This window comes from Passer montanus, unplaced genomic scaffold, assembly GCF_014805655.1.
Source record: "Passer montanus isolate IOZ18808 unplaced genomic scaffold, ASM1480565v1 scaffold6, whole genome shotgun sequence".
In the NCBI taxonomy this organism is placed as follows: Eukaryota; Metazoa; Chordata; class Aves; order Passeriformes; family Passeridae; genus Passer; species Passer montanus.
In genome coordinates, this window is record NW_024371037.1 from 12787083 (window position 1) to 12993544 (window position 206462).

The following is a 206462-nucleotide window of genomic DNA, read 5'->3' on the forward strand; positions in this document are numbered from 1 at the left end:
AAAATTTTAACAAGCAATAAAAGAATAAGTGATTGCACCACTCAGGAAAATGGAAACAAGCTTTCTTTGGGAGTTTTTAATAAAAAATATATATTTATGGTAGGTAGACTATGAAAGAAAACTAAAAGCATTTCTTAAATAACTAGTCCTAAAAATAAGTAAGCATAGAATGTTAACCATCTGTGCAGATCTTGTTTTTCCTGTAGCAGGAAATTCCTTAATATTTTGTAAACCATTTTGATCTTCCAGAAATCCCCATCCACATAAAGTCCTCATTTTCTTCATTTGTGGCTTATCCTCTTCTATCCATCCTCCACTTTCCTCCTAGTGCATGTGTAACATACAGGATAAATTCTCTTCAAAAAGCTTTCATTTACAGAATCAAAAAGTTGTTACATCCCAAAACTCATTCTCCAACTGGAAAACATTTCAAAATTTGTGCCTTTTTTTTTCCCCATCATGTGAGTTATTTTTGAGAATTACAATGTAAACAAAGCATGAGAAATTAATTTCTTAGTAGTGAGAGATCTAAAATAGAATGGAGGAACCAGTTGCAATTAAAAATGCTATATTGGAAAAGATATCTTCCAGCATATCAGTTGTGGAAAGCGGTCCCAGTGTGAATAATATTTCATAACACACTGAAGAATTCCACTTAGTTTTTTGGGAAAAAAAACATGTTTCACATGTTTCACAGTCCAATATTTGCTGGAACACAGGACATTTATAATGTTCTTTTCTAATGCTGTTTTTGGCTTTCAGCCTTCTAATTGGTCCAGTATAGCCAGACTCCATAAGCCATCCAGTCAGACCAGGCCAAGGCTTATGGGAGGCACGGAAGTTCACCAGGTATGGTTCAGCCAGTTGTGAGGCACAACTCAGCATTGACACAAGTTTGATAGGGGTGTAAACTGAGATAAGCTGGTCTTTTGGTAGTCTTTAAAGTCATATTATAACTTCCTTTAAAGATCTTTTGTTTTATATAATCTTTGATTTTGAATCTTAGCCTTGATATATAAATATACATCTAATGTATGTATGCTCCTGAAAGGAAAAAAGCAAACAATATATAATTCTTGATTTTGCACATTATCTTTGGTTCATATGAACATATGCTCCCTGCTTTTAAGGTACCATGTTGGGGAGGGCAAGGTTCAAAGCACCATGTTTGAGAGAGCAAGAGTTTCCTAAGCAGTGCACATCTGTTCTTGAAGTACTTTTGTAACATGCAGCCATGAATGACCTTCTCTAAGTCTGTATTTTAAAGGGAAACCTAGGACAATGTGGACACAATTAGGATTGTACATTTATTACAGGGTGTTGTATCCAGTTTGATCAGTGGAAATTTTAACAGTGATTTCAGTCACAGCAGAATTTGGCTATTATTTTTTGAAGTCTTATCAAAGCCCAGATGGAAGAAATTATTTATTTATTGGCAAAGGCTTTCTAGAAATAACTAGAAAATTAAGAGAGAACCTTGTAATATAAACATAGCATCACATAATGAAATCAACATTTATTTTTCCTAATTCTTACTCTTTATGAGATATAAGCACTAGAAGACTTTTTGAGATAGAATATCTGTAGAAAAGGCTGGAATAGAAGCAAAGGATTTAGTTTTCTCTTTGTCAAGAAGAATCAGTAAGATCTAGAGAGGTAGGTGGGGATGGTACAATGAAAGGAATTGCCTTAATGGTCTGCTGCAGAAGAGGAGATGCATTTACTCTGTCTGATGTTCTCCTAAGGTGGAGGTGAAGGATAGTCTGGGAGAGCTCCTTTCTTGGCAGATGCTGCAGGAGCCATTCTGTCCATGGTGATAGTGAGTAGCATCACTCTAAGGATGGGCCAGAACAGCAAATGTGTCCTCTATGAAATGGGGGCCACAGTCCACTGTTGACTTTTCTGTTTACTCTCCTTTCTTCTGACATAAAAGTAAGGGTTTTTTGGGATGTGTGTCCTTTTTTATCAGAAATTAATACTCAGTAGTGATTTATTGCTTGTTCATTGTATTTGTTAATTCCCTTATCCTTACTAAGAGAAGAAGAGATGGAAAGCAAAGCAAAGGTAAATATTATTTTCTTAACCTGGTAAAGATCAGGGACTGTGAGCAAAGTAAAGGTTGTCAATGGCTGTCAACAAAACAGAGGAGACAGAGGACAAAACCAGACTGGTAATTAATTGTGGTTAATTGGTATAATTCATTAGCTTGTTTCTGAAAGCAGTCACAGAATATGTCCCTTGTGAGGGATGAGGGCAAACTACAAGCTAAATAGTCTTTCATTGAAATTATTTGTAAGAATTTTCTTAATGTTTTAAATACATCGACTAGAAAATATCCACTTACTATCAGAATAGTAGACATTTTATGTGTACACACATAAAAAAGTTACTGCACTACTCTGTCTTCATTTCTTCCCACGTGTCATTTGCCTGGCTTGGTTTCCTCTGACTATGAAATCTCAGGGGACTGAACACTGCACATTGAAATGGCTCAGGCTCTGCTGGATCCAAGTTTCATGACTCACTGGCAACTGCAGCAATGGAGTTTTAGCAGTCCATGAGTGGATAGGAGGAAATATCTCACCTCCTGTCATGTACTGGCAGAGCACACAGCAGCCACACAGTGTGGCCCCATTTGCAGGCCCAGGAGAAGCATGACTGTTGGAGCTGTGTTTACTCTTCAAACAGCTGATCTGCATTTTCTGGATCATAGAAAAAACCCACAGGCTAGGTGGAAGCATCCCAGAGGCTGAGCTGTGTTGTGCAGTGGGATATGATACAGATAACAGCCCCAGAGTCTCTGGACTCTGTGATCTGACATAATATACATCATGTTAGTCAGAAAAGCTCTCCTAGTACTTTCCTAACAGTTCTAATCTTATTTTTTGCTTTGTGGGCCCATTTATATCCCTAACATCCTACCTTAGTTTTCTTCCCTGTCAGTGATGTCATCCAAAATCCTAAAATTCAGTGCATTATTTATCTTTGCCAATGGAGAAATCTGTTTTCTAGGAATTGTAGAAGTGGAAAACAGATGCAGAACTTCAGTAGTTACTCTCCCACGTTAACTGTCCTGTATTTAAGGTAATAGTTCTTACATTGTTATCCTTCTCACTCTCTTCCAGTTTGGGGAAATTGTAAGTGTGGCCATAAGCTCTGCACAAAAAAGATAATGGGTGTTCCATCCACTTTTCCTTTCCACCTACCCTCACTCAAAAATTGTCTTCCTGTGAGGTAGTCGGGTGTAAAAGTGTATAGTTAGTTCTGTTTAGTTTGTATTGGGGCAAAGTCTCTTTAGCAGATACTTATGCAAGATCTTACATTTTTATTATGAAGCTAATTGTAAGTCCAAATCTATATACCATTACAGTAACGTACATGCTTGGATGTATTTATGGTATTGGTTCAGAAGGGAGATGACTCCCTGGTAGTGTAATACATTCTCTAATGGGTTCAAGAAGTCCTGTGAGGCTCTGATCTGGCTGCGTGCCTAATAGATAGGTTTGTAACTTTCAGCTTTTAAGCCCAGCAGGCTGGCTTAATAGAAAAATTAGTAGATGGACTTTTAGGCATGATGTGGTAAACAGCATGAGCATTTTCTGCATCTAGAATGCCAGTTCTGCCAAACCATGAAATTATACATATTGATTTTACAGAGGAGACTTTAGTAACTGGGCACCATGATAAAGTCATTAAAACATTCAACACGAAATATGAGCTGGCATTTCAGAAAATGGGCAGTAAGGAAAGAAAATATATATTTACTACTGATGACAATTTTAGACTTAAAGGAAATATTTTTTTTTTGTTTTATGTTTGTTTTTAACATCAAAAAATGCCTCTATGGAAAGCTGGTTTGATCAAGGAGCACATGATAGAAGCGAAATTATTTAAATTTTAATTCAGATTTAATCCAATCCAAGTGATCAGTATCTCACTAAAAGGAATATCTGACATTTAGAGATGGTAGTTCATGTGACAGGAATTGATGATATAGTTCATTTTTCAATGACATAATTTTACATAATTTTGTAATTTTACATAAAGTAATACTTTCATTAATTGACTAATTTCAGAGAAGTTATAAACAGGAGAAAATTTTTTGCTTGTTAGCCCAAGAGAAGCTGATTTTCCCTGGCTTATATAAAAAAACGTGAGGTTTACATCAGTGGAATGGCAGAAAAGCCCATGACATGCTAAGGGTTTAATCAGTATTTAGTTTTCCAGAGAAACATTTAATGAAAAACAAGGGCCTGCATATTGTTTAGCCTATTTTTAAGGAAATGAGACATAGATGACTGTACCGTGCACTCACTGGTGTTTCTCTGGTAACTTTTGTACCTGTTGTGTGATTTCTAATTCAAGCTTGAGAACAAAATAAGTGCAACCGACCCCGGGAAGGAGGAGTGTTACCTCACAGTTTCTGGCTGTGCTGGAAGCACACACACCTGCAGAACTGGCTGCACCTTGCCGAGTTCTTAAGCGAGATATATGGCATGTTGTGGGGGCACCTGGAGGGCGATTTACAGAGTGTGGACGTCACTCATAGGTGCCATGGGATAGTGGATCATTCTGAAGGGCAAGGGAAGGACCTGGAATTCCTACTGAGGCAAGGCAGACAGGGGAAGCTGCAGGATTCGTGTATCTAAGGCTTCTTCAGTTGTCTGCTCATGCAGCAACTTATATTGCTCTATTTAAATACATGCAAAGAAAATTTGCTAAGTATTTTCTGGTTTAGCATAGGGGAATTGTTAAGCAAGATGGAAGCACAAGCCGGATACAAAAGAGGATTTTGCTTGCTGGTACAGCTAGAAGTATATATTCTTGTGTCTTGTAGACAGATACCTTTTCTTAATGAAAATGTCTTAACAGTATTTCACAAATAAAAATGTAGTTTTTTTAATGTATCATGCTTGTAGCAGCTCTGTTCAGTGCCATGCACAAAAACCAAAAAACCTAATACCCAAATACTTAATTTCCTTATTTTAGGTTGTTTTATTACATACCATTTAAGCACTAGTATGTTTATTCCTGAGGCTTGATACTTGTGGTAGTAGTATTTTGAATATCACATCTGATTTTCTCAGAGAAATATATTAGTACCTTAAGGACTGTGGAATTATTAGTGCTTTTGTTTTCTAATTTGAGTTCTTAGGCTAAGTTATTTAGTATCCTGCTACCTGACAGAAATTTTAAGGCAATTCTTCTCCAAATCCTACTAAAATTTTTTGGTTGTTCCCAAGGAGCTGATACAATGTCCTTTCTCTTTTCATAAGTAGACCTAAATCCAGATCTCTTTTAGTTCTTGGGCATGTATTCACCAGCTGAAAAGCCTGTAATGAAGAATTGGATCATTTATTTAATGGGTGTTCTGCATGACAGAAACAAGGGCAGATGCAGCTCCTTGCTCTTTCCAGTAAATCCAGGTCTGTGGAACATACTTTGAAGTGGTGACGGTTTTATGTTCTTTGGAGTAGAAATTAATTACTCTTTTTAAACCGGAGGAATTAGGGTTTAGAAGTTAATGCAGGCTACTTCTGAAGCCCAGAAGTCAGGAATCAGAAAACTTAAATGATGTAGAACGTGTAATTTTCTGCAATATTTCATTCTATTGATTCCAGTGGTAATTAAATATGAACCTTTTGGCAGTTCCTGGAACATTTTAATCAAATTTTACAGTGATGGACTGAAGGTCTCAATGTCCAGAGGTGAACAGGGTTGTTAGCATAACTCAGCCCGAGCTGGTTGAATGAACTTTGCTAACATTATTCTTGAGGGTAAAAGATGATTTTCCTTTTGTGTACTAGGAGAAATACATTAAAGGTCTTTGACAACCCTAAATTTGGAGGCTGTTGATAAATTGTTTGAGCTTGGTTCACTCTGACAAACCTTTTTAATTTTATGGTTTTGGTTTCAGCAAATGCTTCTATTGCAGCTATTTTTTTCAAACGGTCTCATTATCTTTCAGAGCAAATACAGTAGTGATACAATACATGAAAATCAGGGAGTCAGTAAACATGTGATTTTTTTCCACTTCCCAATACATTTTGTGTGAAATAGGAAAGCACTTTTCAAATCTAGCCTTAACTGGGCTGGTAGTTGTTCTGGTCAATGGTGAAGAACATCCTTGGTATTAAATACTGGATATACCACCCTAAGCTGGGAATACTTACTGAAATACTTAATTCTTTATAGATGTACACTTATAATGACCTAGTGCACAGAGTGATCTCACTTGTGTGGCCACTACTGCTTCTATGTGAATGAAACTTGTTCACAGGAGGGATTTGGAGTAATTTGTGCTTGTGACCAATTACAGGTAAGAACTATATTGTGGTTTAACCCCTGCAGGCCACTAAGCACCAGCAGCCTGGTAGGGTGGAGGTTAGAATCAGAAGAGGAAAAGTGAGAAAACTAGTGGGCTGAGATCAAAGCAGTTAATAGGCAAAGCAGAAACTGTGCATGAAAGCAAAGCAACACAAGGGATTAATTCACCACTTCCCAGGGTGTTCTGCCATCCTCAGGAAAGCAGAGCTCCATCACAGGTAATGGTGATTGGAGCAGACAAACACCATCCCTCCAAACATTCTCCTTCTCCTTCCCCCAGCTCTGTGTGCTGAACACAACACACATGGTCTGGGATATCCCTGGGGTCAGCGGTCCTGGCTGTGTCCCCTCCATGTGCACCCCCAGCTCCTCACTGGTGGGCTGGGGTGAGAGGTGGAAAAGGCCTTGACTCTGGTAAACTCTGCTCAGCAATAGCTGAAATATCCCTGTGTTATCAGCACTGTTTTTGTCACAAATCCAAAACACATCTCCATACTCGCTACTGTGAAGAAAATTAACTATCCCAGCCATAATCAGCACATGCTGGAAACAGGGACACCTCACAAAATCTTATGCATCTAATGCTCAAAGTATAATGTATAAGCAAAATCTATGGCTGTCCAAACATGCTCATTGGATCACTGAAATCCAATAACTAATAATCTAGTTTTGTCTTTCAATGAACCGGCAATCTAAAGGTACATGAATGTCACCAAAGTCAGAGCTTGAAAATACCACTTAACAATAAACAGCACAAAGTGAATTTCTTTATGCTGAGGATAGAATAATATTTACTAAGTCCTGCAACATATTGATTACTGTTTAAATGTTCCCATATTTTTAGAAAAACTTATTTAATTGCCCAACTGTTAATAAATGGTGGTGGTAGCTATGATATAGAGGATTTTCTTGGTTTTCTGGTGTTTCTTCAGCATTAAAATAGTATAGAAATGAGGGGGCTTGCAGTTTAGAGTGATTCTAACTTGTTCCCAGCTAAGACATCTGGAATACTACATCTCACACACAGAGGATGTTACAAAGAAACTTTTAATGTTTTCTACTGCTTTACTATGTGGTAGAATGGTAACTTACATAAATAACTAAAGTTTACGTTATCACATGATTTCTGGAACAATACTAACAAAACAAGCTTGAAGATTCTCTAGAACAAAGGGTAGTTAATGAAAAGGAAGAAACTTTGTGTTGTTGTCAAAAAGCAAGTATCATTGGTTTTGGGGTTTTTTTTGTTTGTTTTGGTTTTTTTAAACCTCATTTTGTATTTATAGGAACATAAATTCATACACTTAGTTTGCCACAGGCAGATCTTTATTGCTTTGCTAGAAGCCATTTCTGTCTTGCATAAAGAATGGCTTATGAAGGAAGTTTTGAACAGAATTTCATATATTCTCCAATGGGTAACATCATTGCCTTAAAGTGATTAGTTAGAGATTTCTTAATACATGGAGGGAATCTCCTGCTGTATTGTTTGGGATAGACAATATACTCTTCAAATGCAAATAGTTCTATTATTTCAATAATACTTTAATATGTTGGAAATCCTCTTAGCAACACTACAGCTAAATTACTGGTAGAATGATAATATAAAATGAATGATTTGCTATTGAAAGTGGAGGCAGCATCCATGTGCTATTTGTATAAGCTCAGTTTCTTAAGAAAGATTAAATAAGGTCCTGGTCCTGCATGATTACTTACGTGAATCAAGTTCCTGATATGTAAATTTTTTTCAGGATAAGAGCCTTTGTAATTTCTCAGGCAGAAGCCGCATCTGTTTCTTTACTCTGTGATACGCTTCCAGTATGAATGAACTTACAATACTCAATTTTAATTCCTTGTGAAAGCAGTGACTTAAGCTTCAGCCCTAAGTTAAAATCAGAATAAACAGGGAGCAAGCATTGCAGAGGCTCTTAGCACACTGACAGTTGTTCTGTTTTGCACTGTCAAGTTGACTTGTTTATAGCCTGGTTTGCAATGAGCTCATCTGTAGAAGGGTGAGACCTTGGATCTCCACTGCTCACAGACCTAGTTGCCCCTGTTTGCAGACCTAAATAGCTAATGGAACAGGCTGCAGCCAGTAGAAGATGATGAGATGTTGCCGTGATTAACCATAGCAATTAAAAAAATTGCTTAATCTCATTGTAACTTGATGGTGGCAGCTGGAAGCGTGTTTTTTGATGCCTTTGGCAGCAGCTCTGCTGAAGGCAGGCAGGGCTCTGGTGCTCAGCCTGGGACTGCAAGGGACTGTGCCTCTGTTACAGGGACAGAGGAGTGCTGAGTGATGTGAGGAGCTACGGTTTATCTTTAGCTATAGACTTAACTTTCTAATCAAAATACAGCTGTTATTTCAGTCCAGCTCCTTACAGTTATTGATGCAGTTAACATACAGATTTTTAGTATGTGTTCTATTATCTGGTGTGCACTCACCCTTTCAGTATCCTTTTAGCCTGCAGCCTGATGGTGTCAATACTTCTCAAGGACAACTGGAGGGGCAGATGAGTGAGGTTATGGTGGATTACCCTGGTGCAAGGACAAGTGGCATGCTAATGGTGGGTGTCCCTTACTGCCTTCTCATAAATCCACTGAGAGACATTTTCACACATTTTTTAGCACAGTTGCCTTACTTGCACTTTGTAGGCACACAGTTTGTGGTAATTGGGAGTGGGGCTGTGGCCGAGCCTCATCCCCAATGGGCTACAGGTGAAAAGCAGGTGAACAGCATTGAAGGTAATGAGACATGGAGTGCTGACCAATCAGGACCTGACCAATCAGGACCTGACCAATCAGGAACTGACCAATCAGGAACTGACCAATCAGGGCCTGACCAATCAGGACCTGACCCATCAGGACCTGACCCATCAGGACCTGACCAATCAGGACCTGACCAATCAGGACCTGACCAATCAGGAACTGACCAATCAGGAACTGACCAATCAGGGCCTGACCAATCAGGACCTGACCCATCAGGACCTGACCCATCAGGACCTGACCAATCAGGACCTGACCAATCAGGACCTGACCAATCAGAACCTGACCAATCAGGAACTGACCAATCAGGATGGGTGCAGAGGGCACACAGGTGCAATGCATTAGCCATCAGGGGTATAAAAGGTTGGGCTGAAGAACAGGAAGGGTGATGCTTGTAGCCTTGTGGTGTGAGGTGATGTTCCTGTGTCTGGGCAGACGCCTGAAGCCTTCTGATGAGGTATGGTGTAATTCTGTAGGGGAATGCTTAAAGCCTTCTGAGATTGTGTGGTGATTCTCTGTGTTGTGGTTATCTCAGCTGCAGCATGTGGGGTGACATATGCTGCAATAGCACTTTCTTAATTGATTCCCAGTTCCACATCATAACGTTTCTTCTCTTTATTGCTGTTAAAACTGATTTTACCTAACTCATTCCTATATGCTGTGATTTATATTTTCTGGCTCATACCTTTTGTGTTTTCCCATGTCAGTGCTGCACTACACTTTGGGGGTTTTTCTAAGGTTGTAGGTAATTCTGTGGTGTTTTTCCATGACACTACAGTTAATAGTTTATGAAGAACCTCTCTGAATATTGGGCTTCTGATAATTGGAGTGGTTTTTTATACCAGTATGTACCTTCCTGTGAACGTGCCTGTTTTTCAGCTGACTCTAAGCCTGGCCTTCAGAATGTGAGATGGGTTAAGTCAATGTCTGAGCTTAAGGAAGACTGGTATGACTTCTACACAATAGTTCCAGAAAGAACTAAGCTATGTAATCTTTTTTAAAGTTTTCAAGGTTTTTTTGGTGAAGGTTTTTTTTCGGTTTGTTTTTGGTTTTTTTTGTTTGCTTTTTTTATGAAGGATCTGTAGGAAAGGCCAGATGTGTGGGATGGAGAGAAAAGATACTTAAAGTGATTAGGTGGAAATGCAGAGGAGGGCTTTATGGAAGGGTGGGAAACTATTGTTTGCAGCTTGACTAAAGCTGCTAGAGAAGTGTCTGAAGTTCTTACTGTTTTGAGTCAGAACTGAAATTTTTATGCCGTTTATACCTTTAGAAATGCTTTGTCCAATGGCTTGTGCCAAGATTTTTTTTTTAGCATAACAAACTAGCATATTGATTCTTTTTCAGTTGAACCTTAATATCCCTAGGAAGGCAGCAACTTCGTGTATCTTTGAAACTTGGAATATCTAAGCTCCTGTCATGTACAAAAAAAATGCATGTTTTTTCTTCATGCAGGATCTGTATACTGTATTCCCAGCCAGAAGCCATTCCTAAGTAGGTCATGTAGATACAAGTATTTTCCTCATGTAGACCAAGTAATTGTCTTTGAGCTCGGTAAAGTTGTTACTTTCCCTGTGTTTGTTGCCCATGGGTGATCTTTTACATGACATAATCCTCCTATAGTGTCATCCACAATGTATTCATATATGTGACAAGTACTACAAAAGGGCTTTTCTCTGAGTGGAGGTTAATTTATAATGGCCTTTTTTTATCATTGCTGTGCACAGCCAGTGCCTGGTGCTGAACTGATGGGTTCTTCTGATTAGCAAAGTATGCAAGTGGTGTTTTCAAGGTCTCTTTATGATTGCTTTGGTATTTACGGAGTTCAGCAGTAATCTTTATCCATCGCTGGTATCTTGCTTAACAGTGTGATTAAGGCTGAAAAAGTAAAGATGTTCCAAAATTCTGTGTGTATTTCTATAAATTTTCATGGACAGAGATTCATGCAAATCACTTCATTATATTTTACAGCCCACTGTGAATGGAAAAAGTGGGGTAAAACTGAAAAAAAAGTATTCTGCCTTTCTCTTCATTGTTGTGAGCTAAAATTATCGAATCCTATTTTCATGATACCTGATGCAATATTGTGAATCCCTGTGAAATGAATATGATTGCTTTCCCAGCAAATTCAGTGGCTTGATTCAGGTACCAGTAGATAGAAATACTTTGACTACAGTGCTGTTCCTCAAATATGAGAGAGGAATATGGTTTGATGGCTTCCAGAATTGTCTGTGATGCTTATTTAGTCACCAGGAGTGAATTTTGCTGGAGCATCTCCTTTTCTTGCTGTGCCTTGATATGTGGGCAGAGGAGCTGCTGAGCTGTGAGAACTAAATTTGCTGATTTCTTTAACCATTTTTTTTCTTCTTACATTACACAGCAGTCATAAGCTTTAGTCAAAATGTACATCTTTTAACCACAAGTGTCAAGTTTGGTGTACAGTAAAGAAAATTATAGAAAGACTATTGTTTAGTAGTGTTAAGGAGTTTCACTGAGTATGGTAGTAAATATTTCTCATGCCCTTGCTTTAGAAAAATGTGATTAGCCTAGAGAACTCTCATAAGAAATTGGAATTCTTAAGATGCTTGCCATTTCAGAAAACCATTTAGAACCTTGTTTCTAGATTTTTTGTTTTAATTTATTTTCAAACCCAGCTAATCAATTTTGAAGCAAGCATGTAAACCTTTCCATTTATAGCTGGAAGAATGACAAAATATATTCTGATCATTTACTCAAGAACTTGTTACTCCAAGAACTTCATACTCAAGATGTCTTTCTTGAAAACCACTTTTCAGAATTCAAAGACTTCTGACCATGCAAACATGTACTCATCAAGGAAGTGAATGGAGAATAAAACTTAGGCATGGCAAAGTGAGACTTTTTGTCTGTGGCTCCATAAGCATAGTTAAAATTACTAAAGTTAGTTTTATCCACATATTTTCAGTAGTAGTTTATAAGGAGGTAGAAATAATAAACATTTTCTAGATGGGAAATACCATGATATTCTGTCCATGTCAGCAGCAGGTTTATGCTGGGGTGTCTCAACATATACACTTACTGACCTATAAAAAGGGAGAAGGGATGAGCCTGAAAGTACAGTCATCATCTTCTCTCAGCACAGTGAAAAGTAGTACAGTAAGTCAGAGTACAAGAGAAACAGAGTACTAAGCATACCTTGACCAAGTTACCTACGGAGTAATACAGCTTTGGAGCCCGAGTGCTTGGATTCTTACGGCACTCATAGAAGTAGCAATTGGACTTTATATAGGTAAAATAATTCCATATATTACATACTTAAATCATTGAGCTTTTGGCTATGAACACAAATTAAAAATCCTATTTATATAATATGAATGAACTACAGTTACAAAAGGAAATATAGAGATAGGAGTGAGCTGAAAATCTTTTCCTTTTATGTAGCAAACTTCTGAAGTGACTTCTCTGTGTTGTGCAATGGTTGGGATTGCAGTAGATCTTGGAAGCATTTGAAAGTTGCAAGTAGTACCACTGTAATGTAGATCCTACCTTGATCCACTGATCAAGATGTATATTGGATGTTACTCCCAAACTCCTCAGGGAGGCAACTGAGATTGGGAGGTAGCTTGACAGCATCTACAGCTGTGATTCAGAAAAGAGTTGGGACAAAGAAGTCATACCCAAAGTTGTCTACCTTTTTTTTTTCTGGAAGGGCATGCCAAAATTTGATGGATGGAGACAAATATAAGGAGGTTCAGAAGAGATACCACAGAGGGAAGAATTGTGTTAGAGAAAGGAGTTTTGTGTTAATATGTGTCTGAGCAGGTATCTCAGTGTAATATACTTGAGGAGAGAGCTCTAGGATCAAGTGTTTCTGATCAGGAGTTAATAACTTGAAAAAGTAGCTTGGGTGAAAAATCTTCACCCAAGCCAGTTTGTAAAGGAAGTCTGTAATAGCTTGTTGTGAAGTAATCAGGAAAGATAAAACCACACAGGTTTACTGTGTTTCTAATTTTAGTAGAATGTTATGGGTATGTCCTATTTTTATATAAAAAAGTGACTAACTGGAAACCCACGTATTTATAAATGCTGGAAATATTTGAGAGAAGCTGATGGTATGACAATGTCATGAAAATATGCATAATAAATTCTGACAACTGGTAACTGGAAAACTGAGGATTGAGCAAACAAGTGAACCTTGTTTTTATTCCTTTCTAGATACTGGCTCTGGATCTGCAGTGAAAGTCTACCTTATTAGAGGTTGGTGACTTTTATTTTTTTCAGGTCTTGCATCCCATTTTAAAGTAATCTGAGAGGCTGAACCTTGGTACCTTTGACTGATCTATTGACAAGCTCTTTTGTTGAACGCTTTTGTAAGACTGGACACAAGGGGTCTGTGTAATATAAGCAAATGACAGTAATTCTTCAAATTGATTGTGGTTTGGGGTATTTATGTGACATTCCTCCTTGCATTTGTTTCATATACTGCTTCAGTTAAGTGTAACTTGCCAAACAAATGGTGTAGATCAGACTTAAGTTTTTAGTCAGCCTTAACTAACTTGTCTGACAAACAGCCCAAAAATCTTATTTTACTGTTTAATTCATTCTTATAGAGTCAAATATTTCTCTGGATCATTTGTCTATTTCCAAAGTACTAAGACATGACTTCTTGTATATATGACAGTGTGTGGAGTGTATGCTGGTTCATTAATATGTGTTGTATAGTATGACATGACTGTTCAATGCTAATGAAATGGTATACATTTTAGCAATTATTTCAGTTTTTGGACCTTGATTTATGATATACTTTCTGGAGAGAGCTAACTCATCTGTTAAGCTGTTTTTATTTATGTTTTATAAAACTGGTTTCTTCACTAACAAATATGTAAGTGCAGCTTATTAATAGTTATTTGTGATTCCAGTTGTCCGATCGGAATTCTGGAAGCTTGGCTATGCTTTTCTATTTGGATTATGAGTATGATATCATGCCTCACTGTATTAGTTCCCATCCTTACACAGCTGTGATTAGGCCTTTAGTACTATTCACATAAAAATGAAACTTCTTATCAGCCAGATCTGTTGGAGCCATTAGCGTTTCTCAAACTTGCAGCACATGCACACTACTGCAAGTAGATGTTACAGGGCTTCTGCCCTCTGTGCTTACAAGGACATCATTTTTTCTGTGGGACAGGTATTTGTGAGACAGGTCTTTCATTCCTGAAACCTGCTCCCTGTTTCAGATGAGATCCATGAAATTGTTCACACACTCCTTTTGTGTTTGAGAGTTTATTGCTCTTGTTGCATTGTTTCTCACACTCAATTTTCCAAGTATTTGTTATACTTTTCTTACCAATGAGCCCATAACTGCCATGGCACATGCTGTTGCTCTCTTATTCAAGAACTGTTTCTTTTTTTCCTGTATAAATGAGCTCATGATCCCAGGAGCAGCTGGATATACCTGATGCTTTTTGTCTTCATTCAAAATGGCCACAATCTCCTGCTGTTTCTAATTTATGTCATCAGTAAAGATGAATATTTTTTTTATTCTTTCCCTGAGAAAATGAAGAACAAAGATCCTTACAGAGGTGTGGAAGGTATAAGTGCAGGAGTGTGCACTTCCCTGCAGTGGGAGAGAGCATTGCTTAATCTCTGCTTGGAGAGGGCACCTGTCTGCAAGCTCATCAGGTAGTGCTGTGGATCTGTGCAGCTGTACTGAGATGCAGGTCAGGTGTAATGTAATTCAGTGCTTTTCCCCAGGGAAGGAAGCAGCTGGGAGTGAGCCACTGGTGTCCTGCACAGCTCTCTCCTGAGCTCCTGGAATGCAGAGAGGGAGCAGGTCATGTGCTAAGCTCTGATCACCATCTTCAGACAGTGCCTGTCATGTAAAATGACAGAGGCTGGGGGTAGGGCAGTGCAGCTGAAATGGAACACTGCGGCCTACCTATTGCTCTCTGACCTTATGGGATTAGCCAGTGTTTGTAGGATCTGCCAGTCATTCATGTTTTGTTCAGGTCTGGGAGGGATGTTGAGCTGCCACACAGGAGCACTCTCTGGCAGAACTCAGTACTGAGGCCAAGGCTGCAGGAAGGTGGCACGAAGTGCCTGTTGTGTCCCTCTCTTGGTGTCTGACTCAGAGATGTGGTTCTATGATAAGACTAAGCACGATGGCTCTCGTGTATTTGAAGAGAAGGTTGAGAGGCCAGTATATAATTCTTCAGGTATTCAACAGAAGTAATGCTGGTTTGTTAATTATTGCATAAGCTGTAGCATCTCATCTAGAAATCTCTTTGAGGTATGCTATGAGCTAATTAAATATCCAGGCATTCAACACTTTGATGCAGTGGAGTCTTTTCCTCATTACAATGCCTCTCAGCATGAAAGATTTGTCTAGTTATAACTGTTACTTCAGACTAAATACTTGTCAACAGTCTTGCTGAATTCCTTGTGGATATTTTTAATGACCAGAAACAGGTCCAATAAGGCTTTCCCTGAATATGCCTTCAAAGGCTAGATTCTGCTTATTATACATTAATTTCTAGAACCATGAATCTGCCTTTTATATTGGAGGCATTATTTTCAAATTATTGAAGTGTTATAAGATGCTCTTGGTAAAGGCCTAAGCGAAGTATAAAGGCCAATCTGTTTTCTACATAGTAGATTGTTGTTCAAGAGCTTGTGCCAGCCAGTACAGAGTGCAATCATTACTTTCAAGAGAGACTAATTACTCAACTGCCTTGGCTTCTGCTGCTCCACATTCTTATCCTTGTACTGAGTGGCCTGCTCCTCTTGTGGAGCAGACTGGCAGAAATGTAAATGTCTAGCTGTGTCTTCTTGATAAAAGATCTTCACCTGTGTGCCGTTTTGGATATGCACCAGTTTTCCCAACAATGCAGTTAATTGTGCTTTTGAGATTTGTGTTTAAAAGAAAACCAACAGATTGTTTTTTTTCAGTAGCAGTGTGCACAGCAGTATCTTACAAAAACTCCTGCAGATTTGCGGAAATTGAGTTATTGATTGATACACTGATACATTGCAACAAGCCAGGTAATTTATTGTACCATTTTTCTGTTGAGAAAACTTTGTTTAGGATTATAATTTACTCAGGTATTTGACACACTAGCGACTGTAAAAATATGAAGTATGTCCAGCTAAGATTGCCTGAATCAACTGTATTTGTTGAAATTTGTGTCTTTGACTATTTTTCTTGTGAACTAGGCAGGACTGTGTGCCTTCAACATTTAATTTTTTAAAAGTTTGTATTTACTACATGCATACTTAAATGTAGTTTCTGCAGTTTCTTAACATGCCTATTTTTCCACCCTGCTTGGGTTTAAAATGTGACTGGTATGTTACTGAAAGGCACCTCCTGAGTGCTACTGCCACTGGTAGCAAAATCCTTTGACTTTGGCAGTACAGTACGGAAGCACACATCTAGCTCTTGCAAAGCAGCGAGTACAATCATTATCAGACCAACAGCAAATGCTGAGTGTCAGGCATGAATACTTATACCTGGGGGTGTCCAGACAAGTCTTTGCTAGAGTGGATCACAAAATCCCATAGCCTTGGAGGAAACACAGTAACTTATGTAACAGAGATAGTATACAAGTTCCCAAAATAACCCACAAGCCCTTCATTTGCAGAAGAAAATAGTTTGCTCAGAAGAAGCTCTGTTTCTATAAATAACATAATTTGTTGTAGATTAGGAGCAGAATACTTGCAGATGCTCAAAACATCTCCTTTGTTCATATGTCAACACTGCTCTCCCTAGGCTGAGCTGGTGGGAGGAAGATTATCCAGATACTTGTCTAACCAACCTCTGGAATTTATGCTGGGGTCAAACACCACCTTCTATCCTTGAGGAAGGAAGCACCACCTCCTGTCCTTGAGGAAGGAAGCATCTGTGTCAGGCACTTCTTAGATTACGGGTATGGTGAAATCTATTTGAATCAAGGCGAAACATTAATGCCCTTTTATGTGCTGCCAGTTTTCACAAGTAAATAAAAAGTGATTCATATGGATGAAAATAGTGTGCCAAATGGCCTTGCAGGATTCTGACATATTTGATATGTGACTTTTCACTTTGTATCAAGAACAGTGTGTGTTTTTCATTGTTAAGAGACAAAGACTGCAAAATAGTGCTTACTGGACCGTCCAATAATTATGCAAAGCAGTTCTTACTTGTAGATTTTAAGACCCAAGAGCAATAGATAATTGCGGACTACAGAAACTTTCCTCGATACAGATATTAATTTGAAATGCATGTGGTTCCTTTTTAAAGATGTCTCTGTAAGATATTCCATTTGTTGATAGTTGCATTATTAAAAATGCTTAGTCACTAAAGCAAATGGAGAGATCACGGATTAATGTTAACATAACAGACTTTTAAACAATAGGCTGCCAAAACCACTGCAGATAGTATGAAATCTGTTCTTGTCTGCTGGTATTTGTGGAATATACAATTTCATCTTAGCTTTCTTTTGAATAACCCAATAGGTTAAAGTTCTTTAGGTCCTGCCTGATGCAAGTTTGACAACTGAGACTAAATAGAAACTTTTCACTTGGCCTTAAATGTTCTTTTAACGTGTTGATTCAAGGACTAAATGCAAAATACTAGTAATGACTTCACTAATATCATGTACTGTCCTAATTATACCAAATACAAAAGCAGAAATTGCTTATCCATTCTAAGAATGTTTACGTATTATATATTTTCTCCTGTTTATCACTTCAAGGATGATTTAAAGTGTACCTTCAGCTGGTTTCCAGGTCCTGGCTGTGTTTACTTGAGAGCCTTTTGAGATATAGCTCTCCATTTTAAAGATAAGATTTCATGCTTATTCTTCAAAATAATACCATTCTAAAATTGAAAGAAAATCGCAGAAGCATAGTCCTTTGTAACTGAGAGCTGGACAACAATCTGATTCTTACATGATTTATAAATGACTGAGTAGTGCATACCTGATTTTGCAGATGAGGTATAACAAATTGCTGACATCTGACCTGCTAATTCTGCATCATGGTAACTTAAACAGCAGTGCTCCTAATAGTTCCTTATCTCTTTTTAATGTCATCTGCATACACCTACGTGTCCATACACACAAACTAGAGAGGTTGAAATGGGATTGTTCTTTCCTAGATGATACCTGTTTTAGTCACTCCTATGGATACATTAGGATGGGATATTTGATTGCTGCCACAGAATAAGCTTCAGAGAATCTCAATCTTCTTTGAAATATTTGATTAATACAGAGTGTATCCTGGCTATTGTTTTAACCTTTGAAAGTTTCTCCAAAACTCATCAGCATCTCCCTTGAAATGCAGAGCATTGAAAATGCCAAAACAACATAAAGATTTAAGCAATTTCTTCTGCAAATTAGATTATTACTCACTGTGGTACTGCTGAAGTAACACAGAAAATATAGTAGTTGAAATAATGGTGTGAAGAGTTCAGCTTTTGGGTGTGCATCAGATGTGGAGAGGAGAGAGACCATCTGCTGTCTACTCTGTGCTGTTCTGGTGAGAAGAGCTGCGTGGGGAGCTGATGGGAAAGCAGTGAGTCTGTTTTGGCAGCAGCCAGGTGGGCTCTTCTCCCAGGAGATGAGCTATAGGGTAGAGTAGATAATGGATCAGAAAAGTGGCTTCCACAGCTGGAGGTGATACTGGTGTTGGGTGGATTGTCTGATGTTCTTGATAGACTTGAGTCTGCCATCACAGAGTCTGCATCACTGCAGAGTGCTTCTGGAGAGACAGTCGCATTTTTCATCTGAGTAGTGGCAAAGGAAATCTGCTTTGCCAAAAAAATACTGATAGAGGTGATCTGTGCAGAAACAAGAGGGGTGGTGGTCTGCAGGGACTTGTTCTTACAAGGGATAACTTTATTTTGAAAGTTGAGTTTGTTTCTAGAGCTCTGTCAAAAATAGGTATTCAAAGTATGAAATCGTGCAAGGTGATATATGTATGCTGCTGAGGTGTACAAACTTACCTAGATGGCCCAAGTGCTTCCTATCTTTATTTTTCTGGTGAGAATTTTTGTTTCCTTCTCTTCGTTTCCATTTTACCCCATTTTTCTTAGCTCAGTTTTCTATTTCTGTTACTGTGTCAATTCTTCTGGAATAATTGCTTCCAGTGAAATCCAGTCCTCAACTATCTGACATTAGAAAAGAGTTTTAGGCCACTAAACTCCCACCAGCTATTATTCTCTTCACTTTGTCTTGCCTAAAGAAGGCAAAGAAGACTGAAAGTAATGGTGTCTTTAACCCCATCTATCCCTCACAGATTCCTATTAGCCTGTTCATAACCATAGCAAAAAACTACCTAATGCAATAATCTGTGAGTAATTTTCTTCCATAAAAAATTACAGGTGTGGAGCACTGAAGGTGACAAATTCATCAGTTACCATCTCTCTACCAGGTCTGCCCAGGGATAAGCAAAAATGGCCCACACATTGCTTTATGGCCACAGACTTGATTGCATCTTGAAGATATTCCTTCTTCTGTTGAACATGAAAATATTCTTCTAAACTAAAATGTTCTTTTATAGCCACAACATGCACTGGAGTTAATAAAGAATTTAAATTAAACAGTAATAGAAACCAAGAACAATGGTCTATGTTTCATTTCATGGTGCATAAGGAAAGTCAGCCTTATTTCTGTTTGATTGATATTTTGAAGTTCAAACTGAGGTGAAAGCTGTGGCTCATGATTGAAGTCTCCCCCTTGCTTAAGCTGTTGAGCCCTTCTCACTGGTTTGGCTGCATGCATATCTTAGGTATGTTCCAGTTTGGGCTGTGTGGGTGTGCATTTTTGTGCCTGCAACATGACTCTACAAAATGCCCATTATTGGCTTTTGCAGTGAAATTCAGTTGAGCAATACTGAGCCAACTGGTCACATTCTTGTGTGGAGTAGTCCTGGAAGAATGAAATTTATGATGTTGATATTTCAGGCCTATTGTTTAGGAAGCTCAAGTATTAAATTAGGTGCTTCAGTAGACCACATGTGAGTTATTAGAGTACATTCCTGAGCTACATTAACTTGCTGTCAGTTACTTGCCTCCTGATAACCAATTCTTAGAAATTGTCTTGAAGATCATATTTAAGGTGGGAGATGCAACCTGTGCATTTCTCATCTCTCTTCCCCTTGTTTTATAGAAAATGAAAAACAGTACTTTTCAAAGTGAGTGATGTTTGTGCAGGCTGGGAATATGTCTGTGTAAATTTGGTGTTGGTTCTGCGAGCAGCATCTTTATCACAATCTCTGTTTTGACAGGAGGCTTTCATTTAGCTTTTTATAGTCATTTCATAAGAGGCATTTGCATGTAATAGCCAAACTGCATCTGGGAAATCATGACAGGAGCAATCAGACTGTGGATGTTTTTACAGGTGAAACAATTAGCTGGTTGCCAGCAACACTGCCTGGCTTCACAGAGTAGGGATGGGAAGAGGAACCTGGAAATTCCTCATGAGAAGTGCAGAAACCAGGAGGTGTCAGAGGGTTTTTTCAGAGGCTTTCTCTGAATGGAAACCACCTGAAGCAAACAAGGAGTGTTATTTGTCCAAAGTGCTCAAACCGACCTGGATTAGTTGTTTCACAGGGGTGTAACTAAGAAGAGAATGAACAGTCATGTAGGTTGTAAGAAGGAAATACTGAAGCAGCTCTGGGTCTTAAGGAGCAGAATTTCAGAGACTTGAGATTCTGGTGGAAGCCAGTCCACACTTGGACAGGCATGGAAAAGACAGCAGTAGAGTGGGCAAGATATTAATCCTCTTTGACCTTTACTTTCAATACAGAGTAAAACTAAAGCTTCTTTATATTCATTATAAAAATTAAGCAAGAAGTAGAAGCTGTGAAGACTCATGAGTGAGTAGCTAACAGAACAGCTCTTGGAACTGGCGCGTGAATTGCCCCAGCTCCTTGCTCTGCCTGGTTTAGGCACAGCCCTGGGGCTGTGGTACCAACCACTGTCACTATGTATTCCAGCTGCTCAGCCTCCGAGGTGTGCAAGGATCAGAGTATCTCATCACCCAGTTAGATTGGTTTCTATTTTGATGGGAACCTACAGCTTAAAAAAATAGAATACAATTCAAATACTTCACTTACTTCACATAAGGACATATATATATGAATTATAGTGTATGTCCAGAGTACATATAAAATAATAAACATTTTAGGATATACTTTTAATGTATATTTAATGATATTATGACAGTTATGTTACATAACTGAAATTTAATAAGCTGATGAAATTTCATAGAGCTTGTGCTGCCAGCACTGCTAATGTAATGGAACTTTAATTTGGTATAACATTTTAGTATCTCCTAAGGAAATAAGGTTTGTGCAACCATTTTCTGCCTGTCAGTCCTCTACATCATGTTTTGACCTGCTATACCAGCTCCTGCTAATAGGAGGGACATTTTCTGCAAGCCTTGAAAAGAATTAAGTTCTTGCAAGTTTCATGGTGTCCATGGCTCAGTAAAGAGGAAAAAACCCAAATCGCTGCCCTTCTGAGTGGAAAGCTGTTACATATTTCTTTGGCAGCAATCAGCATGTACGTACTCTGGGCTAAGCATAGCAGGTGGTGTCTCCTGCACAGAGGAGATGTCAGGAAGTACATGTGCTGGGAAAGAAACTGAAATTATTTTATTTAAGAAGCATGAGAGAAGTAGGACTTCAGTTTGTAGGAAATCTTGTTTCATTACGTCTGTTGACCGCAGAACAAATGATTACTTTTTTTTTAATTTCACTGTTCATGTTTCAGTTTTCAAGTAAGTAATTAGCTGAATTCACCAACATGCACCATAAGATGCCTCAGAGATGAGAACAAGTGGAAAATTGAGTCTATGTACATTTATGCTTAATGCAGCTAAAGCTATTTTGCTTTATATTTTATCTTTATAATTATTAGCTGTGAACTTTTTTTGGTGTTGTTCTCTGGCAGTAGTCTGAGATACAGCTCAGCTGTCTGAAGTACTGCTTCAGAAATACTTTTGTCTGGTCTTTCAACAAATTAATATTAGTTCTTGTTAAATGTCTCTCCAGAAGACCATTAAAAAACATAGACTTCTGTATGGAGTTGCAATTAATTTAAATACTTTACCAATGGTGTTATTTTGAGAGCTAGTAATTATTTATGTTCTCATTTTTGCTAGTATCAATATATTTACTTTTACTGTACTGTGACAAAAGGATTTGAGTCTTATGAATAATTTTTAAAAACAAAGCACAACATTAGTTCAGAAGTTTTACTTTTATAAAAGCTAGAATGGCCTTTGGCATCAAGCCAGAAGGAAGAGAAGGAAATCAACTAATGCACCTTACCCAGGCTAAGTGAAGAAAAAACCTTTAAGTGCTGTAAAGTTTGTTAAATTTGACAGCTAACTGACAGTCAGATGTAGATTCCCAGAGTGGGGAGATGCGACTACCACTGACCTGCCCTTGTCTGCCTTGAGTCACTAGTGTGCCAGACAGCTCATCAGAGAGCTTGTGGTAAGACAAGGGACACAGAAAAACTAGTATTGCACCTAGAGGAGATCGGCCTTAATAAGAATAGGAATGCTTTGAATGATATGTGCAGAAATAGTGCAAAGAAGGGGACCCAGGATCAAAACCAAAGGTAAATGATCTGTCAGCACAAAAGGCTTAAAAGCATCTGGAAAAGGTTAGACAATACCTTCAAAAATATGAATAGGTAGAAATTTTACAGAAATGTTTTGATGCACAGGTGAACTATTTTGCAAAATAATTGCTTAGGACAGCTCATTTTGCAGATGAGAAACTTCCAGTGAAGGTGTGATTGGAGAACTATTAAATCAACAGAAGTTGACCATCTGCATATTAGATCAACAGAAGCTGACCATCTTTTTTATCTGTATATAAAGTTCCACCTATTTTTTCAAATAGTATTAATAAAGTGACATAGTAATCAAATTATTTCAAGAGTATTTAAAAACTAGTAAAAGGAAACCTGTTTTGCTAAATTATGTATTGATGTTATCAAGACAGTATATTATCTCTAAAGAGGTTAACAAAATTCCAAAGAACAGCCAAAGATTATTGATAGTTCTGATAGGTGCTAAGAGAAATACATTTCTTTGTGTTTAAGGGCATAAGCTTAGAAAAGGTTAAGGACAAAGGCGTTCATTGAGGAAATGCAAACACTTTTCTCTTTAGGCTCCTAGTTGCTGTTCTTAGGATGTTGGAGTAGATCAAGCTAAACTTTGGATACATGCAGCATTTATGCCATCTATGGTATCCTCTGAAATCCTGATCTTGGGACATATGCATACTTCAACAGTTCTCACCTGTCAGACCTTTAATATAGAGGATCTCCTTAAATACAGCCTGGCTTCTTTCCAGCCTTGGTATGTTAGGAAAGTGATGCACCTCGAGAGGAGGGGGAGGAGAAAAGGCACCAAAGTGGTGTTATCATCTCAAATTAGGACATAGCTGGAGCATGGCATATAATGTCAACACACTCATAAAATAGGGAATATAGTTTTTTTTTGTATGAGGCATCCTAAGTAATGCCATGGTACATTCAAATGTTTAATATATTTGTGCCATCAGTGCAGATGTGGGAAGAACTGTTAGGTAAACTCATAGGGCAACAACCACATCAGGTACTGGGCTCTGCCTGTCCTGGGAACAGGTCACCTGCTGCTGCTTGCAGATAGCTGAGTACATGGCATACACATAAACTTCATAGTCTAGGCTGTCAGCCTGTTTTTCTTTGTGAAGCATTTATGTCAAGTCTGGGAGCTGTACAGAAGTGCATATAATTAGTGAAATGTCCTTCACTGGTGGTGTGGGGTTTTTTTTGCTTTACTTCCATTTGGTTTCTGGAGCCTCTAGGATTAACCTTCAGCCTGAATGAGTCAGGCAATCCACTTATGTTCCACTAGCAGTGCACTGTATTTTCAGCAACTCAAATATAATTTGTTTTAGTACAGTTAATTATATATGTAATCACATTTTCTGGTACTGAGCTATATTTAATAGAGTTGAAACATTATGCAACATGTAGACCTTAAAATGGCCTTTACATCTTCTCCTAGTTTCCTACCTCCTTGATATGATATCCTTTTGTTCTGGTTGGTTTTTATGCTCTGGGTAGGACTGAGGGAGGTGGTATGATTTGAAATTAAAGGTTCTAAGTATGTAATGTTTGAAACCCATCGATGTTACTTTAGGAACATCAATAATCTAAGTGTAAAGGTAGGTGTGAGGGCTAATTGAAGATGCGTGTTATATAGTGGGAAGTGGATGGATGGGAGATGGGTGTCTCCAAATGCTGGACACTGGGGTAGAACCTACTGGTCACTAGCTACTCAGGGAGAAGAGAGGTATGAACCTGCACTTAAAATTTGGTAGGCTACATTATAAAATTGTCTGGAATGTGGACAGAGCATTTGAAATGTGATTTTATGTGGAACTTGTCATTGTGTTTCATTCCAAATTATGCTAAATCAATTTAGGAGAAATCTCTGTCTAGCATAGGGCAAGAGCCAAGAGGTGTAGGCAGGGGTTTTACTATCCGATATTGCTGATGAATTCACTGGACTCTATACATAAAATTAAAGTTTAAATATATAACCAGAGAATACAACTGGTCTGAAATAAGAGCAAAAGAAAAAAGTAAAAGGAGAGCACGATCAAATGTTGTAGAATTAAAAAGGCAGCAAGTTGTTTGTTATTCTCAAAAACTCCTGACAATTTATTCAGGTTCTTCAGAATTCATTCTGCTGCAGCTAAATGCAGATGAAATTTTATTATAGAAATTCAGAGATACTCTTCCTTGACCACTACTGTTTTCCTGGTTGGTGGAAAAAAAATAAAAGGTCTGTGCTTCTGAAAAGTCTTGTCTAAATTTAAGGCTGAACACTATGACTAGTGTTTTGTAAACATTTAGTGTACTGAAGATCTTTGGTCAAAAAAGTATGTATTTCCATAGGGGACTCTGAAGAGGTGCACCGCTTCTTTTAAGCAGATGCATAGGTAGCTTTGGACAGTCTTAACATGCTGTGACAAGCTCACAGCCTTAGAGGCAGGCATTCTGCATCAAGTAAGATAAAAGGGGTTGGATCCCATCATAGAATCACAAAATGGTTTGTGGGGGGACTTTAAAGATCATGCAGTTCCAACTCCTCTTCCTTCAGCAGGGGTACTTTCCACTAGAGCAAATTACTCAGAGCCTCGTATAATCTGACACTGAACACTTCCAGGGATGGGATGTGTTTTCTCTGTCCAATTTCTCTGGGCAACCTGTGTCAGTGTCTCACACCCTCACAGTAAATTATTTCTTCCTAGTCTCCACTCTAAACCTATCCTCCTTCAATTAAAGACCATTCTCCCTTCTTCTGTCACTACATGCCCTTGTGAAAAGTCCCCTTGCTTTCTGGTAAGTACCTTTAGATGCTGGAAGGCACTATAAGGTCTCCCCAGTCTTCTCTTTTCCAGGCTTAACAGCCCCAACTCTTGCAGCCTGTCTTTGTAGGAGAGGGGCTCCAGCCCTGTAATCAATTTCATGGCCCACCTTTGGACTCCTTCCAACAGGTCCATGTCCTTTTTGTGCTGGGGACCCCATAAGTGGACACAGTGCTCCAGATGGGGTCTTAAGAGAGCAGAGTAGAGGGGTGGAATCACCTCATGTGGCCTATCATGCCTGTTTCTGATGCAGCCCAGGATATGTTTAACTTTCTGAGCTGCAGGTATGCATTACTGGGTTATATTGAGCTTTTTGTCCAAAAACATTCCTAAGTCTTTCTCCCCAGGGCCAGTCTTGATCTATTCTCCAGAAAGCTTGCAGTGGCTTGGCAGTTTGTTCATAACTACTGTGATCAGCTCCTACCCAGTCCACATGTCAACAAGATGTTAAATAAAATCTGTTCCAGTATTTCTTTTTTTTCTTCCATAAATTGCAACTCAACACCAGTTACCTACCCCAAGTCTTTGTTTCTGAAGGAGCTTTTGCAACTGCTTATTGGAGAATGTGAGTAAAGAAAAAAACATTTCAAAATCAGATGTGGAAGATCTCGTTCAGAGTTTGGCTTCAGGTCAGACACTTAAATCTTAAGTACCAGATATGGATCTTGTGATCCTCTGGCTCTCTGCTGTATGTTTGTTTTAAAAGTCCTTGGCTCCATAATGGATCTTTTTCTTCTAAATTAGTTTCTATATAAGTTCTTCATTTTACTTGCTAGCCTCCTAGCAAAAAGCAGCTCCTTGGAGAATGTATAATAATGGTGTAATATTGAGGAAAATTCTGGCAGGATTTCATGGACTACTTTTATAATGTTTCTACTTGATTTTCCCATTATCGGCTTAACAAAGCCAAGATTATCTTAAGCATGTCAGTCCTGTTTAAATCCAGTTGGTTATTTTTATTATGAAAGTCAACATTTTAAAGTGCTTTGCTGGATTGGGGCCCAGATGATTGTTACATCTTCCAAATTAAAGCTTCCTTGATCATCATAATAAGGGAATTATAGCAATAATTATTAATGAATAGTATTACTGTGTAAATTCCCCTGTGACTCTAACTGCATATAGGAATTAGAGCATTGATTCCAATAGTTTATAAATGTACCTTAGCAATCTTACTGCAATTTATTTACTTTCTTGCTTACTGATAATTATTTCTATTTCTGGTCAAAATGAATTCTTTGTGACTTGGAGGTGGACTGTTTGGATCACATGGGAGTAGATAATAAGTCTCAAATTCTCCCTGTTAAGGAAAGCAAGAAAGTCTAAGCAGTCTGAGTTGACTTTTAAAAGGTAAAACTCTTTCTTTAAATCTAGGAAGAAAAGCAGCAGAGAAGTTAGGAACCTTCAAATGAATCTTGGTTCTAGGTCTTTGTGTCAGTGACAAGGAGAATTTGAAAATAAAAATGACTTTACATAGTAACAAAACCAAGGCTGGGTCATTTTGACAAGCTGCTCCTACTTTTCAGTGAGCATTTCTCTACAGCTCATTGAGGTGAACAGAGAAGTGGTAGCACTAACACACTAGATTTTTCTTGCTGGTTTATGCATCATTGGTTCTTGACTCTCCATTGTGATAAACATGCAGGGTGGAGTCTTCACTGCAAGTGTGCATTGCTGTCAGTAGCAGTTTTGAATGCTGAAGCAGTTCAGGGCAGGTTCTCATTTTGCTGGCATGGAACAGTATTTAAGAGTCTTCTTTAACTTTTATTTTAATAAGCCTAGAATAATTGCAAGGAAACTTCTGGATGTCAGCAGCCAGGAGAGCTCATATTTTCCTCATCCAGTTGGATGATGGGAAGCTGCTGCTCTTTCTCCTAGCAGTAGATTCTGATAAAGTCCAAGGCTTGGGTGCCAAAGTTATGATCACAAGTCCTACACCTTGGCTTTCCATGCCAGCAGTGCTCCCAGTCTGGGGATGTTTGATGTCCAAGAGAAGCTTAATACTGTGGTGAAAGGCAAGCTGGAAAGGGCATAGAGAATGTGACTGCCTGGAGTCACATGTTAAGTTAATGTCATCTGTTGTAGTACCACACAGAGACAGAAGTGGGCAAGAAATTGAGAACCAGAAAAGCTGGAGATGCAACTAGGTTTTAGTTGGGCTTTTGTTTGGTGTGTGGCATTTTGTTGTTCAGGGTTTTTTTTCCTTAAAAATGGTTGGAGTCTTAATCTTTAAAGGAAAACCTAGAAAAGTGAGCTGGTTTGGTAAGAAGGGCAAAGGCAGTCAGAGAGCAGTGTTACAACTACTTGTACTGCCCTATGTCTAGATGTGTTTTTGAGGAATTATTTTATGATGAGCACTCTAGGTACTTGCCAGACACATTGCAGAACTACAGAGAGACTTGTAGGAGACACGTTTTTCTCTAGTTTCTCTGATGGGTTTGTTGTCTGGTCTTAATGTCATGACAACTAAAGTCTTGTATGTTTCCTTTTAAAGCCACAGAGGTGTTCATTGATATCTCAGCTTGTTTTTATGGAGATAGCAGATAAACATAACTAACATTTTGTGAGAAATATAACTAACATTTTGTGAGAAACATAACTAACATAATGAAACAAACATTTCCCACACTACAACAACCCTGCAGTCCTGTTGAAGTTTATAGAAACTGCCAGTAGCTCTAAGGCAAAATTGGAGCCTGTAGGTTAGAAAAAAATTTTTCAAGCCCTGGCCAAAGTTTGAATGTATGGTATTTAAATGCCACTAATTTGTGCTCCATGTTTTGGGCAGCACAGCAGCAATTTTGTTTTATATTAGGAAATAAGAGGAAGATACTGGTAAGAGACATCTATCAAATTGAGTGCTCCTATTACAAAAGATTACTAGCTTTTTAAGATGTGATAACATATCAGTAGTATGGTAAGATCAAAACTGAATTCTTTAGAGGATTCCTGTCCTTCATTGTCAGGTTATCTTAGAATATTCCTCAATCTGATAGGAACAAAATCTTTTCTGTCAGAAAATGCACTGAAAACAAGGGGAAGAGGTGTAATATGGCCAATATCACTTTTAAGTTCAAGACTAACTTAATTTGCTCTTTAGAGGTCAGCGAATATATTTATATTTAATTCTCTAATGGATAAATTCTGTTATTTACTTTAAAAGTTGTATGCCTACAGTTGTTTTATTTTGGATCATACTCATGCTTGAAAGAAATGAATAATTTCTGTGAGAAATTGGGTGAAACTTCAGTATAATGAAACTTCTCAGAACAGGTGGGCTGTATCAGTGACATTTAACTAAATCTTAAGTGCCAGATGGTATATTTGCAATTTATTTCAGGATTTGGACATAGATTCATTGTTTGTCAGTACCCATATACTGCTGTTATAAATAAAAGCTTTATATACAGAATGGAGTCCACCACTTTCTGTAAATCCTAAAAATTACAGGTCCCAAGTACTCAAGCTAACACAAAAGGATAGTATCTTTTGATATTCTTCAGAAATTAGTTTTCATGTAGGGTAGCTAGAAGACAGGCATATTTGAACTTTTTATTTATGTTGCTACTTTCCTTCATGAACCATTATGGTGGGTTACATTACATGTCCATTAAGCTGTTCACTGCAGTTTCCTTTCCTTTGAAAAGTGCTTTGAAATGTGCATTTTTCTTCCAAAAATACAGTCTCTGTATGCCTGTTTATATGGTAAGTGAAAAATAACTAAAAAATTAACAGGCAACTTATGTCAACTCAGAGGCCCGAATAGTTACATTTCAATTATTCATCTCACTAGTCAGATGGGGAACTAAAAGATGGACAACTACAAAAAGGCAGTAATTTAACTGTTTTTGTTTGGTTTTTTGTTTTTTGTGGGGTTTTTTTGTTTTGTTTTTTTTGGTGTTTTTTTTTTGGGGGGGTGCAGGTGGGAGGTTGACTGCTTTTTAACTTCTGCATCTCATAAGGTATGGTTTTTAGTCTTATATGGTGATTCAACTCCTATGGAACATTTCCTGTATTTGTCAAGGAGCTGCTGTTAGTTTTTGCAGACCTCAGTAATTGAAAGAACATTTGGAAAATTTTCTTTAATTAATCTTCATAGGACCATCCACACTTCAATGCAGATGTGTGTCTCTGCAAACAACAGGAGAATGTTGCAGTTCTTCAGCCATCCCATCACTGGCCATATAAATAAAAATGTTTGGTCTTGGAACTATATCAGTAAAAAACACTGGCCAATGACTAGAAATACTTATTTTGCATTAAATTGCCTTTTTTTTTTAATCTCTGCAATATTTAGCTTATGTGTGGATTAAAAAAATTGGTGAACATTCAAATGTGCACATGGGAGACCTCCCTTGAGTGTTTCACTTCCTCACCCTGAGGTAAACAAGGGTGTTCTCCCAAGGCATCCCGGCCCTCTTTTCCTCATGGCTGTCTCCCACATGCGTACAAAAGATATCTTTCTGATACTGTCATGATTTCTCATTTTGATGTTTGCTGCTAAAATCAGGTAAACTGCAATGCTACAGTCATTAGTCTAAAAAGTGTATTTCTTTCAGAAATAGGCCACACCAATTCAAAACTATCCTGTATTTGTTTTTTTGCGTACTTACTGTTTACTCATTCAAAACCAATATTCCCACAGTATCCCATGGTAGCATTTCACTTTGGGACTAGAAATTGAGCTCATACTTCCTCAAAGAAGGAATTCCCAACTGGGCATTTGGTTTTAGTAGCATTGCTTTAGCTTCTTCTAAAACAAGCAAAAGAGCTTGCGTACCCTGTGTAGTGGTTGTGACCCCTTATGTTTTGTAGTTCATATCATATGTGCTTCTCACAAAGTGCTGTCTACTATTCTTTTGTTTGTTCAGACAAAGTTTTAGACATTAGTCGCTTCATTCAGATTTCAGCATCACCCTATGGAAATAGCCTATTCTGTATGTGCTGGTGAAATCAGCTTTATGTTGGGGAGAAAAAAAACCTCATGTAAGACCCCAAAAAGTTTATGCAGTATGGGGAAGAGGAAGTAACAAGTCATGTAAACTGGTTGCATTGATATAGGTTAGAAAATAAGGCTTAAAGGAAAGAAAGTTTCTCATTCCCATTTTTAAAATAGAATTTATAATCCTGATCTGGCTTAATTTTGTGTTTTCCCCCAAAGGTGAAAATTTACATATTTAATTGATTTTCCACTAAATTGTCACTGATAACAAAGTTTTCTGCCTCTATTAATTGCTAGGCTCTTCCTCCTGCAATCTGTGATGCATATTTAGAACTTCTCATTTCATATTGTCTCTTCATTTGCAGTTAGCAATTTCTCACAGTGTGTTTTTAAGGTGGAAGATTAAAAACACGATTGTTCCTGGATTTGGGAATGTATATTATTGCAGGGGAAGATCCTTCCTAGGAGAGCCAAAATGTCTGATTCAGTTTTTATTTGGAAAAGCACAGTTGTTCCCAAGCAGAAAATAACTTTTTTTCTCTATTTGTGTTTTTATGTTTATTTTCTCTCTGGTCAGACAGTGCTAATGCTGTGTGTTGTGTGATGGAACTGTTGATTCAGAGAACCATGAACAAATATAGATGAGAAAGTCAAAAGCCATGCTCTAGCAAAGAGGAGAAAGGTGGTGAATAGCAGAGGATGATTGTCACTGACAATACAGGCTGTTGGTAGCACAGAGGTGGGAGGCTTTCTGCTTATTTTGTGTCACTTTTTGCTTTTTTACTGGCAAGCTACTGATCTAGATTGACCTGCATTTGAAAACACTTAGTGGTACTGAGAAGTATGTTTGACATGAGGATAAAGATTAAGTACTGGCCTCCCACTTCAGTTTTCCTGTGATTTTTATGCACCCAAATGCTATCTCATGTTAGGAATTAGGAATCACAGTGACATTTTTTCATTCAAAAGTGTAGTATGATATTCAAAATTAGTAAAGACCAGAATAAAATGAAGCAAGCAAATAAACTATTTCTAGTTGCTTGTTGTAGGAAATGGCAGGCTTATTTCCTCCATCATTGCAATGGCAAGGACAGCAGTCCACTCTGAAAAGTAGCTATGTAACATGCTTTTTCTGAGTTTGCAGACTGAGTAGAAAACGGATAAAAATCCAAATGTGCGGATTACAAAGTGAGCAGGAGTAAATGCCTTCTGACTATTGTGTACTTTATCATGAGTATTCATTTGCAGAGAGAATATAAGTTGGTATTTTTGTGGTTTGGCATCTGAAACACTTTTTCAGGGCATCAGATTCCTGTGGCCACAAGGTCTCTGAATTGGGAGCGTGCTGTTCCCCAGACTTCTGGAGTTGGCAGAGTGTGTTAGCAGACAGAGGCGGAGTCATGATTTCAGTCTCGCCCTTCTGACACGAGCTGTGCTCTGGGGAGCACCTCAGGCCTGTCCTGTTGCAATGGTCTTCTCCAGTGATCCAGATCCACGGCTGCCCTGGCTGCCATCAGCCCAGCCCTAATCTGCTTGTTCAGGGGCCGTGGACTTGTGCCTTTGAGGCAAGGGTTGCCTGTGGCCCCTGGCTACCCATGCCCTGCCCTCATCCAGTAGCCCCCTCCCACCCAGCTCGAGCAAGATGTTTGGATACAGCAGTTTGTCTCTTGTTTGTATGGTAAAAGGCTTGTCATTAAAGCATTTCAGTCAGCTGGAAACATTCACTGGCTTGAGCTTCATGCTTAAAAAGAGCTGGCAGCCCTGAACTTGTTGCTATGCTCTGCACAGGCAGTGGCCCTGAATTTCTGCTCACAGTAATGGATACTTGGATTTTTCTGCTTTTCAGCAAAACACGTAATTCAGTTGATGCCTGTGGTGCACCCTGAATTTTTGTAGGTCTTTGGATGCGGATATGGGAAGGAGTCTGGCTTTAATGTCAGGCAGCGCAACACTGAATTGCTGCTGGGTCAATCATAGGCTTGCTTTGTCTATCCTGTGATGTAAGTTGTTACTGTGATGACCAGTAAAGCAAATGAAGGGAGTTCTTAACTAATGATGGATAGAACAATCAATCCAGAGGTCAGGAACATCATAGAGGAAGCATGCACAGTAGAGTGCAAAACCAGCAGTATCAAAGATACAGGAAAAAATATTATCAAACAGATTGTTTTCTAAGCTCAAAACATATGAAGAGGTTCAGTTGCTTTAAGGATTGGCCAGTTGGCCCAAGGACAAGGATGTGACCAAAAAAACATGTGAAGAGAAGATGTACAGAAGAGAATTTTCCCATCAGCATTACAGACAGTCTGTGGAAGCATATGCTGCGGCAAGTCATGCTGCACTTGATGCTAGCTTTGGATCAGCAGTGATTTGAAGTAAATCGCTCTGTAAACGTTCTAAACCTTTTGGAGGGAAGTTTTGTGTGTTATCTTGGATACAACCTTTGTTGCTGTTTGAGTGCAATGGCCTAGGAGAACATGAAAGTAGTACTTTCTACAGCTCTGTATCTGTAACTGGCTGTTGGAGCTCTTGGGACATTTGGAGTGGCATTTTTCTCAGTATATATGGAATCTTTTACACTTGAAATATGGCTGATACATATAATAGTCTGTTGTACCAATAACTATGGTTGCTATGCTTTATTTTATTCTGATTTTGTTTTATAATATAACTATAAATAAATAGTATGACTTTTTAAGCCTGTGCTATATTACGGAATACAGTATAGTATGTGTAGTAGGGATGATCATATTGGCATGCAATTTATGTAATTGTATTAAATGTCATAATTGTTTTTGAATGATGCTTAAAGAAAGCATTTTCATATAATTAGTGTCGTTGAAGTCTTGGAACACTGACTTAAACAGTAAAGCAGAACAAGGAGCGTTTGGTTGTGGTACATGTTTAGGTATTGGTGGCAATGCGGTCCACAGAAGATCAAAGTCACATTTTCAGCTTAAATGACTGAACTGGCTTGATTTTGTTCAGCCTCATATGACTTCTCTGTAGGAATTGGGGGCCAGCTCAAATTTTATGCCTGACTCCATAGGTTCTGAGATAGTTCTGCTTAAATTCCTATTGTTCTGTGACTTCTGGTACTTTCCATTATTGTAGTGCTGAAAAGTCAGAGTCATTAAACAGAGATCCTTTTGAACAAACACATCTGTCCCTCTCCCAGTAAGAATTACTCATAGTAGTTATGAGTGGAAGTATAACATAAAAGGCAAAGACAGATGGGGAATTGCAAAGAAACAGTGAAAGAAAATCATCCATTGAGGATAGTGGTCTCAGCTTTCCAGAGCAGCCTACATGCTGTCAATTTAATTTTCAATTACCATATCAAACAAGATTTACGAAAGGATTTGAAGGAGGGCAATCCAGTAACTTTGCAGGTGTTGCAGAGTTCTTCCAAAGTGTCAAGTGTAGTGGGGGAAAGCCAAGAATTCAACTGTGCTTCAAGAAGCACAAGTTCACTGAGAATTTAACAAGGACATAATGAAAAATAACTTGCAGACTAATTGTAAGTTGGCTGTTCAGTACCAAGTGAGAATAATAATGAGAGTAGTCCATGGAACCAATGTGAACTTGCTTTTATTTGACATACCAAAGAAAGAAGTGGAGGCAAGGAGAGAAATCGCATACTTGGAACAGGAGTGGTCTCATAAGGTGCTGTCATTATCCAGGCCAGAGGACAGTATTTTGGATTAATTTGTTTCTGAAATGATGAGAATCTGGACAAGGGTATTAATTAAGTCCATGTTAAAAGATTTTACATGAGCAATAATATGCAGAAAGATTTTGCAAGTCTGAATTTAATGATCTAAGGATGATTTGGGTTAGGGATAACATTCAGGCTGTACACAGTGATTCAGAAAGAATGTGGCAGAATAAGTTTGTGGGGGTGGGTAATAAAAACCCTATTTTGTCTGTGAGGAGCCTAAGCTGATGCCTGAATTTACAGTATCAGAAATACTGTCTGAGGTACCAATTTAAAAAGAATGAGGTAGTATTGAAGTAGAGGTACAGCATCTAAAGATGAGATAGACACAGTTTCAACTACTATCAGTGAGATTGTACTAAAGTTGTAGGAGGAAAAAAGAACAGAAAATTCTCCAGGAAGCACAGAAGAAACAATGAAGTTGTTCCTTTGAATGACATCCAGAGCAACAGAGACACCAGGATAAGCCTGTGCCAAGGTAGCCAAAACTTCAGAAGTAAAAACTCCTAAACATGAAAAACTATTGTCATGTTATGAAGAATGAAAATGAGCCCACTTCTTCAGGCCTGCTAACTGCAAATGATAGAAATTTAGAGTTTAATTTGCATATTTTTAGTGCAAAAGGTAAAAGCCATCAAGAAAGGAAAAACATCAGAACTTGGAAGTGCTAGGTTAATAGTTGGACTTGATTATCTCAAGGATCTTTTCAGCCTAAATGTGTGTATGATTTGATAAATCAAGGCTGAGGTTACACTATAGTAAGAGAATAGCAAATGAAAAATAGAGGTGCATAAAACAGCAAATTTCGAAAAAACTAATTATGGAAATGAAGAGTTGTAAGATGTTTATAAGAAATGGCAGCATTTAATGGTTTTGTGGTCTCTGAATATACTCTGCTAAAAATGGGATCCTGTGATTGAGAGTACCTGACAGTCTACTCCATAGTATGTCTTAAAACCTTACATGCCATGAGTACTTTCCCATTCCAGACTGAAGAGAAAGTTTCCAATTCTGGAGTTTCTACTTTGAAAGGGTAATTTTCCAGGAGGACTGTGTATTGTACCGGAACTGGTTTTCATGATGAAGGATAAATCTTTGTATTTTTTTTTTGTGGCTTTGTGACATCTATCTAGGCATAGTAAAAATGAGAATGTCTCATTTACATTAGAAGTGTGGAATAGGAAGAGTAAAGCAAGGAGAGCGGAGCATTTTCATTATCTCCTTTTCATCAGCAGCAAATCAAGGAATGCTAAAATTACAAGTAAATACACAGACAAGGCAATCAGCATCGATTGTCATATTGTCACAACTTTTGTCAGCATGGATTGTCAGGTATTTTTGGGATGCCTGTCTAACACAGTGAAATACCTAGTACTTCAGTGTAATGATATCTGTAACACTCCTATTTGTGTTTGCTGATGCCAGTAACTTCAAGAAAACACAAGTTTGTCCAGTTTCTAGCCATTACCCTTCTAAATTGTAAAACCCTTCTTATCTTTGTTATTTTCTAAAGAAAATGTACCAGTTTCTATTGTTTGTGCTTCTTATGAAATTCTTTGATAGATGTAAGACTTAGTTTATTCTCCAGAGCTTCTAAGTCTTCCTTTGTGGAACCTACCATATTACATACAAATTTTAAAATACCAGGCAAGTCTTGCTGACATTTTAACAACTTGTTTTCCACACAAAGAGTTATTTAACTGATGTACTACAATACCAATGACAATCACATGGAGACGTTTTCAAACTTCTGAATTCAATGAGTAATTTAACTTTATCTCATAATATAATGCAAAGAGTTGGTTTCTGAGTCAATGATCAAAATTCCTATCTTGACAGAACTGTCCAATATGGCACTTGTGTTGTGACATTTACATATGAAATCAGGTTTAAGCAATTGCTCATTTTCTTTATGGAATCCCAAACATAGCTTGAATAGGAGAGTGATCATGTTCCCAAAATTACCATGTCTCCTTCCCTATGTTCAGGAAATATTCTTCTTAAATCACATGAAGAGGAGATAAGAATGAAATGTGTAAACTGAGTGGTCTACATTTAAGTGCCTACATGTGATTGACATGCTCTCAGTCTGATCCTGTTGGGCAGAAATCGAATCAAGAGTCCACAAACATAAGAATGATTCAGCTCGCCCTTAAATAGACCACAAGAGCTGAACAGGTTCTGACAGATTTCTGACAAAGAATGGGCATCTTACTCTTGTGTAGGCATGTGCTGCTATCTGTCTGAATTTAGACATCTCTCTGGAGACTGCTCCCAACATAGCAAGAAGTGGAGATGTCCACTGTAATGGTAAATGCAGGATGAACTACTCTGCAGTGCCCACATGAGTATTCTTTTCCCAGTAAACTTCCCATTTAGAACACCTGAACTCATGGGGATTGCATGACCTGGGCCATGAATCTCATTTTTGTGATGTTCATTCCCATTCTAATCTGATTAATTAAGGAGTCAGGTTGCACAACGTCACATTTTCTGATAGGACTTGTAACTTCTAGCTTAATGCTTGTCAGAGATTACTGTGACCCAGCACTCAGTATTGTAATGGGTGAAGAATTTGACAAACTAAACTTCTGATTTTGATGTATCCCAAAGTAGTGATTAACTGCTGTTATATTACAGCTGTGGTAGCTGTTAAGAAAGGATGTACCAGATGGACATACTGGAATTTCTTAGAGATATGTTTGCCAGCCCATGGAAATGTATGGGCATGCCTTAGCATAAGGGAAAGCAGTAGCTGCTGGATGTACTGAAAGGTGATTGCTTTGGTGAGAGACAAACAAAGGAAAACTTCTTCCTGAATTTCTGCTGAAAAAGCCTCTATTCATTCAAGTTTCCAGACTGTATGCCAAATCCTGCTTGCTCCAGACAATTTTCCATTAACTTACTTGGGAGGACTCTGAATGTGCACAATTGCAGGAGAATTGATACTTTAGCCCAGATTCAGGTTTTCATCAATATGTGTCTCTGTTCCATCTGCAGTTCCATCAAGACTTTGTTTTGCCAGAAATAAATAATTATCTTATTAACCTCTTGAATATATTTTAACAAACCTCAGTAAGGGTTATTTATTTTAGTGATGTTGATGTATTTTAGTGATTAAGGAGCGAGCAGACCCAAACTGTCAAGGGTAAGGAATAATTCCATGGCTTTCAGGAAGCTACAGGTCTGTGTGATTCACACCACTGTTTAACACATTGTTGTTTGGCAACACCAGGCTAATCAAAGATCCTTGTTATTTTATTTTTAAACACCATTTTGGAATTTCACCTCAATCATGACTTTGTTTTTCTTTTGTCCATCTTTTTCTTATGAAACAGTGGCTGTTGTGATTTTTTTCATGTATAGGAGGAGAAGCACTTAGCAGTCAGAGAAGACAGGTTTGATATACTGTTGATGAAGCTTGTTTAAATGAGAGGGGTGCAGGAAAAAGGAGTATGCTGAAAAGGCTGGAAGATGGTCAGATCTGTGGGAAGAAGTAGAAACTCTGGAACATATTTTAATTGATCTGGCAGATACCAATTATGTGCTTTGTGCTAGACAAAAATGATGTATCTATGCAGGTCTATGCAGATAGAATATAATATATGCACTCTCAAAAAGATTCAAGTGAGAATGGACTTATTTAATGGTACAAACATGGTTCAGATGTGTATGGGGAAAATAACATGTCATAGGGTAGAAGGCTTTTACATCTGCCCTGTGCTTTCAGAGGTTCACTGTGCTTTGAACATGCGGTTAGGCAAACATACTTGCTAGTCATGCTGCACAGTCAAAGGAGTCTGCAGAGAATACAGACTTCAAATAAAAGGCTCAGATAACACAGCATTTTTTGGAGGTCAAAGAAATGCAGTGTCTAGATTAAACACTCTGCAGTATGTAAATGCCATGCCATGTATGTGGAGTTACGTTTGAGTGCTGCAGGGGGAAGCCTGTGTCTGCATCCTGTTTTGGATGGAATATTGTTTGTTGCAGCACAGCAATTGCCCAGCCCCAATTGTTTTAGCGATGAGCTGATCGATACCCCATTACTGGATGTAACAGTTGCTGCAGGAAGTGCACAGAAAATTTTAATGCATGAATTATGCATGCTGTCCTCATTCTTTAGTCTCAGAGCATAGTGACAGAGATTGTAAAGATGACTGGGGTAGTTTCTTGCATAAAGTGACTGCAGTGAAATGCTTCATATTTTCATGCACACAAGCAGCATTGAGTGGGACGGCCTATTTAAGAAGATATAAATCCCTGAGCTTACAGCATAGAATGCTTGATTTGAAAGCATTGCAGCCATGCACAGAGCCAGTTTTCGTGCTGTCTAAACCTGCTTCCTGCTGAAGGTTGGCTGAGGGATGGTAACGGCTGTGCTCTGCTCTGAGGTCACAGTTTGAAGTGGGTTTTTTTGTTTTTCTTTTTTTTTTTTTCCCCTGTAATTTGCTTTCTGCCGCAGGAGAGGATCTGTGGAGTTTATTGGTTTAACCATCCTTGTATTTTTTCCAAGATGCAAACTTGGAATAGTTACTGTGAACAAAAGAACAAGAAGGAATTCACCATCTAAGGTAAAAAGGGATATTTTTTATTTGTGGATTTGAGGGCAGTAGAGGGAATATGCTGAGGAAGGATTATGATGATGCAGTGTGGTTACATTGAGTCAGATACCTGGGCTGGAATGCAGAGTCAGGATTCTCAGGTGGATATAACTGCAGAGATCCTGCTAGTCTGAATATTTTTAAATGGTTGTTTAAATGTTGCTGAGACCAAATACTGTGCTTGAATCGTGCAGTTTGTTCAAGAGTGTACATTTCTCATCAATTTTTGTCTGCTATAGATGACTGCGTTGTGGGGAGTGGCAGGACAGTCACTGAGGTGATCAATATAATAACATGATTTATTTCATTAGAGATCCTAACTGAATAATGACAGTGAAATTTCATTGACTTTTTTTTCATCTTTCTGTGCATTTTCTGTAACATTTGCAAGGTATAGTAAAATGTGTGCCAGGAAAATGCATTCCAGAATCTATTGCTGGTCTGTCCTGTAAATAACGAAGATGGTAATACTGTTACATTTTGGATAAAAATTTGTGCTTTCATTCGGTGAATAGACAAGCTTGCCCTTACTGTCCTTCAGAAAACTATGTATTTTCAGAAATTTTACATATAAGTACAGTTATTTCTAATTATGGATCTTGCTGGAAATTTAAAAAGTAGTTTACCTTTCTTTAATTTGACAATTTTGGATATATTCAAGAAAATTGTCTAACTAATATAGATGTACAGTAAAGATAGCACCTTTTAAAAGATAAATTACATTTTTTAAAATTGAAATTATTTATCACAGTAAATGCTGAAAAATTCTAGATCATATTTTTTGCACTTGTAGATTTTCATATTTTGGAAAAAGGAGTACTAATGCTTTAGCTTTTGTGTTCAGTAACTTGAAGACATACCCATACTTTCAAAGAGAAATATTGTCAGAGAGTACTGAGAAACAGCTAGTTTAATAAACCCGAAAGCTGTTTCCTATGTGATCTCAAAAGACCGAGTTATTGCCAGTAAGCATTACAGGCATTCACAACAGGATGCTACCTTTCCTTGGGTAAATGCCTTTTTATTTTGAGTTTACATTGTAATTTTACATTTACATCTAATAACGCCTGATGGGCCAGTTTTGCATCCCTGAGTCCTTATGCCACGTTTCCACAGACACACATATGGAGCCCTGTCTCAGCGAACAGTGTGCGTTCGCTTGTTAATTACCAAACCATCAGCTGGAAGCACGCTGTCCCAGAGATCAGGCATTGTTAGTACCGCCCGACTGAACCCAAGCGATCACCGGGCTGAAGCGGCAGTTTTGAACCCTGGGAAGGCGTTCCTTGTGCGGGCTGCCCTTTCGCCACCCTCCGTGCGGTGCGGTGCCGGGGCCCAGCGGTGCGGCCCGGCCCGGCCTGCGGCTGCTGAGTCACAGCGCGGCTGGGAGGGGCCCGCCGGCCTCCGGAGCGGCCACCGCTGCCACAGCCAGCCTGGGGCAGGACAGCACACCCCGAGGGGAGAGAGAGGGGGTTAAAAATCCTGCCTGGCAAAGCCGGGATCTGGCGTGTGCTGCTTGCCAGCGTATTGCTAGGCGTGCGAGCAGGGCCGGAACGCGGCGGGGATGGCAGCGACAGCAGGGAGGAGCTCTCGTGGTACTAACGAGGAAGATGTGTATGATAGCTGGCTGCTCGCAAAGATGCTCGCCAGTCTTCATTTGCCATGGAGGATTTACTCTGTTTTCTCTGCTTCTGCCATGAAATATTACCTGAAATGCGTAATTTGAGCATTAAGCAGGCTTTCAACTGTGAAAACAGATGTAAAAATGAGAATAACAGCAGAAAAATACTTCCTCAATTCCTTTCATTCAGTTAATGAGGGAATACCCAGCTTCAGTTTTCATGGAAACTAAGTAAATTAATGGAAATGTATTTCTGTGAGAATTTCACGTGTGTGCATTTAAGGGCTGCATATTCAAATACTGAATTGAGAACATATGTGAATTACTGAATATGGCTCAGCTGTTGCGGTGCTTTGCCATTCTATTGAGATGTGTCATTGAATGAACATTGCTTCCATTCTTTAACTGTCATAAATAAAAAGCAGCACAGCCATAATCACAGTGACATGGATCTTATAACAACATTCTCTTTTTTTTTCACATTGAATGTGAGGTCCCTAAATTATCTGTTTAATGAGGAAACAGATATATTAATTGAAAGTAAAAAATTGGAAATGGGAGTATTCTCTAAAAAATAATGGCTGGGTTTCCAACGCACTTGAGAGAGGTATCCAGGGCCCATTGAAATTGCCTGGGGACCATGATTGTTAGTCGCTTTGGTTGAGATTTTCAGAGGAGCATGCATAAATATTTTAGTCACTACAAAGCAAACAGCCTGAATAAAAAGAGAGGAAAGCAAAGGCAGCCCAGCAACTGTTTGCTGTTAATATAGGTAATTTGAGGAAGAACAGATTGGTGGTGGTGGTGTTGTTCTTGTCTACAATCTCCTCAGATAATTGCCTAATTATATAACTTAAAGTAACAATAAGTCATCTGTGGTGCTATACAGAGAAAAGGGTCAAGAAGGGACAATCTTGCAAGCATCTTATTAGTAAGGGATACTGTTAGGGAAAAAAAAAATCAGCTTAATATGGATGGAAGTGTCCATTAATAATGTGTTGGAATATTGTCTTTCTTGCTCTCATTATAAAGCCAAAGATGTGTTTATAGTACTTGGTTTTCTCAAATTGCAACTTTGCAAATTTTAACCGACTTACACTTAATTCTGGAAAATTGTCTTTTGATAAATACATTTACAATCAGAGAATTGATGCATGCTACCAAATCTTATTGATTTTGTTCTTGCTCTGGGCTGTAGAGCAGACCTGTTCAGTTAGTAACTGAAGGGGTGACTAGTAGAAAAATCAGGAGCTTTAAGAGCTGATGCTTAAGCATCATGTGAACTGGAATGAACACAGTTTAGTTCTCACTCCCTGTTGCAGTAAAGTAGCATTGTCATACTTCTGAATTATGGCCTTGTGATACATAAAAGGAGAGTTTTTTTCTTCTGCTCAATATTGGTTTTCATTTGTTACTATAAAGAGAAAGCAGATGAGAAATTAATGCATATTAGTAAGAAGAATTAATAAGAGGAATTAATGCATATTAAGTTGTCGTGCAGTTGGTATTGTTCCAAAAGTAGCAAAATACTAAATTAGCTATAAAGAAATGTTTCAGCATGTATCTTTGAAAGCAGGAGCATGCTTCTAAATTATTCATAACACATTGAAAAATGAGTTTTTCCTGCAATTCACTGTATCATATACTGATATTAGTAATTTATTTATTTTTATATTTCATCCTGTGGTTGAGAAGTAATCACTGAGAATAGGAGATTGCTTTTGAATGATTAAATAGGTTTTCAGACACTTAACAATTAGCAATTGCATAAAATAATTTAAAGTGCTTAACATATGGATACTTTACAGGTGCTTATCGGCAGAACAATGGCTGTGTGTAATACCTGCTTGTTTGAGAAGTCTGTTCCCTAAGTACTAATTTTTCAGCAGTAACTGAGACTAGGCAAACTTTCCTTCTGTAAACATTTTCCCGTAGATAAAATTAAAGGGACGGCAGAGTTGAGTTAAACTTCACTCACTGGAAGCACCAAAAACTCATTTGACTTAGCTGAGCAGAAGGAACCGAAACTTCTATATCTCATTTGTTGAAGACATTGTTCAGAGTACAGTAATATTTGAGTATATTAGAAAATGAGGTCTCTAGTCTCTTAGGAGAAAGTGGTAAGAGAAACCTGTGCCATAGGATTTCTACTGGTAGCATTTTTACTAAAAAAAAAATGCTGGCACACTAAAGATTACACTAAAGATTATAAAAATAATTACTCAGCTGCCTTTTAGCTGGAGGCTATAAATTCATTGATTAATGTAGGTCAGTGAAATTACTTAGAATTTTTCAGCTGAGATTCTTGAGCTACATTGTATTTTTTATTTTAAAAATAGGTTTAGTATCTGAAATCTTGGTCTGATATGGGTACAGTAAAGCACAGAGGACTGGAGGAACAGTATAGCAGGAAATAAAATAGTTGTAGACAGCAAAATCTGTTCCTCAAGGTTTGATGTTGGAAGCTGGTATATTACATAACATAATAGCACCAAAATTTGCAGACCTTTCTGCATAGGGAGTTCAAATGCAGGCCGTTCTTCTGGGTGCTGGAATATGACTTAACCACAGTGTTTGTTCCTGTTCAGTCCAGTAACCAGTCTCCCATCCTGACCCCTTCGAAGGCATGGGAGCGATGATCTTATTCATTAGATGTGAGGCTGTTCCCACTGCACCCTGTTACAGGATGAAATAGATTACCCTTGGGCTGTTTGTTTGCTTCTGTCTGGAGAAACCTAGCAGACTGTAAAAGCGTTATTGCTGCTCTTGACATCAGATAAATGCCACCAGTTTTGACATTTTTGTGTCACAAGACTTCATACTTGTTGTTACTGACCAGAAAATAGCATTAGAAATTAAATACAAAATTTCATTGGATTAATTGATGGAAATTAAAAACTGTGTTATTAATTGTACCTATATAGTTCTGGTAATGATGTTCACTTTGATATCCCAGCAGATGCTTGAGGAGAGTTTAGGCCTATTTGCTCATAGGAAAACACTGACATGTGAAAAAACTTGTGTTTTTTTAACTCATTGGATAGGCAAAATAATGAGCTTATGTGCTAGACACCATCATCAGAAAGTGCTTAGATATTCCAGGACCTTGTACCCAGCCTGTGACAGATTCTAGTTTATGCTCTGCAGGGAAGGTGGAGCTGTTTTATGGACCAAAATACATAGCCAATTACGGTAGGGCTGGAACCAGACTCTTCTTAATTTAAGTTTCTAGGTCTGGAAGACTGGGCCCATTTGAAAATGCTGCTAGTGGTGGATGAGTGGGATTTCATAGCTGCAGGGAATGATTGCAGAGTGGTCACAAATTTGGCTAGTCTTTGTCTTCCTCCTGGGGCAGAGCATGCTGTTCCCTTGTGTTCTTTGATGAAAATATTTCAGGGACATCCTTAGGGAGAAATCTCAGCTGGGAAACAGCCAAGGGCTGTGAGCTGGGAACTGGCAGACAGCTTTCTCTTGCCAAATAGGACAGAAGTATCAGAAGGATTTTTTTTTTTTACTTTTTTTTTTTTAACTTCTTTTAGAAAACCTGTTTCTTAGAGTAACTTGAGTCCTTCCTGCTATATTCACGTGTAGTTTAATGGGTATTAAACCAGTAGAAGGTTCCATTGCTGCTGCTTCTGCAGTCTCAGTATGATACAGAAGGAGGAAGTTTTAAAATGGAAAAGGGGAGCCATGCAAGGAAAAGTAAGACCTCCAGATTCCCTCACATCTCATCAGGGTGGTCTGTTTGGAGTGATTGGAAGATTATTTAGGTTGACCTAGGGTTTGAATCTCTCATAATGAGCAGTTTTATACAGTGATGCCTGTTTAGTCACAGCTTTTCCAACTTCTCATAATGATTTAGGACAGGATGTTCTCCAACCTAAATGATTCTATGAATCGAATACCACAAATGAGGAGTACATTCATTACTGATAGCATTGATTGGTACCGATCAGGTATTTCGTTATGCAGAATTACATTTGTACAAATCTTGATTTGTCCAGACAACACAATCATCTCCTCTATGATTGTTACATCTTGTGTGAATCAAAAACTTTGATTTCAAAACAAAGCTCAGTATGAATGGAAGAAATAGCATAAAAATGTAAACTCCTCTGCTTCCCTGCACTGGGATTCATGGGGCTTAATATCAGCTGACAGTGGCAGCCCCAACACAGCACAGTGCTGGTTTCCTACCACAGCTAAGGTTTCAGACAACTGCATTGTCCATGGAGGCTGAAAGCCAAGCCTAGGAGCTGCACCTGAACTTTGTATGAATTACATGTAGCTCAGGATCCTCACACTGGCTACTGCTGCCAACACTGATCTTTTGATCAGTTGCTTCTGATCTCTTGCCTGCAGCAACATCATACTTTGGGAGTTATGCAGGATTTTGTTTTGCTTGGTTTTTTTTTTTGGTTTTTTTTGTTTTTGTTTTTTTTTTTTTTTGTGGAAAGGGAGACAATTTGGGATGTTAACCTGCACAAATAAGTGCTTTTTTATCTTAAGACATAAAGAAATCCCAAACTGGCTTTTTAAGGCATTACTACTTTGTGATTGTAATGTAGCATTGTATTGATCGTCACTGCATTTATAGAACTAATTCTGCACTTTGTTTCATTATTGGTTTTATACTCTACTTGAAACAATGGAAACTACTGGAAAATAGTTGAATAGTTCTACTACTATTCCAGGAAAAAATAACAGTTTTGCGGTTTGCTGGGTTCAAATGCTTTGTTTTTACCAGAATTGAACATTGCAGTGAAAATAGGAGTGTTCTGCTATTTATCTTTTGGAAATCCTGACCTGATTTTTCCCTCCTTTCCTTGATTTGAAGCATCCCAGGGTTTGAAATGTATATCTGGGGATGGAAAGGGAGCATTTGTGCTGCTGGAGTTAGAGAAATGCTTGTTAGTTGCTAGTCTCCTTAGACGCAAAAGAATAAGGTGCTATACAAGCCAAAGGTGTGCGAGTTCCAGTAGTAGCAGGTGGGTTTTTTTTCCCTTTTATACCACCTTAACTAAAGGAGCACTTGATGCTTCCCAGCACGCTGTGTGTGCATGGAGTCCCTTTAATCTGCTGAGCCAGCCTGCTGCAGGCATTGAAATGTGCTCAGCAGAGCCAAGGTGCCAGGAGAAAAAGCAGTACCTCAGTTCCTGCTGAGTTCTCTCCTCCTTTCTTCCTCCTCCTCTCTCAACTCCTCATCCTAGAGCTAACTTCTCTTTCTTCTCTGCCTCCTCTGCTCCCCTTTTCCAGGGGTCTGGAAGTGAGAACACCTCAGACCCCAAAGCACCCCAAGCAGCAGTGCTGGGGCCAGGGCACATCATTCTCCCTTTTGATCCTGAAGCATAAGCTCTTCATCCTCTTACTAGGCAGCTTCAACACACGGGGAAAGTATGTTACCCACTCCTCTCTTCCTGTCCTCCTAGCCTGCATAGCTGCTCTGAAATCTACGGGCAGCTTTCCCATCGGAAATTTACACTTTGCTAATTAATAATTTGACACCAGTGATGTATGATGCTCTCCTGTGTATTTGCTCTTCATGGTTTTAGTAGTAAGAAGCATGAAAAAATCCAGAAAGAGAAATTTATCATTTGGTCTATTTTTAGCATCCCAAGGGCTCCACATGTGCTGTATGAAATTGTAGTTTATTGATTAATTCACTAAATAGGCAAGAAGAGTTCTTATCCTGATGGCAGTGCACAAGCAGCTGCAAACCACAACACAGCTTCAGAATTGAGACAAGCTGCCATGTGTGGTGCTGGGGAGGTTCTGGGCAGTAGAGCTGTCCATATGCAGGTGATCACAGATTCTGGGATGCAGCCAAACTCCTCAGGACCTTCTGGGTTATGCCATGAGCCAAAACTACAGGTTAAAATCAGGAGGTTACTATTCCTGGTACTGGTGATAGTTTCTTCAGAGGATGTGTACCTTTTGTCACTTACTGATACATTTACAGAGCAGGGTTGTCTTTGTGATTTTGAGGTTAGCATTTTGGATTGTTTGTTTGTTTTTTAAAATGCCTTGTTACCTATTATCTTATGGAGTATGTAATGAAAAATCCTTCTGGACATTGTATGTTCTATAAAATAAAGGCATGTTCACACATGGAGTCAGATGAAGTAAACCAGTCGAAACTGAAATAGACAGAGACACATTGGGGTGTGAAAGTACTGCTTGCATATATATACTGTGGGAGCTATAGTGAAGCTATATCTAGGATGACATAGTAAGAAGACAAACACTTTTCTCCTTTTCCCCCCAGCATCTCCTTTGAATCTCCATTTGGGGGACATTTAAAAATGAAACAGGCTACATTAATTTTCACCTGGAATCTAGTCATTAATGAGGTAACACTTTAAAGAAGGAGATGCCAAACAGTTGAATACATGTGGCATCAAATATAGACCCTCTTACCTGTTCTGTTAGAAAGATCTGCCTGGCTACAGCAACCAGAAGTCCATTGGTAGCCTGGTAACAATCCAGACTATGAAGATGTTTTTTAAATGGGCTTTTGTTGAGAAAAAAGAGAACCATTATTTTCCAGAGTCTGGTAAAGACCTTTGCCAAGGACTTCATCCAAGTAAGCATTTAGTAGTATTCAGAAAACTGGTAGTGTTGGCTTTTTTGCTGCCATTGTTCCTACAGAGCATCTTTACCTGTCTGAGACACCCAGGACTAGTGCGTCACGCAGGATGTTTTGGGTGAAAGTGGATACAGTTCAGATTTTTTGGGGAACGTGATGCAAGACTGTGAGGAGGGCTGTACTGGAGCATCCTAGCATCCAAATCCAGCATCCTAGCTTGAGCAGTCACTAACAACAAATGCTTCCCTTGCTTTACCTTCCAGCTTCCAGCCTTCAGCTACTCTGAATCCCTGATCCAGAGCCAGCTGGTGGTTGTTCAGTAGTTTCTGATTAACCTGTCCACCAGGAATTTGTTTAATCTCTTTTCAAACTGGTTTTTCTCTTCAAATGCTTGGAAAGGCATTCTCATGACACTTCTTTCTGCATTTATAATATGTTCTTGTTTTCAATCCATTGGGAGTTTAGAAAATTCTGTCAAAACTACCTCAAACAGGCAAAGTATGAAGATAAAAGATTTTAAAACCAGAAGTGTGTGCTTTCTCAGAGAAACTTCATTCTCTTAAGTACTACAGTGTGTCTTGGATGCTATAATGTGCTTCCTCTTTGTTCCCCACAGTGGAGGTGAGTGCTGCGACTTAGTACTTTTCAAGGTGACTCTAGGAGTTTTTCTCTTTTACTGTGTCTCTGCTGTGCCTGCAGAAATTTCACAGGTGACTTTGTTTTCCTAGTTCTGGCATGCATCTTGTCATGAATTATAGAATTTCTTATACTGTCAGCTATTTTTAATGGAGACTGGTGGAAAAGAAAAAGAGAAGTGAATATGTGCTGCTCATTTCTATATTTTCCATGTTTGTTTTCTCTATTAGCCTGAAAGAAGTATGGATAACTGAGCCCTATATAAATATTATTTTGCACTAACAATTTGTTTATGAAATTCTGTTGAAAAATGAATGTTATGATGAGACTTAGGAAAAAATCTGAAATCTTTCTTCAGGGGTGAAAGGAAACAATGCTATAATTTCCATTTGTAGTGGCATTCTCTGCTTAGCTTAATTTTTGTGCACGTCCAAAATCTTTCACTTATATGAAATGAAATTTCAGCCACAACTTCTGATGAAAGAGGCACTTCAAATGATTCTCAGATCAAATGTGCAAATGGCAAAATGACACTGGTCACAAGAGGTTGCCAGTTGTGGAACATGACCCATTGCCTGCCCAGTGGTCTGATGCTGTGAACTGAGTCATTAGATGTAGGTACCTTGTAGCTGTGCTGGGCAATCCTTCCTCCTTCCTGAGGGAGGATTTGTCATGGGGAGTAAATACAAGGACTGGGCTCTGTTTTTGGTTGCAGTGACGGACAAATCAAAATGCTAAGTTCTTGTTTTACTTAAGTTGATCAAATTTAATGTGAGAACAGCAATGCTTCATTCTTTCCATGTTTATTAAACTTTATTTGGAATAAAATGCTTGGGAAACTATTATAGTTTTTATTGCAAGCAGAACAGTACCTTTTGGAGCCTTCATTGGGAGTCGTATGACTACTGTAGCACAGATGACAGTTGTGTCCTTGATTTTAATTACTTTGTCCAGCACTGGAAGATGTCAGAACTCTTTCTGTGAATATTCTATACATCTTTGCCAGTATTTCTGCATGGAGCTCAGCTGGCACTGGTTACATATAACCCACTCGCTGTACCTTTCTGCAGTAATGTCTATGCTGGAACATACCAGATGGAGTATATAAACCAAAGTCTTAGGTGTCTATGTTCATGGAAGCTAAAAGAACAATAAATAAATAAAATTTGCATTTATTCATAATAATTTGTAAATAATGACTAAGTAAAAAATAAAGGGAAGAAGTGATGTCTTTGGGGCAGCAGACTCAGGTGAGGGATTTCTAAGATGAATTGCAAGTTTGAAAGTGATGGTTAAATTTCAGGGTGTGGTCATTTCAGTGATTTGATTCAATTCCTGTCCTCTCATTAACAAATGCTGAGTGGTTAGATTAAAAAAACTTCTACTTAGTCACTTAATTTTTTTTTAGCCACTAGACAAATAGCCAGTTTTGCAGGTGGCAAAGTCTGTTAGATGTGCTGTGGGGCCACACCTCCCGGGTGCCTGCTGGTGAGCACCTGTGACCCATGGCGTGCTCTGTCACTGAAGCGAGTGACTCTGGGAATGCCATGAGGGTCTGGAATAGCCAGAGGACTGAATGATGATGAGGTAAATGCCTTCTTTATTATCAGACTATATGACATGCTTGTGTATGGCTTTTGAGTGAATAAAACCAAAATTCATCTTCAAGTTGATCTAACATCAAAAATGTAAATAGAAATTCTCAACAGCTGAGGTTGAGAGTGGTGTGGTGTAGAGTCACAGCCATTTTTAAAAGTGAATATCTTAAAAGCAAACTCTGTAAGAAAGTGCGAAGCAAATTGCTTCATCTAAAGCCTTACTTGTATTTCAGTAACTTTTTCTTACTGGTTCAAACGTATTATAAAAGGTAAAAGCAACCTAAAAATAGAAATGAATTAATGTTTTTCTTTGACAGTTCAGAAACAGCTCAAATTAGATAACAGTTGGTAATTTTACAATTATTCACATTTTGATAGCCTGGGATAAACATAAGAGTAGTTTTTCCTGTTAATTTCTGTAGATAAATATTCTTAATATATACAGCATTTGTGCAATGTAGATGAGTCTACTTAAAATGCACTCAGTTGATTTTTATAAGTTATTTATGATGAGGCTGAGAAGTTAATGCTGAACATTTTTAAAGCTTTATACCATGAGAATCACAATTTTTGCTCTTTTAATTTCTTTTAATGTACAGTTAATAGAACTTGGGCTGTCATGCTCAGCAAGCAATGCTCTTCTTTCTCTCCTTAGAAGGAGTGCAGGATGTGATTTATGCACTATGCTTAGGCATGGTCTTCTCCAACAATTCATTTTAAAGTGCTGTTTAGATTGTAAATTATCTGGATATAATTTTTAAAAAGTGAAGATGTTGAAATGAAAATTATGTATTTTGTCTAAGGGGACCAGCAGTAAAACCACTGAAAAACTTTTGTCTTGTCCAAGAACTGCAAATATTGGGGGGTTTTTAGCCCAAAATTTGCTACTAATGAAGAATAGCTGTAAATCAGTTAATTAACAATTCCTATTCATGAGCCATGACTTAACTCCTTTGCTGTGGCCTATTATATCATCTAGATAAATTTTCTAATGTTATGTTAGGTTGTCCTGCATGCTTGCTGTAATTAAGATAAATTGCTTCCTTAGATGTTTCACCAGATTGACTGTGTCCATACACTTACATTGCACAACTATATTGAGAAAGCAACTCAAAATATTCAGCTGAAAGTAAAGATGTTTATACCACTCTATTTTTTTAATCAACAGTTAATCTTAATTATTCTAAATTCTGTAGGAATTTGTTTCTGAGATATTATTTCTCTCTATCTGCTCCTTATTAACATATGCCAGAAGTGTGTCCTGTTGCTGCCTGTGGGCTGTGCAGCCAGGATGTAGAAGGAGAAAAGACTTAAAGCATAAGTCCATGTTGATCTGTAGCTTTGAAATGTAGGAGAACATTTCTACACTCATTTGGTTGCTTCCTGGACTCATTCCCCCACAGTTCTCTACAAAAGGATCCAGAGGTGAAGCTTGCAGGTTTGCCTGAGTCTTCTTGTGACCCATCTGCCAGTTTTACTGAAGGAAGGCACAGGGTTCTTATGGTAAATCTTTCATTGTGACTATTTGAAGGATGGTGGTATTACTTTTCACTATGACATGAATAATTTCCTTAGGCCTCTCAAACCATTGATGCATGGCAAGCTGATCTTCAAGTGAATACCTCCATGTACTCACTCAAATAGGAGGTGAGGGTGGAGCTTGACACAGTGATCTGGAAAACTGCAGGTGTCTACGAGCTTATGGTTATCAAAATTCAGAAATAAAATGCTACTGTACTCAAATTGTTCCTTGTTTACTTCAGAATTAATTTTTTGAACGTGGGGTTTTCTAGTGCTGAATTAATTTTATTTTAAAATGCAGGATTGTAGAATAAGGAAAGCATTCTGTTCTTTAATTTCTTTCAAAAAGATCTTGATTTTTAAGAACAGTTGTTGGCTCCTTCTTTGGGAGGTTGTTCCAGAATCCCCCTCCTTTGATGGGTATAGGTGTCATTCTATGGAAGGCCAATTATTTTTTCTAAAACTAATCCCATGATTAAATACTTTTCTGAGGAGTTATCTGTGAAGTCTGGTTTCTAGACACCATCCCTGTTCTCATGTGTTTGTGCACATTAAGTTGCCTTGTATCATATGCCCAGGAGTGGAAATCTTGCTGATTCTCTTCTGTTTTTTTACCAATGATATATATTAAATCAGACATAGAAAGAAAGCGTGCCTAGGCACCAAACCACTTGTTTCCTTCTGCCTTGTGTCTCACATGTAGCATCACTGCCCTCCGGCTTTGCTGTGCTGAGATGCAGTACCCACACGGTTCCAATGTGCTCCTACAGATGATTGAGTTTAGTGCAGCATGGCAAGTTTTGTGATTAAGACTTTTTTAAAAGTTCTCTTACTGTCCTTCTGTTCTGAATATTCTATAGAACTTATTGAGGACAGTGTGTGTTTAAAGATTTCAGTTAAGAGAAGTTGTAAGGAATCTTTTAGTCCTGCTTCGATTCCTGCAGACCAGAAGTAACTCTGCTGAAGTCCTTAACGTTATATCATTATGAAACTAGCATCTCTTCTTGCTCTTGCATTTCATTCTTACTGCTCTTGGGGCTTGTGGAGTCATTCATTCTAAAGTACAAGCAGTGGCAAGTCTGGCTTTTGTTCATTGCTCTTTTAGTACAAGGTTGATGGGAGAGCATCTGGTGTTAGGTGTTATCCATGGTAGTGAGAGATCAACAAAATGTCTTCAAGACAGTGGTGTCAACTGGAATATTTTTCAGGTTTAATCTGAGTAGAAATCATTAAGCCACCTCATGGGACACAGATTGTCCAGGTTTTTTGATCCAGGTTCACTGCTGACTTCAGGCATATACCAATGAAAAGCTTTGTGTGAAGCTACCTGATGTTATCAGGGCTCTGAAAACTCATCAAGCACATTTAGTGATGAGTAGGCAAAAATCCTTGCTGGTGGAGCCCACTCTGTGGTATTTTGCTTTGTCATAGTTCTGGAGTCCAGATCAGATGGCACCAGAAAGTGCCCTCTGACCTCTGAGCCAGAAAATAATTAAAACCCTATGGCCTAAAAATTCCTCTGGAGGCTGAACTCTAACACAGTCTTAAAGTAGCTCCTGTCCCAGTCATTCAGAGCTGAGCAAATCAGGCCATCTTGTTTGTACTGAAATACTTTGGAAGATTTCTTTCCAACATGAATACAATGTGTCCTTTCCTGGTGTCCAGCTTATTCAAACACTACTGTAATTCAGTCATTAAACTCAAGAAAGTAATCCTTTGATTGGACTGCTTGCTCAGTGAGGCTAACCAGTTTCTTATAAAAGTCCATATTTTGCTGCTCAGTCTTTTTCAGTATATAAATCAGTTCCAGATTTATATAGAGTGGAATCAGGTGTAGCTGGAGAGGCATAAAATGAGAGTGGGGCAGGAAACCAGACAACAGGAAACCTCTTGACTGTTTTTCTGTCAAGTTTCTGAATTTACTCTTCATCCAAGTCCCTTGGCACTGAGATGAGCAATCAAGAATATTTCTTAGGCTATCAGGACTGCTGGTGTTAGCCAAACACAACAGTAATACACTGTGCCATGGCTGCAGTGGAGAATATCATATTTGGTATGAGCCGATGAAGCCTTAGAAGGCTAACAAAAAATAAATTCAATTCCTTTTCAGCTTTGAGCTACTTGTTATTAACATTTGCTTAGAATAAAAAGTTAATGAGAAGGTGGTCCAACTTGATTTTTTTGAATCAGAGAAAGAAATAGCTGGACAAGAGGGACTTGAAAAAGTGTAACGGATAATAGGAACCAAGTCATAGTATACAGATGAATCTTAGTCTGGATTTCAGTTTAAAATAATACCTCAGGGAAAAAAAATGAATTTAATTTCAGTACTTCAGTGGCATGCAATTCTCTTTAAATAATTTCATTTTAATATTGGTTCTAGCAACTGTAAATTGCAGTGGTCAGAAGGGCTTTTTCATGGTAACTTTTATGCCTTATTAAACATTAATAGAAGTACTCATTTATGACATTGAATCAAAATAAGATACTTATTAGATTTAAATAATAAATGGGTGATGAATCAGATCAGGGAATAAGTGTCACTTTATTTTACACCATCTAGATCTGTTATAATTCAGTGTGTGTATATACACAAGTTCTGACATACATGTGTAACACATGCTTGAGTCTTTTAAAGACTTTACCTTCATTTTCTGTCTTAGTTTTAAATGAAATGTTTTCTGATTTTAATGAAATGTGCTTAAATTTATTAGACTTTTTTAAAAGGAGCTCCAAAAGTGACACAGTTCTCATAAGATTTAAGAACACAATTATTTGGGGTTGAATTGTTTTGTTACACAAACTGGAGCAGTTTGCAGAAGTGTTTTTAACATCAGTGACATTCAGAGGTCATATTAAAAAAAAACCTCTTTATTTTAAACCATCGTTAAAATTTTTTTAAAGACCTCTAAGAGGATTTCTGTAGCAAGCTGTAGTGTAGAACAAGGTAACAGATTAATCTAGCATTGAAAGTGCTGCTTAAAAAAATATCTCTGGACCTATAGGTAAATATTGTGATAAGCCAAGCCTAGGTTGCCCTCCCTACTCAAGCAGAGTCATAATTAAAAGAGACCCATTTGCAGAGAGGGTCACAAGCAGAGTATGAGAAAAGAAATGGGTAGGACGAGAGCAGAGAGAAGTTTAATTCAAAACAAATGAAAACATTAAGAGTACAGCTGCCAGCTACTTCATGCAGGAGAAGGATGAGAATAAAAAAGAGCTTCAGGCATTTGGAATCTCCTCCAACCATCTGTTTTCTATGAATATTAGTCAGTGCTCAGACATTAAGTATTTAGACCATTCCTACACCACACATCACAACCAGGCACAGCAGTATACCACAGGAAGCTGGTGGTGCATTGATGCCAGACCCTGGGTGTGTTCTGAGCACTTCAGGCTTTTGCAGGTCTGCCATACTTTAGACTACATCAGTTCCCTAGGCTGGAGTCCAGCTGGGGCTGCCTCTCCAGAATGCAGTCTTAAATGATTGTCTGCAAGTAGGTGTTTGGATGAGGGTGTTTTCCTCTCTGATCTCAAGTTATGTATCAGTGTATTTTTCCCAAAATTGCATCCTGGATGGGTTAGGAATTGCTGTAAGAGTTATCTATACAGATGTTTGATATTAAAACTTTGTAGAATTTTAAAAAATTACATTGTCCAATTGTCCCTCCACAGTTGATCAAGGGAACCCAGTTGATGTAATCCTTTTGGATTTCAGAAAAGCTTTTGATACTGTCTCTCATAGGATCCTTCTGGAGAAAATGTCCAGCACCCAGCTGGATAAACACATAATGTGGTAGGTGAGCAACTGGCTCATGGTTTGGATGCACAGGGTTACAGTGAATGGGGGGACATCAGGCTGGCAACTGTCATCAATGGCATTCCACAGGGCTCATTTTTAGGGCCAGTGCTCTTCAAAACCTTCATAAATAACTTGCGTGTGCAAAAGTATATTAAATAGGGTTGCTAATGACACTAAATTGTGAGTAGCTGTTGATTCCCTCAGAGGCAGAGAGGCCCTGCAGAGGGACCTTGATGAATCAGAGGGCTAGACATTCAGCAGTTGTATGAAGTTTAACAATGACAGGTGCCAGATTCTGCTCCTGGGATGAGGCAAGCCTGGATGCACAGCCTGGGGAAGGAGATGCTGAGGAGAAACGCCACAGAAAGGGACCTGGGGGACACGGTCAAGGGAAACTTGAATTTGAGTCAGCAGTGCCCTGGCATCCAGGAGGGCCAAACCTGTCCTGGGGCATCAGACACAGCATCACCAGCCAGGCAAGGGAGGGGATTGTCCTGCAATGCTCTGCGCTGGGGCAGCCTCACCTTGAATACTTTGTGTAGTTTTGGGAGCCACAATATAATAAAAATATTAAGCAATTAAAAAGCATCCAGGGGAGAGCTACAAAGATGTTGAAGGGCCTTGAGGGGAAGCCCTGTGAGGAGTGACTGTGTGGTCATTTGGTCTGTTCAGCCTGCAGAAGAGAAGACTGAGGGGAGAGCTCAAGTCTGCAACTTCCTCATGAGGGGAAGAGGAGGGGCAGACACTGATCTCTGCTCTGTGGTGATGAGTGACAGGACTTGAGGGAATAGTCTGAAGCTGTGTCAGGAGAGGTTTAGGTTAAATATTAGGAAAAGATTCTTTACCCAGAGGGTAGTTGAGCACTGGAATAGGCTCCCCAGGGAAGTGGTCCCAGCACCAATCCCTGACACAGTGCAAAAAGCGTTTGGACAGTGCTCTCAGGCACATATTGTGACTCTTAAGGATGGCCTGTGCTGGACCACAAGTTGGATTTTTAGGAGATCCTTTCAAATCAGATTATTATATTATTCTATTATTTTAAAATAATAAGTTAAAGATTAGTTTTTTGTTATTAAATATAATGATATTGCTAAAAGCACATAGTAAAGTATTAGATCAGTAAAATTAGAAAATGGATCTAATGGAAGTGCTAAATATCAAATGCAAGCCTTCCAATAATGGGTGTCTTGAAGATAAATGTCAGTGGACTTGCTTTGTCACCTTTGGACCTTTAGAGGTTAGAGAACTGCCCTGAGATGGTGTTTGTATCATTTGCAGCTTCAAGAAGCAAGAAGCTTTTCTGGGCCTTAAAAGTCAGCTTCTCAAATCCTTAAGTAAACATGATTAAGCTTTCAAAAGTGCTGACAAGCTAATTCCATTCAACTGCAAATGGATGTGTAGATTCATGAGATTAAAATGCAAGTAATTTTTTGTTTAAAATACCATATTTAATTTTGTAACCTACCTTTGAGAATCCAGCTTTACTAAAGCAAGAACTACAAGTTATACCTGACACTGGATCACACATGAGCTCTCCTGTTAGGGCAGTGCAGGCGCTCCCACTTTGCTAGTGCCCAATCACAGAATCAGGTAGGCTGAAAAAGAGCTGAGATCATCCAGTGTAACCTGTGACCAAACACCACCGTGCCAACTTGACCATGCCACTGAGTGCCACGTCCAGTCTTTCCTTAAGTAGTTAGAGAAATGGTGATTCCACCCTGTTCTTGCACAGTCCATTCCAATGTCAAATCACCCTTTCTGTGAGAGAACTTCTTCCTAATGTCCAACCTAAACCTGCCCTGGCACAGTTTAACACTAAGCCCTCTTCTACTGCTGGTTGGTTGGGAGAAGAGCCCAAACCCCACCTGTCTGCAGCCTCCTTTCAAGTAGTTGCAGAGAGCAATAAAGTCACCCCCAGCCTTCTGTTCTCCAGGCTAAACAACCCCAGCTCCCTCAGCTGCTCCTTGTAGGACACAAGCTTCAGACCCTTAACCACCTCCATTTCTCTTCTCTGGAAACACTTCACCCCCTCAATGCCTTTTCTGTAGTGAGGGGCCCAGAACTGGACACAGTGCTCAAGGTGTGTGCTCATCCATGTGGAGTACAGGGGACAGTCACTGCCCTGGTCCTGCTGGCCACGCTATTTCTGTTGCAAGCCAGGATGCCATTGGCCTTCTTGGTCACCTGAGCACACATTGGCTCATGTTTAGCTGCTGTCAACCAGGACCTCCAGGCCCTTTTTTCTCAGAAACTTTCCAGCCACTCTGCCCCCAGCCTGTAGCACTGCCTGAGGTTGTTGTGATCCAAGTGCAGGACCTGGAACTTGATCTTTTTCAACCTCATGCCACTGGTCTCGGTCCATCAATCCAGCCTGTCCAGGTCCCTTTGCAGGGCCTTCCTATCCTCCACCAAATCAACAATTTGACAATGGTGGATTCAGTCCCCTCACCCATATCATCAAAAAAGATTATCCATGTTTCCATGCACTAATTAACTAATTATCTTCTTAGACAATCCTTCTTGACACAAATATTTCTTGCCTCTGGACTTTTTTCAAAGTGCAAATAAATTTGTGATTATGTGATAATTAGTGGACTGAAAAGCTTTTTTTTTTTCCCCTTTTTTTTTACAAAAATCTGAGTGGTACAATGACTGACTTCAAGTGGAATGATAGCTGTTGGCTTCATGTGGGCTTTCAGCAGAATAAATTACTTTCAGTGTCCTGAAAATCCATTTGATTTAGTTACTGGCTTTGAAATGACCTGATTGAAGAGTGTTATTTTTCCCCCCTCCTCCCAAAACCAAAATAAGTCTTAGAAAATGGTTTTCCATAGACGGCTAATTTTTTTAGAAAAGAGTTTTTCATGGAGGCCTAATTTTTTTGTCAGTGTGTACCAAAGGTCTGTCCTTCATCTTTGTGTGGACTGTCGTACAAATCTCATGCATCCAAAGAGTTATTGCAGTTGCTTTACAGTACATGGCCCTATTTGAGACACCGTGTGCAACCATCCTTATTCTGTGGTAATGGCTGGAATTCTGTAGTGAAGCTGTGACCCTGTTGTTCCCAGCTTGATTCTCCCTTTACCAGGGAGGTTGTGTAATCACAGGATAGAGTTCTTGAGAGGGGACCACATAGCCAGCATTTGGTCACGATGCTAGAAGTTTAAGCATATACACACAGAAGTATGGATTGAGTTCAGTTTATTTTGTCGTCATAGTACAGAGTGAACAGGGAATACTACAAAAGTACTGTCTTGAAAGGAAATTCTGTGTTAGGTAGTCCTTTGAGTGTCACCATGATATTTTCTGAAAAATCCTTTGCCAGGATTTTCTGCTGAGAAGGCTCAGAAAAAAAAAGTAAATAACTATCTGATGGCTGTGGAATGTGGTCAGGAGGTTGTTTACCAACAGGTGCAAGTAAATAATAACTATCTGATGGCTGTGGAATGTGGTCAGGAGGTTGTTTACCAACAGGTGCATCTTTGATTGGTCTCATGTGGATTGTTTTTACTTAATGACCAATCCCAGTCCCACTGTGTTGACTCTGGAGAGTTTTTATTATCCATTCTATTCCTTTCCTTTCTAGCTTTCTAATGGATCCTTTTTCTCTATTTTCTTAATGTAGTTTTAGTATAGCATTTTAATATAATATCATGAGACTCTGGAGAGTCATGGGTTTTTATTATCCATTCTATTCCTTTCCTTTCTAGCTTTCTAATGGATCCTTTTTCTCTATTTTCTTAATGTAGTTTTAGTATAGCATTTTAATATAATATCATGATATAATAAATCAGCCTTTCTGACACATGGAGTCAAGATTCTCATCTCTTCCCTCGTCCTGGGGACCCTTGAACACAGCCACATTTGAGTTTGCAGGGAAGAGACGTTGTATTCCAGTGCAATTGTGACTAAACTAAGAGGCCTGGTTATCCTGGCTTTTCTTGACACTGACATGTGAGTGTTCTATAGTGTATAAAGAGGTTTTATAGCATATTTATATATATATAATAGCACCTAACTTCTATACAGTACTTGAGTGAAGTCATTCATCTGGCTTATGCAGCAGTTTGCCATGACCAGCAAAGTAAAGTTGAAAAAGACGTGTCTGAAAAAGCTCATATTTTGTAATAGAAAAATGAAAGGAAATAAAAAAACCTACTGCCTATTTCTTTTGGATGCAAAGGGACATGTATGTAAGATTTACTGGTTTGTATATAGAATACACACTATCAAAACTGTGTGGAAACAGGAATTATGTAAGATTCTAAAACAGTCTATCTATCCAGCCTAGTATTTTCTCTCTAAGACTTTGAAATAACATATAAAGAAGGAAAAGTATAAAATAAATGGAAAATTTTTCATAATGTACTGCTACAATATTCTGTGTATTCCCAAAAGTTTTTTACTTTGGAAATTCACAAATCACAGTTGCCATCTTTGGGCTTAATTTTGTTTTAGAGATTTCTGTATTGCTTGATTGTGTAATTGCTTTTGAATTAATTAAAAGAAACTTGACATCCTTACATAATCAGTAGTGAGATCCAGAGTACATATGCCTACTGTGGAGTGGGCTTTGATGGCAATCACCAGATTATCCTTTTTTCCTGTAAAGGCATGGGCAATACACAAACTGAGTTTCTTCTGAGGAAATTGATGTGAAACTTGTGCTTCACATGCATCTTTATTTTAAATGAATACTCTCTTTGGGATACATTGCATGAGCAATCTGTTCCTCAAGAGGCTCTGCAAGCAGGATATGTGCAGTTTGGGAATTCAAATTTATTGCTTAATGTATGCAATAGATAGAACTAAAAAGCTACCAAATACCACTCTCAAAAAGAAACTTCATGTTTCCTGATGTTCTGCAGTGGGCATCACCCATGTTGGGAAATAATAATTTATTATCTTCAGTGTTCTCGAGTTGCCATTTTCCAGGCCCTGTTTTTTATCCTTGGGGGTTTAAACCTTAAAAACCTAACAGTTCTAAACTGTTATGTTTTTCTTATGAACTGCTGTACTGCTGTACTTTACCTTCTCAACAATACCACTTCCTGTAGATTTCTTACCTCATTAGCTGTAGGTCACATAGTGTTTTACACTTTCCTGTCTTTCTTCATGAATAAAGTGCAGCAGTGGCTGCACAGCTGGGCTGTGCTGAGCTCAGTCTGGCACCACAGGCAGCTGAGGGTACATGGCCAGGGTTCAGTTGTGCCACCACACCAGAGTTGGGCAGAAGTGGAACACCTGAAGTGCAGGTGGTGTGAGGTCCCTGGTGGTGGATCCTCCTCACTGCTCCTGGTGTCAGTGCAGTCAGTACCCTTCCGCCTACAGTGCTCTGGAGTGGAGGAGAATGAAAATCCCAGAACTGTCTGAAGCACCTAAGCTGGCAATGTCAGCATCTATAGGATGGCATCATTACATTTTCTGGTGAGATTTCTGTTTCTTTCCTAGTGACACCTAACCAGCTTTGAGATTTTTTCACTGTTAACGAGCGACAAGCTTATTACCGTGTTGAGTCCCTCAAAGAAATTTAGCAGAAATGGGAGGGATGATTTTTAATCTTCCCTGGTATATCGCACTTAACAAATACTAGAATTTGTATGCAGTTTTGATTTTCCATTTCATTGAAGATTTAATTTTTGGAAGACTAATTTCTGCTTTCTCTCATACATAAATACCTTAATTTTTCTGCTATTTTTTCTCCACAAAGACCAATACCATTACATACTGTGTTCAATTCCTACTAATTAGCTTACTCTTACTAAACATGCAGCATTAATGATTGCAAAAGAATATAGCATATATAAGGAATATAAAAATGCTGTGGTTTTTTAGTCTGTGCACAAAGAATTATTACAGAGGAATACATTGTAGTAAGGAAATTTCAGTTGTGTCTTCGCTACTAAACATATATGTTGCAAAATAATATATTTTACTGCATTTTTATTAATTACAGTGGTGAATTTCTTAGACATAATACATATATATGAAATATGGTCTATCAAACCAATTAGGATGCTTAACCATGAGTCTCAACTTATTTATTCTGAGCCCACAAGCAATGCAGTAGGTTTTGAGAATCTTTTACAAACTGACAGTATTTTGTGGCCTAAGTTATGAAATACTGTTTAAAAAAAAAAGAAAATATGTTTTAAATTATTAATTGTAACATTTTGTAATTAAAAGCATAAAACTTAAGTGGAAAGCAATAAAAACTAATTATTATCATTTATTTTACTTCCCCTGCTTCCTTCTGGGGACATCAGAGCAGCTGTAATTACTGTATGCAAGCATTTATGCTTGCCAGGGAAGAGCTAAATACGTGTAATTGATAGCAACAGCTCAGTTTCTCAAGTGAGGAGAATGAGTGTTTGTGCTTACATCCAGTAATTGCAGCCAGTTTTCTTTTTGCAGTTTGCAGCAAGTGACCTTGCCATGGTTGCATTGGAAGATAGCTGTTCTCTTCATGAGCTGGTGGGGATGGAAAGCAGATAAATCCAAAAGAACATGAAGCCTATGGAAATTGAAGTGACCATTTTCTAAATGAGAATGCAGCAGCTAATGGCTCACTGCAGTCTGAATAATATCTATCTGTGCATGCTGAATTTCACTGAAATTGTAGCCTGTTGTCCATCAGAAAGATAGACACATAAAAGAATGTGAACTTAGATGTAGGCAGGGGATACCTGCATGTAATATACACGTTCTCTCCAGTTCCTCGGAATAGCAAGGCACTAATATGCATTCTCCTTGAAATTTTTTTTTTCCAGGTTGCAGATCAGCATGAATGCTCATACAGGTTTAGCTCTATTGATTTGAGAAAGAATATTGTTCTTGTCAAAATGATTGTTCAGCATTAGCCACATAGGCACCTGTGATAAGGAAGCTAATGCCTCACTGCAGTCTGAATAATATCTCTCTATCTGTGCATGCTGAATTTCACTGAAATTGTAGCCTGTTGTCCATCAGAAAGATAGACACATAAAAGAATGTGAACTTAGATGTAGGCAGGGGATACCTGCATGTAATATACACGTTCTCTCCAGTTCCTCGGAATAGCAAGGCACTAATATGCATTCTCCTTGAAATTTTTTTTTTCCAGGTTGCAGATCAGCATGAATGCTCATACAGGTTTAGCTCTATTGATTTGAGAAAGAATATTGTTCTTGTCAAAATGATTGTTCAGCATTAGCCACATAGGCACCTGTGATAAGGGCATTTGGTAGATTGTATCAAATGTTTGGGTGGCCGTGCAGACACGGGAGTTTGGGTGGTTATTGTCAGAGCAGCACTCTTTGCAGTTTGTGCACATAGTCACTAAATCTTTTGTTTGCTGCTCCAGCGTGAGTTTTTTCCAGTGGCAGCATATGTTTGTGTGAGGAGAGGCTGCTCCTATTCAGGAGCTTATCAAAGCTGAGGGGTTGCTTGAGTAGCAGAAGCTGAAGAAAAATACATGAGGTAGGATAATTTTTCCATGTGGATTACTATTCTTAAGTGATTATTCTGTGTGGCTTCTCCTGGAAGGCTGTATGTCGCATCTGTTTATGTGTGTACAGTGTCAGGCTTCTTTCTCCATCAAAGCAAGTTCACTCAGGGTGTTTGCAGAGCTCATTTAAAGCTGCCCATTAGAGTTAGCATACTTAACACCCCCTTTATGCTCAACGTGGGGTAACTGCATGACATAGTTAAGTTGAACTCAAAATTGTTCTCAGCTTGTAGTAAGCTTGGAAGGCTGCTGCTACTGCTAAGAGTCAGAAAATCTGAAGGCTTTTTAGTTTTTTCCACCCATATGAGATACCATTGGTTGTGAAACTACAGTCATCTGTATTTAGAACTCATCATAGCTACAACTGGACCAGTAGTGCTTCTGAGAACTGGATTAGTATTTTTGGAGACTTACTAAAACGTGGGGGAGGTTGAGTGGTAATGGCTGATTTAGACCCGTTTTTTTTTTTGTATGTGTTGTTACTTTTTCTAATGTCCATCACTTGCTAATATCAAAACTTAATTTCATCTGCTATTTTACCATTTTACCTTCAGTAATTTGGAATCATGACCTCCTGGAATTCTTCACAGATAGCTTAGATCTTACTGCCTTGAAGAGTGTTGTATCTTCAGCACTCTTTTTCGTCTCAGTGTTGTTCCCCCTTTTGTCACCCTTATGGATGTGCTGCACAGCAAATCTGGCACCCTTGTTCCATTGTTAAAACCACCCCATTATGTCTACACTTTTTTTTCCATCTTTTCCGCTTATTAATCTACAAAAAGGGATTCTTAAAGGAAATAGTATTTTCCAGGAAAGTACCTTGTTAGCTGTGGGTAGAGGCTGCATGTTGGTCTCCAGTGTCCTTTGCTTTGTGAACTTCTGGGTTTGCTTCCTTCATGGAGCCAGTCAGCAGAGGAGGATGCTTTAATACAGCACCTATATAATTAGGCTGTTTTTTTCCTTCTTTCCAGATTTGCCAGTGGACTACAGTAAATAATCAGAAGGGCAAAAATACCACTTTTTTATAGCTATATCATTTTAAGTGAAAGGAAGCTTATATCATGGCTGAATTCCAAAGATAGATAACAGTAGATTCATACAGTTTGGTGGTTCCCAGCTTTAGCTGTTGGGATCCCTCTATTGCAAAAATCTGCTGGTTTATGGTAGATTTATGGTAAGCATGTATCACGTTTTACCTGGCCAGTAAAATTAATGATGTGGTAGAACATGAAGATGCTAGCACACAATAAGAAAATTTTCAATTCTGTGTTGAGTAGACAGAAGATTAAGTACAATAGATTATATTCTAGAAGGCCTGCTATACCTACTTTAAAGGAAAACAAAACATGATGTTAGGGGTAAGATAATTGCAGCAGTATGGCTGCTAGCTATAAAATTATATATTCTTCCTTCACTTCTTCAGGTATTTTTGAGGTTTGCTGAGTAATTTCAGCTTCTGGAGTAAACTGGAGAAATTGTAAAAATGAAAAGGAACTGAGAGGAATGTGTTAACATGACAGTGTTTCAAAGTCCCAGTACTGCCACTTCCAAGCTGTGCAGCATGGATAAATGCATGTTCAGCGGCTTCTTGTGGAAGCACCAGTGACATCCGGTGGTAGCATCCAGTTAGACAGCTCCCAATCTGCTGACTTGTATGCAAAGTTACCCAAAGATCTTTAATACTCAGCCATTTGAAGGTGGCAGTGTGGGATTGCTTTACATCCTGACCCAATTCATCTTATCTTCATTTTATGCTCTTCATTTTGATAGAACAGGTTTTCTTTCACTGCTGCATTGGCAGTGAGATTCAATGACTGTCTCCAGCTGGTGTTGCTTTTTTTGTTGCTCTGCAAGATATCCTAATTGTCATGGAACTGTGGAATCTGCTTGAGATTATGAACTTTATATTTTAGCAAAAGAGTCTAGGATCATTAAGATTGCATAGCTGACTTCCTGCAGTGCCTCTTAGGGATAAATTCATATTTATTTGTAGTGTCGGCTATAGAAGCTGAAACCATATATCCTTTTACTTTATGTAGCAGAAATTGTAAATCTCAGCTGGCTAGAAACTGTTACTCCTATATTAAATTTCTCTTCAGGTTTTTAACAGGTTGTTCTCAATTTGGTCTCTTGATACTCAGCATTAGCATGAGACGAATGCAGTTAGGATGTTAATTGTCACACTTACTAGATGAAAATTTCACGGCAGTAACAACTGTCTGGCATTCACCTGCCCTCTAGATACATTATATCAATTAGAAGGAGTGACTGGTTTTTAAATGTATACATTCTCAAAAATAATTTCAGCAGTTCATGAGCTTGCTCTTTGCTGTTGGAGATGTAAATGACAGCAGTTAAAGGCTAGATTCTTTTCTCAGTAACGCTAGTGTTGTTGGTTCTTTGTGATATCAGCAGAACTGGGAATATTGGATTGTAGTAGGGCTTTTCATGTAAAAAAAAAACCTGAAAGCTTCTCCAACAGAAATTATGGTGCCTTATTTGTGTTTTCCCCTGAGACGCAATCTTCTGTGAAGAGGCCAGTTCTGCAAAGTGAGAAATCATGTATTTCTTTCCATTTTTCAGCTTCATTGTTTTGGGAATGTCATATTCTTTTCTGAGAGGGTCCATAACTGAGACTGTGTGGAGACAGACATGCTGTGTGTCAGAGAAGATAAAGTTGGAAACCAGACCCTGTCACTAAATCAGAAATGGTTTCAAAACCATGCTCTTTATAAGCACTTTGACTGACTCTTTGCATATTTGTTCCTAAAAGGAATAGAAGATACAGATCCTGTCATTTTTTAATATATCAGAATATTAGGAGCCAGGGACCAGGCTCTTCTCACCTAACTTTATCCATCCAAGTGGGTTCATGAGCTAGGTGTATAGTCTGCTGTGCCACTCTTAGGAGGGGTCAAATGAAAGAAGACAATCAAGCAAGCACCCACTAAGACACTTAGATCTTTGGTAGGCTGAGCTGTTTTTGCAGTCAAATCTCTATTCTCCAACTATAGACAGTATTTTAAATGACTCTGCTCTTAAGTTTGTAGTAGCAGGGCTTCAGGATGTGCTTCAGAGTGTTAGCCTTTGCTTCTAGATTATATAACTGTAAAAGATATGCATTTGAAAAATCACCCATTAAAATGTGATTTCCCAAGCATTAACTTGATTAGTTTGTTTTGATTTTTTTAAGAAGCATGTTTAAAATCATTAGCTGTTTTTAATTACATTTCCAAACCATGAATGCTTTTCTTGAATAGATATTTTAACATCATGCTGTTTTTCTTCACTGAGTCCATATGCCATGCAAATAGCTTCTGTAGAATATTACAGCTTCTGCAGCAAATCTTGGGGCATGTGCTGATTGTTTATAACACAATTATAGTGATAACCAGTGTCCTGTATATTTTCTAATGAAGCGAAAATAGACATTCCCTGTTTATTCCTGTTAATTCCCTGACTAAGAGGACTTCAGGTCTCAACTCCACAAATTATGACCCTGTAGCAATGTGAGTTAAGTTTTTAAATTATTTATCAAACTGTTAGTGTTACTATCTCTGTCAGTGCTGTTAGACTAAATCTTCTTAGCAGTAACAATTTATTGGAAAGATCGTTGACAAAAAGAATCAAAGCAAAATATAACTTAAATGTCATTACTGGTAAAAGTGTCACTTTATCAACACTCAAGTCACTCATATTCCCAATTCCAACATGGCAGAAAAGGATATTCCAGCACTAATCCTAGGGAAAAAGCATCAGGGAGCAAGTTTTTAAAACATGTTTGTCTTCAAATATACTAATTTACGTTTATTACCTAATTATATTAGATGTATGACTGCATTACCAACCAGAGAACCAAAACACCTTTGCTTTAATGTCATTTAGTTTATATTTCTATAAACTAAAAAAAAAAAAAAAAAAAAAAACAAAAAAACAAAAAAAAAACAAAAAACCAACATAGCAACTTTTTCTAATTTAGGAAGTCTTACCAAGTTTTCATCTACTTAAAATATTCCAGGTCTGAACAGGCTGGTGTATTGCAAGCATTAGTACTGTAATAGCTGAGAGAACAACTATTTTCCACACCAAGGACAAAAAATCTTCTATGTATTCAATGTAGAATTTCCTTGTCAGTCTTCCTTTTCAGTCTCACATTTTTCTGTTCATTTAACAATTTTTTTGAACTTTAGCACATATCCTGGAGGCAGCTTCTCTGCAGTGCAAAGTCAAGCTGGCTTGACTTTATTAGCAGTAAATGGGTTTTGTCTCACTGGTACCAGGATAATGCTGTTGTCTACAAACAGAAGAGTAGTAGAAGAAAGATGCTGGGTTTCAAGGCACATGATGGAGATTAAGTGTTTTTTCATTCTTTAGGAAAATGGGTAGATTTTTTTCCCTCAAAAAAGTGATATAATTTTTTTTAATTTGCATATAAATTTTAATTCTAAGGAAGAATTAAAACACAGACTTATCAGCAAAGATAACCTCTTTAAAGTTGTTTTAACCTTTAATGTCTTAGGTCAGTTGAATGTATTCCTTACAAGTATCATTTATTATAGAATTTACTATGTATTTTCATTAATTGATGAAAATCTCACATTATGGCCAGGTACATGTAAGAATTAAATCAATCAATTACTTTAGAGTGACAAAGGACTTAACTCTGATAGGTGCTGAACATCTGTAACTACTACTGAGACTCACTGGAATGAAATGTCAAGTTATGGCCGTGCCTGGAATTTGCCATTTGGTGAAAATAAGGAGTTTAGCTCCTCTCTGGTGGCTTAATCGGTATCAATAAAAATTGTATTTTACATTGCATTATAAAAAATCAGACTGCTTTCAGCAGTAGTGCAAATCCTACCAGAACTTTAGGAGAAGCCATGAGATCTGCACTTTGTCCCTTTACTTTTAAGCTTCTTCAGCAAGAACTAAAAGGGGTTTAATAGAGAGCCTATGCCACTTAAATAATGTTCTGTGCTCTGTGTTCTTATAGTGTATGTTGCTTTTCTTTCACACAGACCCTTAAGGAAATTTCTGGTTTATAATAGTTAATTATTGAAATACCTATTGCTAGTCTTCAATCCCATTTCTCTCAAATGTTTGCAAATGTCTCTCCATAAAAGAGGTATTTGCTCAGCAGTTACACTCTACTGAAATTATGGTTTGTACCAGAATTATTTACAGGAACACATAAAGGTACCATTGGGTACTGCCGAGAAATTACAGCAATACAGTTACTGAAAATCAAAGTAATGAAAGAAGTGGACTCCATGCTCCGCTTCTGGAATTGGTCATCCTCCAGCTTTAATGAACAAAGCTCTATGCAAATCAATTTTTAGTAATGACTCAGTCTCCAAATTCAGTATAAATGATTATGTGTAAGGATCGCTGTAAAGTGCCAATTTTGTATAGCTGTGCCAATGATAATAAAATGCAATAAGTGTCCAAATGGGAATAGCTGTAAGATAATAAAGATGAGACACTGAAGGATTGGAGGTACTTTCAGCTAGTTACATAGTGAAATTTGATACCATTTACAGTAAAACCTTAGTCTATACCATGTCAATGGGTAAGAGACCCATCCTAGGAAGCTCCATTGCAATTTTCTGATGTTGCTGACTACAGTAGGTGAGATGCTTTGCCAATTGTCTTCTCTTCTTCAGAAGACAATAGAAGGGGATTATGGTGGAATTACCATCAGTGTTTCATCTGTTTTTAACCTATTCAGGACTTCTGTTTCTGGTACTGTCTAGCATATTACATAATTTTTTCCTTCATGCTTGCAGCATATTTAAAAGCAAAATCTATTTGTGGAAAGCATTGCTAAGGTGGCCTGCAGGCCCACCAAATCACAGTAGATGGGCATGGGCAGACTTTTGCCATCACTGAACAACTCAGTGTTCTGGAAAGTGTCAACTTTGCTGGAAAGTTTGCCTTATTGTTGTAACCTTAAGATCCAGCAAAAACACTATCACCATCATGTCTGATGTACTTTGACAGCAAAGAAGTGAACTGCAGAGGCATTTGCAACTATTTCCACCATGTCAAGAAGCAGGTTATACCACAACAGATGTTGCAAGGCATTTTCTGTCCCCTCTTGGGGACAGAGATGCGCAGCCTCCTGGATTTTCTTCCTATAGAAAATGTCCTTTCATGATATGACTCTTCATTGGCTCTGAATTGCTGCAGTCAGTTCCTGGCAGAACAGAGAGAACTGTCTCCTGGAAGTTAAGTATTTGAGGAGGGCACAGACCAGTCAGGGCTTGGCAGCTGTGACAGGGTAAGTCTGGTTACTTCACCCTGAGCTTGTAGGCTATGAAATATTTCTTCTCTCTGACAGGGATCAGAACAAAATACATTTTAGGATCTAGCTTTCATCACTAGTTTCTCCTTATTTAGTTTGTGTTTGTTTTGGCATTCGTAATGCAGATGATCCTCCTGAACTGAATATTAACTTATTGCTGCAAAAACTATAGTTTAGTTTTGAGAAACAGTTTGTGGGTTTGTCTGAGTCTTTCCTTGCGCTGACAAAAGATACATTTATCCTAAGGCAATTTGTCTTTGGGGAGTGACGTGACTGTGTACACATCATTAAGTTGATAAGAGTCCAGATTTAATCCCGTGGTGGAATTTTATTTTAAATATTAGAGACAGACCTTTTTATTGTGTTTTTTTAAAATAAGCAGCTGCTTTTCTGTGACATTTGAAAAGGAAGCACGTGTGGAAAATCCTTCATTACATGCTCAAAGACAAGGGAAAGTTAGAGGCTCAGGAGGAAACTATAAGGCCATGTACCAGTTATCTATACAGAAATAGGTTTCTTTTTTTACTGCCTTACCACTAAATAAAAGTTCATGTTAATGTGGTTGCTTTCCTTGGAAAGCATGTCTTCAGGCCTGATTTGGTGTCAAGGGAGGAACATAATGGCAGTGGTGATACATAGGATGATAATACAAAGAGATACAGAACTGTGACTACTGAGTTTTTAGGTATTTTTGGAAATATAGGACCTGTATCAGGGTTTTTAAAGTGACATAACACTTGAAAGAAAAATACAGCATGTGTGAAGATTTTTGTTCAGTCTAAGCCATATAGAATACTTCACTTTGGAAACAAGAAGAAGGAGGACCAATGAATGAATCTGCACCTGAATGAATGTCTCTGTGGATACTTCTTTTTTTCTTGAACTAAGTACTACAGCTGTTTCTAAGCAGTTTAAAATTATTTCTTAGGTACAAGTATTATTCTAATTCCTCAGTGTCTGGAAACCATAAGATTAGTTGGTAGATCAGTGTGTGCAGAATAATGACAATCAAGCAGAACATCAGCTAAAAGAGGATAGACTTTTCTCAACACTATTGTTCTCCCTTACTTTTTTTTAAATGTGTAAAAAAAAAAAAGAATTCTGTGTGTTTCCATGAGTAAAGACAGAATGCTTTTAACAATGCTTTTATGGTCAAATACAATGATGGAATTTTTATAAGCAAGATTGGCATTAAACAAGCAAAACACAAATAATTTTGATTTATTATTTATTGTACATATGCATTTTCCTTTTTTATTTTATATGTACTTTTACAAGCAGTTCAACAGCAGGGAAGTCATCAAATGTCTTACCTACTAGCAGTAGACAACATAAGTTAATGGATATCTGCAAAATTAACTTTTGAATAAGTACCTTTGTGATAATTATCTTCACTTATTAAAGATTGTTAGTTCAAAACAGGCTGGTAAAGATGAAAGTGTTGCAGAAAACTAGAAAATAAAGTGTCCAAATTGGCTTTGTTTTGCTGTAACATTCTGAAACTGGGACAAACAAACTTGGCACTGGAGATTTGGAAGTAAGCAGTCTCCAGCTGCTTTCATGACATAGGAAACTTGCCACACAATTACAAAAGCATGCATAATGCTTCAGTGATCATCCTGGAGTTCTTCTCTGGCTCTACAAATGGAACTTGAATTTTGGCTGGTAATGAACATTAATAATCCTTTGGGTGCTTACAGAGAGCATGGGAAAGTTTTAAACTCTTAATTTAATTTTATTTCCTGCAGACACGCAGAGTATGCAAGTGTCTCATTGAGATGAAAGCTAGCCAGTTGTCTTCATCTTAACTTAAATTTAAGCTGTTTAAACTGTTGGATACAATAAATTCAAGATGCCTTTCTGTAACTTCATAATGTCTGATACAAATTGTTTCATTCTATAAAACTTACCTATGCTGTGTCTCTTTCCCATTGTGTACTTTGTGTGCTTTCAGGAGCAGATGATGCAATTCTCAGGGCCCGGAAGAGCAGGCTGCTCGGCAGGGGATGGCACTGCATGAGCCAAGGCAGGGCCGTGTCCTCAATGACACCAGCACCATTTGTGCTGGCCACACACATCACCTTGTTACAGTCCCCATTTACATACTCAGCCTGCTGCACCAGCGTTCCCCACTCACCTTTCATACACACAGACACATGAAAATTGCTGATCCTTCCATTTTTTATTACTAAAACCATGCTCAGAAACATGCACTTGTATGTAGACATACACCTTGCTATTTATAACTGAGTAAGAAGAGCAGAGGAGATCCAGTGATGGAAATCAGGAATCAGGCAAGAGTTTGGGTTGTCAATCTTAATTGTCAGTCTGGACTGAAGTCAACAAGGTCAGGTCTGGGCACAGGTGTCTGCAGCATTTCTCTGGCAAGAGCCCAAGTGCAGCAAAGCCCCCAGCCCAAGGGTCAGCCCATACATGAGTGGAGTCTTGGGGAGGCTTCTCACAGCCCGTTCTGGGTTAGGGACCTATGCAGTGTGTCAAATAGGTGTGCAAAATACAAAGATACAGTTCAAGAACAGCAGCAGTTACTTCTGTCAAGGGCATTCCCAGAATCTGTGGTAAGCAATTTTTTTAGCATGGCATGGAATCAGGTGAGCTCTGTCTGTTTGAGCAATTTGCCCTACTCTTCTTAATGGCAAATTTGGCACAGTGAGATATGTTGAGTCTTCAAGCCTCCGGTCAATGTTTTATAAACGTAAATATTATCAGGCAAATGAGATTTAAGAGAGTATGTAGTTATAGTTTATTTTATATTAATACAATCTTTTACATTTTGATACACACTGATAAAACAGAATCTTGTATCATATCTGAAAAATGTGAATTTGAACAACTTTCCAGTTTGTACCAAACACTATGTGTACATTCCAGATATAAAAACAATAGCTGTTTCTTTTTTCCATGTAACCTGCAGACATATGGTAAGAACATAATGCTTTTAAGACCATTTTCAGTTTGTTTATTTATTTTTATTTAGAAACTTTGTTACTGTTTAGTTTACTGCTTAGTATACTTGTTTACTACCTAGATACTTAGTACTGTTCCGTACCAGCTCTTCTTTTTCATTCTAATAATTTTCTGCACAGCTGTTCTAGAGGCAGACAGAAGCAAACCTTCAGACATTATTTCTCCCATTTTGTGACAAGCGTCAGCCCTGTGTTTCTGTGCTAGAGAATAAGAATTCTGATACAACCTTGTCTTTTTACCTGAAATTGTTTTAGGGGAAGCTTCTGAAAAATATTTTCAGATATGATAGTGGGCAGGTTTTTTTTTTTTTCTTTTTCTAATAAAATGTTTTGAAAAAGGATGGTAAGTTTCTTTGTGGTAGAAAGCAAGGTACCAGACATGCCAGGAGCTGCAAACATTTAAAGTTCCCTGAGAACCTGCTTCTGTGTAATCTTGGTAACAAAAGGCACTCCCTCCTGAATGAAGCTGTCTGTGTATGAATCCACAAATCTGCTGTTATTTACAGTTGGCTGCAAAGGCAGGAAGCTCAGTGGGATGCCAGGGGGTGAAGGCCAGGACACTGAGCAGGTGATGAGTATGTTGTCTGAGCTTCCTATCATCTGACCCTTGTGCAGACAGGCCACCAGTGGCACCACTCATTTCCCTTCCCAAAGGACTCATATTTTATGCCCATTCAAACATGAAGATAAGAGCTGGAACCAAATTGGTGATTATCAGTTATTCATTATTCATGTGATTATTCATTTTTTCATACAAATTAAATCAAATCAAACACTTTACACTGTGAATTACGAGACCAGCAATACCATGTGTACTGACATGCTTTCTGCAAACTCTGAAGGGAAGAAAAATGTAGGTGTTATGTTAGGAGTACCCGTCATTAAACAGTCTCTAAATTTGTTTGCTCTAAGCTTTTAGATGTGGTAAAATTGCATCTGTGAGCAAGATCTTTGTCATCTACCCTGGGTGTAATTGCTTACCCAGCTGAGGTACTGGAGGGCAATTCAGGAGTAAGCTTTAGAGTAGGAGGTGTCACATGCTGAGACTCACCATCAGGACCACGCAGCACCCAGCTTCATACTACAGTTGTATCCTTCTACTAAACCGTGTTTATGGGATAACAGGAAACAACTCTCTAGTTTGGCACAAGCAATGTAAAGCAAAGCTTGGGAAACCTTTGCAGGAAATGAACTGTATCTAATCCAGTTTGATGTAGTAGGCAGCATATTATTAAGCCAAATCACCATGTTTATTCCTTTTTTCTTTGCACCCTTGTCCCTGAGGCCAGTACCCTTCCCTCCTCTGGGCAAGCTGTGGAGTGTATTACAATTGGAGGGATGAGAAAGCCTTCCCTCTGTCTCCTCCCCTTCTCCCACCCATGCTGTCTCTCAAGTTTGTGCCAGTACTTACTGCTGAATAAGATGCAGCACTCTATTGAAGCCCAAAACACTGAAATAATGACCAATAAAAACTTGCCAGGGGCAAAGTGTGTTTTGTTAAGATACCAGAAAAGATCCACAGGGGCCTGATCATTGCATTTACTCCTGTTAAATGAAAAAGAAAGCAAGGAAAACAGCACAACTACTAGGAGGCTATCCTAGTTTTATTTTGAGACTGCTCATTTTTTCAGCATTGAATCCACTTTTCTTTTTCTCCCAGTTCTGTTGTTTTTTTCCTGTCATTTTTCTGTCATCTTCTGTCATGTTTCTTCTTCCTTGCTTTTCTTTTTGAGTGATTCTGGTCAGCTAAAATGGTAATTGGCTTCCTGACAGGCCAACTTAAGGATTTGCAATTTATTGTTGCCTGTCACCTGTTGAAAAAGGACAGGAGAGTCCTTCTCTGCCGAGAGAGGAGTCCATTAGTGACACAGAAGCAGCAGCTGTATCACGGCAGGGATGCACAATAGTTACATACATCACTTACTCTTTATCTGCTATGAGACGTTTGGACAGATTGTTGCCTGTAATTCTCTTCCTAGGAAAAAAAGAGCCCATACAGTGCTTAAAATCATCTGCCTTCCATTTTAACTCTTGAAATGACATCTCTTATCCCACAAAACTTGCCAGAAAAATTATTTAAATACAAGCAGAAAATTATACAGTTTAAACATACTTCTAGTACAGTGCTTCGCTGTTTCTATTTTTATGTTATATAACCTTATCCAGAAGGTGCACAGTGGTGAATCAGGTGGCTTCTCAGCACACTTTCAAAATCTGTGATTCACTTGGACTGACTTGTCTGAGAATTCAGATTATAGTCCAAAGCCATAAAGGTCTTATTCATGCAGATAAAGCAGCAGACAATGTATCCATAATTTCTTTCCTAATTCTCCACATGTTATATTGAAGCTAGAAACATTGCAAATATAAATGGTTGTGTTGTATTTCAGTTTTCATTAAAAGAAGGGAAAACTAATAAAAATGGTAAGATTCGTAAGTGGATTACAGCCAAGAAATCTGAAGAATGCTGTGGTCACTTTTTAAGCCTCCTTTGTTATGTTTTGTGCACCATCACACTGAGCTTTGGCAGGATGCTCCCTATGGAGACAGGTTTTATTCAATCTGCTAGCCTTCTTTAGTCATTGCCAAGGGCTGGTAGTGATGGGGTTTCAAACATCCTTTCCAGTGATGGAATTTTATACACCCTTTTTCTTTGCTTTTACTCCTTTCTGAAAAAATAACTTTCTGTCTGGGTAATGTGGTAACATTAGCAGTGCATGCGGTGCAGTGTGTTGAACTAATTGCCAATTAAATAATAGGGAAGGCCAAGATCTAACAGAGAATCATTGTGCACAGTTCATTAGCTGCATTTCACAGAACCAAAAGCATGCCACACAATTTTTAAAAACAGGTTTAAGGAATGAACAGTTTTTTCCTTAATACTGAATAGCTGCAGTGCAGAACAGAAAAGAAAGGCAAATAAGCAATTCCTGGCATTTTCAGTTCCTCCCCCTCCCTGAGGTAGATATCTCTGCAATTCAGACATTTCTGTGGATTAGTTTATCATCTCCATGAGGTGAATGGCTTTAAAAAAGACATTAGGCGTATTGGCGATAATCAGTTTCTGGGTGCTGTGTGTAAATATTCTTCTCTGATGTTCAATTACAGTACAAAAGGAAATACTCAGTAAGATTGAGGAAAGCACTGCAGATACCTTTCAGGCAGATTTTAAAATATCTGAGTGGCTTCATAGAAAAATTATGAGAATAATGGAGGTGTTTGAAAGCATAACTTATCATAAGGGTTGAATACCATAGAGAACTTACAAGGACTCAGCTAATACCTACCAAATAACTAATACCTACAAGCAATAGTAAAGTGCTATAGGAGGAAGCTTTTGGTTAGTAAATAAAGGTACAAAAAGACTGGTTCTTGATGCCATTGGTTCCTGGCACAAGACAGAGGCAGACAAGAAATGAATGGATGTGCATGTGTTTATCTGAATGTGTTTGAAATTAGGCAAAAATGGCCAAAACCAGTTTATATTGAGTGTCATCACACAGCACATACAGGACAGCCAGGGTATCAGACCCAGCCAGCATGGGTTTAGGAAGGGCAGGTCGTGTTTGACCAACCTGATCTCCTTTTATGACCAGGTGCCCCGCTTGATGTTTGTGGGAAAGGCTGTGGATGTTGTGTACCTGGACTTCAGCAAGGCCTTTGACACTGCCTCCCACAGCACACTCCTGGAAAAGCTGGCAGCCCACGGCTTGGACAGGAGCACTCTGCTGGGTTCAGAGCTGGCTGGATGGTCCGGCCCAGAGAGGGCTGGTGAGCAGTGCTGCACCAGCTGGGGCCAGTCACAGTGGTGTCCCTCAGGGGTCTGCTGGGGCCAGTTCTGTTCAACATCTTTATTGATGACATGGATGAGGCTGTTGAGTCTTTCATTGGTAAATTTTCAGACAACACTAAGCTGGGAGCATGTTTTGATCTGTTGGAAGGGAGAAGGGCTTTGCAGAGAGACCTGGAATGGTTGGATGGATGGATGGGCAGAGTCTAACAGGATGAAATAACCCAATATCATATCCACACCTTTTGTAATTGATGTAGCTATTATCAAGAAGTTCTTCTTTTACAATAATTCCTTTCTATGTTTTTGATCTCTTGATCACATCTTTGTTTGTAGCTTCCACAGCTGTTTGTAGTGTTCAGGAAAGAACTAGGTTGGAGTATTTTCAATTGTTAGGAGAAATAAAAGTTGCTGCTCACTAAAAAAATCTACTTTGAACTTCACTGGAGCATGGCACTTTATTTTCTGGAATCACAGTGTCCTTTGCAGAAAACACTAAAAGGAGGTGGTAAAAAATGGTGTTGGGAACAGGGAACAAGGCTTGTCAGTCTGAAAGGATCCTACTCTGGGGAAACACCATGCCAGAACATCATCATCTGCCTTCTGTCTGCAGCTGAAGGTCTTGAGAGCTTCAGTGAGAGCTCCGAGGCAGCTCAGCTGCCTCAGTGCTGGTACTTTCTGCCTTGCAAAAAAGTGTTCAGTAGTTACTTAAGACCTCATGAGCTGGGAATGTCACTGTATGCCTTGTTTAAATTTTACCATGCATCCCATCTAAATATTTCCAGAATCAAATTCCAGATTTTTGGTTTTGTTATGTCTTTCTCTAGAAGATAGCAGTACCCTTTTGTCTCCCATATTTTCAAGCCATACTTATGTCTGTAACCAGGATATTCCCCAGTCATCTCCTTGATATGCCAAACAGGCATAAGGCATTTTCTTCACTCCTTTTGTATATATGTGTATCTTTTACATCTCTCCATGTTCTTTTTAAAGTCTCTTTAGATAAATATCACTCAACATCACAATTATTGATAGTGTTCACATATGAGTCATGCTAGTTCCAAGAAAATTTACTTATTTCTAAAAAGCAAATTCACATGATAATTGTACTACTTAGTCATTTAATCCATAAGGGTCACACAGTTCTTTCAGACACAGCATTGTCTGGAAACCTCAGTAAAATTGCTTGTCCACTAAATCCCTTAGATGCTTTTCAGAATTGCTGTTGTCCAGAGAGCACCCATTCTGGTTTATGACCTACAAATTATTCCTTTTGCAGTGAATGCCTTGGTTTTCTAAGCATGGAAGAACACTGTGGCTGCTTTGTACTTACTGTTAATTGTGGTTTTATTAAAAAACAGACTTTTTTCATTTGCAGTTATACCAGAAGTGAATTTACATTTCATTCGAAATGACAAGTATTACCAAGCTGAACAGCTCAAAAACCTTCTCTTGTAATTTCTTTTTCCGTATCCTTTCTCTGGCACTATTACATGGGAAAGACCCAAGACTTCAGAGTTTTCTTGTATCTTGCAGTTATGTGCCTGCCTGGCAGCACGAACATCAGTACAGTTCTGAAAGGGAAGACATCAAAAAGGAAATTTCCTGTGTCAAAGTGACCGTGAAACATAGCCTCAAAGAGATACACTGTAAAGTCTCTTGAATTCAAGGAAACTTTTACAATGCCTGCTGTAAGAGCTGTTAACAAGGGCTGTCAGACTTCCACATTTTTCTCTTGGGAATTAGAAAGAGAAGTGGGTTATACACCACATAAGAAATGAAAAATTAAATGTGCAAAATCAGTAACACAAAAAAACTGTTTAGAACCATCTTCACGGTACATATTGATTACAAAATTATTGAAAACATCTTCAAAATAGTTACAGATTTTAGTCAAATTGATTAAATTGTTTCACAGCAGCAGATGATCACTTTCAGATAACCATCCTCAGAATTTATTTTAATTTATGATTATGTTTTATTTTAGCTGAATGGTTTCAGTAAAATTTATGAGACACTGGATGAGTCACTTTTGTTGGTTTTCCCAGCTTTTACAGAGACAGGGAACCGAGAGGCGTTTTAAAAGATTTTATTCCATTATCAGTCTTGATGAATGGTGAGACACAAGAGATGTAAAACAATGCCATTCCATCAGAAGGCAAGCTATTTCCTGGTTACAATACCTTATAAATGTTTTTCAGCCTATTAGCTTTTGCCACACAATGCTGCTATTACTTCTAACACCAATCACCTATATTTTTCCCCACGTGGTCCTGCTGCAAGGCATCATTCATAGTTCTAATTCTCTAAAATATCTAGTCTTTTTGTAAGGCAATATTATGAAACTTGTTGAAGCTTGTTTCTAGTTCAATCTCTCTCTCAACCATGTAATCTCTGTTCCATGGCCTTCCTAAGTCAGCACACCTTATCTCAGTGTTTGCATACAGATGTACAAGACTGAGTGATCTTTCTGTCAGGTTTTGAGAATTCTTTACAAATCTATTTCTCACATAATTGAATTTAAAACATAATGGAGTCCAAGAGCTCTTGATACTGGTCACTTAGGACTATCATCTGATCATTTCTCTCTGTATTTGATTCAGATGCATTTGGTGTTCATTGTAAGTTCACACTCTTTGCAAGATAAATCCAAATTGCCAATCACAAACACTTTTTAAAAAATATACTAATGATGTATTAAAATAAATAATCTTAGATATGCCACGAAGCATAAAATAGTAAAATTAACAGGAGCACTTAATGAAATAATCTTACACATTATATGTTATAGGCACAGCACTATAATATGTTGTGAATACTAAACTTGTCCACTAGTGACTGTTTTCTTCAAACTGTATGCTGGAAAGTAAACATTAAGACAGAGGAAAGTTGATGGTAAGCAAAGGAATTAAATTCTCCTTACTTTGTTTTTTCTCCTCAATCTAATTGCTTTTCTTCTGGTAAGACATGGAGACAAGTCTGAAGTCACATGATTTACTGAAGAATATAGCAAGGTGTCTTAAATAATCTCATTTGTAATCTTAGGTGTCAAATATGAGAGCAGAGATGAAGAGAATTTTTTTTCTGTCTGTATCAAAAAAAATCTGGTTTTGACCACATTATAGTTGTCATAGACAAAGAGGAGTTTGCCCATGTAAACCAGGAAAAATCTAGCTTTTATTCAATTCTCCTGTACAAGAAAGGGGTATATTATTTATATGTACATTATTTCTCAGTTCTTTGGTACATACTCTATTAGGGGATCTCTGCCTCCTGGAGTGAAGCTTGCTGCATGTCTTACAAAGCTCATCTTTTCACAATAACCTGATAACACATTATTCCCATAGAACCCTAACCTTGGTCCTGGTTATTTCCTTTGTTCTGCTGTGCTTCTACCTAAATCCTCAGTGCCAGTACGCCATACTGACAAAGGACTGTATGCTCCTGTCATTTTCACATTTCTGCTGAAGAGTCTAAAGAATGGCCTGCAAGAGTTTGAACTTGAAATCATGTGTTAGATCACAAATACTGAAATCTTAGCTCTTCAAAATTGCCTTTGCACTTCTGTGTTTGCTATCACAGGAAAAAACAGATTACAGCATTAAAATAAATTACCAAAGCAAATAGCAATGTAAGAAGGCATATTTAAGATAATAATGTCAAATTTCAATGTCTTATAAAAGGGTTTTTCTGTTATGCCATCAGCACAGAAGCTATCTGTGCTGCGACCTGGAGCTACTCTGTAGCTACTCTCTTATAAGAAGAAAAGTGATATATAAAACTGTGATGCAAAATGCCTGGTTAGTTTAATTGTGTATATTAAATATTTTATAGTAATTTTCTCCACTAGAATATTTTTTCATGTTGTTGGTACTGTAATGGAAATGGTAAATTACTTTTTTTACCAAAAGAAGACAAATACCCCCAAAGGATGTTACAGAGCAAACATTGTACATTGTACATTTAAAAGGTGATTTATTGGAATATTTTGAGAAATGGAAATACTAAATGGCTACATTTGTGTTATTATAATGATTCATTTGACAAATGCATTAGCAAACCACAGCATGTCGTATACTGCAGTTCTGGATCACTGCAAATAGCATCATCCTTCACATAGCCTTTTAAAATATTCTTACACATGCTAAACTATGTTCCCATATCTCCATCAGTATGAAAGCACAGAGATTCCAAAGAAGGTAATGATGCTATTTAATTTCTGGTATTGGTTACTGTGAGCAACACTTTGTCTGTTCTCTTGTCATTTCAGCTGTACATCTGGGGGTTATTTTATCAATTTATTTTTTTTTACAAATAAATTGAACGTGAAAAGTACCTTACATGCCTCTCCATTTAAATTAGATCAATTAAGGAAAGTTGAGCACTTTGGGGAAGAGGTCAAGGAAAGACAAAGGCAGGCATGATAGAAAGTATGTGTAAAAGTTAATGGATTAAAGCATAATTTGTAGATCCACTAGCATATCACCAGAGATATTAGGATATATGCTGATTACTTTGCTTTTACTGGGTAGAACAATGTCTGAAGGTGATTGTATGCTTTTCTTTTTCTTAATGGGTAATGGGTTTCTTGCCCTTCAATTGTGGTATCAGACAATGAAAAATCAGAACACTAATATTGTGTGAGTACTTAACAGTACAGTTTGAATGATCAACCATGCTCGTTGAACAGTTTTGATCATATAAAAATCCCAAATAAACCTAAAAAATTGGAAATTTTTTTTTAAAAAATCTATTCTTTTATAGAGGTTGGAAATCAAGAATTAGGAAGTATTGTTCTTTGGCCAAAGAAGAAAACTTTAGGTCATAATAGGGAAAATGAATAAAATTTCAGTGCATGTTCACTGTGTAAGTTTTGAGCAAAGCCATGGTATGTTTGAACTCTCTTCCATACTGAAAACAGTAGTAAGCACAGAACCGTAACACTACTGCATACTTTTGCACGCTTTCAAGTCAGAGCTATTGTTGAAAACTGGTATGATTCCTATTTTGAAAGGATTATCTTTTTCAGAAATAATTTACTTCAGTTTTCATTATACCTGTTTTGCGAGAAGCTCCTGAACAGGGAAAGCTCCTGTATGGAGGCCATGTCAGGGCCATGTCAGAAATGCAGTAAATACAGATGAGCTGTGCAGGACCTGTAAGCAGTTGTTCAACTGTGTCTGTGGGAACTCTGTTCCTTTGCATGGAAAAATATGGAGTTGCTGCGAGATGTGACAACCTGTCTTTGCAATCAGCACCTTTTGAGTCTTGGCTTATCACCATGCTGAATTTTGATGTCTTGGCTTATCACCATACTGAAATAGCATCTGAGAGAGAATGCATTCCTGTGCTGTGTTCAATAGAATAATTATCAACTAAACATTTTTAATATTTGACATTTGTTGATTGAAGTGGACTTCCTAGTGCATCTTTCATAACTAAAGAGAAATATCTGTTTTTGTGGCTGATGTGCCTAAACTGTATTTATTTACATACCAAAATATATCTTCTGACACCAAAACATGAAACTTGGGAGAAGATCCCTAAAATGAAGTTTTCTAGGCTTCATTCCTGCAAATTGGTGACTGCCTCTTATGATTTTGTTGTATGTTTTCATACTATATTTAAGTATTTGCAGACATGTAAATACTTAAATATTGCAAAAGATCAGGCTTTTGCTTTTCAGTTTTCATATATCTGTTTGGGTTTGGGGTTTTTGGTTTGGTTTTTGGTTGTTTTTTTTTTTCTTCTTAATATTCAAGTATAAAAAGCAAAGCAGAATGTTTTGCATGTATAAAATCAAACTATTCTCTTTTGGTTATATTTATAGACCTGTTATTGCTCAGAAGTGATCTTACAGAGTTCTCTGCATTCAGTCATTAAACTGATTAGTTATAATTTTTACAATATAATTATCATAGTTCATATACAGACATTGTTGCATTTCAGAGGTAAAACACTGGCATTTTCAAATTTGTTGCATTACAAAAATAAGCTTCATACTCTCATGAAGCTTATCTTTCACATCATTGTAGGAATTCAGCATCAGATGCATTTCAGTGAACTTTTTAGATATTTTTGAGGTGATTGCCAGATCTGGTTGCCTGGCCAAGATGAGCCTGCATCAGCTCCCTGTGCCTTGTGAGAACCTCCACTGATGCTCAGCAGCTCCCAGTGCTTGCACAACTCTGTGTGTGGCTGGCCACCTACAGCAGCACCCAACAGAAAGCAACAGAAGCACCCCAAGAAACTCAGGCTGTCTGGCTGATCAGGAAAGCACACAGGCATACACGCCTGGGCCCCTCCCTGCCGTAGCTGCCCTTAGGTACCCACCCTGCCCAGGACCTGGCCCTCAATGCCCAGCTGTCCCCAGCTGCTGGCAGCAGCACCAGTACCTGCTCCCAAGCAGCCTCTTGGGATAAAATAGCCAGCAGGTATAGCCTCTTGCTATACCTGCTGGCTATTTTATGGCTGCTGGCAATGCCACACCAACATATCTAATCAGCTTCCACAGCTGCTGGCACCCTGGATACATGGATCCCTGCAGCCTGTGGCCCCTTGTCCAGTTGCCACCACTCAAACCTCTGACACATTCTGTTGCCTCTGGCTGCTGCCAGCACAGGGACCTGGACTCCTGGTCCCATGCCAGTGGTGGGCACCTGTGCATCTGCCCACACATGCACACAGAATGGGGACCTGTCACCCAGAAGAGTCACAACCAGATCCTTTTGTCCCATTGCCTGTCCATTTTCCTGTCTGTTCTCTTCCTTGATCCACCTTGATTTAATCTAAGTGCAGTGATGAGATCAAGATTCTGAGTAGCTTTGGGAAAGTATGATTTCTTATGTCAGGTGTAGTGGTTTTGGCACAGGGATTTCCAAAGGCTGTTCTGATGGTGCATGTCCTCGTGTCCCTCCTTGCTGGCTGTTAGGAGAGATTTCTGTACATGCTGTGTGCCTCTGAGGCTCTACTGCCATTGATAGAGAACTCATGTATTAAAAGTATCAACTGACAATTAGGAGACAAGACACTAAGCTTCCAAAAGAATTAGTTTTCTTTTTTTTTCTCCCCAAAAATCTGAAGACTACAAAAATGAGGCTTTAGTTGTAGGTCATGAAACCAATAGAATGAAACCATTACTTGTCTGCTAAAATCTTCAGAGCACAGCTAAATCTACCTCATGATTATGTATCCTTGAAAAGTAGTCTTTAAAACACAGAGGATCTTTGAAATGGTGACCGCAGCTCAAACCTATAAAAAACGCCAGTGGATCTCACCAACATCTGTTCTGAAATGTGTAAGCTTAAAACCAAAAGGCACAAGTAATATATTGTTCCAAAATCCACCAGAAAGTTCTAGTAAACATTGAATTGATTTTCCTTTTTTCTCCTTTTTGCAGCTGCTAGTCTGATTCAAACTGTTTATTCATAGGATGAAAGAGATGTTTTTAAGCATTCTCAACAGTTCCAAGTGATTGATGTAAATTTTTAAAAATGCTACTCTGATTTCAAGAGAGTTGCTAGGAAACATGCATTTTGAAGAAGAAATCTCCCACTGAGCTTGTCCTTGGCTGTATAATAAGAAGTATGTTATAGGGTGTCCTGAGTTGCAGATTATATGGATAAACTGTTAAATTTTTATGTATATAAATACATCTGCTGTGAACTGGAATATACATGATTCATTCCATTATCTCCATTTACTGATGAATAACAAGGGATTACTAAGTTCAAGAAAATGTGAAAATCAAATGAAATTGCCAAGAGCATGATAAAGATTTTTATACAGTAGTTTCATTTTTCTGAAACATAAGATGATTTTTTTCTTAGAAATTATCTCTTTAAGATTTAATTTCAATATAATGTTCTGATTGGTATTTTTTCTTTTATAAACTTTAACAAAATCTAAAGCTCAAGAAAAGAACGTCAATTATGCACTTAATTTTTCTTAAGAAGTCAATGTGTTTTGTCCCTTAAAGGTTATTGGCCTAAGTAACCTAAAAATCTCTGTTATCATGAAGGATTACCAGTTTTAGTAATGGATAGTTATTTGTGTTAGCGGCTGATGTTTTTTCTTGCTGATTTTAGAGACTTGGGTATGTTTGGTTACCTTGGAGTCAAATTTAAACTGCTTGGTCTTTAAGACACAAAGTGGAAGCTACTTGTACATATGGGAACAGAGTAGTACACTGTTCTGCGGGATGCTCAGGACTTGGAAGGAGGTTTATTGATTTTTGTTGCTGAAATATTTTACCAGGCAGTCTTTAAGCAGCAAAGCCCTTACCGCAAGCTTTCAGAAAAGTGAGTAATGCCTGTGAGTTATGATAGTAGTAGGCGATCTTTTTCTTATTTATTACCTTAGAAGAAAGAGCAACCAGTTGCTTGTAGAGCAAATAGTGTGGATAGGGACTTTCTGTCTGACCCTATGTTGCTGATGCAAGAATTAAAGACAGTGTTTAAGTACCACTAAGGAAGACTTCATGATCTGAAAGTATTTCAAACTATGTTTTTTCACCTGCCTAAAGAAAAGTAACTAAACTGTATTAATGATTAATAGTAAAAATGAGTTGTTGAGCTTACCACAAATTAGAAGATGCTTAATGTTCCTGAAAATATGTTTGTAATAGTATTACCACATGACCCTTTCTTACAGAGGTGTAGGTTAGCTGGGCTGTGACCATTCTAAGGCCCTTGTAGGGAAGAAAATTAATGTTGATTCATAATGAATCAGTGGATGCAAATAAAAAAAATAAGACATATTATTAGTTGTGTAAACTATGAGGACAAAATAATGAAAAGACAAACAGAGAGAAACAATGAAAATGGGAAGGATGATGCAGCCTGTGTTGGTGCATTCTTCCTTGAGTGCAGGAACCTTCATTGAATTAATTGAATTTCAAACAATTCTTCTCTATCTCTCCAACCTGCTGAGGCCCTTCTGAAGGGCTCACAGCACTCTGAGGTATCAGCCCTTCTATCAGGTTTGTGTCCTCAGTGAACTTCCTGAGGATGTATCTTCATCCAAGTCACTGATGAATACATTAAACCATACTGGGAGCAGTGCTAGTGACAGGACTCCAGCTATATCCTTATTATGCCACTTATTATGATATTATGGGATCTGCTGTTCAGCCAGTTCTCAATCCACCTCACTGTCCACTGATCCAACTTGCACTTCTGGAAAGTGTAGGAAACCAACACTTCGAAAATCTTGCTAAAGCTGAGCTGTAAAATACCCACTGCTCTGTCCTCATTCATCCAGGTAGTTGTTTCATTGTAGAAGGCAATGAGGTTGGTCAAGTATGATTTTCCTTTAAGGAATCTTCCTTGCTTACTCCTGATTGCTTTTTTTCATCAGTGTGGATAGAGATGGGCTCCAGAAGGAGGCACTACATCAGCTTTCTGAGGATTGCATGAGGCTGACTTTTTTGAAGACTGGGGTGGCCTCTGCTTTCTTCCAGTCCTCAGGGACCTTTTCTGATCACCACAAGCTTTCAAAGATAATTACTAGCAGTCTTGTTAGGGTGTCCATCAGCTCTCTTTGAGCATCCTTGTGTAAACTTTCAAAGATAGCAGCCTTGTTAGGGTGTCTCACTAGCAGGTGTTAGGGTGTTTCACTAGCAGCCTTGTTAGGGTGTCCATCAGCTCTCTTTGAGCATCCTTGTGTAACCAGTGCTCCCACTCCATTTAGCAATGGACCCACATTATATCCTTTGTTTTCCTTTTGTTATTGGTGCAGTTGAAGAATCCCTTCTTGTCTTCCTCATCTTTGTCCAGATTTATTTCCAGATGGTATTAAGTTCCAGATGACCTCCAAGATACTGGTTCTTTGTATTTCCAAGTCAGTGTTTATTAAGCAAAACCACAGAGCTGGTTGAGTTATTCAGTAGTGATAGAATCACTTGCTAATTTAGCCTGTTAAAATATATTAATAAACTGATTCTGGGTTTGTTTGGTTTTGGGTGTTTTTTTTAACTATTGGTTATTTGGCACCTATAAGTAGTTAAAAAACATTGAGTTATTGGAGGGGAAGAATTAGACTGCGTGTTGCTCCAACATGGTGTTTTTCTGTTATGTCATTGCATATTGTCCTTGAAATTGTAAATTCTGTTCAAGAAGAGTATCTTACTCATGGGCTATTTAGCTGGATTTCATTCATGTGAAAGGGAGAGTGTAGCTATATTCTTTATACAGGATGAAGTAGAAAATATTAGAAGCACGACTGTTGGTGATGGACTGTTTGGGCCAGTGGGCAGTATTGTGAGCAGTAGATTTGAGATTCCATTTCACTTGAACAAATCTGTCAAAAAAACTAAGATTATAATTATAGAAACCATAAGGAAATGAAGTATGTTTACAAGCCTTTATGAAGGGAACTAAAGTCACTTTTGGACTCCTAAGTGAGAGCCAGCTAACACTTAAAATCTCTTGCACACGCAGTGCTGTAAGAGCAGGGTTGGTTTGGAACTTTGCTTGCAGCAATCCCAGACCACTGGAATGAGACAAATCTGTGCAGCGGCAAGGAACTTGACTGTCATCACTTTTCCAATAATAGAGAAAGCTATAAATGGTAGTGGCTAAAGTATTGGCTTCAGAAGTAAATTGGATTGTGTGTGGGTGATGGTTGAGAAGCCAGACTTGTGAGCAAGATTCAGTACCCTTTTTAATGGCATGTTTTTACCCAGATTGTCAGAACTTGTTCATTGATCACAAAATTAATTTGCCAAGGTCAAAATAAAAAAGGGACAAAAAGTTATACAATAAATAATATTCAATGTACATAAGTGGGGTTTTTTTTAATTAAAATGTTTTGTGGTATTTCTACATACTGAGCAACTAACAAGATTTGTGAGAAGTTACTTATCATAGAAGAAAATGTCAACTCTGTTAAGAAAATAAAGATGAGGAGCAATTACATGCTTACAAAAATCACTGAAAGAGTCTGAAGTAAAAACAAATACAAAACACTGATTAGGCTGAAGTATTGTGTGACTCCTAAAAGACTTTGATTATAACTTGCCACTGTGTTAATTTGCGAGTGAATGATTGCAATTATATATATTCATTTTTTGAAAAAGGGTAGAGAGCCACATATTTCTTCTAGATAGTTGTATCTATTTACAGTCTAATCTGGACAGAATCTCTACCAATTCTAAAACTTGAATGTCTGTAATTATCATAATATACCAGGAAATGAGGATCATAACAAGCATCTTGATTTACCTATTCTAGTTAAGTGTACCATGCCAGAGCTCCTAAACACTTTCTTCTACCCCCTTTCTTCCCCTTTAGCACTTGGGGCTCCTGACTGGAGCCTGGAGTGGATGTCAGGGGCTGATGCAGTAATCATGCTGCTCCCATGCTGAAAGCCTTGACAAGCGAGGTTCAGGAAGGCTCTTCCATGGTAAATGTTAAGATTTACTGACAGAGGCAACTGGTGATTCTCATACACCTTTATCTACCTGTTTGTCCTTCACTTTCCCTCTCTGTCTTCTTTTCTACCAGCCCTTTTGGGTTGGTTTATTGCTTCCATCTTCCCACAGATCCTACATGTCCCACATGGCATTCCTTCCCTCTGCAGTGTTGAGATCTTTTCTGTCTCCCCTTCAACATCCCCTGCTGTTGCTCTGCTGTCCCTTGTCTATCCCTATCCCTTCTTGATTTAAAATCTGGTAGATTATGTAGCTTGTTTCTGCTGCCTTTGATCTTGGAAATCTTTATTCAACTGACTTCAACTACCTTCTGTTTGTAATTTGGTTTTGTGTCTGCCCTATAAATGCTTTATGTCCTTGCAAAACAATGATGTCATTTGCATATTTGAATTTAGCAGGGAAGTGATGGAAAACACTGTCTGCTTCCATAGCTGTAAAAGAGGTGTCTTTTTTCTAAAATAAATGCCAAAGTGCACTGAAGATCTGAAGAAAGCTACACAGGATATGGCAGAAAATGTAGACATTTTCTTAAAGTGCATTTTGGGAGATAAAGAATCCTTACAATTGGATACTGTAGAGAGACAGGTTTATCCTTGTGTCCTGAGAGCACCTCTCATCCCAATGAAGCATCACGAGGCACTGCAAGCCTGCAGAAGCACTCTGGCAGGTCCCTGTGTTCAAAATTCAACGTGCTTCTCATTCAGCATCCAATGCCCCAGTTTTTTCCACCTCCTTTGGGGATTGCACTCCAGACAGCTCACAAGGACTTTTTTTTTTTGAATCTAGCAAAGGCACTGTAGTGGTGACTGGTTCTTTTGGGAAATGGTGCAGTTGAAAGGGACCTAAATGTGTTAATGAGCATTAGTTAGTAACTAAACATGGCATGGTTGCATTTAAATGCCTCCTCGTTTTAATATATATTTTTAAAGTGTCTTACTTGTTTTCTGAAATTTTGGTGGTTTGTTGGAAGAAGAAGGACAGTGTACTCTGCAGACTGAAGGACATATCTCTAGGCATGTAGTCACTCTGCTTTTTCAGAGGAGAAAAGTAACTCGGATGTTCATTGGTTCAGGAATGATTTTTAATTAGGCAGCAATATCCCTCTCACTCTGCAAAGAAAAAAGGTTGAGAGCTGTAGAGCAAAAGTAGATTGTGCTGCCTGAGCACTGCAGCCCCCAGTGCTGCCTCTGGCATCAGTGCTGCTACCTCAGATAGGCTGGGATGACTCCTTGGGCAGCTGGGGGTAACACAGCTCCACCACCTGACACACACAGCAATAACCTGTGTGCTGTCTCATCTCATAGCAGCCAGTTCTGCCAAAATTCAGCCGAGCGATGCGAAACAGCTTCTCACCCACAAGCTGAGATGAATCAGGAGGGACGGCTGTGCTGTATATATACAGAACCCACTCAGCCGAAAAAAGCGAGAGTAGGGGAAGGATTTAAATCCTGGCAGGGTGGATATTTTTGTCTCTGAATAAAATGAAGTATTTATAGCATTTACTGACACAATTCTTATTTACTGCAATTGGAGCCATTGTTCAAACTGTTTTGGTTTTTTTTCTGAGCCAGCAAAAAGGGATTTTTGGGGAACTAGAGGACATTGTATCTTTCCAAAATCTATACCTAAATTCTGCTGGAGAGAGGGAGGAGGGATCTTCCATCTCTGACTATAATGTCAGAGAACACAGTGCTCTTAACAGTCTCCTCTATCAATACACTTGAACACAGTTATTATCATCATGAGCTGCTGTGTAATTACCGTTGTTCCCTAAAGAGTTCCTGTTTCTTTGCTATTTGATTATGTGCATTATTTCAGCATAACTATGCAATTTATTCATGTCATGTGGAAACAAATGTTTCAGGCAAGGCTGTGTCATATCACAAGGATGTCATCGTCTGGGCATGGCTGCTGGAAGTGTATACAAAGTCATTTCTTGATCAGACCTACCACTGTCTTCTAGATGAATCATACAAACACAATAGTTCATACGTTGCTCAAGGTAGATGCCTGAAATAGTTGTGGATGTCCTTTGTGTGACAGAATCTGAAGAAACTTTAGTGCCAGCAGAAGTGGGAAGGTAAAAACATTTGGTAAATCTTTCTCCTTGGATCCAGCTACAGTAAGCATATGTGTTTGTTGCCAATCTATGAGCCTTTTTCTAGGGAATATTTCTAAATAAATCTCACTTCTGAGGAATCACTATTTAACTCTTGCCTGTCACTTGCTGAGCAGTTTTCATGTAACAACCATAATTGTAGGGTCATATATCTTTTAACTTCTTATTAAGGATTTATTTGCTTAAAAAAGGGGAAAAATGTGACATGCAACAGCTCCTGTAATTTCTGACCAGAAGATTTTCTTGTGATATTTCTTGTAATTTTCTGGCATGATGAGTTTATCAAAACACTCTTGAAACTCTGTTCTAAGGAAAGTTTACTATTTGAGGCATGTTCAAATGATCATCTTAGCATTATTCTGAGAAAGAGGGGACAAGTAAAAGACCCCAATGGCCAAGACACATTTCTAGCCACCTCTGGGGGAGACGGGAGACACATCCACTGCAGCAGGCACATCTGGCAGCAGCTCAGGTGAGAGGCTGTCTGTAATAAGGACAGGATTTATCCTGACCATACTCAGGGAGTCCAGTGTATTTGTACTTGTGCTTTGTAATTTAAAATTGCCTCTTTCTTGGTGTAGGAGGTGGAAAATAGCACAGTTTCAAAACAAGATTTAAAACTGGATTTTGGAAATGAATAATTTATTAAAAATTTTGATGTGGAAAGGGCAAGTATCATGGTAAATAGTGGGTGTCATTGTCAGAGTCATCAATTCCTGGAATGGGAGGCTGGAAAGCAGCATTGAGACTACACCTTGCTAAAAATGACAATGTAATATTAGAATCATAGAATCATTTACGTTGGAAAAGACCTCTTGAGATCATTGAGTCCAGCTGCTAACCCAGAGCTGCTCAAGTCTACCACTAAATAATGTCCCTCATCTACAAGTAGTCTTTTTTTAGCATGCACCATGTTGTGGTATGCATATTACTGAAGGGTGTTTAAGTATGCATAAGCATATTTTATAATGAAATAGTAACAAAAGGAATATACTGAGGGGACTGGATGATATCAGCATGTGCCTGAGATATAGTATTCTGTCAGTGATAAGCTGGAAGCCTTGCTTTGTGTGAAGTTCTTAATGAGTGCTAGAGCAAAACCAGTCAAGAAGCAAGAACAAGGTGTGATAGATATAAAGGATGTATTTATATATTCGTGACAAGAAATCCATCAAAAAAGCCTAGAGAATTGCACACTGCAAACATGATGACACATTTCTCTAAAGAAATAGATAATAGTCCCCAGCAAGAAAAAACTAGCAAAATATTCTGATTGGAAGTAGTAAAGAATGTCACAGAAGTGTCTGAAAAATAATTTATAAAATCTTAGAATATTCACAAGAAGCTGCATGCTGTTTTGGCTTGGTTTTAGTATATGTACAGGCAGAGTTGCTCCCATATGGAAAAGAGAAACCATTGAAAACAACATTGCAAAAATGATTATATTCAGTATTTAGAAGGAAACTCATGAAAAATATAACCACTTTTGTTGTGGTTATTAATTGTATATTAAAAGCTTAAAATAGTGATATACTAGACAAAATAAATCTGAAAGAGATGCATGGACTTTAGTTTCACGGTAGTCTTTTTTTACAGACTTTGAAGTCACAAATTGAAATGTAGTACTTATGGAGATGGACAATAGAATCCAGAAGAGAAGTGTAAAAAACGATGTTCAGTTTCAGCATTTACCATATTATACTATCACCAGAACATCTGAGTACTCTGAAACAGGGTGCTCTCTGAATAATAGATATAATTAATTTGATCCAGAAATTCTGATGATGCATTTATTATTCAAAAGATTCTCTCCTATATTAACTCTTAAGTATTCAGTTTAGTCACATCATCTACCAGGCCAATTGTGACATGAGATAAAAGCTTATGTCAGAGTTATTGACTCTCTCTTCTTTTTCTGTAACAGACATTTTTAGTTCTCTGAATGATGGTACTGAAGTGCACCATTCCTTTTGAGATAATGGCTGAACAGAAGATAACCATTTGGTTTTTCATCTATCATCTTATTACACCCTGTTTTGTCTACTCCCTGGCAGCAGGTAAGATGATCTCCTGTGTTAATTCCTTAAAGTAATTGCTGTTAGTTCTATGTGTTTCAAGGACAATTAGAATGTTTTTATGGCTTTAATTTATTTGTGCTGATACAACAGATTACTAAACGTGAACAATGAAGCTGGCAGGAAACATATTTATTAGAATGGCTGCCATAAAAAAAAGTTTGGAAAAAGACAGATCGGGACTTTAAATTTGGTGTTGTCTAATTTGATATTTGAATAAAATCTTCCTCTAGGTTATAAAATGTATATCAATTGTCTGTTGTGCACAGATGATCAGCATGTTTAGAATAACGAAAAACAAAATTATGTATTATTGACATCATCTGAAATTCATAATTTTTCACATTATGCATCTGAAAGCCTGGTGTAGTGGTAGTTTTTCTTAAGACAGTGGGGTAGTTCTGTATATTCTGATTTCAATTTTTTATTTAAATTTATAATTTTCATAAATAGAGGAATAGAGGTGGGGCCATAAATAATAAAGTGTTCTGAAGTCATATTTCTAGCATCTGCATTTAGAGAAATGTTTGCAATTGAAATTTTAGTTCCATTTTAAGAGATAGAGGGTGCTTTGTGAAAAGGCAAAATTCCAGTTATTCCAAACAACTCTGAGACTTGTAAAGCTTGTTTCAGATTTCCATGCCAATTTAAATGAGTGCTGGGTTTTAGTTGCTGGGATGAATTTTTCTGTTAGCATAAACACAGCATGCACAAAATATCGACCAATATTTGAAAAGTGCAAACATTGTGTACTAATGTTTTCGTTAATTTCAAGGTAGGCTTTAGATCCTTCCCTAATTTGATGGTCACAGGCTTGCGTAATCTGGGATATCATTTCAGGCATTGCCTCGATTTCCCTACCATGAGACCATATTCCTTATTACTGAGTCAAAAAATCTGATATATACTTGATGGAAGCTCATTGCCTTTAAGAAATCAGTCCAGAGCCTGCAGGAATGATTTCTGGTTTAGCAGGAACATTATTCTGTGGTTTTGAATGGTGTTCTTTAGTCCACATCTGGGTTTGATGAAGGATTTACTGATGCCTAATAAAAATCAATACTTTCACATATATTTACTGTGTATTTCAAGAGTTTTTTTCTTTGTTAAGATATGAGGCTTGCTGATAGCACCAAAATTGAAACTTTAAACTCACCCAATTCAATACTGGGCTTTTCCTGAAAGAATAAAATAATAATAAAGGAAAGTCTGTGAAGTGCTATCAGTAATATTACACATATGATTTTGCTCTGGACCTGTTGACATCAAACAAAACAATCAGCTGCAGTAGCCAAACAAGTGCTGGACACTGGTTGATAAAAGGGGTGAGTCAATCAAGGAGAACAAATGTTCAGGTAATTTCTTGACAGGCAGGATTGACTTATTAATGTTATTGTGTATTCTGCACATCACATTTGTGCCTGTTAGCCAAAATAAACCTTGGCACCAGAATGTAGCTGCTGGCAAGTTCAGAGAATGGCATTGGAAGGTCGTGTGCTGTGAGGGTAACAACTAAGTGACATAGGAAGAACAGAGCAGGCTATCATGACACTGTGTGCAGCATGAGTGCACACTGTCATAGCAAGGCTCATTTGATCTCTCACTGGACTGTTGTTCTTGGCACTCTTAGTTCCCACAAACAAGATAGGAGCCATTGGTGTGAAGGATTGTGAATCCAAGGCAGGTTCAAATAGTGCTGTTACTGTTCAAACACATTTCCTAACTTACCTCTTATGGTATGGAATAAATACTTGCTTGCATTTTTCATCACAAGCCAAAGTTAAGATCTGTGACCATCTCTAAAGGTATGGCACCGCCCTCCAATGTGGAAGATTCCTAGTTCTATATAATCAGAGGGTGTTTGTTTCTGCCAGTGTATTATGCAAGGCTGAGTAGCGCACGAGCTTTCTGCTCCTGGACCTGCTCTACTTTGCATAAATCATTAGATCATTAAATTCGCATAAATCATTAAATAACGTTTTGAGTGGAAAGAAAATCTGCTTCTATCATCTAGGGTTTATGGCACCCATCTAGGTTGTATAAATCTGTTGTTGCAGTCTTTGCTCAGCCCCACCACTTGAATCTTGCTGGAGGGTTTCTTATTTCCAGTGGGTTTGAGAGATGCTGGCAGTCAGTCTTAATTGTCTTGAATGTATTTCTTGGCAATGAAAATTCCATTGTATCCAAAAAATATTTATCTGAAGTAACCAAGATGAAATATAACAGGTTGCTTGGAAGTGTTCTCAGTGTAGTTAAAAATTGAAAGATACTGAAGTGAAAAAAGGAGCCCAAGTAGCGTGATCAAGTCAAGTTCTAGGAGGTCTTTCACACAGGATGTTGTCAAGGGAAATGCTGGCAATGTCAACAGTAATGGAGGATGTGTAAACTGGGGACAGTTTTTGAGTAAAGATGATTTTCTTATTAAAATAGCAAGACAGTCCGAGTTCCAGAGTGAAGAGGCAAGGTAACTGGAAGCAGATATTGAAAGCAGAGTACTTAAGAAGTTGTATTAGCCCTTTTAGCAAAACACACTTTCTCTGGAAGTATATTTGTCTCCTCTTGCCTTCTGTGCTGCTGGATCCACAGTTCTAGGTGGTTCTATTCTGTAAATTGCCTTTGGCAAGCTCATCTGTGACTCTGTAGTCTAGGTTTTTGCAATTCATGCTTCCTAAACAGACCTACTATTATATTAACTGCTCTGGACCCAGGAAGGTGATAGCTTGCAGATACATATTTTTGAGATGTCTCACCCTATGGGTGTCCCCAAGTTTAAAGATAATCAGCCAAAAAAACTGAATTAATGTATTTGACTGAGCATTGAGAGCCTTCAGACTGTAACAGCTAGAAGTATTTGGGAAACAGAGAGCTAGCAACCTGAAGGTGCACTGCCTTGAGATGTTCAGAATTGGGCCTGAAGTGATGACAGGTATTCTGAGATGCGAAAAGCTGAGGGTTTTATTTGTTTTAAAATTGATCTTTTTTTCACTGTGGGAAATTCTAAAAAAATTCCCGAAGTGAAACATATATGTTTTTAGCATTTTAGACTTTGCTTTGGAGCAAATACCTTGATTTTTTAGCCAGTTCTGTTTTGTGGTAATTAAAGACAGAAATTGAGAACTCTTGCATTGACTGGACATTTCTTATCAGTGGTGAATATGCACTTATTTAACTGAGGGGAAGCAAAAATTTTATGAATCAGTGCGACAGAGGTATAGGCAGAGATCATCGTCTGCAATGAGACAGGAGCTGTATTTATTTTCCAGGTAAATTAGTGCTTGAAATGTAGTCTTGCAGATATAAACTGGTGAAAAAGCCATAAATAATTCAGTCTTCCACTTACTGATAGAACGGTTGTTACAAGAGTTGCTTTTCAGAGTGCATTTTGAGTAGTGCAAGGCAAATGAAAGCAGCAAATCACACCTCAGGGAACATGTCAGTGATTGTCAGTCCACTGCCAAAAAAGTTATTTCATGCCTATTACTGGTAATGTTTGACTTTTCTCCACTTCCCTCTGACATTTCTCCAACACACTTCCAAGTTGCCTTTGACTCCCCTTTAGATTCCTGTTGCTAAGTCTGAATTTCAAACTTTTCTGTCATCCTCTACTTCCCATGTAAATCAGTGAACTCAAGTGTGTCCTCACTTGGGATACTAATCCATCACCAAAAGAATTAAGACTGTTCTTCAGCTACAGCTTGTTTTGTTCTTCCAAAAGATCAAAAGCTGCAAAAGACCCTGTATTTTATTGTGCTTAATGAATAGAAGATTACATTTGGCAATGAAAGGAATCAATAGTGAAAAATGTCCTTCTGACAATAAGTTTTTCGTAAAGTGTTCTACTTTTTACCTTGGGATTTGATAGTCCATAGCCAGACAGTATCTGAGTTTGGGTCATATCATGCCTCAGAAGGCAGATTGTCAGTCTAGTAGACTGTCCCGAATTGTGCAAAATGAGGCAATAGTCCAGGGGTAAAAATGTCAAAACCCTTCTGCTTTTTAAGCAACTAAATTTCCAAAAATCACTATGAACTGAAACTTCAGAGAAGGCTGGTAAAGCAAGAAAGCCAGTAAGATGTAGAGCCTCTCAGTGCAATACAAATATTTTGAGGAGGACATGGGGATGCTGTTAGACAGCATGCTGAATTTCTGAGTGTGTTGCTGATATTTCATATGCACCAGGAAGGCTTGTGTGGGGAGATTGAACAGAATAACTGCTGCACTTCAGCTTCATCCACAATTTGCTTGTCACTGGCTTTCCCATGGGATCAACATGTTAGGCTCTTCAGTCACTTCTTAATTTTGATTTTTAAGGAAGAACCACCTAAAAAATTAAATATTGAATAGGCAAATGGGAATATGTTTAAAATACAATTATTAGTATTGGATGACATTCCTCTTGGCATTATGAGAAGACAAGAAAACTGTACTCTGTTAGGCACAAGTGGTGAAACTTGCTCTGTCAGGGGCTGGAGCTTTTCATACTTGAAACTTGTTCTAAAGGAGAAACTATGTCATTAACTATGGGGCTCTTCAATGTCCTCACTGGCACATAGGAAATAGAAGCAATTTTCCTGCTCCTTTGAATCCAGAAAAATAGAGGCAGCCTTCCCAAAGACATTATTAGTCTTTCATATAAAATGAAGTGGGAGTGCTGGAATGGTTACCTTTTCTGTTTGAGTGCTGACTGGCTCTTGGAAAATTATTTGCCTTTAGCATGTTGATGATTTACACTTACCTTCTCTTCTCCATCATGGTGATGCTACGTTATGAATTTTTTCCACATGAACACATTACTGCTTCAACACATAAGCTTCCCATGAATGCCAAGTACAACTTTTCCCACATGATTTAGAGAAGTAAAAAAACAATCCCCCCAAACCTTAAATTATTCATGCTTGGACATTTTCCAGAACAGTAAGTTCAAAAAGGCGTTTCTGAACTGGGGGCTAGAATCTACATTATTTAAAGCTTTTTATCACAACATACAGAATTATTCACATTTTCTAAAGAGAGATAATAATTTTCTTACAAACAAAGAAGTGGATGAATATATTTAATGCCTGTTTACCTTGTCTGGCTTGTTGCTGCTTGGATCTTAGAAGACCATTTCATGCTACTGCTGAGTGTCTGACATTCATAAATAAATAATCATAATGTGTTTGGTGGTCACAGTGCTCACAGATGTGGAAGTGCCATTTTATGTTCCTGCATGCCTACTAGAGATACTTTGGCTCATTCTCAGACCATCTTGTTTTGAGCATGAGCTTCTCAGACACGGGTAGGTCCTCATTTCTCTGACATATTGAAAACAGTAGATCTACTTCTAATTATCAAAGGTGTCTGGTCTTGCAAGGCTAATGCAGAACCTGACAACTTAGTTAAACTGATAATGAATGACTGACTCCAAGGCTCTTATGTGGAGTATCCTTTAGCACTCAAGGTTAATCTAGCCATGCACCATGTCAACAGATCTTTGTCCCTCTCTTATGTTAAAATATGTAAGTGGATACAACACTTTCAGATAGATCAATACTCAGCCCAACGACTGTCTCAGGCAGGCACTTTTGGTAGTGTAAAGTGCCAGGGAAATAGATAGGTGGACAGGAAACAGAAAGAGAAGGAGAAGACTGATTAGAAAATGTCACTTGGAGAATGAGTGATACAACCACCTTCCAGAGGGAAAGATTCTTATATAGGATCCATAATCTCATCAGTTGAGGAAAGATTTTCTTGACGTTTGCACAGACTTTCTAATACATTTTAGCAATATTGAAAGGTGTGAGTCTTGTTTTCAGAACTCCCTGAAGAATGCCTCTAATAGTCAGGTGATAGCTTCTACTCCATTTTAAAATACAAATCACAAGAAATTTACCCAAAACATAGAGCACCATTTGAGAGGTCAGACAGTCCATCCTCTTGTCTAAAGCAGGACCCAAACATAGGAATTGTGCTCTTCATCACATCCTCAGTTTGACTAATATATCCATTTTCTTCTTCTTTCTCTACTTGTCTTTTTCATGTAGGCACAACTTCAGTGAGCTGATGCTTTTCCTTGTACTCTTTGTCTTCCCTTTGTCACTCTCCAAATTTTGTCCCACAGTCTTGGTACTTCACTTAAAATGTGAACATTTCTTGCAGATTCTTGCAGATCTTTTCACAGCCCTCTCCTCTCCTCTCCTCTCCTCTCCTCTCCTCTCCTCTCCTCTCCTCTCCTCTCCTCTCCTCTCCTCTCCTCTCCTCTCCTCTCCTCTCCTCTCCTCTCCTCTCCTCTCCTCTCCTCTCCTCTCCTCTCCTCTCCTCTCCTCTCCTCTCCTCTCCTCTCCTCTCCTCTCCTCTCCTCTCCTCTCCTCTCCTCTCCTCTCCTCTCCTCTCCTCTCCTCTCCTCTCCTCTCCTCTCCTCTCCTCTCCTCTCCTCTCCTCTCCTCTCCTCTCCTCTCCTCTCCTCTCCTCTCCTCTCCTCTCCTCTCCTCTCCTCTCCTCTCCTCTCCTCTCCTCTCCTCTCCTCTCCTCTCCTCTCCTCTCCTCTCCTCTCCTCTCCTCTCCTCTCCTCTCCTCTCCTCTCCTCTCCTCTCCTCTCCTCTCCTCTCCTCTCCTCTCCTCTCCTCTCCTCTCCTCTCCTCTCCTCTCCTCTCCTCTCCTCTCCTCTCCCCTCCCCTCCCCTCCCTCCCATATCACTGGTCCATGTGTGGTCTTGGGGCTGAGAATAAAAGGTTTATTGTTTGGCATACCTGAAATTCAGTGTGCACATCTTATCCTGTGCAGACAGACACCTGAAACCAGATTCATAATAGATTGCAGCAGAAGTGCCTTTATAAAGCAAATTTGATAGGTGTGAGAAGCAGGCGTTCACTCAGTATAATTAATAGTTCTGGCAGCATTAAAAATGCATGCCATGAAATGCCTAAGTGCTCTGCAACATCATTTGAGTCCTGAGATGAAGAGTCAGCTGCATATGATATGGGTATTTGCTGCTGGAGACTGTTGTTATTCTGTACTCATATTTAAGAACTGCACAGAACATGCCATCAGGTTTCTGGCTTAGCCATTCCAGTCTCTGAGCAAGTATGTGAATCTTGCCTCTTCAGTCTGAAATTAGTTCTTCTTTTGGTCTAGTAATATGTATATTTTTATACTGTGTTGTGCTTTAAGATATGAAAGAAAGCAGACCATTATTCAAAAGCTCTGCCTTTCTAGCCGCTCTTCTTTGCTTCTTTGAAAGAATTCTCTTTACATGAATTAGTTTTTAAAAATTAAGTTGTCTGACTATCTGTCTCACAGTGTAACAGTGTCTTCTGTACCTGCTCCTGTCCTCAAGGGAAATGGTGACTTTTTTACCATTTACCATTGATTTGAAGTCAAAAGGGAAGTTGCTTTTTATCTGCAAACAGCTGTCTTCTAGTACTGTAATCCAGTGTCCATCTATGAATAGGGAATTTAAAAACAGTAAAAAAGATATCTGCAGAAAGCATATTTTATGTATATGTGGTATTTTTACACTGGTATCGTTCACATTCCTTAGGTATATAGTGAGACTCTTCTTTTACAGGATTCCTAAAAACTGTCCAATTTAGTCTAAAATGTTCTAGGACCAAAACCAGGACTTTTAAGGGCATGAGCACAAAGTCATCATTTGATTTAAGAACATTCACCTTTTACACTGCCAGTTTATTTACTGATCTGACTTTAATTTAAGATTAAATTAAAGATTTTAATTAAAGACATTCCAATTAAATTTTTATAGACAGCGCAGATACTATGGTAAAATGTTGGGATTTTTCAGTCTTTAACCATTGCTTTTGAAAATCATTTCCATCCTTAACCATTGCTTTTGATTTAAATTATTCAGCCATTTCTGAAGATCTTATTAGTTAAAGCTGTGTTTGTTTTGTTTATTTCCTTTGTATTACAAGAGTCTTGCAGTCATTTTGCAAGTCTCTGGAATCTCTAGGATTTGAAGCAAGGCTCTGAACTTGAATGGAAAGTGAACCTGTTAGGAATCATGTATTCCTTTGTTCTCCCATGAATTTGCTTACAAGCATCCATACTGTTATTTCAGTCTCAGTAGAGACCTGTGAAAATTAGGCAACTGTGTTGTCTCAAAATTTTATCTATATGGAGCATCCACTGCCTCCTCACAGAGTCATTCTGTACCTAGGATGCATATTTGACATTTTCACAGGAAAAAAAACCCTGTTGCATCCTGGATTTACTGAGAAGAATTTTCTCAATGCATTCCACCTTTGCTCTTAGTCTTGCTTCTTAGACCCCAGAGAGCAACCTTGTATGCTTGAAGGAGATAAAGGAGAAGAGAATGCAGCAGAGGTGGGCTGAGCCTACCAACTTTACAACAGCATCTACAAATGAAGGATAAATATTAAATAAATACAGGCTGTGTTCAAACCTGTTTTACATTTATTCACCTTTAAGTGCTTGACTTCACAAATTGATATTCTTTTCAGTGTAAGACCTTTTAAAAATTGTATTTTGAAGTGTAGAAACTAATACATACCTCACCTTCAAAGGAAGGACAGGTGTGATCTGGAAACAATGCCGTTTTCAGCTTTGACACCCAACATAAGGAGTTTATTAGTCTGATGTAGTAAAGATTCTTTCTAAATACATAAAACCATTGGAGATTATTAGGCTTATAAGATCAGGAATAACCATGGGTAGTTGTTTTGGATGTGGATCTTTTTGATTAGAATTTGTTGGTCTCTGTGAAGTACGTTTGTCTCACTGTATTTCTAAGGGACATATCTTCAGTTCCTGATTATCTCCACTTCTGGCCTAAGCAGTGACAAATAATTAATTTCATCAGAGAAGGCACACAAGGTAGTATTAGAGGAACAAAGTGATTACTTTGGTTCTCAGAAGGCAGGAGTCAGTGAAGGACAGACAGCACTTTTGTTAGCTGCACTGCTCCAGTTTTGCTGAAGCACATGGAATTTAACTTTGGCTGACTCACTATTTTGCCTTCGCATTTGGATTCTTGAATGCGTGATGCAAATTTGTCTTCAGTTTGACTGCTAGTTAAAAAGTTATTAATTTGAAGCTCTATTCTGTTTTCAGAGGAAGGAAACAAAGGTTATGGACCTGTTTTTGAGGAGCAACCTATTGATACCATTTATCCAGAAGAATCTTCAGATGGACAAGTTTCAATGAACTGCAGAGCTCGAGCAGTTCCTTTTCCTACTTACAGGTAACATTTCCTGTTTTGATTTTCAAATCTTGCATATTTTATTCAGCAGCTATTTCAGATTGTTTAATTAAATGACTGACTTGAAAGTTTGGAGTGAAATCTTCAAGGCAGGAAAACATGCAGAGATACACAGTTTTTGAGTAAGACTCAACCTTGATTTGATGTGCTAAAATGTCTAATCACTATTAAAAACAGTATATTGTGTTAAATATTTTCAGGTTTTGAAAGAAATATTGATCCATATGTAAATTTTTTTTAAAGAGACCTTTAAAAAGAATTTAGAGGCTATCTTTCCAGGCTATGTTGAGGCTGAGATTGGCAGAGATTTGAGTCTTTGTTCTTTTTGATTCAGAATGGCTTTTTTTATTCTGTTTTGCTTTGAAAAGAGAAATACTGATTGTTGAACCTGGATATTTTACATCCCATGTTGGTTTTGCATCCTCTGTGTTGCTGGGCAGTTATCAAGAATGTGTCAGCTATGCTACTGAAGACATGAAAATCTTCATTCTGAAAAAAACATTTCAGCTAGTTTTAATACAGATTCCCACATGACATCTTTCACAATAATTATATTACTGTAGAAAGCAATGCTTTTTTGTGTATTCATATGAGTTTGTCAGCCATTACCTGCTCATAGTGTGAAGAGAAATGTACTTAGTGTAACTAAATTACAACCTGATCATGGGAAGAAGACTGCTGTAGTTGTGCTAAAGACAGACACAATATCTTGCCAGCAAAAGAGATCCATTTCAGTAAATTACCCTATGAGCTGCCCCCACTACTCACTTATGTGTGTTCCCAGACTGGTTTCTAGAACAGAAAAACCAATCAAGTCCACTGGCTATTACTACAATCTCTGTCACAGTGTTGTGGTGAACTATGGTATTCCTCCATCAAAACAGCTTACTTCATCTTCATTGCCACTTTTAAAAATATGCTAACAGGTTGTTTACTTGTACAGAACCACCGTTTGAATATGACATTTGGTTGCACTTACTTCCTCTTGCCATGCTTGGAAAGTGTGGAGAGATTACATATGTTAAGATTTGATACCGTTTGCTGTAATTCCCCATCCCTTCCAGTTGGTCCAGATACTCCCCCAGCTCTGTCTGCAAGACTGTAAACACACCATGATTACAGGTTCTAAATAAATTTTGACATTCTTCTTTATCTATTGCAGGCTCAGCAAAATCTGAACTAGCAAAAACACTCTCAAAGAATTGCATTGCACCTCCAGAACTTCTCTGTCTAGGAGCAGATCTGACAATTAGCACTGATAGGTGATGAGATGATAATTGCAGTACAGAATAAGGCCACTTTTCTTATTTCCTGACACATTATTTTTAGTATACCTCAATATGTTATCTTCATCTCAGCCCTCTACCAGTTATTGAGTCAAAATTCTTCTATCTCGAAAGTAAATAAGTCCTTCCTGCCATTTTCATTGCAGAATGAGCTGTCCTCAGGACATTTATACCTAGATATTTCTGATTAGAGGATATATTTATTTTTTTCTAGCACTGACATATAGTATGTCTTACAGGACTGAAGTGATACCTCTAGAACTCTATAAGATCAAAATGCTATTTGCTGCATCTTTAAAATTCTTCTATTTCATTAGATTTTGGTTTGGTTTTGGTTGTTTTTGGGTTTTTTTCCTATGACAATAGCAAGTTCCACTTCCAAATGAGAACTCTTCATATTTTGGTACATCTTCAATAGTGAATGAACAGGTGGTGTGTGTATTATATTGTCAAATATTAATGCCTAACCTTACCTTATGAAAAAAGAAAATATTTATGCAGAAATAATTTTATGATCTTTAAATGTAATTATGTTGCATCTTTGCTATTTGTGCATAGAAACCCGGCAGTTCCTTTCTAAGGTGCAAGGCTCCCTCTTGTGGACACTGTAATGGACACAAATATAAATCACGAGTACTGGTACCCACTCCGTGTTTTTTAACACTTCTTAAAATAAGTAGAAATTGGTCAGAACTGGGCCACCAGTTTTTCGCCTAATCCCTCAAGTGAAATTTGCAGTAATTCAGTGAATTGGCTGTGGGGTTTTACCATAACTAAGGGAAGAGTGTCCAGCAATTTACTGAAGCAATAGTAGGTAGGTCTTTTATGAAGGATGCCACAGTTTTTGCACTGACTTTACTGGCACGTAATGTTTTATAAAACATTTTCATTACCTGCAGCAGGTTTTAAAAAAATATCTTATTACCCTATACTTTAAAAGTGCAGAGGGAATATATTTTTATCTAATCTAGCTTTAGATATTTATTTGAGATAAGTGTAAAATCCATGTGTTTGGTGACTGGCTAGCTCATTCACAGCCAGCTCAAGCATCTCTTACTGCTTGGCCAGCAACTATATGTTAACAAACTATGTCATTTCTCTAAGAGGGAAGAACTGACACTGTTATGTTTAAAAGACCTCTGGAGTTCAAATCTGTGTCTCTTGCTGACGGAGAACTTAAAACTTGTATAGAAGTATATTAATAACTTCCAGCATAGTTTTTCAGAATTTTTCACATAATTTTTCTTACCAGGTTTGCTTTTTGGGGCCAATCTTACATCTTGTTTTTCTTTTTTAATAGGTGGAAACTCAACAACTGGGATATTGATTTAACAAAGGAGCGCTACAGTATGGTGGGAGGAAGACTTGTTATCAATAATCCAGAGAAATCAAGGGATGCTGGAAAATATGTCTGTGTAGTGTCAAATATCTTTGGAACTGTCAGAAGCAGTGAAGCCACTCTGAGTTTTGGATGTAAGCTGTTGTTTATGTCAGAATATAGAAAAATTATGGTTGGCTGTGAATGCCAATGTTTTGCACTTCAGTGTATTCTGCTAACGTGTGCTGTATCTGTACTGCTCTGTAAAAACAGTATCTTCAGTGCCTTAGTCTGCAAAGATTGACACAAAATAAATTTGTAAGCATTTTATATTCTTTAGCATTCAGCTGACATAACATAACAGCCTTTCCAGTGAGTTATTGTTAAATTATTAATTGAAGAGACTCATGGAGCCAGATCTGGAGATAATAATGTCCAGACTCCTTTAAAATCATGGTAGGACCTGAGGGGAAATAGTCACAGAAGAAAGACTTGAGTGGGGGCATATGGTGATGAGGTGCAGTGCAAGCACAACTGCAGGAGGAAGGCACAGCACTTGCTAGTAAAGTATGCCCCAACTCCTAGGCTACAGTGAAAAAACCCTGCTAGAGGAAATTTCTGTCAACTTCTGACAGTCATGAGCTAGTCTTGAGAAGACATGTACATGTGCAGACCTGCATATCACCAAATACATGAATTGCAAAAAATTGATGTACTGCATGAAGAATAAGGCAAAATTTTATGGACTTAAGACAGCGTTTGGGATTTATGCTTTATTTTGACTTAAGCTGCCTTTTTCCAGATATTTTTTAATATTAGAGGGCACAAAAATGAATCCAAAAAAAAGGGATCCAATCTAACTGGGGTCCATTCACAAAGCCCTAGGTGCCCTGACACTAAGGGTTTGGAGCCCCTCTTGTCTTTAACTAGCCTCCATAAGCAGAATTCATTCCTTACTGTAGAAGATGAGACATTTAGTGAAAAGTTCAGCTTTCTGATAATACTTGTGAGACTGTGGAACTACAAATATTAGGGAAAGTCAGAAGCTATAATTAGCTGATAGATCATATCATCGTTGATATAGTCTTAGGTTGTATTTAGCCAATGTATCTTCTAGAAAAAAAAATTAAAGGCCAGGTTGTTACTTTTTTTAATGGAGAAAACATCAACATTCAATTTATGGGATATTTATTTATACCTAAAGCAGGCTTCAGTCCTGAATAATCAGTAGGATTAAAAAACAAAAACAACAATAAACCTAATAGATAAAAAAAAAATAGAACCAAAACAGTCTGAGGCAAGTTTTCTGCCTCCCAGCTCACTGGCTGCATGAGCTGAATGTTGATAGTATACTGAGAAATTATGCTGAACAGAACCCTAATATGCAGTGTTTCAATATATAAACTAAAATAGAGTAAAGAGGTAAGCCATAGTGAAAAGATAACCGAAAATTGATAAATATCTGTTAAAAAAGCACCTGCTTTCATTCTTCTTTATGCTGTTGTATTTCTTCCTTTCTTCTTTTTAATGATCACCTATAAAAAACTTTTCTTTCTACAATTGCTGTTTCTAAAGAACTGAATAGAATTGAAACTAATATAGAAAATGTCTGACCTTTAGTGTGAGGTTTTTTCTTTTGCTCATGCATAAACTGAATGAAAAATGTCAACAACCATTTAGAAAAGTTCAAAAGTCTTGACCAGCTCTAATTTTGTTTTGCTGTCAAATTTACTGGAACTGTGGAACAAAACCCACATTCTCTCATATACTTCATCAATTAGTCCATCTGAGAATACTGTACATACTTTTTAGATCCGGTGCCTTAATACTCATTAAAAAATTTTAAACTTAACTACTCTTAGAGATAAAGTCTGCATCACTTTTTTATTTCCCCCAGCATTTAAAATTATGATGACAAAAATAACAAAAAATTAATTGGTAATGACAAATAAGCAAAACTTGCATTAGGGGTCAACTAGTTTTTATCTGCCATGTATTGGTGTATTTCTATAGTATTTGCTAGAGGACAGAAAGTAATGCTAATAATAAAAAGTTACTGTGGTTAAAATCCCTGTTTCTTTCCCCTTGCTTATTTAAAAAATAGATCTGGATCCCTTTCCACCAGAGGAACGTTATGAGGTTAAAGTGCGAGAAGGTGTTGGAGCAGTGCTTCTTTGTGAACCCCCGTATCACTACCCAGGTAATTCAGCTCAAAGCACTTAATTTTCAATGTCTGAAGAGTAAAAGATGAATTAATATTTATTTTTGCAAGTTTCCTTTATATTCACTGAAACAGTAACTTTTGTGCAGCTTGAGAATTACCAGTTAGGTTAGGTTTCTGTTTTGAATGTTTGTTGTTGACCATATGTTGACAATTCATTCCACCTAGTAAAGTCACCTCAACTGCTATGGTCATGGGCTTCTGTTAAAATCATGGAACAGCAGAAGCACCCCAGAGGGTCAGAGATGAGCTTATTTATTCTCTGGAAGGGACTTTTTCTCATCATTAGCTACCAAAGAGCTCTGCAGGGAGTATACCCATAATCTCAAGCATCTGGAGTTCCATCATGAGGGATGAAATTGGCTGTTAGCATCTCTTCTATCTTGTAAAATGAAATAATGATTTAGTTTTCATGCTCAGGTTAAGCATTGTAAGGAACTGAAGAATGGAGACATATTCATAGTTAAAATATTCTAAGGTTTTGTCCAAATCACAGGACTGGTGAACAGTTCCCAGCTTCTCAGTTGCATGAGGTCAAGACCCAGCTGCCTCTCTCATCCCATCCCATCCCACTCAGTTCCTGTGGGATGGGTGTGCCCAGGGCAAGGTGTGCACACTGCAGCCAGGTCCCAGTAACCTGTACTGACAGCAGCAGTGCCCCAGTGTTCACTGTAGACAGGAATGAGCTGGCTGCTGAGACATGCATAGATCTCTGTCACATAGCTGCCTCTCCAAAAAAAATATCTATACCTAGAAATTAGAATCAAGTGATTTATATGCAGGCAGTATTCTGTGGTTTAAATGGCTGATAGTGTTGGGTTTTAATATTGACTAAAATATTTTCCTCCAGATGACCTCAGTTATCGCTGGCTTCTAAATGAGTTCCCAGTGTTCATTGCTTTGGACAAACGACGATTTGTGTCACAGACTAATGGCAATCTCTACATTGCAAATGTGGAAGCATCAGATAAGGGCAATTATTCGTGTTTTGTGTCCAGCCCTTCAATAACAAAGAGTGTATTCAGTAAATTTATTCCGCTTATTCCACAATCTGATCGTAAGTATTTATTGGAAATACTATGCATGGCATTTTAACTGTTTGTGTTGTAATTTTGCTAATTCATACCTACTTTGATTTCTGTAAGGAGAATTATATGGCAAGTTATAATGGCCGCTGCACAATGTTACTTGGTGTTTCAGATGCAGAGGTACAAATCATTCCCATTCACAGTGAAAATTTTGTAAAAGAAATCTCCATTGATTGATTCACAAATTTCCTTTCAAATCATTGAGAACAGAGTTCTAAATTCCCAGAATCCCCATTTCTTTTATGTGATATGCCCCTGATGCCAAAATCTTCAGTATCTTTTCTGGTCTTGGCATTGATTCAAAGGAATATGTCTGAAAAGTAGAAACTTCAAGTAAATGTTGATGAAGAGCTTCAGGATTTACTTATTTTCCCCCAGAAAATACCCCATGAAAGAGAAAAATTCTTTTACCCTGGTGAAATTTCCTATCCAACGGTGGCCTGAGAGCTTTGTGTCTCACGGTCAATCTCCTAAGGCACCCCTGTGAATTTGTGTTACTGGATTATTTGCCACCATTTCTTCAGGAGAACTGCATGTTTTCTAAATAAGAACCAAATTCCCCTTTGCCACTTCAGACTCAGTCACTAGGTTCTCATAAACTTATCATCAATTTTTCAGTGACTCTTTCATCTCTATTTTCCATATTAATGATTGAATTCATATAATTTCAAATTGGTGATCTTTGTCCAAATATTCCAGTATTCACACTGCCTTCTTCATCTAGAGCTGCAAGAGGGCTCCTACAGAGATTGCTAGTAGGGAAGATTTGGCATCCCTTTGCACTCATTAAACTGTAGATGTGCTTACTCTAGCTCCTTCATACCCCTACTGAGATAAAATTGAGCTTAAATTCCAAATAATTTGAAATATTCTATCCAGTAAAAAACCTGTGAAAAAACAGACTCGGGTTTTTGTCTACCCACACATAGAGTACATCACCGTGCTTTAAATGCAATTAGAAATTCGGTAAAAAATGTTAGGATTAGTCATCCAGAGAAAGATAACTAGTTGCTGAGTAAAACAATTATGCCTTACTAGTAGAAGTTTGGTGCTTAGTCAGACTTTATGAACTGACAGGCTGTTGCAGTGTAAAGAAGAATTTTGTCTGGAATTTGAAGAAAAGTTTTATTGAACTGTGTAAATTTTAGTAGCTCTATAACTTTCTGGCATGCCTTTTCTTAGAATCTTTTTTTTCATATTAGGAGCAAAAGTATATCCTGCTGATATCAAGGTGAAGTTCAAGGACACGTACGCTCTCCTGGGACAAAACGTGACACTGGAGTGTTTTGCTCTTGGAAAGTAAGTGTGTTTTAATGGTATTGTACAGCACAAATTGCTTTCATATTTCAGGGAATGGAAATACATATTTCATGATCAAATGCTCTTTTTGTAGTCTGAAATTTAACCACCAGTTCTTGAACATGCTCATTTGTACTTTACTGTACCTTTTCAAGTCCGGTTCCTGAACTCAGATGGAGTAAATACCTTGAACCCTTGCCAGCCTCTGCTGAGATAAGCATGTCTGGTGCAGTTCTTAAGATCTTCAACATTCAGTATGAAGATGAAGGACTTTATGAGTGTGAAGCTGAAAACTATAAAGGAAAAGATAAACACCAAGCAAGAGTTTATGTACAAGGTAAGAAGATCAATTTTATTCTTGATGATCTGTGTTGCTTTTACTTAGGTTAGAAATGTCTGTGTTTTCACAGTTGATTTCTGTGTTTATTCCTACTATCATCCTCACACACTGCTGTTCAAGTTAATAGAGCAGCATCAAAATTCTTGCATTACATGCCAGGCATGATATTTATGTACTAATTGCCTGGTTAGATAGGTGGCATATATACTTTGACAGTTCTGTGTTATCTGTTATAGGTTTGTTAAGATTTCTTGTTTTCTTATTTTGTTTGTGTTTTCTGTCTTAGCTCTCTGTCTTATTAGCTGTGCACAGTTCTTTATTCCTCCACCCTCTGTCACTTCTCTTTAAGCATTTGGTAAAGTTAGGTAGCCAAAAATTGTATCTTACAGTAGTGAAAGTAACTTGGCTTCTTGTCTGAGGTTTATGCCACAAAACCATGACATGATGCATTTGGTAAAATTAGGTAGCCAAAAATTGTATCTTACAATAGTGAAGTCATCCCAAGTAACTTGGCTTCTTGTCTGAGGTTTATGCCACAAAACCATGACATGAAAAGGTCGCATTAACATCTCAACCACCCTCAGAAGATTTATGTCTCTTTCATTGGCTGAACAGATGATCTTCTGAGTTAAGATCCTCAGTTAAGTGCTAGAACTTCAGAAGATCAAACTCAGAATTAGTGTGACAAGGTTATTACTGCATATAATAAGTAAAGCTAATAAATTGGTTTGTTTGCTTAGCAAAAGCAAATATGCAGGACTGTTTCAATATTAATTTCTTACATATACTGTTTGCACCAAGAGAATAATTTCTTGGAGATCCTTTCAGTACATACACAGTTTTGCCCAATTTCATGTCATATAACTTGTCATTTAATTATCATTTTCGTGGTGCTACTGAGTAATTTCCACACTGAATAATCTACAGATCAATATAAGTGGTGATATCTTATGTCTTTTGTCATTCAGGAACCATTATTTCAATTCCATGTTTTCTTTTCATAAAAAATAGTTTGAAGCTTTTCTGAATCTATGTTGCAGGCAAAAACTTGCTGAGTTATCATCATTACTTTGAGTTACCTGTTTAAGTATCATGGAAAAAGCAGTGGAATTAATACAACATAATGCTAATTAAATATGTATGTGCTATATTTACAATGCATCATGTATTTTATTCTGCAGCTGCTCCTGAGTGGGTAGAACATATCAATGACACAGAAAGGGATATAGGCAGTGACCTGTACTGGCCTTGTGTAGCTACGGGCAAGCCTATTCCAACAATTAGGTGGCTGAAGAATGGTGCCTCGGTGAGTGTATTGCTGTAGGTAACACAGGTTTGAGTGGTTAGCTCATGAAAGCAGTTTTTTGAAGCATGTATTATTAAAAGGTTAAAGGAAAAATAGTTATAATGATCTAAATATTTCCTGATGTCACTTGCATGAGACATTAAAATCTATTTTTAGAAGTTTCATCTCAGTCTTCTCTGATTTCTTCAGGCTATTTAGTATTCAGCTTTGAATTATGAACTTAACTTTTGACCACATGTTTAGGAGGTAGATATCCCTTTTTCTCCAGGCCTTTTTAAGTAAATATTTTTCAATCTGGATAAAAAATGTCAGCTTTTCTTTAAAATTAATCCTTTTTATCAGATTAAGCATGAATGTATCTTTAAAAACATAAGCAAAAATAGTCAGTGGAGATATAAAAATGAAGATTATTTTTTTAAGTATCACTGGTCTTTCTATATCCTGTATTTTTGCACATTTTTTCTAGACACAGAGTGTTGCAAATGTTTAGGTGATGTTTAAAAGAAGTTTAAAGAAGTACTGTTTGATAATTTAATTCTATTACATTGGATATTTGGTTTAAACAAAGTAAATTTTCTCTCCTAGTATCCTGGAATCATGGATGGTTTGTGTTGAAAGGTGCTTTAAAGATTGTTTAGTTCCAACCCCCTAACCATGGGCAGGGGCACCTTTCACTAGCCCTGGCTGCTCAGAACTCCATCCAGCCTGCCCTTGAATAATTCCAGGGCTGGGACATCCAAAACTTCTCTGGGAAAAACCTATTCAGGCATTTCAACAGTGTATTCAAAGTCTAGTGTTTACACTACATGAAAAGCCATTAAAAAAGAGAATAGGAGGGCACAGTGCAGCTCTGCAGTCTTCTGAGCTGTAGTGACTCTTGGCAAACAAACAAAAAAGACAATGAGGCAGCTTGGGTTTTGACTGTATATCTTAAGAAAAATGTATGATGTTGGAGGCAGAGCAGGGGCATCACTATCTTCTATATGGAGATGGCTTAAACCAGGAAAAACAATGTTTTTGTCTAGCTTTGAGAGTTATTGCAAACAAATAATTTAACAAGTGAGTTACTTGCTGGTCCCCACTGAACTTGGCTTTCATGAACAAAATCTGCAGACTGGAATGCAGAACGCAGTGTGCAATTCTCCAGTAGTACATCAGAAGATTAGGCTGTGTGTTACTATGATGATAAGATGATTTCCAAATGGAAGATAGCAGAAATGTTAATTGCCTTGAAAATATAATTTGTTTCTAAATCAGATAACTTGTAATTAGGCCTTTCATTTAAAGCACAACAAAGATTCCTTGTATAAAATCTGATTAAAACATTTTCACATAAAATAGTCAGAAAATATGCTTCTTTTGATCTGTTCTCTTTTCAGCTAAGTACTGTTCTCTTAATCTTCCTTTGCCCCATGCACTCCAGTGCACTTAGATACAAGACTTAAAGCTTTCAGCTTCATTTTCTCAAGAAAACAGAACACATTACCATGATCTTTCAAAAACTGATTGACATCTACATTTACAAAACACTCCACCTTAACTACCTTATTTTGATTGACTGGTTTTTGCTTTTTACATTAAAACCAAGTAATAGAAGATAGTTTGTACTATCTCTCAGAGGAATCTTCTGAAAAACTCCTACCTCACTGGGACTTGCTTTTTCTTGTTGTAAAATGATATAACAACAGAAAGCACTGATGAGTGAGCATGGCATAACAAAACTTATGTGCACAAAATTAATTTAATTCCCTGTTTCTTATTTCTGAATCACTAATGTGCATTGATATGATAACAGGGGACTGGAGAGTAAATTTCTTTACTGACACCCAACTGGGACTTCCCCAGAAACTTAACTGTTGAATGACAATGACTCTTTCTTTAGAAAAAGGTGAACCCAATGTTACTGAAAAAGGAGAAAGAAAAAAAAAAGAATGTGGATGGATCTGGATTCTTCAGCTTATGTAGTTTATTTTAATATCTTGTTATTTTATTGATTCTGTGTTTTAGTTCCGGAAAGGTGAACTAAGAATGCAAAGTCTGACCTTTGACGATGCCGGCATGTACCAGTGTATAGCAGAAAACATGCATGGAATTATTTATGCAAATGCTGAACTGAAGATTGTGGGTCAGTGGGATTATTTCTCTATTTACTATTTCAGGCTTGAGTAAGATAGCAGTTATATTTGCAAGTACTGTTTGGTAACAGATTCCTGTGAGGATGAAGCTAAGAACTCTCACTCAGTTTAGGTGAGATGGGGTTTATTTGAGCTCTCTAGCTGGTTTTTGACAAGAACTTGAAGAATAAATTTACCAAGTTGTGGGGCATGCTTTCTGTTTGTATTTATAATGCTTGTTTCCTGGTGTTCTCCCTCAGAGGAACTGATAGTGCTGAAGTTATATGAAGTACAAAGTTGCAGCCTAAACATAATCTTGCAAAACTAGTTAAGAAGCATTTTCATTTTTGCTCACATATGATCAATCCTCTGTGAGGTAAAATCTGCTTTTTAAGAAACCATATTGTCACTTGGCCTTTGAAGCACTTCATTTTTGTTCTCCCCTTTGGTTTTGCTTTCTGCAGCCCTTACACTGAAGTCACAATGTTTGGTTTTGCCCACAAATAGCTGTGCCATTTGATGGCTGGATGTAGTTATGAGTCCGCTGTATTTTCCTGAGGAGCATCATGTTGAAAGCTTGACTCTTAGATCCAGAGTTCTCAGCCTTTAAAAAATTTCTATGTTTTTACTGATTTCATTAGAATAGACACACTGTCTGTATGACATATTTTTCTAGATTTCCCTGTGGTAGTTGCTGTTCTTTCCATCTCACACTTGCCTTCAGACTTTCCCAAGAGCTAAATTATTCTTGGTTTTCCCAACCCATTGTACAACAATGCTTCATTCTGCACTGTTCTCCCATTACTATCTACTCACTACCAGCTTGGTTTATACAAAATGAGCCTTTTTATATGTGCGTTTTCAAAATTCAGTATTGGTAATATGTGGATATTGGTCAAGGTTTTGCTCTGTGCTTCTGTAATTAAACAATAGCCTTATTTCCTCAGGCTGTGTGCACACTTGCTGGCATGATTAACTTGCTGGTATGCCAAGATGCAAAATAATTAAAAGCTGGGTTTTTTTTTTTTATTTGGTTTCAAATAAAGGAAAAATTAATAAGCAAAGATCTAACCTCAGAGACATAAGTGTGGTGCTTATGACAGTCACATTTCAATGCTCTTGTACATCTTAGAACGCACCTACGGCCAGCTGGCCAAACAGAAAACCACAAAGAATAAAAAGGGCACAATTTTAGTTTGTAGAGAGGGTTAAAACCACTGAAAAGTAAATCCAAGTATTCTCTGGAATTATGATTGAGTGAGCAACTTGTTAAAGAAATTTATCTCCAGGAATCTGAATTTTATTAGGACTGATCAAAAGGCCTTTTGAAAGGGAGGAACTTTCAGTGGACTTTGATCTTGTTAGATTAAACTCAGATGAGAGTTCAGAAATCAATAGAAAGAAACCTCTAGTGTAAAACAGCACAGAACTACGTAAGGATTTTTCTTGTTTCTTGTAGATCACCATGTATTTCCAGTACATCTCTGTATCATTAATATTTTTCTCACTAGTCTGCATAATGAACATTCGTAAACAATTCAATAGTTATGTCATTTGTTGTATGTTGGAAAAAAATTCTACTTTGCAGTAAAATCACTAACAGCAGTATTTGTGTTAATTTTTGCTTTCAGCTTCACCTCCTACTTTTGAACTGAACCCTATGAAGAAGAAAATCCTAGCAGCTAAAGGGGGGCGTGTAATCATTGAATGCAAGCCTAAAGCTGCTCCTAAGCCAAAATTCTCCTGGAGCAAAGGAACAGAATTGCTTGTAAATGGGAGTCGGTAAGTATTAACTGTCAGTGAACACTTTGAGCCTTAAAAATGTAACCTTATGTATCTGTCTGTCTATCCTGTAGGATGATTCTCCATTTTGCAGACATCAGGGACAGGAGATTGTGTTACTTCAGGAAAATAATATGCCAAAATGGTGCTGGCAGTATGGATTCAAAGAGCTAGCAGGGTATCCAACTTTACCCAGTCTGGGTTAAGAATTGAATTGTACCATAAAACTCTAAGAAAAATACTTAAACGAGTACAAGTGAATAGAAGTACATTCTCTTGCTCCAGCAATCTGAGATATCTAATCATGCCACAGTCCCTTTAAATATTTCTTACTGTAGGTTTGTTTATAAAACCAGTAGTTAAATGTGAGCTTTCAAATGATGTTTGTAATTCGTTTTTTCACTTACTACAGTTCTACAGGAAGCACTGCTTTCTAATATAGAATTTAATTTCTCTGGCACTTTCCATAGCATACGTATCTGGGATGATGGGAGCCTGGAGATTATCAATGTCACAAAGCTGGATGAAGGTCGCTACACCTGTTTTGCAGAAAATAACCGAGGAAAAGCCAATAGCACTGGTGTTCTAGAAATGACAGGTAAGCCTCAGAATTGCCTTAGTTTGTTTTGGGCAGAATCCCTTAGTTCAAAATTACTAAGTTTTGTTCCAGCATTGCATTACTTTTTCAAGCTGTTCTATATCTTTCTAATTTAATTGCTCATTAACACTGAATTGATGCTTTTAAAGCATATTGCTCAGTTGAAACTGGGTATGTTTGCATCAGTTCTAACACTGAATCTCAATTTTCAGGGTTGATATTTCCAAAAGAGATTACTAAAAAAGATACATTAAATTTACCTATTTTAATGCATTCCCTTTATTTGGTAGCTTAGCACTCACGCTAAGGTGTGATTCTGGGGCCATAACTCAGAGAAATGGGACTCCTGATGACCTTCCTTAGTGGTTTTTTGTTTTGTAGGTGGTTTGGTTTGGTTCATTTATTAGTTTGTTTTGGTGTTGTGGTGGTAGTGGTATAAGCATGCTTGAGAGAGCATTGCTGTTAAAGAAATATGCATGAAAATTTTGAAATAAGGGCATATATCCATATGATTGCACTTCTAAATTACCTTCCTGTATCAGTATTTTTATTTACTGATTGAGTACTGATATCCTTATGTGTATTTTAAATCTGATGTCAAATAATTGAATAACTGTACACTACAGACAGGAAGGACAGCATTCTATAATATCTGTATTTATCAAGTACCACTGATAGTGGAAGAGTCATTTGTCAAATAAGTTTTTAATCTCTGTTCCAGAAATCATGCTGGATGTGACAGCTCAATGCTGATGTGCTTTCTTCCTTTTCTTGTATTGTTTTCTCTTTCTCACATGTAGCTATTTACACAATTTGTTATGCATCTATTATATTGTTTCTCAATAGATAAATTTAAAATTAAATTAAGATCACAATCCCTGCAATGCCTTAATGAAAATCTCACTCAGCCTGAGTAGAACTTTTCATTCATTAAAGAGACAAGTTTTAAAACATAGGAAATATATAATTGAAACAATAAATGCAACAGAAGTCATGTAAGATTCATTATGTGTCTTCTTTCTACTTGAGACATAGTCAATGAATAAAAATAGTTGTAATGTGATTCAGAGATTTAAACAGCTAAACAGAAGGCAGGTATTTTAGTTGTAAAATGCTTTCTTTGTTGTCTTCAGTTTGGTCCTTTGAAATGTAGTTGTATGAATAACATGTAAACTAGACTTTGAGGGAGTGATTTAATGTATGATCAAACAGTTATGGAGCTGAGCTTATACTTTAATAAATATTTATTTATTGGAATTTTCCATGTTTGCCATTAACTTCACAGAAGCTACAAGAATTACTTTAGCTCCGTTGAATGTTGATGTCACCGTTGGAGAGAATGCTACCATGCAATGCATTGCATCCCATGATCCCACATTAGACCTGACATTTATCTGGTCTCTAAATGGCTTTGTAATAGATTTCGAGAAAGAGCATGAACATTATGAACGGAATGTTATGGTAAGAGATTATAGAACCTTATTTAATACGTGAAAGCCTAGTTTCCTTTGTGGTGAATAGTTGTCTTTTCTGTGTTAGTTTGGGTCCAGTAGGCCAAGAACATAAAATAGAATTACAATTCAGACACCTTACAAATACATAGACACTTGCAGGCAGATGCCTGAAATCCGATATCTAAAATGATGTAAGTATTTTGGTACCTCAGGTAAATCCCAGTCTGATTATTAGTGAAAATAGCTGGTAAGTAGATAGCCTGATTGTAAACAGGGTGTAAATTACCTCAAAAAAGTTTGCATATGCATTCATTTTTACTTACCCATGTTTTTATCATCAACATTTCTGGAATTTGGCACAAGACAGGGCCACATGGTGGGTAGGAGTCAAACAGTCTGTAAACACTGAGGGAGAACAGTTTATAAGAAGGCTAAACAAGTTAATACAAAGACACTCATTTTGGCATGTAGAACAATCATGGTTCCTTTGTGTTTACATGTATGGTTATGTTTTTAGAGTTTCTACCAGGTTTATTTAAAATTGATATCTCTGTTAGAAATCCTTTCTGTTATGCCTAATCACATGTTGATTTGCCTAATATTCAGCAACCTCCAAGTGGTTGCCTACTTGTGTAAATATTTATTCTGTTTTTCTGGATTTAAATGATACAAAAATCCTCATATTTAGATACCTTTTTCTTTTGTGCTCCTGAGAGAAACTGTAGGTATGGATAGAAATAGTTGCTAATGGTAGTTGTAATGTCTGGGAAAACCAGGGATCACATTTAGTTTCAACTCTGTTTAAAATGATGTCCCAGTGCCCCCTGAAGAGTCCTTCTCCTAGGCTGGCAATATTATCTGATTTTCCATGTACCAAGAGATTCCTTTTTTTGCTTTCAGTATCTGTTTATCTCCATGTGAAAATACGTTTAAAGTGTAACTGTTTTAGTCTGATTTGGAACAAAACAGCACTTTGAGGAGTCAAGAGTTGCCTCAACCTGCTCATTTGCTGAATTGTAAGACATAGTTAAGAAGCCACACGCTCCCTTTCAGTGAGAGAACATGTCCTTGTCCAGCAAGCCAGTAGAAGTATGCTAAGATCAGCTGATAAACATTCAAACCCAAAGACATACACTCCTTTCTGCAATAAATCTCTGGAAAGGTTGTGTCCACACTCAGCAGCAGGGTAGTGAGTAGTCTGCAGTGTATTTTGTGTTGCCTCAGGAATTAATAAGTACGTAGTTATTCTCCAGTACACTGACATCTTTCAAAACATTTCCTGCAGGTGGCTATTAAGTCACACTTTTGATAGGTGTGTATTTATGCTCCAGTAGAGTAATTGATGCATAGGAATACCTTGGAAAAGCTTGAATTGCCTCCTAATTGTATTAGTTTGTCCTTAGATAAAGACTTGAATGAGTCTGAGTGTCAGACAAAATAAGAGCTTAAAGAGTAAAGCCCCAGTAAACTCACTCCTTGTAAAAGAGCAAATAAAATCAGTCTGTGTCAGATTTTACTTAGTTGATTGCTTTTAGCTACCTGACAGATGTCACACAAAGAAATTTGTCCCGTAGAACAGAAAAGCAGACTGAAAATGTTGATGAATTGGTTATTTTGGTGTGGAAGAAAGGTAAAAATGGCTTTATCAGAAGAGTTTGTAGTGCAAGAGAAAGCACTCCATCTCTGGGTCATGTGTTGAACATGTTAAAAAATTTTATGTCACTGATACACAATTTTGGGGTTTCCTCTAATTAATAAAAATAGACGTAAACTGGATTTTTTTTTTCTTTTAGGGGAAATTAATTCTGAAATTTAATCCTGCTTTTAAGTCACTTTCTTGCAAAGCATTTCAAGTTGACAAATATGGGACCAAATAAGGCCTTCAAAAATGTGTAATTCTCTTAGAAGATGGGCACTATTTAGTTCCCAGCTAACTCTTTCATCTTCCAGATAGCCAGTGGTCCTGGACTCCTGATCTCAAATTCTGATTATGACCACAGTATTTTAGACCCTTTATTGAAGTGCTTCATTTCAAAACCAAATTACCCTAACTTTTCTAGACTACCTTGGTCTCTACAAACTTTCTGTGGTCTGCAGAGGGAGAGAAGGAGGTGCTTCTCTTCATGTCAGTGTTGAATCTTGTGCTGGAATGTTTCCTTTTTCAACAGATATAGGGATGGATACTCTCAGAAGAAGATGGAACTCTTAATTCACTTAGACCTTTAAGTAGTTTAGATCTAAATATCAATTAATTTACTTCAGGATGCCCTGAATGATATCCTTCCTCCTGAAGGGTATTTCTTGGTTTGTTTTGCATTTAATATGTCAAAACTGGTAGAAATTCTTTTAGCAGAAACATCTTCTTGTTTTGCATTTCTAAGCTTTTATTCTTGACTTTCAAATGCAAAGCAAGTGCAGATAGTCTTTGTTACTCTTTCACGGGTACCTTGGTTTTTATCTGGGACAGAGGAGACAGTAGGATTGCATATGAAGTCTGCATTTGTAGGTGTTAGGTGGTTCAGTGCTTAAGTAATAACAAATGCAGAATTTAACAAATTCAGCAAATCCAATGCAATGGTTTATGTGCAGTTTCTGTATTTCTGTTCTATTCATTTGTTATTGTATTGTAGCATTAAGGGTTTTTCTCCTTCCTGTGCAAACAAAGGGATTTTCTCTTTTCTCCTGCGTTTCCCTCTCCCTGGCAATTCTGGGCTGAAGTCACTGGGTGGCAGGTTTGCTCAGGCTCTCTTGGATGTACGGGGTGAGCTGGTTTACACTTGATAGCAGCATCCTGGGCTGCTGAGCTTGAAACGTGCTTACCAGCACTTCACAAACACAAAAGAAAAAGATGCTCCACTGTGAATATTAAGATTACTGGGTATATAAAGCATGTACATAATTCCTGTTCATGAAGGATCTTCATCTGTCCCTCTGATAATATCACTATTAATTTATGTGACTATGCAGATCAAGTTCCTGAAATTTGATAGAGCCGCAGTATTTCAGTTCTCAAAATAATACTATTATTTTTGTCATATAGACATAATGAAATGCTAATTAAATTCAGGTAAACACCTGCATAATTATTCTTTTTTTAAATGCAAGCTTTAGTATCTCCATCAATGCTGAAGCCAAGCTAATTTGCATTAGACTAATACTAAAACTAGTTTCTCCAAAAGACGTTTGTCAGTTCTGTTTTCATTTCCTGTGACAGCAGTATGTAAAGGGGGAAAAAAAGAAAAAAAAATTATTTCGCTTCCAAAGAGTCAAATGGAGTCTTCAAAAATCTCACTATTAAATACATTACTTTTAACTTTATATATGGTTGTTCCTCTGATTATTTGATTGAGGAATTAAACATTAACACATCTTTTCAAGTCCCAAAAAGATACAGCTCTTCAAGTAATCTGGAAAACTCTAATGTTTGTTATTTATAGATCTGCTTTTTGTCATATATTTTAAAGATTGAAAAGATTACTTTTAATATGTTTATATTAAAAAATACATGAAGTATCCACACAGGAATATACCTTTAAGTTAATTACAAAAAAAGAGTATTAAAAAATACTTTTGAGTCCTGCTAGTCCATTTGTGGATAGTCAGGAAAAGGAACTCCATAATTTAACTGGCTCAACTCAGAAACTTGTAGGCTTAAGAAGAGTTCAAGTTTAGGCTGAATTTGTATTAGTGGCATAATAACACATATACCTTTTAAAGGGCTTCCCATACCAACAATATTTCCATTTGCTACATTATTTATTTGTTGTCTTAATTGCTATCAGTGAAACTGAAACCCTGGTATTTATCACCATTTTATCTTTAATAAGTTAAATTGAATTGCTGTACAAGTGTTCAGGAAGTTGACCTTCTGGCAAATAGTTTTCTTCTTTAAGTATTCAAAGAAAGAGTAAATGGTGATAGAAACATAAAGTAAAGCTAGCTGGTGAATTTTGTCATAGAGAGAGCTGACTTGCTACCTCCTCACATTTTCTCGTATAAAGGGGCATTTCCCAAGCTGATGTAACACACCTCATGAGTGTTCTACAGAGACACACTCATGAGAGCAGGAAGCAAAACCTGCTGAATCCACACTGACTCTGAAGTGTGAATTCTGGGTTTGCAGTTTTCTCTCCAGTGTTCGTAAGTGCAGGGACATGGCACAAAGGCAGACAGGTACATCCAGCATAGAACTTGCAGGACCCACAGCTCAGGCTCTATTCAGCTTTGAAGTAGCTTCTGAATCCAAGGTGTCTGTGCATAACCACCTCTGTATCCCTGCAGCTATCTTGTGGTTAATCTGCAGTAGTGTAGACTTCTCTGAATACTGAAAAGCTCGCAAATATTATTCCTCTTATTTATCTATCTTTAAGTACAGAAAGCTTTACAGTGTTCTAGGATGACACTCATAATATTCTGGACATACACAGCCAGACAGGTACTTTTCACACTTAAATGCAACACAAATGGAAGACCCTGTTTATTTAATTGCTAAAGGCCAGATGTCGAAATTCACACTGCAGATTTCCAAAAGTGGTGAGATTAATTCTAGATTGAAGACTCTGTTTGCCAAAACACTTTGTTTCTTCTCCAAAACTGATGGTTTTATGAACAACAAACAAGTTGAACTATGAAAGTCATATTAGAAGAGTACAGATTTACAGCTGCCTGTTTTTTATACATTATTTTAAATTTTTATACATTATTTTAAATTGTTGGCTGATATGACCAATTTATTCTACTTCATGCTCCTGCTTCAATTGATTGCTATGGAGACAGTTTTGTTGTATAAATCTATATTCCAACACAAACTGTTCTATGTTTCTATGATTCCACTGTTACCTGCAGCAGAAAATATACAAGGATTTTAATTTCCATTTTTCTTTATTTCTTTCCCTGGTGATCCTCCTTGCAGAGTCTTTAGTCTAGCTCCAGGTGGAGACCAGGAAATTAATAGAAAGTTCAAAAGAACTGAATAATTGAAGAAAAATAGAATCATAGAACAGTTTAGGGTGGAAAAGACCTTTAAGAACACCAAGTCTAACTGTTAACCCAGCACTGTGAAGTCCACCTCTAAACCACTCTAAGTGCCACATCTACACATATAAATACCTCCAGGGATGATAATTCAACCATTTCCCAGGCTAACCTGTTCCAACGCCTGACAACCTTTTCCAGTGAGAAATTTTCCCCTTGTTATTTGGGAGAAGAGATCAACCCCACCTCACTGCTTTAGGGAGTTGCAAAGAGTGATAAGGTCCCACCTCAGCCTCTGCTCCAGGCTGAACACCCTCAGTTCCCTCAGCTGCTCCTCATCATGCCTGTGCTCCAGCCCCTTCACCAGCCTTTGTGGCCCTTCTCTGGACCTGCTCCAGCACCTCAATGTCTTTCTTGCTGTGAGGGACCCAAAACTGGACACAGTACTTGAAGTGCCTCCTCACCAATGCCAAGTACAGAGTGACAATCACTGCCCTGGTCCTGCTGGCCAGTTTTTCAGATACAAGCCAGGATGCCATTGACCTTCTTGGTCACCTGGGCACACACTGACTTATGTCCAGCTGCTGTCAACCAGCACCTCCAGGTCTTTTTCCACTGGACCACTTTCCTGCCACTCTTCCATAATCCTGTAGCCCTGCCTGGGGTTGTTGTGACCCAAGTGTAGAACCTGCACCTGGCCTTGACCTCATACAATTGGCCTTGGCTCATTGATCCAGCCTGTCCAGATCCCTCTGCAGAGCCTTCCTGCCCTCCAGCAGATCAACACTCCTGCCTAACTTGGTGTCATCTGCAAACTCACTGGGCATGCACTTGATCCTCTCATTAAGATTGTCAGTAAAGATATTAAACAGGACTGGCCTCAGTACTGAGCCCTGTGGTACCCCACTGTGCCCAGCTGCCAGGTGGGTGTAGCTCCACTGACCACCACTCTGAGTCCAGCCATCCAGACAGTTTTTTTCCCAGCAAACAGTCCACTCATCCAAGCCATAGAAACCAATTTCTCCAGGATAATGCTGTGTCAAGTGGTATCGAAGGCTTTCCTAAAGTTCATCAGAAAACATCCACAGCCTTTCCCTCACCCATTGAAGAGGTCACCTGGTTGTTGAAATCAAAATAAGAAAGCTCAGTTGCACACTGATTAGGAAGAAGAGGTTATTTTGTGGTTAGATAAAAGGTAGGAGAATAGACAGTGGTGAAGGTAATCTGGCCCCTAAGGAGTTACAGCTGTGCTAATTATCAAGCATTAAAAACAAGCCTGCTCTTAATAGGCCACAGCTGGATCCAGTTAAGAGGGGTATTATAAAAGAGCAGGTTGGCTGATCAAGAGGTGAGATGGAGTTTGTTGGCTGTGCTGAGAAGAAGGAGTCAGTGCTGTGAGGATCTGCTCATGAGAAATCTCTGAGAAGGTACGAAACCTCTGCACTAAGATGCCAACAGTTATTTATAGGCTAGAACGAAGCCAGAGTTGTAGTGAGCTCATTTAGTGAGTTTTTGAATGTATTAAGGTGGCAGGTAGTTGTTGATGAAGCATGACCAACCAAATCAACTGCTTACTGTTTGTTTTTTTATGGAAAAGAGTTCCAGGACTGTCTCAAGGTACTGTCTCAATACCCTGTTTTCAGTGCCTTGATGTATTAGGGAGGTGCTTTAGACATGAGTGAGCTGAAAGTGACTCTAAGTATTACTCCAAAACTATGCAATTTTGGGTAGGTTTGGAGGAATATTTAGAGGCAATGGCCTAATAATAACCTAGTGAGCATGGAATGTGATGGATGGAGTCAGTGGTTAAGAGCAAGGAGGGGAAGAAAAGCAGAAGATATAATGCTGAGGAGAAAGCCAAGAAGCAGTTTGCTCTGGCAGAATCCTTTGAGGGAACTTATTCTACTTACAGCACAAAGAATTGTAATTAGTTTAGAAGATCTGCCAACTTCTGTGCTAGAATTAAAAAATACATTGCAAAAGCAGTTGACTGTAACATTTATGTGCTTGTGAGACTTACCAGGCTACCAAAATTCATGTGCCATCTGTAGTTAGATAGCAGGACCTAAGAAAGCCAGGTGTGAACACTACTCAGAGAAATGTAGTTTGCAGTGTATTGTGAATTTTTGTCATCAGCCATAAAGCTGTGAGCCATGAGCATAAGTGAGCAAGTACCTAAGCTTTTTCTGCTGTTATAAGTGAAATAACAAGGCCCATTACCAAAGGGATGCTGGTACAAAGCACAGTGTCCTCAGGAATTTTCAGTGGTATGCTGAACGGAGAAGAATAAGAACACATTTGTTGGAAATACTTCCTGGTCCACATCTCAAGTGTAGAATTAACCCTGTATATCCTTTACATATAAATATAGCTCACTGAAAGAAAAGATTCTTTAGTGGGAATGACTGTCATTACTATCCTGCTGAGTTTTTTGTTTATCTGTAACTATGGCTTATAAAAAACCCCAAGGTTTCAGGTGAATAGGATTAAGACAGTAGTGTTGCACTGGGGATATTTTCCCTATGTCTCTGATGTCAATAGAAAGAAAACATCTATAGTCACATTCACATTAACTTACCTCAAAAGCTCTTGGATTGTCTGTTCTGGTTTTAGCAACCACTCAGCTAATTCTGTACTGGCAGGATCAAACCTGACACATGAGCTCATTTACATTTAATAATTCTAGGTACAGGTAGTAGAAAAAGATGTGTAACATTATTTCTAGCTTTGGACAAACTGATCTCATCACCAAGAATCCCATCTCCTCTGGATTACTTCTTATTGATTCTCTTACCATTTTACATCTGCTGTGTATTAAACAATGGTGAAGCTCAGATGTCTAATTTTAGAACCTGAATTTAAACAAAACACTCTGTCTCTGCTTACCAGGTTCTTCTACTTCTGCCAAGTTAACTTTCTTATTGCTTGTAAGTGTTATATTAACAGAAGTTCCTTTATTGTCTGTGAGGATCCAACAAAAGTGGATAAACACTGTTTTCAATCAAAACACTAGATTCCTGTAAATGATATTTAATTGTACAGGGGCACATTCTGATGGCTTTTGGCAATTTAGTGCCCTGGCAAAGGTGATGGTCATAAAAAACAGGGACTCGCAGAAACAGGTCACAGAATGCTATTTTTGACATCACTATTAAGTCATAAATATAGGGCTTATATGATGCAAGTATTTGCTTGAAACTTGGTAAATACTGAGTGGTGAACCACAGATACCCTTGGAATATCCCTGAGTATTGCTATCACTATTTCCAGTCTGTGATTCAGTCTTCTCTAAGTTAAGGAAGGCATTTTTAAACGTAGCCAAGCTGAGGTTTTGGGATGAAAACATACAGTACATTCATATCTAATTTGTGGACAGAATTCGCTGATGCCTGTGCTCTTAATTTGCTTGGTAAGCTCTTCTTTTACCACCAAGAACTTAGGCTTCTTCTGAGGTATGGAAAGCTTCATTACCAACTGCATGAAGGCTTGCTACAGGGGAGCTTCTGAAGCAACAAGATACAACCACCATATCTATGATTTTTTTATGATTTTTTAAAATTATGTTACATTTTTCCATCTGTTTTTCATCATTTAGGTTATAATACCAAGTTGCTGTAAGGGAAATTATTGTTAGGGCAAGTATATGGGCACATAATTATTAAATACAATAAATTATTTTAATTAAAGTGCTAACATAGAAATGAATGCTGGCCTCAGTAAGAATTTGCAATCATTTGCTATTGAAGTAATAATATGATTATGAGAATTCCAGTCTGTTTCTAAATCTTGTTGCTTTGCCCAGCATTTGCTTATTTGCAGATAAAAATGCAAGTAATTATCAGAGAATCACAGGCACTGTGGCTCTTTCTAGGATGACATTTAATGTTAATGAACCAATACATAGCAGTCAAGTAGGGAACTGTTTGTCTTTTTTATTAAAACCAAAACCAACAAGAGCAGAATAAAAAAATTAAAAAAAAAAAAAACCACAAAAAAACACACCCCCAAAAAACCAGCAGCCAAATGAAAAACAGGAACTGAAAAATCAGAGTTTGTTTTTTTACAGCTTCTTTGTTGTAATTTTTTGGAGGACAAACGATCAGGTAGCTGTCTTCTTTTTTGCCATAGAGCTACTGACACTCTGACTGATTTCTCTCCCTGGAAGCTGTTGCCAGAATTGCTCAGCTCACTGTAGGGCTCACATGTGATTAGTCAGGTGCTCAGCCAGACAGTGTTCACTTATGCAGTAATTCCAGCTGATTTTCAAAGGATGCTGTCTGCCACAGCAGTCTTATTGGAGTTCACATGAATAAACTGGGGAGGCATGAGCACAGAAAGGACACTATTCCAGACTCTCCTCATCTCTGTAGGAGGCATGCATTTTGAAAAATCAAATTAAAAGCTGTGTTAGCCTTGAGTGAAAAGTGTGAATATATGTATATCCACATGGAAATAATTTAATAATAACTAAGAGAGAAAACATCTGGAATGTATCAGGAATACTGGATTGTTTACTGATCCAGCAGATCTGTTTAATCCTTGCTAGCAGCACTTGTGTCACTCAAAAAGAGAGAGGGCACAGTGTAACCTGCCTTTCTTGCTGACCCCGTAAGGCAATCAGCAGAAGTATTGCTAGCCAGAGTAGTCAAGCACTTCTTTCATGTGTGCTTAATTCTTCTTTCATCCAATTATTTATTTACCACAGTAATTTCTTAAATATGTGAATTCTTATGTTGTACCTAAAAAAAAATTTATGCTAACAGATTTCAATTTGTGCTGAAATTTTATGCCAGCAGAAATTGAAGCTGGCAACAAAAATCCTCACTGGAGTCTGGAAAGGAAAAGGGTAGTGTTATCTGGGTATTTTAATGTCCCCTAAATAGAGACTATAAGCTCTCATTCTAGTTTCAGAGCATTTGGAAAATATTTAACCTTCCTTTCTCCCCCCATCCTTTTCAATCAGGAAACTTAAACTGGATGGTATTGGCTTTATTTCATTTCTTCTGAATGTCTAAATGCAGACACACAGCCCATACTGTTTGAGATTGTCTTGAAGGTCTTTTTTCTTATCCAGCATCTGTGATGATGATAGCACTAGTTCTTACACCTGAATATTTTTGCATTTTTTTTAATATATACCATTTTGCATCTGAATTGCTATTATTCCTGCATGTAAAGGTTTATGGATTGCAGTGAGTTATCTCAGTGTTTGGGGGTTTTTTGGGGGGGGAAGGTGTTTTAGTCATATTTTTAAACAATTTTCAGTGAATTAGAAAATCTGAATGTTGGCACTGTTGATATAGTGTGGCATAAGTCCATATATTTTTTTTGTAGCTTTTTTACTCCCATGAAAGTTCAGATGTATTTTGGTGAGAACATTTGGGTTTTTAGAGAAATCCCTTTAAGTCTAGCACACGTATAACCCATTGATTTAGCCTAGTAATCTTTTTCTGGAATAAAATGCAGGATGAATAAGCAAAATATTTCAAGTGAGGTATTTTTTAACAGTTAAGTTAAAGCCTTCACATAAAATGTGTTTTTCATTAAGAAATAGTTGTGGTGAACATAGTCTCTGTTCCACTCGTTGTTTTACAGGTGCATATCTGGTTGGTCAGAAATGTCATAGGACAAAAATACTGTATTCTGTTTGCCTCCCTGTACAGCCAAAGGTAGCCAGTGGCCCCCACAGCCATCTGAAAACATGGCTGCATATTTCCCAATAGTCTGGCATTGATGAAGAGTGTTAAGGAAGGATTAGGGTCTGGGATGCTGAGTGTATGAGCCTTGTTGAGAGATAAAATGCTTCCCTGGGTCCTGCTGTTTGCCAAGGGGCAGTGAGAGCTGAGCTGGGGGAAGAGCATGTCCAGCCTGACAGGGGCCTCAGCAGCAAGGGAGGGCAGAGGAGGACAGGGCAGGTCTTGGTGCACCTTTGTTTAGGCTGTGCTTGTAGCCTCTCTGAGATAAAAACTCAGGTTTAAAATGGAAGAGACAAACAGCATCCTCCTCTGTTAGTAGGACTCCATGACGTGCTATCCTGCCAATGTGTTTAAAAAAAGCAAGTAATGGTGCAGAAAAACCATGGGACTAGTTTACGAACAAATTCTTGACTCAATTTAGTTTTCAGATATGGGCTTCAATAAGTAAGAGGGAAATGTTGACTTGTTAATAATCATTTGCTAAAGTGTCTAGTTTTTTTGAGGAGCTGCAGCTCCTCAGAAACATGGGACACTTTCAACAACTGTCCTATAAATCAGATGTATGTTTGAGGGTGTATGTTGTTATGTTTGAGATGTATGTTTGTTATATCCTCTAAGTAAGCACTTACTTTTTAGAAATAGCAACCACTGCAAGTCTGGTAGACAGGTATCACATAGCTGCCCAGGGATGTTTACCAGTTTCACTTAGTGTTGTTTTTGTGACAGATTAAATCCAATGGCGAGCTGCTGATTAAAAATGTCCAGCTGCGGCATGCAGGGAGGTACATGTGCACTGCTCAGACAATTGTGGACAACTCCTCAGCTTCAGCTGACCTTGTGGTAAGAGGTAAGCTTCTCCAGGTAATACAGAAATGTGGCTGGTTTTCACCTAGACAAGACACCAAGACAATAGTGTTTCTCATTGTTTAGGATATATAATTTCTCATCAACAGAGGACAAAAATTAAAATGAGAAGTCCATAAGTGAGCAAAGTCATAAAAGTCTATTCAGAGTACTGATTTGGTCGCAGACATTTAGAGGTTTTGCATGTGTTTTCCTGAAAAGAAATAAGGATTTTTTGAACATGGGTGTTTTCCTTATATGAAAGCAATTTTTATATAATTTAATTTGGTGTTCATTATTAAAAATGGATTTCAGGGATCATTTCAATGTATCTCCTGGGTACATTTCTAAGTCACTTCTCATTTTTTAAAGCTGTATTGATTAAATTATTGTGTATAATACTAGGCCTACATTAAAAGGATTCTGAGTTTTCAAATTACAGAAACCAAGACATCTGAGGTTAAGTTTGTCTCTCAGTTTTTCTCTGATTCATGTCTGTTAAGTGTTACTGTAGTCTCAAAATGCTGTTCTTGTTCATACAGTATACATCCTACAAGATCTGTTACAATGTGAAGTTTTAATACCATGAATTAATATCCTTTGGGCATTTTGCTCTCTTTTATGCCTGTGGGCATAACACATTCTGAAGTGCTAATGCTCTGTTTTGCTGATAATTCAGAACTGATATAACTTGTACATTGAGTTGCCTTGCTGCTGTGTTTTGCCCCACATTGGAGTCACACCACAGAGCTGTGTAGCAGCTGAAGTATAGCTAGTGTCATGGTCCTGAACTTCTGTCATCTCAGGTTGTTGTGCAGTTGAATATTTCTGCATTTAATTTTTTTGCTGGGTATTAACAGCCCATGAAATGTCAGCAGTTTTGGATAAAATGTCAAAGCAAATATGGTAAGTGATGAAACTACGGAATAGATCTACAAAGTAAAAGAGTAGGATCTGTTCATATGGCTTAGTATTACTTAAGTAATTCCTTTTAAAAATTAAAAGACAAGGTGCTTTATCAAGCTTCTGATTCCCGTTCCAACCCAGTAATTAGAGTTTCTCAGAGACTATTTTGTAGAATAAATTAGCATTCATTTTGTTCTCAAAAGTCAGATTTTAATGCAATGAACACAGTTCTGCTTACAGCTGCCATTTTTGTGAGCATAAGACTAGGCATCTTACTTATTTACCAAGAGTAAATATCTTATGAAATATTACAAATGTGGGATTGTAGTTTCACTGCATTGGTAAGGAAGAGGTAACAGCAGAGAATGAAGAGAGCTGTGTTCCAGAGCATCTCATCAGTGGAGCAGTAAAGGATAGCCACTGTCACTGCAGTGCACATGAAGGTGTTTTATCTGTTCACAAAACAATTTAACAGTTCATATGGATTGTTCTATGTGATCTTGTTTAAATTGCTAGTGATGTTAGTCCACTGAAGACTCTGCAGCCCCTGCATGCACCTACAGACCTCCCTGGCCCTGTGTTGGCCTCACTGGGGCGGTTTTACAGATGTGCCTGCTTCCAGCTCTGGAATGGAGAATGCCTCCTGGATGTGCTTCAGGCCTGTGCTCTGGGTAGCTGCCTCTTGGATGGACTGCCTGGATGTCTGCAGCAGTTTGTCACCTGGATGCAGCCAGCTCACTGTCCCTGGTTCCACCATATCAGCACCTGGCTCTGCCCACTGTACTTGGACCCAGTGGAACTGTGCCCCATCACTAAAGCAACAACCAGCCTTGGGGTTCGTTGTGGGTCCAGTATCAGCTTTCCTATGGAGCCTTCTCCTTTTCCTAAGGCCCTTGATGTTTCCTGAGACATGCCATTTTCAGAAGCTGATGCTGAGGTGGGAAGCTGTAAGAGGTATCTTTTGAAGAAAGAAGGAAAGTTGTTGGGACTGATGAACCTTTCCATAGCTTCCAGCCTTTGGGCTTCTGAAGTGAACAGTCTTGCAGGAGACTGGGTCTCTCATCAAACCTTACCTGTGTGTGTCCTTAGAGCTGGGATGGGAAATAGGCATGTTATCAGGGTGGAGAGTTAACCAACAACCCTCATCTTAAAAATCAGCTCTTAACAATTTCTACTTCCTGCATCCTTTGTGAAGAGTAAGAAGCCATTTCCACGTGCAGTGAGGTATTTAGTCCTTACCTTGAAAGGGATATCCAAGGAATGAAATTTCTTGCTTAAAGGATATATTCATTGAAACCAAGGAACAGGAACATATGCTAGTATATGCTTTTGTTTTAGGTAATTTCATTTGAGTCCTTTGGCACAGCTGTATGGAGAAAATAAATAACTCAAGAGGAGCTGAAAATACATTTGGCACACTGTGTGTTTAGATCTGATGTAGAAATCTCCTTCCATTCTTTTTTGCTGTTTTGTTTTGATTCTCTGTGGTTTCTCTGTAAATAGTGCAGAGAAATATATTATGGTATCGCTGTTTTTTTTTTAATATTCTCTGGGACTTGTTCAATCAGGTTGTTGGATAATTATCTCAATCATGTTGGCATATTATTATCTCTGAATGTTGGAACAGAAAATACGTCTCAGTAGTCCTAATGCATTGTATCTGTTTTTATACAACAGTTAATATGTATCAGATAACTGTGTATCATATAAAACAGAAGCACAATAATAAAACCAGAGCTTTGTAGGAGCTTTGAACCTGATGAGGGGTTTGCCACTTTGGGGTAATATGAAGGCCAAGAAAAATGGGAAGAGATCTATAGAAATCTCTTTTATGGTATTTTTTGTCTCCAAAATAAGTCACAGGGTTTTCCACATAACTTGCAGTCAGGGCCTATATGGCACAAGCAGAACTGTGTGTTAAAGGTGGGCCCCCAATAAGGTCAGCATTAGGTGGAATTTGAGAGAGAAAATTTTTTGGGGTTTTTTCCTGAGTTCAGTTTTGTTTGGTAAAAAAAGCATCAACATTTTCAAAGTGTCATCTTTTCACTTAAGATTATCTCAATATTGATGAGGCAAGAATCATGGAAGTTTTATTTGGTAGTAATGAAATGCAAGAGCAGCAGTCCTCTGAATGAATCCATAGATTACTAAAGGTTGATGAACTTTAATACTTTCAGTGTATTTAATTTGTTAATTGTACTATTTTATTTTCGTTTTTTTTTTTCCAGGTCCTCCCGGCCCTCCTGGAGGTATTAGAGTAGAAGAAATTAGAGACACTGCTGTAGCACTTACCTGGAGTCGTGGAACAGACAATCATAGTCCTATTTCTAAATACACTATCCAGTCAAAAACCTTTCTGTCTGAAGAGTGGAAAGATGCCAAAACAGGTAAGAGTAATGCCAGAAGAAATAAAGATAGTAAGTTTTAAAGTATGTTTGTTAGAAAGTTTGACTAATCAGAAAGTAATCACAGTAGAAGGAAACCAGGGAGGCAGTTGATGTCTCCTGCAGGTTTACTGTCCTGTCGGTGTCTTGTCAATAGTTTTGTTCCCATCATTTGGAGGGCCTGAACTGAATATCAAGAAATACAGAAAAGAACCAGCCAGAGTTGTTACCTGTTTTTTTGTCTCTTTCCTTGTTGCCTGAAACTTTCAACATCAACTTACTGGAATAATTAAAATTTATTTACAGGTTAATTTGGATGAAAAGTGGATGTTGTCGTTTCTGTATTTGTTATGGAGAAAGCTGGTTAAAATTGTCTGCTTTTTCCTGGGAGCACACTAAGTTCCAATTGCATTAAAACTGGCACCCCTAGAGAAAACATAGCTAAGATTATCTTTCTAACCACTGGATGTCATCATTGTGCTACAAAATTGCAGTTAAAGAGGAACCTACCTGAGCACAGGACATGCTAACTTTTTTTTTTCAGGATTTAACATAAAAACATAAGTCTTCAAGTATTTTTAAGCTACTAGTACCTCTAAATGCTTTATGAAGGATAGCATTGTCACAAGCTATACAGAATTTTCCTATCAATATGTTTCATTATGCCAGCCTTATAAATTACAACTTATGTGCTTTCCTATGGAATTAAGATATCACATACTCAGCATTTCTAAATACCAAGAACAGTAATAGTTTCAGTGATTGTCTTCCATTTAAGTTTTCACTTGAAACTACAGACATGTAAGAAACAGACTGACATATTGAACTGAAAATCTGTTACATTTTTTTGGAGTGAAAAGTTAGAATATAGTAGGCCTTCTGCCTCAGATCATATTTTTCTTTCAGACTATGTAGTTCATATGAAGTTCACCTGGATATGATTATCTCCATCAGCCTGCACTGATATTGGTGATATGGGTTCCCCAGCCCCTTCTTATCTCTTGTATCTTGTTTAATGGCTTCTGTAAAATAGATTTCTTTGAACTTTAAAAAAAGTTAATGTAGAAATTAGAGCTGTTCAAATAGCTGATTAATTGTTTTGGTAAAAATACATGCAGGAAGGAGGATCCTTTTAGACTAGCCTCTCTTTTCTCAGAATAAGTTAATTTTATTTCTTATTCATTCTGCACTTTTCAATTAAAGAAAGTAAGAATGTGCAGAATGTCAGGTGGCAACTGATCCTGTTTTGTTTGTGCTGTGCATTACTGGAACTCGAAATGGAGGTCTAAGAGTTAACATAAGTGTTGGTTTCCAGTCTTCATTCTGTCTGACTCAGAGCAGAGCATTGAAACCACTCTTCCCACTTCTCGGGAAGATTCTCTACTTGCAATGTTATAGGCATGATGGGATGAACTTCTCTGCACCTCTGAAGTTCTCTGCTTCTCAGAATTATTTGAGACAGTCTTGGAGACATGTAAGACTTCAAGTCTTACCCTAAAGAATGCTGAGTGGGATTTACATCTTGGGTGGGATGGGGAGGAATCTAGATTGTTGAATTCCTTTTTAAAGGCACTAACACAAAATATATACATTATTAAGTCCTGAAAAGTTGAAAGTAACTATTCTGGTGTTTTCAAAATCATTACTTTTTCATTTGAACCATATTTATGAAATTTGTTAAATAGATGATTCCCTCAAAATAGATAAAATCATAGTAACCATCACTGGCATCACTGCAAGCTTTTACCTAATTGCTGAGCTGCTCCCATTTTGATTCAGTGTTAACTTTCAGATTAATGAAGCATGATGAACAGTCCAAATTGATCTGTCACCAGATGTTTAGGCTATCAGTTAATGCTGCTAATTTTCAATGTATGAAATGCGAAAATGTACTTTGGCATTGCCTTTTGGAAATATTGTTGTTATTACTACTAACATTATTCCCCCAACCAAATCATTCATCTCAGGTTTCATAATACTGAGTGTGTTTTGTGAAAGAAGTGTGTTCTACTTCACAGCATGGAAATATGTATGAATGGATTATGTAATAAGTTGTTTACGTTTATGTTGCTCTTTCCAGTTAAGGGGATCAGATTCTCATTGTGCCAAGTGTTCATAAATGTTCTGGGAATCTGTGGGACAGTAAAATTAAATCTAGAGATCAGACGTAGCCCAGAAAGGACATTTAAAGAATGTTTAATTTATAACACAACTTGGGTGACATGGAAGGTTTGTAATAGCTTTACTGACTAGACAGAAAATTAGTTTGTGTAAGGATGAGGGAGGGTGGTGGTCAGGTAGAAAGAAAAATGGAAAGTGTGTTACTTTCTCCTTGGAGACCTTACTTTGGAATTAAATGTAATGATCATTAGGAAGAGGGAAGTGGTGTCACCATCTAGTGCTTACACAGTTGTTGCCTGTGTTTTTTGTGGGCATTGCATTTATATTTTCATTCCAAATCAGCTGTCTTTCCAGTGCAGAATATCTCAGTTCTCATCCTCCTCTGAACACAAGACTCTAATTTGACAAACAACTCTTGTTTGTATATAAATGAAAATCCTCTGTCTTTCCATAGCTGCAGACAGCTATGGAAACAACCCCTATTGTCTGTGAATTGCAGACAGTCATGAGTTACTCATTTTATTTATGATAAAGAAGCTAATCCTTAAGACAATTACAAGTCTTTTCACAGGAATTGCAAGAACATTTACATTTGTTGATCAGAACCAGATAGCAAGTTATAACATGCTCACTAATTAGGTGCACCAAATTAGGACATTTATAAACCCACTCTTCATCAATTGATTGAACCCTACATGTCTAGCCCTTGTCTGTCCATGTAATGAATTTTTATTTTACTGTTTCTGCATTACGAATTTCTCATTGCATTTGTCTGTAGGTAAAATGAAATTCTACAGCTACAATATATAATTAGTAAGGAACTACATAACTGCATGTACTAGTTCACACCCACTTAAAACTTACATGTCAATAAAGGTTTATCCAAGATAGTGTCATAGTTTCCGAATTCCCAGTCACTGCTGTGGGTACTCTTTGTAAAATGTGATATTCCTAATGTACAATGTCAAGTTTGCTTTAGTTTTCTATGTGTGGTTGCAGAATAGTGCAAGTTTTGTCACAATCAACCACACTGTTGCTGACCTAAGTATGAAAATGCTGTTTTCTAAAGCATTTAATCTTTTTTTTTTAGACCCAGCAGATATTGAAGGAAATATGGAATCTGCTACAGTGATCGATTTAATTCCATGGATGGAATATGAATTCCGGATAATAGCAACAAACACTTTGGGGACAGGAGAGCCCAGCATGCCATCACCGAGGATTAGAACTGAAGGCGCTCGTACGTAAACAGAAAATGACAGGGTTTTTTAAAATGTGTCTTGTAATTTTTACGTTTTTGTTCACCAATTTGGTAATTCTAGGTTTTACTTTAAAAAAAGCAGTTTATAAGATCCAGTGTGCAGAGAATATATTTTCAGCCACCCACTACTACAGATTTTAGTGAGCAAGTACCAAACTATAAAGATGTGCTAGCATCAAAGCAGACAGAAAAGAATGATATGACAAATTTGTCTTCATTGCCGAAATGGAATCATACTGCATCTTTCAGAGATCCCCCACTGTATCTGTCAGCCAGGCTGTGTGTGTATGAGTTTGGGAGTATGGTTCAGGACTTAGGAAAAAAACATGCATGTATTTAAGAAGGAAAATGTCCATTTGCCATTTGATTTGTATTCTAACTAAAGAATACGTGACAGGCTATGTGTTCAACTGCATAGTGCCAGTTTTCTGCGATTGCAGGTTTGGTCTGGTGTCTTGCGTCACATCATGTGACATTATCCAACACAATGTATTCTCTTATCAGTCTGGTTGCTCAGTGTTAATAGCTCAGAGCATATTTAAGGATATTCTTCAGGCTCAAGCACATCCTTTTTATAATGAATTCTTCAAAATGAGGACTTATGTGTTACTATTCCAGATAATACATTCTGGTTTGACAGTACAGAGGAGATAACAGCAGTGTCCTAGGGGGTAATGTGCCACTGCACAAAGACTGTGTCCAACAAAGCCTGTACGTCACAGAGTAGCACCCACTTGCAGTCTAGATTTCTTTACAATTGTTTCCCATAGCTTGAGTTTTGAAACTAAATATGAAAAACCAAAGTGTGGAAAACAGCTTTTGCAATTACACCTGCTAGGTCATAACTTTGATTAGATAGTATTTTCAAAGTAAAATGTATTTGCATTGTAAATTTCAAAACATTCATTAAAGGCGAATTTGGTCCATTACAATTTTGTTGCTTGGGGAGAAAGAAAAGGAATTGGTTAAATTATTTTGGATAAGGAAGGAAAAGCCTTGGAACTTTAATACTAAAGTAAAAAATAATCACTGCCTAGGAAATTGACTACTAGCATCATATGTTTAATGACTCAAGAGCTTCATTTGAAGGCCCAAGAATCTACAGGAGAAGTCTGGTGCATGATAGACATTTAAAAAATGTTAGAAAAGACATAGAGAAGGAGAGAAATAATGGGATAGGGGTAGTGGGGAATGGGCAGTAGGGGTGGTGTCCTGCATTTTGCAATGTGCTACATTCATGGCATTTTTGTAGCCTCCCCAAAAATGGCATACTTTCCAGCTTTGTAGTAGGATGTACCTCTTTTGCAAGAAGTGATATATTTAGTCTGTTGTCTGATTCCCCGGGCACAGCACCCTGCCCTGGCAGACTGAGTGACAGTTTTTGGCAAACCATGCAAAATGGTAGTATAGTCTTCTAAGGCATCAGTCAGCACTTCTTGTCATGACAAAATAGGGTATAAATAATTTACAATTTACAGATTAACTTTTGCACCCAAGTGTGTTTTCTGCCAGGAGCTGTAATTTGTTATAAGCAGCAGTAGGATTTGGGTTGCACTGTCAATGTCAAGGGTACTACAGAAGCAGTATGCACAACTCTATGTACATTTTAATGTAATTCTGAAAAAGGTAAATAACAAATAAAAATCCATGTCTGCATTATTGTAGTTATTGTTAACATTTTCTGTGTTAAACAGTAACAAACAGTGCTGTGACTTTGTTGTACTATGTGGGTGACAAATAATGTCTGTTACAGTTGTCAGCATCCTTTTCAATTTTGACTCTCTCAATTTTGAAGTCTCTCTATTTTTAATGAAACAGCTTGCTTCATCAATAACATTTCACAGTGATTTCTTGAAATTCAGTGGGTCGAGGTTTTATGTATTTTAGCTTCTGGGTGCATTAGAGTAATTGTCTAAGTATAGTTGTCTGAGTTAGTTACCTGGTTTTAAAAGAGAGAGAAACCTGGGCTTAATGGTTGAGAGAATGAGGATGATTCTTTTGAAAAGAATGACTTGTTAGACTTTAATCAGGTTTTTTCTGTTCTTTGGCAGTCTGTCTATCTATCTTCTTTGACTACCTAATCATGCTAGCAACCTTCTCCTTCTAACATAGCTCTAAAGCTATATATTTATAATAGGTAGTGTGACTACTAGGTCAAGTAACAAACTCCAGCTTTCTCTCAATTTGTCATATGTATGTTTAGTCTTGATCTCCACTAATTTGCTTTCAGAAAGGACAGAAATAAATAATACAAATCATGCACTGATTGCTGATTTCAATTTCAAATTTATTTTTACATACTTTTATCCTGTCTGAAAATATTAGTTCTGCTCTGCTTTGTGTTCTTCTTCAGCTGACACTCAGAGAAGGCCTCAGCAAACGTCTTACTTACATAATGCTTGAGCACTATGACTTTCACTGAGTAGTGGAAAAACTGCCTGATCCTATCAGAATTTTATTACACAAAGAACACATTAATATAGGTAGGGCATAGAGCTCATACATGCATATCTGAGGCAGAATTAATGCCCTGTAGATAAGTTGTGTGCTATGTTTTCAGTGGTACATTGTATGTCCATATTGAGTGACAGCAGATGAATACACAAACCTCACAGAGGATAGCAACAGAATCATTGCACTCAATTCGGAGTCTGAGAGAAATGACAATATAGGAATGATTTATAATTAAGTCCTTGAAAGTATCCTGCTTTATTACCCAGCTGTGCACTGACAGATCAACAGATCATACTTCATTACACAGAATATCAGTGTAAAATACTGTGTAAAATCAGTGTAAAATTATAAAGTGCAATGCCAGTTTTGCTTAGGTACATCTACCCATCCTGAACACGACTATCAAGAAGACATGTACCACAAATCTAAAATACAGTTAGGCTGCCAGTGCCTCAAAGATAGACACATGTGTTTAACCTTACACACTGCAAGTGAATCCATTGAAGCAGGTGTAACTGATCACAGTGTACTGAGGTAATTACATGTGCAAGTCCACGGTGTTTGAGCCCTTGGCATGCCAACATCTGAGAAAGCACAAGAACAATACACAGCGTGCTTCTGTTAAGACTTATGACAAATTTTCCATTCCTGAATATTCAATTAAATATTTGTAGATAATACAGGGAGAAGGAAGAATGATTGCTAGCTATGGTTACAGCTGGCACATCTCCTGAAGCAGTAGCTATACATTACACTTGGCAGATGGCACACCATCATTACTTTAATTGTGTGTGCCACGTGTGCTCATTGGCCTTGCAGCTGTCTGCTGCATACTTTGTAGTAATTTTTCTTGTCTCTTCTGTTTCACTAGCACCTAATGTTGCTCCTTCTGATGTTGGAGGAGGGGGTGGAAGCAATCGAGAGCTGACAATAACATGGATGGTAAGTATTGCGCATGCAAGATGGCATGAAACCTGTACTATCTTATATCTGATCTTGCTCCTCCTGAAACCTGTGGATGCTTTGTCTCTGGGTCTTGTAAGAACAAAATTTGTATATAATATATAGTTTTTCAGACTTTTCTCATGAAAAAGTACATCAAAAGGAATGAGGAAGAGAGTACCTTAGGGGTTCGCATGTTGGACATTCCTAAAATATCGTCTAAAACATTCTAAAGTCAAGGGATTGAAACACATACTGACTACAATTTTGCATCATTAAAAGCAGTCTTCATTCTGCTGTTGAAGCAATGGTTTTGAAAACTTACCTATACTGTGGCTATAGGTAAAGCAAGAAGGGAAGAGAAACACCAAGTTAAGAGGAAAGAAAATCGTAGTACAGGAGATGATAAGGATTTATAAACAAAGTTGCATAGGCAAAAGTAGCATGAAATAGAGAATTGAAATCTACTGCAGGGTATTTGGGAAGCTAGGGAGAAGAAATAAAATATTGTTGAATTCATGTCAGAGCCTATCAGTAGCCAGGAAAAACTAAGTTACAGCAGCATTACCTCTGGCAAAGAAAGATGGTTGTGTTACGCTTGAGAAAATTACCAAGTTTGTTTTCTGTTGACCTCTCCGTTCACTGTTGTAGGGCTGTGAGATACATAAGCACATTTTGCCATTTGTCTTTTGGGGAATAATTGTTTCATTGTAGCAGCTGAATTGCCTCTAGGAAGAGTGCTTTTTCTTGGGGGAAGTAGTGTAAGGATGTCAAAATTCCAATTGCATGTATGTTGTATAGGGATTCTCCTTATGAATATGCATATTTTAATCCATATGCATATTTCCTTCTTTTTGTACTTAGGATTGATCAAATATCTGTGAAAGTTCTCAAGTATGACAGAAATAGCCAGCCATATCTTTGAGCTATCATATTTGTGCTTTCCTGTCTGGGGTTTTTTAGGGGTTTTGGTTTTTTTTTCTTAACTGAGTGCAAAATATTTATTCAGTCTTCCTAAGTACTTTGAAAGAAAATATTTATAAGTTTCTGAAAAAAGAGGTCCACAGTTCTGTTACAATATAGTTTGTGTCTTAGTTTCCCTAATAATAGGTTAGGAAGTGTCTTAATTGGCTTAATTCCAGTTTCTTTATTTTTGAAGAGCAAAAGAACACATGCAGTGGGCAGGTGCAGAAGACCTAGATTATTTTACTTCACAAGCTTTTCTTCTAAAAATTTTAACAAACTACAGAGCTGCTTCTGGCATTGTATGTGAAGACTGGTACTCGTGGCATTTCCAATACAGTGATAACTTGGCTGTGACCAAACTAAAAAAGGAAAATATAACCAGGAGAATAGTGACTAATGCAAGACCAGAAGTACAAGACCAGTTTAGTATTTCCTGTAGACCCAGGCAGATTTATATTCTCATTATTTGTCTTACCTAATGTTATACTTTCCACATCTGTTCTGGGTGGCTCCTTTAGTGAGATAAATTAAGCATGGCTTCAAGTATTTGTTTCCCAAGAATCTTCTATCCTATGGGTTTTTAAATAGAGACTGTAGACTCACAGAGTCTGACAGACAACAATATATCTATCTGTAAAGCTAAGATAAAAATATATATTGATTCCCCCAAATGTGCTGACATTTGCATATGCTACTCTGAATAGTCCTTAATTAAGAAGAGAAGAACAAAATGTATGGCAGGTTCACATGTTGCTGCCAACCTCTTTTCAGCTTCTTCTATGATTCATAAGCCCAGGTTGAATGAGACAGCCAGAGATGCAATCAAAGCTCTTCTAAAACTTGTTTTGAAAGAGGAACTGAGAAGGAGAGCTAGGACTGGCATGCCTATTTTTCCTCATTTTTCCCCATTTATGTTTCCCTCTCCCATTTTCTTTTTCAAAGTTTTCAGTGGATTCTGCAAACTATTCAGCTACTTATTAGGTGCAGCCATTGGAAGGAAAGCTGCTTTCAAATTTCATATAAGACCTTTCAGAGTATAATTTTTATGTGCCATCCCTGGTTTCCAAAGTTTGCTCTGGCTGAAAATCATTCTGAGGCTAGGGCCTCATCCAGTCTGCATACTTTGGCATATGAGATCTAATTCTGGTTTATTTTAAACATTTAGTTACATTTAGTCATAGATTCAGAAGATCAGCTACATGGAAGTTTCATAAAACCTTGCTCAGAATATCTCCACACATGTTAGCTGAAGTGCTGCAGTAGAGGACAAACACCTAAGGAGAATAATTACTCTCTGTGTCACCTCTCCAAGATCTTTGCCTCAAGATAAGCTATTTCATCTCTGTAAGGTTTCCATTAGGGAAAAAGATGATGCAGAAAGCTTATTTTCAAAGGATGCTTCTGGTCAACCTCCTGATGCACAAATGAATGATGTTATTTTGGCTGGTTGGGTACAGTGAATACATTGAATGCCTGTATTGAAAGTGGGAGTAATTTCATTAAAAGATTTGCCAGTTAGAAGCTAGGTAGTCTAAATCAGCATCTGGATCCCCTCCATCATCAGTGAAAAGTGGTAGGATAAGTCATTCTTTGGATGTGTCCATCTTTCTTTGTCAGCTGTGCCAGTTGCCTAGCTGACAGACTTTCTGTAAATTAATATAATTTGGGACAGCCATATAGATTTTCTCTTCACTGTGATTCTTTTGCAGGAATACCTATCTCCACACATACAGGGACCCCTATACTGGCATAATATGTCTGTGTTACATATCTGCTGTGCCTTGTTCCTTCGGTCTTTTTTTCTGCAGCTGCATTATTACATAATTATTCTTGGTTTCTTTCTGTGGGAGATAACATGATGTGTGTTGCACTGAGTTCAGATGGGGAAAAAGTTATTAAAGTGTTTTCCTAGAAAATACACTTATACTGGATATCTAACAGGGCCTATTTTAAAGGGGGTGGAAGCAAGCCATTGAAGGAAACCAGGATGAAATGGAGGTTTAGTTCAGTATTTTTACAATATACATATCAATGCTTTGTGCATTATTTTTGTTTAATTCTAGATCTAGCTGTTTAGCAAAAATTAACATTTTATTTTTTGTCTCTACAGCCTTTGTCAAGAGAATACCACTATGGCAATAACTTTGGTTATATAGTGGCCTTCAAGCCATTTGGTGAGAAAGAATGGAGAAGAGTTACAGTTACTAACCCTGAAATTGGCCGATATGTCCACAAGGATGAATCAATGCCACCTTCAACTCAGTATCAAGTAAAAGTGAAAGCTTTTAACAACAAAGGGGATGGGCCGTTCAGCCTCACTGCTGTCATTTATTCAGCACAAGATGGTGAGTAAATGTTCCAAATGAGTTTTACACTGTGGGTCCAGATCAGCACTACCAACATCAGTAGGACCTTGTCCTTGGCACTGATTTGTACAGCATGATACATCTTCAGCAGGGAAGTTGTGCATTGCTTGCACAAAACTCTTGTTCTGAGAGCCCAGCTTCCACTTTCTGCTTTCTCTGTAATGCAGAGCACTTGGCTGTACTTACTGGCAATAAGCAATACACAGCAGGATGCAAGATTCTTCACACAGCTTCTTAAAAGATTTAAGAATATTGAAAAAAAAATTCTCTTCACAGTGGTTGCCTAAAACATTTAGATCTTTATTCAGCAATGTCTCTGTGATCTTAATACATGTATTTGACGTATGCTTAATTTTCTTCTTCTTAACAGACCACACTAAAGCCTAGTATTTGAGGTCAGTATCAGAATTTAGCCCAAAATTGTGAAAGAATGATAGTTCAATTGTATCTAGTTACATTTCCAGCATGTTTAGAGTCTCATATAAATTATCCCTGTTATATATTTTATTCTGGTTTTCATGTTAGAGCTATCAAGTGAGCAATTTAATAGAAACCTCTTTCACATTCCATTAAAATATTTTTCTTAATTCTTACTGTAATTGTTTCACATGCTGTGATCTTTAAGGCTGAAGTTTAAATGACATTTCCAAACTTAGAAGAAGAGAGAAAGTATTGGAAGAAAGTTTACTTTAAATCAGAAGAAATGTATACAACATTTTTAATTGCGTTATCATCACTCAAGCCTGTTCTAAAAAAATGCAGTTTATTAATTTCTGCCAGAAACCCCAAAAACTGCTAGTATTTTTCTTTCCATAGAGCAAAATCTCCACAGTCAACAGATGTAGACCAAAGAGCCAAGAGGAGGGATATGTTAACAGGGCCACATTCTCACACTTCCGCTTCTGTGCTGTACTCTGTGTACTTTATGGGAGATTTATGTTCATGGTTCCCATTAGCACTAATGGGAACTTCGCTCACAAATCGGCCACACACAGAGAAAAGACAGAAAAGTCCTCAACACCAAGCTGGCTGATGGAGATAATACTAATCTTTTTTCTCAGGAAAGCACACCTTAGCAAATCTTCTTCAACAGCTGCTGCAACAACAGAGAGGGGATTTTTTTGCAATTGTATAAGTGTGTTAGTAAATAGCTATGGTGTAAAGAAAGGAATATCAGTCAAATTACACTTAAGTATCATCCCTCCTCAGAGACTTTATCAACAACTGACTGATAAGCTCCCACGTGTTTATGTTAGGATTATCCATACCATGTCAGGAGTGGTAAGTGTGTTTGTATGGTCTCCAAGTTCAGGGAAATGGTAGAGCCTAGTAGCTCAAAAAGACAGAGGAAAAGCAAATGTGCAGTAGGGCCAGCTTCCAGATAAAGAGGTCACTTGAGTGGCTGCTGATGTTCTAACACAGACTTTAGCAAAGTGCAGATACCTGATGAAAAACCTTTGTGGTTAAATGATTCCAGATGCAGACTGCAAAAGAAATAGAAGCTCAGTGAACCTACTCCTTTGATTTCAAGCACAAGAGTACAAACCTTACCTGTGAGTAGTGCTCACAGATCCTGTGCGGAGCTGTGACCCTGACTACTGCCTGTGTCCTATCCAGGAACTTCAGGGCTGGTTAGAAGAAATTTTTCCAAGAGATGTAATGGAAGAGTGTTGAGGAGAGAGTTGTCTCCTGGACATCTCTGGCATTAGCACATGAACAAAATCACTTCCATACCTTGTAGCATGCTTACTGGCTGCCAACCTGAACTTAGTATAGTTTTGCTTAGAAGATAATTGTGTGATGACCAATATATTTTCAGTGAAAAGACTGTATTGTGATGAACACGTGATTTCTCTTTTTCTCGGTAGAAATAATGAATTAGAAGGCTGGAGGAAAGCAACTGATGCCATCTTTCTGGCTCAGGAGAGGCTGCAAAATATTTATAGAACATAAATGACAAATAGGGATGTAAATTATTTGCAGCTCATAAGCAAACATGAGGAGATGAAATATTGTTAGAGTATTGTATCAGCAAAAGCCCTGGCAGCTGAAACTTTTCAGTATGAAATTTTTTTGAAAGTTCTGTAATGGATACAGTAGAGAAGAGTCTGACAGTGGTTTGGGAATAGATGAGATGATCACAGCTATTCCACCTATACTTCTGTACCCATACAGATGTGTATAAATATCCATATATACGCAAGTATAGTGACAGCTTTTCCACTAAGTTGTGTATTCTATAATAGATCTGTGTTTCTCTAGTTGTAACTCTGGGCATTGTTATTCCCTTCAGTGACTAGGAAATTTCTGTGTTCCCAGAGAATAAGCCAAGTTCCATGTCTGACAACTGCTAGTCATATCTGCCATTGCTAGTAGTGAGTAATGATTGCTAGTAATGAGTGCACAGGCCTCTCGCTTATCTAAATTCCTGTCATTGTGAAAACAATTTTGCAATAATGTATAATTTTTTAATTAGACATTTGCATTATTAACAGCCATTGAAAGACAATTACAAAAGGTAACTTTGCATATAAGATTATTTTGTTACCTAGGATACTTTTCATGAGAGATGTTAGTGATTTTTTTTCCTTAACAGTGGCTGTTTTGATGCATAGTTGACTGGATGCCCAGTTGGAAGATTAGGTATATGAAAGCTTTCCTCAGCTAGGGCTGCCATGCCTGTCTGTTGCAACTTGTTTCAAAAGGTTCACGACAGAGAACTGTTGTTAACTTGGAAAACTTTATCTTTTGCAGACATTGCTAAGTTTATGCCTTTCTTTATTCCTTACCTCATTTAAAATTCAAGCAGAGTGAAATGAAACTAGACTGTAATATTCTAAGCCCTGGATAAAGGTCAATCACATTATGATGGTCTGTACTCTATGTTGTCTGCTGTTCAGAACTAGGAATACAAACAAAATCAACCTTAGAATGTATGCCTTACTGAAAGGTGTTTTGGATAATTTCATACCTATGTTCAAGTTTATGTGCTGCTGGACAGCTGTGTATCTAATATCTGCTCTCACAAAAAAAATTGTACTATTAGGACTGAGCTTGTGTTAGTTACACAAGTATTTGTGTGTAACTAAGTTTAAAAATCTTATGTATATAATATGTGAGCTGCTGTCCCATTTAGTAAAAGATCACTGGATGCTTCAAAGGCTTTATCAAAGACTGTTTTCAGTTTACACAAATTTCAGTATGAAATCTGTTGAAGCGTAAAAATATGTAGTCTGAGCCAACAGGATCATTGCTTTGTTTTTACAGCGTTATTTTCCTTACAGATCATCACTGGACTTGAAGTTTACTCAAGAAAAACCAGATTAAATACTAACACTTATCTCAGTGATGTCAGTAAAATTATATAAAATACTGAAAATAATATAAAATACTGAAGGCAGGAGAATCCCTGTAAACAAGTATAAGATTACCACAGGATTAGATTGAACGTTTAACATATGTTTCATCTTCCAGCTCCAACTGAAATACCTACAGATGTGAGTGTAAAGGTTTTGTCATCTTCTGAAATGTCTGTTTCTTGGCACCATGTTTCTGATAAATCTGTGGAGGGATATCAGGTGAGTTTAGTAGCAACACTGTCAATCTATTTATTAATTTACTGTCAGTAGTTAGGGCCAACAATAATTCCTACTCTGGCATTCCATCTTTTAGAGTTCACTTCTCTTTAGTTGGCATTTTGCGTCTTGAAAAACAAATGTCAAAACCAGTATAACAGAGACACTGCTATTGTGCAAGACAGTGATGGTTTCTATTCTCTGCATGAAAAAGAGCTTCATGGCATGTTCCATCAGGTCCATCTCAATGGTGAAAATTGTTCTTGTCCTTCTGCAGAGATAACAACAAGCACAGACTGGGTACAATGAGAAATGGCCGTGTAGTACTGTAGCAGGGAAAACTTAACATCATCCATGCCCAGTGGATGCTGGCAAACTCTGCAATGTACAGTCTGCTTACTTTGGCTGCAACCCAAAATAGGGGTTTGGGTCTTTAGTTTGTTAGTGACTTACCTTGGGATTTAAGTTTTCAGCTACTTGAGGGTACCCTCTATGTTCCAAAATTAGGTCATGCAAATGAGTAGCAATCTCATAGAATTTATTTTTTAAATTAAAATCTATTAATAAATAAGTAATACTTGGGGTTTTTTTTCACTTCCTGGTCTCTGTTTCTGTCTCCATGAGATTTATGTAAAACTTTTGTCATACTGTAACAAGAATAATGTCCCATGTAAAGGTTGATTTTATACATTAGAAATGTAAAGTCTTAAAATTACAAAAAGAGGGCACTGGGGCTTGAAATTAAGACACTAATATCAGTGGTAACTCCTAATTTACTAAGGCAGCCCACTGGTTTGGTGTCTCATAGAGATTTTGCAGTTAGAATAGGATGGACAAATGGATGTTAATATTTGTGAACTGAGCCTGAACAGCCCTGTAGCAGCGTTGCACTGCTAGGCTGGACAGTCAGCCCAGAAGCTGAAGCCTTCACATGCAGAACACACACCTGGCAGGCACGCACCAGGGGACTTCGGGAGTGTGGAGAGTGGCAACTGGTGGAGAGTGGCAGGTGCTCTCTTGTGCCAGGCTGGACAGTCAGTGCAACGCTGAAGCCTTCACATGCAGAACACACACCTGGCAGGCACGCACCAGGGGACTTCGGGAGTGTGGAGAGTGGCAACTGGTGGAGAGTGGCAGGTGCTCTCTTTGGTGGATAGAACAGCAACAAGGAGTGCTGGTGGAGGCTGGGATTACAGTTGTGATAGACCATGAAGATGGATGTTCAGAGTTGTAGTAGGGAATAAGGTAGTAAAGCAGGAGGAGCAAAGATAAATGTGGAAAGAACATGGTAGGAGAACATGCCCATAGGCAACCCATGTTTGACCATTTTTTAAAATTTTACCTTATTTGAGATAAAGACATCTGAGTTGTGTCAGGGGACATCAGGGGAAGAAGGGAGGAGAGAGGATTTAGCAGGAAAGACCAGGATGAATGGAATAGTCAATAGAAAAAACAAAAAAAGAAAAAAAAATCGGAAAGAAATGTAGGGGCTCTTTGGGCTGAAAAGAGAATAACTGTTAGAAAGGTGGAATATCCTGGGAATGGACCATTTGCTACATGGACTATGGATGTTTGGGGTGTGGCCTTGTTTTGATAGCTGTAGTGTAATTTACTCTACCTATTCCTGGAGAAATACACTTTCACAAATTCAGCCTGAACTGACTGGCTTGTACATGTACAATGAAGAGCTACATTAGAATATAAATGTCTTCTTTTTTTTCCCCTTCTTTTTCTAAGACAATCTTCTGATTATCAGGACTATGTAAAAGGTTCCATCTGGCTAGATGATAAACAGTCTGATAGTCCCAAATTACTGCCCCAAAATGCTCAATAAGGTGTTAATTCTGAGATATTTTTCCCCAGGGCAATCACTAGTCTCACTCTAGTAGAGGGGAAGGCAGCAAAAGGAAACTCCATGCTTCTTCACTGAGAATAAAGACTTGTGTTCTTGAAGATCAGAACCCCCATGAGTCCTGAAGGAGCCATAGGACAGGGCAAAAATAGAGAGGGGTTGTTCTGGAGGGTTGAGGCTGCAGATAACATTTGTGAAGTTGCACTAAAAGTTGCGGTGGAAGGAGCATTCAAAGTTCATTATAAAATTCTAGTAACTGTCTCTGGAAGGCTCTGTGTTTATTGGCATTGATTAATAGTTACCTTTAAATTACTGCTCAGGTGTAACACAGGTTAATAGAAACCATCATTCACCAGAGTACCTTCTCAGTTTCCTTTTGGTCTTTATTATTTCTTGAAAATTGCATAATTGACTTTTGAATGCTAGAATTTAAGAGGTGGGAGTGCCCTGAGCAAAGAACCTGAGGTATTTCACCTGTGACACAATGCTTCTCACACCAGGAGGAGTCAGATTTTCCTGACACTAATGCATACTGTCAGGATGACTGCCCCCATGGTGATGAGTGTGAGCTGATACATTTTGCCATTACAGAGGAGTATCCTCACCTCACACTTAAGAACAGATAAAGTATGAAAATTATCTCCATCCATATAGAGAATGTAAGATTGATGAGTTCTTACAATAGACTGCTTACAGCCACATCTCTGCAGTGCATGCAGCACTAGTGACACTATCTGTACTTCGTGTTGCTTCTATGCAATAGGTGTAGGTTTATTTTATTAAACAAATTTATCACTACTCGCCACCATTGTCTCCTCTAGACTGAAATATGCTACTAGCATTCTTTCTCAATACAAGTAAAGTATATTTTTGTGTCCTACGTAGAACCTTCAAGAAAATGGAAGCTTTTTTTCACAACACTTACAGAAACAGTTTCAGTATATGAAAGTTTGAATAGAGGAGAAGACCATGAAACACAGGTTTTCCCCTGATTTTTAGCACAGAGGGCTGCACTAATTCATGATGGCTAAGGCATTCCTTCGCACAAATCACAATTGGCTGATTTCCCACAAAAACTTTAGAGCTTGGCTGAAATCCCCTTCTGTGTCCTCTGGGATGGATTACCCTAACACAGTAAATGCAGAGCACCAGGAATAAGAATGGTGTCTGGGGCTACCATATAAGCTCTTTAAAAGAGAGAGGAGCTACTCAGTAGAGTGGGGAAATGTGACCCCTTGAAGCAATGTGACATTTAATTCTAAAGGTAAGAAAGAAATTTCCAAATTATTTCAAGAAAGTTTAAAATTATTTAAAAATAAAGTGAGAAATATAGGAATAGTATAATGAAGACAGTAGTTTTCTTAGCTCTTGGAGAATTAATTTATTTTATCTTTTCCATGAGTTGTTCCAATGATCCAAATATGTAAATATGGCTGTAGAAGACAGTAGTTTTCTTAGCTCTTGGGGAATTATTTTATCTTTTCCATGAGTTGTTCCAATGATCCAAATATGTAAATATGGCTGTGTATTAGAGAAGAACTTTGTGTTCATGATATATAGCTCACACACTATAGGAGTAAAGTCCACAACGTTGCAGCCAAGAACTATTGTATTTGGGATTTAAATTTTATTTAATCTTTAAATTTTATTACTTTCGTCTGAAATGTAACATGTTCTTGGTGAAGAAATTTGCATTTTCATTCATTGTTCTCGCTTGACTTGTTTGATGTGCTATCTTACTCTTGTATTACACCATTAACCTCCCTGTAGTGCAAACGAACATTAAGATTGTTAGAACCTTTGCAAGGCAGAGGAATTGAAAGGCTTCCAGAATATGCCACATGATTAATAAAAGGTTCATATAAAATGTGTTTTCTATCTTTAGGTAAAGCTGTTACTTAATTAACATAATAGAAAGTACTTTAAAAAAAATTATTATTTTTAGTATGATCTAATGGCCAGCTGAAATCAACAACAAAGATACTATTGGTCCTGTCATGGTTAATAAACTTTTGGCCACCTAGAACTTTGCAGACATTCTTTTGCTGCAGGCTAGAAACTTGTTTGAACTTAGAGATAGACATGACGTTCTCTAGCTCCTGATGTACACGCCCTCTCTCATCTGAGTCAGCCACCTACTGTTAACACCTCATGGTGTACAGCTGGTTGCATTCAACAAGACCTGCTTATCTACAGCAGTATGTTAATTGTAATCATATAAAAGAATCTCTGACTTGAAGATCACTATCAGACCTTCAGCTGAAATGGCTGCCACAGTTTCAGATCCATGCCAGTTTGAAACCAGTCATCTGGTGGAGGTTGCCACTCCACTGCTGAAGCCTGCAGAATGGACTGGGTGCAGTCCTCATTTTAGGGTAACGGTTGTTTACTTGGGAAAATAGCCGCCTTTATAAGTATGAATTTTATGAGTGTGATTGCCTAAGTTACAATAAACCAATGTTTAGGATGCTAGTGGATAATACTTTCCAAACAAAATGCAGGACATACATTTATAGAACTGAAGATTGTCTTTTTGTGCCTGCTGGAAATCAGGTGTGCATGCTGAGCTTAAAAAGCAAATCCAATTTGGTCTGCAGATACCGTGTGATTCTCCCTGCAGCAGGAAAGAGTGACAAAGGCCACTAATATGTCAGATTTATAATAATCAGAGTGAGTAACCTCTAACACCGGTGGGAATGACTGTGGCAAAAACCATTCACAAGAGACAAGCTCCAAGAGGTATTTAGTTGACAGTAATCTCTGGGTGGTGATACTGTTCTCATGTCCAAAGACATTTGAAGTAGGTGAAGAGAAATCCTCTGCTAAATCCCCTGCATCTCTCTTTATTCAACCAGAGGACGTATTCTAAGATAAAAGAAAGTAATATTTTTATTAAGTATTGTAATTTAAATGTAAATGGGAGAAAATAAAGCCTTACCAAACAAGGGTTGTACCCACAACTTATAAGGAAGAGAAGTTGTGATATTAACACTTTGGCAGACCATCAGTTCTTCTAACCTGTTCCTTAAATGAAGTTTTGATGGACAACTAATGTCAGAAGGTGGTTAAAGCAGTTGCTATTTAAAAGACAAGATGACAGGATACCAATAATGTCTTACAAAGTAAGATTTTTCCTAGAGCCTGAATTTACCAACAGTATTAACATCTTCTTAAAAAATTTTAAACGCTCTCATGTAGCATACACAAAATTCATTATGAAGTCAGGCAGAAGCTGAGCAGAAATGCTGAGGGTGAAAACACTCAGAACCAAAATGCAATGGGCATGGCTTTCTGCTCTTTCAGGTTTGTGCAGTAATTTAGTCTTATGCAAATGGTTATAAACCAGACAAAACCCAGAGACTGACGCTGTTTCACTCTCATTTGCATCTCACAAGGCCATGCAGAATAGGACCCTGTGTATGTGAGGGACTGTATGGAATGACATCACTCCTTAGGAATTACACTGTTTTCACCTGGTGCTTTGTAATGCATAATGAATTAAAGTACGATGAAACAAGTTCTTGGGGAAAAAATAAACCCTAATGGAATTTCTGTGTACTCCTTTGTAATGCATAATGAATTAAAACATGAAACAAGTTCTTGGGGAAAAAATAAACCCTAATGGAATTTCTGTGTACTCTTGCTTTGGTTTTTAAGGTGTTACAAGCTTACAGTCATGTTTTTCACATATTTTAAGTATTTTCATGTACTTCTTCATCTACTTTGACAAATGTTAGATTGTGCTATGAAACCTGATTGAGTTTAGCTGAAAAACTCTAGAAGATAGTTATGTACACCTCTCCAGACCCACACATGCAGTTAACTTTGCTTTTTTAGATAGAAGTACAAAAGGCCTAAATTTGTAAGACATTCAAAACAAAACTCACCAAAAACATTCTCAGAGTTTAGTCTCTACTAGTGTAAGAAAATAATACTAAAGTTCAGAGTAGAGTGCAAAAACAAAAGAGCAAGAAGAAAGTCTTGTTCTTTAAAGACATTATCCAGCTCCCAGGCTTCTAATGATTTAGCGGGGAACAAGCTAAACCACTGTAAGAAAAGTTTACTATAATAAAGTCTACATTTATTTCTGTTCCTTTATACCTATTCATAAGTTGGTTGAAATCACAGCCTGTAGAAGGAATTCTATACTATTGCTGTTAGATTTCTTTTAGCTGGCTTATATCTGAATATATAGTTTAGAAATATATCAGTTTTTATAAAATTTCTTTATGATTAAATATGTTAAATTTAATCCTCCAATTGGCATGCTTACAGATTCGTTACTGGGCTGCTCATGACAAAGAAGCAGCTGCACAGCGGGTACAGGTGAGCAATCAAGAGTATTCAACCAAACTGGAAAACCTGAAGCCTAACACTCGCTACCATGTGGATGTGTCTGCCTTCAACAGTGCAGGCTACGGACCTCCCAGCAGCACCATTGATGTTGTTACGAGGAAAGCACGTAAGTAAATGGAGCATTAGCTCAAGTATGATCATGTTTGCAAACATGGCTTCTCATTAATATACCAGATGTTGTCTTCTCATGTGGTATTGCTTCTTAGTCTGAAATCTCTGCTAAAATTCTCCTTCCTCTCTTTTGTTGCCATATATAATGGGGATATCTTTCTAAAGGCGGTAAAGAGGCTAAACTTATAGGCTCCAAGGAGGGTCACCTGAAAGTTCAGATCAGGTTGCTCAGGGTTTTGTCCAGCTGGATCTTGAAAACCTAAAGTGGTAGAGACAGCACAACCTCTCTGAGAAACCTGTTCCAGTCACTGACTTATTCTGAGCATCTGGTCTGAGACTCTTAATCACTATTGTGCATCCTCCTTCCATGCCATCCAAGAGCCTGGATGCTTTTTGATAAACCCCCTGCCAGGACAGGGCACTCCCCTCCAAAACTGTCTCACCTCCAGGGTGAAGTGTCCCAGATCCCCACCAGGTTGGTATCACTCTGAACTCACTCCAGATTACTAGTGTCTTTCAAGTATTGGAAATCCCAAAGCTGGCTAAATATTTTAAATGATGAGCAGTTGAGACCAGCTATTACTTAGGCATCTGTACACTGCCTTTCTGTTTTGTCAGTAATTATTAAAATGTGACCAGCTACCATTTCCATCAGAAGCACAGCAGCAGATTCAGGCAGCCTTGAGAAGTAGGTGATCTGAATCTCACCCTAGAATTAACATACCATAACAGGTTTTTGAATATTGCTCCTGACTCAATGAGGATACCTAGCGCTAGCATTGACTGAACAATGTAAGAAAAGCATCTTGTGTATTTAAAATGCAATTATCTGGGCTAAAAATGCATACAGCTAATTTGAGGATCTCTGTCAGTAAATAGTGTATTGTGGTACTTGCACCAGCAGGGTTTATTAGTAAGAGTCCATTTTATAAGCCTACTGTATAAGTTATAATTAATGGTTTCTGCAGTGGCGTACTGTTATTTCTGCTGATCTGAGGTAAATGATGTAGAAATGGCTGTAAATAGTTGATTGAATATTTTATCTCAATGAATAAATATGACTTATGCCACATTTCTGGGAGGTCCTGACGGTGGTTGCATTCCAGCAAACACTGGTGGTCAGCAACACAATGAAGCGTAATGTTGGCCACTTCCATTCTGGCAACACAGAAACGCAGACCCACAATGCAGCCACTGCACAAAGCCATCCAAAATTGCCTGGCTGGAGCTGTAGAAGTTCATTCCAGGAAGGAGACTATCCCTTTCTCATATATAGCCTAATTTTCATTTTTACATTTTTACATGTCTTAATAAAAACATCACTGAACACTGATTAAATCTCATTTATGTGTACATTATACATATGTTGCTTTTCAGCTCCAAGCCAACGCCCAAGAATTATCAGTTCTGTAAGATCTGGTTCAAGGTACATCATCACCTGGGATCACGTGAAGGCAATGTCAAATGAGTCCGCTGTCGAAGGATATAAAGTAAGATATCTGAAAATATTTTTTATCTTTATATATGCTTTGTGTAATGCACAGTAGCACTACAGTCACTGTATAGACAGTGTTGAATCTTTGTACATAATCAGGCTAACACATACTTGAACGCTGAAGAAGAATATATCATGCTCAGCAATTGCAGCCATCCAGTAGGCCTAGGGCAAAGCCAGTGGGCTTAGTCAATATGATGAGGAAATACTGGGGGACTCAAATTCATTTGGGTGGTAAATTATGTTGTGGGAAAGTTCATAGCAGTGACTGCAACAACCTCATTTCCCATAGGATCACATTTATTGTATTCTGGTTTAAAATAATGCATAGAAAAGTTATACACTTTATAGTTTTTCCTTTTAACAATATGTATTGTTTCAGTTTTCCTTTCCCATCTCCATGGGGGTTACAGTTCCTGAAACATGAGTTTTTAAAGTCTGGGAAAGTAGACAAAGGGAAGGGACCTCTACCATCAGTAGATGCAGTTACTCTGTAACCACAGCAAGTGTATATACTGACTATAGGGCATATAGAAAAGGTCAGCTTTTAATTCCTGTCTAATGTTGCTACTTGCTTGGCAGTAAGAAAATCAGTATCATATTCTTCATTTGCAAATTTGATTGAGGAGTTGAACTCCTTCATGGGAATTTCTAATTTCTGTTTCACAGAGATTATTTCAGAAAGAAATGGGATATTTTCTAGAGGTCCCACAAGATATCTACCATCCTATTTGCAATAGTTTAGCATAATTGAGAGCTAATAATAAAATTCCTAATTGTCTCATTTATGAAAATGGTTATACATTTTGTGTCAGAAAACCCAGCTGAGTTCTCATATTTTTATTTGATGGTCTCTGCCACCCTGCATTGATATTTTCCATCTTAACTTAATTACTTATTTTGAGTGTAAGTGCTAAAATTATTTTTCAAAACATGGCATAATTTTGTAACAGAAAATGAGAAGACATCCTGTCTAAATTCACCTTGTGTAAACGTGGAAAAAAGTTGTATTAGCCACCAAGTTTATATATATAATGTGTGTGTGTGTGTATATATAGTGTTTCATATAAATAAAAACCCAATACTTTTTCATTGACACACTGTAGATACAGAAATGTATCTTCATTGAAATGTTACATTTCAATAACTGTATTTACCATGACTTTCCTAGGTACTTTATAGGCCAGATATGGAAAAAATTTGTATTACCCACTAAGTTTATATATATATGTGTGTGTATATATCTATATATATAGTGTTTCATATAAATAAAAACACAATACTTTTTCATTGACACACTGTAGATACAGAAATGTATCTTCATTGAAATGTTACATTTCAATAACTGTATTTACCATGACTTTCCTAGGTACTTTATAGGCCAGATGGACAGCATGAAGGCAAGTTGTTTTCTACTGGAAAGCACACGATAGAGGTCCCAGTCCCCAGTGATGGTGAATATGTTGTTGAGGTGCGAGCACACAGTGAAGGAGGAGATGGAGAAGTAGCCCAAATAAAAATTTCAGGTGAGCAGATAACTTCCCTTTTTCTTTGCCACACTCCTTGGAAATTTTGGACTGAGTGTTTTCCTCTTGCATGCGATTGAGAGATGGGAACATCCAAAATTAGAAGGGTATCCCTTCAGGAGTGACTGCACTGAGAATAAGAGTGTATCTTAAAACATTTTTGAGGACTCATAGGACACACACATGACACTTCTGTCACAGTCCAGCTCAATCCGAGAAGCACTGCCAATCTTCCAAATACCAGAGTGCTTTACTGGTGCCCCTGGTTAGGCTCCCACTTCTAGTAATGTCCCACAAGCATAACTACATGGTGCAGACCTCAGGATCTAGGTGTCAGCTTGCAATAACCCCATAGCCCTAGCACCTTTTACCTCCATCTCATTCCTCTGACAGCTGCTGCTAAAAGGAAAATAATAGAGAAAAGGAGTGGTCCACAGTGATGCACAGACTGCTTGCTGGGGAACTTCCACTTCTCAGTGAAAAGAGGATCTGTGGCAAAAAAATTATAAATAAGCAGTGAGAAACTCCACCTGCTCTAAATCACAGTGGTCTGGATGATTGGTAAAGAAAAGAAGGGACTGTGGCTTAGGATAATTCAAATTGGGCTCAATGTTGACTATAAACACTAGTTCAGACATGGTGTGCACATCTCCTTCCTCTTAGTTTTTTATCTGTAGCAGTTCCTTGCCACTATTTGATATGAAAGAGAACATACGAATAGACATCAAGGAATTCGATAGTGTCTTTGCAAGGTTATAATTCCATCACTTACATTGTATTCTTGTATTTTTAATTTAAAAAATTAACTAGGGGGATAGAAAGGATTAAATGTCAACAATATTATTGTCACAGAAGCAATGCAATGATTATTGTGGCTTTTTTAAAATAACAATGCTTATGTTGTATTTGTACTGTGAGGGAAGCTGCCCGTGCCTAAAGGAGTGGACCTCCCATTTGCAGGTTTTCAATAATGTATATGGCTTATATAATCTGGTGTGAGCTCATGAGTATCACCATTTTTGTTTGTATTAAGTTTTTATTTTGTGTGTATTTTGTTCTAATGGACACCTGCACAGCCGACATTTTTTGCCTATGTTTTTAGTCTGTGTTTTTCTGGCTTTGGTGTTTGAGCATTGTTTCCTTTTGTAGCTGTTGTTAGATTAAAGAGTCTTTTTGTGTCTAATACGTGGTTTCCATTAAGAAATGTATCTATACTAGCCACGTGACTAATGAAATGTTTAAAACACTGTGTGCATTGAATCTCTCCTCAGTTACAGTCATCAGGTCTTAAATAATTTCATCAACTCTTTTCTTCACCTCTCCAGATTCTGATACTTCCTTTAAGACTGTAGATACTACACATGCACTGTGTTTGACTCAGCTGTCTGCAGAGATATTCTTGCCTCCCCACACTTAACTACTTCCAGCATTATTCATTAAAGGCTTTCATTAGCCATTTATTACCTTTCATGAGGCTATGAAATAATGTTCATCTTGTTTTTCCAATACCATCTCTAAATCCTTCCTGGAATCCTTACTTTGCAGGATACAGTATCTCATCATTTGCAGAGTACACCACAGTGTCGTGTCTCTTTTTAACTTTTTATTTGGCCTTTGGCTATGGCAAAGCACAGTTGGTTTGAATGGTTTAAGTTCCTGTGCTGTCTGAAGTTTTATGTTAATCTGTTGTTTCTATTTGCCATTTTGGTTCCATAGGTGCTTACTTCTGCTGCTTTTGATATAAATATATGGATTGCATTCAGTCTACAGCTGTTCAGTGTGGAATCACAGTAGAAATTCAGAGCCTGTTCTTCAATAATTGTGGTTTTAAATCTGCTGGTGACTGAATTCTTAATCCATTTAGCATACATGTTAATTGTGTGTACCATGTTCTATGAGACTATTTTGGGATAGTAAGTCAACTGCTTAAAAAAATCTGAAAAATATTGTTGTATTATACACCGGACCAATCACTTTTAACATATTTTATAAGCTGCAAAAATGTTTAGGCAACTGCTGTCTTCAGGACATGTCCTCATTGTCTTTGTATCAACCATGCATTAAAATGTGCCATTGGTGTGGTGCAAAGGGCCTTTGGGTCGCAGCTGCCCGATAAATTCCCAGACCAAAAGCATCGTGTCAGTGCAATGTCAAGCCCAAGCTGATCAGTCTTGCCAAGACTGTGACCTGTCCCAAGTATGCCTGTACAGAATTAGCACCACTGGGAGGGTTGGCACTCTGCTAATGCTGGATGCTGCTTTGCAGAGTTTTGCATTGAACTGTCTTCCACACTGCAGACAAGTTCTCATCCATAAATTCTACCATACACCAGCTAGACAGACAGGGACTCTTCCTCTGGTGACCTAGACAGAGACAGAATTCCCTGGACTAAGTTTAGGAAAGTTTGAAAAAGAGAAAAAAGGCAAGGTAATCTCTTTGTAACACACAGTATACAGCCAATCAGGAAAGAATTTCAGGTTATTTCTAGGCTGCTTTTCCAAAAAGCAGAACAAAGTATAGTTTTAACGCCTACACATGGCAAATTATGTCTGCTAATTTTTATTCTTAAGGAGATCTTCCAGTAATGCATTAGGGTTTAGAATAATTATCCCAAAATAATGATAGAGTAGTTAAATTTTTTTTAATTACATTTTTTCTCAGGGAATTGCAAAGAAGAGAAGATGTAATTTGATAGGAATGCATATTTTGGTGCTTGACTGACCAAAATGGAAGTTACATATTTACACGGAGACGTAAACAATATCTAAAGCAAAACATAAGGCATCTTACCAAACTCAGAGGGGAGTATTGCCCTACATGACCTTTAGGCATCTGATTCCAGTGTTTGCAAACCTACCTAATTTTGTGCAGAAGTGAATGGGGAGAACTAAACAGCTAGGACCGAGGTTGGAACCTATGACCAGGAATGGCAGGATCTTAAACAAGGAGTGTCTACAACACCAGTGTGTCATCCAGGTGGGTGTTTCCCAGCTGTTCCCTGGGCATCAAATCCAAAGTAATCTACAAAATATGGCTGAGTTAGGTGTCTAAGCTCCCATTATAATCAGTTGTCATCTAGGGTGTAATTCAGAATGTTAAACAAAGCCTGTGGCATTTGAGATGCCCCAGTTTACCAGGGACATCCTGGGGCATCTCAAATGCTATGTCCAGGGGCACAATCTGACAGGCATGACGTGAAATATAGGGGACCTGAGGGTTTGGGACAAGTTTGGACGGGAACTTCAAAGGGGTGATTCCTTAAAGGGCAAATTCAGTGGTCCTTCCCTCCACCTGTTCAGGTGATAAACCTCCTTCAAGAAAAGTGGAAAAAACTGTTTCTTTAACAAGTGAAAATTTATAAGCATAAAAAATGAATAATATTAAACAATAAAACTTTTTGCTGTTTTGAAGAGAGGGCAAATTCATAAAGTCCTTCTGTAGTTCAGAGAGAGTGCTCTGTGGGTGTTTCTTGGCTCACTGGGTTTCTCTCAGTCCCTCTGGTGCTGGAATGCAGCGTCCTGGGCCCCCAGTGGGCCACAAGTGGGAGCTCACAGTGTTTTTCCTGGGTTTTCAGTCCAGAGCAGATTTGAACACTTCCAGGAAAAGAAAAAGCAACAGTCTGGGGAGCTTCTCTGCCTCAGCCAGCTAAAAACTACCTAAAAGCAAAGGAGAGCTCTCTCCTGCTCCGTGCCTGTGCCACAGACAGTGAATGCCAAGAGTGACCTGCAGCTCTTGTCTCTTTGTTTTTGAATACAGCCATGAAAAACTTCCACTGCTTTTCCTTCTTCCCCACCTTTGCTCTCGGATCTATTTTTAAAGGCATAAAACTTCTTTCTGGGCTAAACAGATGAATGGGAGTGTATTTCAGCATCATAAAGTCATCCCAGGACACAGGTGGAGGCCAGACAGGACACCAGCACACATCTTTTATCCTATATTTCAGGTTCAGGAGCACTAACTGGCCCTCAGGTCCTAACATAGGAATTAAAATTGTAGTATGTTTTAACTAACGTAATTACATTTGAAAGTCAAATGGAAAAGAAACTAGAAGTAGATTTTATTTCTATCTCAATTCCTTGTTCAAGGGAAAAACCTCCTTTTTGTTTTCCTCATCCTCTTCCATCTCCCAGAAAACCCAGTCACCTGCAAAAGGGGGAGGTAAATATCCTGCAGCCACTTTGCTCTCATGTAACCAGTCAGCTTCCAACACATTACACTATTATAGTTGAGAGTGATACAAACAAAATTTACCAAACAGTATCTAAAGCTATCTTTTGCATGCTTTTCTTGTTAGTGGACATTTTGAAATAAAAGTTCTTATCATAAAATAACTCTCAGTATATGTGCATTCCACATACAGCTATAATCAGTATAAAATACAGCTATGGTCTTTTGTATTTTATTGGCCAGTGCCTGTTGTAGAGTAAGGAGCTTGGGGATATTTTTAAGCCCATTATAGTAAATTAATGAGCTACACAATTCATTCTTGAGTTACCAAACCAGATGAAGTTTGGAATGACTTGTTTAACCAATGGAGTCTTTTTCAAGAGTTAATAATAGGCTTATCTGTTTCCTTTGAAATATAGTAAAGGCTGAGAATTTTTTTTGTCTCTTGCATGATTTTTGGACTGCAGTGCTTTGTCATATTACTAATATTAGTGTAATTAAAACAATCTTGCAATCAGTAGGAACTAAAACCATATGGTGCTTGGTTCTTTTTTCTCTTCACTTGTGTAACTGCACTGGCCTCAGTGCAGTTGCTTTATGCCAGAGTACAGAAAAATAGAATCAAGCTCTCAAGTTTTAAAATTTCTTCCACTGTGGGAAAGAGGGGAGGGTTACTCTTCTTATTTGGATATATATTCGGGAAGAATGGGAAATATCATACACCTTCAGCTTCACATGTGAAATCAGGTTAATGTCTCAGTTTTAATAGTGGCATGGACAAAGAGTAATTTATGTATTGTATATGCTTACAGCAAGAGAACAAAATTACAGTTTCTCTGTGTTCAGTGCACACACACATATATACACATATGAATTCCATTTGCCAGAGGCATATTTTAGGATCCTAAAATAGTATTTACTTTGAAGTACAACTCTTTCAAAGGAAAGTCCATAAATTTTGCCTGTACTAATTTACATAGTCCTTTTAATTATTTATCCTTTAATTTTTTCAATTACTATTTGAAAGGGGACAAATGTTTGTTGCACACATTAGTGTCAAGAAGTCAGGTGATCATTCACTTCTCATGTGGTATAATCACAATCTTTTGATTGTGATATGAAAATGTCCATCTGTTGCAAAGATTGTTGTAGTAATTAGAGGAGGAGAACACAGGTAAAAATTGTAATACTGAAGAAAGCAGACTCTACCTAGCTGGGGCATGACAGTCCTTTGTTGCTCACCTTGGAACTTCTTATGCATCTGATACAAGAATATAGCAAAATCTTCTACTGAACTAAAAGTACATTTCTGAAAGAGCTCTTCTCTAAAAGAAGAGTAACTTTCAAAATGCATTTGCTGTTTCTCATGACTGAAAAATTAATACTCAGAATGCCCTATATCCTGATACATATGCTTAAATCAACATATTTTGTTCTCTGGTGTTTTTCTTGATTTTTCTTCATCATCACATCTCATTTCATCACAATTATAATTTATTGGTATTGCCTCCTTCCAAGCCTTAGTTTGATTGAATAAGGTGACAATTCCATGCTTTGCAACATACTCAGTGATAGAACAAATGTTATCTTGAAAAGCCATATTCTCATTAATTTCAATTTTTTCACTTTTTCTTGTATTCAAACTTAAAGGTTGGACAGATAGTGGAAATATTTTCATATCTAGTTATGTTTTCTTAGTCTGCATTATCTTGATAATCCCTGTTTCCTTTCTTCTTTTCTGCAGTGACTTTAATGCCCAATTTAAGATTTTTTTCTGCCTTGCTGAAGAGCAAGGTCAAATTGAAGCTGATCTGTCCTACTGGACTAATCTATCTTCTTTGTTGCTTCTCAGTCCATTATTTTCATTGTCTGCATATTTTTCGTGTTGCTCTCCAGGCCTAGGTGCTGCTTGTTCCCACTGATTGCTCCTTGTGGTGCTGCAGTACTCAGGGAGCAGAGGGAGGGAGGTTGTGACACCATTTTGCACCTGAAGAGTTTCTGCTGTTTACCCATTGCACCCTGTGGCTTTTTAAATGTGGACTATTTGCAAGTCAAAAAGAGTAACACAGCTGGTATATAGTTGGGCTGAATTTATTTGTAAGAAGAATTCACAGATCTCTATTTTCTTGAACAAGGAGGAGTAGAAATCACTAGACATACCAGCTGGCCAAAGAAGATCCTCTGCGTAGGTCACAGGATAATCTTCTCATACTATTATTTGTTGGCACACAACTTTAAGAGTGTATTTTATTAAAAAAATATTACCAGTGGTTTTCTACTTTACTCTCCATGCAAAAAAATCTGTAATGAATATTAGTATATGAGAGGAAAGAGGTATTTGAGAAATAACCTATGTTTACTGATAGCTAAATAATAACCCAATGAATGAAAATTTTCTGATTTTTCTTGGAGTCCAGGTCATCTTTTCATGTTGGCAGCCTGGGTCTGTGGCAGGGCTAGAGTCAATGAAAAAGAAGCCCCAGCTGCTGACAATGCCAAGGTTCCAGGTGCTATTGCCAGAACAAAACAAAATGTTTCCTTAACAGAATTTTCAAGTAGAAGAGGACAGATTAACACCATGGGGTGGAAAAATCACCCATACCATCAGCAGCAATTCAAATATGTTTTTCTTAGGATAGTTGAAGCTGTTCCCCAGGTGCACAGCAAACCTTAGCACAGCCCAAAGCATGGGCAAATGGACAGACAGCTTTGTTTCCATGTCATACATCTACTCTGCTTCAAAACCAGTAAATCACAGAGCTGTGAATCACTCCATAGTGCCTTTCTTGAAAGGTTTATGGCACAGGCAAGAGGAAAATTTCCTCGTGCACAAACAAAGGTTTCCTAGACAAGGGAAAGTTGGACTCTTGATTTAGTAATGATGCCAGTGATGCAAGATAAGTATATTATAATTAGTTCCATTATTTTCCATTCTCCGTGAGTAGGGATAACAGAATTTAAATCATGTCAGCTGATGCTGCCTATTTCTTTTGCAGTAGTCTTTCATGGAGACAGTATTTCCAGCTGGGAAAAGAGCAATTTCTTTTCAGTATCCAGTTGAAAGAACAACAAACCCACCTCTTTCTTTTATGCGATTTAAAGAAATTATATTTCACCCCATTTCTGTTTTTCTGTTCTACCTGAGTAAATATGAAAACACTGAGAAAACAAATACAAATGAAGCCTAATAGTTGATAAAGAAACTAATGACTGGAACAGGCGAAAAATCCCTTCCTTTTTTTTCAGATGGCCTTTTTTTTCACACAGAAGTGGACAAACTTAGACTCAAGGAGAAACAGAATATGAGAAGGCTTTGCAATTAACCTTCTTGTAGTAAAAAGGAGTGCTAAAAACTGGATAACCCTAATGGAATATAGGTCCTTGGATCCTGGACCTAAAGGAGAATATTATTTACAGGAGTTTCTTTCAGATAAAAAGAAATCTGTTTTGCAAAACAGTCACAAAGACAGACTGTCATGAATGAGTTTTTAGTTTTTTTGAAGAATCACCAGCAAAGGTATCACAAAAAGTAGATTTGATGTAAAAATGAAAATATGACAAAGTTTGTTGGTAAGGTTCACTCTTCTACTTATTAGATGAATAAACACATAGAGAAAAATCAAAATAAAATCTAAAATCAATCAGTCGAAAACTAAAATCAATCTAAAATTATCTATATGGAGGCAGGGAATGGAAAAAGGTATGGATGGGGAAGGGTAAAGATAAAAAGGAATAAGGGAGACTCTCCGGTTGTGTCAATATGTTTCAAGGGGACCCTTTTTACCAAACTTAGCCTTCAACTTGACCAGTGGTTTAGGCCTAGAGGTTTTAGCAGTACTTAACAGCACTTAATCAATAGCCTAACTTGAACAATTTAAGAAAAGGTTCTGTAGAATTTACCGTATGCACATCAGTAACTCTCTCATAGGCCTGATTTAGGAATCCAGCATACTTGTGAATCTGAGAGCAGCATTCACAGTGCATTTGCTGTGGCATATTCACACTCACATGCACACAGACCTAAAGGAGTGTGTGAATAATTCCCACTGAGTTCAGTGAAGAGCTCGTGTTGAATGCATTGGCATCTTCTCCACAGGCAAAGGGTTGATCCTCAAGGAGTGGGATTATCAGCCCAGGCTGTGTCCTTGGCATTTATCAGCAGTCCCCTGAGCATAGCAAACTTGAGAGTTTGCTGGCTCTGAGAGGCCCCACTCAGAGGGAGGTTGCATCTTGCTGTGATCAGGAGAGATCTCAAAGGTCCTTTTTTTCACAATGAAAAGACACTGATGTTGAGAAAAGGTCCAAAAATATTTTATATAAAGATAAGTAACATTTAAAGAAAATAATTATGTAACAAATTGTCACAAAGGCTTAAGAAATATGTCAAAGTCAGAACTGTTTTAATTCCTGTTTCTTTTAGGCATTGATTTTATTTCTTTTGAGTATATTTGGAAGATTGTTGCATACTGTTCAAGATGTCAGTAAAATTTAGGATCTCCTTTCAGAAATGTGAAAGTTTCATCAGGATGTTATGTGATTGAGGTGGCGACAGAGAATTTAAAATAATAATAGAAAGCTGTGGAGTAGTGGGACTTTACAAGGAGTTCCTGTGATACATACAGATCTTGCTGAAGGAAAAGCTATCCAGCAGTTTTTCTGTTCATTTACTCAGACAAATGGACAACCACTTGTGTGAGAAAGGCTTCTGAGTACAGGAGACAGAAAAAAAGTTAGGTTAGCTTCATGCATCCCATTTGATGTTAAACTACATTCTAGGTACATGTTTTTCTAGATAGTTTATACCTAAACTAAAAATATCAGCTGAAGGAATTCTATACCAAACAGTAGTAAAGCCTGTGCAAGATTTCACTATTTTTGCTTGGGAAAAAAAAAAAAAAGAACAACAACAAAAAACCAAACAAACAAACAAAAAAAAAACCCTACCAAAAACCAAACCAACCAACCAAACAAAAAGACCAAAAAAAACCCCAGCCAAATTTAAAGGCATGTGTTTTGTTTATTTAAAGAAATGAGGACTCTTGATAGTAAGTTCACACATGGTGCATTAGATTGGTAGTTGGGTTGTGTGATGCTGATTTGGTTTTGACAGTGATTTTGATGGCTTTAGTTTGCAATTGCTTGCACACTGGATCCATAAAATGCTGGTTGAGAGGAGAGATCACACATTACAACAGTGTGGAGAGAAAGAATCTTTAGGCACTACATATATCCAGCTCATACCTGGCCAGACTTCAGAGGGAGCTTAATAATCTTTTTGTTTAAATTTACATCCACATGTTTATTTGTACACATCCATTAAGTCTTTATCTGGCATTTCTATAGCTCTTAAAGGTTGTTAAAACTGACAGATCACAACTGCATTACTGCACAGAATTTTAATTCTTTTAATTCTTGTAGTCTGTTCTTCGGCAAAACTTTTCTTAACTTTCATTCATGATCCACAGGAGTGTACTGGATGTCATGCAATGGCAAATAGTGTTTCCAGTAAAGTATGGATCCTTACATGTAGGTCAGTAATCTAACAAGAAAGAAAAAGATGATCTGCCTAATGTGCATTTATCCTGCTAATGTTCTTTAATGTGCTCTCCAAGGATAGGACTTGCTTTATTTAAGAAAGCTGGTAAATATATCTCTGCAACAGTGCCTAAACCTCAGAAGGAACCACTATAATGAGGTGAATTGCTAACTATTCTGGAACCAGTAAGCACATCTCAGAGGAAGATTTATTATTCCTTTTTCTCTGTAGAGCAGCAATATGCAAGCAGATGTTTCCTCATACTTGCACATCATTCAGCTTTACTCAGCAAATTTTTTGTCTTGTTTTTCTCCATTAGAAGCATTCAAAATATTTATTTGTGTATTTACAAGTGCATTATCCTGGTCTGACAAAAGCAGAATACATTTTCTGTGGATATTCTTAAACACAAAACCTATTTTTTTCCCCATATGGTTTCATTCATTAAGAACCTCTACTTTGATATTTAAGAATAAAAATGAACTATTAATGTGCCTCATAAATCACTAAAAAATAAGATGAATATACCCCTTTCACAGTTTATCATGCTGTGCTTGTTTTTAGGCCTGCTGAATGTCGGCTGCGCAGTTTGTGCATTACCTTCTCAGTATGGTTTTTCTTCATTTAACAATTTCTGGAGAGCTGTCCAGCGGGCCTGTTCCAGCAGTGCCTCAGGACCATCAGCACCAGCTGCAAGCACTTCTGTGCTAAGTGCTGCTCAGTTTGTGCATTACCTGCTCAGTTTGTGCAAAAAAAGTATGGTTTTTCTTCATTTCTGGAGAGCTGTCCAGTGGGCCTGTTCCAGCAGTGCCTCAGGACCATCAGCACCAGCTGCAAGCACTTCTGTGCTAAGTGTTCAACAGCAGTGAGCTGGGTCCTGCACTGCCCATCTACCATCCTGATATAGACAAGCCCTCTCTGGGATGAAAGAATATCCAGTTCTCAGGCTCCTTTGGCCCATCTCCAAGACTGACAGCCAGGCACAATTTGGCTGGGTTATTTTCTCATATAGATGCTTCCTAACAGGGAGGTGGACCATTGCAACACACACCTCTGAACAATAGCAATTCTCATTTCTGTTTGCTAGAGCGAGTCATGTAAAGTTTGTAAGCCATAGATTAATATTTTATGTCTTAAAATATTTGTTTAAGAAATACCCTTGTGACTTTAACAGACATAAATGCCACACTGCTAGAAGTCGGCCATCTGGACTTTGTAGTCTGGCAGGTAAACAAACGGACCAGGCTCTTTGACATCTCTCAGATTATTGCTGTTCATATGAGCATTAACATTTCCAAAGGTGTCTCTTTGCTTTGTCACATTTCAAAGACTCCATTAATTTTGTTTTCACATGCTTAAATATTTATTTTGACCTCTTGCCTCCTGGTATAATAACCTCCTGGCTTGTCAGACTGGCCAAATCAAAATACACTGATGTGTCCTGAATGGCCTTGTTTCTTGTATAAACACGCTGCATAAACATACAGCTCTTGCAGAACAAAAGAGTGAGTCCTCCGCCCTACTGTAGCAAGTCTCGTTGTCCATTTCAGATTATTCGTACAGGTAGGGGCTGTGCTGAAATATGCCAGCTGGTTTCCAGCCTCCATACTCTGTGGACTTGAGGATCGTTCCCCCACTGCAAAGTAGTGCTGAAGTAAGACTAGTGAGACCAATACTGTGTTGTTTTCTGTTCGATGCACAGGTGCCGCTGTTGGAGTACCAACTCTGCTCCTGGTCCTAGTGGTGCCTGCCCTGGGTGTTCTTGCCTGCTCGGGATTCTGAATGTAGCTGGATTCACCTTGTCCTCCACATAACACAAAGGACTCCCTTTGATGATGAGGACCACGATTCTTTTTGATTCCTGTGTCACCATCCTAAGCCAAATAAATTACACTTTAAAAAGAATTACCCTACCGATTTCCTATGAACTTTAAGAGGACTGAGGCATCCAGGAACTCCTTCATGAAGTAAATCAACTTTTGAACGGCTAAGAATTTTTAACTTGTTCCAATATGCCTTATAAAACACTTATGCTGATCTGTGACAGTTGCATGATTCGGTCCAATGGGGCAAGTTACAGTGTTAAAACCCAATAATATAGGCTGTACAGTGAAAGTAAAATCACCATACGTAGGTGCTTTAACTTGAATAACAAATTGTGAAATATAATAGAGATTGAAATGTTGATTGTATGTGATAAATGTAAGAGTACTACGTCTGTCTGTACTATCCTATATGTTTTGTGTACTGCATATTTTTGAATAGCCCCGTCATCATTTACTGGGATTACTGGTTTTTAGAGAGACAGTCAAAGCAAAAACATTTAATTATTTAGAGCTATATTTCTTGAGATTATTGGATAGAATTTGAAGGAATTAAAGTAAAAGTCAGTGATAAGGATTTTTTGTTTTAAATATGTTCAGAACACCCGAGACATGGATAACATGGTCAGCTTAAAGGAATTTACCTGTGCTTCACTGACCCGAGATTTATTATATTCTTTTCTTAAAAGAATTCTGTTGAAAAATTGTTATGGTAATTGTTGCTGGTTTTGGGAGTCAAATGTCAGCTTTCAGGGAAGCAGCGTAATGTATTGGTTTTGATTTAGTCTTATTCCTATTGTTATTATTATGGTAGCAATATAACACTTAGGAGTTTGGAAATGAAGTCCATGCTAAGAACAGCCAAGTGGACTGTGAAATGGTAGGAAACGTATGTTATTTTTTAAAGTGAAAAGATTTAAAATATAAAAAAAAGAAAGAAAAAGATATACAATAAATGGCAAAAGCAGAGTAGCACAGTAAAAAAATTATTATATTTACATTTTTATGCTGCAGACACCAGGTGTTACCTTCCTGTATTGAAGGCGTACATTTGGGGGAACTATATGCTTTTTCAAGAACTTGATATTATTCTGATGTTCATAGTGTTGTAAATAAGAGTTTTAAAGTTCTGAGACCATTTCTCTATTTGACAGAGTACTGGATGATCCAACTGTGTGTTAGTACGTGAAAGTCAGATCCCAACTGTTAGTCCAAGCTACATGTTTACTATGGCCTTTTCAAAATGGGAATCTATTAGAGATAGAGAATGTTTTTGTTCTGACTGTGTCTAGAGTGTTTCAGTGCTGGGTTTCTTTGTTGGTTTGTTTGGGGTTTTTTAAGTTGTTAAAGAAATGCACATTCCTTTCATTTTCCATGGTATGCTGGGAATTAGTTTGAGTGTGAATGATGAAGACACACAGTGATGTTGAATCAGCTGGCTCAAGTAATAGTGCAATGTCTGATGCTTCAAGAATTATAAGCTTTGAATCATATTTTATTAGCACAACCTTGCTAGCTACTTAGAAATAGATTTTATCTTTTTAGAACTGATACTGTAGAGGTCCATAATAATATTTACATGAAGCAAGTATAGGTCTATTAATAATTTACACCCCTTTCTTTTATTTGTATAATTTTGTACTATATATTTACATGTAAAAGTGTAGAGTCTTCATTAATAAATATCAATAATATGGTTTTAGTTTAATTTTAACTATTTGTTACAAGATGAAAATTTTTTAAATAGGCAAAAGTGATACTCCCCTATAGAGGAATGTCAAAGTGTCAAACACTACTGAGTTTCATAAATTGTATAATTATTTGAAAGAGAAATTATCTGTCTTCATACATAAAAGACTTATATGCTGTAAGCCTTCTGTACAAAAAATGTGTTTTATTGTGCTTAATTTGATTTTGTTCTTTTGCAGTATGACTCATTTTTATATAATATACAACCACAAGTACATCTTTTGCCAAATGCATGATTGCCTTTTACTTTTCTAATACATGGTGTAAGAAGCAAAACTGTTTCATTTTTGCATGGAAATCACCTGGGAAGGAAAGCCACTTCTCTTTTTTTAAATCAGCAACATGGATGAGGTAGGTGTCACATACTGGATAGGTGGAGATTTTTCTGTTTCACATAATTGTGTAAATTTGACTGGGACCTTCAGCTTCAAATTGTTGTCAAGAAAAACTAACTAATGTATCATCTGCTTTAAAATGCAAGGTTCTTAATTAAAGTTTATATAGATAGACATATTTGTTGTTTCCTTATATTTCAGGAAAATTGATATTGCTATTATTTGATACTGATGAATATTGAACTGGTTTTTTAGTTACTTTTTATCTTTTCTTTTCAAATGAGTAGAACAGGACTGTGCTTTGTCCTTTTTATGAATGAAAAGTAAATGACAATTAAATAAATGTATTAATGTTACTCAAAGTATTATAACTGTCTTTTGAATTGGAGCTTTCTAATTTCATAACAGCAATGTGGTCATTTGTATAGTAAAGGTGTGGAAAGAATGAATTCCTGTTTATCCCTGCCCTGCATTCCTGTGACTATTGCTGGAGTTTAAGAGCTTTTCTGCATGATTTGCTTTGATTATAGGTGATACAGGTAGAAAGACTTTCCTAAAATCAGTGAGAGAGCACCCAGAGAGCTTTTCAGCACTTTTGGAAGCAAGAGATAACTAAGGAGAGTATTTTTTCAGGTAACATTTGCTATTCCAGTAGATATATGTAATGATTTAACCCCAGCCAGCAACTGGGCCCCGCACAGCTGTTCTCTCACTGTCTGATCATGAGTAGGGAGAAAATCAGAACAGTAAAAGTGAGAAAGCTCATGGATTGAGATAAAGACAGTTGAATAGGAAAAGCAAAAGCCATGCAGAGATGCAAAGCAAAACGAAGGATTCATTCACCACTTTCCATGGGCAGGCAGGTGTTCAGCCATCCCCAGGAAAACAGAGATACAGCATGGGTAGTGGTGACTGGGAAGACAAATGCCATCGCTCTTCCCCACTCCCTTCATCTTCCCCCAGCTCTATATGCTGAGGATGGTGGTACATGGTCTGGGATATCCCTTTGGTTATTTTGGGGTCAGCTGTCCCAGCTGTCCCTTCCTAACTCCTTCTGCACCCTTCTCCATTTCTTCCAGAGACGATCCACTTTGTCTTTTTAACTTTTCTACCACCAATTCCTTTTGCTTTGCCATTAAAAAATTATTGTTTCCAAAAACAGAAGAAAGGAGAGAATGCACAGAAGTCCTCATGAATGGAAAATAAAAAATGGTGTTCACATCTCAAAGAGATGTGCCAATGTCTTTTCTTTTCTTGCCAGATTAACACGTTTGTCTTTTACCTCCATGCCAATTAACCAAGTCTAAAGAACATCATGAAAAGACACTTGAAAAGTACCTTTTTCACCTTAGTTGGCCTTAAGTCTGGTTTATTCTCTTGCTGAATGAATGACACTGGAAATAATGCCATTTTTTATTCTCCAAAACTCTTTAAAAGCTCATGATTTAGGTGGTAACTTCAACAGGCAACCCCTTGGGGAGCGCTGATGATTGGATTCTTCTGGTCTATATTTAAATAATCTAATCATGTCTTTAATACCTGATGCTTCTGGTCTTCTACTGTGTTATCACAGCCACCAACTGTCTGCTTCACAAAAAGGTATGACATGATTTCTTTCTCTCAAAGCAGGCAGCAGACATGACAGTATGTAGTATCATCTGCTGGCAAAAATAAAAACCAAACAGAATACAAAGATACTGAATGAGCATCATCCCTTCCTCATGGCTGTCATGGTGCAGCTATTTACTGATGTCACCTCTGTCCTTCAGTTATTTGATGCCTGCAGAAAGCATCACATAGAAAAGTGCTTCCATTGCACTGGGATAGTCCAGCTCCAGCCAAATTTAGATCCTTTTTCGTAGCATGCAACTCCAAGTGGACACATGTCATAGGGGTGAATGGCAGGAGCAGTCATTGTCTGACTTTGGGCTGGTCTTAAATCCTTCAGGAATACCCAGATAGTGTGGCCCCAGGGCAGTGGAGAGCACACAGGCAAGAGCTGTTGTCCTCAGAGCACAGAACTTTTGTCCAGACATGGAAACAGCACCCTGGCCTCAGAAATGATACATCCAGCACAAGCCACTGAATTCTCCTCAGTGGGAGAAGAGAAGCAAATACCTTCCAGCATAAAGGTCCGTATGATGTGAACAGGGAGGATTTCAACATCCAGTGAACCCTGATGTGAAGGCACAGCAACTTGGACCCACATGCCAATAACTCTGCTAGCTGCACATTGAGCTTCATTTCTTGTTCTCACAGGGAGAAACACATAAAAAAAATACCAAATTCCCAGAGGCACTAAACTCAGGGAATTCATCCCATCCAGACAATTCCCTATGAACGGCTGCCCTGCAATCGCCTGCAGTGTGGTAGCGCTCATGGCACATGGTAGATGAACGGGATTGGTGGAATCAAATGGTGTTTCCAAGCTGCTTAAATCTTGTACTACCCACACCATTCATGAAGCACTGTTCATGGCCAGCACTCCTCCCAGGACTGGTTTTCAGATGGCACAGCCCTGAGCCACACCAGAGCCCCCGGCAACCACTTAGCAGCAGAGGAGTCTGTGTCCCAGGGCTGGCACTACCAGCTGCAGGTTGGGTTTGTTAGTTTTCAGTTTAAAATCTTCATTTTTACTGTAGGTTCCACAAAAGCTTAGTCCTTACTACTAATTTATCTCTATGTGCAATTTAAAAGGGAATGGAGACATGCACAGGGCTTTAGGGAAAGACCCTCTGGTGAGGCTTTTGCAGACCCACCTTTTGCACTTCAACATTAAACTGCTGTTATTTGTCTTATGAGTCTGTGATAAGCCAATAATATTCATGAAGGCATATATTGTTTTCTCTGCCCAGAAGGTTTTTAGCTATAGATCCTAAGAAATAAGCATCTGTCAGATCTCTCTGACAGGACTGAAGCAGTTAATTATGGATCCTTATTTAACGGCACTCTTGACAGAATAATGCATATCAGACTCCCTGTGGATCTACCTGCAGCTCAAAGAGCTGCTGAAAATCAGCCAGTTCTCCACTGTGCTCCTCTGAGCCTCCTGTGACAGAGCAACAGAGCACCCAAGTACCCCTGCAGGTCTCTGATGTGTGTGCCGAAGCCAAGATGATGCCTCCTCCGGCATCAAATCACAAGACTCTTCAGCCAGCTTCAGTACCTGATCTATCCCTAGTAAAAAGCTCATGATGGAATGATACAAAAGGGTCTACAGAGGGTGAGTGTATGTGTATATGTGAGCCTTGTGCAAGTAGGTTAAAGCATGCACTGGGATTGTAACATAATCTGACAAAACTTAATACCTCAAGCGAAAAAAAAAGCCCAAAACAATAGCGAGGAGCTCTGCAGTTTTTTGTGCAAGCTTTTATACAGACAGGTTAAACTTTGTGCTCCAAGAGCCAAGGAAGTGCACACAGAATGACTCCACTGGGTTCTGCTCAGCAAAGGTTTCTCTCATCAACCTGCATCACGGACTTGTGTGATGCTGCAGAGGTGATGACTTAGACAGCAGTACAGGAGAAGAGTAAGGAAGTATAAGTAAGGAAGGAATCAATAATTCAAACACTCAAGACTGAGCCAAACATGCTAATACAAATGACCTAGAAAATAGCAATAATTTTCACTGTTAGTAACTATGTGTTGGCATACAACAAGAGAACCTGCTCCTTTGGGGGTTGTTGATTCCAAGAGGTAGGAAACAGGATTTTTTTAAATATAGAAACAGCATAATCACTGGCTTGGTCTTTTTCTAATCAGTACTGAGCAAGGTAGAAGCCTTCACTTTGTCAGGAACACAGGGCACAGGGGACATGAACTTAGTTAACACAGTTTATTTCCCAACTTGGCATCCTCCAGGATGTCCTTGCTGCAATTTGATAACCTGGTGGCTTCTGGCCAGTGCTCTCCCAGCACTCAGCTTTTCAGCAAAGATAAACAAAAATGGATATTTCCATAAACAAAATTTTCTTTTTCTTTTTCTTTTTCTTTTTCTTTTTCTTTTTCTTTTTCTTCTTTCTTCTTTCTTTTTCCCCTTCCTTCCCTCCCTCCCTTTCCTTTCTCTCTCTCTGGGTGGAAGCACCTGGGTGGCTGGCTACCTCCTAGGGTTATAAAGGAAACTGAGGGAGAATGTGTGCCCCAAGGAAGGCTGCCAACATACGTGTTTTGGGGTTTTATTTTTGCTTCAGGATCTTGAAATGCTGGAAAATTTAGATTATCAGTGAAATACTTGAACCTTATTATACCAAAAGTAAAATCCTGTAGGATGTCTGCTCAAGAGAAAATGAGTTTGTACCAACCTAACACAGAAAGGGCCCTCAGGGCAACTGAAAGGAAGGAAGGAAGTTACTACTATGGAGTACACTACTGGAGAAATAACAGACTGAAAAGTAAAAAAGATTCTTTCTAATGATAGTATTAGAAAAGCAAAGTCTTGTCAACAAGTATTAGCTTCTCAAAAATTAATGAACTAGAACCTTCTGTGAGAATAATTGCATATAAACTACGATAATGTTGATATTATGCCAAAAGCTGTGAAGTCTATTGAGAATTAGTACAGAATCAAACGCCAGGGAATTCAACTCCATTTCTGACCTTTAAAAATGCAAGTAAACACAGGATGAAAAAATCTCATGAGAAAGAACAATGGGAGATCTCACATCTAAGTAGATACTTTTCTAAAAGACAAATATATATATATGTAATAATTCTTTTAAGCCTTTCCCTTTTCATGTTTATTTGTAGAAAGTGGTGGTGTCTTTTCTGATTTCCATATTTCTGATTTACTAAATAATAGTTTTTCACTGGCCTAGTGTTCTCTGATGACTTCTTAGGATAAATATGAAAAAAAAAATTACATCTTGCAGCTCTTCATCAGTAGATACTGACAGGACCTCTAAGTTAATTGTGTATCCAAACCACTGAAAGAACTGTGTACAGGGATTAAATAGTAGCTATACTGCATACATCATCACCTTGCTTCTCTCTGGTAGAATTGCAAGCAAAATCTAGATAAGTCAAATGTACACTTCATTAAGGACACGTGAAAAAGCATTATGTGGTTTTTTGACAATACCCATTTAAAATATCTTTGATTATTTTTCACTTCCTTTGGCTCATACCAGGAAACCTCCATTATTTTTCCTTTGCAAAGTATGTGCTCAACCAGAAGTAAAAAGTAACTCACTTATTAAAAAAAAGGAAAATAAGGAAAATATGTACAAAGATGATGTTAAAAAAATCCTTCAATTATGGATGCTAATGTTTCTGTCCATTAAGCATCAAAAAGTAATTTTCTGTAATGGATATATTAAAATTAACTCTCATTACAAGCTGATGACTGCCAGATGTTAATAAACTATTTCTAAATGCTTATCATTAGGTATAATAACGGCTAACCTCACAAAGTGTTTTGTGCTTATGTGCCTGTAAAACACAGCACAAAGAGCGATGGCTATATTCTCTTTAAACAATAAAGCATGATCATAGAATGGCTTGAGCTGGAAGTGACCTTAAAGATCATCTAGTTCCAACCCCCCTTCATGAGCAGAGACACTTTCCACTAGACTGGGAAAGTGGAAAGTAAAGTAAAGTAAAGAGTTGATTTCTACCAGTCAATAAGAGGACAAACCTTCATTTTGGCCCAGGGTAGCATAAGAGCTGTCATGGGAGCCTTTCCCCCACATTTTGTAACCAGTGTTCCACCTACAGGTAGATTAATTTCTTGGCTAAGCCTCCATCCACTATTTATTTAGTAAATGTCTGTATGCTGGATCAACTGTCAAAAAAATCAACCTTTATAATGATTGAGCTGAAGGGGAAAACTGTTAAGTAGTACATTTTTTACTCTATTTGTCACATTATCAATTTTAAAAAAACCTTCCTAGAAGGGCAACACAGACCTGATCCTGTCTGAAGACATTTGTGGCAGTTGCTGACTATAATGACAGCAGACTGGGACTGAGATTGCTTGTGGAGAATGCATACAGCAGAGGTATATAAGAATTGTTTTCCACTCTAAAATATTTATTTTCTAAATGTTGTGCTGTTTTTATGAATCCCCTTTTTCTTGGTTTGTCATTGCAATGTCCCAATCTGTGCACCACAAGCCCTTTCTGGATAACTTCAAAAGTCACGAGGGAGTTCCTAAATTTTCATTTTTGCCCTGCTGCATTCCTTGACAACATGGAGGCAAAGGAGAAACCTTGAACCTAACCTCTCTCCTGTAATCTCTATCAGGGGAGTTTATTTTTCAAAGTCTGGTCTATTTAACTTTGCAATGAACTCAGTAAAGCTAGCTTTCGTTCCAGCTTGATTGAATCAACCCAAGAGCCAGGGAAGTTGTGATCCCAGCTGACATCTTGCAGAGCCTCACCTGCAGGGCTGGGGAAGCCTTTGCCCTCCTGGCCACAGCTGAGATTTGTTGTGTAATTCTTCTGTACCTCCCTGGATACACTTCTGTAGGAAGGGAGAAGCTATGACTGCAAAACAGGGAAGAAAACAAGACTGAAGCATTAAGTTGCCATTGTTACTGGGAGAGAATGGGGTTTGTTTGGCATTTGTCCAGGGAATGACAGGCAAAGCTTTCCTGGGAAAGGTCATCTTCCCCCATTCTGGGGACTCTTCCTTGTGGGCCACAGCAGCCATCATGCTCACTCCGTTGGCTGTGCCTGTAAATGGGACAAAAAGAGAGCTCTGTGTTTTCAGCAGAGGGAGAAATAACCACTAGGGCCTGCTTTTTCCTCCACTGAAGCTGCTACCCTCAGAACATATGCACTAGAGACAGCTCTGCACATCCACAAGTACACTGACCTCAGGGAATAGCTTTCAGCAGCTTGAAATGTCCTTACCTCGGTAGCTCAGTGCCTTTCAGTTGTGCTCAGAGATCTTCGATTTTCTCATGTATGGTTAATGAAATTTAGCAGCTACACATTCTTATGGAAACCATTAAAGTATGTATGGAAAATCTAATTTTCTATATAATTTTGATTAGTTTGCAATATCTTAAAAGAGCTAAAAGAGTAAGTGAGCATTTAGCTGGAATAATTTCTTAGACCAACTAAATTAATTTCAGTGCTGCATTTTCTGTTTACTTCTTTCCTTCGTGTAAAATCTCTCTCCTTGTTCTTTCTTTGGATCAAGTACAACTGGCTGAGCTTAGAAGGTATGCTAAAGACCTGAACAACATGACTGACTTGTTTAAATCCAGTCCTCAAAGTCTAAAATCATCATTCTTCTACTTGGGGCTGTTCAGGTTTCCAGGTCCTTCTAGAAGGATGGGCAAGAGCCTCTGAGAAACAGCTCTGGCCAGTGAATGCCAAGGTGCCTCACACACCACCCTCAGGCAATAGCTGGAAATGGGAGGAATGCATGATTTTTCTTGTCACTGCATTGGTCAATGTCCCCCCAGTCTGGCACAAGGGCAAATATGTTTGGTGAATTCTTTTTTTTTTAATTGCTGTGAGTTTCAGATCACATCTCCAGCTCTCCAGTGGACTCAGCAGGGTGCTGACCATTGCTGTTGTTGTGAGGACTTGCAGTAGTGATGAGCATCAGCTTTCACCCTTGGAAAGTCAGCAGCACTAGGAGAAAGGGAAAGGGAAGGCAATGGATGTTCACAGCAAAGAGGAGACAGTGAGTCAAGAGACACAGCTTTCAGGCACTGCTGGGCTGCTGTGGGCAGGCTGACACTGCCCAGACATGGCTGCTTCCCTTCCAGGTGGCACAGAGGGTGCATTGCCCTGGCCCAGGCTAAAGCCTCTGTCCTTTCCCTCTGTCCTTCCTAAAATGTCTCCTATACTGAGATTATCTGCTACCTAACTGTATATGCAGGGGTTGAGATGGATGGGAAATGGCCTTCCCAGCTGATAAAGGACTTCTAGCAGCAAAAGTCCTTGCAAAAAGGTAGTGCTTTCTCCAGTCAAAATTACTTGATTTTCTCCAGCTAGGCAAGCACATCCTCTGCACCTCCACGCAAGGTTCCATGAGCTGAAAGCCAGCTTTTCCAGCTGAGACACAGTGGGGACCCAGGAGTTCGAGATTGAATAAGGCCTCAACGTGGCTCATTAATTTGTAGGGTAATGTCAGCAAACCCTGTTTATGCCTACTGAGAGAAATCAGACACTTACCAACTAAAGGAACAGCTAAGCAATGCTTTTTTGAAGATAGCAGTGGCGCCTAACTGGTGGGATCAGGCACCTACATACCTTTGAGGTACTTGGCCAAGGAGATTAAGTGACTTGCCCACGGTCACGCAGGAAATCTATGGCAGAGCCAAGAACTGATCCAACTTTCAAATTACTTAACCACAAGATTATCATTCTTCCATGTATTAAATTATTAATTCTGATGCTTGTCAGGAAGCCTGAGGCATAGGACGGGTGCTTATTAATTGGAGCCAGACACATAAACATGCACATTGATTTATGTATTCATATATTTAAAACTGGATGAAAGAACTATCTGGTATCTCATTTTGGATCTCTCTTTAGTCGCTCACCTCCTGGTTTACATAGAGTTGAGGATGCACTGGAAAACAACCAGTTTCCTCCCATATACGGAGCACTTGCTTATGGGCCTATACATGCCATAGGATTCATTGGAAGTCGGGGAGTTTGTCTTTACTGTGTATCATCCATGTATCATCCCAGTCTGTCTTTCAGACTTAGACATTGCTGTCACACATTCCTGGTCAGGTGTTGTTTCTCCATTAAGCCAATATGGCAACAGTCTATTTTCTCTGGTCTGGGTTTAGTTCAAGTGTTTGTAATACCTGCAGTTCTTTCACTATTTTTTATTCCCTTAAGAAACTAAAATAGAAAATATCCAGGAAAGATGGAGAACAGTAACACTGACAAGGCTTATGCACTGAACTGGGATGTCTGCATGGAGAAATAAGTCTCCCTCTCCTCCTTCTGAGTCAGGGGATGAGGGTAACACCTCTGGGGGTGACTCAGAGAGGAGCCTTGGATATAGGCTCTGACTTGCCCGCTGGGGGAGACGCTCTGTCTGCACTGACTATCAAGGGAGGCCAGGGAGGCAAGGCTGGCAAATGCAGGCATTTAGGCATTCAAATATATATGCTTTTAATACATTCCTCACACCCTGCACACCTCCTACTTATGTTTGAGGTACAGTGCTGAGGACTGTGGAAATACAGGATTTCCATTAGATGTTGTACTCTGAGCTGATACACAGATAGAGGGGGATAAGCCAGCACGATTAAACTTACCTATAATTATGTTCTTGTGAACAGCTAGAGATGTGTTCCAGTTCTGGTTTCAAGAAAAAGAGGACAATCAAGGCCTTTGTAGCATCTGACCAGAGCTTCCCCCATCGACTCCCAGCAAGAGAGCAGAACACCAGCCACATGCTGGGCAGGGAAGGGTGGTAGCAGTGGGAGTATTCCTGAGGCAGAAGGTTTGAAGAAAAGCAAAGCTCAGGTGTGTGAGATCAGAGCTGAACTTACATCTTAGACTGCAGGGACTGTAAACCTCTGCCAGCAGCAGTTCACTGTGTCACAGTCCACTCCACAGCACATCCTAACAAGCAGCCAGGAGTTGTATGTGGTCTCTAGGAAACATCACTCACTCATCTTAAAATATCCAGAGGCAACATATTTTGGGGTTAAGTTGTATTTTCATCAGATTATAATAATCAGATAAGTAGGTTTGGTAAACCAGGTTGGTGGCTTTTAACTTGTGCAACTTGGTAAAGAGCTACTTATCTGGGTATTTGTCACTAGTGTTTTACCATGGTAGAGGAGCACTTCACCATGGCTTTCAACCTGCAACAGTTCAGTAATGCAAGGAATTAGAATTATTATTCCTCATAGATAAGGGCCTGAAAGACTTAAATAAAAGCATGGGAATTATTTGTAAAAGATGAGATTGTATATTGTTTTCCCTTACACAGGAGGATAAGAAGAAGTACTTCCTATATACACATAGCATAGAATATCTCTTCCTTGTGCAGCTGGACAACAAAATGCAACAGGCTCGTGCTTCAGCATCTGGGCTATTTGAATAACACTGTGTGCTTTAGCATGGCAAACACAAACATGATATGCAGAAGAAATGAGTAATCAGTAGATACAGTGACAAGTAGCATCAAATAGTGACTGAGGAAAATTCATTTAATCAGCTTTCGCATTCAAAGCCAGTGTAATCTTGCCTTTTTTGTGTCTGTCTGTCTTATTGGAGTTTATATTAAATACAGCCAGAATCAGACAATAATTCTCTTGGTCTCAGTGGAATTTACTGGATGCTTGATCCTTCTGAAATTTAAGCTACTTACACAGCACCCTAGCTTTTGGTTTCTCTCCTAGATGTATCTTCCCCTGTCTGTTCTGTGTTACTGGTAGGTATTTGCAGATATCAGGTCTGCATATAGATACCAAATTTTGATTTTGGGTGTCTGTTCAGACATTTTTGGGTGCTAGCTAAGTACTCTACAACCATCACTTTTGCAGAAGTTTCTAAGGGAGATCTTTTGAAAAGTGAGAAGGGAAAGGGCTTAGATTTGGGAACTTTTTCAAAGGTGAGCAGCACAGCTGTCAGAGAAAAACCTGGAGATTAGTTTGGGGAAAAAAATGTTCCTAAGAGCCAGGATGGAGAGAAGCACTAGGTTGTGGCACTGGTCTAGGATTTAGCAGTAAAACTGAGACAGGAAGAAGTTAAAGTAATGGAAAAGCAGAAAATGGCTGTCAGAAAAGGGCATGGTCAAAGCTTTTCTTTTTGGAGAAATTTTAACATTTTTCAGAACAAAATACACCTCCCTTCTAATTGATAATGACATAATTGTATTCTGGAAGATCCTTATCTTTAACCAATTCATCAACCAGTGTGGCCTGTAAGGAGTCTATGGCTCAGCCAAGCAATTTTACCAAGGCCCATAGACACTGATGAAAACTAACCTGGCATTCCCACTACCCTCAGGCTGGTCAGACATAATCCAGGTTTGAGCTGAGAGCTTTCCTCACAGCTGCCTCTAAGTATGAGCACAGTGCCAGGCTAACAGTCCTGTAGTGCTTGCCTGTGCCTTCATGTCAGGTCTGTGTGGACAGCAGAGGTCACACTTGCCTGCCCGCTGGGTGGCCAAACCTTTCATGTCCTGATGCTGTGATGGCTCCTCTCAGAAAAGGCATTCCCAGTCCTCAATGACTTCAGACTTGTTTCTAAACAGTCTTCCCATTTCCTGATCTACTTGAGAAAAATCTTTTGGGTTTTCTATGTGCAAGTGTGGTTTTTTCTTTCCTTCCTCTATTTCTTGTGCTTTTCCCTATGAGCACCAGCTCTCTGTGTTTATCCTTACTTGGCAGCTGCCCAAAATTCTGCCATCAAAACACATCTGTAGATTAAGTGGTGAGTTTTCTAAAGGAATGTAAACAGCCAAAAAATTGTTATGGGTTTTGCCCACAGAATCCATGCATCTTTGATTGTTAGTACTTGCTTTATTTTATTTAATTTGTTGTTGGAAATGTCTTGGGTTAGTTTTTGCCATATAACTCTTGGGAACCCCACAGAAAGAGTATGACAATGTAAGAGGCAGTTTTGGGTTATTCCAGGCAAAACTTCAGGGCTGCTGAGAAAGTCCAAAAGGCAGCAAACAGGTCAAGGCAGGTTGATCTCTGCTTTTGGCTTCATTATATGTGCCTACAAAAGTGTCACAGCAGATTCAGGCATGTGGATCCACTAAGAAATCTTGTGGTTTCTTCCACGTGGATTTCCATAAATGTGGGACAATCCACCCTTGCTAGTACATTGGTATTACTGACAGAGAGAACAGGTTGCCTACCCAAAGAGTGACAGAGAAAGGAAAGAAATGCTGAACCCCTGCTGGTGGTGGCTACTACAAAAGGATGGGAGGCAGGGAGGGAAGCAGAGGACACTGTAGGGACTTCAGCCACAATCTTCTCCATATTGCAGAGGAGTCATTTGTTCAGCTGCAGCTGACACAGGTTCATTCAGATTCCAGAAATACTCAAAGACAAGTGTAAAATCTCCTTCTGTGATCATTCAGCTGTAAAAGATGCTGTGAAGGCTGTACACTGTGGCACAGTAGCATGACTAAACCTTTGCAATGGACTTGTGCCACAGGCTGTCCACACTCAATCATACACTCATTGGATCTACAGCTGTAAATTATGTGGTCACTGAGGCTGGAGAAGTGGCTGAAGGCCATTCACAATGTGCCACTGGTTTCAAAAAACGATTCATTAATCACAGGAGTGTGAATCCCAGGCTGGACTTTGATGCCATGACAGCCCCCTAGCAGGCCCATGCTGAGTCCCTTCCACATAAGCAGAATAATCCACCCACCAGCTGTGGCCAGCTGCCTTCATGTGCTCCCTGCAGCATATATTTGCTTGGCTAATTGAAAATTATTTTTACATGAGAATCAAATGAGAAGCATATCTGTGGGAAGCTGCTCTCTTCCATCTTAATAATGCTGCTGGTAGTGCTCAGATAACTGATGACTGTGGAGCATGGGATAGCATGTGCCTTTCTTCAGAGACACTTAAGGTGGGACAGGGAATATTTGGCCACAGAAAACACTTGATTAGAAAACTATGGTAAGAATCTTGCTCTCCTTTAGCTGCAGCCATACCCTTCTAGGAAAAGAGCCAAATTCTTAAATTTCTGTTGACAAGCTGAGGAAATTCAGATGTGTAACTGAGTGCTTCGGGTAATATAATGAAATACAAGAGAAGTGGGGAAAAGACCACTTCAGAACATGCATGAAGGTCAAATTTTTGCCACCCCTTTCTCTGCTATGTGTTTCCTGTTTCTGACTGGATGCATACCTTTGGAACATGAAAAAAAGCAGAGACATTTGAGGCTTGTTCTCACTGCTGTGCTATAGGTCTTTCTTCTCCACCTGACATGAAATAATGATGTGTTATAAATATGTTTGTTTCCAACCAGTTGTTGACATAAAACTGGATTATTTTTCTTTTGCTGGTGCCTAAGGGCAAGACAGAGATTGCAACACATGAAGCAGACAGCTACAACAGGCACAAAGAGATATCTGACTGGAAAATCTAGATCACCTAAGTAAGACACAGATTTTCTACTCAAGGAAAGATTTCTGCCTTAAAATCTTAATCCAGGAAGCAGGGATCAGGACAGAGCAACCATCAGGGCATGGCAGACGTAGATGTACACCTGAATTTCTGCCACTGTTTTGCCCTAAAACACCTACTTCAGGGCTGTGTTCTATTCCTCTGTCCATGGAATGTGGAGGCCTTCAGGTTCATGACAGGGTTAATGGCCTCCTATGGGAGCAAAAGTGCTGAGGTTGATGGTGGTATCAGCTTCTTCCTCAGATAGGATCTGATCTGCAACCTCTCTTGGAAAGAGTATCTGGATAATCTCTGTCTCCTAAGGGATTATAATGCCTCTTTCTAACCACTAGGCAGCAAAACATCCTCAAGAGGAGGCACAGGGAAGGGACGAGATCCCCTGCTCCTGTCAGATCCCAAACCTTGCTGACAGGAACATAAGGCTCATGGACCAGGAAAATAGCAAGTGATAAGGAGCCTGATCCCAAAGGTTGGGTCCCATGGTGAGCTGGGCATGAAACTGCTGTCCCTTAGTCACCCCCCAGCCAAGGGGCAGGCAGTGGGACTCCTCTCAGAGGAATCTCCTTCCATCCCCAGGGAGTGGGCAGGCACCCAGATGGCTCCTCTGTGCAGGAGCTGCACACAAAGGAACTGGCAGCAAGAGCTCACCTCTCCTGGCCCTCAGCTCGAAATAGTAATGAGACAGAGGAAAGAGCCACTCTTCATATATGGCCAGTGCCAAGCCTATATCCTACTAGAACAAGGAGCTCCCAAAGAGAGACCTGGTGCTCTCCTCCACACCCAGCCAAACCCAGATTATTGAGAAATTTTCCATGTAACTAGAGAGCACCTGCACAGCTGCAGAACTGCACAATCCCTCCTGAGACGTGGATTCACCCAGACTGGGTCCGACAGGCCAGACCAGGACAGAGGTGAGTCTGATAAATGGGGCGGGGGGGGGGGGGGGTCATAAGGTGTGTTTGTCCCTCAGGAAAACCAAAGCTGTCCCAGGATGATTTCTGAAAAGTTTCTGGTCTCTGATTGCAGATGGGCTGGTGGAAACCTTTTAGGGAAGGGTAATGTAGCTTATGTGGAATTTGTGTGGTCATGCACCATCCTACCATCCTGGTTTTCTCCTTGCTGAGGCAGATAGGAGAAGCAAGTGCACAGTGATATACCTAGGTAGCAGAAGAAACATTTTTCAGAATATCATCTGCTGCAGGGCCAGCATGGGTGCTTTTGGATGTGGAGGCTGGAGGTTGGTGGTGCTTCCTGAACCTCCTTTGTATGCTTGAGAAGAGTGCTGGCCATCAGGGTGCCCTGAGCATCCCAGTGCTGTCACAGGCCACTGTACCACTTCACTGATGCTGTTTCCTGAATACAGCATTTAGGCTGCAAAATATATCAGAACTATGCTTTTCCCTTCCAGCACTTTTCTGTGTCAATTCAGAGCTCTCTCAGCTGGTTGGTGTGTGCACCTAATGCCTTAAACAGGAAGGGAGACCAATTAAGTGACAATCTGCACAGGAAGATGTCAAACAGGACACAGGACTTGTAAAGAGTTCTGCCTCCTCCTGTAGCGCATCCAATGGTTAAAATAAAAAATTTGACATAGTGGATTTGAGGATTAGTTTAAACAGTAATGACAATCTAACAACTTCCCTTCCTGGGGTCAGATGCCTGTAAATAGAAATAATCAGAAATAATCACTAGTTTAAATAATCTGCACCTGCATGTCACATTCAGGTTCAGATTTGGCTCTTGATATCCTTTGAACTTAAGGGTCACTAATTTTCCCTTTAAAAAAAATCTGTAAGACTTCTATCACAAATTATATTGAGTTCCATACAGACTAAAACACTTAAGTTCATATATTCACTTCAGGAGTACCATTGCCTTACTCTTGCTTTCCTGGGTTGGTAGGGTTGGACCCACAGGCACTACAGCAATGCAGTTTATTCAGGTAAATGGAGACCTTCAGACTTATTTATGTGGATCATCCATATTGCAAGGCTTTAAAAATATTTTCAGCACTAGGTTTAGTTTCCAATTGGTCATATGAAAAAAATGTGGCATTCGCTAGTTTTTCTAAGCCATTTCTCATTTCTTTATTGTGGTTTCAGGATCTGTGTATAATATGACATTTTTTACTGTGATTTATGGCTTCAGGTGAACAATATGCTGTATGTGGTGTTAATTGCAGTGGATGGAATCCAGAGGCATTAAAATGCTCATCTTCTTTCTGTGCTAATGAGCTTTGATTTCTAACCTGTCAGCAGGGATTACGTATTAGAGCATCATGTTTATGATTCTCCACAGCAGCTCAAGTGTCAACACTGTCATCCAAGCACCCTCCATTCCCTCCTCCCCAGACTAGTTTTGACAAAAGTGAAAAATTGATTTGTGCTGAGACTTGGCTTAGGCAGTGTCTGAATGCCGTAAGGGTATAATGGAAATAAATACAGGAAAGAGTTCTAAAAGAACTGGTCAGTCTGGGGAAAAAATACACCTTTTAATGATACTCCATTCCAGAGAATAAGATATTAAGTATTTTCTTTGAAGTGGATGGCATCATTCTGTCTATAGGTTTGAGCAGGTAGTAAGAAATACAAATCTCCTAACAGCTAATAATAGGACTGAAGGAATTTCGTTCTCTGAATTGATGGTAGTCAAACAATCTCCCTACTTAGGCTTCCTATTTCTCAAACAGGGCTAAATGCTTCCTACTTCTCTCAGGTAAGAATAAGTTAATTTGTTATTATCCACAGAAGAGACATACTAGATAAGCCCATGTAATGTCTTCCAGAAGAAGCCTGGATTGCCTTCTCAGTTAGTTAAAAAAAAAATTTAAAAATAGCTTTGACTTTTTCTGATCAATTTTGGCATTACCCTCACACAAGTCTATCTGATATTTGACAGTATTTCTATCAAATGTTTCCATCAAACTTGAAAACTATATATATATATTCTCTGAAAAGAAACTGAAAACCTAAATTAGTATGTCAGTGTGCTAAGACTTCAAAAATTAAATGGTAAGACAGGATATGTTTTACCATTTAAATAAAGAAAATGTAATAAGTGTAAATTCATCTGTCAAGTGTTTCTTATGACATGCACTTGATATCATCAGATGCTATATGTTCTGGTGCACATTGAGCTAGAAAAACAGGAAAAAAAAATATTAATGATCAAGGCAGCTGCATCAGTGTTTCATCTGGTTCCTTATAGCATAGCTGATATAAAACTTTAGGATGGTTTTCTTTTTCTTTTTCTTTTTTTTAATTATCTGGTTAATCCGGTAAGTCTTTCCCATTTTTTGAAAGCCTGAATAGGCTTTCCCTACATTTTCATTTTTTTAATTCACTAGCTACAACGCTGTACTGACATAGGTCTTTTTATTTAATTGCCATGTTTGTTTTGAATTAAAACCAACCTGTCTGCACTTAATAATGCAAACAATTAAATATTCTCAGCAAGATTCGCACTGTGCCAGCTGAGCGTCCTCAGAAGATTTTTTTTTAAACTGCTTTATATGTTGCTTTTAATTACATTCCTTTCCCAAGCGATTATATCCTCATATAAGCTCCATTCCTGCAAGCTATCCTGGCACAGAAACAGAGAGTTAAAGACAGAAGAGTACTGGTAAGGACTGCTGGGGAAAGAAGGCCTTTTGGTCAAAGCTGAGGGATTGCTCTCTTACAGGAGCACTGTAAGCCTTGCAAATGCTTCTCCCTGGTAAAAAAGCCAAAGGAAAATCAAGTAGTTTTGGAAGACAAGGAAGCAGTAGGCTCTAGTTTAGTTACCCACCTAGACAACCTCCAGGAGGACCAGGAGATACAAAGTGCAGGAAGAGTCTTCCTTTTGGGAAAGAGGGTTCCTGATGCTGGGCCCCCTGAATTTCTTTTTTTTTTTTCTTTTTTTTTTCTTTTTTTTGAATCACAGGGTTTTTAGCTCAGCTCTTGCTTGAGGAGAGAGCTGTGAAGGAGAGGCATGTTGACCCCAGGGGAGACCTTGCAGAGAGGAGCTGTGATGTCCATGAAGAGCCAGCACACATCACTGGCTGCAAGGCTATGACTTGGAAAGAAAACAAGCCTGGCAGGGAAAAGTCCATGCTGATCACCTAGATTTTTCCTTAGAGGGAATAAAACTTCTGTAACCAGGTCCTACTCTATGCCAGGACCAAGTGTTATGAGTATTTGAGGACCTGTTTCAGCAGAAGGAAATAGCTCAGGAGTTCTGGCCCCAGTGCAGGCCTTGATCTCTCTGTTTTAGAAACACCAGCTGGCTCTAATGGTTTGATGCACAAAAAAACCTTCCAGGTTACAAGATTCAGGAGAGACACAGCTGACATATAGCTGACAAAACTGTAGCTGACAGCTGGCAAAACGGACTAATTACCAGCTAATACAGACGATGAACTTCTGATATCCTACTGGCTGGAGCCAAGAAACCAAAGATGGACCGCTCCAAAACTTTAGAGCTAGGTGGGACTGCCCCAATTTACTCATCATCCACAGTCATGCATAAACCGAGTCAATTCAGCCTGTTTGCTGCAGTAGTCTTCATTTCTCAAGTGCAAACTGAAGATTGAAACTCCCTTTGTAACAAAATTGTATCTTCATATTAGAAACGGTCTTAATTTCAGCTACTCCTTGTTATATTTTCTAAAATAAAAATGGTTTTTGTTAGCTCTGTTTGCTGTATAGGAAGCATGGCAGGTCCAACCATGATGATACTTTAAAAAAATGAGGTTCATGTTTTCAGATCTTTTCTTTAGCAATCAGAACTATGCAGCAATATGTGCTGGAGAGTTGTTCACCTTTTAATGCAAGCTGCAATTCTGACATGACTGCATGATTCTGGGAGGCCAGGCAAAGGCAGTTGACTATTGAGATCTTATTTTTAAAACAATATACTATATAGAAACGTTCTCATTCATTCCTGTCTTCCAGTTGGAGTTTCTACTTATTCAGCTAGACCTTTGTAACTGAAAGAGTTAATTTCATATTCTGTACAAATGCAGGGTGAAATCAGGATGAGCCTTGCATTAAGGAAGCATGATTAGCTCCCTCATACTGATGACCCTTAAGTCCTTAATGTAGTTATTGATTTCCAAAATACAATCACCCTTCTGTAACAGTGACCTACATTCTTATGTCAAGGTTAATGACATTATGTTAACCATATTCAAGTGTGTGTGGTTCAAAGGAACACAGCTTATCAAGCAATCCAGATTGCTCCCAAATGTCACCTCTTTATTTAAAGCTAGCAGTCATCATTAAGTTTTTGTAATATTTTTAAAGCAAAGCTTCCTCATAAGCACTAATGGTCTTGGCTGAAAGTGGATATGAGAGAACCCAAGGAAGAAAATTATGCAAATTTTAATTCTGTCTTTCTTAAATTCCTCCTTTGACTTTTAGCAGATGAAAAATAGTTTTACCAGGTGAGATGGTGTTGCCTTTATGGAAATAATTCTTGGAGGATTTCCTTGGCATAATTTGTCCACCTCTTCATCAAATTTTTCAAGGAGTAGAGCCAGTGTTGTGATGGCTGTCTCAGGTTTAGTGTCTAGAAGGTAAAAAAGAAACCAAAATGAGCTGGGTTTTCTCATTCTGCAGTGGTTTTCTCCCCACTCAGTGGTTCAGTGAAGAGGCAGATGCTTTTGGTTTCTTCAAGGACTCAGTTCCTCTGCTAGAGGAAAGATTAGCAAATGTGCAGAGCTGCTGTATAGTATCAGAAATGGGGAAACAAGTTTATTTTCTGCTAGTTGCTTCCCAAGAGAAAGAAAAGCTGTAGCAGATGAATCTAAATGTGGGTTCCCTGTGCAATCCAGCTCTGAAAGCTGAGGCAACTGCACTTCTTTATCAAAAGGTATAGGAGAGTTCAGGTCCCCATTCTGTGAGGGCCAAGGCAATGTTTCTAATAAAAGCTTTTTCTGGAGGAGTGAACACCAATAAGCAGTAGAAGAGACTTGTCCTTATCACAATTATTTTTATGGAAGGAATGTAAAGTCTGGTTTTCCCATAGTGTCACTGTAATATGAGCAAAAGAATGCCTTGCTATTTCTTTGTTACAATATACTAATGCATTTTTAAAAGAAGAATTTTATGAGTTCACATGGATGAAGAGCATAGCTATTTATGTGTCTATACCATGCAATAGTTGATTATATGTACCTACAAAAAAAGCATGGTTTCTATCTGGCTTCTACATTTCTTTTACCCTTTTACCCCATTGCTATTAGTTGTATGTGCTGTATGCAGCAATAAGAGGAGAAAAACAGACGAGTTGTTGCACCCAGCAGGTTTGTGATGCTGTGAACTAAAAAATGAAAATAACAGAAGTGTAGTGATATTGCACAGAAGAAGCAAAATCCTGAAAAAATAAGCCCATGACAAACAATTCAAAGGCTGTGTTTAGTTTCTGTGCTGAATCATGTATTTACCATACATTAATGCACAAAGAGTCAAAACAGGGAAAAGCAGGTCCCCCTGCATCCACTTGTATATGAATTATTTTTTGTGCTGAATATAGATGTCCTTTAGCCACATAAAAAAATGGGATGGAAGACCTTATGTTTATAGCCTTTGGACTGTGCAGCAGTCAAGATTTATAATTTTCTTCATTTGACTATGATTCCCAGACTGAAAAAGTTTCCCTTTTTAAATAATTCAGCTTCTCTTCCTGTGCCTGCAACAGAAGCCTGCTTTTATACCTACCAACACTTATGTGTACAGCACAGTATGCAAAAGAGTGCCCAAATTAAAAGATTTATTAAAATTTTTTGCTATGAGAAACTTATAATGCTGTGAGCACATTTTCTTTGTTGCAAATGTCCTTCCATGACTTTATTTTGAAGACACTTTTTGCCCAACAGAAATCGTCCATAAAGCTACAAAACAGACACTCACTGGCACTCAGCTTCTGCTTATCTGGTGTTGTCCAGAGTGAAAACAAACACGTCCTGGGAGGGACTCCAGGACAGGCCACCTGGCAGTGCAGGTGCAGGGAGTCACATACTGCTTTGTGGAAGGGCTGGCTTGCCCTCAGGGAGCCCCAGGAGTGCACCCTGGGGTGGGTGCTCACAGCTCCCCTGGCAGTGCCCTGTCCCTCTATCCCCTCTTGGGGAAATGTGCTGCCCAGGGGTTCTGCCTGGAGAGCAGTTCCAATTTCTGAATAGAAGTGGCCAAAGACAGACAGGAGCACTTTCCAAGAATCTGTTGGAGAACCATGGCAGCTCATGGGACAGTTCAAGTATTATGTCTTTTTGCTGCAAATAAACTTCTCACATTTTTTAGGGTAAAAGAAGGCAACTCCTATCCCAACTTCTACTGCCGTCTCCTTTTCGAAGGAGCCAGTCCTGCAAAACTTCTCCAGCAGGCAGAAGTGCTGCAAGGGCCCTGTGAGTGAGAACAACTCAGTGGGATGGGGATCAGTAGGAGACTGTGATGGGGATGTAGCAGCAGCAAGTTTCAGAGTAGTCCAGTGGCACTAGTGTTGCAGGGCTGGTTAGCAGGTGAGGAAGAGCAGCAGAGCATTGGTTTGGTGGTGGCAAATGGCTGAGTTGAACTGAGGCCGTGAAGAACATGAAGTAGAAGCCATGGAGAACAACATATTTAGAGATAGAGCTGATTGTGTGTGTCTTGTGTCTAGAAACAGAGATGTGAATGCTTTAGCCAAATGTAGTAACACACCTCATATGTTTCATACGCTTTGAGAAAGAGACTCTAATTCTCTAAGAATAGGCACTGAACTGTGAGTGGTACATAAACATATCTAACTGCTGCCTCACTGAGCTGAAAGAAGCATTTCAGGACCACTGCCAGTACAGGTTGGAACAACGTTTCACCTAGTGACACTTATTCAGATTTTTCAATTTGTTTGTTAAATTATTATTCTTTCCCATAAAAACCAACTAACCAAACAAACAAACAAACAAAAAAACCTCCCTATTTACTTAAATCTTTCTTTCTAAACCTAGTTTTTTCCCACACAAGGAATATCACTTGTTCTTCATCCCTAATTTGGCTTTGTTTTCTACATTTAAGCAGCATGAGGGAAAATTTCAGTGTTTCTGAAATAAGGTTCTCTAGAAAATGAGCCTGACACATTTGCTGCCTGACACTGCCTGGCATACATTCAGCTGCAAGGATACAAAAGGTTTTATCCTAGTGCTAGTAAAGTACATCTCAATCCTTTGTCTCACTGAGCAGACAGTGAGATTTGTCTTCACGAAGTTATTGGGAAAATATGGGGAACACATTTTAACACATCTCTGACAAGACCACTAATCCTGATGTTAATTGAATATTTTTTCCAGGATGTATTTTCAATGTTGTTTTTCTCTGCTTGTCCAATTTGTATATTTCTGAGAGCGGGGGGATGACAGGAATTAATGCATGTTTGCATTAACCTGAACTTTATTCTCACTTAATTAACTATGATTAATGTCAGGAGGCAAAGGAGCAGCATCAAGCTATTTTCAACAGCTCTGTACTGACGAGTTCAGGAAACAAAAAAAACCAAAACCCAACAACCAAGTAGTGCCATTTTAATGTTGGTTACAAAAAAACTCAGCTGAAAGATGAATTGTTTTAAAGGCAAGGTTTGTTCTTCAGCCTCAGACAACATCCTGGTAAACTGAGAGTGACTATAACCTTTGAAACCTCACTTAAGCAGCATTAATCAAAAATACAAGAATTACACTCAAAATTAAAACCAAAGGAAAAAATATTTCCCAGAATTACTTAGTAATCGTGAATCTGTGTGAACTGTACTTGAGTAATATGTTCTCAGTGATTTTAGAGAAACAAGAAGAGCTCATTTTTTTATTGGTACTATTCCTTAATAATCTCACAAGCTGAATATACAATTTTTATCCAGTGCCAAAAATAAATCACAGGTAGCTTAGGACACCAGCTAAGTCTCACAAAGGAGACCAAACAGCTGTAGGCTAGTGGGAAAAGCAGCAGATATGGCAGGCCTGGCATTTGAACTGAGTTACTAGAAACATCTAAGCTCTCTAAGAGCTATTTTTCACATCATTGCAAGGGTTAAAAAAGAAAGATACTAAAATCAAAATGGATACTGTAAATTTCCTGAGTTTTTCATTGGGAAACCTGGGACTTGGCAACAGCAGGGTGAGCTCCTAGTGGCTGCCTGTGCCAGATAATGATCTAAACTGAAGAAATAAAGTAAATGGAGTGATTTGAAAATAGACAGAAAACTGATTAATTATTTTCTCCAGTGGATGTGACTGTGCAATATTTCTAAAGGTTCAGGGCAAACTACATCTGTTATTCTTTTGCTAGAAGAGAGTGTTCTTCTCTTGATGTTCTTATGGTCTGGGACCTCCGTGAAGGATCTCTTACTCCCTTATTCCTCACATACAGGGATGAGGGAGGAATTGAGTAAGATTTTGGAAGCTGCAAGCTTTGAATGGAAGCAGCACAAGGCAACAGCTGGGTGGGACTTCTACTTTTGGCTGTTTCCCACAGGAGTTTGTATGTGCTCCTGTCTCCCTTCTGTGGCAGGGAGAAGATATTAGCTCATGGTTCCTCACTAGCAAAGGAGGAATAGAAAAAAATGACCCAAAATGTAGCAGCCACAGATGAAAACTGGAAAGAAGAACTGGGCATGTTGAAGAGTGGAACAAAGATGGTCAGAGAACGGTATAGAGGAAGGCAAAACAATTAGAGGAAAAGAAGCAAATACTAAGATCCTTGAGAAAATGGAAGAGGAATGGGAAAAGTTTGGATGAGTAAAGGAAAGCAGAAATTTGTAGGTATGATTTCCTGGATCTGTGTTTCTAGACTGTGTTTAAGATTGTAGATTTTTTTTTTTTTACATTGAAAATATTTGCTCTTGGTTTTTTGTTGCTTGTTTTCTTCTTTTTTCACCTTGACTTTTTAAGACTGTGTAGGTGGCCTTTCTGTGCACTGAGAACTGGCTATTCAAAACCAACTTTTTGTTTATGGAGAAGACATTTTTACAAACACATTATCATGTGGTATTTTCACTCTAACATGGAATGGGGAACAAAAGAATGGACAAACTAATCAGGAAGGCTGATCTTTTCCAGACAGTGAAACCAGCAGTTTGTCCTCTCCTTTTGTCCTCATTTGCCCAAGTTCTTTCCCATACAATAGGAAATTATTTTGCTGAAGAATCCATGCCATAACAGTAATCTTGCTGTGAATAGATCCTTCGAGGAATTTTCTTGTTTACCCAAGGAATGAGAGTTCTAGTTTTAGAAAAGCTTTCCCTGGCCTATTCATTTCAAATGAAGTTTTATGCAAGGAAAGAAAACCTTTTTCCTTTCAGTTGAAGCGATAGGAAATGGCTGAAGGAATAAAATTGTCATGAGTGACCACTTTCTGATGTCACTCTTCTCAGGCATTCAGCAGAGCAATCATTTTAGGGAGAAACAATTTGCAAGTAGCACTGTGTTTTCACTGGACTACAGCCCTGCCACTTGTAATCTCTAGGTATGGTCTTTGGTTAGGAGGTCTACTGCCCTTGGTGGGTTTCAGTGGAGTCCAGCAGGCTACTTACGTAGGCTTTCAGAGCATTCCAATCTTACCCACATAATTATAATGTGCTTTGTCTTCTGGCCAGCCTGGGGAGAGGAGCTGGTATGAGTCATGTGGATTAAGAACTTGATATTTCATAATAACATTGGTGGTTCCAAACAAATTTCTCTCTTTCCCTCTTCCTCTCTTTCTCCCTTTGAATACACTGTCAACCAGTCTTTCATTTCCTGAAGATAAAGCAGTCTGTCATCCCCCTCTCAGTCCCCAGTATGGGTGTGGGAAGCATTGCACAACATTGTAGTAGAGTGAAAAGGTCTCATCTAAGCATCTAAGCAAAGTGACGTGACTTTGTGCAATGCTAAATGCAACAGAAGAAAATTGTATTGCTTACTCAGCATTTTTTTTACTATTTGGAAAATTATATCCTTGTTCAAATTATTTCTAATTTAATAGCAGGAATCATCTTCTAAAATTTTAAACCCACATTCCAAATAATTATGCTGCTGCAAATATGTCTTTCTTCCTCTAATAAAAAATCCTAAATGAAATATTGTGCATGCAAAAGTCAAAAATAACAAAATAGGAAATTTAAATTCATCTTTGGCAAACAAATAGAGATATTAACATCAGCAATTTTCATCTGCAGAGCAAATCTTTGTCCTCAAGGTTTTCACAGCTTCATTTTTCTTTCCAAAGTAAAGCAAAATGTGTTCTCAAGAAACCAGACAGTCAGACACATGTCACAGAAGCCAGGCTAGATTTAATTCAGGACTAATAAAAATTGTCAAAAATAACATGTAGTGCTACCATTACATGTTTTAATGTGTCTGCATCTAAGCTCATTCAAAACATGACATAACAAATGTGACAAAACTACTAAGACTTCTTTTCCATCTTCTATACATATTTTGGTATGTGATCCATACTGATCCATACACTTCCTCTGGGATCCCTGGGGTATTTCTTTTAGTCCATTTCTTGGCAGAACCTGACATGAGGCTTCCCAAGACAGTTATTATGAAGGATAGGAACAACATTTGTGGGCAGGTGTTGAGTGGACCACTGGCTGAAAGTGCAGATACCTAAACAAGAAAGATGGAACTACATATCAGTGACTGGGCAAAGCAATCTTCAATCTTTTGATCTTTTGATCCAGCATACTCTTTTTGGTTGTTTTTTTTGAACCCTGTGGTAATGAAATTTAGAATTTTTTTTTTGTGCCTGTTTATCTCAAAGTGCCCACAACTTCATCCAAAACCTAACTCAGAGTATTCCTGGGCTATGATAGATGTGGATAAGGCCCAACACATTTTCTTCCCAGCTAACAGTTTTATAATATAAACAATGCTTTGAGTAACATTTGTTAATTATGAATGCAATTAGTCTCTAGATGCTTGCGTAGATATGTTGTATTTACAAATATAATTTCTGTCACGGGTACTTCTGTAGTTTGTTTCACATGTGCTGTGTTTCAGTTATGTCTGGTGCCTATTGAAGCCTGAATTAGGCTACATGTGGTTTGCCTCTCAATTAAAACATGTTAAGGTGTAATACAAAGAATACTATGGCAGATTGGCCATTCTGACTTGATAATATTTTACTGTGTTCCCACTGTCATTGTTCTGCTCCAAGCCTATGAAAGCAGCTTGCTTGTGAATCACAAACGATGTTCTGTTTACAGAGGGGGAGATAAAAAAGACATCATTGCAGAAGCCTCAGGAATAAAGATTGTAGAAAGAATTTCATTTTTGCATAATAATAATGGTTTGTTGTAGCCATTCATGTTTGTTTCTAAAGACACATAAGTAATTTTTCACATTCTTCTTCAGAAAATGTTCCTCATAGCAGTAGATTGATGAGCACAACTTTGTTCCACAAATCTTGACTCCATAACATGGGAAATTCTTGAGAAGCCATGAATTATCATTGCCAAAGTCTTTCTTTGTCAACCACGTGCAAATACAGGATATGTGCTTTTTACCATTTATAAATGGCCAGATCCTCAAAGAGACTAAATTGCCTTAAAATTAGGGCCTCAGCTGCAGAATCCAAAATCCTCTAGTGCCTGTGTTACTTCTGTGGTGTATGGGGAAGATCAGACTCCCCAAAAAGGACTTTGAGATAACCAGCAGAGCTGTTTGGGATGCTGTAGGACAAACATCTGTTAATTGTTCATCTGCTAAGAGATAAAGTAACTTGTCTGCAGATCTGTTCTGGAGAAAATTTTTTGGAGCAAATACAATCAGTGGTGGAACAAAAAGTGAAGAAAACTTCCATGGGCCAGTACAACACAGCATTAGAAGAGCTCTCACATTTTCCTACCTAAGTCTCTGCTGTCCTTGCAGGACAGTCAGTATCTCCATTAGAAGCTTCTGGAGTGGGAAAAACTGTATCTAGCACAAAATAAGCTGTTTCTGCTCAGGAATCAATCAATCAATCAGCAGGAAAATATCTAATACACAGATAAAAGAATTGCTGTGCGTTGAAATGTATCTTAAATCTGGCATTTACTGCTGCCACTAGCACAACCTGGTTGGCCTTTGCAGCCATTAACACTCTGTTCCAGGGAGACACCATGCATTATTATTCTTCCTCCCTTTCTAGTTACTGCTTTAGAGTGATAGGAAAATTAAAATCTCATACAAATTTCTCCTAAAAACTTGCAGTTTTATAGCTGGGCTCCTTAAAAGAGTGCCCTCACTCCCATTTGTTGGCTGCCCTAAGACACAGAGAGGATCTCTCTACTGAAGCTGAAAAACAAGGTCAGAGAAATCCCATCCTTACTGGAACAAAAAGAGGGATTCATTATATCTTGTGTTGCTGAAATAATTCACTCAAATAACTGCATTTTATTGAAACAATCTTGGGAAAAGCTAAAAATCCAAGGCACCCGAAAAGCTCTAATGCCTACAGGGGTATGAAGGGGTTTGGCATGGCAGCTTTGCAATTGTGTTTGTAAACCCACACTAAATATTTGGGTGCTGCTTTCTGTTGCATTGTCATCTCAGCAGGGGCCTTTCACAATTTCATCTGGAGCAAGGGAAACCTCAGTCCTACATCAGTGGAAACAGCTGCTCTTACTCATATTCATACGAGGAGATAAGGTGTTTGTATGTTGTGTTTCATGGGCCTTAGTTTTGCTGGAAGTACAATGGGGAGCTGGCCAGGTGATCCCATGAAAGGAGCAAGAAGTTATAAACTCCTGGGGATTTGTGATTAGTGAAATCCTACTGAAATACAAGGCATGGGCGAAATGCCAGGCATAATAGATGCACTGTTATTGACAGGGCTTATCTTAGATGTATAACCCAGATATTGAAGATTTTTTTCAATTCTGATTTCTGGGGTTTTTTGCAGCTCAGATTTCCTTACATGGAAATCAGTCATGTGGCTTCAATGTGAGTGAATGCAAGTTCTAGTCCTTTGGACTGTATGATTCTGTTTGCTTCTGCTTCATTGTCTACTCTGCAAAGCTCCTCAATACTTCTTTGTTTCTGCTTCTGACTGTGCTTTATGAAATTTGCCTGCCATATAAAAATGTGGCTTTTTTCTGGACCTCATCCAAAGGCTACTGAAATCAGCAGGTTCGCAAAAGGTTCAGAGCCAGCTATCCCTGACACTAATTCCATCCATGTTCTTTTCATGTAGCATGTTTTGCTTTTATAGTGCTTTTCTCTTCCACCAATACTAAAACGAGACCTCCATCACAATGCAGTCTATTTAATATTCATATTTTGATTTTCCTTTTAATAAGTGACAGTTTTTCATAGCATTCCTTATCTTCCTGGGATGGTATGTGAATCCAGTGGGTCTTATGATAAATTGCCAAGCATAAATGGAACTTTAGTTCTCAATGTCACTGACTAATGTTTTTCTGCTTAAATAAATATTACTGTGAAATGATTTACTAAGTCTATACTAAAATAGATGAGAAATGCCTTTCTGATAGCAATAAAAAAGTAGTCAATCCATTCTCTTGGATGTGGGGAATGAGCATTCAGAGTGAATATACGAGAATGATGAATTCATCCTCATCATTAGACTTCATTGTTTTGAAACAGAATTGTAAAAACTTTGATTTAACTTCATTAAATGAGTAAAGCGAATTCTCCCATGCAAGATTTTCCCCTTGGCTTTAATCTTTTCATCTAAACCTAAGAACATAATCTGCTCCATGTCTCATTTGGGGTTGCTGTTGAAGTTCCCTATTCATCATTGCACTCTTCAGCTCCCACCTGTTACAAGCCATCATTCAAAAAATTCTGCACTTAATATATTAAACAAGTGGACTCTACTTCCTTCTTCTCCATTCAAAGGGAAGAGGCAAAGCAAACCCTTCTCCTGAACAGCCCTTCAGGGCTCTCCACATTTCCAGTATTTTACAAGAGCTTCAAATTTTACGGGACACAATGGGACAAAGAAAGAATAGTCACAAGACCAGGCAGATACCGAGGGGGATGCCAGTACCACAGTGCACTGGCACTGGCTGCTTGGAGCAAGATCAGTGCCAGCAACAGCTGTGACCATCAGAGGACATCCAAAACAGCCTCACTGTGCCCAGAGATCTGAGACCTACTCACCCTGAACCTGGGTTTTCCTGTAGATCCTTGGGCTCCCACTAAAGTTTTCCCATTTGAAGCAACAACCAGTTCAAGCTGTGGCATTTTAAAAACACTTCTATCTTTTTTTTATGCGCACAAGTCTACAAACCCCCAAACATTTTCATCTGCCTTCTAGCCTTTAATTATACTAACTGCCAATAGGTTCTATTACTTGTCCAAAAAAAATGCTGCCTGTTGTGTAATTTCTTAACTGTGATTTATGAAGCATATTTGTGTAACATTAGGTCATGTTTGTCAGAGTTTAACTTCTTATTTGGCAACTACACCATTAATTAGCAATATTGCTGATAACCTCCATTTTATATAACCAGCAAGCTCTTTTTCTGTATGAGCTGGCAGTGGAAAACAAGAAAAGGATTTTTGCATGGTGCCATAAGTCTGGGTAAGGATGACCAGAGAAATACACACAACATTCTATGAGATTACTGTCTGTTAAACATTCTTTCTTTTTTTTTTTGACAGGCATTATTTTCTTAGATGTTCATATTGAGATTTGGTTTCTTTTCAACATTACAGTACACTCTTTTTAATTTCTTTTTTGAATGCTCTGAGTTTGCAGTGAGGCCAGTAGCATTTTCCTGAGGTTGCACATTTCCTTTTGCAGTACCCCATTTTTAGCTTCTCACAAGTCTTCCAAACTTCCTCTGTATGGAATGCAATTTTCCATCTAACTTCCATCTAACTTATTTTATTTTTCCAGAGAATATGTCTGAATATTTGGGAAAGCTAGAACAGTAGTGCCAGTGTTTTGGGGATAATAATATACTTCTACCTGTCTCAGAACTTCACATTTTCTTTTATTTTAAATGTAGTTTATTTAAGATTTAGTGTTATGATATATAGTTTCACAAAAGGATAAACCTTATACTAGAAGCTTATCTTTTATTGTCACTATGAAAATTCAGTTTTGGTCAAGAGACAGCCCTTTGAAATACCACGTTTCTCTGGAGAAGCTAAAAACATCTCTGTAGAAAGTGGTTGTGATTCACCAGTGAAAGCCTCCAGAGATGTGACTTCTCCCTGCTGAGGCTTCCAGAGCACATCCAAGGACTGTGAGCCCTGAGCAGGCATGTGCTGTTCATCTTGACATTGATCATTCTGCACTGCACTTACAAACCTGGAACATGGGAAAAACACTACATCCACTTCTCAAAGGAGCTTTGTGATACCAGGTTAAAAATTACAATAAAGCACACCCATGCTGCAATTAAAGGTACTGTAAAGAGCTCTTGAGGATATGAATAACCCTACATTCACAGCACAGCTTCATGGAGAAGAAAGACAGCTTGGGCTGTTATTGTGGCTTAACTCCAGACAGTTTGCTCACCCTCACACACCCTCAGTGGAATCAGGAGGAGGATTGGAAAAATAAAGCCTGTGGGATTAGATAAAAAGAGTTTAATAATTGAAATAAAATGCAATAATGATGATAATAATAATATTGAAAAGGAAGAGAACAAAAAGAGAGAGAGAAATAAAACCCAAGCGAAACAAGTGATGTGTAACAGTCCAGTTACTCACCACTCAATGAACAATGCTCAGCCTGTCCCCAAGCAGTGATCAGGGCTTCCTAGACAGATCCCCCCAGCTTATGTATTTGGCGTGATGTTCTATGGCATGGCCTACCCCTTTGGCCAGATCAGATCAGCTGTCCTGGTCATGCCCCCTCCCAGCTTCTTGTGTGATTCCTCCCTATCAGAGCATGGGAAACTGGAAACTCCTTGATTCAGGGTAAGCACTGCTTCATAATAATTAAAATATAACTGTGTTATCAACATTATTCTTATAATGAATCCAAAAAACACAGCACTGTACTAGCTACTAGAAAGAAAATTTACTCTATCCCAGATGAAACCTGGACAGCCTTGCACTGAACAATGGAAGGAAAATAACATTGTGTTATTACTCATTAATTGAGTATAGTCAGGGTTTTGCACTAAGAAAGAACTCACGGAAAGGACAAAACCAACGTGAACACGTGGTGAAAGATGGTGTCCATGGACATGTACACTGCCTTGCTGTTTCAAAGTTCCTGGTCATACATTCGTTTTCTAACTCATTATTCTTAATAATGGTCTTTAACCTGCTCTCTGTTACCTATCTCACAGCTAACAGATTAAGAGAATGTCTTTGTAGATAAAGTGCTGACCTGGGACCTGGGAAGAGTAGTCTCCTTTTTTGAATTCCACCACATGTTTGTGGGTGTTTATAGCAGAAACCAAATCTACAAAATAAGTATAATTTTTAAAAATATATAAATTTATACTTATAAATAGGCAGTTTATTTGCCTGTTGTCTATCACATCTATTTGATGTTCATTTCAAAACCTTTTGGGGAGTTCTTGACTCTTATTCAGTATTTGTCAGTCTCAGCTGAGGCCTCTAGCTGTCGTTTAAGAGTAACTTCATGAGCTCTGTTCAAAGCTCACTGAAAGGTAAGAAAGCTTTCACAGAGAATGCAGGGGTGTTCATGATGGCTGTGGGAATTTCTCTACAAGCAAACCCCAAGCACTGCAAAAGCTCTGCTCAAAAAACATAAGAAGGTAAGAAATTAATCTTTTTATCCTGAGATGTAGTGAGAGGTTCAAAGTTAATTAGGTGTGCAGTCATCAGTGGATTGACTACATGTACTAAGAGGCAAAATACACTAAGGACATTTGCAAGGGACTGCCGGGTTTGGCTGCAAGCACCTGGGAACCTGCACTCTCTGGTGTCAGAGGCAGACAGGGAACCAAGTGGGACGTGGCAGGATGTGCAAGTGGCACTAGATGCCTGTATTCAGGAAGCTTGATTTGTTCTGTGCTTCTAAGATAGGACTGCAAGCATTAGTTAAGGATCCTTCTGTGCATTGCTGATGCACTGATGTTGAGTCTGCTGTGGCTTTTTGATGTAATAGGAAGCAGATTCTTAAAAGTTTGCCCAAGAAGTTAACTCTTTGTACTGGAATACAAGGTTTTGCTAGTGAAAAACCATTGCAGTCCCAGAGATAAAATAGTTGAATTAATATTGTAGACCTAAACCAAGAAAAAGTTTCTCCTGGTTTTTGTCCCCCCAGTTGATCAATTCTAGCTGTGAAAATTAGAGCAAAAAGCAGAAAGAGAGGAATGTGAACAAGGCAATAACAGTTATGCAGAGATTCATTTAGAGTCTGACTTTAAGCAAAATTCCCCAGTAGCTTCTGAGCTTGTGCTAAGAAATCAGACTTCTGACAGATATACCAGAAATACTTTCTTGCAGCCCAGCTGTACTTAGGAGAATGCTTTGTTCCCAAAAGCAATGGTATTAAATAATGGAGCCAGGAGAAGGAGATGTGTTTTGATTAGGAACACAGCCTTCCTCTGACAGCTTTGAAGACCTGCAGTCTAGCAGATGGCAACCCAACAAGCAGATTTGTGTTTGTCTTAGGTTGCCTGATAAATTTTGTGCCCTTGGTTTTGACTGTGTGAGATTTTCATGAACCATTATTTATTTTCTTTGTATTGGGTTTTTGCCTACTTCCTTTTACAAACTGTTCTTTATTTCTCCTCAGGTTCACTGCTTGTTTGTGCAAGGAGCATGGCCAGGAAGCCACTATTAGTGTCACTTCAGGCAGAGGTGGAGCAGGCAGTGTCTGGGCTCACAGGCACACAGTTGTGCCATAGCACTGCCAAAGTGGGGGCACTGTCACCACCGTGCAAAGCTGAGCTCTTGGGTCAGCCTCCTGCAGTCTCAGCACTCACACTGCGCCCTGCTCTGCTTGCATGACTTCAGCAGGCATTTCAGTGTGCTCTGGTGGCAGTGCCTGTACTCTCAGAATGACGGGGAATTGCCTGGTGGTGGTGGATTCTGTGTGTGGATAGTGTTCTCTGTGTTTTGTTCTGGGCATGGTCAGGTTTTCTTAAATTTTCTTTGAACATTTGGGTTAACACAGGAGAATGCCATCCTTGTCTCTCACTCTTTTTTTGAGTGACTAATACACGTGTTTAAGATTCAGTTGGTAGCCTTTGGTTGATTCCTGCAAATGGTACTGAGGATGCAAGTGGTGTCACCCTCTTTAAAAAAAGAGTAGGAAAGCCTTTTCAAAACGTTGAGGGTGACATTTCCAAAATATAACCATAACAAAGAAAGCTGATAGATGCAAATCTTCTCCATGATCTAGAATATAAGGAAAAAAAGGAAGTTCAGCAAAGAGGAATCAAATTCCAAGTAAATAATATAATTATTTTGATTGCAAAAGTGTTGTTTTATTATGATTTTATTGTAAACATGAATTTAAAAAAATTGAAACAGGAGGCCATTTTCAGGAGGTATACTGTACAGAAAGGAGAATGATTCATAGGAAGGGAGAACCAGATAAACAGCAAGTGTAAGGGTATCTGTCACATGCACTAGACAAACATTCCCTTGCACAGCAGTCCCAGCAGCACTGTGAGTTACAGGAGAAAGAAGAAGTAGATGGTATCTTACCTTCAAATTTTAGTTTACAGCTCAGCACTGATGACAGGAATTCTCTTTGTTTAAATGGATGAGCCAATAAAAATATATGTCCTCTGTTATTCACAGACTATCTATTGCAGCAGCTAGATAGTGTAATTTATTGATAAGAAGAAAAAGTCTCTGATGGGAAAAATTCCTCTGTTGCTCCTTTTGGGAAAGAGCAGCAGGAGGCCATCACTGGTTAAGCAAAGGTACAGTTCTGTTGACTTCAGCACAAGCTTGCTCATGCCTCTCTGTCAGACCATTTTTGTTGTGACATGATGGTGCTGAGACACCTCTCATCAGCTATTCTGAGGATTTCTCATTGTAATCCTTCACATATGCCTCCTCCTTCTGCACACCCATTTTGCTTTATGTAAGCAGTTTTTGTTGGAGCAAAGGGGGCAGAAAGGAGGAGATATGGCAGCACAGAGCAGCACGTCTTGCATCTTTTGGGATACAACCTTGTCAGGAGACAGTGGGGAGGTATGCCATGCCAGGAGACCCACTGGAGCAATTACATTTTTAGGAGAAACTATGCTTCCATACATCCACAGTATGAAGTGGGGCCGTAAAGGTTTCCCTTTGTCTGATCCTTGGGGCTGCCTAGCCTGTCTGCTGCCTCCCAGGCACAGCTGATTTTCCACTTGCACACCTCTCCAAAGGGCATGCTGAGGAAGCCTCCCTGAGCCTGTGAAGGCTTCTGATAAGGACAGCACAAAGGGCTCTTTTTCCATGCACCTCCATCCAAAAGACAGGAGCAAGTCGTGCTGGTATTTCTGAATACTCTACTGAAATATTTTCTTAATTCTTCCAGAAATCAAGAAGCCCAGACTTGCTCCCAACAAAACCAATGGCTAATCCCTATGAAAATAAAGTGAAACAAGCAATCCCTAAATAGGTGTCCATTTTTATTTCCGAAAGGAAAGGTGCAAACTGCCTTTGACAGTTTTTCAACTAAAACTAATACTTACTTCAACTTATGTCTGAATGATTTAAAATGCAGCAACATCCCTTTGCTCTATTGTAGTCAGACATTCAAGATCCCAGCAAAATATTTATTTTGGATAGTCTCTATATCCAATTCCTCTTTTTATCAATAGAACAATATTTACAGAGGTCAGGCTGCCAACTTTGCCAGACAGACGCCCTTTGCATTCAAGAGAAAACATGACTCATCGTAGGATCAGGATTTCAGCTGCAAATTAAAACTTTTCTTTGATAGGTTGAAAGACACAAGTCAATAAAGGAAAATTCTTGATAGCTGGAAAGGAATGTCTTCTTTGACTGCCAATATTCAGTTCTGATCACTAATATCTTAATTGATGGATGAGATTTTTTTTTCTTTATCTAAATTATATCCTAGAGGCAATGTTTAAAAAAAATTGAAAGATAGCAATAAACAACTGTGCTGTATGACAGTGTGGGCTTCTTTTTGTTACCTCTTTGTGACCATGGATGTCTTATATTGCATTTGTACAGCACACAGGACAAAAGTGCTTGCTGTGACCCAAATCTGTGATTCTCTAGAAATTGCATATAATTAATATTAAGCACAGTAAAGAAAATAGCAACAATGAAAAAGTCAGAGATAAACTTACAGACTTGTGGCTTGTTGGTTTTCAGTGCTCCATCCTATCACATGTGTTAAAATAGACTTACTCTAGTAGCCACAGTGTGTGACACAGTAGCAAAAATAACCTCTATGCTGGATGAAAAAGACCAAAAAGTTTAGTGAACCTTGTTTTTCAGAGCTGTTACTCATAGTCTTTACTGCAGATATCCCACAAAGTTATTTCTTGACGCTCATTGGAAATACGTAATATATTTTTCATCATGTACCCTTTTAATGATGATTAAATATCACAACCCTACCTTTCAGCTAATTGTAATGGTTTTGTTATTCTTGGTTTTGCTCGACTATGATTTCAAACTAATGATCATTAGTAGCAATAACAGTCCTCTACCCTTTTATCATGCCTCACATCTGTGGGACTCTGTGTTAAGCATTACTACGTGCATTACACCAATGCTTACCCTGAGTCACAGAGGTTAATTAACTTAATAAAGATCCTAAGGCACGTCAGAGGCAGAATCAGGAATAAGGAAAGTCAACCCTGAGCTCTGATCCCTCTGGCCTTGACAATGTGACAGTTGTTACTAAAGGGTTAGACAGACTGCAAAATGCTATTAATCTCTAAAAGCTGGACTTTAGGAACAGATTATTTGTGTGGGATGGCAAGGAGGGAATCACTTTGTTGCTAGAATAAAGCTGAAAGTGGGACTAATGGAAAGAGAAGCTCCTACTTGTCTGAATCACACTGCTTGAAGGCACTGGGTATTACAGACAGCTGGTGCTATTTGTCAGGCTGTCACCTTCTCAAAACCAGCCTGAAGACTGATGTACGGAAATTCAGTTCCCAAAGAGTACAAAATCAGATTTCAATGTCATTTTGCTAACCTCACTGAAGGTCCTCAACTGAGAACCTGGGAATAGGGGAGCTCTTACTATGCAGGCTGCCAAAAGATCATGTTCATCTAACTTTTGCCTCAGAGAAGAAGATTGCCACTTTTGGACCCTGTCCTAGTCAGCAGTGAATCACTGCTTACTCAAACACAAAGCTGGATAAATTTTTATGTTGTAGAGAGCAAGAAACTTGGAAACTTTTAAGTCTAACTACTACAGAAAAAAAGGTATTTTCTGTGTATCTCCTGTTCCCAACCACCATGCTGCTTTATTTTAATATGAGAATGTTTCACAGAAGCTGTTAATGCTGCTTCAGATTCTCGTGGGATGGAGACTGGAATCAGTGAATTTAAAGTGGCATTTTATGCTGATGGCATATTTATATGTATGATATAGGAAGGACTTCAGCTTTTACTACAGTTTGAATCACCACTAATTTTGGAAAATTTTCTGGCTGTAAAATGAGATGTAATAAATTTCAAACCCTGCCTCTGCACGTACCAGATAACACACTTGCCATCTAAGTTTTCCCATTTAAGGTGAAATTCTAAGTTGTCTCAAACCTCAGTTTATGTTTCTATTTAAAAGAGAAAATCATGGTAGCAAAATATAAAATTAATAGAACATCTTGCTGTGCCTTGATTAATTTTAAAACATAACCAAAGGCTAAATGCAGCTTTTCTCATTTCTCATTTAACTCTTAGAAGTTAATATCAGACCCTTGCACTACATTGTATGTTATTGATCTGAATCTTTGGTGATACAAGCAGAAACTGATGTATCCATAATACAGCTCCAGCATGAAGGGTGGAAACATTCTAAAATACATCTGAGTGGGCCGAACAGGACAATATTAATAGGTACGGAGAAAAAGCATGTTCATCCCATCTAAAAATGCACCTGATTTGGACCTGTTTATTTCCTGTTGATGTCACTGAAGCATCCTGCTGCTCAGCATTTCTAAAACTCAGGCTTCTTTTCTGAAAATCTTCATAGGTTAAAAAAAATAGTGATGAGGTAATACAGCAGGGAGGAGCTGTATTAGCACAAAACACCCCATAACAAGACTATCAGGCTGTACATGTCAATCCTCAGTGCAGCAGTAGGTAGTCATTAGAAAGTTGCATTAGTACACCAGAATTAACATTCATGAATCCATGATGATAGGCAGTTGAGGAAAAATGTAGATTTGACTTGTCCAAATATGCTTTAATGATGTAATCTCTGATCTTTCAGGTCTGAGTCTCTCAAAAAAGAGGAGTAGATGTTGTTGGTCAAACTCAAAATATTTTTTAAATGTTTTCAAGCATCAGAAAGTTATTTCTCTCTTTCTTTTTCATTTCTGGGCTCATTACGATAGAAACTATTAAACCATGCAGTTGAAAATTTCTAATTCAGCACTCTTGACATTTCCAGAAACAGAAGACATCCACTTCTTTTGAGAACATTATTCCAGGAGATGTTCAGCTAAGCTGCACTCCCTGAAGTGCTAAAATAAACAGCCACAACATCTTTACTGTGGCTTTACCTGTACGGACTGTTTCTTAGTTTGGTCTCTAAGAAAAGATCTGGCATTGGCCTTATCTGCATGTATGCATGCCTGTTTGAGTATCCTCTTTAATTATGTTTAAAATCCTCATTTCTTTCAACCACATCTTGCAAATGCATAGGAGACAGAAAGATCCTAGAAGTTAAATAAAACCTGGCAAACTGCTAGAGGAGAAAGCCTTTCCCCTGGTCTTCCCACCAAAGGACACAACCACCTAAACCCCACTGTCACTGAACAGCAGAAAAACCAGACGCCCTCCATAACTCTTGGGAAAACCATGTTCATCTGTTCTGCCAATCTTCTGCCAATCTTCTGTCAGCCTGGGGATGCCTTCCCCCCCAAGAACATCAGGAGTCTTTACTCTGACAGCTCCCAGACAGCACAGTTAAAGGCCCACTGTGGCCCTCTGCCTGGCTTGGGAATGACAGAGGGAAGGGAACAGAAAGCATGGAGGCATTAATAATGGAGGCTGAGCTGAGCTCCCTGCAGTTCCTTTAGTGCTGTCCCTTGCAGGTGCTACCCAAAATACTGTAAAAAGTCACCATCTGTCAGAGGAGGTCATGGTTTCCAGCCGTGCTGAGAGCAGAGGGACCTGTGTGAAATAACAGCAGTTCTTACACACCTATAAGGAAAAAAATCACAAACTGTAGCTAGTTCTCTCTACTTTTAGTGAGGGTGGCAAACAAGACATTCTGATAGAAAGAATAATGCTCAAGATGTGTTTTTAGAACACCTAGTCAAGGTGGTCTTCCACATAAAACAAGTACAATAAATCCTATTTATAAGTTAAATAAAATACAAATGATTGAGATAATTTAAGTCTACTTGTGGAATAAGAATTGTATGGATTTTAATTCAGACTCGTTAATAAGTAATTTCTGAAAGCATAACTTCAGGAAAACAAGACTCAGAAGAAAAATAAGGCTAAACAGATCAAGAGCTGGAAAAACTACAAAATCCAAACTCATTCTTTCTCCGTGCTCATAATATTGGCTTCTGTATAATGCTGACATTTCTAAAGACTAACTAGTATAACTCATTACTGCATATTATTTCTACTGTCAAATGCAATCATGAAACTTCAATGTTGTGAGTGTATCATGGAAAAAGTAAAATATATCTAGGAATCATGTTTGCTAGTGCACTAGAATACTTAATTATATGAGAAAATATTTATTTTTTAGCACTGCATTATTTGTGTTAACACAAATTAAGCTGAATCTCAAAGTGACTGACCTTGGGGTCAATTAAATATTTGGAGTATCACAGCTTTCATATTTGAGGAACACCAACAGAGTAAAGTGCTCCTTGGCTATTTCTGTTTAACTTATTTTGTGGATGGAGGCAACAGGCATGGGATTTAATAGGGTATTCTACACTGCATAAATTACAGTATGTGCAACACACAAATAGAACATATAGAAAAATCAGAAGCATATTCTTATATGCTTATCTTATGGCCCACATCAACAATATGATATTAATTTTTCATTTAATTTCATTTTTTATCCCTGTTGTTTCCATATTTCTAAGCTATTCTTTTCCAGTGCATGGATTCCCATATTCCCATGCACTGATTACCATTGGCTTCTTTCATTTTTGACTGGTATTCTTTGACTAACTAATAGCTTTTTCCAATCTGTGTAATTTTAAAATGCATAATTTAATCAAAATTCTGTGCACACACTTCCTAGGATGTTCACCTGCTTTAGACTAAGACCAGCCACATTCTGGTGGCAATGATATTTAACTTTAATTTCAAAGGCTTAAATTCAGGTATTATTTAAATAAAAGTTCTGAAAATCCTGCTACAAAATTCCCACATTTATTTATTTTTAGTTTGTTATATTTCACTCTGAACTTTCCATATATGTTTTTGGTTTTTTTTACTTGTCTCCCTTACCAGTTGATGTGTAAGTTAATACTACAAATATGCATAGGTAAAGGCAGTTTCCTAAAGGCTGCGCAATGTGACACTGGAAAGAAACATGCAAAAGGGCAGAAATACCCTAAACAATTTCTCTTACTCTGAACAGCTGTCAAAGCCTTCTCTGAGACATGCTGAGTTGGAAACTGAGGTTCTGCTTCTATTCCAGTTTGTGGTACCTCATTTTACTAATACTGGGGTGACTGTTTTTCCATCTCAGGTGTTTATGTCATTTGCTTTGTGAAAAGGAAGCCCTAGGAACAGCCACTGGGTGTTTGCTGGTTGATCAAGTACTGCAAGGGCAAGAGGACTTAACCCTTCTCAGGAGGGACTGTAATCAGCAATGAGGTGATCCCTTTCCAATCCAATTTGGGCTCTGTCATCTCATAAGATGAGTGAGTGGCTCTTCTCAGTGACAGCCACTGATGAGACTTCATAATGTGAAAAATTATCCTCTTAGATTTTTTTCCCCCTGATTTAATGGGTGCTAAAATAGAAAGCTTTTTGTATTTGCATACCCTTAGGGAGCAGCTCTGTGTGGAAAAGAGATGTCTGCAGCAAGTAAGTGCATCATGGACTGGCTCTGCAGGGACAAATTCAAAACCTGTGACGTCTGCAGGTTGCAACAGTTGGATTGGGAAAGGGAAATGAGGTAGAAATGCCCAAGGCAAGGCTCTGATGTTCCCTTACATTTATATCCACTGCTAGCAGCTTGTGCTGGGGCTGCAGCCAGCCCCATGGTGTGCAGGGCAGGGCAGGAGGGCTGGGCAGAGGTGGGCAGCCAGCACAGCCTGGCTGGGGGAGGGTGGTGCAGACCTGACAGGTATGAGGGGTTAACACACACACCCACCCACACCCACACAAACACACACACACACACCTGCCTTCTCTCAGCCTGGGTCTCACCTCTCCTTGCTCCTTCTCTCTTGCCATTTTAAGTACTAGCAAGTAGCTTATGTTTAACACTGAACAAGGGGGGGGGAGTGCGAAAAGATAGAGGGGAATAAAGAAAAAGAAGTCTCAATGCTCAGACAAGTGTATTGATATAGGTCAAATGCATAGTTTTCTCTACCTGGGCTTCCAGTTTAGGAGATGGCTTTGCCTTGCTCATAGTCTGCTAAAGAGAAATAGAAGTTCCAGTTTCCTGTTCTGACACATATTTCCAGTTTATGCGAATAATTCTGACCCAGAATCTAAAGAATTTAATTATCTACCTCCTCACCCACAAAATAAGTATAGGAGCCATTTCCTCCTTCAAATTTGTTTACTATTAAAATGTTCTGCTAAAAAGGACTATGGAAAAAACACATTGAAGTGTTCATATCAACCTTTGACTTTGTACCAAGGACTTTAGTGGAAATGTAGTACTGAAATAAAAAAAACCCTGTTCAGCTGCTGGAGGTGTCCAAAGTTGATAGCATAGTTAATGTCTATCAGGTAAGTTCCTAAAAGGCTAAGCAGGCATGCTTAGGAGCATTTGGCTTTTATAGTACTGGGCAGATTGACTCTTAGATCACATACAATCTCACTGCTCCTTGAATTCCTCTCTCTGCAAGGTTCACACCTCAAGGGTGTGACTGCAGAGCACACCGCCCAGGTCAAGCACATCCTGGAAGGTGCTTCTATCCACCTGTTGCGTTGGAAGGTGCATATTTCAATCCTGACTGCCCTAAGGTGCCCTAGT

At 38.2% G+C, this 206462-nt stretch overlaps 1 protein-coding gene across 1 annotated transcript; it reads left to right on the top strand.

Moving 5' to 3' along the window:
- The first annotated feature begins 13281 nt into the window (after nucleotides 1–13281).
- On the top strand, nucleotides 13282–166528 carry CNTN1 (contactin 1). The gene is made up of 23 exons (XM_039726944.1): nucleotides 13282–13323; nucleotides 90552–90684; nucleotides 99772–99901; nucleotides 102506–102678; nucleotides 104628–104723; nucleotides 105595–105801; nucleotides 107035–107131; nucleotides 107287–107468; nucleotides 108653–108777; nucleotides 110785–110902; nucleotides 112523–112673; nucleotides 113144–113271; nucleotides 114557–114732; nucleotides 126122–126242; nucleotides 129373–129531; nucleotides 132740–132889; nucleotides 136236–136306; nucleotides 139383–139617; nucleotides 143113–143216; nucleotides 149341–149527; nucleotides 150910–151022; nucleotides 152397–152553; nucleotides 163959–166528. Exons 2-23 carry the CDS (start codon nucleotides 90570–90572, stop codon nucleotides 164036–164038), a joined length of 3075 nt encoding a protein of 1024 aa, XP_039582878.1. The 5' UTR covers nucleotides 13282–13323; nucleotides 90552–90569; the 3' UTR covers nucleotides 164039–166528.
- The last annotated feature ends 39934 nt before the right edge of the window (nucleotides 166529–206462 follow it).

Bases quoted from the DNA above. Each gene is read 5' to 3' on its own strand.
- CNTN1 (XM_039726944.1), top strand. From the start codon at position 90,570: ATGATGGTACTGAAGTGCACCATTCCTTTTGAGATAATGGCTGAACAG. The intron at 108,778-110,784 runs GTGAGTGTATTG...TCTGTGTTTTAG, and splicing joins GGCTGAAGAATGGTGCCTCG to TTCCGGAAAGGTGAACTAAG. The intron at 152,554-163,958 runs GTGAGCAGATAA...TTCGATGCACAG, and splicing joins AGCCCAAATAAAAATTTCAG to GTGCCGCTGTTGGAGTACCA.